General features: G+C 40.7%; 16 protein-coding genes across 26 annotated transcripts; 10 read left to right on the forward strand and 6 right to left on the reverse strand.

Moving 5' to 3' along the window:
* Window positions 1–4468: 4468 nt before the first annotated feature.
* Window positions 4469–23620, reverse strand: LOC119736090 (dual specificity mitogen-activated protein kinase kinase 6-like). The gene is made up of 11 exons (XM_038210097.1): window positions 23439–23620; window positions 18908–18951; window positions 17661–17742; window positions 16747–16912; window positions 15682–15801; window positions 14391–14507; window positions 8486–8665; window positions 7331–7414; window positions 6438–6577; window positions 5738–5783; window positions 4469–4871 (listed from the first exon to the last, which is right to left on the reverse strand). Exons 2-11 carry the CDS (start codon window positions 18933–18935, stop codon window positions 4779–4781), a joined length of 1056 nt encoding a protein of 351 aa, XP_038066025.1. The 5' UTR covers window positions 18936–18951; window positions 23439–23620; the 3' UTR covers window positions 4469–4778.
* A 956-nt stretch (window positions 23621–24576) lies between these two features.
* Window positions 24577–86027, forward strand: LOC119735427 (xylosyltransferase 1-like). 4 transcript variants are annotated; one of them, XM_038209127.1, is made up of 13 exons: window positions 24578–24838; window positions 25366–26083; window positions 34949–35008; window positions 55025–55697; window positions 55864–56033; window positions 69229–69431; window positions 71001–71081; window positions 73169–73198; window positions 76456–76672; window positions 78880–79056; window positions 79818–80057; window positions 81919–82137; window positions 82715–86027. In XM_038209127.1, exons 2-13 carry the CDS (start codon window positions 25733–25735, stop codon window positions 83384–83386), a joined length of 3093 nt encoding a protein of 1030 aa, XP_038065055.1. In that variant the 5' UTR covers window positions 24578–24838; window positions 25366–25732; the 3' UTR covers window positions 83387–86027. The 4 variants fall into 4 exon arrangements, with proteins under 4 accessions (XP_038065057.1, XP_038065055.1, XP_038065056.1 ...); XM_038209128.1 differs by having other exon boundaries at window positions 25641–26083; XM_038209129.1 differs by lacking the exon at window positions 73169–73198 and having other exon boundaries at window positions 24577–24838.
* Window positions 86028–88714: 2687 nt separating this feature from the next.
* LOC119736119 (solute carrier organic anion transporter family member 1A4-like) lies at window positions 88715–118140 on the forward strand. Its single transcript, XM_038210131.1, has 11 exons — window positions 88715–88836; window positions 108965–109564; window positions 110304–110505; window positions 111152–111490; window positions 112846–112917; window positions 113088–113252; window positions 114513–114714; window positions 115968–116109; window positions 117192–117355; window positions 117628–117689; window positions 117808–118140. The coding sequence occupies exons 2-11, from the start codon at window positions 109010–109012 to the stop codon at window positions 118098–118100; spliced, it is 2196 nt and encodes a 731-aa protein (XP_038066059.1). The 5' UTR covers window positions 88715–88836; window positions 108965–109009; the 3' UTR covers window positions 118101–118140.
* Window positions 118141–126030: 7890 nt separating this feature from the next.
* On the forward strand, window positions 126031–142784 carry LOC119736021 (solute carrier organic anion transporter family member 4C1-like). 2 transcript variants are annotated; one of them, XM_038210006.1, is made up of 11 exons: window positions 126031–126369; window positions 132853–133453; window positions 134073–134274; window positions 135122–135460; window positions 136436–136507; window positions 136665–136829; window positions 138309–138510; window positions 139706–139847; window positions 140939–141102; window positions 141386–141447; window positions 141569–142784. In XM_038210006.1, exons 2-11 carry the CDS (start codon window positions 132899–132901, stop codon window positions 141859–141861), a joined length of 2196 nt encoding a protein of 731 aa, XP_038065934.1. In that variant the 5' UTR covers window positions 126031–126369; window positions 132853–132898; the 3' UTR covers window positions 141862–142784. The 2 variants fall into 2 exon arrangements, with proteins under 2 accessions (XP_038065934.1, XP_038065932.1); XM_038210004.1 differs by lacking the exon at window positions 126031–126369 and adding an exon at window positions 130481–130614.
* A 984-nt stretch (window positions 142785–143768) lies between these two features.
* On the forward strand, window positions 143769–146948 carry LOC119736039 (lipopolysaccharide-induced tumor necrosis factor-alpha factor homolog). The gene is made up of 4 exons (XM_038210032.1): window positions 143769–144169; window positions 144920–144991; window positions 145570–145840; window positions 146372–146948. The coding sequence occupies exons 2-4, from the start codon at window positions 144928–144930 to the stop codon at window positions 146478–146480; spliced, it is 444 nt and encodes a 147-aa protein (XP_038065960.1). The 5' UTR covers window positions 143769–144169; window positions 144920–144927; the 3' UTR covers window positions 146481–146948.
* A 613-nt stretch (window positions 146949–147561) lies between these two features.
* Window positions 147562–151267, forward strand: LOC119736038 (lipopolysaccharide-induced tumor necrosis factor-alpha factor homolog). The gene is made up of 4 exons (XM_038210031.1): window positions 147562–147996; window positions 148217–148273; window positions 148832–149132; window positions 149285–151267. The coding sequence occupies exons 2-4, from the start codon at window positions 148219–148221 to the stop codon at window positions 149391–149393; spliced, it is 465 nt and encodes a 154-aa protein (XP_038065959.1). The 5' UTR covers window positions 147562–147996; window positions 148217–148218; the 3' UTR covers window positions 149394–151267.
* Window positions 151268–153146: 1879 nt separating this feature from the next.
* On the forward strand, window positions 153147–158058 carry LOC119735456 (proline-rich protein 2-like). Of its 3 annotated transcripts, none has more exons than XM_038209155.1 (4): window positions 153147–153549; window positions 155998–156084; window positions 156595–157042; window positions 157794–158058. In XM_038209155.1, exons 2-4 carry the CDS (start codon window positions 156015–156017, stop codon window positions 157921–157923), a joined length of 648 nt encoding a protein of 215 aa, XP_038065083.1. In that variant the 5' UTR covers window positions 153147–153549; window positions 155998–156014; the 3' UTR covers window positions 157924–158058. The 3 variants fall into 3 exon arrangements, with proteins under 3 accessions (XP_038065083.1, XP_038065084.1, XP_038065086.1); XM_038209156.1 differs by lacking the exon at window positions 153147–153549 and adding an exon at window positions 154248–154512; XM_038209158.1 differs by lacking the exon at window positions 153147–153549 and adding an exon at window positions 155395–155605.
* A 3106-nt stretch (window positions 158059–161164) lies between these two features.
* LOC119735821 (tyrosine-protein phosphatase non-receptor type 23-like) lies at window positions 161165–172331 on the forward strand. The gene is made up of 7 exons (XM_038209757.1): window positions 161165–161277; window positions 163152–163238; window positions 163965–164433; window positions 165398–165525; window positions 170560–170640; window positions 170812–171121; window positions 172214–172331. Exons 2-7 carry the CDS (start codon window positions 163169–163171, stop codon window positions 172329–172331), a joined length of 1176 nt encoding a protein of 391 aa, XP_038065685.1. The 5' UTR covers window positions 161165–161277; window positions 163152–163168.
* A 3881-nt stretch (window positions 172332–176212) lies between these two features.
* LOC119735402 (transducin beta-like protein 3) lies at window positions 176213–196944 on the forward strand. The gene is made up of 23 exons (XM_038209102.1): window positions 176213–176339; window positions 179537–179684; window positions 180296–180343; window positions 181566–181643; window positions 182652–182800; window positions 183941–184033; window positions 184536–184689; window positions 184834–184930; window positions 185876–186144; window positions 186353–186494; window positions 186899–186957; window positions 187075–187181; window positions 187958–188096; window positions 188514–188675; window positions 188926–188994; window positions 189807–189877; window positions 190949–191105; window positions 192035–192093; window positions 192345–192448; window positions 193032–193103; window positions 194040–194198; window positions 195159–195258; window positions 196117–196944. The coding sequence occupies exons 1-23, from the start codon at window positions 176314–176316 to the stop codon at window positions 196784–196786; spliced, it is 3132 nt and encodes a 1043-aa protein (XP_038065030.1). The 5' UTR covers window positions 176213–176313; the 3' UTR covers window positions 196787–196944.
* Window positions 196945–197859: 915 nt separating this feature from the next.
* LOC119735400 (mitochondrial uncoupling protein 4-like) lies at window positions 197860–207950 on the reverse strand. The gene is made up of 9 exons (XM_038209100.1): window positions 207519–207950; window positions 205728–205856; window positions 204997–205059; window positions 203504–203588; window positions 203222–203344; window positions 202143–202255; window positions 201530–201614; window positions 200738–200933; window positions 197860–200108 (listed from the first exon to the last, which is right to left on the reverse strand). Exons 1-9 carry the CDS (start codon window positions 207700–207702, stop codon window positions 200037–200039), a joined length of 1050 nt encoding a protein of 349 aa, XP_038065028.1. The 5' UTR covers window positions 207703–207950; the 3' UTR covers window positions 197860–200036.
* A 56-nt stretch (window positions 207951–208006) lies between these two features.
* Window positions 208007–215392, forward strand: LOC119735401 (ADP-ribosylation factor-like protein 6-interacting protein 1). The gene is made up of 6 exons (XM_038209101.1): window positions 208007–208107; window positions 209353–209486; window positions 210537–210659; window positions 211301–211418; window positions 214312–214396; window positions 215219–215392. Exons 1-6 carry the CDS (start codon window positions 208072–208074, stop codon window positions 215332–215334), a joined length of 612 nt encoding a protein of 203 aa, XP_038065029.1. The 5' UTR covers window positions 208007–208071; the 3' UTR covers window positions 215335–215392.
* A 9228-nt stretch (window positions 215393–224620) lies between these two features.
* LOC119736192 (probable flavin-containing monoamine oxidase A) lies at window positions 224621–237382 on the reverse strand. Of its 3 annotated transcripts, XM_038210217.1 has the most exons (13): window positions 237241–237382; window positions 236348–236554; window positions 234754–234841; window positions 233992–234166; window positions 232770–232884; window positions 231923–232051; window positions 231180–231208; window positions 230308–230488; window positions 229524–229624; window positions 228124–228297; window positions 227724–227810; window positions 226029–226126; window positions 224621–225287 (listed from the first exon to the last, which is right to left on the reverse strand). In XM_038210217.1, exons 2-13 carry the CDS (start codon window positions 236499–236501, stop codon window positions 224981–224983), a joined length of 1638 nt encoding a protein of 545 aa, XP_038066145.1. In that variant the 5' UTR covers window positions 236502–236554; window positions 237241–237382; the 3' UTR covers window positions 224621–224980. The 3 variants fall into 3 exon arrangements, with proteins under 3 accessions (XP_038066145.1, XP_038066144.1, XP_038066143.1); XM_038210216.1 differs by lacking the exon at window positions 231180–231208 and having other exon boundaries at window positions 231894–232051; window positions 236348–236551; XM_038210215.1 differs by lacking the exon at window positions 231180–231208 and having other exon boundaries at window positions 231894–232051.
* A 2602-nt stretch (window positions 237383–239984) lies between these two features.
* LOC119736124 (probable flavin-containing monoamine oxidase A) lies at window positions 239985–252873 on the reverse strand. Its single transcript, XM_038210137.1, is given in 13 exon segments — window positions 239985–240754; window positions 241924–242024; window positions 242319–242405; window positions 243744–243845; window positions 243848–243916; window positions 244733–244833; window positions 244994–245174; window positions 245940–246097; window positions 246783–246897; window positions 247769–247943; window positions 249207–249294; window positions 250057–250224; window positions 252806–252873. Coding segments are annotated over 12 exon segments (1578 nt in total). The 5' UTR covers window positions 250196–250224; window positions 252806–252873; the 3' UTR covers window positions 239985–240492.
* An 814-nt stretch (window positions 252874–253687) lies between these two features.
* On the reverse strand, window positions 253688–258853 carry LOC119735556. Of its 2 annotated transcripts, none has more exons than XM_038209294.1 (4): window positions 258654–258853; window positions 257810–258005; window positions 257176–257412; window positions 253688–256098 (listed from the first exon to the last, which is right to left on the reverse strand). In XM_038209294.1, the coding sequence occupies exons 2-4, from the start codon at window positions 258000–258002 to the stop codon at window positions 254903–254905; spliced, it is 1626 nt and encodes a 541-aa protein (XP_038065222.1). In that variant the 5' UTR covers window positions 258003–258005; window positions 258654–258853; the 3' UTR covers window positions 253688–254902. The 2 variants fall into 2 exon arrangements, with proteins under 2 accessions (XP_038065222.1, XP_038065221.1); XM_038209293.1 differs by having other exon boundaries at window positions 258639–258853.
* Window positions 258854–258909: 56 nt separating this feature from the next.
* LOC119735555 (probable ATP-dependent RNA helicase DHX40) lies at window positions 258910–280481 on the forward strand. Of its 2 annotated transcripts, XM_038209291.1 has the most exons (17): window positions 258910–259091; window positions 260723–260869; window positions 262237–262355; window positions 263121–263369; window positions 264651–264849; window positions 265795–265894; window positions 266082–266168; window positions 266426–266497; window positions 268077–268187; window positions 269236–269316; window positions 270137–270294; window positions 271723–271837; window positions 273773–273881; window positions 274716–274889; window positions 275724–275807; window positions 277679–277841; window positions 279082–280481. In XM_038209291.1, exons 1-17 carry the CDS (start codon window positions 258941–258943, stop codon window positions 279186–279188), a joined length of 2226 nt encoding a protein of 741 aa, XP_038065219.1. In that variant the 5' UTR covers window positions 258910–258940; the 3' UTR covers window positions 279189–280481. The 2 variants fall into 2 exon arrangements, with proteins under 2 accessions (XP_038065219.1, XP_038065220.1); XM_038209292.1 differs by lacking the exon at window positions 258910–259091 and having other exon boundaries at window positions 260752–260841.
* A 998-nt stretch (window positions 280482–281479) lies between these two features.
* On the reverse strand, window positions 281480–282957 carry LOC119735557 (late histone H1-like). The gene has a single exon (XM_038209295.1). The coding sequence runs from the start codon at window positions 282900–282902 to the stop codon at window positions 282234–282236; it is 669 nt and encodes a 222-aa protein (XP_038065223.1). The 5' UTR covers window positions 282903–282957; the 3' UTR covers window positions 281480–282233.
* Between the last annotated feature and the right edge of the window lie 2172 nt (window positions 282958–285129).

Raw genomic sequence — 285129 nt, forward strand, 5'->3', positions numbered from 1 at the left:
TATTTTAAAAAAGTGGAAAGTTAGAAAGATTTTTATTTCACCCACATTGGAGACATCTTTCTGTCACCCCTGTGTTTGAATAATAGACCGACCCATTAAGCCCCGCCCCCTACGCCTTTGACCAATCACAGCCGGCGACTGTGCAACCAAAATGTCTGACAAAAGTCTAATATGCATGCACTGCACATGGTTTAGCCTTCATTCAAGCCGCCCCAACATGGATTACTCCAGGCAGCTATGCTTAAAACATTACATCAGTTGGAACATGGAGAAAATGGCCTTAGGTAGGCGCTTGCATCACCCATGTGTGCAATGGGCTAGTCTTATACGGGCTATCTTTGTAACGCTTTGTAGAAGTCTAACCCAGTTCTGTTGAAGTTTTACAATTGAATAATTGTGTCTTATGAAACGGTCTTTCACCACTTGAGGAGACAAGCCTAAGCAATTAGAGCCGTCTCAGAATTTGAGAAATTTTGAGATTTTAGTAAAAGGTTAGAAGTTAACAACTTCGGATCTTTGAAGCAAGCCTATGTAAGTTTTAAAAAAAAATTATTTTGGATTCTAATTGGTTTTTTTTTATATTTAAAGTATTGCTATAGGAACACAATGGTGCAAAGTATTGTAATAATAGCTGAGTTGATGAAACGTCATAAGCTGTACATTTCTGTAATCTGAGATGCGTCATTAACATGTATGCCTTGGCAGAATACAATGCTTAAAAATTGTAATTATTCTGTGTAACAGATGGATACAATTTCAGACTGCGTCCAACTTTTTACGGCTACGACTTCCAGTTTCATATGGCCTATGGAAGCAGCTTAAGCCACTTGCCATTTACACGTCATGCAGCTGGCCATAGCCAAGCGATTCGTACGCAGCCTTTCATTTTTAATAGTGGTTTTCAATTTCTGGCCAACAGAGGGCGCCAATCCAGCATAACATGCATTGTTTAATAGTCCTTTTTTTTTTCACTGAATTTTAACTTTGAAATGTAAATTTATGCGCTTGCCTTGTATGGGAATAAAAATTGAACTGGTTGTGGAAAACATGAGCGATTTACGAGGTGTACTTCTGTGTTGGTAGAGGGAATTGAGGTAAAGTGTCTTGCCCAAGAACACCAACATCCTGATCCCTGTCAGGCTTCAAACCCGCATACTGCTGCACGCCAGACAGACACTTCAATTTATGTGATCTTCATGTAATCACTACTTCAAATAAGAACTAGTAAAAAGTTGTCATTTAAATTTACTCCTTTATTTTATTCTTTAGTTTTTGTCTCACTCGATAGAAAATCTTTGTACAATTTCATTCGTAACTCATACTCGCACGTTCACTCGCTCCATACTAAGTAAAATTTGGTGAGATACCTTAATGATACATTAACATACGCTGGTCCGGAAAGGACTCCATAAGCTCATGGGAAATTCTATTATGGCTGCGGCCATTTTGGCTGTTGCATTGTGGTCTTAGGTTGGAGTCTAGGGAACACGAACAAAAATGTATTCACGTTTGTATATCCTTTCAAAAGTTGTTCCTGCTACCATCAATACTACAGGAGTTTAAATTCTCTCTACAATTTTGAACAATTGTATTCATTCACTGCACTGTGTATATAAAACTTGAGCAGGTTTTAATTTTGGAGTACTGCCAAAAACTGGCAAAGACTGTACAAATAGTCCCCTGTTGAGCTCAGAAACAATAGTGAAACGTCGCTATACCGAACACGCTATACCGAACATTCAGCTATACCGAACATCGTCCTTAACTTTGTGTACAAAACCAACTGAACATTGTTGGAAAATGTCAACAGAAGAGCGACAAGTGGCTATTATTTCCCCAAGGAATAGAAGGGGAAAGCCACCCATTGCCATGCCTGCCGTAGGTAGTAATCTCAATAACTGTAATTACATGATTCAATAGTCGGCATGTGTTCAAAGTCGTCTTTCAGTAACTACCAGGGCATGCAGGGTGAAGTTATTTTATTGAAAAGTGAGTACCGGAGCACCGGCAGCTAAAATTGCTATACCGAATGATCACTATCACAAATCACATGTGGATCCCGCGATGTTCATTATAGCGGCGTTCCACTGTACTGCAAGTTGGGGTTTCAAAAGAATGTTCGGTGCGTTTCAGCCACCAAATTGATGGCTTGCATTTACTGCATAGGTAAGTGTAGCACTAACAAAACGTGGACATAAAAGTAGGACCTTTTTTCACTTCAACAGACTGTTTTGGAAAACTGCTACATTTCGCCGGACCACTAAAAATAAATACGCTTAAAAATAGCCTGGGTACAGGTTTAATTCACATGATTGTTATACGATTAAAACTGCAGATGACCTCAATATAATCTGTGTATCACAACACCTAAAACAACATACATACATGTACATCACCAGTCTGGGTCACCATTTTCTGCTCAAAATAAGGCTCACGTCATAAACAGACTGGTGCCACAATGTGTAGCACCCATTCTTTATACATATCGTTAGGGTACAAGACCAAGATGGCTACAAGCTGACTTGACAGTGGACTGCCAAATCAATTTATGATTTTTTTTTTTTTTTTTACAATATTCTACTTCCATTTTTAGTTGATCTGAAAATGATGTGGCTTCATGCCCTTTCTCCAAATAACTGGCCAAGGAAAGACATTTTCTCGACGAAGGAACCATTACCAAATTTCCGGGATATTAAAAACCGAACTTTTTTTTAGCCTTGGTCAAGTTGTTCCTTGATAGTGTCCGTGTTGGTATCTGGCCGCTAACACAAACACTAGCTGCGCGCAATGGACTGTATAAAGCGCGAACAGCGATCTCGAGCGGCAACAGTAGGCAAATCAGTTGGTGAAGGACGAACATCTTGGGACAATGGATTGCGTTGGCTTATCTTTTTCTCCATTTTGTCGCTGTATTTCCAGCGACGACCTCTTATGCGAATACAGATAAAATTATTATTCAGTACTTGGCCGTGGGCGGGGCTAATGTACAGACCATCCAATCAACAGCTACAAAATTTGACCCTAAATGTTGTCCAATGCAACATCATGCTCAATATCTCATCTTCAACTGTCGTTAAAAATAGCAGTAACCTTACGCGATCCGTCGTCCTTCACCAACTGATTTGCATAATGTACATGTAGCTGCGTGAAGTCACTGTTGTTCACGCTTCGTACAATGCATAGCCTACAGCTAATGTTTCTGTTACCGGCCCGATACCATCACGAACACTGTCAATAAACGCCTCGACCGAGACTACCTGTTTTTTTTGTTTTGTTTTGTTTTTAAAGTATTCTCACGGCTACACATTTACACTCAAAACTAAATAAATACATGTGTTTTACCTCCTTTGTAGTGCCTCTTTGTTAATTTGTATGAAAATACTAGCTCATTCTTTTGTTTCTTTTTTGTACAACTAAATTTATACACATCTAATAGATTTTCAAACATGTAGCAATTTTGAGAGAGAAAACAAAAAGTCTACTTCATTGGAAATGTCAAAACAGTTTAAGGTACTGAGATATATACATCAGACAGCCAAATTCATATGAAGAAGCAGATTTTTGACTTCAAATTTGGATGGCAAAGCTGTAAGTACATGAGGTATTAACCTAATGCTACAGTAGCTTTTGTGGTAATAGCGCCCTCGCTCGATTTTGAGCGAACCTGATAAATATGCTGAACGTGTGCAAGACTACATACACTACCCCAAAAAACAACACTTTTTTTTGGCATAATAAAAACAACTCAATAGTAACATACAAGCTAATATGACTTTAATACATAATGTTCAGTGATGTCTGCAGCATAAAAACGAAACTGGGAGAAAAAAATAAAATAAGAACATCGACTTACACAAGAGAAGTGTGGTACTAGTTAATGCCTTGAAACGTCGGCAAAATGCTGTCACAAGCCCGTCACATTATTTAGTTGGTCCGCACTAATGCCATCGATTACACACCTATGAACAGGTACAAGCCAGCTAGACTGGTTCCCTGACCTTACAATTCCCCGACATCTATAAACTGCTCCGTTTCAACTTGAGTGGGTTCAGGGAACCAGACTATAGGAACATGATTGTTATTCTTGGTTTTTCCAGCATCTAGGAACACAAAACTTCAAACAAGTCAGCGTAACAATATTTGCTATAAAATACTAACCCCCAAATCCTTTCATTTCTGAAAATTACAGCAAAAGCAAATGTTGTATGTTCCCTTTAACGCTAGAAAAAGTTGCAAGCCAAGCTGCAGGACGTTTGTGAAATAGTGAACAAACTTTAAAAATACGAAGACAAAAAAGAAAGATCTGCTGTCAAATATTCCAACCCTATCCAAATGCAACATTTCGCACTGTGAACCCAGAAGTATTTGAAATCTGTTCATTCATCTCTTCTTCAAGTCAGAAATTCACAACATGAGTGCCATTCATCAGCATTCTAAAAATTCTATTAACGTTTTTGCAAATTTCTGACATTTCCTCCAAAACGAAAAGATTTTCAGACACTGTTTGAGTTCCATTTCATAAAAAAAATGATACTATGTCAACCTTGTAAGCAAATGAGGTTCATAAATACTGTTTTACATCATGGCCGTCGGTAACTGTTCGAGTATTCTGCATACTTAGGATGTGGGGTGTTTTTGAAATCTCCGTTTGTCTCTGGCTGCGGCTTCAGTAAGTATTAAGTCAGAGAAGATGCCACGGCCGGAATGAAGCCTAAGTTTTTAAAACCTGCTAGTTATTCAAGGGGTTTTGTGGGGATTTCTCTAGTGGAAGGTGGTGTTTAATTCGTTGCCGCCGTGTCCAACACACCCGTGACGAATGTCGCTACATCTCCATCGTTGACTCCGCTATGCGTTGAGATGTATGTGTGCCTCTGTGTTATGGTCATGGAAAAAATAATATCAAAGGATTGCCACTGCAAATTTTAACGAGCTGTCGATTCTTCCCAATTACCCATGGACCTTGGTCCCAGAGGGCCAATCAAGTGTTCTTTCTGTACTTATCTCATTGACTGACTGACTGACCGACTGTGCCTTGGGCAGTGCTATTGTATAGGATTACCCCGTAATGCCAATGAATAGACTAAATCTGGTCAACTGTGTAGATCAACTGTGTCAGATGAACGAAAAGACTTCCAGTGAATTGCTGGTAACTGAACTAGTTATTAGTAGGGCAGTAAAGGAAATCTTACATCCGATTTTGGTCACATACCCTAAGATGGTGGTAACTTTCTTACAGTAACTTACGTCACAGTTTGTCTGCCCTATCTCTGGTACAAGTTTAAGCATTTCAGAAACTAATGGAGTACCGAAGTGTGACGTCATTTAGAACCAAAAGTGTAGTGCAAACGAATGGAGTATGCGCACGTGTTGGTTCACGGGCTGAATCACGCGCTAATGTCTTTCACACACATTTTGTGTGTGTGACGTATTCACTTCAGTACTCCATAATCAATCAAAAATACTTATTTGGCATGGACTATGAACCTATTTTTCTTTCTTACACAAAAAAACTCACAATAACACTCGCATTTGGCATGTAAAAACAAGGTGCCAAAATGAATACCTAAAACTGTTAATTTGATACCATATTAGGGGCTACTGTGCCTATTTTTTTTAAAGATTTCATAAACTTTTCCATTTTTCACCCAAGTCCACATTTTCACAGAATTGCCCAGAAAATAATTTTGATTCATTCATTCACGTTTCAATTTTTACAAAGTCCACAACCAATACTTACCATAAGTCTTGTGTACGTTGGTCTTTCAGAACAATTCTTCTTTAGGCTGTTTTGAAGGGGAAAACAAATTTTACAAAAAATAACTTTGAAATTCAGGAACTGTAGCAAAAATAGAATTAAAAATACTGCACGTAAAACTTGCGCGATCCCCTGTCATCCCGCCAGTTTGTATGCATGTACATGTACAGGCAGTCAGTAAGGACAATTATCAGTGACGGCCTTGATTGTCCACCCGGCAGGTACCAGTTCTCAGCTGAATGGGGAGTTTGGGTTGAATGGAGAGTTTGGGTGAGACACCGGACTAACAAATGCTAGGGTCATTAGTAATACTGAGCTGAGCTCTCCAGAGACCTCGTAAATGTCCATATTGGAAAGGATTGCCCTTCTCTCCACCCACCACCTTTCAAGTGTGGTTGAGATTGATGACTGAACTTTACAGTGAAATGGAACACACACACACACGGACAAACAGAAGGAATACGCGATCGCAATATCTCCCTGTCTGGCTTGAAAGCCAGGCGGATAAAAAAAAATAATTCACATAACCGGAAAATTTAAATCTGTTTCATACAATCACAGATACACGTAAAACCCCAATTCTGTTTTTGACAAATGACTGAGCAATTTGCGTACTGCAAAGTATTTTTTTTAATAGATTTTCCATGAAAAATGCCTCTGGGTTAGGGTTTTGCATATTTACCACTGATCGACGAAGTCTTCTAATTCCGCTGAGAATTTCCCCCCGGGAAGTTTGGGCGAGGGTTCTTTGACAACTTGCTTCAGCTGGGCGAAGGGCGTCCCCCACTTCTCGTATGGAAACTCATTTGTTGCTAGCTCATACTGTGACGAAAACAAGAAACAAGAAAAATCAAAGAAAAGAAATCCAGTTTTTATAGATTAGGAATCATGATCAATGGATTTGAGCATGGAAAGTAGACAGCTGAACATCGTTGAAAAAAAAAACTGACTTTTTTCAAATACTTCCCCGATTTACCAAATTTACTTAGTCCACAGTTTGTTTGCAAATCGGTTTACACACCCATGAATGGGTGCAAGCGAGCTAAGTCTGGTTCCCTGACCTGACAATTCGCCGACGTCATACATTGCTCTGTTTTGTCTGAAGTAGGCTCAGGGAACCAGACTACAAGAACAGATTTTTTTTTCTAGGATTATCCAACATCTATGGAACATAAAACTTTAGAACAGGCCTATGAAACAATATTTGATATAAGATACTAATCCCAAAAACCCTCCATTTCTGAAAATTACAGCAAAAGCAAATGTGATGCGGTCAAGCTAAATGAGTCGTTTGTCAACCCTGGTCAATTGGTTTTTTTTTTTCTACGGATTTGAAAAGAGCACAATCTCAGCATTACTGCTGTGAAAACCGCATGCTGATACCATCTTTAGTTCAAAAATTCTGGAAGTCAGAACACCAAGAGATGTGATGAAGTGATGTGATGATGTGGCCCTATTTTGGCCTGAATCTCCAAATGAAAGTTCCCGCCAAACGACTCGTTTAGCTTGTTCGCATCACAACTGTTGTACATTTTATTAATAAGGTACATTTTGTTGTTCATTCTCAGAACTTACCATCGTTATTCCGAGACTCCACACGTCTGACTTGACGTCGTACCCTTTTGCATTGCCCGTTATATCCGGATCTATTCTCTCCGGCTAAAAAAAAAAATGACAGGAAATAAATTGGATTTAACAGAAAATAAAAAAATACTAGAGTATTTTTTTTTTCTATAACACTGTTAAAAATCTTTTTGAAAAGTTCAAAAATCCTTACCATCAACATAAGGTTTTGCAAAATTCTGATTGATTCAAGATTGTGCACAGCCAAGGCACTTAAACCGCCATGCAATTAAAAAAAAAAAAAAAAAGGAACCAATGTTGCCAATTACAATATTACATGTGATAATATCTGTTCATGTTTCCTCAGGAGTAGAATTCCATATCCCTAGCCAGACTAAATTCATGAATTTCTGAAAGCAGTGAGAAAAGGACCACTGAGAAAAACATTTTGACTAATATCGTAAAACCACCACGACTAGGTTTGTCTAGTCAGGCTTTCAAGTGAATAAGTAGGATCAAAATTTTCAACATCAACAACAACAACAACAACAACAAAAAGGACGAAAGTAGGATTTTGGAGGACAAAATCAGGGTAATTGTACGACTTTTGCGAGCTTTCAGAAGTAGTTTTCGTTGATGCTCGCCATGTCCATAGCATCATAAGCCTCATTTGGCATGTTCTGTACACGCAACACTTGTGCTCCATCCTCAACTAAAACTCTTGGAAGTACAGTTGCAGTACAGGGTTTTTAATGGGCAAATGAAGCCCCCTTAACCCTGCCACACGTCTCTTATACATGACATGAAGATGGAGGTGTGGCCTTCAAGGTATGTTCAAGGTATGTACATGTACTCCTGTGCCCATGCCCTTCATTGTGTGATTTACAGTGTGTAACATCGTCATGAAAAAATATTCAATAAGATTTAATTGTTTAGAGTTGTGGGACAAAAAAGTAGGAAAAACTATGAAACTTAGGAAAAAATACGAATACTTGAAAGCCTGCCTAGTCGAGCTGGACCTGAAAATCCCTGTTTCAGACGTAATTCATGGGGAGTGACTCGGGGAGTCAGTCAATCAGTCAGTCAGTCAGTTACTCAGTCAGTCAAAGGACTGTAATGCTGACCCTTGTTTTGGTCCAACAAGTCTTGTTTGGGTAGGATGCTTACCGCCATGTACGGTTTGCTGCCAGCCTCAATCGTCTTGGCAACAGAGTCGACGAGCCGGCCGCTGATCCCAAAATCGCACATCTTGATCCTGCCGTTGCGATTGACCAAGACGTTGGAGGGCTTCACGTCTCGGTGCATGACCTTCAACTCTGTCTGCAGATAATGCAACGCGCTCACAATCTTAATCAACAGAAGAAAAAAAAAACAGAGGTGGTATTTTAGTATACAACACTAATATTTCATGCAGATTTTATGTTAATCACTAATGTATTGTGTGGCCAATCACTGGAGCTCAAGCAATCTTTAAACTCTGATTGGCACATGTGAATGCAACTCGAATATTTTATGCAGATTTTACGCTAATTTCTAATACATTCTGTATTCTGTGTGGCCAATCACAGGAGCTCAAGCAATCTATTTAAATTCTGATTGGCACTTGTGAAAGCAACTCAAATTCTTTATTCAAATTGTATGCTAATTTCTAATACATTCTGTATTCTGCATGCCCAATCACTGGAGCTCAAGCAATCTATAAACTTCTGATTGGCACATGTGAAAGCAATTAAAATATTTTATTCAAATTGTATGCTAATTTCTAACACATGTATTCTGCGGGGCTAATCGCTGTATTAATTTGTGAAATTGTTTTAAATAAATTAAAAGATAATTTGAAATGCAAAAAAAAATTAATGGGAAGTTTTTTAACTTGACAGATGTTTGCAAAATGAACAAACAATAATATCTAATATCTGGAACTATTACTATTTCTAATAACCAGGTTTTCTAAAAAGCAAGCCTTTTTGCTTCAAATTATCTTCAAATGGTACCTGTTACTTTCGATTTGTGTTACACCAGATGAACATATGTGTGCAAATGGATTTTGGGCATGAATAATCAATCTAATTGTATAATGCCCATGTATACAGACATCAATATTCACTAGTACATGTAGTCTAGTATGTGTATCGGATTTACCCTAAGTACTTTTCCATTGATAAAACCAAGGATCTTCCCAATGGAAATTCCCGTAGATCAACAATGACTCAGTCAGGTGAAGTGGCTTGGTCATCAATAGCGATGTAACGCGATGCTGTGACACACCGAGCCGTGCATAGCAAACAGACACGTGCTTATGACCATGTAAATGTCAATGACTCTATTATCGGCAATGGTGTATGACACACAGGGACAGTGATTTCTGTAGTACTATTGCTGCTACCGGTAATTGCGGTAGCAACAAGGGACTATCGACTGTGTTGTATCTCTATCCATTTATGATATGTACGGTATTATGCATGTGTTTACAATAACAGCAATATCACTTTCATTTCTAGATGCTACATGTATGCATGTAGCTGTGTACAGGCACTGTATATCATGTGAATATACGGTGATATATCTTTAACATTTGTTCAGGATTTCCAGATTCAGAAAGGGAGATATATTTTAGCTCTATGGGAAGCTAGACCGAGGTTTAATGAAAGTACTACTAAAAATATGTCAACTTTATTCTATTTTATAAAATTACACTGTTGTACATTCAAGTACAGTTACCACAGATTCTGTACAACTTTTTCTCCTGTGAATCTTTTTTTGAGCTACAATAAAGCAAATTTTGCAATTTCAAAAATATATATTTGGGGGAAATTTTGAGAGTTTCTAAAGTTTTGCTCAACAATAATTTTCAGTTTGTACAATGTATACATTTATGTGTGTACATGTACATGTATTTAATGCTCATTCATAAATGCCTGTGACAGTTTACCCATTCCTATTGGTCAAGAGCCCGTCATGTGGGTGGTCTTAAACCGCTGATAAAACCCCGGCTGGTTTTAAATGCAATTTCTGTATTCTGCGTCACATAGCGCAGAAGGCGCCAGGCACATGCCAATTTCCATATTAAGGAGATTTTTAGCACTGCGTGCACGAGGCACATACCATATCTGCAGATAATGACCGTCGGCTTCAGCTCAGGCCATTATCAGCGACCAGGCTCCTAGCCGGTTTTAAACGTACTTGCATAGCTTCCAACTTGTCAAAATCCCAATTAGTAATCAACCCGCGCGGTCATTTTCAACTGCTCGTATACATTAACAGTGTATGTACCAGCTTTACCAACATCGAGTACAGGTACATGTACATGGTTTACATGTACACACACATGTGCATACCCTTTTTGTTGTGATTAATAATGTACTGTAGGCCATAGGATAATTTAAAAAAAAAAAAAAATTTAAGTTTTTTTATGAATTTTTTAAATTAATTTTGTTTTACTGTCTGTATTTGTTTGATGAAGTCAAATAATTGATAACAATAATAACATGTGCGCATATTTTTTTGAGATGCATGCTCTCGATGTTGAGTTTTCGAGTTTGTATCATGTTTTTACACACAATGATTTAGGGCCACCGTATGCAATACAAATATCCCGCCAACATACCTTGCAAATGCATGCTGATTTATCTTTTCTGGACGTTGTGATCAAATCCAACTCTATTAACAATTCTTCCAGCCATACTCTTATTAAACTGCATGATTAAAATCTTGCACTGATGGGTCTCATCCCGGCAATAAGCGACCAATTGTGCTCACGGTCATCACTGAAAAGTAGTCACAGTACACACAACCACCATGACCACACATCCACGAGGTGCACATGCAAAAATAATGACACACCATTGAAAAATATTTTTAGTCTGGTCCTCAAGTACTCCACTGCGCACACCGCATAGATGTCTATCAGGTGCTTGACCACATTGCTTATTAGACTTGTCACCAGTCAATCCATTATCGTAACATTTTGCCAGAAGTTTTCGGGCAAAAACGATACTTTACAAGTATTTTTTTTTAGGTAGAAAATGGGAAATTCGTAATTTTTTAGTGGCAATTCGTATTTTCGTAATTTAACAAACAATTCGTAATAATTACGAAAAATTTGTAATAGTTGGCAGCTATGTACTTGTTAAAAACCAGCCAAGCACAACCCTTATTATATTCAATCAATTTTCTTTAATTTGTTGTTAAACAATACTCAACTGATAGGAACATAACCCCACAACAACCTAGAGAATCATGGTTTGAATAACGAAACAACAATTTTATACACGGAATATGAAATTATTAATTTCATTTAGGGGCTTAACCCCCACTCCCTACTGTCTTTTACCAAGTAATAATAATAATAATAATGAAACAGCATTTATATAGCGCAATATGAATCAACTATTCCTCAAAGTGCTTAACAATAGAACGAGAAACAAGTACTAGACCAACTCCGTCAAAATCCATCAATCACACTGCTTTCAATGCATGCTTTGTTTTAAGCCTCCAGGCCCAAGTCCATCATACTCAGTCAATATTTAGTCAAACCAGGCCTGCAAGACCAAGTCCCCCAAAATCCACCAAAATGAGAGATGGATTTTGATGGAGTTGCGGAGGTATTAGGGTTAAGCCTTTTCCCCTATATGTTTGCCTCCTTGTTTTGTAAACATTGTGAACAAACATGAAATGTTTTTCCATTTTTGGGGGGACAACGTGTACCGATATGTACAGCATCAGTGGCAGCCCACCGATGACTCAAAGTAAACACGTGGAGTGGCTGGCCGTGGCTGGAGATTGCAAACACACACGGCAATAACTTCCTCTATCAATCGAATGCTACTTGTCTTACAACTGATTAGTGCTATTACGCACGTGCATATATGCCAATTGCAGAGATATATTGTAGATATCTCCAACATTATCTCAGCTCAGTGATTTGCAATTTTAAAGGGAATGTACATCATTGGCTTTTGCTGTAATTTTCAGAAATGAACTATTTGAGAGGTTAGTATAATAGATCAAATATTGTTACACTGACATTTTTGAAGTTTGGTGTTCGAAAAGGTTGGAAAAACCAAGAAAAACAAAACTGTTCAAGTAGTCTGGTTCCCTGACTCCACAAAAGATAAAATGGATCAATTTATAGATGATGGAAAATTGTAAGGCAAGGGAACCAGTCTAGCTGGCCTGCACCCGTTCATGAACATGTAACCAATAGCAAACAAAATTTGAACTGAATAAAAAAAATGGTAAATTTGGAGCAGTAGTTGCAAAATAGTTAGGCTTTTCCAACGGTGGTCGGCCGACCACCGCTGAAAACATATACAAAAATACCATTTTCTTGAAAATGACTTCACACCAGGTGCCATAATTTTACAGGATGCTTTAGACTGTCATTTACCAACATCCTAGTAAGGTATTTCGTAAAAACTTAGTAGTTTTATTTTTCGATGTTTGCAAATGTTGTATATTCCCTTTAAAACCCTCCTATTGAAACATGCATTCTGAGCCATACTGTTACATGTACTCGGATCAATATTGGTCAAAGAATGTGTACAACATTATAGCAGTAGGTTTTCTTAGCATACCCTGTAGGCTAATAGACGTCCAATTTTGTCATGCAAATTTACATACATGCAATTGTGCATAAAATGTAGTGACATGTTCAAATTGGACAACGTTGGATTTCAAAGGATTCAGAAATGTTCATAACAATATCATACCAAACTCGAGGATTACAACAGATTTTTACAATGAAAAAAAATGCTGCTCTTAAAACTAAGAAAAATTAGTTTGACATGTACATACAGAGAACGATAATGTATTACAGAAACGTTGCGAGTTCAGATGCCAACACAGATACTTCCCCTGGAAAATGGAAACCATCCGTTTTTTTTTCTTTAACCACAACACGAGGAAAAAACAATCTAGGCAAAGCTATTCCACTTCCTGAGAGAACACTACTCCAGGAAATTCTCTAATAGCGAAACTAGAGTGTCAGACGTTGACTCGGCTGAAGGCCAAATCATATTTCATGACGACGCTGCTAGATTTGTCCCTGCGGCGGGGACTATTCACGCAACGGGTTAATTCAACTATTTCCTCCTTGGGGGCTTTGACATGACTAACTCCGCGGGAAGAAAAGTCTGTCGAGAGTTTGTGTCGGCCCCTCGGGCACTCAGTCATTTTCTGAGAATCGCGGGGGTGACTCCTCTACGAACTTTTTCATTTTCTTTTCTTTTCTTTTTGTTTTCCCTGGAAGTACAATCCAGGGTTTGGCATGACAATGCAAGTGTGCGAGTGACACACTTTACAGAGATTGGTCAAGGTCGTTATGGGTTGTATTCTTTTTTTTTTTTTTTTGTGTCTGGGCTTGTTCGGTCTTCAAGGGTAGTATAAAAGGGAGGTAAACTACCCTGAATTGTGGAGCATGTGGAGTGGTAAAACAAACCCCTTATTTGTGATGTGTTGTGTCAAAATGAGAGTTTGAGATACAGGGCTTGCATGCATTTAGTTACATTTACATGGGGAGGATCAAGGAATTTTTGCAGGGGGGGGGGGGGAGAGGTTCACGCCCGTCAGATTTTTTTATGTCTTATTGCTGCGGATAGGCAGACCTTACTATTATGATAATTGCTATAATTCAATTTTTTGGAAGGTAAGAGCTGGGGGGAGGGGGGTTCCGACCACTGGATCTGTGACTGGCTTGAAATTGAGATGTGAACCCCCCCAAAAAAAAAATAGATGTGGGGCTGATTTTTTCCCTTAATATTCAGTTGTTTGCAAATTTGTGATACTACATTGTAAATCTGTCTCAAATATGCTGTAAAAGTTTCCGACGGTACTTTTGCCTCTAAAGTTGATATGCTGGTGTATCGATTCCAGAAATGCATAACCCAAATTTTTTAACACATTTCTCTGTTTTTACACTTGTGACACGCAACCATAAAATGGGAAAAATAAGGAAAAGTCCATTTTTAAAAACCATTAATTTGAAAGGGGAAGATTTATACGTTAACAAAATTTCTTAAATTCCTATAGACAAACCTTGCTCAATTGTACATGTACATATTAACTGACTTACCGAGAATGCTATTCTACTGAGGATGTCTTCGGGTATGAGGACGTCCATGCTTTTAATCTTGGTCTGGAATTTCCCTAGGCAAGTGTCCATAACCTCCATGCATATCAAGACATCTCCCTGGGACCAAGGAAATAAAACACTGATTTACAATACAAGCTTGACTTTCTAAAGGTTTTTTTATTAAGAAATGAGCATGACTTCTGATCTTCTTACTGACTGAATAACACATATGGATCACAGGTTGAAGTCATAAAGGCGCCATGTTGGGAGGTCTGAATGTACACAGATCTAAGTGCTGGAATGTACTGCACTGATCTTTAGAGAGATCAATACAAACAATATGAGCTGATGTTTGGGACTGGCCATATTGGGGGGCCAAAAAGTCACTCGAGGTGGCTTCAATGCCTTGTGTATGATGCACACACATTATATGCTATACAGGGTGCATTCAAATAGCTCAGGTTAGCCCCTTTCCGTTCGATTAGCTCAGACGTCATTCTTGGAGCTCACCCAGGCCCCAATTTCATTGCGCTGCTAACCACAGAATTCCGTGCTTACCATCACCATTTTGTGCTAACCGTGCTAGCAGAAAAATTCTGTGCTAACCCTGTAAGCACAAAAGCCTGAGTTACAAGATGTACGCATGCGCGGACGGCAAAATTCCTGAGCCACCACAGACCCTTCTTGTGGAGCAGAGTAAGTGGTGTAAATCTTCACACGCACGCATTGTTCATTCCAAGAAACCGACAAATATGGCGCCCGGACAGTGAGAAAGGTCAAGGTCAATTTATTTGAAGCCTTAACATAATTAGTTATTGATCGGATTGCGACCTTAGAGGCTATAATTCCAGCCCGACGTTGTTACTGTTGCGATTGACTGAGAAGCAGTAGATCTCAAAGTAAGGCTTAGTTCCAGAAGGGTGTTTTTTTCCATGGTTGCGGCTTGCGGTCATGGCAACGGATGTCGCCTGAGGATCATGATGGTCTAAGTTTGAGTACCCTTAACCCTAACCTTCCCAAATCCATCAAAATCCATCCACCATTTTTGGGATTTTGGTAGGCAAGCCATGAGTACCAAGTCCATCAAAATCCACCAATAGCAATGGTGGTCTTGTGGTGGATTTCAGCGGATTTGGTCGGAAAGCATTATGTGAAGCAGGGTCAGTGATGGATTTTGGCGGACTTGGTCCAGTACTCACTAGGGAGTTAGGATTAATACCCGAGTTGACCCAGGTGAGCTAATCGAACGCACCCAAAGATTTGTACATTTCTGTTTTCTGGTTTTTCTCACCTCTTGAAATAATGCCCCGTAGAATTCCACAGTCCAGGGACAGTCTGAGCTCCTCATGGACACGTCCATGTCCATCAGGATCCGCTTGTCTTCCAGCTTGTTGACCTGAGCTCGTATTCTCTGCAAAATAAACAAAAGCACGCATAAGAAAATGAAGAAAACTGATACAAGCAATGTACACTGTAACCTGTTTTAATATTTGTTTGGCTTCAATTCGCTGGCAAAGTCGTGACGTCACACGGAGGTCAACTCGGTGCAACCATGGTTAGTGGTTCGTGCGCACTGTGATGGCCCAGCGACCACCGTGGTTTTGCTATGGCTATCGTGAATCCGTTCCTTGATTCTTGATTCTCATCATTTAAAGCGAAAATACGCACAACTGTTGCATAACTCATTATTAGGTTTTTGCCCTTCACCAACGTATAAACACTGTATACTCAGTGTGTTACCTCCCGAGTGAAAGTTGGAAAAAAATCACTCGGGTGGGACTCGCACCCATGACCTCCTGCTTTCTAGTGCAAACATCTAACCACTCGACCACCGAGCTTGCAGGATCAGTTGGCTGGTTCGAATCCGAGGTACATGTAGCAGCCGGTAGTGCAATGAAACTATTTATTAGATGAAATTTGCGTCAGATGATGTAAATCAATATTTAGGTTTTGCCCTTCACCAACGTATAAACCCTGTAAACCCAGTGCGTTACCTCCCGAGTGAAAGTTGGAAAAAAATCACTCAGGTGGGACTCGCACCCACGACCTCCTGTTTTTTAGTGCAGACGTCTAACCACTCGACCACCGAGCTAACGGAATCGGTTGGCTGGTTCGAATCTGATGTTCATGTAGCCACGGTACCAGTGTTGTAGTCGAGACCATCACAAGACCAGACACAAGACCAGACACAAGACCAGTCACAAGTAACAGTGGATGACCAATAACAAAGGAATGCCTTTGTTGCAATTCATTTGAATAGCTTGTGACAAGACTTGAGACTGAAGGTCTTGTGTTGGTTTTGTGGTGATCTTGCAGGGTCTTGACTACAATACTGGCGGGTACCGCCTAACCGTACCTTAACTGCCATGGTTGTGCTGCTGGGAGTGTGGACGACCTTGCTGACAACGCCGTAAGCACCCTTCCCCAACTCGGCGATGTCTGTCAAGTCCTCGGCTCGCACCACAAAGTTGCCTTTGCCGCTGATGCTGAGCGTCGCCTGGTTGTCCAGATTGCCCGGCGGCCTAATAAGGGTCAAATAAGGAGGCCAGGTTAACCCTAAAAGAGCTTCTTTTTTGTTCAGCCATCTTGTTGGGGGATCTCAGAAATACAATGACTGATTGTTTTAAAACTTGGTATGTGCAAAGAGAGGTCAACACTTAGTATGCATGCAAATTACTGTTCAAATTGACAACACATTTGATTATTATGATCATTACAGGCATGCAATTGGGAATTTAGAAGAAAAAAAACGAGGAAATTCCAAACCACACAAGACTTTGTACGGTGTTCTTCTATTTGTAACAGCATTCATGAGAAATAAAAAACGAGGAAATCAGAAGATCTAAGGAAAAGTTGCATGCCTGGCATTGATAATATTCCACCCCGGTCTGTTAATCAATGCAAAATGTGTTTGAGTGAAATTGTTTTCCCAGGTACAATGAATTTTTTTTTAAAAAAGTTTGTCTAAGACCCACTTCAAAAATTCAACATTTCGCATTCAATTTTTTTGTTATATGCAAGTCGTGTGAAAATGACACTGGAACAAATGAAATTGGTGTCCCTTAAGAAATTGGTCTACAAACTCATAAAGATGCAAAATGAAGAAGAAAAAAAATCTTGTGACGATAATTTTGGAAATCATTTGTGTGGAAGAGTAATTAATTTTAGGGTGACACCCTTTCTGTTTCCAGTGGGAACTCTCCACAGATTTTGTGTGGGTGTTATTTTTTTTTTTTTAGAATACCCCAGATCTGTTGGTTGGTTAGTTACCGGGAGTTGTCTGTCTGTGTTGTGTCGACACGGATCGGCGTCAGTTTTAAGCCTGGCCTCAACTTCTTCCTCTCTGGATTCCCTGTTGATGAAGAACAAACAGAATGAAAAAAAATTGATTTCCCTTTTTATCTTTTAATGACTTTTGAGTATTAAAGTAATTGTTCTAAACTGCAAACCGCGAACACCCTAATCCATAAACCATCCCCAACCCATCCCCCCCCCAAAAAAAATCCTGGATTAAGAACTGTAAAACTTGTACAGGATGAACATTGGACAACACCACTTAAAAAAACGTGGGGTTACACACTTTGCACTCTGGCATAGTTACCCTGTTTAATCAAATATTGCAGCCATACAAACCCCTCAAGGATTCGCATTCACATTTCTTTCACTTTCATTTCACAAAATGTAATGATATTACAACCTGTGTGTTATGAAATTTAAGACTGGCTTGCAGATTTGTAACACTATAAGTCTCGTTTCTGTTGTTAGGTGATAATAATTGGACTTTGGATGATTGGAATCACACAGGGTATGGGCCTTATTCACGAGTCAGCCATATTGGATTAAAAGTGAGGTAAAATCTTCACTTTTTGGAACTTGTGTAGAGAAATGAAAGCAATGACGTTACATACTAATACCAGTCTGCTCTGATGAATCATTTAAAATCTGTGATTAAACATATCCTAATGTTTAAAGCCACATTTAAAAACAAAAAACAAAGTGAGGCTATAGTGAATGAATAGTCTGGCGCCATCTTATTGAACAGTTCACAATTTATGAAATACATTCAGGGAACACTACAAAAATGGCCAACTTGTGCAGAAGGCCCATACCATGTGGCTTAACCAGCTAAACACGTTCATCATGTTATTAGTTATCACACCCGGCGAAAGGTGGAACACGCAAAAATGTAGTGCGTCTGTGTCCCACATGTCGTGAGACTGAAGGTCGAGTGGTACTGGTACTGGTATGTGGGACGCGAACGCACTACATATTCTGTGTTCCACGAGCACAAGTCTGATAACTAAATCAATCTTCAAGCAAACTAGATGCACAGTAAAGATGGAACATGCACGCTGTACATGAACTTTTTCACTGGTTAAAATCTGCCAAAGATGAAAGTCCGACAGTTTGCTGGTTTGAACACTTTCAAGGTCGTCGCAATTCCGAACACCAACAAAATCTACTAGTGATTAATTGCTGTTAAACTCTTTGCGTATTATTAATTTAAAATATCTGACCTGCCATGTTGATGCGGTTTTTGTACATAGAATCCCGTAAAGACCTGCAATATAACAAAGATAACAATTTCAACATGAGAGGTTCATACATATTCATGAAATGTTCTCTCCAATGCATATTCAATTAAAAATGCACTTTCCCTTTTGCCTGTACCTGAACCAACTGAACATTCATGCATATTCATATAAGCATCTTCAATTGTTCATACATATTCATTACCAAACATCTGTATCCATTCTCAAGTGCATTTTCCATATTAACTCATACCCAAGTGCATTTCATTATATCCAAGTAGAATTCTTATGATTATTCATAACAAAGCGTACATTTTGTAAATAATCATAATACAGAGTTATTCCTATAAGTATTCATAAAATGTGGAATTTACATATTCATGACTGCTCAATCAATCAATCCAACACGCACTGTTCAAATGTGTAAACTCCAAACCACACAAGACTTTGTACAGCATTTTCAACTTGTAATAGCATTCTTGAGAAGTAAAAAATGAGGAAATCAGCAGATTCGAGGAAAAGTTGCATGGCTGATGAAAGTCAAAAGGAATGTCTAAAATGTTTGGCAGTATTTAAAAAAAAAAAAGCTTGCATAATAGAAATCTTGAAAACACCGACAAATATGAAATGAAAAAAATTGAAATGAACAAATGGAAACTGAAAGAGAAAATCAAAGTACACATTCCTGAATAGTAACATGCAGAATACGCACATTAACTCCAGTCTGTTGATACATGTACAATGTCTTCCAAACAAAAATATTTGTCATGCACAAACAACAATGAGGCATAAGTTTCATGGTTAGTCACACAAGGTCAAGCTAAAAACATACCGGTACATGTACATGTGATATGTACACGTACGTGTACATGTACCAGTTTGAGATATTTATGGGGTTAACCAATCATATCACTCACTGTGTACTAACTGTGTAAGTGGGGCTTCCCCATAAATTGACCCATTGCAACACACTGGGTGTGTTGCAATCTAGGTTTGGGTGGATTGCGTTTTGGCTTTTCCTGGATTGCGGTTTGGCTTTTCCTACTAACCACACAAATGCAGTGCCCTGAAATTTAGACAATAGACCTAATTTTCATGACATCATAAACACTGTATTATAATCGTTATGTCAAAATAAGTGGGAAGTGCATCAGTGATTAGTACAGTTGGTGTGCAGGCATGGCTGAATTGCGTCATCAAAAAAAATCCTTCTACAGAAATCGCAGCCACATTTTTTTCGATTAGATTTCATCATTGAATATTATCCCTTAAACAAGAAAAGTCTTTACTTTTAAAGTAGTGCAATGGGTGTCTATTGCTTTCTATGCAAAATTATCTGGAACAATTTACTTGTTAATGCTTGTTAGCAATTTACATGTAGTTCCTAGTACCATGATGTTCCATTGCATTAGGATCACATTGTCATTTCTTACACCCAGGCCAGTCGTCAAGGGGGGGGGGGGCCTGGTTATACTCAAGGAACTTGATCTCTCTTGTCTGTGTATGTATTTCCCGTGTTCATGAATTTATTTCGAGGAAATACTACTGGTATATGAAGTGAAACGATGCAGCGAGTTTCACCGAAATCACATACTGATAAACGAAGCTCAATGCCGGCCCACTGCCGGTCCACAACACACAGTGCATCATCGCACGTTCGTACCAAGCGAAGATCAGACATTGTTAACCAGCTTCTCGTCGTAACTAGCATTGTGCATATGGTATAAATGACCTGCATTTTCCATTATTTTTAAGATTATCGACGGCATATATTTTCATTAACACTTAAGGCAAGTTTTCCTCATTTTGAGGCCCTTTTTGTATAGCTTTTGAAGTGCAATGGGAATAGTTCAGGCTGAACATTTTCATATAATTTCAACGAATCTGAAAACAAATATTCAGTTGCTTTATCATGTTTATGTGCCGTTTATTAACTCCATTTTCCAAGAATAATTAAGTGATGAACCAACTGACAACTGTATTAAAAAAGAAAGCGTAAGCAGAATTCAAACCTTTTATTAATCTCCATTTAGTTATTTTTTTTATATAAATTTTATCTTGTCTTACAGTTACAAAAATGAAAGAAGTTAAGCCACTTGAGCATATTATGCCAAAACTAATAATAGTGCAGCCCCTTGAATAAATCCTGATATTCAAAACAAAACAAAAACAATGTTTACCGTCGTTTATCCATGGATTTTAAGGAGAGCAAATCGTTCTCCTTAAAATCCATTTGCTCTCCTCAAAGATTTTAGGAGAGCATTTATAGCTCTCCTGGATTTTCTTTAACTGAAGGACTGCTGTGCCCCTGCAAGAGAATTAGACTAATTTTCCAGGGAACTAGTCAAGTGCACACACGAAACAGACAACTCGTAAATACATGTAGCATTTTGTTGTCTTCCTGTCACATACATGTAGTGCAAAATGTGTTTTTTTTTCTTATTTATGACACAGGTCTTGTAAAAATAGTTCAGGTCCAGTAAGATTCTTCGTTACTAGACCTGCTGTCTAGTGCTTTTTTTCATGAAATTCGAGCCCTGGACATGTGTATTTTTGAATTTTTAAGGTAGTGGGCCCCCCTAGTTGGTACTTTGGCCCCCCTAATGCTCAGGGCTGGTGACGGGCCTGCTTACACCGTACAATGTATTTGTGATGATCAGTTTAGCAGATATGTATTAAAATTTGTCAATAACATTCTTTTTAGATGGCATGCATGGTTGATCCCTTGGCAACTGGCATGGAAGCCATGGATCTACTTTTAAGCTTGCCAATAACTTTCAATTTGTGCCATTTCCATTGCATTCGGCTTGCTTGGGTTGAAAGTCCGTCAATCTGCGCGATCAGTTAATCACGCTGCGCGATCGGTTAATCATGCAGCGCCATCGTTTAATCACGCCGCGCGATGAGTTAATCACGCCGCGCGATGGGTTAAACACGCCGCGCGATCGGTTAATCTTGCTGGGCGATCGGTTAATCACGCCGGGCGATCGGTTAATCACGCCGGGTGATCGGTTAATCACACCGCGCGATCAGTTAATCACGCTGCGCTATCGGTCGATCATGACGGATGTCTCAGTCTTTACAAATAAAAACCTCTACTGGAGCCGTGAATAAGAAAAGGTGTTCGACTGCTGGCAGCGTGATTAACCGATAGCATGATCAATTGATAGCGCTGTACGATCGACTGAACACGCATCAGCCGATCACACAAACACAGCACAAATTCCTCATCATGCTTAAAATGACATTGAAGGCCTACACATTTGTTGTGTAAAGTGGAAGAAACGTGACTTTAATAAAAAAATAATAGCAGAACCATAGTAGAAATTAGCAGGGTATGAAAAATGTAAACAGGGCAATGTGATTTAATAGGGACTCTTACGATGTAGTTCTTTCGACATAGTTGCGCTTCCACCTCTAATGCGATAAGCATTAGGCCAAACTAAAATAATGGTTCTGCTTCCGGTTTCCCTACCTACCCTATTCTGACAGCCCCTACCCTAATTTTTTTATGGAAAAAATGAGGAAAAACACCCAAAACCTTAAATGTTTACCTTTTACCCTTGACTGCACGCAAACGCCTCCATATGATCGTACACACAAAAAATTGGCCAAAAAAAGAATTCCCTACCTAGGGCCTACCTACCCTATATTGGAATGCCATGTAATCGGAAGCTGAACTTTTTTTCTTTTTTTTGGCCTTAGAGCTGGAGTTACTCAAGCTAGTGGGGCTAGGTCTATACCGGTGCGTACTACGTCAGATTGCAACATTCGGAAAGATTTCCATATACGAAGTTCACTCAACACCCTGTGTACAAACCCTATGAGATTGGACTGAAGTGTTTTCTAAGAAAATGCTTGTATTTTCTCACTGCTCAAAGTGACTTTGATGACATAAAATTGCTATCTGGGGGCTTGTTAGTCAATACAGAGGAAAATTAGTGAACTTCGTGTATGGAAATCTTTCCCAACATTCTTTCCAGGTTCTCGTGAAATTTCCAGGTTCGTTTCCACACATTTGCGCATCAAAATTTCAACAGGAAATTTCACGAAAAATAGACATCTGAAAAAGGCAGCACTTTCCAATTAGCTTATAAAGAGGGTGAGTATGCTTCTAAAGCAAAAATAAACTACAAACTAAGCCTAACGTGCCTAAATAAATGTGAAAATCTAAATTTGACAAAGTTCTACATGTTTTTGTACATATCCAAGTGTGGCCTTTATTTTACGGAGGTAGTCCAGTAAATTGGCCACATTTATGGGGCTAGACAATGCTAGAAGTATCCCCAGAACTCTACTTCTACTTCTACTTCTAGGAGTATACATGAAGATGTTCCCCTGATCAGGAAATCATGTAGTACAAAACTGTGCTGCATTGCAGTCCGGTCGATCTACTGTACTGGCACTCTGGCACTGCACAACAAGTGCACGAACAACCGAAACAGGGCGGTGGCTCGTGAAACAACAAATTTTGATGACAAGAAAAATAACACAAACACCTCGAAATCCTACCTACCTAGCACCGCAATGGCACAGCAAGTTCAGCTTCTAAGGACTGGCGATCTACGCGGATGTGTTGTCCAACGTGTGCTGTAGAGGAATAATAAAACCGATCCCGAAGAACTTCACAAACAACGATCGCGATGACTCATCCAAATGGAAAGGCATGAAAGGGGACTCACGATAAACGTCACAAAAATGACTCACCGGTGATGTTGAAAGGCGCCCTCCAGTGGTAAACCACGAAGGAGAGCGCTTGGCGTGTCTTGTTTTTGTTTTTGTTTTTTAAAGTAAACAAGTAAACAATAGTGCTTTGCATAAAACGCAGTAGGAAATTACACATTGTTTGCCTTCCTTCCGTATTTTGTTGATGTGATTTGTTAAATATTATCTTAGGCCCTATATTTAAACTGTATCATAAATCAAATCAAATAAAATTAAATCAAATCAAATCAAATCAATTTCTCAATTGAACTAAAGCAAAAAGGACAACAATTATCAATTAAATCCCATATCCTTCAAGACAGAAACAATTGGAGAACGAATTACAAATCCAATTTCCATTCCCTACAGCAATAAAACGAATAACGACAGAATAACGATTCCCATATCCCTATTCGACAGCAAAACGAAGAACGAATAACATATCCCACTTCCATTCCCCACAGCAAAACGAAAATCGAATAACGATTCCCACTTCCATTCTCGACAACAAAACGGAAAACGAATAACTATTCGGTATTCCCATCTCCATTTTCGACAGCAAAACGGAAAACGAATAACGATTCCCACTTCCCAACTCTACAGCGAAACGGAAAACGAATAACGATTCCCAATTCCCCATCGGACAGCACAATGGAAAACGAATAACGATTCCCATTTCCATTCTCGACAGAAAAACGGATAACGAATAGTGATTCCCACTTCCTAATCGATAAGAAATTGGGAAATGGGATTTCGTGGTGCATGACGGGAAGCGAGGAACCTATTTCGTTCTCAGAGTGTCGAGCGGTACGCTCCCACCACTACCCATACCCGCTAGCTTCCTGAGTTGAAAATATAGTAAGCCCTGGGGAAGAGGTCTGGAAGGCGTGCTTTTCCCTTCGCCGTTGAGGGGGTACTTTTGCATCACCGTTAAAATTCATCGGCATAGCCGGAACACGTGTGCACAGCTAGCACGGCATGGCCGCCAGGGCGCGAGTTGGTGTTGGTAGCGGCCTCTATTGGGTCTATCTTATCAGTTTCAGACTTACAAATGACGGGCAGTGGTTGATTTTAAATTAAGACGTTGCTTGGAAAGATTTTACAGATTTTGAAGTGAGGCAACGATGATTTAGCTTACCCGTGCCATTCATTTTGCTGTAGTGCACAGGTTAACTTTAAGCCCAGGCTAGGCAGGCCAATTATGAATATGAGGTAGGTACGCAACTTAACAATTGTGGTTCGGTGATAAACAATTGTGTTAATTTCAGCTACACCTATATTCCCAGTTAACTTAAGGGCCCGAGTATGTGTACTCTACACATGTCGGTAGCCTAAGGCCTACACAATTTTATGAAAATCACCCATTTGATATTGTGTGTATATATGATAAAGGTTAATTTTTCCAAATGAAATGCAACTCCCTAGATTCTCCTTTTTATATAGTCATAATTCTAGTTGCTATTTTGTGCAGTGTTGAAAAAGGAAATAAATGGATTTGCAATTTTGATAGTAATTGTGTGATTGTGCAGTTAAAAATTAAAATGATACACATAATAAAAATTGGCGCACTTTCAAACTCGTTCTGTTTCGAAGGACACACGTTTGTGCATAGGTTCGTGTTAATAATTATTTTTATAGTGACATATGAACGGTATCCGACAAAGCTATCAACTTCCAAATTAATTTCGCGAAGGAAGTAAGCATGTATCGTTGAAATCCTTTATTTTTTTCTGAAGCAGACGACGAAGTTTCTCGTGCGGCGCTTGGATCAGATCCATAATTTCCACTATGATAATTTCTCAGTACTGTATTAGTGCAATAGCGCCCTCATTCAATTAGGCTGAAACATGACCCCGGAAGTGATTTGCTACGTAGCACATCGTGCGGTGGTGGCGACACGACATGCACGATGGAAAGGAATTGTTGGTGATCGCTGCCGTCCAGAAAGTCTTAAGTCGGCCTGATCACAGAACAGTGTAACAGTTGAAAAGTTGATCATGCTCTTCATTAACAGTATGGCCGTGATTTGTTGGCGGTAGCGCTGCTATAAAAGGCCATGGATGTCGGCAGTCGACGTGTTAGCAGTACTTCACGTGGTGGTCGTACATGATGGTGCTCGACGCACGGAAAACAACACAACTTCAATCACGGTCCGCTGTGGTGGCCTTGACGTCGCCGGCGGGCAACGGCGGGCAAATGAAGCGGACTTCGCGGCTCTGTTACCGGTACCGGAGGGCTGTCTACGTGGCCACGTTTATCATCGTGGTCCAGCTTGTCGCGGCCTGGACTTTCTTCTTCGTCTTGGAAAAAGATGAAGAAGGTCGAAGGAGACGAGAGGAGATGGTTTGGTCGGCGGATCGAGAGCTGGGGAGAGTGGGCGGAGCCGGTGGAGAGATGAAGGGGGGCAGTAGCAGAGATGTCAACCCTAAACTGAGCGGGGTACATGGTGTTCTGCAAGTAAGTTAATTGTGGAATCCGAGTGTCATCTTGTTTTTGCTGTACTCCTGTAGGTTTGGGAATAATACGAAGTGTTTTTTCAGATGTGAACTGGTCTTGAATTTTTTTCCCCTTCATAAGTTGGCAGATGACAGCGGCCTCATGCACAATACTAGACAACTGCTGAACTAGGCCTACGCATTGTAACTTAGATATTATAACTTAGATGCGCTTGTGTCTGGTAATGCATGTTTTTTGCCACGTAAGCAAAATGGCGCATATTACCGTGAAAGTGCTCATAAAAATTATGTGCCTTGCTCAATATCTAAAAAAGTGATTTTAAGTTGTACACATGGGTACATAATCTTGAGGAGAGATCTATACCATTCAGTAAAGATCTACCTTAGATTATTACAAAGATAAACAAGAACAACAGTGTTTTGTCTAAAAACAAGGGAGTCCTGGGTACATTGATAAACAAGTCATATACAAACAAGCCATAAATAAACAGTGGTTATGCTGATAAATAAACAATGTTTTAGTCAAGAAATAAACATGGTGGTTGATTCTAATTAATTGAAAAACTGTCTCTCTCCCTACAATTTGGTTGTTGAAAGAAGTTTGTAAAAAATTATACCTTTTTCAAACTTGAAAAATCCTTTATTAATGAGAAAAGTCTTATTGATATTGACATGAGGCCCTGGAGTGTTTTGCAATAAGTGTTTTATAACTAAAGGGCTTTAACATGGTAAAAGGATTTGAACGGGGGTCAGACAAGTCGACCGTTGAGACAACTCGACTCGGGACAAGTCGACCGTTGAGACAACTCGACCGTTGAGACAACTCGACAGTATGTGCGATAAATGGAAAGACAAGTCGACCGTTGAGACAAGTGTCCTCGCATGTTTTGGGCCTAGTTTCGGGGATAGTACCGGGGATTTTTGACGGCGGCTGATCGCCGTTTGGGAGTGATGACACATGAGGTTTTTTGTTGCATATAACAGAGCCGATATAGCGCAGCGTGATTGTTTTTGCCGGGCTGGCCTGTGCGCCCACTTGCCGCGCCGGTTGACATGCCCGCGTGCCGGGCCGGGCCCGATCCTCGCGGCAGGGCGCGCCGGCCCAACGCGACGGCCACCGGATCGGATCGCCCTCTGTGCATTGAGTATGCCCGTGCCGCGCCCGGGACCGGTCCTGCAACAAGATTTTTGCAACTTCTTCTGCTCCACGTGTATACATTTCCATTAAGTCGAGCTGTCTCAACGGTCGAGTTTCCCCGAGTCGAGTTGTCTCAACGGTCGATTTGTCTCAACGGTCGACTTGTCTCAACGGTCGACTTGTCCCGAGTCGAGTTGTCTCAACGGTCGACTTGTCTGACATTCATTTGAACAATGAATCCATGGGCGTCAATCGGTGGGGGGACTTTTTCATCACCGAATAGTATTGTTGCCAACATAAGCTCAGAATAGCTGATTCAATGACTCCAAACTCAAAATAATCATGTTTTAAAGTTGATCTTCTGCTCACAAAAGTTGGTTTTAGTGGTCAAAAATTGCTTCAGATCGCACCACAGAGCATCTAGAATCCAAAAAATTCCAGGGCCCATTTAAGCGTGCTTCGCGCTCGCATCAGTGCTGAACAAGGTACCCGTTCCGGTATGCCCCCCCCCCCCCACACTTTTGAGAAGCAATTGACGCCCTTGAATGAACCATTGTTGACCAAAATGTTACAGTCGACAAAAAAGTGACACCTGACATTATCAAACACAGTTGTGTGTGTATGCGTAACTTAACTTTCTCTCCACATAGTCAAACCGGCAAAAATCTATTTCAGTGTTCATTTGATGATCGAATATTGGACTATTCGGTATTTTAGGACAGCCCTAACCAATAGTAATTCACATTGTTATTTCTAACATAATTTGTAATTCAGAGAAATTATGCAAATTCTGATGACTGGAATTCAATGTGGACATTTTGGAATAGCGACGCAATTTGTGCAGGAAAATTGAAGCGAGGAGTCCCAGTGTGATTGTGATTGCAAGACGTGAGGGTTCTTGCATACTGTCTTACAGCACAGCGTGGTACCGAAGCACATTGCGTCTAGACAACATGCTGCACGGGTTCAATTCCAAATGCCTCCTTGGTGGAGGTACTGCCAGGAGCCAGATTCATGGCACTAGTATTAAGCACAGAACTTTGTTGCGCAACTTAACGCAATAAATTGTGGCGCAAGTGGACTTACGCCATTGCGTAAAGTTTTGTGAAATCGGCTGCTGGTGCTACAGTTTGTGCACATTCAGAAGAAAACTTGTCGTGTAGTTCACGTTCATGCCATACGGTAGGCCTATACGTGCAAATCAGTGCGTGGACATGCTGGGTTCCCCTTCCCCACCCCCACCCGAGGTTTCAAGAGTAGTGACGAAGTGCCATCTATTGTGCATGCACTCAGTCCACTTTTTAAAATACTGGTTGTACCGTAATTTTCAGAATATAAGCCGTGTGGAGTATAAGCCGCAGCACGCAAAAATCTGCAAATTAAGATTTGAAGTCCGCGTATAAGCCGCACCGGCGTATAAGCCGCAGCGACCACAGCGGTTTCAATTTTGTAAGGCCTCCAAATTCTAGTCAAAATGCTCTGAACCAGTTCCAGTTACACTACAGAAGCTATAAAAAGGGCCACAAAAGTTATATCAGATCATTTACAATCGATACTCATACAAACAAATATGGAAATTGATGATGAGAAATAAACAACGGGAATTGCTGCCGGCTGCCCCGTCCGGTCCCCGGCTAATAAAAGTTAGTGCATGGCCCGGCAGCCTGCACCGCGCCGGTGAATGACAACATTTTCCCGCAGCACGTGAGAGAGTATGCAACCCACTGTATGTTGTCTGACTGGAGCGCTACAAATCTTGCTTTGTGGCAACAGATGCTGATTTGTTTTTGTCCTTAGAATAAACAGGTCTGTTTTTACCTCAAAACTTATCAAATTGTTGCGATTACTATCGTGTAGTAACGTTAAAAATTCAAGTTTCGATTGTATTTGTAACTTTCTTCGAAAATAGTCAAAACGATGCCGACATTTTTATGGACGAATCCATTAATTTTGTTTTCAGCAACACATCTCTTCTTATACCAGAACATTAAATACACATGTGAATCTTATTTTTATTTTTCAAGGCTCGGCGTATACTATAAGCCGCCCTGTGTATAAGCCGCAGTAAACATTTTCATGGGCAAAATCAACGTATAAGCCGCAGCTTATATTCCGAAAATTACGGTGTGCTTCCCCTTAATTGCTCAAATGTTCTACCACCATTGGCTGACATTTCCAGACGGAATCAATATCAATATTTTATTGACAAGCATGTAACCAATTTATAACATCAAGGCTCTCTCTGATACCCACTGTGATTGTACCAGCAGGTGTGAATGATGTCTGTCCTTGATTAAGGAGCAAAAGATGGATTTCAAATTAGGCATATTAGGCAGCAGGGGGGAAGGGGAGAGGAGGGGGGGGGGGGGTTGGAGGGGGAGCGCTGTCTGTGATAAAGGGCAAGGGCTATCACACAACTGGTGTCATTAGGGTGTGCTTTTACGGGTAGTTCCGGAACCGGGTACCGGACTGAAGAAGAAAAAAAAACCGGGTACCCGTTAAATAAACCCAACCCAAAATTCACATCTCGGAAGGTGCTGTTCAGATTGTGTTCAAAGGTCTGCACTATAATACCACCACATCGATGCGCCAGGACAGCAAGATACATACATTGTACATGTACAAGTGTGTACAGTGAGCTTATAGCTTTTCGGTGTAAACTGCAACCTTCGCGAGTGCGTGAAATATGTTTTGGTTTTCCATGTAACCTGGTTTTCATTTTTTGGATTCCACACAAATGACATTCAAAACTTTTCTTTTTCATCGTCTGAGAAGTTACTAAGCACTTTGTAAAGTTGGTTACTGGTACCCGATCCCATAATCTGGAGCCGGTTCCTGACATCAGCAGTCGGGAACTCGGGTACCCGGTTCCGATGCACAACCCTATTGCAGGGGAGATTTTCGAAAACTGCAAGAATCGAATATAATCTGGACTTCATCGTCACAGACTAAACATGTGTTTTTGGAAGTTTTCCACAAACAAGGATGTGTATCAAACTTTAAAGTGTGTAGATTGGCTTTCAGAGAAACAGGAAAGTCCGAGTTTAGGCCAAAAAAAAAATGTCTCCGGTTTCTGGTATGCACGCGCGTCGCCGTAGCCATGCGCGTCGGCAAAATTAAAAAGTTTTTTTTTTCAATGAAAGATGATGTCTCAAAACCGCCAAACTCACTGGTTTGACTGGAATCCTGCTGCTGCACAATTTTAACGTGTTTTTAGATTGGGTTATGGTCGAGAATGAGCTTTATGTGGCCTCTCTGGACTCCCATATATTTGCACTACATGTAAGTTTAGTCTGGCACCATTTGCAGTCATCAGCCGACATTTGAAGCAAAAAAATCAGGTAAAAAAAAAAAAAAAAGCCGCGTCTCCGCACCACTTTTTGGGTAAGCTCCATACCAGAAACCGGAGACTTTTTTGGGGGGCCTTAGTGTTTCTTTGTTTAAAGTCTATTTTAGACTGCCATGCCAGAGTTGTGCCGAACCAAATTGAATGTACTGGTATTCCTAGAATAAATTTGAATACTTTCTCAGCTTTTGCCAAAAGTCTTGGTTTCAAGACCACCTATAATCGTTTTGTTGGCAATATTTTTGTTGCGCTTGGAACAGCGCACCCTACAGGAACATGGTGTCCTGCCCCCCCCCCCCCCCCCACACGCTTTACAATGTACTACAATGCTCTGTACAAGTTTAACAGTTACCATAAATTAAGTGTGTGCATATGTGTACATTGTACGTGTACGATAGCAATACAAAAGCCTTTGCCATTTTGTGGTTTGACACGGATGGACAATTTGGTTTTTTAATGTGCACAAATCTGTTCACCCGTGGTTCACCTACTGATACAATTCACGACTGCCCTTTTCTTCTGCAGTGCACAATAGGGTTAGAAAGACCCTATTGTATGGTAAGTTCTTGCGACATTTTGCGGTTTTGAGATTTATCAGGTCAACGTTGAATAGTGTTGGTCTTTGGCAAGTTGCTGTTGACATCACGAAAGTTTCACATTGAAGATATTTACTTGGAAAACATAGGGGCCTACATGCACAATTATCCTGTCTGCACATCATATTGGAAATTAGTCAATACTGACAAAAGTATTTTTTGTTTTTTTATTCAAGTATTGCAGTTACAAAGTAGAACAATTATAGGCCATGCTTCATTTATCATTCAAACCATCAAGTTAAGCCAGAGATTTTTCAAGGCTTTTAACATGTACATACGCACAGGTAATATTTTAAGTATTGTTTGAAAGTACTTCACATACATATACATGTACTGTATAGTAGGCAAGAAATTAAATTGCGGCTCAAGACATATTTTTATTTTGTTGAAGGACCCTTGAATTACATACAAGAAAGTTCCTCTATTTGTGACCTTTTCATAAACTTTGTGTGTGAAGGTGATATTATTTGCACTAAATCCTTGGAAACTATTTGGACTTAATAGAGTATTTCTCATTATTTAAGATTTTGGAGTCAGTGTCTGTATAGGGAGTTGCTTCTGCAGAAAAAAGTGAAGTCACGATTCCAAGATCTCTCTGAATCAGAAATTCTGCCCCTCAAATTCATGTGGCATACATGGTTGCCAAGTTCAGTGGCAATCGCCACACAATTCCAGGGAAGTAGACACAACACAAGCCCAGCACAGGTCGTATCAACAAGTACCAGTAAGGGGCATTTGGGGAATATGCTCAACTTTTTTCCTACGGACCTGAGGTCAGCGTGGCGGGTCGTAAGGGTGACTGCACTTCTGAGATTGGCTTGTAACGCAGTGTCGGTCCTGCTGGGATTTCTGATCAAGTCGTTGCTGGAACCAGATGGTCCGAAATTGAGAAAATTGCAACCATATTGTGTTGTGATACACATTGTACATGTTCATTACAATGTTTGCTGTAGGTGTGCCTACCGGTAGTAATGTCTGTCGCAATTTGTCAGTTGTTAACAAACACTGCCAGTTAAAAAAACACTGCCAGCTTGCTAACAAATATTGCATAAAAGGTACCGGAGAGTAAATCATTTGTCCTTTGTGCAATTGTTTCATTTGAAGCAACAAAAGTGCTCACAATCAAAAGATGAGTGCTGAACAACTAACCTGATGAAGTTTTAGCTCTGTGAATGCTGTAGGCCTATTGTCCGAGAAAACAATATTCTAGGAACTCAATTTCAATTCAAAATGTGCTGCGTCATATTGAATTGCTCTCAAAATCAGCATCCGGAAAACGTTCTCATATAGGCGCGCACCCATTCACGGACTCTCCCAATTACAAACCAAAGGTACTAAACAGAAATTTCCAAAAATTAACTCATCTTTGGAAATGACCTTTTATTGTTTTCTTCAAAATCACAGCATGCCAGAAAGGAATAGTTTCACTGTGAGTTTAATGGCATTAATATCTTTCAGGGGTGTGAAATCTCAGCTTAAAAGCTGGTTTCAGCTTTTTTTGTTTTGGATTTCAGCTTTTTTCCTTCACTTGCTGTGTACAAAAGTATAGGAGATTTCCAGAGTTCAGCTTTTTTACACCTTTTCCAGCTGTTTTCAGCTATTTTTATCAGTGGTCACTCACACCCCTGATCTTTAAACCAAATATGCTAATAACAATAATTTGGTCGGTTACTGTTTGGATGGATAGTGATTTGGTAAAATGTACATGTAGGCCTAACCTTAAAGTTGTGTTCCCCCGTGCTGTTGTGGAGTTTCATTCCGAAAAATAGATTCCTGTTTTAAATTGCTATTATTCTAGCAATACAAAGGTTATTTACTTTTAAATGAGGCATCGACCAAAACGATCAGTCCAGTTACTGTATTAATACTTTACAATTTGAATTAATGGCTACAAGACAATAATTCTGCTCTTCTGGTGTATGGACGGGGAGTCAGTCTGCTCGCAAAGCAAATCTGTTTGCGCCAAAAACAAAACAAAAATATTTTTTTAGAGGGTTTCAGAAGTCCAAAAAAGGAAGGAAAAATTTAGGTTTTTTTAGTTAGAATTTAGAAAAAAATACATTTTGAAAATTTATGAATAGAAAAAAGAGCATGGGAAAGCAACTTTTAATGTATTTTAATCAAATCAATGAATATTTGTACATTGTGTGGGTTCTGAATAAAAGATTATAAAGGAAAATTTTCAATCTATAGTTAATCATTTTATGGAGGTAAAATTGAAAGTACGGTACCTGTACTTTTATTTTTGATTCTGCCCACCAATTTTAATAAAAGTCCAGTGAGTGATTTCCCATGATTTCTATTGCAAAATTTGAGGCATTGATATGATATGCCTGAGTTATTGTTGGGCTGCAAATACCGTAATCTTTTCATAACTAAGGTGGACAGATTGATCAATGTCTCTTTCAGATTCTGAAAATTCAGAAGAGAATAACTTTTGTAGTGCTACCAAAATAGCACTTTAAATAACAAAATGTACTGTTTTTTAGGAGAAGACTAAACAAAAAGTTCCACAGCGAGAGTAACTTTAACAAAAGTCTACTCAATGATCTCAGCCAAAGCAAAATGCCCTTTCAGTTTTGGATGTCGGAAAGTCTGCCCACAGCATTACACAAACATCAAACGTTGTTATTCTATCCCTGCAATCGCTCTCTCTGGAGACGAAATGTAATCCCAAGCTAGTCTGAGTTCTGGAATAACATGGTACAGGGAAAATGGAGCTATATAAAGCTACAATGACGTCTCGGCAGCAAGTCATTTTGTACGGTACATGTATCAGTTTCCCCCAAAAAAGTAGGGAATCATAAAAAGTTGTATTTTTCCAGCAGTAGTGTATGCATACTCATGTAGAGGCTGAAAATGCTGATCGTGGGCGAGTGAATCCAGATAATTGTCCAGGCTGCGGGTGTCCTTCAAAAACTAAATAATGCATACTTTATAATGCATTGTGCAGACTATTAAATTATTTTGCACTCGGTCATTGATGCAAAGAAAAATTGTGAACCGAGAGTACAGTACATGTACACACTAGATGAACACAACTGTAGTTGTACGGTGTATTGACCTATCGTGGTAGAATCGCATTAGAATCGCGTCAATGCAGCTTTTGAAATATTTTCAAATTACATGATACAAATGGACGAGGAACTTGCAAAATCGGAGACAAACAAAACTGAGTGTACAAAAACTCCATAGGGTTGTCTAAGGGGCGTCCACTTGCAAGTGGCAATAGGTCAATTTGCAGGCAACTAAATGTAGTTGTACAGTGTATTGTAGGCACATGTGCACAGTATTGTTAGACTCGAGTCCAGTCTGTCTCGAGTCGCAATTTGGGTGACTTGGACTCAACTTGAGTCACATTGGCAAAAGACGCCGACTCGACCATCATGACTCAGACATGACAGTTGTGACTCACGAATCACATTTTTATACCCAAAAAATCAGCTATTAAATACTTAAATCTCTAAAAGTAACGTTACAGCAACCAAACAAAAACGGTAACGCTTTACATGTAAATTCAACAGAGTTTGTTCAGTGTTTGCTAATTTACAGCGGGAACACCTGATGTGACATCCCAAATTTGTGTTTGCATTTGCTGTTATCCCGAGTATGAACTGACCATAAAATCTGCAAAGTCGTGGCTCAATCAAGCAAATCATTCTGTAATTATTATTGATTAATATTTCATGCCTCATGTCGGTAAATTTGTGCATTTTCCAACCCATCTTCAATCTGTATTATAAATATCTTGCGTTTTTTTCCCTTGCTTTTTTTTTCCCCCCACAGAAACAACCAGTTGACAAAATCCAGTTTGCATCTGTCGGAAACAACTCCAGTTATCCAAAGGTAAACAATTCCTCCAAAAGTTTCAACTTTAGATACCGGGTAGTATTCATTTTGCAGTGCACCCACATATAGATCTGTGTAGATTATATTGGACCTAGTCTCAATCGAAGAATAGCACTTTGGTTAACAAAACATCGGCGGGAAAAAAAAGCTTCTGAATTTCCTTTCACGAAATGGAAACCGGTCACGTTCCAATTTAAAGCCAGAAAATGACTCCAATAAATTTCCCCCGAGCTTTGGTTCGGGTGGCCTAGTTCCCCGTCCCCCCTTCAATCTAAATGCCATTAATTTGATTGACCCAAAACACTTGGTCTGCCCTCTGCTACTAAATTGCGACCGCGAAGTCGGACCGCAACGCTTCTTAACCGCGGCGTAACAACTCACCCAAATTCCCCGCGAGGTTTGCTATTAACCCAATCAACGTGTTTCTCACCCCCCACCATGGGACATTCACACAAAATATCGATCTATGAATAATTTGATTGCTCGGGAAGAAAAGGGGAAAAAAGAAAAAAAATCCAACAAAATAAATTAGTGTGCCATCTGTTCCCACTGTGTAAAGAAATGCAATGCAAACAATTTTTCTTAATTTTTTTCTCGATTCTAGAGAATGTTAATCAATATGTTTACCTTTTGATTATTTGACTCTCAACATCAGTAGTTACATGTACATGTGCTGATAAAAGATTGTACACAATAAAAAGGCCATTTTCTCAAAGTATATTATATTCATACATATGTAATTCGAATATCTCTATATAAAAACGCTTGCGAATTCACAAAGTCAGCTTACTGCAGAGTTGTAGTCGAGTCACCAACGTCAAGTCCCGAGTCACCGGCCTCGAGTCCGAGTCTCGAGTCACAAGCCTCAAGTCCAAATCCGAGTCACTTGTTCTTAGTTGTTCACCAAACTAATCAAATTTTTTTTAATTATTTTTCAATCATCCATTGTCCAAGTAAATTTCAGTGTACATTTGTATATAGTTTACCTTGTGTGTGTACATGTTGTTTAGACCCAAAATGTGTTTTCCTTTTAATTCCCATTCCTAAAAAAATCCTCCTCCATCCCTTCCCTCCATGTTTTATCACCCAAACATTATTCCTCAATGATCCTTTCCCATCCCTACCCCGTGTGCGGCCCCTGGATACGATTTTCCGCAGCGCTGTGTTTTGTCTACGGAGTAAAACAGAATGATATGTCGTCACACAAATACATACCGGTAACGTTATGTTTCTCTTTTGATGAAAATATGTGACTCGAGTCCAAGCTCGAGTCCGAGTCATCATGGTCGAGTCCGAGTCATTTTCCAATGTAACTCGAGTCGAGTCCAAGTAACGAAATATGTAACTCGAGTCCGACTCAAGTCCGAGTCCTGGACTCGAGTCCTACAACACTGGCTTACTGTTACAGTGTACATCATAAATTAAAATTTGCACTGGGGATGGTTCGGCCATCAGGAAGTTTTCGACAGTGTTTGAAGGTGAACGCCAATGATTAATACCCCCAATTAAAAAAGTTCTCAAAGGTGTTCAAGAGACATCGGATTAAAGGCACATAGGATCATTTGCCTTATCCCCAAAGTAATGTACCAAATTATTATCCAAACTTACTTGGACAAAAATTCATACTGATACTAAACACCCCTTGAAATTAATCCATCTGGCTTGCTGTCATTCAGAAGAAATCAAGAAACATGTTGGTGAGTTTTGACAATTGGTCAATTGACTGATCGTTGGAAATACAGAGTGCTACATGGCCAAGATCTTGTTTCGTCATCAAAAATTTTCACCGTTTTCTCGAAAAGTATAATGTCCGCTGAGCTGAAACTTCATCAGATTAGGGTTGTTTTTTTCCTTGATAGAGTTTTGTAGCCCTTGCACTTGCCATTTGTAGCAAAGTAAGGGTCCGGGGTCTGATCTGAATATTGAGCCAGAGTTAACTGCGAAATGTAACAGACGAAAGTGGAGCCAGAAGTGGCTGTACAGGGTGAGTAAAAAAAAAATGAAACCCAAATGTTGGGACCATTGTTTTAGTGAATTTCTGCATGTAGTACTTTCAAAATCTAGGATATGAAAGCCCAATTCATCACCTTTCTTTTAGTACAAGAATCATTCGAATCACTTATGTACTTCTCAAGTTACAGAGTTTTAAACACAACCACCGTTTTAAAGTTCAGTCCACGGATCACAAAGAAGGTGCGCGTTCTTTCAGCAAAACGAAAACAATTCACACACCTCCCTATGTGATTTGTTTTTGTTTTGCTGAAAGAACACTGAACTTTTTTGTGATCCGTGGACAGAACCTTAAAACAGCGGTTGTGTTTAAAACTCTGTAACTTGCAAAGTACATGAGTGATTTGAATGATTCTTGTACTAAAAGAAAGCTTATGAATTGGGCTTTCATATCCTAGATTTTGGAAGTGCTACATGCAGAACTTCACTAAAACAATGGTCCCGACATTTGGGTTTCGGGTTTTTTTACTCACCCTGTATTTTGTAATGGAGTGATTGGATATTTTCAAAATGGCGACAGACTCACAGTGTTCTCAAAACGGAACGGGAACATTCCACCTTTGGGGCATGGGATCATTTGCTTCTCTTGCATTTTGATCTTTTTCAATAAATAACATCACTTAAAATCCAAGAAGAAGAGTGCTTGAAAACGAGGGTATATATTTGGTAGGTGTACGTGAAGGCAATTTCGGTCGATGTGCTTGTCTGCAACCTTTATATTCTGTGTTCATATACACACCATTGTTTTTGTATTAAGCACTAGACATGCTAGACATCATTTCAAGCATGCACGTCCGATACACTAATCACATTAAAACCAGGGGCTGTTTGCCAAACATATAAATGTCGCTTTAATAGTCACTAACTTGATCGCATACCGCCAACAGCCCTGCAACACACATATACTCTCTTGATGTCGGCCTTTGTAGTAATGCGATTTCCTGTTGGATCATCAGATAATCATGCTTCGTAATTAGCGGCGTATGAAAGGCCGGGGTTCATGTATGCATACATCATGTATGCCATTAAGGGGATTAAAAACGCGTCATCTGTGGACAGAGTGTACTATATTTTCCTTAAAGGCTGGGATTCGAGAAGGAAGGATGGCAGAATCTGCTTATGGAAACTTGTGATTGGATTGCGTGAAGCGGCCATTTTAAAGCGAGCTGAAGTGGTTAATGGGACCGTGCAGCGAACTAATTCAAGTGAGACTTTCTACGCAAGCTCATTAGCATAAAAAGTGCCCCCCCCCCAACTTCTTTTGAAAAAGGAGACCGTTTGGCTTTTAAAACGGTGGAATTGTGTAAATATAGCCAAGGATCAACTCCCTGGTTTTTGGGCTTCGATCTGAGGGCAGGCTTGATAACATTACGGATGAAAAATGGGTCCTATTTGCCTGAGAAAGTGGAAGGATGTCACTTTTAAAATGGCTACATGTACAATGTAGGCTTGGGAACTATTACTTTTCGGGAGGTGATTTTGTTTTGGTATGAATATATAAAAATGTAATTGGCTAGTTGCCTTGTTTACCCAAAATTGAAAAGAAATGAAAAGATGAAGGACAAGACAATAATTTAATGCTTGTTTGAGAAACCCCAGTGATGTCGGGTTGCATGTTATTTGGCCCTGAACTTTCTTCATTTTACACTGTTTTCAATGGGGCTTGAATTAGTTAGATGCACCTGATAGGGAATGTCTACAAATGCCTGTACGTGTACTGTGAAGTACATAACATCCCCACCCCTCCTCAGCTCGTTCTCTGTCTCCCCCCCCCCCAGCCACCCCCCCCCCCCCCGGCACACCCAAGAAAACATAAATAACATAACCAGGCCTCACAGTGAAATGTTTCAAATTATAAAACCTATAAAAAGTTATATTTCAACTTGGGAGCCTATTTTATTGTTAAATTAACTAATATTGAACCTATCGATATTTTTATACCGGCATACATTTCAACAAATTTTTAAAGAAAATTTTAAGAATCAATTTGACCCACAGTGTTTAGGCCTTGTAAAATAAATTCCAAAATAACCACGTTGTCAATCAGGTCAACATGTACATCTCTAAAGCCCGGTTCAAACTTCACGCGAAAGCAAGTGCGAAGCGAAATTCATGTCGTCAACAATGGTGGACGCGCTTCGTACGTATTGTTGACGTCACGAATTTCGCTTCGCTTTCGCTTTCATTTGCGTGAAGTATGAACCGGGCTTTAGATTTTGTTCACAAGTGTTTCAGAATTGGGCAGTTTGCATGAAATTATGTAACTTGATCTAGTGTAGAGATCTTGAAGTAAGCAATTACATGTAGCTATATTTTTGCATCCTAAAGTCATATCAATTCCTATAGTTTTGGCGCTTGGAAAACCTGTACCTAAATTTTGATTTTCAAAACCTATTAAAAACTTTGACGAGGGGCACTGTGAGGATTGCATACATGCAACACTCTCTAGGTGAAATGACTCTTCCACGGAATTGTAAACCTCAATGAAAACACTTTTAAAAATCCAAATGCCACAAATGAAACAATTGTGTTATTTAAAGATTATCTGTATTTGATTGAAATATACATAATTTATTAAAAACAGTGTTCTATAGTTCAGCTGTCACTTTTTAACTAAAAAGTTGATTAAAAAGTGCGCACAAAAATCAATTTGAGTACGTCTGACACCATGTGTTCAAGCCGATTTCTACTGAAGCATAAAAGTTGGATAGATGAATTCTTCATTAAATCATTGTTGTAACTATATTTGTTATCATAATTAAAATCCAGTTAAGAATTATAACTATTATAATATACACTGTTGAATTGTTCAGAATGTATGTCTGACACTGTGCAACTGCCCAAAAGGTAAACCCTCCTTTGAAAACATACGTTCTGTGCCAAGTAGTCTTTTCAGTCAAAATCAAACAAGTGACTGTTTTCAACAGTTAACAATTCCCAGCCTACATAACTGGCTGAGACTGTAAAAGTAACTGCTGTGTTCTGACTCCTGGTGAGTGGTAAAACAGCTGTGATCACAACTTGCCTGCTTTGTGGTGACCCAGTTTGACTAAAGTCACAGTGCTTGCTTGACATACACCGCGTTCCCACTTGAATTGGAAAAAGGTGGATCAAGATCCGGCATTTTGGTGTGATCGTTATCTTACCGCAACGAAACCGCAAGTCGCGTTCCCACTTATGCTTGATCCACCTTTTCGCACGGAAATGTTGGGTCCGAAAGGTCACTGAGTTCGAAATTACGCGCGCTCTGTGGGAGTGCCATTGTTGCATGGTTGCATGCTAGGCCAGGATGGGTCAGTTTTCAAACAGCACTATCAGAATTCACCGACAAAAATTACGCGAATTCACCAACATAAATCACGGATCCGTAGAGGATCCGTGCGTGCATAAATTAACAGGTGAAATCCAACAGAGCCGCTCATTGTGTGACATCACGGCAGAAACCAATGCATCGATAAGGGATTCCCTGGTTCTGAAGCTTCTCATTGGTTAGAAATGGTCACATGATGTACTACGACATCATTTTCCAATTTTCTATAATCAATACTTCAGATTTGTCACCTCCGTACGTACCGCGTTATCGGCACTATTCTCATCGCATACTTGTAAGCTTTTCCATGATTCTGTGCCAAAGTGAAGTCTTTTGGTGAGTGCGGACTCAGAGTCATTTATGGATGGAAAAATAAGTAAAATTTCAGGAATGAAAAAGTTTTAGTAATGGACGAACACGCAACAAAAATAAGGCCTATATAGTGTAGTTTTAGGATACCACGTGCGCTTTTGCATGCGCGGTGCTAGCCCGTAGTTCAGCGGTTGTTTATTGTGCATGTTGTATACGCTGGAAATGTTCACATGAGCTACATGTACACGCCTGAAAACGTGTTTCTTCGTTCATGAGACCGCAACATTTTCGCGCCACTCGTGCACCGGGCGGATGTTAACAGGTCAAATTGCCGGATCAGATCCACCTTTTGCATTCCCATCTGATCGTGATCCGGCAATTGCCGGATCTGATCCACCAATTGGGGGATCTCTATCCTGGTCCAGAGGTGGATCAGAAAAGGTGGATCTGATCCTGATCCACCTTATAACGGTTAGCGTTCCCACTACACACAATTGCCGGATCTGATCCACCAATTGGGGGATCTGATCCGGCAATTTGGCAAAAGGTGGATCAGATCCCCCAATTGGTGGATCAAGTGGGAACGGGGTCATACTGGTATGATCTGACTGCTGGTGACTAGCCTTTGCTAAAAGTAAAGCAGAGTTAGGAAATATGAAACAAAAATTAACAGGAACATTTTTTTTTCTTTTCAAAATACTGTTAAACTTTTGAAATGAATTACCGGTATACGATCAAGTGGAAGGCATAGAAGTAAGCAAGTTGTCATTGGTTCGAGTCTCACCCCAGCAAACTTGCAAAAAGAAAATTGCCCGCAAGCTTTCAGACACCACTGGGTTTACAGTGTTGGCCAAATTATGTTGTGAAGGCAAAAAATCAATATTTAATAAATTGATTGCTAGCAAGTTTTGTCAATTTGATTTTCTTGACGTGCATAAAAGAACGAATAAATTACGGACTCAAAAACGTCTTGCAAGAAAAGATGCCCCAAGAACCCGAAAAAAAGTGTTCATAAAGAGAAGAGGCGTGCGCTTCTGAATGAACAAACAAGTGATTAACATCAAATTTACACCCTTTCCCGCCTGGAGCTATTTTAATAAATATTCCCGCGCGGAAAGGTAAACTGTGATTTGGATTGATTAACGAGGATCACGCGCGCGGCGTGCAGGTTAGATCCCGTCGCGATTTTTGACCCATTTTCTCCTCTCTTCTCTTTGGTCGTGCCGAAGAGGAAGCGAAATGATGCAGATTGCAACCAATCTGGCCAAGAAAGATCCACATCTGAGAAAAGCGCCTCCGGGTATAATCCTCAGTTTTTTAATGGAAAAGAAATTTGTTGGTCACGGTAGACGGATCGTGTCCCGTGGTAAAAGGAGGCGATGGTTCATCGTTACGGTCAAATTGTCATACAAAGGACAGAAATATGTTGCTGGATGTTTAAATTTAATGAACCAGACAAGGTTGATGCACTGTAGGGGTACATGGTTAGCAACTGTTCATGAAGAATTAATGTCGCATTCATTTTAAGTATAATGCCATATGTAGTAGGCCTTGTTTTAAAATTGGCTCAGCTTTCACATGTACGTTTACCAATATCTATGTCAGATTTGTTTAAATTAATGGAATTTTGCCTCCAGGTAATCTAAATTATGGAGATTTTTGCTGGGAGATAGCAGCTCAACAAAAATCATCATGTCTCTCCATTAATTACATGTTCATGTAGTTAGTACCGGTATTTTATTAATAAAGTAACAAACGTTGACATTGTCTATTGCTCCTACATACTTTGACCGATTTCAACCAAACTGTGTCAAAAGTATCAGTAGCCCAGCCCCGACATGTCACATGATCAAACTGGGGTCAAAGGTCATTATGGTGTCACTGGGGTCAAAAAGCTGATTTTTTTTTAACACGAATTTGTTGGCCCGCAGCTTCCGAGATATTTCCGATCTAGCTAATTGTTCTTTCACTTACGTGCATTAGGCCTATATGTTTGTATGCTGTGTACTTGCAAGAAGGAGGTCGAGTCCCACCTGAGTCTGATTGAGAATGTTTCTTTTCAAAATCTCTCATATGTAAACTGCGTATATCATGGTATTTGTTTATAAAACACCCAGTTCTTGAGAAACATCTCTTGATATACATGCATTCCTGAGTACAGCCATTCCATGTAAGGGTCATCACCAAACTCAAAAATTGAAGTGAAAGGAATAAATTTTTGTCAGTTATATTTGATAAGAGGAATATTGAAACCATCTAAATCTCAAAAGATTTTTTAAAATAAATCATTTGAATTAAAGTTTCAGCCTCCTGAACATGGATGAATTTTGTGGGCGAAACGGAGGGTCAGGGGTATAAATCACAAACTGAGGAAGTAATTGAAGCTCATTCATAAGATTGTGCTTTATCTGCATACATTTGGTAGCTATTCCAGTCTATTTGATAAAACATTGAGAATTTTTCGAAATGTCTTCAGTATTTTCCCACTATTTCATCGTGAAAACACCCTCAAAAATATGTCACGCGAGTCACAAAAAAGGACTTTTTTTCAGATTATTTAATAACTAGAGAGGGATTCAGCTAGTGTTTGATATTTGTAAATGAAATAGTGGTGGTCTATCAATAAAAGTATGAATATTCTTATTTGCTCTACATTCCTTGTAGAAAAAACTATCTCAAGAATGTCACGCGAGTCACACATGATGTATGTCACGCGAGTCACCAGGGGTGGATCCAGGAATTTTCGCAGGGGGGGAGGGGTTTCATCAGCCAAAAAATTTGAAAATGTACACACGTTTTTTTCTCTGGACACTCGCTTCCGTAAAATAAAAAACTGGGGGGGGGGGGTGGGGGGCTGGTACCAATTTCAATTGGGGGCGCTGTTCAATTGGGGACGATTATTAACACATTACAGAATGGTGTACCGTATTTTGAACAGGCGGACATTAGACCAGTATAATGTTTTTGGGGGTGTCACGCGGGGGGGGGGGGGGGGGGAATTTTTTTTTTGACAGAGCTGGGGGGGGGGGTGACCCCCCCAAAAAAACCTCTGGATCCGCGCCTGGTCACAAGCCAGGAATGTTTCATTTACATGTAATACAAAGAAACAATGCCATAGGCCCTATTAAATTATAGAATTCGAATTAAGTCTTTAAAAGCATTAGTTATGTAACAAGAAATTGAATCAGTTTTTTACAAATGTATATACAGTCGAGTCTCGTTAATACAAACTCGTTCGGACCTAGCCAAATTGTTTGTTATATCAGAATTTTGTACTAAGAGGAACATCAGTCCCATTCATTGTGCACATAAATGCACAGTCGGGACTAAGGCTTTATGTTTGTTATAACCAGAATTTTGTATTTACAGCATTTGTACATACGAGATTCGACTGTACTGTATACATTCCGATACAACTGCATCATTCATTGCAGCTCGATCTTACCATTTAAGGAAACTGGGACTCTACATGACCAAGAATTACAACTGTTTTCCTGAAATAATCACCCGTGGATTGATGACATCACTTCGTAACTAAAATTCCAAAACATTTTTTTCTCTCTATGTCATTGTTAAGGATATTGTGTTTAAACCAGATTTCCACCCCCAACATTTGCCAAAGTAAAGGGATAAATAGCAGTTTTCACACTCTTTCATAAGGTATTCACAGGTAAATCATTTTTATTAATATAATATTATGATTTGATTCGTTATACTAAAATTACAGTTATAATGTGAAAGTGAAAAGCTACTGTGTCATGCGAGTCACGCATTTGTGTCACGCGAGTCACATTTTCTTCAGGCCTTTTCTTACAACAAGGGATATTTGGCACAATACAACTTATGCATGTATTGGGTGAGGGTATTAAGTTCTAAGTTCTGTAAGAATAATTTTTAGAACACTGGTAGATCCATAGGAAAAGCTATTTGAATCAAGGGATGTCAAAAATCCCTTTTTCTATCCTGTCATGCGAGTCACGTCAAAGAAACTGTGATACATGAAAAAATAGCGATTTTAAAGTAATCATATAAAAACTAAACCATAAATTCACAATGCCCTGACTCAAATACATGCTAATTTGAGTTGAATAAATGCCAGGTTAACAACAGTAATGCATTAAAACTTTACATTTTGTTCAAATGTCACGCGAGTCACCATGGAATGGCTGAGTAGATGATTTCAAAATCAATTTACAGGCAAAAAAAACCCCAGACCTACATGTACTTGAACCCGATCTATTCCAACCTACCTGAATTATTTTGCAGCAAAATTACCTACCTCAAAATTGTATTACAATTTTTGGCCAAGAATTCAAAATAAAGTATACTTTGAATAAAAATGGTCTTTCATAAGCAACTTTGTGGGAGATGTGTTGTTAGTTAATTGATCAGTTAAAAAGGTAAATTATTTAAACAGAATATATGTACCATTAAATGTATCCTTAAGTACACAAGCAAGTGTAAAAGAGCAAATGACAAACATTAAAAAAAATTGCAAGATGAAATTACTTTCCTACCTACCTACCTCAGGGACAATGTTAAGGGCATAACTGTAATTGCAATGTGGGGGGGGGGGTGCCTAGTGCTGAAGTATCAGGTTTTCTAGTCGAGCTTGACAATTGCGTCTTATCTTTCAACTGCACTTGACAATGCAGGCATGAAACTGGATGCCTGAAACCACAAAGAATGGAATCTCAAAGAGGAACACTAAGGAAGAATACTGCGGTATTGAAATTCCATACCGAGTTCACCGGTGTTTCGGTATTCATGAGTCATTAGTCGGTTTTGATCGGTATTTAAAAAAAAAAGTGACTATCCGGTAATACCGAAATATCGTCCAAGCCTAGGGCCTACCTGTACATGTAAATAAATTTGGAAAGTTGAAGGAGAGAGGTGCAGAAATAATCAGTTGTGTTAGGAATCATGAGTAAAACATTCATTTTTGAATTGGATATGGACAGGCCTCGGTTTTGTTTTTAATCAAAATCTTGTCCACGTTCTCCTGTGTGCCTTATCCAAATAAAGGAATGTCTACTACTACAACTAGCTTTGATTAAAAAGTGACTTCAATCCTGGGTCTGTTGAGACATGAAACACCACCTGACATTTTTGTTGATTTTGAAATCTAATTACTCCGTCCATGAAGGTTTGAAGGTTTTGAGGTGACTTGTCCAGAATTGTCCAGACTCGAAATCCATCACTGAGGCACGTCTGCTTTCAAAAAATCCTCTCGTTGACAGATCATTCTGCACTTGTGAAGATTATCTCTCAACTAGTTCGGCTAATGCTGCCTTAATTGTGTTCACAGAGTGTTGGCAGAGTGTTTATAGGCGTGTACCTTTTTGAACTGGCACCTGTGAAAGTTTAAATATGGAAAACTGACGATTTCAGAGGAATCCAGTCGTGACAAACAACAAAAAGCTGCCGGAAGCATTTCGTTTTAGTCCCGCCGTTTTGAAACAGGTGCATGTATTTTTTGTCTAAAATTGAAAATCTGCAGGCATACGGAGCAAATTTAGCGCACAAATTAGCTTGTTTTTTCCTTCCTCGATATGCCAATGCTATTTACGGGTCGAGATATTGATTGAAATTTCCAAAGAAGACGAGAAAAGATGAGCTGAATGGCATTCCGAGTGGGTGTGAGGAGTTTTGGAGTGGCGCCGAAAGGGGAAGATGTGCCCTGTAAGGACATGTTACTATAGATCTGTCGGCAACAGGAAAGTGCACTTGACAAAATGATACTCTGTCATGTGAAGTACATGCCGCACTCCTTCAACAAAATATTAAATGCTTAAAGGCTTGTAATGCTTGGAAGTATTGTGTTGTTGGCGATTTGGCATTAAAATTGTCAGAGTACACTGACAATGTGTCAGTCAGTATGTCGATTTGATGTACCTCTACGTATGTTGGGCACGATCGGTCGATCACGTTGGGCGATGGGTCGATTCTGTAGGATATCCCAGACTTTACTTACCTTTTTAAAAAAAATCCTCCAGAGCTGTGAAAAGGTGTTCGACTGGTAGCAGCGCAATCGACTGATCACGCACATCGACCGATCGCACCCAACATACGTATATGTGCCACTATGTGAGATGGACATTGATAACATTATTTCAGTTTTCTCAATTTCGAATTTTTGTTAATTTGTTTAGCGATTCAAAATACTTCAAAAATAAAAAAAGAAAGAAAATGTGCTTAGCCATTTATGGCACTACATTTTTTTTTTTAAATTGATGGTTTGATCTCTGACAGGAGCAAAAAATGGTGTGTTGTATAAATCATTTTGGGCCCATTTTTTGCAAATTTCTTCATATACTGTACCAGTGCAGAATGCCTTTATTCTCATATGAATGGATGCACGCAGTCTAACGCCAAAGACAAACTAAAAAGCAAGCCATTAAATTGATGGAGCTATAGGCATGCCAGCTGTTCCGCACTCCGCATCAATACAATAATCAAATTAAAAATCTCTCGCTGCTTGTTCAAAATATTAATTTCACTTAAATGTCCATTACGCCGGTTTGCACTTTGCCGAAAAGAACGCACGGCTGGGCACGGGTGCACAATATCTGAGTCATGTGTACTCTGCGTGCTGCGCCGCGTGTTTGTTTTTTGGGTTTTTTACAATTAGCGTCTAGACAACTACATGGACTCGCCCTCAAGGTTAAAAAAGACAGTATACTTTATTAATGCGTTAATTAGAGTCGTTAATCCATTCTCACTTAATTACGAGTACAAATAATTGAAGTTAAACAAGGGAAGACTTGGAGGCAATTAAAGATGTAAATTACGTGTAATGGTGCATGGCAGTATTGGCATGTTTTATCATGGTATTGTAATAGATCACAGGAATATTTATTGTACGGGTGTCCTTTTTCTAATGCATATTTACCCTGAACAAGGCTAAAAGCCATTGGATGCAGGGCTACAAGAGAAATTAAAAGAAGAATAGGTACTCAGGAAGACTGAAGGTAGGAATTAACATTCCTCTTGAAATGGGACAGATCATAATTTGGAGGGAAATGAGCACCGGACAAGGAATTCCAAAGAGTTGCAGCACGTGGGAAAAGCTTTTGGAATATCCTTTTGTTCTACATCTAAGTACTGCAGCTATGGGCTCCGTGCGCCAACAAAAGAGGGCGCTTTTTTACCTCTTTTGAGAGCTCTGTGGATGGGACACACAGCGTGCGCGTACTCTTCTGAACTGCTTCGCGTGCAAAGTACGCACCACTTTCTGGATGTGCGAAAGCTTTAGCCACCGTGCTTCGCGTGGGTGTCAGGGGTCGTCGGCACGCGAATACATTCAAATTCAACTTGCGATGGTCTCCGAGACTAATCTCTGCCTCCAATAACTTTGGATACATTCGCAATACGCAGTGGATGGATCAGAAACCAGTCTAGGTCACCCCCAACTCTCCTTTTCTGTCCGTTGATGAAGTACTTGTGCACAGATCCCATGGGCTCCGTGCGCTAACTAAAGAGGGCGCCCTTTTACCTAGCAATGACGTCCCATGGGAGAGACGTATACCTTTTGCTGGTTGACGTGCACGCACCGTTCCTTGTGTGTGACGCATGTACACCAGGGGATTTGTGATAATATGTACACGCAGTGGCCACGCTTTGCGGCAAAATATTGCAGTCAGGCAAGATGGCGTCGTTCAGTCACCCCCAACTGTACTTTCTTTGCCGGTAAGGGGGTACCTGTGAACGAAGCGGCTAGACCTACCCAGCACGATATGTGTCAGAGGGGTACCCCCCCCCCCCCATCTCCCTATACATGTACCCTATACAACCCCTAGATGACTGTGACCTAACACATCCCCCTAGATATCTCAAGACAATTCCTCAGATTCTGATAAAAACAAATGACCAACACAAAAGAGGGGAGTTCCTTCTTTCACATAGACCTTTATCATGCTGCCACCATTTCAGTCATGTTCCCTGTACCCAATAACAGTACTGAATGATAATGTTTTTGTGCAAAAAGGAACCAGACTATTTGTCCTGCCAGCCTCGCTTTGGTTACATAGATTTGAATGGGAAAAAGTCAAATGGCTGCACCACGATAAAGGTCTGTTGTGCTACATATGAGTGCAACAGTAGGTTCAAGTGCCACCCGAGTAAGCTCGTGAATTTTTCTGGCAAGCCCTTGGATACAACTGTTTAAACAGTATAACTGCTAAAATTACATACTGGTAGGTTAAAAATGTACATCTTATCATAAGAAAAATGGAAAAAACCTCATCCCAGTTAAGAAACCTTCAATCACCGAGTGTCCACATAATTAGATCAGATTCAATTTTGACAATATCTTTTTTTCACATTTTTATGTAAAGGCCTCATGAATTTTTATGCCCTAGCTGTTTTTGAACTGTCAGCAAAGAAAATGGCGTTACGGACCATTAGCGGCATGTCTATGTCTTCCACGCCCGAGGCCAAATTGCCTGTGTTATTTTATTCAGCCCTTCAGTGTGGTAGGGTCGTTTAGATTCATTTTTCATTAATAGGTCAAGAAAAGCTCATTTGTCTGCGAAGTTTTTGCCCAGAAGCTGGTACTTGGTGGTGCATAATATTCATGAACAAAATTGCTGGCCTGAAGCCACGTACATGCTCAGACATTAAAACTGCATGTTGATCATGTAAGAGTTGTTGTTCAAAATCCGTTGGCCTCTCGCCAAACTGACATGTACAGAACATGAACCGTGTGTTAATTACAAATACCAACTACATGTTCATACATGTTCTACTAAGTGATTAATAACACGTAGATGAACCAATGGCCCCCTTGGCATGCCATGGTGCCAGCGCCGCATGGGATGTGGGCCTCTTCGTGATGTCTCAATGTCTGACATGAAGTACGCGTGTGGTACATAACTTAATCCATCTAGTGTCGCCGCTGAGTCCATTGTAAATATGCATTTGGGTCGCCAACGCATGTTTTCTTAAGTTGTGCGTTATTAGTCTCATGTTGAAGTGCCTGGTGAGAAAGGAATTTGACATTATGAGCGCGTTTATGTTATAAACATTCCGATGTGTTTTTTTTTCAATTTAAAGGTAAATATACAACATTTGCAAACATCAACCAAAAAAACCTACAAAATTATTACGAAATACTCACTTGACTGTAAGTGAATAATAGTCTCAAGCATCCTGTGAAATCATGGCACCTGGTGTGCTGTCATTTTTCAAGAAAATTGGAATTATTGTATCAATTTCCAAAAATGATCGGCCAAGCAAAAAAAACACTTTTTCAGAAAAAAAGGGCACTTAAAAAAGGGCACTCTTTACAAATATTACAAATATTTGGAGGAGGGAAGTGCTGGTGAAAAAAGGGTATTTGAATGGGAAAGGGCAGTCTTTTTCAAAATATTGGGGGTAAATAGTCCCCCCCCCCCCCCCTTGCTGGCTACACCTATGAACTTGCTCTGTTTCGTCTGAGATGGGATCAGGGCCCAATTTCTTGGCTCTGCTAACTGGTTTCGCTACGGCAGCAGAAGTTCATACCCTGCATGTCAGTCGTAATTTTATGCAATGAAGACGTCATCCAGCACAGCCTGGGCCCGCTAGGGTGGCAAATGTATATAACCATGGATATTGAAGAGACAGGGTACCAGGCATAAGCTAAAATATGGCCACTGAACATGAATACAAAAAGTTTGGAAATATCGCCAAAAGAAAATTGACAAAATTGGAGCATTTAACTGTTTATTTCATTAAAAAGGTATTCATCTCGGTCCATTAACAGCGGTCATTCCCAAACCTGGTCATCATCACGCAGTGCAGACTTAATCCTCACACTGTTATTCCCTTATTGTACAACACATGTTTACGGTGTTAGTAGTAAAACATCTAGATTTTTTTTTTTACAATTGATCTAAAATTGTCAGATGTAAAATTGATCAATCAAGTAAGTGTCTTTTTTTTCCCCAAATAGCTCATTTTCGTGGAAGTTTAAATACTTCCTGAATGTGAATCCGGAACTTTTCATTGTCAGATAAATTATCTGGTATGCAGAAAACACATGTTTTTCCTCTTCCAAGAAACCCTCTGTAAATTCACCTTACAGGTCACTTTTTTATATTTGATCAAATTATGAGTAGATTTCTTTGAGAAATATATATTACGCACTAAAATTCCACATTACAGTTTAAAAACGGTCTGTTTTCTGCCAACTATTTATTGTTATTTAAAACTGGTACCAAAATTGAAGATGAACTGCCCATGCTAATTGTAATTTCCTCTCCCCCCCCCCCTCAAAAAAATACATTATAAATTGAATTAAATAAAAAAAATTGTTAAAAGTTACTTTCTTTTGAAGTTCTAGTTTTTTTATTAGTATTTAACATTGAATGAATGCATCGGCCATGATTTTTTTTGGAACAATTACAGTACAAATTGCTTATTACTTGCAGCCTGACAAATAAATCACTTATCGCAGGATAGACTGGTCCCTCGCCCATAAGAATTAGTAATGTACCGGTAGGGACTGGGAACTAGTGTACTCCCATGCCAGATATATTTGTGCGCATAAGCAACCCAATATACCGGTACATGTAAAAACTTCTTCTTTTTTCAGAGGGTTGCAGATTTCAAGATTAGAAAATAAGTTGGAATTTTTTTTCATTAAAATGAAACATTCAAGTTGAGAAGAGAAAAAACCCAATTTTTTGAAGAGCATGGACAGAACATCTAATCCTAACCCCCTTGTAGTTCCTCAGGACTACCCTGCTAAATCCAAGAGAGTCCAACTGGAGTTTCCTGCTCTATCCACTGCACCTTTGTCTGCTGAATCCAACAGAGTCCAACTTGGCATTATAATGCGGTTTAGTTGCCTGCTGAATCCAACATTTTGCATCAGGAATGTACACAAGGGGTTTACTGCTCAATCCAACAGGCTCATATGCTATAGTTGGATCCTGTTGGATTCAGCAGGGTTAGGGTTTTAAAATATTAACGAAATATGGTGAAAAATACACAGTATTTAAGTTCAAATGTTTCATTTTTCCCATGTTGTGAGCATCTACAAAAAATGTGCACTGCAGCCCCAGTATGTGTCTATTTAAAACGTAAGGGTTCATTCCAACTCTCCGAAGTGCATCGGACTTGCACATCGGTCATTGGAATTGGATATCTTCCATGATCCGTTTATTATTGACACAGCATTTGTTCACCCTTCTAACAAAAAATTAAAATCTCTCCGTCCTTCTAGAGCGAAGACTTCAGGACATGGGAACCTTACACTAAGCCTTGTTTGGACTAGAAACGTAAGACGAGTAGGAGGGGGCGATGCACGATGCGAGTTTGCAATCCGTGGGCGCTCTTGCCTCGTTGCCTCTGATTGTGCTCAATCCAGAAACCAATACTCATTATGGGGTCTTGATGAAGAAGTCCTGGAAGGGGATCTGATTTACATGTTTTTGTCTGCAACTCCCCAGGATGCTAATTTATTTTCCGCAACCAAGTATAGTCACTGTCCATGATAGACTCTTTGCATGGTAGCCATTTTGGAGGTGCAGTAGACCTTTTGGTGTGCATTCATGGTTACTTAACCCTCCTGCTGTCTGAACAGTCACAGACAGTCAGAAAAATCTTCCCCTGCCGTGCCTTTTACACAGGCTAGTCACCAGCAGTCGGATCATATTTGAAGCAAGTACCTTGACCAGTCAAATTTAGTCAACCGACAAAAGCTGGCAAGTGGTAGGCACAGCTGGCTTATCAATCACTTACAGTCAAAGCATAGCTGTATCAAGTTACATACATGTATAAAACAGACACAGTCAGTCAATCCTGCTTTATGTAGGCTGGGAGCTCTTTAACTGTTAAAAACAGTTTTGCACAGAGTGTATGTTTGCATAGGAGGGTTAATCAAAACAACAACTTCACCTAACAAGATGAGTGCTGCATTTAAAGGGATATGCTTCAGTTATTATGGAGAGTGCACATGTAATATTTGATTGGGGGTATAAAAGTTTAAAATCATCTACGTACATAAACTGTAAGCGGGGTGTTTTAAGGAATTTAGTCCACAGCTAGAACCATCTTGTTGAGACAACTGATGCATGCGTGTTACGGTTAGTGACTATACTTGGTTGCAGAAAAAAAGTAAATTACTCCAGAATCGGTCGATTCTAGACAGCTGGATTTCCCTAAAAGCTAGACACAATTTGCTACAATCGACTGGTAAAGGTACATCTACGGTGCTCCCCGACATCGATTGTTAAGAGTCTCCGCGTGATAGATAATCTTGGTTTGCGTTCAGTGTGGCCGTATTGATGTAATTTTGGTTGTTTGGAAACACCTGCGGTTTCCTGCGAGTCTGGGCAAAGAGTTGTGTACCAACGGAAGAGGTCTGCAGGTGATAATTTGTTGGTTAGTCGAGACTGCGGAAGGAGGCAGATTTTGGAGGATTCCAAAGAGCGAAAGATGTTTGAATCCATGGGTTTAAAATCTGAAGTAATTTTAGAACACCCTCAAAAGAAGTTTGTTGGGTTAATTCTTAAATACACACTTGCAGGTGTTCTGGAGATATCAGTTCTGTCAACAATGACATGTATCGCTGAACTGGATTTCACTCGGCCTGTTGACACAAAAATCTTTTGCATGTAGAGGGATCGAGTGGCTATAAGTAAACAGTAAGAAGTGTTAAGGTTGTAAAAGTGTTCTGATGCTGGTGAAACCGTGCTTGAAAAATTATAGAAATCATCCAACTTGTCCGACCGAAATTGAGGTGTGCTGTCAAGTTTTGTGGATTCTGAAACTGCATTCACATTGGACTTAATTTTGGCCTGCCGAAAGTCATTCCCTTTACCGTAGCGTGCTCCCTTGGTATCTTATGAGGGCGCTCTTACACCAAATGTGGTTGTGGAAAAATGCAGCCAATGATGTCACAGAACACAGTCTTAAAAATACTGTACAGTAAAAAAATCTCATGTACAGTATTTAGGCCTACACATGTGAACTACAGAGGCCAAGATACACGTACATGTAGGTGACCCACACAGAAACTGCACTTGATCATAACGTTAGTTTTACATAGTAAATCTAACAATGTAATTTTTCTGTAACCCAGTCCCACGGTCTTGGTTTTGGAGGATTTTTGAGGCTAAATGGCAAAAAAAATGTTGGTTGATTTCGGAGGATGCATTGTGTCGAGTTCGCGGGCTGTACCGAGCATTGTTTACATTCAGTCATGCATAATTGAGCCCTGCATTAGGCTCGATATCATCCGCACTGCTTCTGAATGTCGTCGGCACTGCCTCAACCCATCACAGTGATTGTTGAAGGATTTTGGCAGATTGAGGCAATGACCTTTCCTCCACTCAACAAATTCAGAAATACGGATGCTTTTGGTGGATGAGGCTGAACCCAATTTTTACATGGTAGCAATTAGAGGATTTTGCAGGATTGAGGATGGTTCCTATAGCCAAAAGGGCCCAGGGGGTTAAGGTTCAAACTTGACATGACTGGAAGAAGTTGACAACCATCCCTGTAAAGTTTACGTTATGTCAGTCTCCCTTTAGTTTTACCCCAAAAAAGTCCAGTGCGAACATGAATTAGTTAGTAAAAGGAATTTAAAATTGAATGTGACAGCTCAGAATTGATTGCCCTACTTCATTTTTGTCAGCAGTTTTTGAGTCCAATTTCATCCTCTCAGATGCTCTAAGTGTCTACGGCAGCTCTTGGTTAAATTGTGCTTCAGATGATCCATTCACCCTTCATTTCTCTCCCCGTCAATCGCAATCTCTTGAGAATGGCGCTTTGAGCCCCATGAAATCCCCCTGTCACATCTTGTCGGTCTCGGCAAACAACTTCAAGTGGATTTTTTTTGTTTCCAGAACATCTCTCATGTCGAAGCCATTTCAGGTGATTTCTATCCCTCAAGTGTATGACAAGGCGGGGGCGTTTAGTATCCAGACTTGATGAAATTGATATCAGGGGCTAGTGCTCCCTTTCTGAGAGTTTCGCTCCGTACTTAAAGATACACGTAGTATGTACAACCTTTGCAAACATCAGACAACACAAGCCCTTAGACTATTTTTGAAGTCCGTCACAAGTCCATCACAAGTCATCAAGTCTTAAGTCATCAAGACTAAGGCATTCCTTTGGTTTTATTTTTAAACCTTTCAGCACTCGTTGGATTCAGATTGTCTTCTGAACTTTAACCCTAACAGAACTCAACCCATCAAACCCCAACGCATGTTTTGTTGGAATCTGTCAGTATGGGTTCAGTACCCCTCAACTGATTGTCGAAAAAAGCGTTTTGTAAATGACTACAGCCGTGGCTACAGACGTAGAGGATCATGCACCCTTTATCAGAATCGGCTTGTTGAAATCGCTCACCCTATTAAAAGTTTATGAATCTTGACCTTGTTTCATTTCAGATAAAAGAAAACAACTTTCAGAATGGCAAAGGTAACGTGCCACGCCAACAGGTCACTGTTGCTAGTGTTCTGTCGCTGGGCATCTTCAAAGACGCCATGAATCAGTTTAACGAATCACCCGTGTATCGCCATGGCGGTCGGGCCAAACAGACAAAGGAGGACAAATTTCCGTTGGACAGGAGGCGGACTAAGGGGAAACAGACAAAATCAAAGACTAAACCAGTACCCGAGCAACCGGTACCCGAGCAACCGGTACCCGAGCAACCGGTACCCGAGCAGGTCAACTCAAATCAACTTACTAACAGTGCTAATGCAAACTCAATGGACAAGGCGGCCATATTGGTGGCCCCGCCGGCATATGATGATAATGACCCACCTGACGAAGCCCCACCATTCGATGGAGCCTTGCCTGCGGACAAGGAAACTTCGCCCATTGGGGGCGGGAAACCAGTGAAACAGTACCAGAGCAGGAAGGCCAACATGACCATCGTCGGCAATAAGACTGTCCAGTTCGATTACTCATCGAGTTGTCCGATTGAAGGAAAGGATGCCGTTTCGGCGCTGGGTCGTGCCACGACGCTGCAATGCAAGCAGGACATTGCCGACGTCGTCTGTCGGATGAAGAAGGGCTCCCTCTATCCTCAGAAGATTGCAAGAATGTGCCCCCTGAAAGGTATTGTATGATTTTTTCTTTCTCTCTGATTCTTAATCATTTGCTTTTATTTAATTTTCTCTAGTCTTGGAGTTTGTAATTCAGTCGGCTTCCTTGCAAAAATGCAGAGAGAGTTCAAGTTAAATGACATAATTAGTAAAAGTTACGTTTGGGTTTTTTTCTTCAGGCAAACCAAATAATGAAGTTGACGACAAAATCAAGTACAAGCTAGTCGACGATAAACCAGTACGCATTGTGTACGTTCTAGTTGTTCACGGCCGAGCTCTTCGCCAAGTCCGTCGGTTGATACGGCTGCTGTTCCACACAGATCATTACTTCTACATACATGTTGACTCGGTAAGTAAATTTACCTCCGTATGAAAATCAACGTTGCAGAATGACACCAATCAAAAAAATCATTAGGTGCGACTCTAGTCAACCCAAGTAGCTTTCAGACAGGTGAAGTTCGTGTGAAATTTACAGACTGAAATTTACATCTGAATTTACCATATTTGAAATTTGCCATTAGTGAAATTTACCATAAGTGAAATTTACCACACGTGAAATTTACCACACCTGAAATTAACCATAATACCTGTAGGTGAGATTTACCAAAGGTGACATTTACCATACATGTAGGTGACATTTGCCATAATAGGTGAAACTTACCATAATATGTGAAATTTACCATAAAGGGCGAATTTTACCATAATAGGTGAAATTTACCATATTACATAAAATTTAGCATCTAGGTGAAATTTACCATAGGTGAAATTTACCATGACTAGTCTCTGGAGTGATTCTGAAGGACTGCAACAGATGAGTAACATGTGTTGATGGCTTGTGCATACATAGTCACCCTGTACTGTTTCAAACATTGACATTAATTATTCAAATCTGGTTATTTGGTTCAGCTTTCGGCCACCAGTCTAAAATGGATGTCGTGTCAAGTTACGGTCGGATGTGAGATGTTCTCAGTCCTTCCACTAAATTTGTGTTAACAGAAACAGATGTGTCCAGGAAAATTTGGCATGGAAACATTAAACACAACATTGAGAAAAATGTGTTGAAAATAATGATGCATCAATAATAAAAATCTTTATGGCATTAAAATATGTACACGTATGCACCATAAAATATTCTCTAGGTTATCAAGAGTTTTGATTCTGAAGTAAATTAGCCAAAGTTGGCACATATCTGTAAGAGCAAAAATTCCATAGGGGGAAGACTGAGATAAGAAATGAGATTTTGTAGATGTGGCAGGCAACCTTCAGAGAGTTGTATTTAAGGAAGAGCGTTTGCTGATGAAGTTGAGACTGACACAGGACGATTGACTCGGTTACCTGGTGAGACTAAAATTGGGTCTGTAAAGGTGACGCTCCACAAGGCATGAAAACTGAAACTGACTAGAAACTTCAAATAAATTGAGAATATTTGAGTCAGGCAGGGTCATGTTCAGGCATGCTCTTGTGGGAATTTCTGCCTTATAGACTTCAGCTTGGATTTATAATTTTCCTGCATCATACCCAAGGCTGAACTCCGAAACCCCCCCCCCCCTCAAGTCTTGAACAGAATACCCACTGTTCGCCAAATGTCACCTTCTTCTGTAGCAATCAACTCCAATAGACTTTAAAGATGTACCAATGTTAAACAACCAGTTTAAGTCACAAGTAACAGTCAGTCAGTCAAATATGTACAAAGACATACTTAAAGCTGGACCTCTGCGACCAGCAAAAAGTAGGGTTTTTTGTTAAAATAAAATATACATGTACGGTACAGGCTGAAAGTTAGTTGGGCGAAAATAAAGTTGAATTTGTTGAAGCATATGGACAGTTCATGTACATCTTTAACCGGTTTCCACCAGATAATTGGGTTGAAGGGTGGTATGCGCCAGGCAGACAACATCGCCCCAGATTCCGTGGAATTGGATCAGTCTGGGACTAAGGGGCTCCAAACATTTCCCCTCCCTCCTCCCGAAAATAGAAAAACCGATGATCCCTCTCAAGAGATTGGAAATAAAGTAGTTCGGACTATCTCACGATGATGGGGAAGGATTTAAACGACATCGAGGATTTAAAAGACATCACGGAGCTGAAAAGCAGAAAATACATGTACTGCTCAGCAGATGTTTGTGCTAAACGGAAATCGGCAGAGAACCGGTCACAAGCAATATCCATTACTTTGTACACGCCATTTTGGTTGGTAACCGGTTTTAGTAAGCACATTTTTTTAATGCTTAGCACATTTCAATGCCATTAGCTATTGGCTCCAGGTCTACCGGCGATCCTTTAATCCTGTTTGAAGATCATTTTTCCACCTGAGCTGCTGCCGTCTGATCGGAAAAAAATTGATTTACCGAGATTGGATTTCAGGTTTCGAATTACCAACATGTACCGGTATGTATATCACCAGGCAGAATTGGGAACTGAGATAGTGAACACTTTTTTTTTTTTTTTTTAGAAATTGAAATAATTTGCCAATATTTCAACCTGTCAAGATGCGTTACCTATTCTCGAATTTGAGAATATGCAATTTGTATTGGGGAGTTTAATTCAGTGTGAGATGATTCAAGCTTCGGGGTATTTTTTCAGCGATAAGTTTGCCAGTATGGATTAGGGAGAGTATGCTCTGCTCTCCATGTTGATGAATCAGCTTGGCTTGATGTACAGGATGTGTAAAAATAAAAGTAATCTGAAAACAATGGCTAAATATGCAAAGCAAAAGTTATAAACTTGAAAACTGTTTAAGTGGGTCCATCTTTAAGGCCAAAAACAAAAAGTCTCCGGTTTCTGCTATAGAGCTTGCCCAAAAAGTGGTGCGGCGACGCGGCTTTTTTTTTTTTTACCTGATTTTTTTGCTTCAAATGTCGGCTGATGACTGCAAATGGTGCCCGACTAAGCTTAGTGCAAAAAAATGGGAGTCCAGAGAGGCCACATAAAGCTTATTCTTGACCATAACCCAATCTAAAAACACGTTAAAATTGTGCAGCAGCAGGATTCCAGTCAAACCAGTGAGTTTGGCGGTTTTGAGACATCATCTTTCATTGAAAAAAAAACTTTTTCATTTTGCCGACGCGCATGGCTACTGCGACGCGCGCGCATACCAAAAACCGGAGATTTTTTTTTTTGGCCTAAGGGTATTTCATTAGCTTTCCATTAGAGTAGATCATTTGCAGCTATCCAAAATGTAACTGGCGAAATTATTGTTAAAAAGCATACTTGCTTTAAAGATAGTAAAAACTCCCTGTGAATTTATTATTTCTGGCATGCTGTCATTTTGAAGAGAACATTAAAAGAATGTCATTCCCAAAGATGTGTCTAAAGACGCATTTTTGGAAATTTCTGTTAATAGTAGTCTGTTTTAAAGCCGTGCATGGGTGTGTGCAAGCGTTGACACGGCGCACACGCGCATGCGGTTGCTATAATTCGTCAGTTGATCGGTTCAGTGCGTTCTCGGCATTTACTGAGCTAAAACTTCATCAAGTTAGTTGTTTTAAAAGCACCCTTCTTTAAATTTTGAGCACTTTACATTTTGTACCCTATCTTTAATTGCATCTCTTCAGTCACGGTCATGGATGACTGAGCACCGCAGATTAAAAAAGAAAACCAAGAGACCCCCTTTTCCAAGTTTTCTAAATAAGTGGTGAGTTGAGCTGTTTCAAGAATGCACTGTAGCTGTGGCCAGTAAGTTGAAAGGGGTATGTTTAATACATACATATAATGCTGCCATAAAAATGGATAATTGATTGTTGAAGATTTGTTAGAAAACTTCCAACTAACAAGTAGACGAAGTCACCTCTTATTTTTGCTTCGGTTTCTTCCCCCTCCTCCTTTTTTTGAAGCAAAGTCATATTTTCTTTGAAAGACTTGAAAATTCCTACATGTAGGTTGCCTAAACAAAATTCATATTAACTCATTCAGAGAAATCGAAATGTATTGCTGCTACATGTATGTCTCGGTATTAAAAGAAAGACACTTCAGTTGAAGAAAGAAATTGTTAATTTATTATTGGAGATTTGCTTCAGTTCTGAAAAACAATCAAGTTACGTAAAAACAGCATATTTACTAGTTATTTGTTTTTGAATCAGTTTTATTCCAAGAAATAATCTGTCATGGTCTCTGCGGTAAATTAACAATATATCACTCTGAAGATTCGGACAAATAGAATTAGACATCCGTGGCATCGTTTCCTGTCGTATCTTGGCTCTCCAAAAAACAAGCGAAGACACGGCCAGAAGCAGAACTGATAGTTCCTGATAAATATTTGGACACGATTCCGACGCGTGTTTTCTCTTTGATTTATCAGTATCCCCCATCCCCGGAGGGCCTGTCTTAGTTTCCCCCGGAATGACTGGCAATAAGCCCCCTGTTGTTACTTACGCTCAACTGAACAAATAAGCAATAAAAATACAGCGCCAATATCGCTGCGCTGCAATCCTGTAAAAATGTCAAGTTGGAGTGGAACCCTGTGTAGTTTATCATTTTAATCCCTCCCCCACTAAAAAAAAAGAGGGAAGGAGTTATGTGTGAAGGTTGAACTTGAAAGTATCTTTCTCGAAAAAAAAACACTTAGAGGAATCAGTGTAGAAATCCACATTACATGTTATTGTACATTCATTCACACAGTGTACCTTAATTCGAAGTGATAGTCAAAGCCGTAACTGAATCCTCACTATGGCTACATAGTGGCTAATCCATGATGTTACATGCATACCTTAATTCAAAGTGATAGCTGTAGTCAGAGCCTTAAATGAAGCCTTGGGTTACAGTGGCTACCGTATCTGTAATCATACATGTATGTAAGCATGTCCATGCTATTTTTTCGAGTATCAACCTGAAAAATAGATGTTGTTTTTAACTTCCTATTATTCTAGCAATGAAATAAATTTGAGGCTTTGCATGGTGGGGTATCGGTATCGTTTCGGTTTGCGGTAACACCATGTGGTAATAACTACTGCTTAGAAGATATTAGTTCTGAAAAGAACTTGTCCTGCTTATTATCAACTTTGCTAAGTAGTTTTTTGTTCTGATAAGAACAGTCCTGCTGTAAGTTCTAAACGAACTTGTCTTTTGGTCTCCAATAAATTGAATGAAATAAATTGCTCACTATTGAATGAGACATCATTCCAAAAAATAGAGCCTAAAAGCTGACCCCTGGTGGCGTGCTTCCGTACCCCTTGAATAGGAAAACTAGCGAGTAAAAGTCACAGAGTTTTAAAAATTATTTTTGGTACATTGATTTCTTAAGAAAATCACCCTCTGACTTGTGGGCATGTGGGCTAAAGGAACATGTGGGCTAAAGTAAACAAACAGGGGGACACACTACCAAGAAGGGGGGGGGGGACATCTAAACTTAACTAAAATGATTTTTTTTTTTTCTAAGGGGAGCTACATGTACATGTACTCCTATTTAAAACACTATAAATACATGAAAAGATACAAGTAAAACTTCGCCCTGCCACATATACATTGTAAATATTTGAAAAAAATGTATAACTTTGAGTTAAAAGGCTGATCTTCAAGACAATTGTATAAAATTCCCTGGTCAACCGAAAACAAACTACATGTAACAAACAAACAAAATTCCAAAAAAAACACTTCACAGAAATTGAAATAGGAAAGTTATATTTGATTGGTTTGTGTTTACTTTATGGTTGACTCTCAGTGATTCCTATTAAACTATTTGCCTCGGGTTCTCACCCAAATTAGATTTTGAAGAAGAAAAAAAAATTAACAAGAGGATTTGGAGAGGAGATTATTTTTGACTGTCACCTCTTAAACCTCCACTGAGTGCGCTCCGTCGCTCAGTCGAGCTCGCAACTCTTGTTGATGTATTGGTCGTTGGAGAGTCGCGGGAGCGTAATTGCTCAGTGTGAATGGTGTGACCACTATCAACATTGTTCCCCGGTGCACGTGCTGTGCACCACTTCGTATCGTGCGCGAACAGAAGGGGGAATTTGTTCGGATGCACTAAAGTTAATTAGGTGCTGTGTGTTTCTGTATGTGCTAAATGCTCGTCGGTAAATCGCTCGTCACTCAGCGGTGTGCTTCGTGGGTAATGTGCATGCAGAGGGATCATTTGGGACCGGCACTGGAGCAGACTATTAAAGGGATAAAGGGGGTGTGAGAAATGAATTATTTTTTTAGTATCAGAAATAAATTAGGGCTGTGCATAGGAACCAGGTACTCGAGTACCCAACCGTTGATGTCAGGAACCGGTTCCAGATTATAAGAACGAATATCCGTAACCAAATTTACATATTAATTAGTAACTTCTCAAACAATGAAAAAGAAAGGTTTTGAATGTCATTTGTGGAGAATGTTCAAAATAAAAACCAGGCTAAATGGAAAATCAAAACAGATTCATGTTTATGACGCTTGCGAAAAATTCAATTTATTCAATAAATTAAAGCTACCGGTACATGTAATTAAGCTTAGAACTGTACACACTTACATCTTGCTGTTGACGCGTTGATGTATTCTTGTGTGGATCTTTTATTTATGATCAATCTGTACAGCAACTTCCGATTATTATCTTTTGCTAAGAAAATATTGGTTAACGTGGTCAGTAATTGCCTCAGAATGTACCACAGAGCATCTAGAATCATTTTTTTTGGGGGGGGGGGGGCCTTAAACGGGCCCCGAACCCCACGCCTGTAGCTCAGAATAGCTGATTCAATGACTCCAACCTCGAAAATGATGTTCAAATTTTATCTTTTGCTGAGAAAATATTGGTTAAAGTGGTCAGAAAGTGCCCTAGATCACACCAGAGAAGTAACTAGAATTTTTTCATGGCCCTCAAGCGGGCCCCGAGCCCCACAATGAGAGGGCTTCGATCACGCTTCGCATTAGTTCTGATCAAGGTATGTGCCCCCCCCCCCCCACTCTTGAGAAGCGATTGATGCCCCTGATCCTAGAAATAGGATTGTTTACATCTCAAAAGCTGGTCAGAAAGTACAATTCTTAGTTCCATCGGCTGAACTCTGAAGAAAAATCCGATATCCACTTCCCTTGAAAAAGTTGCCGTTTAATTACAGTGCGTTATGGTTGACCCAAGATGGCGGACCATTGCTTCAATGCATGGATGGATAGTGCAGTCCGAGGTCGGTGGTGCATACCAACATCTCAAGAAACTCACCAGACTGGCATTGATGTTTGAAAGCCTGGTGGCCCAAGTTATCACAAGAAAAGTACATGTTATGCCATGCATGTTATTGCCGGAATCAGAGAGTGTGCAGGCTTACATCCGGTATGTTGCCCTTAAAAAAAAAGGGAAGTGACTCCATTTGCCAAACGAAAACAATGGGTTGTCTTGTCATTCTAGACAAGTTGTGAGATTTTGCATGCCAGTTCACTGGACTCGTGCTGAGTCGTGCACAGTGGTAGGATTCAAATCTGGATTTTCTTAAAATTCAGTTGAAATTCTATGAGACGGTTTGGATTTTTGGTAACAAGATATAAAAAAAAAAAAAAAAATAGTTAGTGGCCTGACGTTTCGACCCTAGCAGAGTCTTTCTCGAAGGCTGAATGACAAGACTATAATAAACATAAACAGGTACATGGTACCTGTTTATGTTTATTATAGTCTTGTCATTCAGCCTTCGAGAAAGACTCTGCTACGGTCGAAACGTCAGGCCACTAACTATTATTTTGCATTTATACCATAGGTCCTTTTGGTTGGTAAGCAGTTTGCAACAGCTAATTCTATTTTTCAAGATATTAAAAACTGATCTGTTTTGGGGTAAGCTAAAGAACACAACTGCAGTGTCTTCCAAATTGCTCAATGGTGTAATGATTGTAACAGCATTTACTCGCTAGTTGATGGAATGAGAGCAGTTTTTTTCTTGCATTATCAAAGGAGCTGGCTTTAATTTTGTCAGCCAAAAAAAAAAAACCAAAAAAAACCAAAAAGTGGGATGTTATCTCAAATATAGAAAAACTAAGTGGTTACCGGTATTTACAGTTCTGTATTTGCTGAATTGTTTACATCATTAATTGAGCCTGAGGATCTTTTCCAAAGTTTTTTACAGAATTTTGTAGGGCTGTCCATGTTCGAATAATTTAGTATTTGTTAATGGAAACTGCACTTGATCGAATATTCAAATATTTGAAACTTGCCGATCAAGTTGTACACACGCCAGCTGCAGCTGCCTTCCTCGCTGGTCAAAAGTTGCATACAAGACGCGCCGGTTAAAATTTACATGCAGCAATGGATGGGCGGCTGGAGTGTTTTGCAGTAAGCACTGTATGACCGTGACGGGAAGAAAGAATGCGACTATTAAATAGGACTAGGATGTTTCTGAATGCAAGCAACAACATTAGCAACATCGCTGAATTCCCCCCCCCCCCCCTCGATCTCCCCCGGAATTCCAGTAAACATCATCGACCCATACTTTTGAAGGCGACATTGCACATGATGTAATTAATATAACATGCCACATTCCAAACCCCAAAAAAATCTAAACATATTTGTCAAGGGGAAAAGATTGATCATTCCCCACGATAAGTGATATGGCAATTGAGTTAGATGGCATATATACGTGCAGTAATTGCTACTATTACAATGTGCATTGTGCCTTTGAATGATTGATGTCGCTACAGCCATGTTTGATACGGCAATTTGCTTTGAGTTCCTACTGCTAGTGTGTGCTTGTTGTTCATGTGTTATACTCGATCTGACTGTATGTCAGCTGACAATCTTTAGAAGAGAAAAAAAAAGAGCTAAATTTCTTTTGTGTGTGGGAATGAATGTACTACCGGTAGTGATGTGCATTTACCGATAGAACGGGAACCGGGTACACTATTGAAGCAAAACACGGATATCGAAATTCAAATCCCGGAAGTTGTCTGAACTTTTCTTTATAGCTTTACGGGGTAAACTGCAAAATTTCGCAAGCGTCATCTATCGCGTGTTAAAATTCAACTTAATGTGAAATCTGTTTTGGTTTGTCATGTAGCCAGGTTTTCATTTTGAAAATTCCCCACAGATGTTGAATGCATTTCTTTTTAATTATTTGAGAAATTACTGAGCAATTTGTAAAGTTGGTTATGGGTACCCGGTCTCATAATCTTGAACCGGTTCCTGACATCAGTGGTCGGTATTCGAGTACCTGGTTGCGATGTACACCCCTCGAATGTATATGTTCAGTTTTCATAAGCACAATCTGATCATCAGCTGATAATCTTTTAGTTTATACAGAAGCCTGATCACATCAGGTTATTGCATTAGTTTGCAAAAGTATTGTCATTTCGCAAGGGAAATTTCGTTGAAATGCCCTGAGGCATATTTTCATCAGAATTAATCAAATGAGGGTTTCAGTTTGATATTATTGCACTTTCCCATTTTTTTGTACAGAAAAAAAATCTCAAATGTTTTTTTTTGGGGGGGGGCTCAATAGTTTTCTTAGAAACCAATAAGACATTTCATTTCATTCTCAAGTCAACCTTGGGTCAGATACCCTGAAGGCAAGACAGTGGCTATCAATATTAACTTAACAGCCTTGAAAGGTGTCTGACTATTTTTGACAACGGACTTGTGTGAAAGACAAACCGAGGTGTTAAGAAAACTGTGTCACTGCCCGTCGGCTCCATTAACAACAAAGGCCCCAAATTTCCAAATCTAATTTCATGAACTTGTCAGAATAAAAAATTGAGATTCAGCGCACACACACATGCAAATTTGGTGAGACGTGCGAAAAAATGCATTTACCATGACGACAGCAGCTCCCGCTTAATTCACTGACCGGAGACTAATATAACAAGTCCGCTTCCCCCCTTCCAACCGTTCCGCCGTTTCATCAGGCAGCGACTTCTGTGACATTTCACTCAGAGTTCTCGGGGAAATATCGAGAGCGCTAGAGGGTCCAGGCTCTTCAGCTGTGTGTAATTGCCTCATAAATTCCGCGACGACTTTGCCCGGTTTTTTTTTTTTGAGCCACGGAGTTCCCCCGGAAATTAGTTACGACGGATGAAACTTAATTACCCGGTGTTTACTCTTTCTACTGACTTGGAATCCGTTTCCTTTGCTGGCCGTTTCCATTTTTTATTCCTTTTCATATTCCGATTCCCTTTCTTCCTTTACTTCTCACGAGCCTTACCGGACAAATGTTTTGTTCGCGTCTCAAAGGAAATTTTGCTTGAGGGTTTTTGACAAGTCCATCGAAGACCTCGAAGCATGAAGCAGGGAGGTGTTGTATTTTAGTGGAGCGTTCGGGCAATTGATGTCGGGAGAGGAAGTCAGTCCGTATATCTGAATTTTAAGAGGCTGAGTGTATTGGTGCACTGGGTATTTTTATTGGAGAAAGCAAGGGTAATCAAAGTATGAGGTCCCTGTTTGTGTTCTTGTTTTGCTTTGGATTTGCATTGTGTGGTACTTCGCATTTCATCCGTCCACAGAACGTCTTCAGTTCCCGCAATTGTGTGGACATCTTTTGTTCACAGGTCCACACAGCGACTGCAATGCTGTTATGCTCATTGAATCATTGAAAGGGGAGGTTCTTCCATTTTGCCAAAATGCAGAAATGAGGTCAAGCAAGCACGAACGTGCGCCTCGAACAAAGACACGGTGGCTTTAATAGCAAGCATGGTCAAAGATTGGGAAAATGGAATTCACGTTGATGACGTAAATTAACCAAAGGGTCTCACCTTGGGAATACAGCTGTCTGTAGGTGGGGCAGTTAATTTGTCACGCAATATTGCGGCGTCGGTAGAATTGCATCGAAGATGACTCGAGTTATCTCATTGATTTTTTTTTTTTTTTTTTTCAGCGGCGAAGAGTTGAGGAGAAATGTCATTCCAACTGATTGCACATTGTTATGATTTCCTTCTGATAGCACGATCTGACGACACTTGACTGTAATTGGCTGTTTTATTGTTTGACAGGATTGAAATATAATCTTATAAAATATAGTCTATGGAAAATATCCCATGGAAAGCATGGGTCTATGATACGCGAGCAGATTCGGTGATTAATTATGCAAAACAAGACTGCGTCTTGACATCGAGATTCTGACCATTCAGCAGGCACCTTCTATATATCGGGTCTTTGGTAACCCGTTGTTGTATTACAGAAACATGGCATCCAAATTGACCAATCAACAGCTTAGTCTACAGTTCTGATCAAAACGACGTCTCTGATTGGCTGGCATGCGGGGTCGCATAAAAAGTTGCGTGTCATAATGTATCAGATGTTCGACCGTACATCTGCACACGTGATACTTGGACTGTATAAGACAATGGAAGTGTCTTGATACCATATAGTTGCTTTCATGTCTGCATTCCTGTTCCAAAACTTCTCCTTTTTTGGGGCTGAAAACAAACTGTTCTTGTGATTTTTAGACATGTTTCAATTATTAAAATGTTGTTTATTCAAATCTTTAACACAAGACCCAGCCCATCTGCCTTAGTTAAGAATTTACAAAACTTAAATCAAATACGATTGCACTTTACATGTACATGTAGGTATTCACTTTAGCACGCTTTATGTTCCCTTCTGTCACGAGTCAGCCACCTTGTATAGGTGGCAAAAGAAGCCCTCTGAAATATGTCATAAAAACTTTAGAAAAGTAGAAATTACATGTGTGATGTGACAGAGGCAAATTTGGCATTTTAGATTTTTGTGCTCTGATAAATATTTCAAAAATATGAGTGAAATATCATCTTGTGATTGACGTTGAATGCAATTTTTTTTTTACATGTGAGGCGAGCACTACTATCATTCCAAAAAATAGTCTGGCTCCTTGCCATTCCAGAAGCTACATGTAACATAAATGGAATTGATTCGGGAAATGTGATCTCATGCATGTACATGTATGTACGTATTTCCATCTCGTTTATAAGGCCCCTGGGATTCGCTAAGAAATGAGTTCTCGTGACTCTTACACCATGATGCAGTTCAATCACCTCAAAGATAATTCTTAAGCTGGAGGCTGATTATCGTCACGACTTGAACTCTTTTCCTGCCAAATATGATACCTGAATCGCTGAATCTCCATCCATGGATTATTCATTTGGAGCGTTTACTTTTGCCTGAGTGTTTTTTCCAAGTTAACATCCCTCAGATGGCTAATCATTGTTATCAGTATGCATTAAAGAAAATTACTTGTGGTTTTTACATGATAACATTGCATGGATATATGATATCAAGGCAGCTGCACTCAAATCTAAATTTCTTAAATGAACACCCACCCCCTCCATATTTCTCTGGGGATCATACGACTTTAATTACTTTTTTGCTCATGTCTTGCACTTGCTGAGACTTACATTTTTTTCTGAAAATGGGAGCTTATTTTTTGTGCCTTGTGGCCTTTTTTGTGGGTAGCATCGAGCAAAAGTGTGACAAGAGGTTTGTCATTAGCAAATTGGGGATTTTACTCCAAACTTTTGGGGGATATTCAGAGGGTGGCGAGGACGATTTGGAGGAGGGGGCTGGGTTGGAAGATATCATTCAACGCTTGGGAGCGCTGTTCATAATTTGTATCATGTGTTCTGGATATTAAAGTTGCTGGATTTTAGGTCCCTTGACTGAAATTTATTAAAGTTTAAAGGATCCATGTGATGAGTTTTTCTGAGGAACACAATTTGTGCAACTTTCTACTGCTCTTAAATTCATCAAAACTGTTTGGCATTCAGTTTTGTTTTGTTTTTATTGAAAAAGTGCACTTCTTAAATTTTTTAATTTATTCCATGCTTTTCCGGACAGCTGAGGGCGCTGTTGCTGCGATGTCATTTCAGGAAGACACTGTTCAATTTAGGGGTTTCTGTTCAAATTGTGAACCCAAAAATTTGCTCAATGAAAACATTTGTGAGAAACCTTTGTTCATTGGGTTACTGTTCGTACTGACACCATAAGGAATCACCAAAGGAAAGAAAATATCCAAAGTTCTGGCAACTTTTGGTACTGAAATAGCTGTAACATTGAGGTTTCTGCCTGAAATGACATCACACTTTTGTTCATGAATATGGAAATTTGTATTAGCATAAAACCAAAAAGGCACCAAAACACCCTGGAAAATGGCAATAACGAAAATTGAAAATGTAGGTTAAATGGGACACAAAAGTGCATTTTCAAGGAAAGCACAAAAACAAATTCAATTTCATGGACTTTTCAATACCTACATGTACAACCTTTTTGTAATGAAGGGGCTTTGAATCCCCCCCCCCCCCTCCTTACCCACCCATACAAGTCTGTATTTGCCTGCAATCAGGGACCCCTATTGTCCCTCTTTTGTTTGACTGTAACTTTTTAGGAAGACCTCCCATATGTTTCATTCACGAATCCAAATAGGGACCTCTCAGGAATTGGGGACTCTTGTGTCCTTTATTGTTCAACGTCCCCTATTGAATGCAGAAACAAACTCACCAACCCAATCTCCATCCCCAAACAGCCACTCCCTCCCCCACCAGCCACTCCTTCCCCAACTGCCCCATCCCTGCCCCACCCCGACCCCACCCCACCCTCCAGCATTGGTACACAGTGCTAATAATGTTTATACATAAATTTGGTTAAAGGACAAAATGTTAAAAAGACCATCATTCTCATCAATACACCACAGAGGTCCGACTACCTTCACCGTGAGCTCAGCAAGATGGCCCAGGCCTTCAGCAACATCCGACTGACCCCCTGGAGGTTGGCCACCATCTGGGGTGGAGCCAGCCTCCTACAGGTCTACCTACGCTGCATGGAGGACCTGCTCAACATGGCGGACTGGCAGTGGGATTTCTTCATCAACCTGAGCGAGTCCGACATGCCCATCAAGTATGCATGTGACACTCAGTTTTAAAGTTGCATTGCCCCTGCCACTTTCGACTTTCATCCCGAAAGATAGATTCCTTTTCTAAATTTCTCTTTTCTAGCAATACAAAAGTTATTATATTTCCACCGAATGCTTAATAGGGCGACTTACCCATAGACTTGCGCACGGACCTAAAAAAGTGACTTAACACAAGTTTACCTTATCCTGCCTCCATGAATTTCGGTAAACTTATGTTTGGGCCATGAGGAATTGATCTAGATGGTTTGCGACAATAAAATTCCTTCTTCTAACGGTCATTTTAACAAAAGGGTGATGCCAAATTGTCCCCCCCCCCAAATAAGGCGTGTTGCCCTCGTATAAATAAGATCTGTCGCCCAGTGGCGTCGCCAAGGGGGGGCCAGGGGGGGCACGTGCCCCCCCTGGAAAACCTAGTGCCCCCCCGAGTGCCCCCCCCATCTGAGATTTGGGTTGGTAAAAAAATATATATATATTTTGTTATATTCAACTCCCATCATCTGAGTTGGTTAAATAGCAATTTCTGGAGATATCTTCAGATCGAATTTAGCATCAAATGTGGCACCATTTTGCATCTAGCCCATCCTCCGTATGCGAAAATTTTCCAAAGGGGAGGGGGGCACCCCCTCCCCTTAGACCCCTCCCCCAGGACGGCGATCCGTATCCACCTAAGTGCCCCCCATCAAATGCTGGTGCCCCCCCTGTGCCCCCCCAGACTGAAAAGTCTGGTGACGCCACTGCTGTCGCCCGCGTACTCGGTATTCAGAAGTTTTCACTTTTGAATGAGACATTGACAGAAAAAATCGGCCCATGTGTAGTGATTGAATTATAACTTTACAATTTTAGAATTATTGACTGCCAAACAATAATTCTGTTTTAGCAGGGTAGGCTGGTTCCCGCCCCACAATCAGTATCGATAAGGTACGGACCGGGAGCCAGTCTGCTCGCAAAGCAGATCTGTTTGTGCCCAAAACAAAAACACTTTTTTTTTTCAGAGGGTTGCAGACGTCTAAAAAAAAAATTAAACAAAGACATTTTGATTGGACTTAAAAAAACAAGTTGAAAATTGAGAGAGAGAAAAAAAAATGAATTTGTTGAAGATCACGGGAATGCAACTTTAAATTTATTTCAAACTGATAACAGAACGTAAAGGAAAAGTTGGAAGGGGTTGGGCAAGAAGCCAAATTTCATTCAGAATGTTTGAAAACAAAATGGTGGCCTAAGACAAAGTAAAAGGGTAGACTTTTCTGTATGTTGAAATGGTTACTAAATGATTTCCATGTGGCACATAATTTTGCTAGAGTGGTGCATGTTTTTTTTTTCAGATTCGGAATTCTGACTTTTTTTAGTTGGTATTAGGAAGCGCCACCATTGGCTGCGCGTGGTAGGACCACTGACAATAATGCACTTTTCTGTCCGGTTTTTATTTACAAAGAATCACCGATGCCAGTATAAAAACCCTGTAATTTACAGAGCATTAGAAGCACCTCCTTGTTGTGTCAACCAAAATTAAATGTCTGGGTTTTTTAAAATCTGTTTTGGGTCTCTTGTTTCAGGACCAATGAGTACCTGGTCAGCTTCCTCAGCCGGTATCGCAAATACAACTTCTTGAAGGCTCACGGAAACGACGACGAGAGGTAGGTGGTGCGCCCCAAAAGGTCAAAGGTCATAGTCTAGGGTCTGCTCAGGAGCCCACTGACCCATTAGTCTGATTTCAAATTTCTCGGCTTTCGATACCTCGGTAGGAATCCAGTCCCTCTGGGTTGGACATGAACTTCCCACCGTACTGTAAACTGGTAGACATATATTGACTGGTTATGAGGTCACTAGTGCATTTCTATGTACCTAGAGGGACTGTGAGTGACCACAATTTGACCAGGAAGGACAATAGGGAAATAGGAACCCACAGGCCCAAGGGGTCATAAACTTTCACTAGTGACCGCATGATTGCAGTCAATATACGTGTATGTTTTATATTGACTGGCACTGAGGTCACTAGTACACATCTATGCATCCTTAATAGGGACTGTTAGTGACTGCAACAGAACCCCAATTGCCAAGACTGGAGGCTGAATGAAGAATAGGAACCCACTGTGGTCACTCACAGGCCTGGAGTTGGGGGATATATGTGCACTAGTGACCATGTGTGTGTATATACCCCAGTCAATATATGTGTTTTGTAACACACCACAATCCACGAAGACGTGACTTCGACTGAAGTATTTGAGAGAGGTGTGTTATAATGAGCTATATTGCATGATTGGATGTGAACACGGTGCATGTGGACTTGTTTAGCATGATTTGCTCATTTGAAAAAAAAATTCTGCATCAGGAAAGTGGGAGGTTGTCGTTTCAGGGAAATTGGCATATGAAAGTGGCATCAAACAGTGTTCTAGATGGGTCTATTAGAAGTCCAGTCACTACAAGTTATCCGCTAGCACGAGTGGGACACAGAATAATGTAGTGCGTCTGTGTCCCACATGCCTCTCGGCCGATATATATGGGACACAGATCACTACATTTTCCATGTTCCGCGTTAACGAGTTTATCTTCAAGCAACTTGATGCACAGTAAAGTTGGAACTACAGCACGCTTTACGCGAACCTTTTTAGCGGTTTAGCGCATGCAGCTGGAATGTCGCTCAAATCTTGGAATAGCGCAATACGCAGGGTGCGATATGGACCGTGCAATAATATCACACCGCTGTTGCCGTGGATCGACCAATCAGGATCGAGGATACAAGTTTGCTTGAAGATAAATGTAAATCACAAGACAATTACAAGTCTGGTCTCCAGTAAAGGGGGATGAACAGTAGTTAAAGGAATGCCTTCGTCAAAGTCCATAGCTTGTTACTTGACTTAGGACTGAATGACTTGTAATGGACTTGTGATTGACTTGTGATGAACTTGTGATGACTTGTAATGACTTGTGATGGACTTGCGAGGACTTACGAAGGACACATTCACACCAGTCATCTGACAAAGCATGAGTCTGTACAGGGTGGTGGTTCATGGTTTTTATGATAAACATGAAAAGCGAACCATTTGGGGGATTTTTGCAATCCTTTATTTTAAACAAAAATGTGTTGATGTTTCCTGCTTCATCTACCGCAAGAGGAAAACGTTGTTCCCTTTTTCTAGTCACGCGGACAGAAAGCTGACAAAGCTGGGCTGGAAAAAGAAAGTGGTTGTGGCAGGATAATAATAATAAAAAAAAAACAATTCAGACTTAGAACATTTATAATTTTCAGTGCCAAAATAAACAGGATATACATGTATGTGAAATCATTTCTAGGGGGAAAAGAGGTCACGTTATGTTCTCGGCAGTATTTAGGGGGAATTTCCCCGCGCATTTCCTAACATGATTGATTTTTTTTTATTTTTCCCAAGCATGGTTTCGGACGTTCGCATCAACTGCATGGCTTATTGTACGTTGAGTTGCAGGTTTATTTTGCTGTTAATAATTTGGACAAGAAGATTAACACTGCCAAAAAATGACTTTCTTATAGTTCTTATTTCAAGAAATTCTTTCTTGTATGAAGAACTATTTTCTCATCTCACTCCCTAAAAAAAAGTTTCTTGGGACTAAGACAAGAAGTTTTTTCTTAAAATAAGATTTTTTTAGTTATTTTTTTCCTTCTAATTTGAAGAATATCATTTTTAGCAGTGAATTTCTTCATGAATGTTTGCATTAATTTTAAACAAAGCTATTCTGATTTGAACAGGAAAGACAAAAAGGGAAAACGAAAACCTGGGTAAGAGTATAACCTTTGTGGTCTTTTTTTTTTTTGGAGGGGGGGGGGAATTAATCAGTTTTCAAAGTTTGGATAGATGGAGATTTAATATTTGTTTATTTGTCACTTTTGCCTATGACTCATCACATTTCGTGGTAACTTTTGTTCTCTTTTTTCAAACTCATTTCAATTTATTTAAAAAATCAAGCTTTTTTCCCTTTAATGTAGCAGTCAAACAATTTGTTGGGTTTTTTTTTTGAGGAAAATAAGTTGTGTTCGGTTTTGTTTGTTTTTTTGCAAATTTTTTTTTACCATGAGACGATAGAGTTTTTCTTTACCCTTGACAGGATTTTTGTTCTGTGTGATTTGTTGAAAAGTTATGGCTAAGCTTGTAAAGACTGTCAAAATCTGTTAAGGCCACTTTTCAAATTATCTGGTTTCTAATGAAAGGCATTCACACACCTTCTTGGTATGTGAATGCCTTTCATTAGATACCAGATAATCTGAGAAGTGGCCCAACTTGGAATTCAATTCCTTTCGTTTAATTGGCTATATCTCTGGACTGGGGTGTCCAAATGAGATGGGATAAAGACCATTGCGTAGAATATTTACTAAACTCTCACACTTTATAGAGAAGTATTTTTAAAATCGATGGATTGACTGCTACATTTTTATTGACACACCCTGAACTCTTCCACTTTCCTTTCCCTACCATCCCGGAAAACTTGCTCTCTAACCACACAACATTATTTACTCAACCAAAAATAATCAATGACAGTTTTTTTTAAAGGGTTCCACTTCACTCATCTTTTTCCAATTTCTACTTCCCATTTCACGTTTGCTGTGTTTTACCAAAACTCACTCGGTTGATTAATGTATGTGTAAGTATGTATCACCAACAATGACGTCATGTTCCTTTTTAACACTTTTATCTTCTCTTGCATGACAGAGGGGGCTGTTCGGGACTGTTCAATAAAGGGAATTAAAATGTCTTGGCCGGTATTAAACAAGTACATTTACAATGTAAAACCGGCGACCAGGCCTCAAGCCGGTTTAAAACGCACTTGTCTAAAGACCGGCGAAGCACATATTTATTCCCATTCATAAATACCTTTGGGCCTAAAAGTCAAAACAAGTCAAAAAATTAAAAATTTCAAACAATTTTGTTTCACTATTACTTTATGTTATGGTATGTGCCTCTCGCGAGCAGTACTAATAATCTCCTTATATGGAGATTGGTGCGCACGTGGTGCATACTGTACAATGTTGTGCAGAACGTGGCAGTGCCGGTGTAGTGTGAATTTAGGACTCAATGAAATACGGACTCATTTGAAATTTTGCGCATGTCTAAGCGAAGACTGCCAATGTTCACCCAATAAAAGGGCGTTTAAAAGGGACCAGATTTCATAGGAGTCCAAATTTCATGTGACACCGGAAAAGTGACGGTGTTTTATCAGCCATTTAAAATCACCCACTTGATGGTCTCAACCATTAGGAATGAATCAACTGTCTTGTAGGTATTTATGAATTTACTTTTCAATTTCGCGGTTATTAAGGAAGGATACCCGCTCAATTTTATTGCACGTTCTACATCTACATGTAGCTAACTTGATTGCAAAACTAACCTGATGTGTTTATGGATTAATTGTATGTTTACTAATACACATTTTCAGATCACCTGCTGTTTTATGCATTCATGATGTTTTTATCAGCAGTCACCACCTTTTTTCCCATAATTATTATTATTATTTTTTTTTTTGAGATACATTTCCAAAAAGTCACAGAAAGTTAAAACTAAAAATTGGCCTATAATTGGTTACCCTTACATTTATTTGCCCAAGTCAAAAGTAGAACAAAAGTTATCTTGGGTTAAAAAGGTATCAGAAGCTGAAAATATCTGTTTCTCATTTGAAAACTTTATGGGTGGAATTTTGCTACAGGGGACATTAATTGTATTACTGTGGTTTGCCCTGCATTAAAATTCACGTCTCTGATGGGAAAGTCCATTAAAAGTCATTTAGTTGCATTATTTACCCACTGCTTTATCAAGCTCAGTCCAGCGAGCAAACCCTTGGAAGCTACTTAGTGAAGTGCACAAAAACACAATAAAGGGGGCCACTTTGCTACCGTCGTCACGTTAGCAGTTTTTCCAATGGTTGTGATTTTTGATAAATACCTGAAACCACCAAAGAAGAATTTCAACACATGAACGGACATGCAGCCTTTCGCTAAAGATAATTTAAGTTAATTATTTGTATTGCTTTTTGACATTATCCTCAAATTTCCGTCAAATAGTAGACGGAAAAGTTAGGTAACTTTTTCCGTCCATTTTTGGATGGAAATTTGAGGGTGATTTCAAAAATTGAAAAAGAAAGAAAGAAATGATTCAACACGTATTACATGTATTATAAGCCTGCATGTCCATTCACATTTCAAAAACATTTTGGGTGGTTTCAGGTACTGTAAAACAAAATACAACCATTGGAAAGTACTGCTAACGTGACGGATGCAAAGTGGTTCCCCCTATTGTGTTTCTTGTCACTTGTAAGCAGGAGGTTGCAGGTTCGATTCCCACCCAAGCAAGCTTGTGAATATTTCAAACGCATTCTCAAGGCTGTTTCATACTCCACGTGAATTTCTGTGTTAAGCAAATTCATTAGCAGTTCGAGCGATTATCGCTTATGGACATTTTGACCTTTTCCCTACACAGGCCAAAACAGCCAATCAGCGACGGCGTTTTGGTGTGCCGCAAAGGATTGTGGGTGTTACCATGCGACAGCATTATTTTTTTAAGCGTTAAAGAATAGGGAGCTGAATCCCCTGGCCGAAACCCTTCGTTTGGACAAATTTGATTGGCTGTGCAAAATAATGGACTACACAGACATTATCTGTACGTTCCAATCTCACAATGTTACTGCTGCTTTAGATATTTCATCTTTGCAAAACCAGAGGATTGATCTTACAGTTTCGACATAGTCATCATGTTTTGTTACCTGGCGTTTATGAATTTTTCCATGGTCAGTGGCCGCTTAGGGGAAAGGACACTATGCCCATAAGAGGTAATCTCCCTAACTAATTAGGGTAATGACAAAAACCACAATGAAGCTTCAGTTGGTAACATCATGACATTCGCTTTACATTCATTTTCAGGTGTAGTTTGAACAAGCCTTTATAATGGTTTACAGTGCTTATGAAATTCTGTCGGTGAAGGGAAACTAGCAACATTTGAATTTTCATGTGATGCTGAATTTTGCAACATTATCCATCGCCTCTACTAGGTTTATAAAGAAGCAAGGCCTGGATAAGGTGTTTTACGAGTGCGATACCCACATGTGGAGGCTGGGCGACCGCAAGCTACCCACGGGCATTACGCTGGACGGAGGGTCCGATTGGATCACCATCAACCGTCAGTTTGTGGAGTACCTGATCACGTCCAAGAACGAGCTGTTGACGGGATTGAAGCAGATGTATAAGTACACGCTGCTGCCTGCCGAGGTAGGTGGCATCCAGGCTGGAGTTGTAGGCTAGAGTTGTTTTGTAAATGGTTAGGGTAGTTTAGGGGATGTGGAGATTCTGTGGGCAATAGATTGTGTGGGCAGTTAAGCCCTGCCGTCTAAGCACATGGGGGACACCGCATGTGCCTCACCAATGTCACAGTGCACACAGGCCCCACAGCGGAACCTTTAAAACTTATTAAACCTCTATTTCAGCTTGAAATCCTAGTTTGTTTTTAACCCTCCTGCTGTGTGAAAAGTCACAGACAGTCAAAAAAATTTCAGTCATCTTCCCCTGCTATGCCTTTTACACAGGCTAGTCACCAACAGTTAGATCATATTTGAAGCAAGCACTGTGACTTGTCAAATTCAGTCGGCAGACAAAAGCAGGCAAGTGGTAGGACTAGGCACAGCTGGCTTATCAATCACCTGCGGTCAAAGCATAGCTGTATCAAGTTACATAAACAGTCACAGCCAGTCAATCCTGCTTTATGCAGGCTTGGAGCTCTCAACTGTTAAAAACTGTCAAATGATTGATTTTGACTGAAAGGACAACTTTGCACAGAATGTACATGTATGTTTGCACAGGAGGGTTAAAGTGTCTATTAGAAATTTTTAAAATCAATTTGACCGACAGTTTAATTTTCATAATGCTAAAATAACCACATTGTTCCTCTCAAAGATTGTTAGCTGCGGGATAGTAGCTCAACAAATCATCATATCTCTCCGTTATTCCGTTAGTTTAGTTAGTAACAAACGTTGACACTGTCTATTGCTCCTACATATTTTGACTGATTTCAACCTAACGTTCTCAAAAGTATCAGTAGCCCAGCCCCAACATGTCACATGACCAAACTGGGGTCAAAGGTCATCATTGGGTCACTGGGGTCAAAAACCTGGGGTGGGTAGTCAAAACTCTACTTCCAGAAATTACAGGGCACAATTTGCCCGCAGCTTCCAAGATATTTCCGATCTAGCTTGTTGAATAAGTGTAACTTTATCTAGTGTGAAGAACTTGAAGTAGGCTATTATATATTGGCTGTATTTCTGCTACCTCATCTTGAAAAATTGCACCCTTTTTGCACCCGTAAAACCTATACTTATCTACATATGTTGGCACTGTGAGATCTGTGTATACCGGTATGTGATGCGATCAAGCTAAATGAGTCGTTGGTCGGGAACTTTCATTTGGAGATACAGGCCAAAGTAGGGCCACTTCATCACATCACTTCATCACATCACTTCATCACATCACTTCATCACATCTGTAGGTGTTCCGACTTCCATAATTTTTGAACTAAAGATGGCACCATCATGCAGTTTTCACAGCAGTAATGCTGAGATTGTGCTCTTTTCAAATCTGTAAAAAAAATAATAAAATGACCAGGGTCGACAAACGACTCATTTAGTTTGATCGCGTCACATATGTTCAAGAGATGATGCTGCGTGCATCATGCGTAAGTGCACACATATCTCTGACTATTTGTCAGACGTATGGTGCGGGCAATCATGGCTGTGACTTCTCAAAGCATCATGGCATAGGCTTAACGGATCAGTTCAACCAAATTATTTTCCAACAAGGGGTGGGGCACGATAGACAGGGATTTAGGTTAGGCTTAGAGCTTTGATAGATTAAAAATAGTCGTGTTTGACATAACAACCTCAAGCGAAACACGTATTCCATTCCAATGAGTAATCATGGCTTTGTTCAGTTCTAAATCTCTAATAAAAAAAGATTATGATATATTTGGACCCGGCATTGGATTTAAGCAGCTTTTTTGTAGTTGAAGAATAGGTTTGAAATACATTTCTGTCCATTGCAATGTTTACTTTATTAGCCTGTATATTCAGAAAATATACTATAAAATAAATAAAGCTAATACTTCCCGTTAATATACCCTTCAAGAGACATTTTTTGTCATCAGTTTATACCTAAGTGAGACAATGGACAATGTCACAACTCCAATTTAGAGGTGAAATTTTATTGTCCAAATAGGCTAGATCGATGGCTCGTTATCCAAAACATAATTATACCATATTTCGTAGGGGTATGATAAGGGAAAATTGGGGTTAGGTGTCATTAAAATTGGAAACATTTTGTGCACGACCCTATGGGGATGTCTCCCTAAGGCACCATTTCAAGTCATAATAATTTGTCCTTTATTTGACTAGATTTTTCATTCTGTTTTTCATTTTTTTTTGGGACAGTCTTTCTTTCATACAGTCCTGGAGAACAGCGAGTTGTGCAAGACGTTCGTGGACAACAACCTGCGCGTGACCAACTGGAAGCGCAAGCTGGGATGCCAGTGCCAGTACAAGCACATTGTGGACTGGTGCGGCTGCTCCCCTAACGACTTCAAACCAGAAGACATGTATAAAACAAAGGTTAGTCTATTTTTGTGGTGAAATTTGCACACAAAAAAGACTTCCACTATGTGGCAATTCCAGTTTGTGAGGTTCTTGAATAAGGGGATAATAGTATGGTGGAGTAGTCACAGGTTCTAAACCAGGAGGGGTCTGAGCCCAATCTGATTGACACAATAATTAGACCAGCGCACCTGCTTGTCTTGGGAATTTTGTAGCAGTGGTTTAACTTTTTCTTTATTTTGTCCCTAGGCTTTCCTAGGCAACCAATCAGCGATCGCGAAATAGTCAAACGCGCGTGCCGCACGACAGTTGTAAATATATGCGCTACATGCGGAAATTCAACTGTGAAGTGTGGTGATCAAACATCACTAATGCAACTCGGTGATAACCGCGTGTGACTTCCGGTATCAAATAGGAAAACGCCATTTTGTTCAACGATATTAATATTTACACCAACGGTGTTATTTTCATAAAACGGCCATGCCCCCATTCCTGCGAAATTCCCAAGACGTTAGTTAGAGAAAGTCATAAACAGCGTGAGACTACAACTATAACTAAAATCGCTATCGATCACTGACGTCTTGGCCCAAGGCTCAGAGTCGCTTAGCATAACAAAAACTCAGCCAATTTGTTTACCGAGAGAAATTCTGCAGGGAACATTTTGACTGGCTACCCATGTTTGCCCAGCAGTTAATTTTTTAAAGACTCACTTTGTAAAAGACTCACACCATACCTGCTACAAGCTTGCTCTCAATAGCAGTGTTTGTTCTCATCCCCAGCCAAACCGTCCAGCCTACTTCGCCCGCAAGTTTGAGCCAGTCATCAACCAGGCCGTCATCAACCAACTTGACACGTACCTCTATGGCGCCTACCCCGTTGGCACTGCGGGCGATCGCTCGTATTGGCAGAGCCTGTACCACCGAGCAGACGGAGCCACAGAGGCCCCCGGCGACATCCCGCTGACCGTCTATCAGAGCTTTGTCCGGCTGATGGCTGCCCACATCAACCTGGTGTCCCAGGTAAAAACATGGACGTCTGAACACTTCCAAGATTTCCTGTTCAATTTTTAAACACTCTTTTCTGTTAAATGTGGTTTTGAGCTCTCGTGTCAACCCATTAGCACTTTTATTACATTGTATTACATTGTACATATTTACTCCTTGATGGGTTCACAAAACCATACAGTGTTGGGCAGTTTTGGGGCGGTACAGGTTTTGAATGTATGACTGCAGAGATGCAAGTAAGGTATTGCTGGAAAGCTGTTAAACCAACCAGCAAGCAACCTCACTGACAGTGTTGAAGCTCACAATTTTACACACTACAGGGCGAGTCAAAAAATAAAAGGAAACCCAAATGGCGCCCCCTATTTTGGAAAGAGGTTCTGCATGTGGCACTTTCCAGAAGCCCAATTAATAAGCTTTCTTTTAGTACAAGAATCATTCAAATCACTCATGTACCTTTTGAGTAATGGAATTTTGAACACAAACACAGCTTTAAAATTGTGTCCACGGATCACATTTAAGGTACGTGATATTTTAGCTATTAACAAAACCATGTTGTATCCTGAAAGTGATATCAGAATAATCCCATAAGTCTCCGGGTAGCTAAGTAGAAGGCAGGGCAAGACTATAAACTCTTGACATTATAAAGCATGTTGTTTTAACGTTGGAAGCAGAAGTTGTTTAAATAAAGGTTATGATAAGTGCCAGTTATCATGGTTATGAGAGTGTTCTGATGTGTTTTCTTGATAAAGCGAAATGTTTTCATTTTGCTGAAATATCACTTAAGTTTATTGTGATCCGTGGACAAAATTACAAAACTGTGTTTGTGCTTAAAAGTTCATAACTTGAAAAGTACATGAGCGATATAAACAATTCTTTCACTAAAATAAAGCTTACTAATTGGGCTTTCGCATCCTAGATCTTGAACGCGCTACATGCAAAACTTCTTTACAAAATAGGGGCGCCATTTGGGTCTCCTTTATTGTTTGACTCGTCCTGTACATATAATCCATTATTTTTGGATTACCTTATTTTAAACACCTTGTTAGTTCACCATGCTAAATTACGGAAGTTTATTCCTTGGTCACTTGTTGTAAAGTGTCTTGCTCAAAGACACCAGGGACCCGATTTCCTGTCATGGTATGACATGTTGTAGAAGTATCTACATGTTTAACCTCTGTTTTTTAAGCTGTTGTTCATCAGTGAAATCGTCATTTGGATTGGAGTTTATCGCAGAATAATATCAGGCTTTCAATGCTAATGTTACTGAAGTGAACCAGTACCCACATCAATTAAGGGGGAAGGAAGGAGGAGCGGTCCTCTAATCAAAGCAGACGAGTGTTCAAACAAAATATACAATCACTATGATATGACGACTGTGATCTCCTGAACTTAAATAAATTTATTCCTACAACACTTCAAGTTCAAGCATTCAAGTCCCTGTGCACAATAGACTAAATATGACAGTAAATACAATGTGTGTGTGTGTGTCAAAGTTCAACACTTGGCTGTATACGCTAGACACTATTATAGTACAATGAATCATGTCTCATCCTGAAAATACACAATTTCTCTCACAAAACCAGAGCAACACTCACTGGGAACATTCTATGAAATTACCCTCCCACAGTGATATGCTCCATACAAAAACGAGAGAGTTTTCAGAGACAATTATATGTCTGTCTTCTCTGCTCAAAGCCCACAGAAGAAAACTTGTTACAAGTTGCCTTTGCGCAGGAAGCACAAAGGTCACACTATGCAAATCACTTGCAAAACTTTTGGACGCACAACTGAGGGCACACTTGGTCTTCCTATATTACAATCATATAAATTGACCCAGTGAGGCTTTAACACTTCCTTTTGTTCTTTGACTGTGTAGGGCCACCCGTACGACAACCACTGTGCCTACAGCATCAAGTCTTCCCCGACCGAGGTCACCTTGTTCTTCCAGAACGACGACTTCCGGGGCGTGGTCGTCTCGGTGGAAGGCCAGACGCCAAATGGTGCCACGGATATACTGGAGGTGTGGTTGTCGCTGGCCAGGGAATTCAGAATAGTCAGCTACGTCGGGCCCAGTACACGGCTGCAGAAATTTCAGGTTTGCGTCTTTTGGTTGGCATGTTGCAATATTCGGTAGACATCTCATAGTGTTACCACAAAATACTTCCATGAGCCTATCAGGCCTTTATCTTTAAACTTTGACATGAATGCTTGCCTTGGTTAGATGCAGTAGCAATTTTGGTGTGACAGGACGCAAATACTATTTTTGCAGCTCGGTAAAGTCATTGACCGTAATACGCATGCGTCAAACATATCCTGATTCGGAATAAGTTCTTGTAGCTCATATTTCACGGTGGTCAGCGTGGTTTCACTATAGCCTGTAATACGCATATGTCAAACATATAACGTGAACAACTAAATTTGTTATTCCTCTGTCTTGAATACTGTATTTTTGAGTTACGAGTAACGATACTTGTGATGACATGTATCGATATTGGATGCATGCGATTACATTTGATGACTTGTCATGATGACATGTGGTGACTCGCAATGACTTGTGAGTGACATCTGATACTTTGTGTTGACACATAATGACGAGTGATGACTTTTGATTGACTTGACTTCCAACTGGACAGACGATACATGTATTTTAAGGAGTGTTTATCTGTACACAGGTGGGCACGCAATACGACCTCAAGGAGCGCGTCCTGCGCAACTTTGCCAACATCATGGGTCCCGAGGACAGTCCCATCGTCTTCATCAAATGGAAACCGGGAGAACAAGTCCAGGTGACCATCTCCTGGATCGATCCGACCAATCACATCGCGGCGTCGTTTGACACCACGGTGGACCACGACAAGGAAGAGACGCACCACAGTCCTCCGTTTAAAAAACCGCTCCGGCCGGGCAAGTGGTACGTCAAGCTGTTGTATCAGTGGATGGTTGTCGCTGAAGTGGAATTCCTGATCGTCCCGCAAGCCCTCGCGGAGGGCAGGCCGATTCAGCGCCACGACTCCATCATGCTCAACTCGGGCGTGCCCAACAACAGCTACGTGGAGAAGGACTTCTCAAGCATGAAATCGATCTTCCAGCTGGGGGACTCGGCCAGCTTGATCGCGGAGGCCAACAAGCGAGCGCAGAACGTGGGGGAGGCTCTCCACGACTGGGTGGACGAGATCGTTGGCCAGCACTGGTCCGTCATGGGCTTCTGCGTGGCTCCGACGAACGGCACGAAAGTGGCCGAGTGCCGGCAGTTCAAACCGTGCTACGGTCAGTCCTGGAGCACACTGTCACCGGATTCCAAATCGGATCTAAGTCATGTCAAAGCGGACGGTCGGATTAGGTGATAAACAAAAACACAAGCTGATTTTGGAATGAGCCGTTATTGGTTGTTTTACTCACTCGTCATGAATACCGGTGAAACTGGTTCCTTTGTGTGACGTTTGTAGAATGCTGCATAAAATGCCACAGTGTTCAAATCTCATAAAAAGGGTGACGAAAGGTCGTTTGGTAATGTGATCTGTGGATGCAACATGACGACTCAACCTGAATCACTAGCGGCAAAATGCGTCAATTACGCAACAATTTCGGTTAATTCCAAGCTCAATGGACAACTGCTAGTGGTAAAACAAAAGAGAATATTTATTTTTATACAGTAATTTAACCCTGTGTTCAACTGGTGCTGTATATATTAAGGCTGTTAATAATGAATAGAATTATAGTTAGTTTCTAGTTTTATATGTTTTGTATGTCATAAATACCAGTTTTATATCCTGCATTGTAAGTGGTGTATCTTAATTCGGCAAATTCTGTTTGTTGTTTTACCCTTTTTCTGTGTGAGCTGCAGCACAGGACCCTTATTTTTTTTTTTTTCTCAAACTCTTCTCAAGCAAGTTCCAAAAATAATCTCTACTGCAGAAAGGCCTAAGTTCAACAATCATTGGCTGACTTTGTGGTCACATAATAGCAAAAATGTGAATGATCGCAAGTCAAGCATAACCACTGAACCTCACATCCCTGGCTCCCTGCTGTACATTGAAATACACATGGCATGTAACCAGTGATGTGACACTCACCACCGATATTCCTGGTAGTGTTTTGAGAAACTAGTTTATAGAAAAACTATGAAGTATAAAACTATAACAAGCCTAAAGTTTTCAGATCATGCCAAAAAATAAATGTGCATATTATTTTTAAATTGTGAGGGCATTGTCTGCTTTGAAAAATAATAGTTGTTTAGTTTGACATTTAGATACAAAGTCTGTGGAAAACGTTTGCCCTCAAATGGCAAAAGTGGAAAACAGTACTGCTATGGTTGGACCACAGTACACACAATTTCATTTCATCTGAATGTGCTCAAACTCACAGCATCTTTGCGCCAGGCTTATATGGCTGCAATGCCTGCAAGTGTCCTGCCAAGCTCTCTCTTCGCAGCCGTTGAGGGGGTGCTTGCGCATGGAGTCTAAAGAAGGAGTTGTGCGCGCAGCACCATCAACATGTACACTCCCAGCACAGATTCTATAATAAGCAACTGACCAAGTTCATGAAATTTTAAACTATAAATTATTTTTTCTTCCGCGATGTTTACAGACGACAGCATTATGAGTTGGTATCTGATGATACAATTTTCATTTTTATACTTAATTTTCTATGTTGTTTTGTCTACCTGTATGTCACTGTTTTGAACATTGCCACCTTTTTTTACCACCTTTGACAAACAAAGTAGAGGTGTTCATTAACTGTTTCTAAGAGGCTTTTTAAAAATCAGGTGGGTGCCAACGGTTGGTGCTGGTGACTAGTTGATAAAAAAATTGCAAAAATTAAGTATTTTTTTAATGAAGTGTAGCAAGTTTGGTTGGGGAGGTGAGGGGAACAAAGAAATATGGACTCATTTTTGGCTGTCTATACTTAATCTTTTATCAGATTTTAAAATAAACATATTATAAAGTACTTAAGTTTGAATGTGTCATTTGATAATTAAAAGTTCCAGACTTTTGTTGTAAGTCTGGGAAAAAGTCCTGCACGAAAAAGGCAACTTTTAACAAATCAAAAAAGATCTACCAGTCACATCTGGCAGGAAGCAGACTGCATGCTTAAAAAACAAAAACAAGCCAGTGCCGTACGTGTGACCAATGAAATTCTCTGCATTTAAATGCCTGATTCAGACCTAGTCTTCTGCACTTCAAAACCCTTCAAGTTTTTGCAAAACCACTTTGCTCATAGAGTAAGCACCCACACTTCAGATTCCTTTGAGACGATTTAAGGGAATAAATGTGTGTGTTGGGATGTATTAAACGCTATGATTAAGACTGGTTGAAGTTTGGAAGGCTGATAAACAGCCGAGTTGTAACTTAGTGTTGTACTTACATTTTTCTTTACCAGACACTTTAAAAGACGCACTTTTAAACAATCGGATTTTTGACCCCCGTGTTACCCCTTTAGTTCTAAACAACACCTATGTCAGATGTTTCAACCTGTCAGCTATATTCCCTTTTTAAATTCCTTCTCACTGATATTGAAAAGGGGGAAACTCTGTAAACAACCTCACTAGATGGCCAATTTTTTTTTCAACTATTTTTTTTTTCGAACGCAAAACTTGTTGGTGCAGAAGTATCGTAGCCTGCAATCATTGCGTGCGAAATGTTTCTAGCTATGTCAATAGAGGGCGCTGTTTTTCTTATGTTTATTATGGGAAGAAATTAGTTCGGCAAACAATGCTCTATATTAAACTGCTATTGGCTCCACCCCCCCCCCCCCCCCCCCCTGATTAACATAGTTATTATTATTAAGCAATAAACTAGGAATCTTTCCATATCGGTGAAGTTAAGAACTAAAGGGGTTAGTCCCTGGTGTTTAGTCCCTGGTGGACCGTTCGGGAGTTTAATGTACAAGGTACACGGGGGTCTAAAATCAACTGGATCTATTAATGTACATTTGTATCTTCATAAGCTGCTATAAATTCTATTGTTATACCGTTTGTTGATTGAAGATTGTGAATCATTATTTTGGTGATTGAATGCCAGTCTGTTGTCCGGTGAACTAAATATATAGATCTTAACATCTATGTGGACCAAACTTAATTTGTTTCGTACTGGCATACATAACTGATAAGCTTATGCATGCACTTTGAAACCGTACGCCACATTCATTCTCCCCACCGTTAAATTTCCCAAACAGCAGAAAAGCTAATTCACTTCATGAGTCTATTTGCGTATAAATTAGTTGGGAACAGGGTACAAAAGGCGTCGAGATCTGTGCCAAAAATTCTGTGAATACATAATATATTCATCAATGTAAATATTTTTTTGCACACTACTGAAAAACAGTCTTGAAATTTTGAAAAAGAAAATATGGTGGTGCTTTTAATATTTTGATACGTTCCACGCTGGTATAAAAGAGGCGTCGTATTGTTTGTTGCCATAATGCATAAGCATTTTTTTAACCCACAATTACCAATTCGGCCCATTAGAATCAAGGGTGACCACAATGGCCAAGTTCGCGCAAGGACTATAGTTGACCAATGGTTAACTAACGTTTGCCCGAACTCTGGCTAGTCGACGGTGGTTGACTACGCTAGTCGACTATGTGGAACCAGCCTACTGGGGTTGGTTGCTTCGCTGGTAACCAATAGCCGCGCGCATTCATAACGCTAGCAGAGAGCCAGGATCCAGAAGTTTTGCGATGACATTTTTACCAGCGGTTGACTAGAGACGTTCGCACGTTGCTATTAGTGCGCAGGTGTAAGGTACGTTACAAATCAACCACTAGTCGACTAATGGTCCTTGCCCAAACTTGGCCAATATTTCTGAGTTCTAATTGGTTTGGTTAGAGTTTATTTGACCCCTGACCTTTAGTCAACACGATCCGCATGCGACATCACGTCCGCGCCCATGGAACGCGCTATGTCGCCACCATGTGTTTTCCTCGAAGAGGCCCGTTCTCAAGTTCACGGGCAACATTGTGTTTTCATGTGGTTAATCATTCGTCTTTCATTGTTAACGTGTGCGGTACCAAACAAACACTGCATTTTAGAGCCTTGGTGTGTCCTCACATAAATTCAGGTGTAAAACTGCGCGTAAAAAAAAAATGTTCTTGTTCAAAAGGAATAACCATTTGGCATGTGGATGCCGAATTCTTCCCATAATGAACCGCGGGAAACTCGGTCTCCACGTTGTAAAACCCTGCTGCGGCGCAGACTGTATTGTGATTCCCTTGAATGTACGTTGATTTAGCTTGGTCCAGGCCAGGATTATCCAATAGGCACAGTAGGCACTGTGCCTAGGGCCTAAAAACCGGGGGCCTACGAAAATATCACAGTGTGACCTGACCATGGCTTGCTTAGTCCTTAACATCAACAAAACATTGTTTCTGGTGCCTTAGGCGTAGTAGGGCCTGCGACAACCCTGGTGCTACTGATAATCCTAACCCTAGATTGGTCCTTTGTGGTAAAAATGATGATATACGCCTGTGCGATAAGAAACCAACAATCGGATTCGTGATCACCGGCGCTAGGGGCAGGTACGGAGCTAGAGGCGGTGATGGCTGTGCTTTTTGACATTGCTGTCCGTGTGCCAAGGTATCCCTTCTGAAGTTTAGGCAAACCACAGACTCCTGCCCTTGTACCCAGGCGAGTGCGCATCACATAATATGCCTATATCAGGCTAATTTCCCCTATATTTCGACAAAAGTTGATCCCACTTGTTGAATGTTTTTTCACAGACAGTAAAGTTGTTTTCAATAACTGTGTTGACCAATGAACCTCTGTACTGATGACGTCACACACCCTTTACGTGCGCGTGTTGTCCCAACCAGGCTCCCATAAGAAAGCACACGTGTAAACAAAGTGTGATGTCATTGGTTCAGAGGCTTATCGGGACATTATCGCGACAAATATTACATTAATTTTGTTTTCTAAAATGTATAGAAGCTAACACAGCACCATAACTGTGGACATGATTGTCATTCAACAGTTAGTGTCTTCTCATGGCATGGTATGTCTAGCTCCTATTGGTTTTTTTTACATAATAAATAATGTACATGTAAATGTATGACTTTGATAAACGCTATATGTACATGTAGCTGTACGTTTAATGGTTGCGATTTTCATTTGGATTTGTGCACAGTGCACACAGTTTTGCCCTTCAAATATGTGTCGCTTGATAAGTTCATATCAACAGTACTTCAAATAACACGTATACATGTATTGCTGTTTTGTTATAATTTTTAAAGCAGTAAGCCTGACAGCGGCATAAAGGATTATTGTTTTAAGAGTTCTGATCAGGAACTTGATACTGGTTCTAATAAAATGTGTAAAAATTTTACCTGAACGCAAGAATTGTCTCTCCTAGTCCCACTTTATCGCATTTTCTAACTCTTTCTTCTTCTCTTTTCAAGAATCTTTTGCTCAGTGACAAAATTACTACAGAGGATTTGGTGTGCGGGTTTAATACTTTTTTTTTGCCTGGCAACCGACCTGCAATGTAAATAGCCCATACGCTTGTGAATACTTTTTGCAATTTTGGGGATACAGAGTATTGTTGTGATGACAATACCCGATGCCATACTATTGTCACGCCGGCTTAAGTAATCATTGCCAAGGATTGAAAAGAACGAGCTTGCCATAATGACCTCGCGATTACATATTTCTGTATAAAACGGGACGGCGTGTACACGTATGAAAGAAAATGTTTGGCATTGTCGCACTTTGAGTTTTGCCATAGTGTGATTTGACACATTACTATTGTGTAGCGGTTTTATTACTGCGCTCAAGGCTCTGGTGCGTGCTCAACAACTGTCGGTAAGTGAACATTTATTTTATAGCGGCTTCACTTTAACGGTCTTGTTTCTCGATCATAAAGCACTTATTATCCACGATTGTAGCTATTGTTGCACGAAGCAGAAAATTTCTGGGCACAGTTTTATCTGAGTTGCCTGCATGCATCTGGGTATATGAAGCATTGGGAATCGACACACTTGTACTTGTGTGCGTGATTGCCGGGTTTGGGTAATATACAATTACGTGTACACCATGGTTTGAGGTGGAGTAATGGGCATTACTGGTCTCGAGGTGTAGACGGCTTGACTAGCTGACCTACACCTCGGGACCAGTAATTCCAACTACTTTCCAAAAAATAAACCATGCTGTATTTGTTTTACTGTACTTCATAAATATTTAGTAGTGTAGCCTCACTGTCTTTTATTAGCCTCACTCGCATGACAGCGAGCTGATGACGTCACCTTGGCGCGTATGCATTTTTACTTCCCGGACGCGCGGCGGAATTGGCCAATGACGCGCTCCAAGTTGATCACGAATATTAATGAGGTGCAGTTATATACTCTTCCCGCTTGTTTTGGTTGTAATAGAAGACTCCCAAGAGTGTAAAATGGTTTTAAGAATGTTTTCTGCGACATCGAAGACAATTTCTCAATTTTGATTACGGTGCGAGTCGGCATCATTTCCCATCACGAAGTAAGGCTGAAGGAGTAACTCCAGCTCCAATGCTCATCTGATCAGGAATAATGGACCGATCCAGTAAGCCCCACCCACTGCGCACGTGGGCAAATTAACACGTGCTCCTCTCCACTGCCACACTGCATTTTCCTGCCGCGCGCACCATACGCGCGTGCACGCATGTCGGACTTTGGTGCACGCACGTCGGACATAAATCACGGCTGTGATGGGTCAGAATAGACCGCTTGCAGACGCGTTCGATAATCGACGCGCGAAGGCGCGCGACGCCATGTTGTGGGACAGGCGTATATCTATCCACGCACATTTTGTCCCATAACATGGCGTCGCTCACCTTAGCGCGTCAATTATCGAACGCGTCTGCAAGCGGTCTATACCATGGGCGGTGCTTACTGGATCGGTACATAGAGCTCAAGCCAAAAACTATGTCCAACGGAATATCCATATACTGGATTGTAATAAGAGGTCCTACACAAACGGGACTCTCTGTATCTTAGTCCAGCGGATATGTGACAAAATATCGATGAATTGTGCACTTTTGCATAAAAGCGTGAAACTTGGCACAGATGTTTATATTCATGCGAGAAAATGTTTTAGATGTGGAGCCATCGCAAATTTACCCTTTTAGGGGCGTGGCATCCATTTAAAAAAAGGGGGCGGGACTTGTCGTGCCCGCAGTAAAAATGGTTTTTCCCACTTGTTACAAAAGCAGGAAACTTCACAAAGACATAATTATATAGATTATTAGTGTTTTCCAGATTCGGAGCCACCACAAAAGTACCTTTTTAGGGGCGTGGCAGCCATTAAAAGAAAAGGGGGGGGTTAATTATTATGCCAACTTTGGAAAACATTGTGCCCATATTTCATGAACAAATAAAACGTCCCACAGACGTTTATATCCATGAGAAAAAAAATTCCAGATGTGGAGCCATCTCGAACACACCCTTTTAGGGGCGTGGCAACCATATAGGGGAAAAAAGGGGGGCGGGGTTTTCATTATGCCCACCCTGGAAATATTGTTCCCACACTCATAGAGAAATGGAACTTTCCACAAACATTGACATTCATGAGAAAACAAATTCCAGATGTGGAGCCATCTCGAACACACCCTTTTAGGGGCGTGGCAACCATATCAGAAAAGGGGGGGGTGGGGTTTTCATTATGTCCACCCTGGAAATATTGTTCCCACATTCATAGAGAAATGGAACTTTTCACAGACATTGACATTCATGATAAAAACAATTCCAGATGTAGAGCCATTGCGAACACACCCTTTATTGAAAAAAGGGGGGCGGGGTTCTCATTATGCCCAACATGGGAAAAGTGTGCCCACATCTCATAAACGAATGAAGCTAATTTCCACAGACATTAATACTCACGAGATAAAAATCACACGTGGAGCCATCGTAAACACACCCTTTTAGGGGCGTGGCAGCCATAATAAAATGGGGGGGGGGGTAGTCATGATGCCCCTATAAAAGAAAGTTGTGCCTACCTTTCATAAATGGATTAAATTCCACTCGGACAATACATTCATAAAAATCTTTTTTTTTTAATGTGAGGCCATCACAAACCTACCCTTTTAGAGGTGCGGCATCCATTTTTAAAAGGGGGGGGTACTCAATATGCACAACGTGGAAAATTTTGACCGCGTTTCATATAATAAAATCCACCTCAGATAGCTGTTTAATGTGTTGGAGTAGGGCCGCCTTTATAGTTGGAATTTACTGTTGACAAACCCTTTGTTTTCTTACACTATGCATTCTGGCCTTATCTATATTAACCCAGTTACTGGTTCTTTCGTCTGTAGAATTATTGATAAACTTTCAACTGCATCAATATCTGAATTAGGGGTATAAACTGGGGTACCTCAGTTAGTCCTGGAAAGACTAGTGTTACTTCTTCAAATACATTGTTTCCCCTACCTTTTTTTCTGACAGACCAAAAGGCATATGCAGTGTCGCACCTGTATAACGTATAATTTTTTTTAATGGATTTGGTCGGGGTAAAAAAAAACACTCATAAGAGCTTGATATACCATTTTTAAGAGAACAGAGGTGTTGTGTGGTGGGGGTACACAGATTCATTGAATGTGAAGTCATAGTGGACGTGTCCACCACTTTGTGAGGCGAGTACATCGTGTTGTTACCCAATCTGCTGTCAATGCAGCGCAACGGGTAAGGGGTAGGGGGATCTTACACTCCCCCCCCCCCCCGTAAAAAAAAAAGGATTTCCATGGCCCATTAATGTTAAATGTTAGAGTTTAGGGCTGCCATTGTGTGCTGTGTATTTGTAATTATGAAATCACTCTGGAATTTAGATGTGCATGATAATATAGGTGCAAGTACACACATTGAACAATATAACACGGGTTAGCCTACCGGTACTTACCCATGCTCTTTGGGGTAAGTCATTGTATTACCAAATAATATAGGTTATGGGCCAATCAACATTATAAGAAATCAACAACAAAATATAAAAATTGCAATTGTGGGCACAGTGAGTAGGCCCCTCACACCTCTAAAAGGATGAGTTTGCTGTGGCTCTACATAAGAACTTTCTTTTATAGGGGCATCATGACTACCCCCCCCCCCATTTTACTATGGCTGCCACGCCCCTAAAAGGGTGTGTTTACGATGGCTTCACGTGTGACTTTTTTTTCTCTTGAATATTAATATCTGTGGGAATTAGCTTTATTCTTTCATGAGATGTGGGCATTTTTTTCCCATGTTGGGCATAATGAGAACCCCGCCCCCTTTTTTCAATATGGCTGCCACGCCCCTAAAAGGGTGTGTTCGCAATGGCTCTACATCTGGAATTGTTTTTATCATGAATGTCAATGTCTGTGAAAAGTTCCATTTCTCTATGAATGTGGGAACAATATTTCCAGGGTGGACATAATGAAAACCCCGCCCCCCCCTTTTCTGATATGGTTGCCACGCCCCTAAAAGGGTGTGTTCGAGATGGCTCCACATCTGGAATTTGTTTTCTCATGAATGTCAATGTTTGTGGAAAGTTCCATTTCTCTATGAGTGTGGGAACAATATTTCCAGGGTGGGCATAATGAAAACCCCGCCCCCCTTTTTTCCCCTATATGGTTGCCACGCCCCTAAAAGGGTGTGTTCGAGATGGCTCCACATCTGGAATTTTTTTTCTCATGAATATTAACGTCTGTGGGACATTTTATTCGTTCATGAAATATGGGCACAATGTTTTCCAAAGTGGGCATAATAATTAAACCCCCCCTTTTCTTGTAATGGCTGCCACGCCCCTAAAAAGGTACTTTTGTGGTGGCTCCGAATCTGGAAAACACTAATAATCTATATAATTATGTGTTTGTGAAGTTTCCTGCTTTTGTAACAAGTGGGAAAAACCATTTTTACTGCGGGCACGACAAGTCCCGCCCCCCTTTTTTTAAATGGATGCCACGCCCCTAAAAGGGTAAATTTGCGATGGCTCCACATCTAAAACATTTTCTCGCATGAATATAAACATCTGTGCCAAGTTTCACGCTTTTATGCAAAAGTGCACAATTTTTTCACATATCCGCTGGACTATCTGTGTCACAAAGTGGTCCTTTCCCCCGGGGGGGGGGGGGGCGGAAGGGGTCTGGGTTCCAGACCAAAAAATCGCGGACTATTCTCTTTGGATACATTCCATTTTTAAAAGAGGTGAGCGTTGTTTAAAAAAAAAAGGAAACCATTTTTAATGTTGAAATGCTCTCTCTATCAGCATTGAAAACATGACAGCATAGGTTCAACGAGTAATTCCAATTGATACGATTGCTTAATTTATATAAAAATGCGTAAAAACATTAGCGAACATTTGTGATTGATTAATGCCAGGATCAACGTGCTTAACTGCTTTGAATGTGTCTAGGTGGGAAATTCATTACAAAATGTCTCCCCTGAAACGGGTACAAATATCGACATAATTTGAAAAATTGTATCGTTCATCCTCTGATTTTTTTTCTCTGATCGTAATTTTTAAGGATTGATCTTTTGGTCCTGGAAGTTTCACAAAAATCGCTCCGTACATCCTCTAGATATTTGACAGTTTTTCCAGGGTTTGTTTGAGAAAATGGTTTCTGCCATTTACTCAGCGCTGCACCGGCACGCGCACCAGATGTTGATGTATACGTACGTGACCCCTCGCGAGCACCCGGTTCCGTGTAAATACATGTGCACCGAGCTACGTGCGTTAACGACGGAGCTTCGAACTGCCCACGTCGCGAGGGGGAAATGAGATAAATTTCAACGTACAGGGCGTTACCCCTTCCGCCCCCCCCCCCCCTGCTTTCCCCCTCTAGTTTCCCAACCCAGATTCCATTAAACATATTTTGTGGAACTGAGTTGGCATTAATAGAGGGAGAAATCACAATTTTTGTGATACAGATACGGAGAGTCCCGTTTTTTAGGGCCTCTAAGAATCTAGTATCAACAACACATATACATGTACATGTAGTTTTAGCTCCAGCTCCATGTCGAATCCCGAGAAGCGTTGGATCTGGAGTTACTCAAGCTAGGCTGAAGGCTATGACGTCAGCCGGTGAAAACCTAAACACTGTGAAATCCATGAAGTATAAAAATAATCTCAAAGTGCAGTTCTGTAGTCGAGTACTATTTCATAAGAGTACAGTACGAGTACTTTGCCACGAGCACGAGTATTTTATTCGTTTGGTCTGATTTTATTCGTCAACCCTCCTGCCATTAAAACAGACAGTCAAGATTCACCTCCAGTGGTGTAGCAAACAGGGGTGTGGGGGTGACACGTCCCCAATAATTTTCCTCAGTCGGCATTTAGGGCTTAAATCGGTATTTAGTGCCTCAAAATTAAACAAAAAAGATGGCTTTAAAAGCAAAACACTTCTTGGTAATTGTTTATTATGTTGTATATTGACCCCAGTTGACCCCAAGTTCTTGTAGACTTGAGAATTATTAGTGACCCATTCAGGTCACCTAGTTCAAAGTTGCCACAGAACAATAAATCATATGGTCCTTACATCTGTTCAAGTTGCCACAGATCTGTAAATCTGAAATCTTAGCCTTGCCCTGACCTGAAACAGTGGGCGGAACATTAACACTAGTAGTGTAGGTAGACTGTTGAGCACACTTTGACCTTTGGCATAGAAATATGCAAAGGTCACATAAATATGTAAATATGTAGATATATGTAAATATGTAATATGAATTAATGGGGTTAGGAAATTCTGGCACAGTTTGACCCTTAATGAATGGATGGGATGAATAAGGAATAGGTGAGGGTAAGGAACCGGGTACAGTTTGACCTATTCTATGGGAAAGATTGCATATATGTATGGGGGGAAATATAAAAATTTATAGTACATTTTGACCTTAACCCTAACAATACAGTATACATGTAGTTATGTATTTACACGTGTATTACATGCGGTTTACGCAATCCGAAGACGACCACCTGTGGCCGGCAGTAGTTAATCCTCTCGGACAATAGACTGTTGACGTAGGTGGCCGGAGGTGAGCATCGATCCCAGATAATCCTGTGGACAATAGACTGTTGACGCACGTGCGCTCTCGTGTGGCGAGTGGGTAATCTGTCGGACAATAGGACTTTAAGTGGCCGGAAGTAATTATTGATCACTCCGTGGGGGTTAGCCGGAACAGATCGATATTTCTCGAAAGGGGCCACCGTAGGCCGTGGTGTGAGGCATAGTTTAGAGATGGTGTCACGAGCTATATTTAGGGATATCGTCACTAATTATTTTTAACCTCTGCGTTCGTACGTGAAAAAAAGTCAACGAAACTGTCGGACTACCGATCATTCGGTCATTTATAAATTGTAGAGCAACAGTATCATGACATCATAGAGCTACAACACGTACTGCGTAACACTATCTAGAAATGGATATCTACAGCGAAATACAAAATTGTCAAACGCACGAAGAGCTCGGTTTGATCTTGGATACCGTTTCACTCAACGCTGAACAATTTGCATTTGCTCTGAATCGGCTGTACGAGCTGACTTTACCAAACAACCAAGATGAAGAAGAAGACGAACCGTATCAATATGGGTACGGCAACGACGGCGCCTCGGATGATCCGATGGTACCGGCTGAGCAAGATTCTCAAGAGGACATAAGGGACGGTAACAACGATGGCGCCTCAGAGGATGATCCGATGGTACCAGCGGAGCAAGATTTTCAAGCGGACGGGCAAGGTAACGACGACGGCTCAGACGATGATGATGATGATCCGTGGGCAGCGGCCGAGGAAGGTTTTCAAGAGGACGAGGAGAATCAGCCGCCGAGGAAGAGGATTCGGGTGGAGAGACCAGAAGATTATTACGATATTGTAGAAGTGCAAGAGAAATTTGTGAAAAGAAATATCAAGCCACGACTTTTGATTATAGAGTTCAGTTCAGGGACTTGGAAGACCTATCATTGCGAGAGTTTTTGCCACGCCTGGGTTCTATTTTTCAGAGTATTTTGGCAAGGTTAACAGCTGGTCTCCCCGGTGAAGACAGAGTAAGGTTGGTGTTTCAATCCAGTTATTTGAATTATCCAATTTCCTTGCCGTTTTTACGCGTAGACGAATTAACGGTGGAGAGATTTCTGGCGCGCATAGAACAAGTGTTGCAGTCGTATCAACATCTTCGATTGGATGACATGGTAGACATCCATTTCGTACACATGCGGTTGCCGCAGGGGGGAAAGACTAGCAACAAAAAGGACGTGGTAAAAATTCACGACATGTTACGGGATAAGGCGTCCGTCATTCAGATCAAAGACAACAAGACGGAATTGTGTTGCGCCACGGCGAAAGTGACCGGAATAGCCATCAAAGAAAACCACCCAAAACTTAAGCAAATCAAAATGAGTCGCAAAGAGCAAGAGTACCTGGCCCGGGATTTGCACGGTAAAGCGGGCGTAAAAGAAGGTCAGTGCAGTCTCGAAGAGATACAGAAATTCCAGGACGTCCTTCCCGATTATCGCATTATGGTTTTATTAGCCGATCATTTTAATGCGTGTATTTTCAAAGGGCCCGTCCGACGGCACACCATATATTTGTATTTCCACGATAATCACTACGATCTGGTTACATCGATGAAGGCATTTGTGAACAGGTGTTACTTTTGTGACATGTGTCAAGTAGGTTACGATTCCAAAGAGAAACACACGAGATGCGTAGACGATTGTAAACTGTGTTTTTCTCCCGGCTGTGAGTCGGGCGAAATAACTACCTGGGTACACTGTTCAGAATGCAACCGTAACTTTAAGGACCAGAGATGTTTTGATAACCATAAGAGCGAATGCTCTTTGCGACTCATTTTGACTTGTTTAAGTTTTGGGTGGTTTTCTTTGATGGCTATTCCGGTCACTTTCGCCGTGGCGCAACACAATTCCGTCTTGTTGTCTTTGATCTGAATGACGGACGCCTTATCCCGTAACATGTCGTGAATTTTTACCACGCCCTTTTTGTTGCTAGTCTTTCCCCCCTGCGGCAACCGCATGTGTACGAAATGGATGTCTACCCTGTCATCCAATCGAAGATGTTGATACGACTGCAACACTTGTTCTATGCGCGCCAGAAATCTCTCCACCGTTAATTCGTCTACGCGTAAAAACGGCAAGGAAATTGGATAATTCAAATAACTGGATTGAAACACCAACCCTACTCTGTCTTCACCGAGGAGACCAGCTGTCAACCTTGCCAAAATACTCTCAAAAATAGAACCCAGGCGTGGCAAAAACTCTCGCAATGATAGGTCTTCCAAGTCCCTGAACTGAACTCTATAATCAAAAGTCGTGGCTTGATATTTCTTTTCACAAATTTCTCTTGCACTTCTACAATATCGTAATAATCTTCTGGTCTCTCCACCCGAATCCTCTTCCTCGGCGGCTGATTCTCCTCGTCCTCTTGAAAACCTTCCTCGGCCGCTGCCCACGGATCATCATCATCATCGTCTGAGCCGTCGTCGTTACCTTGCCCGTCCGCTTGAAAATCTTGCTCCGCTGGTACCATCGGATCATCCTCTGAGGCGCCATCGTTGTTACCGTCCCTTATGTCCTCTTGAGAATCTTGCTCAGCCGGTACCATCGGATCATCCGAGGCGCCGTCGTTGCCGTACCCATATTGATACGGTTCGTCTTCTTCTTCATCTTGGTTGTTTGGTAAAGTCAGCTCGTACAGCCGATTCAGAGCAAATGCAAATTGTTCAGCGTTGAGTGAAACGGTATCCAAGATCAAACCGAGCTCTTCGTGCGTTTGACAATTTTGTATTTCGCTGTAGATATCCATTTCTAGGTAGTGTTACGCAGTACGTGTTGTAGCTCTATGATGTCATGATACTGTTGCTCTACAATTTATAAATGACCGAATGATCGGTAGTCCGACAGTTTCGTTGACTTTTTTTCACGTACGAAACGCAGAGGTTAAAAATAATTAGAGACGATATCCCTAAATATAGCTCGTGACACCATTTCTAAACTATGCCTCACACCACGGCCTACGGTGGCCCCTTTCGAGAAATATCGATCTGTTCCGGCTAACCCCCACGGAGTGATCAATAATTACTTCCGGCCTCTTAAAGTCCTATTGCCCGACAGATTACCAACTCGCCACACGAGAGCGCACGTGCGTCAACAGTCTATTGTCCACAGGATTATGTGGGATCGACGCTCACCTCCGGCCACCTACGTCAACAGTCTATTGTCCGAGAGGATTAACTACTGCCGGCCACAGGTGGTCGTCTTCGGATTGCGTAAACCGCATGTAATACACGTGTAAATACATAACTACATGTATACTGTATTGTTAGGGTTAAGGTCAAAATGTACTATAAATTTTTATATTTCCCCCCATACATAAATATTATATGCAATCTTTCCCATAGAATAGGTCAAACTGTACCCGGTTCCTTACCCTCACCTATTCCTTATTCATCCCATCCATTCATTAAGGGTCAAACTGTGCCAGAATTTCCTAACCCCATTAATTCATATTTATATCTGTATCTACATATTTACATATTTATGTGACCTTTGTATATTTCTTTGCCAAAGGTCAAAGTGTGCTCAACAGTCTACCTACACTACTAACACTTAACCGTGGAACAGAAAGCGCGATATGCAGTGAATTGTTCACGCCGGAGGCAATGATGTCTGGGGTTAATCATCATGCAATGATGCCATTCATCCCTTCCACCCTCCCCGAGGTCCCTTCGGTGACGAGTTCATAGTGATGAGTCCCACTCGGGAAAAAAAATAAATATAAAAACTGACCACCAAAAAAGAGCAAATTTAAGTTAAAAAGTCGGTTGAAATTGGCCAGGAAATGCCTCAGATTGCACCACAGAGCAACTTCAATCCAAAAGTTTCCCGGGCCCTTAAGCGGGCCCCACACCCCACACCAAAAGGACTTCTCAGTCAGCAAAATTACTTCCACACCCCAGCCCCACCCCACCCCCACCTCCACAATGAAAATGCCTTTGCTACGCCCCTGTGCACCTCCATTTCCCCTGGCTATACTGACAACAAAATAGTCTCCAGCAGTCAGATCGTTATGTCAAGCAAGCAGTGTGTACGCAACCTCGTACCCAGAGTGTCGAGCAGTACGCGCCCATCACTACCTGCTCTCTCACCCTGGTATTGGATCATTTGCATGTGCAAGATTTTTGAACACGTATGCAAATGAGGAATAGTCTGGTGCCTGCATGTGCATTACATTAGCGTTTGTTTTTGTATGCGGTGTCTGGGGTAGAAACAGAGTTCGTAGCAGCGCGAGCATGGCGTGAGTTACGAGAACACGATTTTTATTCAATTAAACTGCTACGATCTTAACGAAACAATATGCAGTATCAAATTTCATGTTAATATTAACACATTGGAAAGGAAATTAATATTTTCGAGAAGGCGTGGACGAATGATCGCGAAAACACGTGCTGCACGTTGTGAATAACAACACACAAGTACACGATAAAAATCCATTACTAGCCAATTGCGATATCGAATCAGGATGCAGGAAGAAAGTTTCCTATCCAGGGTTTACTATTGGAAACCGTGTTGGAAATAAAGTAAGCACAGGGGACGAGGTTGGTGAGTACGTGTCTAGTCAAACTGGGTCAACAAACAAAGCAGGCAAGTTGTGGTATTAAAGCCGTATCAAGTTACTGAAGCAGTTCTAGCCAGTCAATCCAGCCTAACCCTAACCCCCTAGGGGCATTCTCCAGGCACCCTGCCAAATGCAACAGAATGCACAGGCCAGAAATATGAACCCTGCTAAATGCAACAGTATGCAGCAGTGCATGGATTTAGTCCCTGGGATAGGGCCATTTAATTGCAAAATTTTATGATTAATCTCAATATTATTTTCTGTTGTAGGGTACCTTTGGACATCCGGAAATGGTGCTCTTAAGTTGCACAGATGGTATTTTTGCCTTCCAGCTCCAAAAAACTGATATTTTGGGAGCTAGTTTTTTTAGAAACGGCTAAAATCATATTTTTGGTCTCTGCTCTCTCAAAAATGGTCCAGTCTTGACTTGTTTGCACTTTTTACAATCCTGATAGGATGGGTAAACAAGAAAAAATATGGTTGGTCCCAAGTTTATCCGTATTCGTGTTCCCAGGGCATATATTGCTTTGCGGACACCCCCCCCCCCCAAATCCTGTAACTTTGCCCTGTTTGGGGACAGAAATGAGCTTGAAACTCACACTTATTCCAAAGATACACACTTTCTTTATAATTTAAAAACTGCCTTAAACCACAAGCTTTAATTTAAGTGGTAGATAAGCTTTCTTTCTTGAAAAATTTGGCTCGCCATGGCCATTTTTGCTTCCCCTACCCCTAAATCACTCAAAATGGCTGTATAGTGGTTGGCATAGCAAACATATTGTGCATTGTGCAGAGGTAGACCAATATCATATCAACAAATGTGGATATTGGAGCATTGCAGATCTGGCCCTTGATGGCCGTGGCAGCCATCATTTTAAAAGTGCTGAGTCATGCTGAGTCAGCACTATTTTGTAATGCGTTTTCTCGTGCAATATGGAGGCTACCATGTTTTCTGCCTTTTTTCTACACGCTTGGAGGCGAAACAGGCATGAACAATGGATTTTCTTTCAATACGTCATTAAAAAAAAACGTAATAATGCCTGCCAGGTGATGTCAGGCCTGGCTGCACCTGCAAGAATAAGCCATTTGCGTGTTAAATTTGAATAAAATATGGAACGCTGACTTAATACAATGCTTTGCACGTTTTAACCTAGCATTCTCCCGACCAAAGAGACTGTTACTATATCACGTGATTCAGGGCAAGCTTTATGCTAGCAACCCCCAGCTCCGGCATGGTCTGGTGTCTTTGTGCCATTCTCACCCAACGATGTATTGGTGCTGAGCGTCTCTTACGTAACTATGCAAGAGCTTGCCCCGAATCATGTGATTAGCAACAGTGTCTTTGGTCTGGAGAATTCACAGTTAAAATGTGCCAAGCATTCTGAGCAAGTCATTGTACCAGACGTTTTTCAAATGTAAATCCCAAAGGGTATAGGTTACACGCAAATGTCTTATTGTACTGCACTGTAATGTAGAATACAGATGTATATGTAGACCTGCACAACATTAGTTGGGAATTCAAGTTTTAACTCGCCAATAATGACGTCCTGACAATGTTTAAGACCTTCCACTATCATAGCAGGAATGGGTCTGGCAAAAACCTTGTCCCACAGATAAAAATCAACTGATTTTAGTCACGAAAAATGCCGAATCAGCGTTTTTGAATGCCATTATGTTTCTAACTTAGGTAAAAAAAAAAAAAGATGTCTAGATCATTTTCATAAAGTTAACCAAAGTATCCGTTTACAGACATGCTTGTAAAATGCAGCGATGGTAATTTATGGGGTGTTGAAGGAAAAGGTGGTTAAAGGTTGGAGGGGTGGGGGGCAGGGGGCGGGGTTTGGACTATTAACAATATCTATGCATATCGAATTCCTAGTACATGCGCACTCGTGGTCTAGTATGTGCAAATGGGTGTAAATATGTCATGGGAACACCATCTAGGGAAAACTTACACAGCACATTTAGGTACAACATTTGCTAAAAGAATAGGCCTATATATACGCACTCCTAATTTTTTCAGGGGGGGGGGGGCAAACGTGAACCCACCTCCCCCCCCCCCCCCACGATCCCTCCTCCCTTCGGGCAATGCCCCACATTCCCGATCGTGTTCAATCTGTCCATAGAAAAATGGATTAGTTTGTGCATGTATTTCATTAATTACACGTTTTTTTAGTGCAGCCCGGGCATGCATGGTAAACGGGTCCAACTTAACGAAATCTTATATAGCTATAGAAACTTTTTGAAATTGCTTCCACACAACAAAATAAGCAAAATGATACCAATGAATTAGAGATACGACATTTCTGTTGGTTTGGAACAAAACGGATGACTAAAAGTGGCAGAGTGGGGCCGAAGCTCCACAAACTGACCTCACCAACGGCGGATTAAAGGGGGAGGGCAGGGGGAGCAGCGGGGCCACGCCCCTCTTTCTTTTTAGTAACGTCGCTTAAAAGGCAGCTATTGCATACACCGTACCACCACCCACAAAACTCAACAAAAACAATAAATGTACACCTCCTCCCCATGTTTTTATATTAAATTTGGGGCGTAAATTTTTGGACACATTTTTTCTTCAACTAGATTTCCCCCCCCCCCAAAAAAAATTGTGTTTAATATGGAAAGTTTTGTGGGCGGTGTATACGCAGTAGCTGCCTTTTTGAGCGACGTAACTAAAAACAAAGGGGGCGTGGCCCCGTTGCCCCCCCCCCCCCCGCCCTCCCCCTTTAATCCACCGTTGGAGGAGGTCAGTTTGCAGGGCTCACTACTATGCCACATTTTGTCATCCGTTTTTTTTCCAAACCAACTAAAATATCATAATCCATTGGTTGTATTCGTTTTGCTTATTTCGTTGTGTGGAAGCAATTTCAAAAAGCTTCTGTAGCTGTAAGACTTCGTTAAGTTGGACCTGTAAGTTGGACCTGTCACTGACCAACATGCCCAGGCTGCACTAAAAACGTGTAACTAATGAAATACATTATACAAACCAATCCGGAAATTTTGGACATGGCCCCGGGGGAGGGAGGATCGTGGGGGGAAGGTGGGATCGTGTTCTGCCCCCCCCCCCCCCCGAAAAAAAATATCCCAGTGCATATAGGCCTTTTCTTTAGCAAATATATATGTTATAAATGTGCTCCGTACGTTTCCACAAATGGTGTTCCCATGACATATTTTCACATATTTGTACATAATAGACAACAAATGCAACATATTAGGAATGTGCATAGATATTGTTGACAGTCCGAACCCCCCCCCCCCCTCCAACTTTTAGCCAGCTTGTCCCTCGACACCCCATAAATAACAAAGAATCACCATCGGTGCATTTTAAAAGCATATCTGTATACGGAAACTAAGGTTAACGGTGATAGAAATGACCTAGAATTTTTTTTTCACCGAAGCTTGAAACAGAATTGCATTTAAAAAAATTTGCTGATTCCGCATTTTTTGTGACTAAAATCAGTTGATTTTTATTTGTGTGGCAAGGTTTTTACCAGACCCATTCCTGCTATGATAGTGGAAAGTCTTAAACATTGTCAGGACGTCATTTTTGGCGAGTCAGAAATCCAATTCCCAACTACATGTAACTTTGTGTAGAACAACATATATGTCTGTATTCTACATTACAGTGCAGTACAATTCTTGCAGGTGTAGCCAGGCCTGACATCACCTGGCAGGCATTATTAAGTTTTTTCAATAAGGTAATGAAAGAAAATTCATTGTTCATGCCTGCTTCCCATCCAAGCGTGTAGAAAAAACCAGACAAACAAGTTAGCCTCCATATTGCTCGAGAAAACGCATTACAAAATAGTGCTGACTCAGCATGACTCAGCACTTTTAAAATGATGGCTCCCACGGCCATCAAGGGCAATATCTACAATGCTCCAATATCCACATTTGTTGATATGATATTGGTCTACCTCTGTACCAAATTTGGCACTGTTATCATAAAGTGCACAATAGGTTTGCTAAGCCAACCACTATACAGCCGTTTTGAGTGATTTAGGGGTAGGGGAAGCAAAAATGGCCATGGCGAGCCCAATTTTCAAGACAGGAAGCTAATCTATCACTTAAATTAAAGCTTGTGGTCTCAGGCAGTTTATAATTATAAAAAAAGTGTGTATCTTTGGAATAAGTGTGAGTTTCAAACTCATTTCTGTCCCCAAACAGGGCAAAGTCACAGGATTTGGGGGGTGTCCGCAAAGCAATATATGCCCTGGGAACACGAAAACGGATAAAATTGGAACCAACCATATTTTTTCTTGTTTACCTATCCTATCAGAATGGTAAAAAGTGCAAACAGGTCACGACGGGACCATTTTGGAGAGAGCAGAGGCCCAAAATATGATTTTAGCCGTTTCTCAAAAAATAAGCCCCCAAAATATCAGTTTTTTGGAGCTGGAAGGCAAAAAGACCGGCTGTGCAACTTAAGAGCACCATTTTCGGACGTCCCAATGTACCCTACAACAGAAAATAACATTAAGATAAATCAATCTTAAAATTAATGTGGCCTGACGTTGCGAACTTAGCAAGTTCTTCTTCAGAGGCTAAAACAGAAATGACAGAGGTACATACATTAACATGGGGGTGCACACAAACATGCAGGGCTGAAAGAAGAAACACAAAAGGAGGATTAGGTGGGAAAGGTGTGGAAAGATGCAGGTGAGGGTGGATGAGAGAACAAAGAAACAAAGGGAGATGGCAAACCACAAGGGGTCTTGTGTAAACAGGGGAGGGACCAGAAAGGGGAAGGATCAAAGGTCACAGGGAGTGGGAACGGACAAAAGAGTGTGAGAGTGAAGGGATGATGTGGGGGGGGGGGGGGAACAGTATTGAGGTGGAAAGGGATGAAAGATGGGGGAAGATGGGTAAACACAAACAAGGAAGACCAGATGGATTATCTGTAACAGAAGACAATGGAGGAAGAAAAGGATTAATCATTTCCAAGTTGGATGTTGAGACCATGTGGTTGAATAGTTCGAAGACGATTCATCCACACTTTCTCTCTGCTGAGGCGAACTGAGTCCTTGCGATGGCCAAGAGATTCAATGCCCTGCAAAATCATATCAGAAATGGAGTGGTTAGGCAGGTTGAAGTGATGACCAACAGGGGTGTCTAGTTTCTTGGTGTTGACCGTTGACCGGTGGGCATAGAAACGCTTCTTGAGCGTATTCTTAGTCTCACCTACATACTGCACTCCACAGACCCTGCAAGAAATGAGATATATGACATTAGAGGTGTTACAAGTGATGTTACCAATGGTTCTGTGGGTAGTGACAGAAGAGTGGCCACATTAATTTTAAGATTGATATATTTCAGGTCCATCCATTCAGTAAGCAGTTTGCAGCAGTTTTACTTTTTTTCATTAAGATAAATCGTAAAATTTTGCGATTAAATGGCCCTATCCCAGGGACTAATTTTGTTGCACTGTGCATTGAACTAATATGTGCTAGTCCTGGTACCAAGTACCTACCCTGTTGAATGCAACAGAATGCAGGGGTGGATTCTGTGGCACTGTGCTGGGTGCTCACATGTACAGGATGGATTCTGTGGCACTTTGCTGGTGGCTTACATGTTTATCATGGTTTTTTTTGCTTAGTTTTTAGCTGCACTGCTTTGTGTCTCACTGGTACATGTCTTTCCATCATTGCCACTTTTGCAAACAAAAAATAAACATAAGGGATCCTTGTATCTTTGTGTTTCTAGAAGGAACAAGAATGAACATAATAACTTTCTTTGTCTGGTGTCTTTCCAGAATGGGTTTATTTACAAAAGTACATATGATTTTCTTTAGGTTTCTTTCTATAATAAACAAAAGCAAACAAAAAGTACTTTCTTTCTTTGGTGTTCAACTTTTCTTTTCTTTGCTATGCTTTGGAGAATGAACATAATAACTTTCTTTGTCTGTTGTCTTTCCAGAATGGGTTTATTTACAAATGTACATATGATTTTCTTTTGGTTTCTTTCTATAATAAACAAAAAAACAAAAAGTACTTTCTTTTTTTGGTGTTCAACTTTTCTTTGCTATGCTTTGCTTTGGTTTTTTTTTTTGCTTCTTTTCTTTTCTTGTCTTTTCTTGTCTTTTTCTTTGTTCTTTTCTCTTTCTTATCATTTACTTCTTGGGAAGGGGGGGGAGGTTGCCCATGTTGGAGGGCGTGACTACTGATGAGCGCCGTGGAACAGCTGAAAGCATCTCCCTTCACACAAGTTCACATTGCAGGAGAGGCAGTCATGGCGAGTCATTGGCACCCGCTTGGTGGACTTCTTGGTGCGCAGGCACCACCTGCACTGCTTCGCGTACTTCCCAGGCATGCGTTGTCTCTGGTAGAGTGGAGCGCTGTGTGAAGACAGTGGTTGGGTTCTTGACTGGCGAGGAGCGCTGCCTTTAGAATGCCCATCGATCAGCCCCTTGGCTACCTCCATGATGAACTTGGAGTGGCTGATGGTGCCACTCTGCATGTCAGGCCGTTCCAGGTCATCCTCAGATGCAGATGAAGATGCGATGTGGGTGGCAGGGTGATGGTGGACATAGGAGAGCCATGCATTTACTCTGCATACGTCGACGAGGAAATACATCAGCTTTTCCCACCACTTCTGAGACTTTCTAGAACAAGTGTAGTAAGACCGAAGCTGGTCAGCCCTGTCCACACCTCCCGTGGAGATGGTGTAATCAATGGCCTGTCGTGGGGCAGGAACAGCCGTCTTCCGCCGTCTTCCGCCGCCATCGACGATCTTACGCTCAACCTGGTCGATCAGGCGATTCCGGTGCCCTTGATGCGCTGTGCTCACCAGCATCATGACTTTAGAATCCTTCCAGGCGACAACAGTAAGCTGACCTGCCTGTCTGCTGTAAAAGCTGCCTCGTGGCACCTTGTTAAGGTTCTTGATTTTCTGGTGCTTAATTTTCTGGTGCGTACAATTTGAAGCCGGTTCTGATTGGTTTCAGTGGCATGAAGAATTTCCGGACATGGGCCTTGAAGCCGGAGTACTTCACCATTGCCTCATCTATTGCAAGGTTTCTGCCAAGGTTGAAATTGGCTCTACACTTGGACAGGACGGTGTCCCAAACAGGCTGGAGAGGGTAAAGTGGATGCTTCGCCATGTAGTTATACTTGTGTGCCTTGTCGGTGAACATTGTTGGGTTGTCATGTGGATATCGTTCGGGATTGGTAGGAGGATCTGAACAGGCAAAGTGTTGGGTTAGGAAATCAAACCGGCTCCTTGTCATGGTTGTTGATATCAGACGGTTGTAATAGCCTGGCTCTGAAGACCAGTAGTCCTGGTAGTACGGAATGCGAACCAATCCCATGACGAGATGTATCCCCAACCAGGCCCGCACCTCGTCGACTGTCGTGAGGAGCTGGCTTCCTGCCTTTCGAATGTTACCGTTTGTCCAATGAGCAATTTGGACAAACAGTGCCACAGGGAAAAATGCCAAGAAATACTGCACCGGTGTTTGGTGTCGTTGGAAAGTTAGCCCACTTGGTTTCGCTCCTTGAAATTTGCGAACTCGAATCTTATGTAGTGTCCGCCGCCATCCATAGTCATCTGCCTCATACAACTCATCATCTGTGCTGGGCGAGCTGGGGTCATTGTCCGTGTCCGGTGTGTACTGCTTCTTTGCACGCTTCTTTCTCTTCTTCTTTGGTGCAGCACTACCTTCTGCCTCCATCTCCTGTTCCTCCCCATCATCATCCTCCTCCGTCTCCTCTTCAAACTGATCCTCCTCTTCTTCACCAGACTGCATGGACATCCTCCCATCCTCCATCTCCTGAACGTCCAACTCTCCTGACTCTGGATGCAGTTGTTCCCCTCTATCACTCTGATCATCCATCTCTTGACTTTGAGATGAAGAGATTCCACAGCAAGCACTGTCTTCTTCATTCTGCAGCTGCTGGACAACTCTGTCAAGATACTCCTCTTCTTCCGACTCTGAGACGTTAACTTTTGCCCTGAAGTTGCCCAGTATCATCGGTACATCTGCCTCGATACAACTCCGCCTCAAAGCTTCCTTCAGCACCTCTCTCTCCTCCTGCTTCTGTCTCTCTTGGTAGACGGCATCATATCTCTTATCCAGTAGACCTTTGCTTTTCCTCCAGCCTTTTTCTTGCTCTTTCCTCCTTTGCTCTTTCCTCCCTCGCCCTTTCCTCCCTATCCCTTTCCTTCGCTCGCCACAGTAGGTAGACTCTCAGCTGTCTCGGCACGTTTTCTTTTCTTTCCACTACTCACCATCCCCATGAAAATCTCCCTCTCCTCTCTGTCCAAGCCTTGCTGCAAATCTTTTACTTCTCTATTTGTCATGTCGGCGGTTGGTACCAAAGTGACACAGGTTTGCAATTTACAGGGCCTTATATACTTTTTTCATATCATTCATATTCAAATGCAAAAGTTTCCATGAAAAGAATAATTTTACTTACCTTTTCATACACAAATACTTACCTAATGTTACCTAATACTTACCTAACATTACCTAATACATATTGTTAATATCCCATCAAGTATACAATTTAATCCTATTTTTTTTTTAACTTACCCTTGCACATACATAATGGAATTACCCAGCCTTGAACAATAAACAGTCAGTACATGACCCCTTTTCCTCAAGCCAGCACCTCATGGGAATAAATACAAACTTGAATGACCATTACCTTATTGGTATATACCAGCAAGATAAAAATATAACTACTTCACTTCCCAGTGCAACAAAATGCACCTGTATACATTTTCTCTGACCATGCTAAATGCAACAGAATCCAGTAATTTATCGAAAGCCACGCCTGCTAAATGCGGCAACAGAGTGCATCAGATTAGGAGACTAGCGTTGACTGCTAAATGCAACAACCTGCAACAACTTTTTTCCACTGGTGCATTCTGTTGCATTTACAATTTAGCAGGGTTAGCTATTTAATGTAGGCTGGGAATTCATAACTATTGAAAACAGTCACTTGTTTGATTTTGACTGAAATGACAAGTTGGAACAGAATGCATGTTTACATTGGAGGGTTTATATGTTATGCGTATGGTCTTATTTATTTATTCGTTTGGTCTTACAATGGTAACGAGCATTCTGAGCCTTGCTGGGTCACAATTGGTCAATTGGGTGATCCATTGGTTTTTAAAAAGACAGCAGGGGAAGTGGATGGAAACTTTAACCATTTTGTGACCTTTTAAACAGCAGTGTACGCAGATATTATGGGTTATACGGAGTGGGAAGTGCACACATGCGTATGTTGTGGTAGAGCAATCAAGCGTGACCCCGTATCCGGGAGTCACCTATACGAGGTGGGATAACTAAGTGGCGGGGTATTCTGCATTATTGTGCCAATTCGTATAAGTGCATTGGACAAATTATATTTTACTTTTTCCTTTAGAATTTTCTAACCTAAGGATTCGATAACCGGTGGGTGAAAAAAAATATGGAGAATGAACATCAGCTGACCCCAGGCCCAGCCAGCCAGGAAGTTCCAAAATGCGAAAAAGATGAAGACAACAACAACCCCAATGACGACAAGATGGTTGGTGATGTCTACCGGCCGAGAAGGTCATCACTTGCTGCCTCGGAGACATCATCCGGTGTTAGGTACCCCCAGGAACAGGACGAAAGTTACACCTGCTGTTGCTTCTGGAAGCCCCTATGGGCCCAGAGGCTCCTCTCCCCGGTGTTCTTCCTCGTCTGCGTCTGCCTGGTCGTCTTCGGAGACGCCGTATCCCTGGGAGCCTTCACGGGCATCACCACTTCCATCGAGACCCGCTACCGCCTGTCGGCGTCCAACCTGGGCGTGCTGGTTACGATGTACAGCGCGGGCAACATGGTGGCTCTGCCGTTCGTGTCGTACTTCGGCGGGCGTCGCGGCACCAATCGCCCGCGCTGGATCGCCTCGGGGGTCGTGCTGATAGCTTTGGGGACGTTTCTGAACGCCCTGCCGCAGTTCGTGTTCGGCAAGTACGACGCCGTACCCTCGAGTGGCCAGGTACGGAAGGTGTAGTATGGACTTTTTGGACTCCATTGAAACACGGACTCATGGACTGTATCGTGCATGGCCGCTGCAGCGGACAGAACAATGATAGAGTCCCAAGGTAGAAGGGAATGGATGTCATAGGAGTCCAAATTTCATAAACACCGGCTCATATCATACTAATGTGAAAGTGAAGCAATGCGTGCATGAGGCAAAACGAATATCGTGACGCCAAAAATATACCCTTTTTTCAAAAAAAAATAAAACTGGGATCCAAACAATTTATATATTAATGAAAATATTTCTCATTTGAAACTATATTACATGTACTTCGTGGACGTTTGGAGCGATGAAACTATAGTATCCTAATGTGGTGAACAAAAACTAGAACAATTCACAATTTTAAACTCTAAAAGTTCAAGGCCTCGAGTCTCTCAATGTAAGAAACCTCAACAGAAAGAATACCCAGTTGCTCACTAAAGAAGTAACTTAAATCTGACTGAAAATTATAGCTTTAAACGTGGATTTTTTATTAGCGATTGTCGTCACACTGTACAAGCTTCACTTTTTGAGTTGATGAAAAATTAAGGAGACGAAGCAGCATTAATCACACGTAGAAGCGTTTGTTTGCAAGCCTTTTCCTAGCCTTTCGCCCAGGCCATTCGCCGCTTTGAATGCGGGCAAGTTAAGCCACGATGGCCTTGGTGTAAGGCTAGCCTTTTCCTTGATCTAAATTGCCGATTCGTTGATTCAGGTTGATACCCTCGTTTGCACGGCTGCTAATTCCACCGACTGGTGCAACTCATACTACGCGGTCGGTGCACAGAACGACGCTGCCTTTTGGATCATGGTCGCCGGCTCAGTGATTAGCGGTGCTGGCTACGCTGCCATCCCGACGCTCTCCTTGTCGTACATCGATGACAACTGCAAAACAGAAACCACTGCCGTGTATGTAGGTATGTAAAAGTTTGTGGAGTCAAACACAATAATTGAAGTTGAACCAGCAACCAGAGTTATACATTCCACTGCACTATTAATGCAGCTCTCTTATAAACCCCAATGCACCCTGCCAAATGCAACAGAATGCGACACACCCAAAATGAGAACCCTGCCAAATGCAACAGAATGCAGTGAGCTATTACGTGTCAGCCTTGGTACCACGTATCTATACCCTGCTAAATGCATCAGATTGCAGGAGTGCAATGCATCAGAACAGGAGACTGCTAAATGCAACAACTTGCAACAACTTTTTCGTCCCCGAATTAAAATTGTAGCCTACTATAATGATTCCTGTAGCTCAGAATATAGCTGATTTGATGACTCCAAACTTGTACATGATGTTTAAAACATGATCTTTTGCTAAAAAAACCCTTGTTTTTGGAGGTCAGAAATTGCCTCAGATTGCACCACAGAGCATCTAGAATCCAAGATGTTTTGGGGTCCTTAGGCGGCCCCCAAACCCCATGCTGTTAGGGCTTCGTGCTTCGCTCTCGCATTAGTTATGATCAAGGTGTGTCTCTCCCCCCCTTCCGTTTTGAGAAGTGATTGAAGCCCGAGAAAGAATTGGTTGTAGTTGTTCCGGGTTTTCTTTTATGTCTATAGGTATTATTCAGAGCATGTACGGCGTGGGCACCATGATCGGTTTCTTCATCAGCTCCTACTCCCTGACGTTCTGGGTGGATTTCTACCGCCTAGACCCGGACACCACCATTCCTTCCCCGGACCACCCGGCCTGGGTCGGGGCCTGGTGGCTGGGATTGCTGGTCTGCAGCGTGTTCTTCGGGCTGAGCTGCCTGCCACTGTTTGGTTTCCCCAAGCAGCTACCCAAGCGCTACAGTTGGGGTAGCGATGCCAAATCACGGGAGAGGAAATCGAGACGACGGGCCAGGCTGTCTGAAGAGGGCGACTGCGAGGACGTCGATTCCGAAGCCGAACAAAAGGGTGATGTATCTTTCGGTGTTGTAGTAGGCTCTGTCAGGAGACCATCACAAATGAGTTAATTCATAAGTCATATCAGTTAATTCATAAGTCATATCAGTAACAGGGATGAACAGTAACAATGGTTTGAGTTCATTGTACGGAAGTAAGTAAAAAAAAAAGTAAAATCTGTCACGAGCCAATGTACGTGGCCCATCAGGCCGGCGTTTATCTCCGGTTTCAATAGCATGTAACTAATTAGAATATATCTTTTATCCCTGGACGTGATGCTAGTCCATCGCCGCTTACTCCCTATAGTCTAAGCCCAAGACGTCAGTGATCGAGAGCGATATTTGCAATGTTCTGTAGCGCCCTTGCATAATTGATGTTTTACGATCTCTCGCTGACGTCTTGGTCATTTCGTATCAATAGGGGCGTGGCCATTTTATGTAAATTGGACTATCTGTAAAAATTTGGGGAAAAAACCGGCAGTTCCCATTTGCCGCAGTAGTCGCGCCTTCACGCCACATACCACTACGTTGCGAATGTTTTGAAGCGTCGGGCGAGCCTTGAAACTATTTCTCGATCGCTGATTGGTTCCGTAGGAAAGCCTATACGGAGAAAATAATGAACAAATTAAACCGCTGATTCGAAATAGCCAAGACGTTAGTGCGAGTAGCCCCACTGGTCTAATGTTGTGCCAGGGCGCATATGCATCATCCGCTATCGATCACTAGCGTTTTGGGCCAAGACTAGTTACTCCCAGCTAACTCTCGTGGGTGGAGAAGCTCAAAAGCAAGTGGTGGTGAAGTTGCTTGCCCAAAGACACAACATATAACCAGCTGCTGGGATTTGCACCACTGAACCTCTGATCACGAGTAACGAAATTCGGAATCCTTACCACTAGGCCACACTCTCCAATTTGTAATAACCTCAGACCCGAGACCGCGTGACTTGTGAGGAGTAAACTCGTCTTACCTTTTTGACATCTTACCCTGTAGAATTTAACAAAGTCCGGGTTTTAATGTCATCTCCACCATAATGCAGGCCTAAACTTTGAAAAAGTCAGTTAAGATTCGTGTCAGTCTACTAAGGTCGTCGTATCTCGCGCGATACGTGCAACAAGGTCGTATCTCGACGTCCATTGACTTTACGACCTTTTGAAATCCTGAAACTCGCGTTTCTCGTACGGCCAATTTTAGGAGATACGACCTTGTAGTATTTGTTGCACGGACACGACGATGTGATAGGCCTAGGACTAAGTGAATGCACATTGCATCTCAGAAGGCTTACTCGGGCTTTTCCTTATATGCTTAATATGTTTGGAAATAAAGATGAGGACATAACACATTGTATATGTAATTTTTTATACGAAACAGCCCAAGAATTACCTGGCAAAGAAACAACCGACCAAAACTTGGACAGCGGTACAAAGGAAGGGCTAGTAAAGGGTAAGATGTTTGTTTTAAGAATTAAATCATTCTGGACACTACACATTTGCCATTGAGAGTATCAGTTTATACTTGCACATTGTAACAAAATTGTAGTCATTGAGCGATCCCAATTTACTTATGCGCACACTCAATGCAGTGGACAACCTCGTTCCCCCTTCCAATCACAGGTCTTTTGAAAACCTATTTCCGCCTGATGCGCAATCCCGTGCTGATGTGTATCACCCTGGGGACGGCCTGTCAGGCCATCGTCGAGTATGGATTTGCTACCTTCTTCAATAAGTACCTCGAATCGCAATTCGAAGTCACTGCATCCTTTGCCGATCTACTAACAGGTTAGTCTTGATTCGGGACGGAAGCCTTTGATAGTCGATTTTCACGGATCGATTCGATGAGCAGGTCAGTACCGTTGAATAGGGATAGGTCAACTGCAGAGGTGGCTGCCGTTTCGGGCGATTCATAATGTAGTGTGCCACCAAGAGCTTGCTACGGAGAGTCAATTTCTAACAATTTCAAATATGCCGCGCTGCGGATTTGTCGGCCATCTCCCACAATGCACTGGGAAAAAAATGAACTCTCCGTAACAAACTCTTGGTGGCGTACTGCATTGTGAAACGCCCGAATTTAGAAAACTACTTAATAATCGATTCTCAGGTAGGCCATATCAGCCTCGGTCCAAAATTTTGGCCATCGGTATCAAATGAGGGGAATACTGTCGTCAAAGCGATTTTTTGGCAAGGTATACACCTCCAGAGTTGGAAAATATGTGGTAGCATTGCAGCGGTGGCAGCTTTTTGGGTGTTATCATCCCTTTTTTAAAAATGTCCAGCAAAATGCTTGTTACCACTCTAGGGGCGGTATACCTTACGCATGCGCACTACAATCATTTATGCCCCGATTTGATACCGGTGTCACGGTCTCGCTTCTCCGGCGTGCTAGCTTCTCCAAAAGGAAAATTTCGCTTCAACACGCATGCACAAAATTGCGCAGTAGTGTACATTTTCGTCACTGTATTAGTGTGCCGAGTTCCTCGGGGTTGTACTTGTGCACGTAAGATCTTATTTGTATGAATGGTTACAGGGTATCAGTCGAATCCAGAATTTTCGTGGCACGCACTTTTAACTCCCAATAACAAAAAAAGACTTGAAATGCACATTTATTTTAAGCCATGGTTGCAATAATAAAGACAAAATGGACCACGAACGAGCAAGGAACACGGACCAAGGAGTTCGTTCTTAATTATTCCTCCATGAACACACACACATGCATGACGCTGGGAACACCAATCAGAATGCTTGCAAGACCATGGAATGACTTGACCCACAGGAAGTGTTACATAACACATTCTTAGGTGTCCTTCACTGTGTTATTAATGGGCTTGGTAGACTTCAACAGCCCTAGGAAAAGTAAGCACAGTGGACACATGAGCATGAATCGTGCTCATGTAACGTGCACTATAACGTGCTCAATTATCCGCCGAATCCACCCGGAGAAGCTAGCACGCCGGAGAAGTGAGACCGTGACACCGGCCAAACCCCCAGGCTGATTTTTTTTTACTCACACTGTGCTATCCAATAATTTGTTCTCAATTGTAGGCGTGGCTCTCTTACCTCCCTACGGTATAGGATATATCCTGGGAGGCTACATCGTCCGTAAGACACGGATGGGTTACCCCAATATGTTCCTGTTCGCCATGGCAGCACTCGTAGTTGGCCTAGCCAGCTTCATCCCCAATTTCTTCCTTGGTTGCAGTAACCCGCAGATAGCAGGGGTGACTGTTGGATACGAGGGTCAGAGGTGAAAGGTTATCCTATAATGTATAGTCTTATTTCGTGGCTGCACTGGATTGATCCGTGCTTAGTGCTTACTATGCTGTACGAGAAATGTCTCCTTAAGCACAAGAGTCTTCAAAGAACAGAGCCCCTGCAAACCCGAGAAAGCTCAGTATTTTCATCTCATCCTCTCCCTGCTCCGAAATTTCATTCAATTATTACTTTTTCAGAAATACACGCTAAAAGTCATTAGAACTCGGACCCTAATTCCTATAGTTTTTACCAACCGTTCTGTGCAATGGCCACAAAAGTTTAGATATAACCGAGGATCGTCGTGTGGCCGTGGTAAAGGGCGTTATACTAGCCAGGCGCACAAATCACTTTTGGAGATAATCGAGTTCAAAGGTTTTGTGCTCCCATTTCTAAATTACAAATTACAATATAAGGCTGAAATTCTTACTGATGAAATAATTTGTTAAAAACTCAAGTAATATTGTGCATTATTTTTATGTCCAAATATTATTACATGATTTTAAAGTTATGTGCATCTTAAAATTTTGCAGGGAACTAATCCTGCTTTAACGTGCGCTTAAGCGGCATATCAAATCATAAAGAAATTCTGTCGGGACAAAACTTTGCTTTATACCTCTCACTTCAGAAGGACGTTAGCGCACTGGGAACATGTTTGTTACATTAGTACATACGCGCTAACATCCTTTTGCCGGGGAAAAATAATGAAAACCTCCTTCTGTCTTTTGTATTCTGTCATTCTGACTATCTCTATAAGGCAAAATGTATACAAAATGAAAAACACTTCAATGCTTTATCGATTACCCGAAAACACGAATTTGACCAAGCTTTTGACCCAGTTTTTCGCCCTAACGACCTTCGTCCAAGCACCGATATAGACATGCATAAATCGGTCTGGACAGTTTTGGGCTCAGATCTATATACGAGTCTGCAACCTGCGTCCAATTTCATATTTAGCAGAAAATAATGTTGCTTGAAAATATGTGTTAAGCAAAAGTCCGCAGAGCACCAGTCTTGACTCTTGGGCAGTACATTACATGATATGCGCTGGTAACCTGTTTCTCCTTGCCAAATACTTTTTTTTAGCAAATGTTTATACTTAGTAGTTCCACGGAATTGGGCCCCTCATTCCCTTTCTGTATAGGTTTACTTGTGTTATAAATTTACGGTTACTATAATAGATAATCGAAACGTTACCAATGGTCGTCAGAATATAAATTGTGATAGTCTCACCAACTTTATCTATAGCTTGACCGAAATTTCGCTGCTTGCCGACTGCAACGCCAACTGTAGCTGCACGGCTTCGACCTACCGGCCGGTATGTGACGCAGTTGGTGACGTCATATACTTTTCCCCGTGCTTTGCAGGCTGCAACGGCACGAGCGACAACGTGAGTGGAAAAACCAATATTTTAAAGGCATTTTAAAGTTACCCGGAAACGAACCTACCAAACGAATGAGAAAAATGGTTTTGATTGAAAGAAAATAATTATAAAAGGTTTTTTAACACTTTGTTACATATTACACCGGTCACAAGACCCCCAAAACGAGCATTTTCTCTGCATTTGTTTTTCCCCAAAAAATCTAGAAGCCACTGGGGTAAATTTTAAATTTTAAACTGCAACATATGTTAGTTGTTGTGAATCTTACTTGATATTGAGCAATTTTATTGCTTCAAACGGAAAAAAAGAGCAAACGGTTACACCTCTGTCTTGAATACTGTATTTTCATTAGCCAAAAACGATCACGTGTTAAGTTTATAAAAAGGCAATGCACATTTTGTACGTACGGTTCGTACGGTGTGAAACGCTTGTATCGTTGGTACCCACGCTATTTTCACCATGTTTTCACACATGAGTGGGAGCAGCGAACTAGCAGACGATCAGCTGTTTCGAGCAAGCGACAGGCATGTGACTTGACGTTCGAATATCATGATTGTTGTGTTCACTGCTGTTTGATTCAGTCGTGATTTTTACATCAAAATCCAAAGAATCCAAGAGAGAGGTATAACAAAACAATTGTTGACTCCTGTGATGTGGGATATAACGTTATAAACACCCGAGGGGCGCATAGGCCTCGGGTGCTATGCGCCCCACGGGTGTTCTAAACGTCAAAACCCACACCACAGCAGTCAATAATTGTTCAATAATCCTATGTACATTTAAAATGACAGGGTTGATAAAAAAAACCATGATTTGTAAATACATTACATGTAAAGATAAGCCTGTTTAAAAATATATTCTTGCAGTTCGACACAGCCACTGCATGATTTCTTTTGAAAGGAGAGTTAAGTTTTATCCACACATAATTATCTTCAGCATGACAATAGCTTTTATTATACATTGCAAGACGTAGTACGGAATTTAAGTGCACTGAGGGAGCTCTAGTGTACTTGGATAACTTGGCCTAAACCAAAGTCGAGCAAAGCCCAGTTTTGGAGAAAAATTTCTCATATCCCCGCTTTTCTTTGCAGGTTTTGTACAACAACTGCTCATGTCTTGCCAGTTCGACCGACACCGCTCTCGCGGGGCTGTGTGAATTCCACTGCGGTACCCTGGTACCTTTCTTAGTCATGCAGGTCTTTCAGACGATTGCGATCACCATGGCCGGAGCACCACAGATGATTCTGGTTCTTAAGTACGCTCGATATCAATACAATTATGATATGATGTGGTTAACTTTCCAATGCATGATGATTGTGACAATTATTTGTCGGTAAACAGAATACGGTCCTGATGAAACAGCAAAATGATGTACGCATGTTCAAAACGACGCAATAGAAAAGGACCGGTGTATTTTCTGCCACCAAGTGTTTCAAAGTCTTCCATTGAAACAATAGATGTGACACATATTTAAATGTAAAATAATTTTGACAATAAAATGGTAGTTGCAGATGATGTTCATTTCAGGTGTGTAGATCTTGCAGACAAGACGGCAGCCGTGGGATTCAATCGCTTTTTTACCGGTCTTGGTAAGTTATAACAGTTAGTATGGTGTCACTTTATATTAAGCCTAGAGCGACATATTCTATGCACATACCACGTTTTATGTAGAAAAACCAATAAACTAGCCGACTCATTCTGTTAAAGGTGCCTTGGTTGGACCGATGTTGTACGCCTTATTTGTCGATCAATCATGCCTCGTCTGGCAGTCCGAATGTGGGGAGTACGGTTCCTGCCAGATCTACGACATCGAACGGTATCGCAACCTCATCATGGCCGTGACCCTGATCACTGGCGTCGTGGGGGTCGCAGGCACGTGTCCTGCTTACTTCTTCATCCGTAGGACCAATCGCAAACAGGCAGAGAGTTCCCAGTTGCAAGGGATTGACTCGCCTATCTCGATGAGTGATATGGAGAAAGTAGATGACACTGAAGATTAAGCTCCAGTTGGAAACAAAGTACTGCAATATGTATGGTGGCCCTGAAGGGACATCGCATATCGCAAACGTGTGCGCACACGTATGCGATGTCGTGAAATTAATCGCGAATATGTGCGTACACGTATGCGATGTCGTGAAACAATTCGCGAATATGTGCGCACACGTATGCGAATTTGTTTGCAATGTCGTGAATTTTATTGCATACCTTGTCGCATACCTTTCAGTAAAATTCCTAATGAACTGGGGAGTTGTAGCAGCTAGTCTGGAATCTAGACGTACTGTTAGATATAAATAGGGTCTGACTAATAAACCTTCGCGCGCACGCTGTTCCTCGTGCAATCGTTACTACTGGTACTGTCGAGCGCAAACTTGCTACTTGCGCAACTTTGAAATTTGCACGTGTGCGCACACATTCGCGATAAATTTCGCGACATCGCATACGTATGCGCACACGTTTGCGATATGCGATGTCCCTTCAGGGCCACCATAAATATGTATACTAAGACAAAACTTGCTTTACATGGTAATCATTATTTTTTACTTAAAAGTTGCCAGAACAGGAGGGCACAGTTTTGAGGACCGTTTCGTATCGTAGGGTCGAGTTCAAGGGCAAGTTCGCGCAAGAACTAGTGTTTTCTTATAGTTAATCATAGTTCGACTTAGTTAGCCCGAACTCTGTCTAGTCGACGATAGTTGGACTACGCTGGTTGACTATTTGGAGCCAGCCTATTGGGCCTGATTGCTTCGCTGGTTAACAATAGCTGCGTGCATTCATAACGTACAGCAGCGAGCCAGGGACCCAGAAGATTTGCGATGGCATTTTGACCGTACCAGCGATTGACTAGAGACATTTGCACGTTGCTTTTAGTGCGCAGGCGTATTACGTCACAAATCAACCTCTATGCGACTTATTAATGGTCGTTGCTCGAACTTGCTCCAAAGTGGGTATTTTACGGCTACTGCAATAGTTCCAGTTCTTGCTATAGTACAGGCAATATAAGGTTTGACCTCAAACAAATTGCAACAGAATTTTTTTCACCACAGTGCATTTCTATAAGGTCCCTAAAATGACATACTAAAAGTCTTAAAAAATCGAGGTGGTGGAAATATGCCTAATTTGCATAAATCCAAAATGGCCGCATATGTTAGGACTTTCGCATTAATTTGGTCATATTTCTCATGCTAGGTGGATTTTAGAGGTACTTTAAACAACAGTTTTAGTCCTTTTACATTGATTTACTCATTATTTAAGTCCTAGGTAAATTCCAAGATCCCTATGTTTCCGAAATTATTCAAATGCCGTATAATTTGCATAAATGCCGTATATCAATTTGCCTAATTAAAGTTAAAATAATGGATGCCATGTGTGGACATGTACCAATTGAGTGTTCCCTGATAATCCAAGTCAAATTTCACACCACAGTGCATTGCTATAAGGTCCCTAAAAAAGTTGTTAAAAATCCAAGTGGTGGAAATATGCCTAATTTGCATAAATTCAAAAGGCCGCTAATTACATGATTTTCATATGATTTGGCGCGGCCATAATAGTATATAGGCCGTTATGTACTTTTGCTTTTTTTTGTTTAAGAATTTTTTTTTGCCATATTTGGAAAGAGTTTACCTCCCTAAGCCGGAAATGCATTGAAGACATTTTTTCCCAGCTACCGTTTGGCGGCCATCTTGGATTTTAAAATGGCCGCCATTTCGAGCCTAATTTGTATCATAACTTCGGACTTGATTGTCACATGAAGTTTATTTTGATGGCAAACCCCATGTTTTTGATACCAAGGAACCTGAGTACATTATTGTTTATGGTGTACTCCAAATGGATTGTAGCCATCTTGGATATTTCAAATATATGGCCGCCATTTTCGGCTTATTTGCATAATAAATTTGGACTCGAATGGCGTACGAAGTCAATTTCGGTGGCAAACCCCATACATTTGATACCAAGTAATCTTAATGACCCATTGCTGATGATCTATCCCAGATGGATGGCAGCCATTTTGGATTTTTTTTCGAAATCTTGGATCTTAGTTATAATAACATTGCACCTGAATGTCTTATGAAATCCATGTATTTCAATGAACTAAAGTAAATCACTGTGGATGGGGTACTTACAGTTGATGGCAGCCATCTTTGATATTTCATAATTGCCGCCATTCTGAACTATTTGCATAATAAATTTGGACTTCAATGTCGTATGAAGTCACTATTGGTGGTGGCAAAGCCCATAAATTTGATACCAAGGAATCCAATTAGCACATTTAGGCATCCCAAATGGATGGCAGCCATATTGGATATTCAAAAATAGCGGCAATCTTTGATTTCATTTAAATAATAAGGTGGCACCTGAATGTCGTATGAAGTCTATTTTTGTGGCAAACAGCATATGTTCTTGATACCAAGGAACCCAAGTTAATCATTGTTGATGGGGTACTCCACTGGGAGTATACCCCATCAACAATGATTTTCGTGGGTGCATTGGTATCAAAAACATGGGGTTTGCCACCAAACTGAACTTCATATGACAATCAGGTCCGAAGTTAGATACAAATTAGGCCCGAAATGGCGGCAATTTTGAATTCCAAGATGACCGCCACATGGTAGATAGAAAAAAATTTTACCAATGGATTTCCAGCTTAGGAAGGTAAAGTCTATCCAAATAATTATGAGAAAAATTCCTTCTTTAGCAAAGAAAAATGCAGTGGCCAAAAATATGACATAATATGCTATCTAGTACTCTCGTCCTAAGTTGCTTTTCGGGGTACTTTAAACAACATTTTGTCATTTGACATTGGGGCCATTCAGTGTCAAATCACCCCGAAAACTTTTAAATTTGAAACCCCAACCTCTTCAAATTGGATCATATTTAGTTTATGGGGTAATTTCGGCTGAAAAGCCGAAATTTTAAGTTTTAGCACCATCGGACAAACAGTTTTCGCGCTACCGCCCAGGCAATTTTGGTCAAAATGGACATTGCTGCCATTTTTAAATGACCATATTTCTATAATCTGTGAGCCACATGTGTTAATCTTAATTTCTTTTGAAAGGTTACATCATGAGAAATCCAAATTTACCATTGTTTTTTTCATGTCGGGGTTATTTTAAGTAAAATGACATTTTGACCTTTAATTTGACCTTGAATTTGACCTAGTGGATCTTCCGACATTGAGACAAACTTGGATGAAAATTAAACCCCAAGATGTTCGCTACAAAATATAAAAAAAATTGGGAAAGATATTTTTTGTTCGGTTTTTGGCTCATCTCAAAGTTGGCATACGCGTTGCAAAATGTGATATCCCTATGCAGTGTACTAGTGGATTTAAAGTAGGGATTTTTTTGTCCCTGAAATGTGTTAAAATTATTCCTTTTATTTTCTGAGTTAATTCATCAATCACTAATTGTTTACGGCCGTAAAGTGTTATGTAACTTCGGAGGTGGGTGCTAGGTGAATTATGCAAATCGTAATTCCTTTTCCCTTTGTTGCATACCAATTCCGGGCTTGCACCCATGCGAGAGGGGTATAAAACCATCGCCCACGTATTTTCGGATTGAGGTTTGCGGTTTTTTGGTTTATTTCTTTCCGTATATATAATATGATTTTTGTGATTTGTAACTCCTGTGTTGAATCCTCTGTTCTCTTGAGTTATTCCTTGATTTTTGGTCAGAGTAGAGCGGCACAAGGGTTCGCTCTGCGACACAGGGATATCACATTTTCCAACACTTATACCAACTTTGACAAGAGCTAGAAACCTTAACATAAAATATTATACCCCATAGGAAACATAGGATCTCATAAGGTACCTCGGACTGGAATGATGATGAAATCAATGTCAAAGGACAAATTGTTGTTCAAAGTACTCCAAAAAGCAATGCAGGACAAGAGTTATGGCTGAATCAAAAATCATGTAATTAGTGGCCATTTTGAATTTATGCAAATTAGGCATATTTCCACCACTTGGATTTCTTTCCTTTTTTAAGGAACCTTATAGCAATGCACCATGGTGTGAAACTAATTTATGTACATGACTGGACTTGGATTACCAGGGAAAATTTTATTGTGACATGTCCACACATGACAGCCATAATTTTAACTTTAATCTATGCAAATTAATAAATGGCATTTATGCAAATTATTATCGGCATATCGCAAATTTGGGAAACATAGGGATATTGAAACTTACCAAGGTCTAGAATAATGAGTAAATTCGCCTGATGATCGCCACGCAGTGTGCGTGTGCGTGAAACCAATGGTAGCAGAATAGACAATATGTTATATATAGATTCATATATATATATATCATATTGCAGATAGTATATATATATTACAGCATAATAAATGAATATAAATCATCTACAAATCTTTTCTGAAGTCAATGGGCATCTCAATAATAAATTAAGATCAACTCTCTGTGTTTAGTATTAAATATATTGTTGCAGCATCACTAAATATTCCATTATAAAGTAGCAAAAAAGTGGTACTGGGTGTGGTTAAGAAACACATTAGAAAACTACTTTCCACCACTCGGATTTCTTAAGACTTTTAATATGTTATAGAGGAGATTTTTCTGAGTAAAAACCTTTTTAAATGGTTTCTGTTGCAATTTGTTTGAGGTTACCCCTTAATTTTTCACATAATGCCTGTACTACTATCCGCTTATGGCTGTCCGCTTATGGCTGTCCGCTTATGGCTGTCCGCTTATGGCTGTCCGCTTATGGCTGTCCGCTTATGGCTGTCCGCTTATGGCTGTCCGCTTATGGCTGTCCGCTTATGGCTGTCCGCTTATGGCTGTCCGCTTATGGCTGTCCGCTTATGGCTGTCCGCTTATGGCTGTCCGCTTATGGCTGTCCGCTTATGGCTGTGCGCTTATGGCAGTCCGCTTATGGCTATCCGCTTATGGCAGTGAGTAGCACATCAGTTCCAAGATTTATACACGTCAGAGCTAGGTAGCCTACACTTATTAATATATTTGCAGCATTCTATACACAATTTTATTATTTTAATTTAAATACTGAAAAAAGTCAGAAGTTTTATTTTGTTATTGTCCCACAAGAATGGTCTTTTTAATGAGACAGAGACTCCATTCCGCACTACATCGCGCTTGAGTGCACCAATAAAAGAATAATAATTGTTGCTTTATTTTGTCACCGCAAATCGGGTGATGTGTCGATTGATATCCAGAAGTACATGCTCTGCATGGAGCTAGCTACAAAGAGAAAAGCTCCATGCATGGTTTTAAGAAAGGCGGTTTGCAGCCAAATAAAAAAATTCTCCTTGGACACAGTTAGTCCCGATTTGTCTTCCAGAACACTTGTTGTTTTTGATTTGTGTTGCTCTGGGTTTTTATTCGCTCACACTTATCGGGTGGTCTGAGTATCACTTGTTATCCACGGAGCCAAGTCTCCTGTATAATGTCTAGACATGCAGATATATGCAAGCCGCGCGGCCAGCCAATCGGAGTCGACTTTACTAATCGTGACGTCATTTCATTCCTAAACAGGAGAGTAAATTGTTTGATTGGTCAATTCGAACGCAGCGTTTGGTAATAAAATAAAAGCCGGGCGCATATTGCGTAACATGATACAGAGCGCGTGACACAGTTTCTTTATCCATTGTATATGACACGCAATGGGTGAATGACCGAAGACCCGATAAAGAAAGTGCCCGTGGTTGTCTTGCCTAATTTATCAGCGAATCTGCTCACATATCATTGACCATGGCATGGTCTATTACATGGACTACTAATCCGGCGCAAAGTTACAGGGTATCTTGAGATAGCCTACCTGTAACCAGTAAGGAGATTTCACACGCTACAAGAACTGATCCTGTGCTTTCGCGCGTGTTAGAGTTCACTAAAAGTGGATGGCCAGCAGAGGTAAGGGACGAACGCCTCAAACCTTTCTTCAATCGCAGACACGAACTATCCACGGAACAGGACTGTTCGTTGTGGGGATTAAGAGTTGTGATACCCTACAAGTACGAGAAGTTCATTCTGGGTGAGTTACATGATGCGCATCCAGGAATTGTCAGGATGAAAGAAATTGCACGAAGCTACGTTTGGTGGCCTAACATCGATCGCGACATCGAACAGACTGTTCGTCTCTGTGCTAGCTGTCAACAGACTAGACACCTTCCAGCTGTGGCACCCCTAATACCATGGGTGTGGCCTAGCTCTTCGTGGCACAGAATTCACATCGATTTCGCGCAGAAAGATGGTCACGATTTCCTGATCGTCATTGACGCATACGCAAAATGGCCAGAGATCTTCCACATGAGTAGCACCACCGCGAATGCAACCATCACGGTGCTGCGAGACTTATTCAGCAGGTATGGCATCCCCTACCAACTTGTCAGTGACAATGGACCGCAATTCACAAGTGAGGAGTTCCAACGGTTCCTCAAGGTGAATGGCGTAAAACACGTAAGAGTTGCACCGTACCACGCCACAAGTAATGGTGCAGCAGAACGAATGGTTCAATCCTTCAAACGCGCTCTCAGCTCGAGCAAATCGAGTGGTCGGAGTTTGCAACAACGCATCGACAGTTTCCTGTTGAAATATCGCACTACGACACATGCAACAATCGGTCGTACTCCTGCGAGTTTGTTCCTAGGACGCGAACTGCGTACTCGTTTGTCCTTGCTACGCCCGGACGTTGAACGCAAGGTGGTCAACATGCAGAGCAACCAAAAGTTGCACCACGACAAACAGACCCAACTCCGCGAGTTCTATGCGGGGGAGGATGTGTTGGTTAAGGATTTCCGCCGAAAAGAGACTTGGTGGCTGGCCACAGTCGCAGAGCGCACAGCCCCAAAGTCTTATGTAGTAATTTTGCAGGATGGTCGAGTGTGGAAAAGACACGTGGATCAGATGAGAAGAGCAGAACGGTCTACAACCAGTCATTCTCAGCTCAGCTCACCTCAGCTCACCAAGATACTGATAGGTCTGACCTAGCATCCATTCCGGTGTTTATCCCTACCGCTGAGACAGCTCCAGTCGTTGGCTCGCAAATTCCTCAGACAGAATGTACACACGCGCCACCCTCAAACATCACAAGTGGTGAGCAGACTTCACAATCGGCGACACCGACCGTAACCGCAGATTCCAGTGCTTCACCCAAACCCCTACGTCGCTCGTCAAGGGTCAGCAAACCCCCAGACAGACTCATTGAGACTATGGAATAACCTAACTATTGTTCGCAGTGGCCGGCATGAGAGTTAAAATGTGCATGTACTGCACTTTCAGTTGTTACAGTTGTGTTAATGGTTATCTTGTTACTCAAGTTGTTTAAACAAGTGTTTAGAGTTGCAGTTTTGAAACAAAAAAAAGGTTGCAGTTGAAATTGTACGGTATTGGAAGTTCATGGGTTAAAAAAAAAAAAAAATAAGCAAACAAGTAGGGAATCCTAAGGGAAGTTCCATTTATTCAAATTAAGGGCAGGAAGAGAAAAAAGCCATTGCTACCTTGTCTAGGGACTTGGATTTAATTATGAAAAAAAAAGGATTTTCTTTGTTTTTGAGCTTTGATTTTCTTGCAACAAGTGTTTGTAGGATTAGCATTTTTTTGTGTGGTGTGACATTGCTTTATAGACAGAATTTTCAGTCGAGGACATTTTCATAGGGTTGAAAATGATATTTTTTGTGTGTACAGCTTCCATATTAAGGGGGGAGAGGATGTAGTGTATGCAGACTGCAGTGGTCTATTTATAGTGCAACCAGTGTATGACGTCATTTGTTAATCGTCTGTACATTCTAGTACGTGTGTACTCTAGTGTGACATGGAACGTGAATACAATACGAAGCAACCGGAGAAGTATCCCTAATCTCAGTCTCTCCTTAATCGGGTATTATTGACGTACGAACACAACAGCCTCCAATAGACTTGACCACGTCCATCGTTACCAAAATGCTTGTCGAATGTTGGCCTTTTTATCCTCAACCATTATTTGTACATGCATTGATGTTGTCGCCTATACTTTGGCCAGTGGAGAGAAAACGAATGAACAATGAGCTTGCCACATTCAGCAGTGTATGTTTCAATGATGAATACAATGGTTTCTTTTGGACCATGGGCCGGATCAATAAATCGATCCTGCATGAGCGACTAAACGAAGTTTACTTTCATTGGACCTATTTCGGATACGAAACAGAAAGACAGCTTCTTTGCGAAATATACGTATACATGTATATGCGGATAAAGTGGTATATACGAGCTAGTACTCCAGGTTATTTCACAAGCTTTATCGTCGACAGAACACTCAGCTTAAGGTAAGAATACATATATTAACGGTAACGAGTTATTCGAAGAGATTTCGACTCACGGATGTCGGTCATGCGACGTGTATATTTGAAAAAATTGAAAGCATAATCGACTCAGTATATTGGTATTATTATGGGCTAACTGACAAAATCATTGGTCATCGAATGTATCATCATGATATAAAGTACTTGATATTCAGTCCTAGTCTTCTGCACTTCAAAACCCTTAAAGTTTTTGCAAAACCACTTTGCTCATAGAGTAGGCACCCAGATTCCTTTGAGACGATTTAAGGGAATAAATGTGTGTTTGGGATGTGATAAACGCTATGATTAAGACTGGTTGGAGTTTGGAATGCTGATAAATACCCGAGTTGTAACTTAGTGTTGTACTTACAATCTTCTTAACTCTACCAGACACTTTAAAAGACGCACTTTTAAACAATCGGATTTTAGACCCCCGTGTTACCCCTTTAGTTCTATACGACACCTAGCCCGACTGCGTCTGGCCGTACAGTACTATCGCAAGCTCTGTAGTACGGCCAGACGCCCGATGCTTCCACAGAGACTGAATTTTTTTGGCCGCTGATGTAGCGATTTTGCTACATCTTTCGATCGAGATTATCTTTTCATCCAGGACACAAATTTCCAAAGTTAAGGTTCTTAGTCGTAGAGCAACTCATACCTTTTCGAAAAAAACGTTCTTTGGTCTCAATATTTTCATCCATCTGGCCAAAAGACGACTTTCAGTCATCATCTTCCACAAATATCGTCCCGAAAATGCTCCCCATGCGATTTCAAAATGGCGGCCGCGCTGTAATGTATGCATTATGCGAGCGCGCTTGGGCAAGATAATGAATATGCATTATTTAGTTCATGACCTCGTGTTTGTATGGCCAGCCGCGCCGAGTGTCCGACCAACGTCATAAACTATGATGCATATTCATCATCTTGCCCAAGCGCGCTCGCATAATGCATACATTATAGCGCGGCCGCCATTTTGAAATCGCATGGGGAGCATTTTTGGGACGATATTTGTGAAAGATGATGACTGAAAGAACGTTTTTTTCGAAAAGGTATGAGTTGCTCTACGACTAAGAACCTTAACTTTGGAAATTTGTGTCCTGGATGAAAAGATAATCTCGATCGAAAGATGAAGCAAAATCGCTACATCAGCGGCCAAAAAAATTCAGTCTCTGTGGAAGCATCGGGCGTCTGGCCGTACTACAGAGCTTGCGATAGTACTGTACGGCCAGACGCAGTCGGGCTATACGACACCTATATATCAGATGTTTCAACCTGTCAGCTATATTCCCCTTTTAAATTCCTTCTCACTGATATTGAAATGGAGGAAACTCTGTTAACAACCTCACTAGATGGCCAATTGTTGTTTCAACAAACAAAAAATTTCGAACACAAAAATTGTTGGTGCAGAACATCACGGAAAGAAGTATCATAGCCTGCACTCATCATTGCGTGCGAAATGTTTCTGGCTATGTCAATAGATGGCGCTGTTTTTTCTTATGTGTCTTATGGAACAAATTAGTTCGGCAAACAATGCTCTATAACTTCCACAGGTTCCATTTTTTCCTGTTTAACATGGATATTATTATTAAGCAATTAATTAGGAATCCTTCCATATAGGTGAAGTTAAGAACTCCAGGGGTTACACGGGGGCCTAAAAATCCAATGGATCTATTAATATATCTTCATAAGCTTCTATAAATTATGTTATTATACCTTTTGTTGATTTAAGATTGTAAATCATTATTTTGGTGCATGAATGCGTGTCTATTGTCCGGTGAACTAAATATAAAGATCTAAATATCTATGTGGACCAAACTTAATTTGTTTCGTACTGGCATACATAGAACTGATAAGCTTATGCATGCACTTTGAAATCGTACGCCACAATCATTCTCCCCACCGTTAAATTTCCCAAACAGCAGAAAAGCTAATTCACTTCATGAGTCTATTTGCGTATAAAGTATTTGTGAACAGGGTAGAAAAGGCGTCGAGATCTGTGCCAAAAAATTCTATGAATACATAATACATGTATATTCATCAATGTAAATATTTTTTTGCACACTACTGAAAACCAGTCTTGAGATTTTGAAAAAGAAAATATGGTGGTGCTTTTAATATTTGGATACGTTCCACGCTGGTATAAAAGGGGCGTCGTATTGTTTGTTGCCATAATGTATAAGCATTTTTTTAACCCACAAATTACCTATTCAGCCCATGAGAAGCAAGGATGACCACTATATTTCTGAGCTCTCATTGGTTAGAGTTTATTTGACCCCTGACCTTTAGTCAACACGATCCGCATGCGCAAATCACGTCCGCGCCCACGGAACGCGCTATGTCGCCACCATGTGTTTTCCTCGAAGAGGCCCGTTCTCAAGTTCACGGGCAACATTGTGTTTCCTGTGGTTTATCATTCGTCTTTCATTGTTTACGTGCGATACCAAACAAACGCTGCATTTTAGAGCCTTGGTGTGCCCTCACATAAATTTCAGTGTAAAACTGCGCGTTAAAAAAATGTTCTTGTTCAAAAGGATTAACCATTTGGCATGTGGATGCCGAATTCTTCCCATAATGCACTGCAGGAAACTCGGTCTCCACGTTGTAAAACCCTGCTGCGGCACAGACTGTGTTTTGATTCCCTTGAATGTACGCTGCTTTAGCTTGGTCAAGGCCAGGATTATCCAGTGGGCACTGTGCCTAGGGCCTAAAAACCGGGGGCCTACAAAAATACCATAGTGTGACCTGACCATGGCTTGCTTAGTCCTTAACATCAACAAAACATTGTTTCTGATGCCTTAGGCTAGTAAGGCCTGCGACAACCCTGGTGCTACTGATAATCCTAACCCTAGATTGTTCTTTTGTGGTAAAAATGATGATTATATACGCCTGTGCGATAAGCAACCGACAATTGTTGGTTAATTCTACATCACGATTGGTGATCACCGGCGCTAGGGCAGGTACGGAGCTGGAGGCGGTAATGGCTGTGCTTTTGACAGTGCCGAGGTATCCCTTCTGAAGTTTGGGCAAACCGCAGATTCATGCCCTTGTACCCAGCCGAGTGTGTATCACATAATATGCCTATATCGGGCTAATTTCCCCTATATTTCGATAAAAGTTGATCCCACTTGTTGAATGTTTTCACTGACAGTAAAGTTGTTTCAATAACCATGTTGACCAATGAACCTCTGTACTGATGACGTCACACACTCTTTACGTGCGCGTGATGTCCCAACCAGGCTCCCATAAGAAAGCACACGTGTAAACAAAGTGTGATGTCATCAGTACAGAGGCTTATCGGGACATTATCGGGACAGATATTACATTTGTTTTCTAAAATGTATAGGAGCTAACACAGCACCATAACTGTGGACATGATTGTCATTCAACAGTTAGTGTCTTCTCATGGCATGGTATGTCTAGCTCCTATTGGGTTTTTTTTACATAATAAATAATGTACATGTACATATATGACTTTGATAAAAGTTATATGTACATGTAGCTGTACGTTTAATGGCTGCGATTTTCATTTGGATTTATGCACAGTGCAAACAGTTTTGCCCTTCAAATATGTGTCGCTTGATAAGTTCATATCAACAGTACTTCAAATAACACGTATACATGTATTGCTGTTTTGTTATAATTTTTAAAGCAGTAAGCCTGACAGCGGTATAAAGGCTTATTGTATTAAGAGTTCTGATCAGGAACTTGATACTGGTTCTAATAAACGTGTACAAATTTTACCTGAACGCAAGAATTGTCTCTCCTAGTCCCACTTCATCGTATTTTCTAACTCTTTTTTTTCCCCAAGAATCTTTTGCTCCGTAACAAAATTACTACAGAGGATTTGGTGTGCGGGTTTAATACTTTTTTTGCCTGGCAACTGACCTGCAATGTAAATAGCCCATACGCTTGTGAATACTTTTTGCAATTTTGGGGATACAGAGTATTGTAGTGAGGACAATACCCGATGCCATACTATTGTCACCCCGGCTTAAGTAATCATTGCCAAGGATTGAAAAGAACGAGCTTGCCAAATGACCTCGCGATTACATATTTATATATAAAACGGGACGGCGTGTACACGTATGAAAGAAAATGCTTCGCATTGTCGCACTTTGAGTTTTGCCATAGTGTGATTTGACATATACTATTGTGTAACGGTTTTATTACTGCGCTCAAGGCTCTGGTGCGTGCTAGGTGGCCATTATACTTGTTATTCAACAACTGTCGGTAAGTGAACATTTATTTTATAGCGGCTTCACTATAACGGTCTTGTTTCCCGATCATAAAGCACTTATTATCCACGATTGTAGCTATTGTTGCATGGAGCAGTAAATTTCTGGGCACAGTTTTATCTGAGTTGCCTGCATGCATCTGGGTATATGAAGCATTGGGAATCGACACACTTGTACTTGTGTGCGTGATTGCCGGGTTTGGGTAATATACAATTACGTGTACACCATGGTTTGAGGTGAAGTAATGGGCATTACTGGTCTCGAGGTGTAGACGGCTTGACTAGCTGACCTACACCTCGGGACCAGTAATTCCAACTACTTTCCAAAAAAATAAACCATACTGTATTTGTTTTACTATACTTCATAAATATTTAGTAGTATAGCCTCACTGTCTTTTTAGTAGCCTCACTCGCACGACAGCGAGCTGGATACTCACCATGATGACGTCACCTGGGCGCGTATGCATTTTTACTTCCCGGACGCGCGGCGGAATTGGCCAATGACACGCTCCAACTTGATCATGAATATCAATGAGGTGTAGTAATATACTCTTCTCGCTTGTTTTGGTTGTAATAGAAGACTCACAAGAGTTTCAAATGCTTTTATGAATGTTTTCTGAGACATCGAAGACAATTTCTCAATTTTGATTACGGTGCGAGTCGGCATCGTTTCCCATCACGAAGTAAGGCTGAAGGTGGCTTGACTTGAGTAACTCCAGCTCCAATGCTCATTTGGAATTCGACATAATAGAGCTGGAGGCAAAAACCATGTTCAACGGTAGATCCATATCCTGGATTGTAATAAGAGGCCCTTCAAACGGGACTCTCTGTATCTGTATCACAAAATGGTCCCTTTCCCCTCAAGTGTCACTGTCCTGTCCCAACTTAAACATATTTTATGGAACTGAGTTGGCATTAATAAAGGGAGAAATCACCATTTTTGTGATACAGATACAGAGTCCCGTTTTTAGGGCCTCTTAGAATCTAGTGTCTACAACATAGTTTTACCTCCAGCTCTATATGTCAATCCTGAGAAGCATTGGAGCTGGAGTTACTCAAGCTAGGCTGAAGGCTAGAAAGTATGAAAATCTGACTTCACATGTCTCAAAGTACTTCGATATATACGCCATTGTGGCAGTTCTGTAGTCGAGTACTATTTCATAAGAGTACAGTACGAGTACTTTGCCACGAGTACGAGTATTTTATTCGTTTGTTCTGATTTTATTCGTTAACCCTCCTGCCATTGAAACAGACAGTCAAAATTCACCTCCAGTGGTGTAGCAAACAGGGGGTGTGGGGGTGTGACACCTCCCCAATAATTTTCCTCAGTCGGCATTTAGGGCCTGAATCGGCATTAAGGGCAGCCAAATTTAACAAAGAAGATGGCTTTAAGAGCAAAACACTTCTTAGTAATCGTTTATTATGTTGTACATTGACCTCAGTTGACCCTAAGTTCTTGTAGATTTGAGAATTATTAGTGACCCATTCAGGTCACTGAGTTCAAAGTTGCCACAGAACAGTAAATCGTATGGTCCTTGCATCTGTTCAAGTTCCCACAGACCTGTAAATCTGAAATCTTAGCCTTGCCCTGACCTAAAACATTGGAATTTTACTTGAAAGTGAACACTGACCTGAACTGTGGAACAAAAAGCGCGAGATGCCGTGAATTGTTCACGGGAGGCGATGATAATGTCTTGGGTTAATCATCATGTTATGATGCCAGTCATCCCTTCCACCCTCCCCGTGCCCCTTCGGTGACGAGTTCACAGTGATGAGTTCCGCTCGGAAAAAAAATAACAAATAAATATAAAAACTGACCACCAAAATAGAGCAAATTTAAGTTGAAAAGTCGGGTGAAATTGGCCAGGAAATGTCTCAGATTGCACCACAGAGCATCTACAATCCAAAATTTTCCCGGGCCCTTAAGCGGGCCCCACACCCCACACCGAAAAGACTTCTCAGTCAGCAAAATTACTTCCAGACCCCAGCCCCACCCCCACCCCAAAACTTTGACCATTTTGTGACCTTTTAAACGCAGTGTACGCAGATATTATGGGATATACGGAGTGGGAAGTGCACACGTGCGTATGTTGTGGTAGAGCAGTCAAGCGTGACCCCGTATCCGTAGTCAGCTATACGAGGTGGGATAGCTATTAAAGTGGCGGGGTATTCTGCATTATTGTGCCAATTCGTATAAGTGCATTGGACAAATTATATTTTACTTTTTCCTTTAGAATTTTCTAACCTAAGGATTCGATAACCGATGGGTGAAAAAAAAATATGGAGAATGAACATCAGCTGACCCCAGGCCCAGCCAGCCAGGAAGTTCCAAAATGCGAAAAAGATGAAGACAACAACAACCCCAATGACGACAAGATGGTTGGTGATGTCTACCGGCCGAGAAGGTCATCACTGACTGCCTCGGAGACATCGTCCGGTGTTTGGTACCCCCAGGAAAAGGACGAGAGTTACACCTGCTGTTGCTTCTGGAAGCCCCAGTGGGCCCAGAGGCTCCTCTCCCCGGTGTTCTTCCTCGTCTGCGTCTGCCTGGTCGTCTTCGGAGACGCCGTGGCCCTGGGAGCCTTCACGGGCATCACCACTTCCATCGAGACCCGCTACCGCCTGTCGGCGTCCAACCTGGGCGTGCTGGTCACGATGTACAGCGCGGGCACCATGGTGGCCCTGCCGTTCGTGTCGTACTTCGGCGGGCGTCGCGGCACCAGTCGCCCGCGCTGGATCGCCTCGGGGGCCCTGCTGATAGCGCTGGGGACGTTTCTGAACGCCCTGCCGCAGTTCGTGTTCGGCAAGTACGACGCCGTACCCTCGAGTGGCCAGGTACGGCAGGTGTAGTATGGACTTTTGGACTCCATTGAAACACGGACTCATGGACTGTATCGTGCATGGCCGCTGCAGCGGCCAGAACAATGATAGAGTCCCAAGGTAGAAGGGAATGGATTTCATAGGAGTCCAAATTTCATAAACACCGGCTCATATCATACTTATGTTAAAATGAAGCAAATTCTAAAAAGAATAAAACTGGGATCCAGATAATTTATATATTAATGAAAACATTTCTCATTTGAAACTATGATACTTCGTGGACGTTTGGAGCAATGAAACTAGTGAACAAAAACTAGAACAGAGATGAAGTTGTATTATGGAGCTGCATTCCACAATTTTAAACTCTAAAAATTCAAAGCCTCGACTCTCTCAATGTAAGAAACCTGAACAACAACAAAATACCCAGTTGCTCAAATAAAAGAAGTAAACTTAAATCTGGCTAAAAATGATTAGCTTTAAAGGTGGATATTTTATTAGCGATTGTCGTCACACTGTGCAAGCTTCACTTTTTTTAGTTGAAAAATTAAGGAGACGAAGCAGCATTAATCACACGTAGAAGTGTTTGTTTTACATAGCCTTTTCCTTGGTCTGAATGGCCATTTCGTTGATCCAGGTCGATCCCCTAGTTTGCACGGCTGCTAATTCCACCGACTGGTGCAACTCATACTACGCGGTCGGTGCACAGAACGACGCTGCCTTTTGGATCATGATCGCCGGCTCAGTGCTTAGCGGTGCTGGCTACGCTGCCATCCCGACGCTCGCCTTGTCGTACATCGATGACAACTGCAGAACAGAAACCACTGCCGTGTATGTAGGTATGTAAATGTTTGTGGAGTCAAACACAATTAATAAAGTTGAACCTCCAGCAACCGGAGTTACATTCCACTGCACTATCAACTCAGCTCTCTTATAAACCCCACAAGGTATTCTTCAAGCACCCTGCCAAATGCAACAGAATGCAACACACCCAAAATGAGAACCCTGCTAAATGCAACAGAATGCAGTGAGCTATTACGTGTCAGCCTTGGTACCACGTACCCATACCCTGCTAAATGCAACGCAATGCAGGGGTGCAATGCATCAGATCAGGAGACTGCTAAATGCAACAACTTGCAACCTAACCTCCACAACGTGTTCTATAGTACCCTGCAAAATGCAACCGAATGCAACACAACCAAATGAGAACCCTGCTATATGCAACAGAATGCAGTGAGCTAATACATGCCAGCCTTTGTACCAAGTGCCCACCCTGCCAAAAGCAACAGAATACAGGAGTGCAATGCATCAGATCAGGAGACTGCTAAATGCAACAACTTGCAACAACTTTTTCGTCCCCGAATAAAAATTGTAGCCTACTATAATGATTCCTGTAGCTCAGAATAGCTGATTCGATGACTCCAAACTCGTACATGATGTTTAAAACATGATCTTTTGCTAAAAAAAAGCCCTTGTTTTTAGAGGTCAGAAATTGCCTCAGATTGCCCCACAGAGCATCTAGAATCCAAGATGTTTTGGGGTCCTTAGGCGGGCCCCAAACCCCATGCTGTTAGGGCTTCGTGCTTCGCTCTCGCATTAGTTATGATCAAGGTTTTGAGAAGCGATTGAAGCCCGAGAAAGGTTTGATTGTAGTTGTTCCGGGTTGTTGTTTTTTTATGTCTGTAGGTATTATTGAGAGCATGTACGGCGTGGGCAGCATGATCGGTTTCTTCATCAGCTCCTACTCCCTGACGTTCTGGGTGGATTTCTACCGCCTGGACCCGGACACCACCATTCCTTCCCCGGACCACCCGGCCTGGGTCGGGGCCTGGTGGCTGGGATTGCTGGTCTGCAGCGTGTTCTTCGTGCTGAGCTGCCTGCCACTGTTTGGTTTCCCCAAGCGGCTACCCGAGCGCTACAGACGGGGTAGCGATGCGAAATCACGGGAGAGGAAATCGAGACGACGGGCCAGTCTGTCTGAAGGGAGCGACTGCGAGGAAGTTGATTCCGAAACCGAACAAAAGGGTGATGTATCTTTCGGTGTTGTAGTAGGCTCCGTCTGAAGACTGTCACAAGTGATTTCAAGTTAATTCATAAGTCAAATCAGTAACAGGGGATGAACAGTAACAATGGTTTGAGTTCATTGTACGGATCGAAGTAAGTAATCAAGTGAAGTCTGTCACGAGCCAATGTGGCCCAACAGGCCGGCGTTTATCTCCGTTTTCAGTAGCATGAAACGACTGAGAATATATCTTTTACCCCTGGACGGGATGCTAGTCCATCGCCGCTTACTCCCTATAGTCTTGGCCCAAAACTTCAGTGATCGAGAGCGATATTTGCCATGTTCTGTAGCGCCCTTGCATAATTGATGTTTTACGATCTCTCACTGACGTCTTGGTCATTTTGTAGCAACATATGACCAGCATCTGGGATTTGAACCACTTAACCTCTGATCGCGAGTAACGAAATTCGGAACCTTACTAGGCCACACTCTCCAATTTGAAATAACCTGAGACTCGAGACCGCGTGACTTGTGAGGAGTTATGACATTAAACTCTTCTTACCTTTGTAACATTTTACCCTGTAGAATTTAACAAAGTCCGGGTTTTAATGTCATCTCCACCATAATGCAGGCCTAAACTTTGAACAAGACAGTTAAGATTCGTGTCAGTCTAACAAGGTCGTCGTATCTCGCGGGATACGCTTCGTGCAACAAGGTCGTATCTCGACGTCCATTGACTTTTTTTGGTGTACATTCGGGTTATTATTAGTGAGATACGACCTTTTGAAATCTGAAACTCGCGTTTCACGTGCGGCCAATTTTAGGAGATACGACCTTGTCCTTGTTGCACGGACATGACGATGTGATAGGCCTAGGACTAAGTGAATGCACATTGCATATAAGAAGGCTTACTCGGGCTTTTCCTTATATGTTTAAATAATGTTTGAAAATAAAGATGAGGACATAACACCTTGTATATGTATTTTTATACGAAACAGCCCAAGAATTACATGACAAAGATACAACCGACCAAAAGTTGGATAGTGATACAGAGGAAGGGCTAGTAAAGGGTAAGATGTTTGTTTCAAGATTGAAATTATTCTGGACATTACCAATTTGCTATCGAGAGTATGTGTTTATGCTATTATTGTACTCATTGTGCAACCTCAATTTACTTATGCGCACACCCAATGCAGTGGACAACCTCGTTCCCCCTTCCAATTACAGGTCTTTTGAAAACCTATTTCCGCCTGATGCGCAATCCCGTGCTGATGTGTATCACCCTGGGAACGGCCTGTCAGGCCATCGTCGTGTATGGATTTGGTACCTTCTTCAATAAGTACCTGGAATCGCAATTCGAAGTCACTGCATCCTTTGCCGATCTACTAACAGGTTAGTCTTGATTCGGGACGGAAGCCTTAATGATAGTCGATTTTCACGGATCTATTCGATGAGCTGGTCAGTACTGTTGAATCGGGATAGGTCTACTGCAGAAGTGGCTGCCGTTTCGGGCGATTCACAATGTAGTGTGCCACCAAGAGTTTGCCACGGAGAGTCAATTTCTAACAATTTCAAATATGCCGCGCTGCGGATTTGTCGACCATCTCCCACAATGCACTGGGGGAAAAATGAAGTCTCCGTAACAAACTCTTGGTGGCGTACTGCATTGTAAAACGCCCGAATTTAGAAAACTACTTAATAATCGATTCTCAGGTAGGCCATTAGCCTCGGTCCAAAATTTTGGCCATCGGTATCAAATGAGGGGAATGATCGTCAAAGCGATTTTTGGAAAGGTATACACCTCCAGAGTTGGAAAATATGTGATAGCATTGCAGCGGTGGCAGCTTTTTGGGTGTTATAATCCCTTTTTTAAAAATTTCCAGCAAAATGCTTGTTACCACTCTAGGGGCGGTATACCTTACGCATGCGCACTACAATCATTTATGCCCCGATTTGATACCGGCCAAACCCCCAGGCTGATGGCCTAAGGTCAGATCAAGTCGGTATTCTGAAACAGTGACTTAAATTTGGGAAACTGTAGGGGATGTATCAAGGAAAGTTGATCGGTTCACTTGCTAATCGATCAATTATCACAGACAAAATGCAAAACCTGAGGATCATTTCTGACAATTTCGTTTGTAAACTCAGCCATCCTAGTTGCCAAAAGGGGAATAGGTCGATCGTTTTCTAGGATTTTGTGCCGTCTGCAATGCATGGATAGCACAAACTAGACTTTTGGTAATACATGTATTAGCCTAGTTTACTGACACAACGTTGGATGACATTTAAAAACGGTATAGGCCTACGTACCATAAGCTAAATTTAAGACAAAGGTCATACGGGGTGAGTAAAAAAAAACACGAAACCCAAATGTCGGGACCAATGTCTTAGTGAAGTTCTACATGTAGCACTTTCAAAATATAGGACATAAAAGCCCAATTCATAAGCTTTCTTTTAGTACAGGAATCATTGAAATCACGCATGTACTTTTTAAGTTACGGAATTTTCAACACAACCACCGTTTTAAAGTTCTGTCCACGGATCACAAAAAAAAGTAAGTGTTCTTTCAGCAAAACGAAAGCAAATCACATAGGGGTGTGTGTGAATTCTTTTCGTTTTGCTGAAAGAACACGTACTTTTTTTGTGATCCGTGGACAGAACTTAAACACAGTGGATGTGTTTAAACTTCCGTAATTTAAAAAGTATATATAAGTGATTCGAATGATTCTTAAGAAAGCTTGGGCTGTTATATTCCAGTTTTTGAAAGTGCTACATGTAGAACTTCACTAAAACAATAGTCCCGACATTTGGGTTTCGGTGGGGTTTTTTTTACTCACACTGTGCTATCCAATCATTTGTTCTCAATTGTAGGCGTGGCTCTCTTACCTCCCTACGGTATAGGATATATCCTGGGAGGCTACATCGTCCGTAAGACACGGATGGGTTACCCCAAGATGTTCCTGTTCGCCATGGCAGCAGTCGTAGTTGGCCTAGCCAGCTTCATCCCAAATTTCTTCCTTGGTTGCAGTAACCCTCAGATAGCAGGGGTGACTGTTGGATACGAGGGTCAGAGGTGAAACGTTATCTTATAATGTATAGTCTTATGTCTTGGCTGCGCTGGATTACTCCGTGCTTACTATTTTATGCTGTATGAGAAAATGTCTCCTTAAGCACAAGAGTCTTCAAAGAACTGACCCCATGCAAACCTGAGAAAGCTCAGGATTTTCATCTAATCCCCTCACTGCTCCGAAATTTCATTCAATTATTACTTTTTCAGAAATACACGCTAAAAGTCAGTTTTAGAACTGAGGATCGTCGTGTGGCCGTGGTAAAGGGCGTTATACTAGCCAGGCACGCAAAAATCACTTTTGGAGATACTCGAGTTCAAAGGTTTTGTGCTCCCATTTCTAAACTAAAAATCACAATATGAGGCTGAAATTCTTACTTATGAAGTGTATTGATATAATTCGAATAATATTGTGCATTTTTATGTCCAAATACTATTACTTAATTTTAAAGTTATGTGTATTTTTTTTCATGTTAACAACCTTTTACCGGGAACTCCTCCCGCCTTAACGTGCGCTTAAGCGGCATATCAAATCATAAAGAAATTCTGTCGGGACGAAACTTTGCTTTTATAGCTCCCACTTCAGTGCGACGTTAGCGCACTGGGAACATGTTTGTCACATTAGTACATACGCGCTAACATCCTTTTGCCGGGGAAAAATAATGAAAAACCTCCTTCTGTCTTTTGTATTCTGTCATTCTGACGTATCACCATAAGGCAAAATGTATACAAAATGAAAAATATTTCTATGTTTTATCGATTACCCGAAAACACGAATTTGACTAAGCTTTTGACCCAGTTTTTCGCCCCAACGACCTTCGTCCAAGAACCGATATAGACATGCATAAATCGGTCTGGACAGTTTTGGGCACAGATCTATATACGAGTCTGCAACCTGCGTCCAATTTCATATTAAGCAGAAAATAATGTTGCTTAAAAATATGTGTTAAGCAAAAGTCCGCAGAGCATCAGTCTTGAGCAGTACATTGCATGATATGCGCTGGTAACCTGTTTCTCCTTGCCAAATACTTTTTTTTAGCAAATTGCTATACTTAGTAGTTCCACGGAATTGGGCCCCTCATTCCCTTTCTGTATAGGTTTACTTGTGTTATAAATTTACGGTTACCATAATAGATAATCGAAACGTTACCAATGGTCGTCATAATATAAATTGCGGTAGTCTCACCAACTTGATCTATAGCTTGACCGAAATTTCGCTGCTTGCCGACTGCAACGCCAACTGTAGCTGCACGGCTTCGACCTACCAGCCGGTATGTGACGCAGTTGGTGACGTCATATACTTCTCCCCGTGCTTTGCAGGCTGCAACAGCACGGGCGACGACGTGAGTGAAAAAAACCACAATATTTAAAGGCATTTTAAAGTTACCCGGAAACAAATCTACCAAACGAATGAGAAAAATGGTTTTCATTGAAAGAAAATTATTATAAAAGGTTTGTTAACACTTCGTTACATGTTACACCGGTCACAAGACCCCCAAAACAAGCATTTTCTCTGCATTTGTTTTTCCCCAAAAAATCTAGAAGCCACTGGGGTAAAATTTAAATTTTAAACTGCAACATATGTTCGTTGCTGTGAATCTTACTTGATATTGAGCAATTTTATTGCTTCAAACGAAAAAAAAGAGCAAACGGTTACACCTCTGTCTTGAATACTGTATTTTCATTGGCCAAAAACGATCACGTGTTAAGTTTATAAAAAGGCAATGCACATTTTGTACGTACGGTACGTACGGTGTGAAACGCTTGTATCGTTGGTACCCACACTATTTTCACCATGTTTTCACACATGAGTGGGAGCAGCGAACTAGCAGACGATCAGCTGTTTCGAGCAAGCGACATGCATGTGAGTTGACGTTCGAATATCATGATTGTTGTGTTTACTGCTGTTTGTTTTCGTGATTTTTATATCAAAATCCAAAGAATCCAAGAGGGAGGTATAACAAAACAATTGTTGACTCCTGTGATGTGGGTTATGACGTTTTAAACACCCGAGGGGCGCATAGGCTTCGGGTGCTATGCGCCCCACGGATGTTCAAAACGTCAAAACCCACATCACAGCAGTCAATAATGGTTAAATTATCCTATACACCTTTAAGATGACAGCGTTGATAAAAATGATATTGTAAATACATTGCATGACGTGGTATAGCCTGTTTAAATATATATTTTTTTGCAGAGGTTCGACACAACCACTGCATGATCATGGTGACTTCTTTTGAGAGGAGAGTTAAGTTTTATCCATACATAATTGTCTTCAGCATGACAATAGCTTTTATTACACATTGCAAGACGTAGTACGGAATTTAAGTACAGTGAGGGAGCTCTAGTGTACTTGGTTAAGGCCTAAACCAAAGTCGAGCAAAGCCCAGATTTGGAGAAAAATGACTCATGTCCCCGTTTTGTTTCTTTGCAGGTTTTGTACAACAACTGCTCATGTCTTGCCAGTTCGACCGACACCGCTCTCGCGGGGCTGTGTGAATTCCACTGCGGTACCCTGGTACCTTTCATAGTCATGCAGGTCCTTCAGACGATTGCGATCACCATGGCCGGAGCACCACAGCTGATTCTGGTTCTTAAGTACGCTCGATATCAATACAATCGTGACATGATGTGGTTTATTAAGTTAACTTTCCAAAGCATGATGACTGTAACAATTATATATGTCAGTAAACTGAATACGGTCCTGATGAAACAGCAAAATTATGTGTGCAAGTTCAAAACGACGCAATAGAAAAGGACCGGTGTGTTTGCTGCCACCAGGTGTTTCAAAGTCTTCCATTGAAACAATAGATGTGACACATTTTTAAATTTAGAATGATTTTGACAATAAAAAGGTAGTTGCAAATGATGTTCATTTCAGGTGTGTAGATCTTGCAGACAAGACAGCAGCCCTGGGATTCAATCGCATTTTTACCGGTCTTGGTAAGTTATAACTGTAGTTAGTATGGTGTTACTTTATATTTATCCTCGAGCGACATATTCTATGCACATACCAAGTTTCATGTAGAAAAACCAATAAACTAGCCGACTCATTCTGTTAAAGGTGCCTTGGTTGGACCGATGTTGTACGCCTCATTTGTCGATCAATCGTGCCTCGTCTGGCAGTCCGAATGTGGGGAGTACGGCTCCTGCCAGATCTACGACATCGAACGGTATCGCAACCTCATCATGGGCGTGTCCATGATCGCTGGCGTCGTGGGGGTCGCAGGCACGTGTCCTGCTTACTACTTCATCCGTAGGAACATTCGCAAACAGACAGCGAATTCCCAGTTGCAAGTGATTGACTCGCATATCGCGCTGGGTGATATGGAGAAAGTAGATGACACTGAAGATTAAGCTACAGTTTGAAACAAAGTACTGAAATGTGTATACTAAGACAAAATTTGCTTTACATGGTAATCATTATTTTTTACTTAAAAGCCGCCAGAACTGGAGGGCACTGTTTTGAGGACCGTTTCGTATCGTAGGGTCGAGTTCAAGGGCAAGTTCGCGCAAGAACTAGTGTTGTCTTATAGTTAACCATACTTCGACTTAGTTAGCCCGAACTCTGTCTAGTCGACGATGGTTGGACTACGCCGATCGACTATTTGGAGCCAGCCTATTGGGCCTGATTGCTTCGCTGGTTACCAATAGCTGCATGCATTCATAACGTTCAGCAGCGAGCCAGGACCCAGAAGATTTCCGATGACATTTTGACCAGCGATTGACTAGAGACATTCGCACGTTGCTTTTAGTGCGCAGGCGTATTACGTCACAAATCAACCACAAGGCGACTAATGGTCGTTGCTCGAACTTGCTCCAAATTGGGTATTTTACGGCTACTGCAATAGCTGCAGTTCTTGCTATCCGCTTATGGCTATCCGCTTATGGCAGTGAGTAGCCCTAAACGTACACATCAGTACCTGATTCATACACGTCAGAGGTAGCCTACACTTATATTTGCAACATTCTATATACGGTTTTATTATTTTAATTTAAATACTGAAAAAAAGTCAGAAGTTTTATTTTGTTATTCTCCCACAAGAATGGTCTTTTAATGAGACAGAGACTCCATTCCGCACTTCCACATCGCGCTTGAGTGCACCAATAAAAGAACAATAATTTTTGCTTTATTTTGTCACCGCAAATCGGGTGATGTGTCGATTGATATCCAGAAGTACATGCTCTGCATGGAGCTAGCTACAAAGAGAAAATCTCCATGCATGGTTTTAAGAAAGGCGGTTTGCAGCCAAATAAAAAATTCTCCTGGGACGAAGTTAGTCCCGATTTGTCTTCCAGAACACTTGTTGTTTGTTGATTTGTGTTGCTCTGGTTTTTATTCGCTCACACTAATCGGGTAGTCTGAGTATTACTTGTTAGCCACTGAGCCAAGTCTCCTGTATAATGTCCAATATGTCTAGACATGCAAGTATATATGCAAGCCGCGCGGCCAGCCAATCGGAGTGGACTTTACGAAATCGTGACGTCATTTCATTCCTAAATCAGGAGAGTAAACGGTTTGATTGGTCAATTCGAACACAGCGTTTTGTAATACAATATAAGCCGGGCGCATATTGCGTAACATGATACAGAGCGCGTGACACAGTTTTTTTATCCATTGTATAGGCCTATGACACGCAACGGGTGAATGACTGAAGACCCGATAAAGAAAGTGCTTGTGGTTGTCTTGCCTAATAATTAGCGAATCTGCTTCCATATCATTGACCATGGCATGGTACATTACACGGACTACTAATCCGGCGCAAAGTTACAGGATATCTCGAGACTAGATGGGCACTATAAGTAAATTCACTCGACTTTCTACAAACAAAAATTGTGCGAATCCTAACAATTATGAAAACGTGTAGGCCTACTCAAGCAACAGAAGTAAGAAAACGGGGCTTGATCGGTCCAGTTGGCATCGAAAGTCTCAATTTAAAGCATTTTTAGGCTATATCATATTGCTCAGTGACTCAGTCGTGCAGTCAGTCAGTCAATCAGTTACTCAAAGGCTACTGCTTCACTTCGTGCAAAACTTCGCCCGTGAAATGCAAACAATATTAGCTGACCTCTCTAAGCTACTTCAAACAAATAGAAGTGATGGAATTTTATGCACAAAGTAATAAAAACAGTGAGACATCACAGGACCCACACAAGCACTTATCCTTTTTACAAATACAGGTTAACAATGGTGTGCAGACAAGTGGTGTATGCACATGTACTAACACTCTCTATTTGCAGGTAAACAGTTTCCAACGTGGTGGATTTGGGCGTCACAGCAACGCGGCTAGCCTACTAGACTTGACCATGTGCATCGAGACTTGCTTATCAGCCTCTGCCACCAATTGCCTTTAATACTGTCACCTACTTTATTCCGGGGAAACAAAGAAAAAGAATTATGGGCTTGCCACATTCAGCAGTCTCTGTCTTAAAACGGTTATTATATGTTGATTTGTTAGGGCCTTGGGATTGATACATGTTTAGGCATCACTGAGCGACTAGTAGGAAAGTTTATTTCATTATTCCGGCGACTGCGCAAAGACAACAACCTTTGAAGTGCGAGTGATAGTTACATCATTCAGGAATTAACTTGGTAGGTGCACTCGACTCACGCACACAAACGCCACCGATTTCGACAGAACAACGTTTCAGATAGTATACCAAGGTAAGAAAAAGATCATGTTAACATCAGATATGGCAGAATGAAAAAAAAAAAACTATTTGACGAACACATTTATGTAGGCCCGTGTACGTCTCGTGATATCAGTTTACACGACAGGCCTACAACTGTCCCTTTTGTGGTGTTTTGGGCGTGAGTTGCCCGTCTGATTAAAGGGAATATACAACATTTGCAAACATCGAAAAATAAAACTACCAAGTTTTTACGAAATACCTTACTAGGGTGTTGGTAAATGACAGTCTCAAGCAACTTGTAAAATTATGGCACCTGGTGTGAAGTCATTTTCAAGAAAATGGTATTTTTGTAAACATTTTCAACGGTGGTCGGCCGACCAGCGTTGGAAAAACCTAACTATTTTTCAACTACTGCTCCAAATTTACCATTTTTTCAGTCCAAATTTGGTTGGCTATTGGTTACATGTTCATGAACGGGTGCAGGCCAGCTAGACTGGTTCCCTTGCCTTACAATTTTCCATCATCTATAAATTGATCCATTTTATCTTTTGTGGAGTCAGGGAACCAGACTACTTGAACATTTTTGTTTTTCTTGGTTTTTCCAACATTTTCGAACACCAAACTTCAAACATGTCAGTTAAACAATATTTGATCTATTATACTAACCCGTCAAATAGTTCATTTCTGAAAATTACAGCAACAGCCAATGATGTGCATTCCCTTTAAGGGACGACTCACGTCCACTGTCATCTCCTTTTTCATTTCTTTTTGTACGACTTAGGTTACATAATGGAAGCGAAACCAGCTCAGTCAGAGGGGCCCCCTCCCTACGATCCAAACCATGCACAACCTGGTAAGTTATTGTACGAATACATTTATTGCTGGTTCGACGCTGCCCAAATTTAGTCTCCTTCCAAAAAAAAATGCAGTTAGCGATATTGGCCGTGAGTCAATGCATGTGCAAAGTGGAGTAGAGCTCATAAAAGTCTTCTTTTTCAGCGTTCACCTAAGGCTTTTAGATCGAAATACCTGTACTCTTAGTTTCAAACCTTTGGCTCATAATTCCTGCAGAGGGCTTGGAATTTCTGAAGCCAATCCGAACCCGAACGATCCCGAAATTTGGAAAACGCCAATGGGTCATTGCATTATCTTCAACACATCGGCCGTAGCTAGCAGTATGTTTATGTTAACTGTGTTGTAAATTAGAGCGATATCAAAAGATTCGTGGCAAGTTTGAAAAACAAGTAGAACTCCTCTTCAAAATTCCAATAGTGTATACCGGCGACCGCAAACAAACATTTCGCTCTTTTCTAGCAATACAAAAAGTTGTAAAATGCTAAAATTTTAAGATCAAACCTTCGTCCATCTCGACTATTATGTCAGTGTCCCCGAACAACTTGATTTAACACTTTATGTTCACACTGATGACAGGCCAACCAGCACCGGCCTGGCACCAGCAGCCGGGGGCCGTCCCACCGCCCACAGTGGCTCAACCCGGTCAGACTACCGTCGTGGTTCAGCATCAACCCCCACCCGTACCCCAGCAGCAGACGGTCATCACTACCGTGGCAATGCCGATGAAAATGACACCTTACCCCTCCCAGCTCCAGTGTCCGAGCTGCCACAACAGCGTCACCACAGTCACGCACAAGGAGATTGGGGGCGCGGTGTGGTTGTCTGCGGCGGTACTTTTGCTGTTCGGGTAAGTCGATGTCTCTCGTACGTTATAGCTCCAATATTGTTGATGTGCCCTAACATTTCGTGGCCCCTAACGTGGCGCACTTTGAATTTTCGCCTGTAACGCCTAGCTAGAGCAAAAGTTTTAACTGAAATTTCACAGTAAGCAACTTTACAGGAATTCAAAAATGTTTATTTGGAATTTTCCGAGATTTGTTCAAGTGCGCCACGTCAGGGAACACTGATCGATTTTGTGCCCAATTTCCGGACACCACCGCCCGAATTTCTTAATTCCATGACACCAAAATTGTTCACAGAGGTTAAATAAGTACCATGTATTCTCTGATTGAGTTTGAAGTTTGTCAACAAAGAAGTTGGGCAACACTACATGGGGAAAGTCGGGGTAAACGACGAATTGCGCCGCGGTTCATGGAACACCGCTATTATATCAGTCTTGGGAAGCTAGGTATAATCGCGACATTGCTGTTCTTTAAGGTCAACTTGAGACAATATGGCGCCAAAGTTGAATTGGTTTGTTTGTCTTTCTTTTCTCCAGTCTCTGGCTAGGCTGCTGCCTCATTCCGTTCTGCATTCCAGCTTTGAAGGACACCGTGCACGTCTGCCCCATCTGCAAATTCACCATCGGGAAACATTCTCAGCTGTGACCGGCTCATTCTCAGCTGTGATGCTTAAGATTTTAAAATGGAACAATACTTCCTAAACCCAACTAAAAAAAACCACCTCTAAACTTCGTGTTCTCTTCTTTGGAATTGGCGTAATGACGTCATGCACATTTTGATGATTGTGCACCTGCGCTTTCCTACGTGGTAGACGGTCCCTACTTCGTCTGGCATCCCGACTTCCCTACCATAGGAAAGCGCATATGATAAACAAAGCCATTACGCCATTAGGTCTCAGATCTATTATAACGTCTCCTTTTCGACTAGTTGTGTATAATTATGGTCTTACATGACCATAACATATTATGTACTTTTGGTTTGCTTTTACCACATAATATATGTCTCGTAGATTGAAATGAAATTAAAATAATCTTTTTAACTGACCATCATAATTGTAGTTTTGTATAATATATTACCCAAGACTATAAAGAAAATAAAATGGTTCTAAAAATAGGACGGTTTGAAGCTATTATTTTGTTCACACTAATCGGACGCCGAGTTACGATATCTCGAGATAATTCTCCTCGATTTTGTACAATAAAATAAATACAATGTAGATAGAAAATGAATATGTAAATCCTTCCACCAAAAAAGTAGGAAAAAACAAGACCAGGCTTGCTAAGTTGAGCTGGATTAAGTGGGGGAGTCAGTCAGTCGGTAGGTCGGGGAGTCAATCGGGGAGTCAGTCAGTCGGGGAGTTGGAGGAGTCAGTCAGTCCGAGTCATCATTCGGTCATTCAGTCGGTCGGCCGGTCAGTCCGTCAGAGTCTCTCTTGGGCGGATGACATTAGGCTAGCACTTTGGGTCCAGCATGAATTCATCGGTGAAGTCCAAACAATATTAACTGACCTCTCTGGTTTTCAAACAAAATATGTCAATGAAAATTGTGGCGTTGCCAATGTACATGTCGTAAAAAGGGCACGTCCTTATCACAGGACTATACTTTAACACTTATCTTTTCATACCCAAAAAGTCTTACAATGATGTATCAAGGACGGACGTTGTACATGTATATATGCATGAATGCACTCTCTCTACAGGCATGTATACGGTTTCTAATGTGTGGATCGATCGGCGTCACAGCAACGGTCAGCCTGCAATAGACTTGACCACGTCCATCGAGACCAAAATATGCTTGTCGAATGTTGGCTTATTATTATTAGCCTCAGCCATTATTTGCACATATTGATGTTGTCGCCTATACTTTGGCCAGTGGAGAGAAAACGAATGAACAATGGGCTTGCCACATTCAGCAGTGTATGGTTCAATGATGAATACAATGGTTTCTTTTGGACCATGGGCCGGATCAATAAATCGATCCTGCATGAGCGACTAAACGAAGTTTACTTTCATTGGACCTATTTCGGATACGAAACAGAAAGACGGCTTCTGTGCGAAAAATACGTATACATGTATATGTATATGCGGATAAAGTGGTATATACGAGTACTCCAGGTTATTTCACAAGCTCCATCGAGTTTCGACAGAACACTCAGCTTAAGGTAAGAATACATTTATTAATGGTAACGAGTTATTCAAAGAGATTTCGACTCACAGATGTCGGTCATGCAATAAACGAGACGTGTATATTATGAAAGCATAATCGACTCAGTACTGGGCCAACAAAATCATTGGTCATCGAATGTATCATCATGATCATAGCGTAAGTCAACTTTTGTCCACCGTCCCGTATGAACATTTATCTTCTTTTGGCGTGTTTAGGCATGGCAGCTCCATCTGACGGGCCTCCTCCCTATGTTGCATACCAAGCACAACCAGGTAAGTTATTGTACGAATAAATGTTTTGGTTCGACGCTGCCCAAATTTAGTCGTCCAAATCTCTGGCTTACATTGCCATGAAGCAGCCTATGAGCTTTGGTGTTCTCAAGCCATATCATGGCCTGTGAGAGTCTGAAGCCAACTTATGAAGTCGAAACCAGTAGGCGATTCTTGATGGATATTTGAGGAATGGACGAATCGAGCGTAACAAACAGTGTGACAACCTTGGTGTTAATAATTGTGTCGTGATTTAGAGCGTTCGACAAAAAAATGAAACTCGTCCTGAAATTAAGTTACCCAAAAGTGCCAGTAACAAAATTGTTGCGTGTACGTAAAGTAAGAGATATGTCCCTGCTATCTTTGGCTTTTATTCCCCCCCCCCCAAAAAAACCTTCTTTTACTTATAATGTAATTTTTCTAGCAAGACCGAAGAAACGGACTGCCTAAACTGTTCTCAAACGTTCGGGGCTAGCTCGCTAAGTCGCGTTCAAACACTTAAAAATGTCGGGGAAAATCAGCTTTGATTTACCATCACTATAATGTGTTCACTAACGACAGGCCAACCTTCAACGGCCTGGCAATGGCAGCAACAGCAGCAGCAGGCCGCCGTCCCGCCGGCCGCCGTTCCACCGCCCCCGGTGATAGCTCAGCCCGGTCAGACTACCGTCGTAGTACAGCAGCAGCCCCCACCCGTACCCCAGCCGCCGACGGTCATCACCACCGTGGCCATGCCGATGAGAATGACACCTTACCCCGCCCATGTCCAGTGTCCGAGCTGCCACAACAGCGTCACCACAGTCACGTACCAGGAGAATGGGGGCGCGGTGTGGTTGGCTGCGGGGGTGCTTTTGATGATGGGGTGAGTACTCAATGTCCATGTATTCGCTTGTTATAGGACATAAGCTCCAAAATATGAGGCTAATCACAAAATGTCCTAGTTCTTTATGGTCAACGACTCGAAAAAATATGGCGCCAAAGTTGAATTTGTTTGTTTGTCTTTCTTTTCTCCAGTCTCTGGCTAGGCTGCTGCCTCATTCCGTTCTGCATTCCGGCTTTGAAGGACACCGTGCACGTCTGTCCCGTCTGCAAATTCACTGTCGGAAAACATGCTCAGATATGATGATAATAGGTGCATACTAAATCGCACCAATGTGCTGATGTTTACGATTGTAAAATTGTACAATACTGTGCCCACCGTAATCTAAAAACAACCCCACTAAGGCCCCCAAAAGTCTCCGGTTTCTGGTATGCGCGCTCGTCGCGGAAGCCATGCACTTCGGCAAAATGAAATTTATTTTTTCAATGTTAGATGATGTCTCAAAACCGCCAAACTCACTGGTTTGACTGGGATCCTGCTGCTGCACAATTTTAACGTGTTTTAGATGGGGTTACGATCGAGTATAAGCTCTCTCTTGACTTTAAACTTCTCATTTAAAGATTTCACGTGAACATCATATTGTGGCTATATAAAAAAAAATGTAATGCTGTGCCGACAAGTATACTTGCCGACAAGTATACTGTTTTGCAGTGAAATCTTGGTCCTGCCTTTTTGGTAGTTTGGAAATATGTTTAATTTTGTAACTACCTCTGTCTTGAATACTGTATTTTCATTAGTCTTGAACGATCACGTGTTAGGTTTATAAAAAGTCATGGCACACTCCCTTTGGGACATCCTGTATACGTGATGTCCAACAGGGAGTGTGCTATGACTTTGTAGGTACACTAATTACAGCACGTGCGGTGCAGTGTGAAACGCTTCTATCGTTGCTACCCGCGCTTCTTTCACCATGTTTTCACACATGAGTGGGCCTTGGGAGCAGCGAACTAGCAGACGATCAGCTGTTTTATTTTACATCAAAATTCAAAGAATCCAAGACAGAGGTATAACAAAATAATTGTTGACTGCTGTGATGTGGGATATAGCGGTTTGAACACCCTCGGGCGAACAGCACCAGGCTCGGCTTCGCCTCGGGTGCTATGCGCCCCTCGGGTGTTCAAAACGTCATATCCCACATCACAGCAGTCAACCATTGTAAATTCTTCAACTGCGATTTTTGTATCAAAAGTTGCTGATGCATTGTTTCAATTTCCATGCTTCCTCACATGCTCGAAGTACTCAACAGCAAATTACATCACTCAAATGTCTTTCATTGTATATATCTTTTCATCTTTATAATATTAAAAATACGTAAATCGACATGTCACACCATAGTGTTGTGTAAATATCTTCGTCAAATTAAAGTCATGTTTGTTTCATTCTATTTTTTTTGTAAAGCTGTCGTAAATATTTAGAAAAACCATTGTTTTAATGTGTGCACCACATTATTCAATTGTGAAAATATCATTATACAGTTCTATATGGGCTTTATTCACGAGTCGGCCATATTGAATTGAAAGTTAGGTAAAATCTTAATTTTTGAAACTTGCGAAGAGAAATGAAAGCAAGTTAATGTACTTATGAATTCCAGTCTACTTCAATGAATAATTTAACATTTGTAATGAAACATTCCAAAATGACAGTAAAATAAGGCTGCATTGTGCCTGCATAAATAGTCTAGGGCCATCCCATTCAACAGTTAACAATAACTGATATAAATTCAGAGAACTCGACAAAAATGGCTAACTCGTGATTAAAGCCCATCCCTCTGGTATTAAGCCATGGTCATTATAAAGAAAATGGCAATGCGTACATATCATATTACGTTGTGCAGATGAAACATTTCATTATTGGAAACATTATAGTACTGTTTTATTATTTAGGTTTATTTTGCTACTTCCACTGTTCCATGAGGCTGAATTAATTCAGCAGTACAATATACATGTAAACAATATAAACTACAGGAGTAAAATTCATTTTGTTTCCGATGATGTGTTTCCTTCGAGGGAGAAAACAATGAGAACCTCGCCGTGAAAACCAACTCCTGGAAGGTCGTGGGTTCGATTCCCAAGATCTCGAAAAACATGGAATATTAAACAGAGCATAAATTACATCGATGACAGGCAACAGTACTTTTTCTTTTAGAGTGCTATCGTACTCGAATGTCAAAGTACTCGTACTCGAAATGACGGTACTCGTACTCGGGCTACAAAGTCGGTACTGACTGGGTCTGGGCCAATATCAACAAGTACTCGCACTCGTACTCGGAAGTGACTCTCACTCATACTCGGAGAACTGTACTTGTACTCGGGAGTACATGTACATTTAGTCGTACTCGTACTCGTACTCGGTAGCCTAAGTACTCGGTACTACAATACTGACTCCTTGTCAGGTCTTACATTCCGAATACATGTATTTGCAAAGAAGTGGATCTGCATGTAGATTGGTGCCTTACATTTTGCCATTCTGTCCTGGTACTGCTCATCAGTATATTTAGTGTTCATTCTAAGCACGAGCCTGTCAGAAGTTACAAGGACACCCCTTCTTTAGTGGATATCTTTAGGAAAGACGAGTGTAGGCCTATTGATTGTAATACTGCTTGCACTCATTGTGAACTGGTTCTGTGTAAACATGGCGAGAGGCAAATAAGTGCATACATAGCAACTACGCTTACTCACACAGGCAAATACAGGTAGATCTAATCTACAACTTACAAGTGACGAAGAATATTAACAGTGATAACATCACGATATTTAGGTGCTTTGGACCAGTCGGTCACGATCTTGTAAAAGTGGATCAAAACCACTTGACCGGGTCTTTTTATAAGCCACACCTAGTTTCAAAACTTACGTCTGAATCTTTGAAGCAATAATATTTATAGGCAACTGTCAGTAATAAGTAATTATGATAATATTTTAACTTTGTCCTCGAAGTTCTCGAGCTGAGTTAGTCGTATTTTTTCCATTTTATTTTTAACACAAATGCAAAAAAATGTAATCTACAATGCTTTCTCCAGCATTCTGAGGCAATTTGACAGAGAACTTTAGCATTGAATATCAACATTAATCAGCGGATGAAAAGGGGGGAGGGGCCAGGTGTTGCACTTCCCTCTAGATCCACCACTAAAGTACATATCCATGTGTGACAACACTTGTGTTGTCATGTCAGATTAAAGCAACAGACAGGAAAACCCATTTTGATGCCCAGTGCAGGTATGGAACGAATATCGTTCTTGTTAAGCCTTGCACACCTGTAAATAGGCCTAAACCATCCTCCGAGCTCCTGAAAGTTATGCACTCAAAACATTCTATATTAGAGAGTTCTGAGAGCCATAACATTGGGGAATTGAAGAGATGTGGCAATGAACCTCTGGCCCGGACTTGGGGCTTCCAATTCTGAGCATTGTGGATGCAATTGGGCTCGAAGGTTGCACTATCTTGCCATGTTGTGGAGGGATCTTTTTTCAAGGGGTACTTTTCCGCTTTAAGAAAAATAGGGGTCGTCTTCTTTGGGTGAGAATTTCTCGAAAAATCAATGGTCAACCCACCAAAAAAAAAAAAAAAAAAAAAAGATGACACGTTGATCATCATTTTTATGTGCAGCTTAAATACCTGTGAGAGTTCTGAGTATTTTTTTAAAGAATAAGTTTGGGCATTTAGCACTAGTGTCTATAGGAATTTTAATGCCGGGTTGCAGCAATGCTTGCGTAGTCCTAAAATGTCCTTGTCATTTTTTTTATCATGCACTGTTGTTGTGGCCAAACAAAAAGGTTGATATCGGCCTATTCTGTAAATAATTATACATAAGTCAACGCCAAGAGTAAATCATTGATATGTCGTCATGGGAATTTCGTGACGTCATGGGAATTCCGTGTCACCCGGCAGTCACCGTCATGTGAAACGGGCTGTCGTCCCGCCCGCAATTGTTGTATGGTATCATGCATAGACTTGCACAAGTCGCCGCTTTGTCGAACTTCATGCGGAAGTCGCCAAGGTACAACATGTTGGAGTCCATTAATGTCAATGTTGCTCCCAGCATAGCAGTACGGTTGAACTCACTCAACCAATCATTATTGAAAGAAACCAGGTCTCTTTTAGGGGGGTCACTTTGCGTGACACACCATTCACATGATCTAATGCTGCAGAACGGCAGTGTATCAAGTTTACTATCCATAATTTTTGTGTGTAAAAAACACGCATATTGTTCACCACAGTGTAAAAAAAACTGGCCCGTTGACGAATTCAATATTAGACATAATTTGCGATCGTGCGGACGGAGCTATACTCGATCGCGCGAATAGTACAAACATCTCAAAATTGCTACGGGATTCTACATCGAGGACAGCACTGTATTCTTTTTTACAGACGACCTGGATACGCTAACTTAGGGAGCACTTAAGGTAGGCATGTCACAATCATTGGATAATATAGCATAACAACACACCTCAATGGTTATTGTATGTGTACTTTTAATAGCATGGAAATCAACCATGCAGTTTTTTTTTGCATCACTAGCACTCGGCCTATCAGAGCTATAAAGATTCATCGAGACCAAACCGGCTGTGTCCGTCAAACATTCGTTATTATAACTTTAATTTTTTGCAGGTAGGAGACAATTTCAACCGCGCGACGGCTGATGCATCAGCACCTTTTTGAGTTTTACATGATAAGCTACGTATACACATGTAGTTACGTAATTTTGGAGAAAAGGGGAGGCAGTGATTCCTAGGTGGGGCCCGGGGCCGGGGAATTTTGAACTCTTGTTAAGCATGCCATGTAAATGTATGGGTGTGAGCAGGGGTGAAAGTCTATATTTGTATTGGCATCGTAAACTATAGAGGCGTTATGGTGAATAATTTAAAGGATAAAACAAGCTCAGTGATTAATGTTATTCATTATTTTCTCATGCTGATTGAGTGGCGGCCATACTGCGCAGTTTTTTCTTTCGATGTAGCGACTGATATTTAATTCCATTTTTGTATATGTATCGGCATGGAGCTAGGAACACATATTGGTAATACAACAAAGTTAACAAATAGCCGATAATGATGACCTGCGACTTCATTCCGGCCAGTGACCATTCTAGGACAGTATAATGTTATACAAACAAAAATATGACCATAATTATTACGATACATTTAGCGTTACTCAGGGTGCTGGAACACTGAAAGGATTTACACAAGTCTAAAACGTATTGCATGTTGTGACTGTGAGGCTTGTGCCTTTGTACTGACTTACGTAACATCAGCATAAGTAAACATGAACTGAAGAGGAAATTAAGCATATAGAAACTGTAATAGGTGGGTTGAGAATTCGCCTGCAGTACACATTATCTCAACGGACTATAGGCCGATAGGATTGAGGTAAGATTTTTGCCTTCAATTATTGTAGGCCCTACTGTACATATTACAGAAATGTCACTGCAAATTTTGACTTATTTTTTCATCATTGAAGAGATATATACTTCACTACGTTTAAAAAAATTGAAAGTTCAAATAAGTAAAGTAAGTATAGGTTAAAGTTGCTGTCAAAAGTGGGTTTCCTTGTTTTTTTGGCACCACCCTGTACATGTATTTGAAGTCGTGTTTTGAGGTGCGCCCGAATTAACGTGGTCACGTTTTCATTTGGCCGATTGTATGAATCGCATTTAATATAATATTCAGATGACTAAACTGAACACTCACACGAGAATCTGTATCGAGATTCCGGTTCCAACACTATGTAACTTTATTAAAAACCGGACATACGCTAATAAATCAATAGAAGCTAAATAAAAGAACAACTGACTCGCTGAAAAATTTCACTGAGCACATGTAATAATAAACAACTCAGTACGACTAAAAAGGAAACGAATCACAAACCGAAGTACAGGTAGAACTATTGACTTATTGTTCACCATGTATGGTTGAAATAGATGTATACTTCACTATATTATAAATAAGAACCAGTTCAAGTATGTAAAGTAAGTTGGTTAAAATTTCTGTCAAAAGTGGGTTTCCTTCTTTCAGCACGCCCCCCCCCCCCTACACAAACGGGGCCACTTTTTAATGGCGGATTGTACTTTGTACTCGCTTTTGCAACTGCCCAGTGACGGGTTATCTGAACAACAGCTAGAACAATGTTTTCGCCATTGAAGGGGCCTTTTGTGGTAGAATTGATATCAAGCCGGATTTAACAATTTATTGATAAGGCTTTAGATGATAAGCTGGTATGTGCATGTTGTCAGTGACAGCACGAAGTAACACCCAATTGGACTTGAGTGAGTGCTCGCTACGCGCGCGTATTTTACAGAACCGAGCAATTACCGTTTTCACAAAGTAGGCCTTAATATAAACACTACACTGTGCGCTGAATCGGTCATTTTCGTTTCACGAATTAAGTACACTCATCTTTACTTCACCAGTTTGAAAGCTTGTTATTAAAGTTTTCTGTATAGGCCTAATCCTACAAGAAAAGGTATCAATTACATTCCTGTCAAACGTTTTAAAACGCTTTTAATCAAAATAGTATTTAACAGTGTGAAAACGAAAATCGTTCCCGCCAGTGTCCAATGTGAACGCGCACACTTGAGTGTTACTTCGTGACTCACCAACATTTGTCATTTTGAGGGTTTCACGAAGTAACACTGAAGTGGACTTGGATGTACTGTTATTCGTGGTGTCGGTGACGAAACTGACGATGTATACATGAGCAAATACGTACTCACCAATGTGAACCTAAGTCCGGCATACTGCTCTATTGCCATTTATGTATTATGACGCACTACCCCGGACTGAAACAGTGCACTGCTGGATTACGTTTCATAATTCATGTACATCTCCATGATGCCATATTCTTTCGTATTGTAGGTAAATATTGAATCAGGATGGAACTAGAGACCAAGGATCCTAACAACCCGCCCCCCTACAGCGGTGACCAACAAGGGGCGCCCCCAGGTAGGCTATAGACTAGGGAAATTCATGTACATAATAATAAGTTTTGTTAAATTAAATTTTGTCGATGGGCCAGAATTTTGTCTGCATCCTTTATCATTATGTGATCATCGTACGTCGTTCAGCGTATACAAGACGGTCTACCAAAAAAATAATAGTAATCAATGTTCGGGAGATTTTCACCAACTGTTATGATAGACCGTGGATTTCTGTGTAAGAACATTTCACTACCAAGAAAAGGGCACTTTCCTATCTGCAACCAGTAACTGAATTAATCAAATAAACTGCGACAGGAAATCGACTAGGTGAATTCATGAGTACTAAAGTTGAACAAAGAAAAAACAGTGACATGGAGAGCGGCATTTGAACCGGCGACCATCGGAACACTGCACCGGCGCTCTACCGAAGAGCTATTCGGTCCTATGCATGCGGTCTCCCAAGTAGTCAATGCCAGTAGTCAGATACCAAAATTAGATCTTTCTAAGTCACTATTATTTCTGCATTTTTTTTCAGCGGGGTACCCGACCCAAGCGCCTCCAAGCTACCCAGACCAACCCCAACCAGAGGGCTACCCAGCCCAACCCGGACCCCAGCCGGTCGGCTACCCAGCCCAACCCGGACCCCAGCCGGTCGGCTACCCAGCCCAACCCGGACCTCAGCCGGTTGGCTATCCCCAGGCCCAACCCGGACCCCAGCCGGTCGGCTATGCGGCCCAGCCCGGCTATCCGGCCCAGCCCGGCTATCCGGCCCAGCCCCAACCGCTGGGTCCGGGACAACCTCCAGGCACCGTCGTGACCGCGCAGCCCGCGGCCACCACGTACGTCACGGTGCCCATGCAGCGGTTCACCTCCCTGCCGCAGATCATGCAGTGCACCAACTGCAGCAAGACCGTCACTACGCAGACGAGCAAGCATGTCGGCGCTGCCGTGTGGGTGCTCTTCGGCTGGATATGCCTCATCACGTAAGTGGTTCTAAACATTTGAACAAGGCTGAACAAGAAACCCCTATAATATTAGGCCTATATAAAAACCATAAAAACCATTTGAAAAAGAAATTAGCGAACTTAAAATATTTTAACATCTGACATCTAATTTGATGTTCGTCTTTGGACTAAACATCTTTGAACAAGAAATCCTCAAACGTGAAACTTTGGGCAACGAATCTTGTAACTTCAAATCTTTGAACCTCGAACACAGTTGTTCTGAAAATCTGTAAACAAGGATTCAGAGCGGACTTAAAATCTATAAACAGGAAATCCTTCAATCAGAAAAATAAAATTGCCTTTAAATATGAAGTAAGAGCGTTTTCCCTTAAATTTCGGAAAAGCCTCTTTTTTGTGTTGATTTTTTCTTCTATTTTTTTCTTGTTCTATCTCACATCCCATAGACTTTGTACACATTTTTCTGAAAGCCACTGTGTTCACTTCTAAAGCTTAGATCTTAATGAAAATTTGCAAAACCAAAGGCCTTATACCAAAGAAGAGGAACGAAGAATGACGTCCTGATGACATCATCATGGGTCACGTGACGTCATCTGAAAAGTGCATATTTTAAAATCCTATATCTACAGAACCGTAAGGCCGATTGGGTTGAAACTTGATGTAGGTATAGACCGGGACGTGTTAAAGATGAAATTGAGGTGACGTCATCATGACATCATCATGTAATTTTATATATATTTTGAATTTGTCATCATGCTGTTCTTTTTTTCAGGGTTTGGTTTTGCTTTTGGCCCTTGGCCTTTATCCCGTTCTGCATCCCTTCACTGAAGGACACCGTTCACACCTGCCCCGAATGCAAGTTCACGCTGGGGAGGTGCTCGCCAGCAGGGAACAGTCTTTAAACATGTTGGGCATTTAACTTTGACGTACAGTTTGAGCAAATTCAGGGTGAGTAAAAAAAAAACGAAACCCAAATGACACGACCAATTTTCGAATGAACTTTTGCCTGTATCACTTTCAAAATCTAGGATAAGAAAGCCCAGTCATTAAGCTTTCTTTTAGTACAAGAATCATTCAAATCACTCATGTACTTTTCAAGTTACGGATTTTTTTTAAAAACATAAACACCGTTTTCAAGTTCTGTCCACGGATTACAAAAAAAGTATGTATTCTTTCGGCAAAACGAAAACAATTCACACGCATCCCTATGAGAATTGTTTTCGTTTTGCTGAAAGAACACTTACCTTTTTTGTGATCCGTGGACAGAACTTGAAAACGGTGTTTGTGTTCAAAATTCCTCCACTTCAAAGCACATGAGTGATTTGAATGATTCTTGTACTAAAAGAAAGCTTAATGACTGGGCTTTCATATCCTAGATTTTGAAAGTGCTACAGGCAAAAGTTCATTTAAAAATTGGTCATGTCATTTGGGTTTCTTTCTTTTTTTACTCACCCTATAGCTGTACAGCCTTAAGCAGTGCTATACCAAGGGTCATTTTTTGGCGGATTTGGCGCTGGGTTACTTAAATATGTTTTTAACAATTTTGTTTTATATCCATTAATTTAATCTGTGTCAACAGCCCAATGTTTAATCGTTATACACACCTCGTAAAAGGTGTACAAAGTATGTAATGAATTGTAATGATATTAATTTTAAGTTGATTTTCAATATCATATATTTTCCTCCGTACTCCATGCGCTGGAGCCATTGATCCACGCATGCGCAGTACATGATATCTTTGTTCTGTTCAGTTTCTGATTGGGTAATTTCAAACTTTACGATGTTAGAAGAAGTTTTAATATAGTTTTGGTTTCATAGAAAGGGCAGAGTAGTTATGAAGAAGCTAGAGAAAAACTAACAATTTGTTATTTTTTTAACTTTACTAATTCAGATACACTCAATCAAAACAAAGGTCCTCTAACTCAAAAACTACTGGGCATCATTCGCTCAAATAACGACTAATCAGTACAGAAATTCCTTAGCAATCCAGCCATGCTCTTTATTTGGCCCCAAAACAGTGATAATGTGTACAAAATTATGCAATTTATGACAAATGATACCGACAAAAAAATGCACTTTTGTATACGTGCAAGTTGAGTGTAAACATTTCGTATCTAGCGCAATCAAAGATAAAAATGTCTTAAATTGATTTTAAAAAAATGTTTTCACCCTTTCTTTTACTGCATACTTTTTTACGTTCTCCGGGGTTCTGTAAAGGAAAGGTAAAAACGTAACCAACAAAACTTGAGAGAATTTTTTGAGAATTTTTTGTTGGAAGATTGTTTTTGGAGACGAAATGTTCACACTCAACAATGAACATCTTCCCAACAAAAAAAAACATCTTTAAAAAAAAATATTTCAAATTTGTTGGTTATATTTTTACCCTTTACTTTACTGAACCTCGAAAAACACGAAAAGTATGCAGTGAAGGAAATGATGAAAAGATAACCAACACAATTTGAAATTAATTTTAAGAAATGTTTGTTGGAAAATTGCGTTAAAGACTAAATGATCGCACTCAACTTGCACCCATACAAAATTGCACCTTTTTTTCGGTATCGTTTGTCATAAATTGCATAATTTTGTACACATTATCGCTATTTTGTGCCAAATAAAGAATATGGCTGGATTGCTAGGGAATTTCTGTACTGATTAGTCGTTATTTGAGCAAAAGATGCTCAGTAGTTTTTGAGTTAGACGAAATAGTATTGGGGGTACTGTCGTTTTTGGTTGAGTGTATTTATATATTTACTTTTAACATTATTTTTGATACAAGTGTAACAAAAAGTTGGGCAATTCGTTGCAACTGAATCGCATTTCTTCCTCCATTTTAACCTTTAAATTTCACGTTTTTGTAAAAGGAATTAAGAAATGAATTTCTGTTGTTGCCTTAGTTTTTATGGAATGGACTTTTGATGGGAGGCCAGTTTTATATATGCATCTTCAAATTTTAAAATGGCCGTGAAAAAAACATCTGTTTAAATTTCTTAAGAAGTTTATTATTAAAGGGAAAACACGGTTGTAAAAGGTACGAGGTATGCACAATAACTCAAAGTAAGACATCATTTTCTCCGCCAAAAGGAGGTTATGTTTTCATCGGATTTTGTTGGTTGGTTGGTTGGTTTGGTTGGTTGTCTGCAAGAACGGTTATGGATGGATTATATGGTTTTACGGGTCGTGATCCGGATCTGGGTCTGGATCCAGGATTTTCTTTAAAGGATTCTTCACCATTTATGTGACGGTATTTCTTTTGGGTGTACTGCACTGACAATATGCCGGGGAATTGATTAGCCTTAGCGGAGGTTAGTGCTCTCTGAGTGCTTTCTAGTTTTCTAAACGATTACTTCAAATTTCGTATATTTTATTCGGATGACTTTGAGATACTAATTGTATATTATCACTTGTATTGTTTGCCAAGACAATAAACAAAATTAAATGTTGAAGCTTTTTGTGAGGCTGAAAATGTTTATGTAATTCTCATGTAGTTGGTCCGCGGTATTCGAGCTGCGTAGGTGCATTGTACGAATCGACGATTTTCACGTAAGTACCAAATCTATGCTGGTACGTGGGAATTTTGTATTTCACTGTACTTCAAAATGTACGCTATTTTGCACGCATGTGACACTAGAGCCTGAAAGTTGACCTTGGTGGCGCGCTTCCGGACGTACCCTCGAATAGGAATATTAGCGCGTAAAAATGAAAGTCTTATAAGAGTTTTTAAATTATATTGGGTACATTGATTTCTTAAGAAAATCATCCTCAGAAAATTAAAAGGCCTTTGCGTAATTGTAACTAGCATATCTCCATTTATGAAAACTGAAAATCGCTTGACGTGAAAGAGAAAAATCGTGCCAAACACTGACATCTCACTTCCGAAAATTAATGGAACTCGGAGCACACGTATTAAGAAATCTCGTATCGTTCGTATCGTGCCGCATATTTGGATCGGTAGGTCTTGAACAAACATTATTATGTATCACTCAGAATATCTTGATGTACAATTTATGCTTTAACAAAAAGCAACTCCCCACCCACTTCCAAACACTCTTTCAAGTTAATACTGAATATTTAGTTGTATTTTATGAACCGTGAAATGGAAATGTGAAAGACCACGGACAAAAACGGAGCTTGAAAGACTTGAAATCAAGTCTAACCATTGGGAAGGGCGCCCGCGCGCGGCGCGGCTAGGTGTGGCCGGCAAGCTGCAGCGCAGATGCAGATCAGAAAGGGAAAGTGCTACTATTAAACTCAGTGCGGTAAGCCGAAATGTTTCATTTGTTTAAAAAACATTTTTTTCCCAGTCAAGTCTCTAGAATGATTAGCTTGTTCATTTATGAATATAGGAAAGAATGTAGCATCCAGACGCTACTGCGGTTGTGTACAGAGTCAGACGAGACAGTAAAATAGTAGAGTCAAGAACATTTTTACTTAGGCTAGACGCCACAGTCATGACACTGACAGTCATGACAGTGCCACATACGGGCCTGTGCGCGGAAGGTCCTGTTGCTAGGGCCCGGGAGCCAAAAATCAATTAAAGATCGAAATTATTTTGTCAGCAGAAAATCTGTATTACTACTCTGTATTTCTTTTTTTTCCGATCAGCAATATTGTTTTTCCGTGTGTTATGTACAATTTAAAATTTATACGTTCAATTGTTTTTCATTTGTTTCTCATTAAATGTTTGTATTAATCCATGTTAAAGGGGATCTCTACTCGACAAGCTCTGCTTTTTGGGGATCCCCTTCTGCCATCTCCAATTAGAAAATAATGCGCCCAAAGTGTATAAATATATTTTGTAAAACAAGCTCGAACTTTATATTACCCAAAACTACATGTATGTATTTATGCCTTGTCACTTTGAAATGAGATGTGGTAAAAATAATAAAGAATGAATGAATGAATGAATGAACTATGAGTGCTAAATAGTACAAAATCGTTAAATTCGGTACCTTCAGAGGTCTAGATATCAAAAAATCATGATCGGCAAAATATTCGGATGGTTTTGAAAAAGCTTGGCGTCTCTGATATTTACCAGACTTTTTCCTGGCCACCCTTATAATCTAAGTTCTATGTGATATTGCTGTGCACACCTGAGTAGGTTTGTCCGCCATAAGTCTTGATTGAGTAGTATGAAGTGGCACTTCGTGCCGCACATTTGCAGACAAATTACACTGGAAGGAACCACGAAAAAGTCCTAATTTTGGTAAAATCTGAACACACCTGGGTAAGGGAACCTGAAAGCCAACTTTGAGGCCCATTGGTTTCCATGAAAAATCAAAATTGTTCAGTAACTTCTCGCAGTTTAGGCAGTATAGCACAGAGTCTACTCTGGTGCGTGGCCATAGAATAGGGCTACACCTCTACCTTACTTTTTTATCAGAAAATTGGTAAAAAACACCTGAAACCAACAATTACTACCTTTTACCCGTGACTACACGCAGACGCCTCCTTATCATCCAGGGAAAAAAAATTACCCCTTAAAAAAATCCCTACCTACCCGCCCTATTTCCAAATGCCATGTTATCGGAAGCAGAAGTATTTTGTTTTGGGCCTAAGCAAAAACTTGGGTCTGATTAGGTTTGATACTGTTGTAAACATAGTATTGCATGCAACTTTTCCTTGGATCCGCTGATTTCCTCGTTGTTTACTTCTCAAGAATGCCCCTACAAATTGAAAAATACATGTACTGTAAAAAGTCTTGTGTGGTTTGGAATTTCCTCTTTTTTTCTAAATTCTTAGTTGCAAAGTAGCATGATCGTGTCCTGATTGATAACAGTTAAGAATAAGATCTCACTCTTAGGCCAAAAAAGAATAGTTCTGCTTCCGATTACATGGCAATCAAAAATAGGGTAGGTACATGTAGGTAGGGAAATGTTTTGGTTTTTTTTGCCAATTTGTTTTGTGTACAATCATATGGAGGCGTCTGCATGTAGTCAAGGGTAAATGGTATAAAGTTATGGTTTGGGGTGTTTTTTCTTCATTTTTTCAATAAAAAAATTAGGGTAGGGGCTGTCAGGGTAAGTAGGGAAACCGGGAGCAGAACTATTATTTTGTTTGGCCTTATCTGGGCAGTGCCAGTTTTCCTTCGTACCCTAATACATTTCCATGATGCTATTCTTTTGAATTGTAGGTAAACATTGAATCACGATGGAACTACAGACCATGAATGATCCTAACAACCCGCCCGCCGGCGGTGACCAACAACAGGCACCTCCAGGTAGGCTAGGCTTCTCCAGTTTTGAGCTAAAAAGTTGCTTATGACAAGAGTGTACACTTGCTTTCAGAGTAGAACATGCTGGGGAAATACGTAATGTTAAGTTAACTTCTATTTATTGATGGGCAAGATCTTATTCTACATCTTTGGGGGGGGGGGGGAGGCAACGTACACCGTTTAACATACCAGATGGTCTATTTAAAGAATAGTTCATCATTTTGGGAGTTTTTTTGGGAATTTTGTATAAATAATACATGTAATGATGGATTTTTATGTCAGCACAACATTTTTTTACCCATACCACAAAAACAGCACTGTTTCTATCTGCCACCAGTAGCTGAATTAACAAAAACAGTAAACTAAACAACCAATCAGCGGGCGCCTTCTATACGCTGGCGCGAGCTTCCCGCGTGGATAAACATCACGCCCTTGATGAGTAGCATTTTGTACAGGCCGTTGTGTTACAAAAACGTGGCATTGAAATGGACCAATCAAAATCTTAGTCCAGATTTCGGAATGAAATGACGTCACGCATGCTTAGATATATCAGACATTATTTGACCAGAGATTCTCAGACTACATTTGAACCGGCGATCATCGGAACACTCCACCGGCGCTCTGCCAATGAGGTTTTCAGTCCTATGATTGCTTGCGGTCTCCCAAGTAGTCAGTTGCCGTTAGTCAGAAACCAGTGCCACTTTTATTTCTACAATTATTTTTTTTCGGCAGGGTACCCGACTGAAGCGCCTCCAAGCTATCCAACCCAACCCCAGCCGGCTGGCTACCCAACCCAACCCCAGCCTGCAGGCTACCCAACCCAACCCCAGCCGGCAGGCTACCCAGTGCAACCCCAACCCGCTGGCTACCCAGTCCAACCCGGACCCCAGCCGGTCGGCTACCCGGCCCAACCTGGACCTCAGCCGGGGGGCTACCCAGCCCAACCCGGACCCCAGCCGGTTGGCTACCCAGTCCAGGCCCAGCCCCAACCGTTGGGTCCAGGACAAGCTGGTCAACCCCAAGGCACTGTCGTGATCACTCAGCCCGCGGCCACCACGTTTGTCACGGTGCCCACGCAGCGGTTCACCTCCTTACCACAGATCATGCAGTGCACCAACTGCCACAAGACCGTCACCACTGAAACGCCCAAAGAGATCGGCGCTGCCGTATGGGTGATCGTCGGCTGGATATGCCTCGTCACGTAAGTGATTCTAAACGTTTGAATACATAGTCTTTGATCAAGAAACTTCTAGATATAAACCTCAAAGGGAACAAGAGACCGGTGAACTTAACAAATATTATTTGAACAAGTCAGTTTTGAACATCTATGAACCTGATCTGTTAACTCAAAAACTTGGACAAGAAACTTGAACTTTAATCAAAACATTTGATTGACATCTTTGAACGAGGACTAGAAATCGAAGAGGAAATCATCTCTTGACTGAAACTCTTTGAACAAGAAATCTTTAAACGTAAAATCTTTAACCACGAATCTTTGAACTTCGAACACGGAAATTAACTGTTTTAAAAATCTTTAAACAAGAATTCAGAGAAGACTAAAAATCTTTGAATGAGAAATCCTTGAATTTAAAGGTAGAGTACATCATTTGCAGCTATCTAAAAATTAACTGACGAAAGATGGTAATGGTACTAAACTCCCTGTGAAATGATTCTTTCTGGCATGCTGTCAGTTTGAAGAAAACAATGAAACAAGTCCTTTTCCAACGATGCGTCTAAAGATGCATTTTTGGAAATTTCATTTAGTAGTTCGTTTTTAGTTCGGTGAACTAAGCCGTCAATGAGTGTTGACACGACGCACACATGTGCGCGGTTGCTTTTATTCCTCAGGTCAGTGCTTGACATCACGTAGCTGCAACCAACTTAATGCATCCGGCAATTCAAAACATGACTAGGCAACTTTCAAATGGAAATTGAGGTCCTCGAATATTGTTTTCTCGGAGAACACAGCATTCCCTGAGCTGAAACTTCATCAGATCAGTTGTTAAGCCTCCTTCTTTAGATTGTGAACACTTTTGTTGCTTCAAATGATAAAAATGCACAAATGACAAATGATGTACTCTACCTTTAAAGAAATGTTAAGACTCTAAGTATAATTTAAGAGCATTCCTTTATAAGAGCATTATGGTGTTTTTTTTTTCTTTCAGGGTTTGGTTTTGTTTTTGTTTCTTGGCCTTCATCCCGTTCTGCATCCCTTCACTGAAGGACACCGTTCACACCTGCCCCGAATGCAAGTTCACGCTGGGAAAACACTCAACAGCAGGGGGCGGTATCTAAACAGGTGTCGAACGGAGGCATTAAATTGCCATTTACAATAACTGAGCAGCTGAGGGCGCTATACAGATGCCATTTTTCCCATAATTCAAATATTACATTTTGACAACCTGTGTTTCTTAGATTGAAGTATAAAGCTACCTTTTTTTAAACGTTTGTACCCGAAAAATGGCGCTCGTAATAACCCTCGTTCACCAAATATAGCCTTGAGAAGTGTTACATGGGGTAATTATTTGACAGATCTGGTACTACAGTACTAAAAAAATTGTGTATTATATCATTAATTTAGTCTGTGTCAGCCATAGAGCTATATTAAATTACTAGAGCGCTAACTCGATGTATAAAGTAATGCCTGATGGGCACATCCATGTCTGTGCACAAACCTGTGGAGACCTACAAATTTTGTACGGCTTTTGTACGGCTATTTGCATATCTGCGTTTGTATTCCATACCAGTGCGTCATCGAAGCCGATATGCCCAAAACCGAAACGCACGATCAGCAAATGAGCATGTCATTTTGCTCTACGCAAACAGCGCAACGTGTGCGCGTCCCTCCGCTGCAGATGCTTTTCGCCGTGACGTTTTTGAACCATCATGACGTTCTTAAGTTGTTTGCGTATCTTCTTTTGCGCGTTGCATTTAGAGTACAATTTTAAAATTCAATCCATCTATTTTTGATTGTGTTCTACAAACACGCACATAAATTCAAAATGTCTGCGCCCAGAGCAGCTTCAAAGCGTCTCCACGCGAAAGAATGAGGAGTTAGCGCTCTAGTAATTTAATATAGCTCTATGTTGTCAACAGCCCAATGTTCAATAGTTATGCACGCACCTCGTAAACGGTGTACAATGTATACATTTTGCAATGAATTATGATATCAATTTTTTTGGTTGATTTTTAATAGTTTTTATTTTCCACCATCGTAATGTCTCGATGCTCCAGAGCCATTGATCCACGCATGAGCAGAATATGACATGTTTGTTCTTTTGAGTTTCTGATTGTGTAATTTCAAATAGAATTTTCACGATGTTCAAAGAAGTTTAGTTTCGGTCTCAAGGAAAGGGCAGGGTAGTTATGAGGAAGCGAGAGGAAAAAATTCAACAGATTGTTATTTTTATTAAACTTTACTAATCTAGATATTATACTGTATAATGATTTTTGATACAATTGTGACCAAGTTTGGGTACTTCATTGATAACAGAGTCGCATTTTTACTTGCACTCTAGCCTTAAAATTTCACTTTTTGGAAAAAGAATTAATTTCTTATTAGTTTGTTATTTTTATTAAACTTTACTAATATAGATATTATACTGTATAATGATTTTTTGATGCAATTGTGACCAAGTTTGGGTACTTCGTTGATAACAGGGTCGCATTTTTACTTCCATTTTAGCCTTAAAATTCCACTTTTTGAAAAAAGCATGAATTTCTTATTAATGTTGCCTTTTAATGGAATGGACTTTTGATGGGAGGCCAGTTTTATATGCATCTTCAAAATTCTAAATTGGCCGGCCCTGAAAAAGAAAAGTTTAGAAATTTCTTATGAATTGAAGATATTAAAGGTATATTGTAAAAAATGGTTGTAAGAGGTATATTATACATTCACGATTCCTCAAAGTAAGACATCACTATTCGCTCTTTGCACACTCCCGCCATAAGCAGGCAGAGCCTCAATCTGGCAACTTTACACAATAAATATAGCCGGTTCAGTGATTCCCGTGTCGAGGTTCAGTGATTCCCGTGTATACACAGGAATCACTAAACCGGCTATTTTTACCAGATATTTGTGTAAAGATGCCAGATCGAGGCTCTGTATGCTTATGGCAGGGCCTGCAAAGAGCGAATTGTCTAAGAGATTACTTCAATTTAAGATGTGTGTATTTGAACTTATTTTTTTAATGTGTAGTTATTCTTTTTAAATATTGGAAGTGTAAAGGAAACATATTGCTTAAAGTATTCAAACTTCAAAAATCATTGTGTATGGATTAACTTTTTAGATGCTTGTTGTATATTAGCACTTGTATTGTTTGACATAAAGTATTCAAACTTCAGAAATTGTTGTGTATGGATTAACTTTTTAGATGTTTGTTGTATGTTAGCACTTAAAGGGAATATACATCATTTGCTTTTGCTGTAATTTTCAGAAATGGAGGGAATTGGGGGGTTGGAAATATAAAGCAAATATAGTTACACTGACTTTTTGGAGGTTTTGGGTTCGAAAATGCTATAAAAACCAAGAAAAACGATCATTTTCCTGTAGTCTGGTTCCCTGACTCCATATAAGAAGAAATTGAGCAGTTTACATACATTGGGGAATTGTAAGGTCAGGGAACCAGTCTAGCTGGCTCGTACCCGTTCATAGGTTTGTAATCGATTGCAAACAAGCGCAATGGTCAATTGGGGCCAGTATTTGAAAAAAAAGCCAGTTGTTTCCAACGCTGATCGGCCGATCAGCGTTGGAAATTGATACAAAAATACCACTTTTCTTGAAAATGACAGTATACCAGGTGCCATAATTTTACAGGATGCTTTAGACTGTCATTTACCAACATCCTATTAAGGTATTTCGCAAAAACTTGGTAGTTTTATTTTTCGATGTTTGCAAATGTTGTATATTCCCTTTAAACCACACATTTTCAGGCATGGAAAATTTATCGTGTTGAAGATTTTTTTGTGAGGCTGAAACTGTTCACGTAAGTTCACAGTATAGTTGGCGCGGTATTCCAAACGAACATGCAGAATCGACGATTTTAACGAGCAGTGGGGCCAATTTCATAGAGCTGCTTAAGCACAAAATTTGCTTAAGCACAAAAACGTCTTGCTTAATGAAATCAGGTTACCGGCCAAAACTCCATGCAATTGTTATGCTAAGTAAACAACACTAACAGCTAAATACAGGTCACAACCAATTTACATCACATGGAGGTTTGGCCGGTAACCTAATTTTACGAAGCAATTTTTTTCCGTGCTTAAGCAAATTTTCTGCTTAAGCAGCTCTATGAAATTGGGCCCAGGTATAAACACAAAAGATCAAGTACAAAATCGGCAATCGGCAGGCAGATGAAAGTAAGTTGGTCCAGAGGGAATTTTGTTTTTACTATGCTGCAAATCTGTTGGTACCCTACGCTTTAGCATGTGTACGTCAATATAGCCATCCAAATAAGCCCCACCCCAATAAGTCCCCACCCATAGTACTTTGACCAATCACAGCCCTGATTAAAAGTAGGCCATGCACCCACAAAATAGAAGTCCGACAATGCGGGCACACTGGCGCATGACGCGCGCCTATCGCCGTTTGCGAGTAAGCCACTCCCCTTAGACAACCCTATGGAATTGTGTAAGTTAAGTTTTGTTTATCTCAGATTGTGCGCATTCCGCGTCCATTTGTATATCATTGTAATTGGACAATATTTCACAAGCTGCCTTGACGTGATTCTAGCGATGGGTTGAGAGGTTCACATGTTGTCACCCACATACCAGTGGGCGGGGCCTAATGGATCCAATTCGTAGTGTGACGTCACTTCAACCTAAACCACGCCCAAGATAATACATAATTTCATAAGTTTAAAACGATCACGTCTCAAATTTGTACAAGCGAATGTGACTCATTTTTACCATGTTTTACCGGCGTCACAATTAACGTGCAGTGTGCGGTTGATGCATGAAGGGTGTGGCGCGTCACTAGCGTCTTGAACTAAGACCACGGACAAAACAATACTTGAATAACTTGAAATCAGTCTAGCATGCATGCAGTGCGCGTGCATATGTGCATGCAGTAGCCGAAAGGGAAAGTTGGACGGCGCGGTATACGGTAAGCCGAAACGGTGATTTCAATTTTCTTCCCTAGCAAGTCACCAAAATGATTTAGCTTGTTCAGTTATGAACATGCTAAAACAAACACCCCATCTTTGAAAAAGAATGGGAATCTTTAGATTATCATTAATTGGGACAACGATAGCGTACACCATGCGCACGTTTGCAATTTCAATTGATGTCAACTCGTCCCACCATTCGCCATTATTGCAGCCAACTAGCTGCTTGGCGGAGTCGTACTATATACTAACCAGGGAGCCCTTACCAGGCCTAACACATGTTCCCAAGTTAATCAATATTGTTGCTTCTGTTCTGATGATAAAGTTTATAGGCCCTAATATTAATAAGGAAACAAATTCTTGTCTGTTTTTTTTTTTTTTATAAATGAGGGAGGCGGTCCCCCTCCCCTTGGCCCCCCCCCCCCCCCCCCCCGGTACTCATAATGGATACCCCTAGAACTACGGGTATTACACGTAATACCCATAGGTAGGCATATCAATGCGAACATGCTATATACTCTACAAATAATATACAATCAACCTGGAACTGGAAGTGAGTTTTTGGGCTTCGGCATGTTCGGTACGGAAATTGGACTGTTTTTCATCATATTTTTGCACCATCGGAATTAATTCTGGAATCGGAAGGCTTCTCTCCGTCAGCCTTCTGGCATGCTCTTTTTTCGGGGGTCAGCACTCTATGGCTTTTGGAAATGCCCTTTGATAGACGAAACACCTTTGTCTGAAATTCCACTTTCTGAAACATAAATACTTAGAAATAGAATATACTCAGAAACATTTATTCACTGAAAGCATTATTCATTGATTTTAGCAAACAATGTTCCACAATGTCACATGATATGACAATCAAGGATATTCGGATCGGATGGACAAGTGTTTATTTTCAGATTGTTTCCTTAAGCCATGGTCTTGGTAAACATTTTCCCAATGGCAAAAATCTTAGCACTGACATTGGTAAAATGTTACCCTTTTCAGGTTTTACCATCGTCTCGTTAAAATCTTAAAATCAGTCCAAGGCGAAAATGGCTTTGCTACACGTACATTGCCTCTTTCACTTGTGTGTCCCTGTTCTGTCTTTATCACATGTGTACCCGTAAGCTAGTATGTTGCTCTTTGTCTTAGGCACGATCGTATACTTGTAAAAGGATGTTACAGTAAATTTCTCCATTTGTCCTGTGTATTATAGAGAGCACACAGTAACTGAATGAACATGGCAGACGAGAAAAGTCCGGATGGACCCCCTGCTTATGATGCTGGTCAACAGCAGCAGCAACAGCCGCAACCAGGTATATGTTTATGTGAAAGCACTTGGAACTGCGAAAATAAATCATATCTCTCTAATGCGTAACAAACATTCCAACACATGACCATTTGTCAACAAAACTGAACATTGATTTTATTATTTGAGTTTATGGACTGTGTAGTTATTAACAATAAAACCTTGTTGACAATTTCAGCATATCCTGAACAAGCCCCGGCCCCCTACCCCCAACCGGCCCCGACGGCGTACCCCCAGCCAGCCCCCGTCACTGCCCAGCCCACGGCGCAGCAGCCACAGCCCATGATGCAGCAGCAACAGCCCATGATGCAGCAAGGCGTGCAGTGGCAGCCGCAGCAGCAGGCTGTGGTCATCAACATGCCAGTCAGATTCACCGCCTTGCCCATGAACTTGCAGTGCCCCAACTGCGGCAACTCGGTGACCACGTTGACGGAGAAGCAAGTGGGCAATGTGACGTGGCTGACGGCCGGAGCAATGTGCCTGTTTTTGTAAGTATCTCTAAGAGGTTACGCACAGTAGACAGGACTTAGTGATCACACACGAGGGTTCCGTGTGCTGAACATGTCGCGTGCACATGCTGGTTTGCGCTTGTATGGCTCGAAGTACAGTCGAGTCTCGTTAATACGAACTCGTTCGGACCGAGCCGAATTGTTTGTTATATCAGAATTTTGTATTAAGAGGAACATCAGTCCCATTCATTGTGCACATCATGCACAGTTGGGACTAAGGCTTTATGTTATAACCAGAATTTTGTATTAACAGAGTTTGTACTAAGGAGATTCGAATGTACTTTGCAACAAGTTTTTATCCAAATCAGTGTTTTATTCGAAATACTAGTGTTGGATTACAAGACATCACAAGTCCCTTTTTATATATCGGGGTTGGCGCAGGGTTGACGCAGAAATGATGCAGGGTTGAAAACAGGCCGAGTTTCACACTTCAACACTTTCAGCCCCGCGCCAACCCTGCGTCAACTCTGAGACTCCAGACCAGGGTGTTGAGATTTTCAACCCTGGTTTCAACCCTCGTCCCGGGTCCAACACAGTAGTTTTGCACGAAACAAGTGGGAAACCAATGATGTCCCATCTGGCGACCGCCTTAGGATCGGAGACAAAATCACAGCAGGCAACTGTATCCGGCACCCGGAGCTGGAGGCACACAAAGTCTTTTTCTGGCAAGCAACCCAGGAGGCATGGAAGACAGAAGATGTCTTACACTGGGGTGCTGCGAAAGGACACTGGTGTAGAATCGGCATGCGAACAGGCAGCCCTCATGCAGGACGGAATTACTTGGAAAAGCCATACTCGAGCCCGCCTTAGGGCAAACGAGTTGTCGAGTTGAGTTGTGGGGTTGAACGCTGGGTTGAAAGCGTCCCCGGGTTCACCTAGGGTTGAGTTCAACCCGGGTTGAGAGGCTCTAGTATGAAAAGGCCCATAGATGTTCCAGAGTCTATTCAACTCTCTCTCTGTCACTTCCGATGGGACTACTTGTGCAAGCAGTCCATATGATATTAACTGAAATCCTAAACATTTGGAAATAAAAAAAAACAGATTGTTGTATTTTCTTTTTCTTTTTTTCAGTTTGGCGTGTCTCCTTTGCCCGCTCGGTTTGATCGCATTCTGCATCCCAGCTCTGAAGGACACCATTCACACCTGTCCCAACTGCAAATTCATTGTGGGGAAACACTCTCACCTGTAAACTCCAGATTTGTTCAGCCGGACATGACAGTACAAAGAATAGCAGTGAGGAGAATCAGCTTATCTTACACGTTATCTTAAAGGTATGAAAGAACATTGGTAGCTACCCAGAAAGTCGGAAACAGACCTGCCGATTTAGTGAGATAAAAACTTACTCAAAGTGAAGATAGGGATGGTACCAAATACCCTGTGAAATTAATCCACCTGAAAAGATATCGTGTGGAAGAAACTAATTGAAAGAGGTTTTTAAAAAAGTGTGCCAACGGGCACACTTTTTAAAGTTTTATTAGCAATAGACTCATGTTAGGAGACCATATTGTGCATGTGTTTTCTCTGTTTTCTCAAAATGTCTAGTAGCCATTAAACTAAAACTTCCATGGCTTTGTTGTTATTTATGTGTCCTACTTCAGATTTTGAGCAGTATTGTTGCTTCAAACGAAACAAATGAACAAAAAGTGAACTTATTAAAGTAATTACTACTTAAGGCGAATTGTGGCAGATTTCAAACAGGGCCAGTCAGTGTGGTCATACTGTTCATTAGTATTTATAAAGCAACTTTGATATCACCAAAGGGCATTAATTGTAATACTGTTATTTTGTTAAGGGTTTTGTTTGTTTTACATGAAAGAGGATTTGTGTGTAAATCAAAAGTCATTATTGCTTAGGCAAAACAAAAATAACCAGTCTCTGGTCAGACCAAAGTTCCGGAATTGATGCGGCGACGCATTTTTTTTTTTTTTTTTTTTTTTTTTTTTTCCAAGCTTGGATTGTACAGAGAAGGTTGGTACTAGTTTTTGCTTTTTTGTGTCCTCGTATACATTGGTGTCCTCCATAATTTGCCTTTGTGCCCGCCATCATTTGCTTTGGTGCAATTTCCCCATTCCTTGGTACAAAAATTTGAGGAGGTGTGGCAATAGAGAATATTTTGAAGAAAAAAAAAGTTTACGCACATGATTAAAATCGATGCGCGTGCTGACCAGAGACTGACTATTTTTTTTGTTTGGCCTTAAACTGGATCCATCGGATGTAAGTGAAAACTGCATTAGAATTGCAGGCATGCGACTTTTCCTCGGATCCGCTGATTTCCTCATTTTGTTTACTTCTCATGAATGCCATTACAATAGAAAAACACTATACAAAGTCTTGTGTGCTTTGAAAACACTATACAAAGTCTTGTGTGCTTTGAAATTTCTTCGTTTTTTTTCTCAAAATTTCCAGTTGCATGCCTGATTTAAGTGCAAAGACGATGTTCTTTTTTCAATTATTTCCACTGCTTGCCAAACTTTCAGATACAGTTTTCGCAAACCGTGATTTTTCAAAAACAGGGTATTCAAAGCTCACTAGACGGCACGGGAACATCAAACTGCATGCACATCCTTGGGAAACTGAGAGGGTTTTGTGTAGACAACAAGATCCTTGTTCTGTTTAATCAATCTTTGATTCAAAGTATTCTAACTTTTAACTTGCATATAATTTGCATATTAGATCACACCCCATTGCATTGCAAAATTTGCGGTTGTATGGTTCGTGGAACTGCTGTGGGTTGTACCACTTGGTACTTGTTATAATCTGTCCTGAAATAGATAACTTTTTTTTATTCAGATTTATGTATACTGTGTAATGTTAATTTGGAAACATGTGGTACTTTAGTTTGTTATTAAATTATTTTATTTGTGTGTTAATGTATATTTTATTTGTGTGTTAATGTATATTTTAAGTGTATTATATGATATGTCAGTGGGTACAAAATGTCTACGTTTTTAACTTAGACAATAAAAGAAAACAAAACAAAAACCATGTATTTAACTGTTTGTATTTAAATCTTCAGGTTGAGCTCTTCTATGTAGCTTCTCTTTTATTCTTAATCTAAGTCTCTCCATGTGTATTCTTCAAAGGTTTTTTTTTTTTAATATGATGACATACCCTGTTTCAATAGTTTTGTAATTTGAACTGTATTTTTCATTCATTCAGGATTCTAAGTATATATTGGGTGATTGGGTCTGTAGGTTTTATGTTTATTAAACTTGCTAGTCACTTACAGCCACGTAGATGTAGCTATTGTGTAGATTGCCTTTAATGTGTGTTTTATAACAGTTGAAATATTTTTGTTAACACATGCTAGTTCTCAGTAATCTAAAGGTTATGTCTTACTATGCTTAAACTCGTCTTTTATATTGTAGTATGAACGTTTTGCAATTTTTTGCATGAAAGGTGACCAATGAATTCCGTATCTATTTGGCTTTGTGAATAGTCTTGATTCAAAGAGTAAAGTTTTGCCAGTGATGATTTTGTCAGTGATAATTGATTAATCATTTTACGTGTTTTAACCTAACCAATCCAAAACTATCGGGAAATATTTTGGATGATTCCATTATCATAGAGCCACACCCTTTGCAATGGACCGATCCATTACCTCTGTCCCACGATGTTTTTGTGCAATGACAGACAAAACAGTAACTTACATTGTATAGACATCAGGGAATTGTCAGGGACAGGGAACCAGACTAGCTGGCTTGCACCTGTTCACGGATGTGTAACCAACTGCAAAACAAATTGTTGCTGAGCTAAATTTGGTAAATTGGGGGCAGTATTTGAAAAAAAAGTCAGTTTTTGTGCCAAAGATGGACGGCCGACCATCGTTGGAAATTGATACAAAAATTCCAATTATCTTGAAAATGACAGCATACCAGGTGCCATGATTTCGCAGGATGCTTGAGACTATTATTCACTTACAGTCAAGTAAGAATGGTTTTTCATAATAATTTTTTGGTTTTTTAAATTTCTTTTTTGATGTTTCCAAATGTTTTATATTACTTTTAATGTCTTTATTCATAATTGTATGTGAAAAGTTTAGTTAAATGGTGGAGGTTTTATGAAATGTATCTGCTGGAAGTTAATCATCAAAACGTGGACAATTGTGTAGTTTTCAAAATGTGTCAAGACAGTGCAAAAAGATTTTGTCTTATAATGTAACAGTTGTTTTATTATTATATTTTACTGAAACTGCCTCTGTTCTCTTTCCAATTTTATTAGGAAGAGCTAAGTTATTATAAGATGGAATTTTGCGTCGGGGTGATATAAATCAAATTAGGTTTTGCCGTAAGTTAAGTAACTGATTTTTCGTCAGATTCTTCAACCAGTACTTATTACATGCTTCCTCTAATAAGACAAATGATATTTAACCAAAGGAAAACTAGATGTGAAGTTTAAAATAGGGTTGATGTTGGTTATCTTGTTCTTTTTAAATTGATTAGTACATATTTGGGCAATCAATTAATTACTTAGTTAATTCTTTCAATTTTATCACGTGTAGTGTATAAAAAATGTAAGTTATATAAATGCACTTTTTAATCTTAGAAAAATGAAATGTACACGTATAAAGGCTGATACATCCATTTGTTGTAGAATAAACTTAACGCTAAACAGCAAAATGTTGACGTTTGAATTTGTGTCAGAAGTTATATAATTGGTTTTAAGCTGAATAAGGGATTTTTCTTCAAAAAATGAGAAGTTCAAATGAGACATATATACCTGCAAATTTTTGTAACAATAACATCTATTTATTACAACCTCTCAGCAGAACAAGTGTGCATGTGTTTGTATAATTAATAAAGTTGCAAGAACATTGGAACCTAAATTTTGATACAGATTTCACAAAGAAAAGCTCCATTTTCTGCTTCAGAAACACAAAACATCTTATTTGAGGCAAAAAAAAAAATCACTTTTAATTCAAAATAAGCCGTACTAGAATTGAAGCCGAGATTTTAAAAATGGCAAAGATTTTTAGTCGGTTGCCTGTATTTTTTTGTAAAAAAAGTCCCGTCCAACTATGCAAATTTGCAACATTGAAGCAGGGAACCGATCATTTGGTAAGCACCTCTAGAATCCATAGTGCAACAGGAGCTAGTAGTTGACCGAAGCTTGAAACTGAGCTTTAGTGGCATGGATTTTAATTTCACTTGCATGCGCACGCGGAGGACAGCATGGCAGCGATAAAACTGAAAACCAAGTGAGTTATTTTTGTCTTTCTCCAATTTCCTGGCTTCCGATCTGTGAACTTAACCTTGAAAAAATGAACACAACAAGGATTAATTTTTATAAGAACAAATAGAAGGATTGACAGAAAATGTAACGTTATCTGGTTACGTTTGACAGTTTGCTTTCAGAATTGAGTTCATCACACTGCACTAAGTTAGCCTATGGCCGTGTATTTTCGACAGTTGTATTTAAATTGGGTGTCGGACGCTTCGCCCCATTTCCACGTCGCCCCATGTCACTTCGCCCCTAACCACTTCGCCCCATCCCCACTTCGCCCCATCCGCACTTCGCCCCATCCCTGCTTCGCCCCATCCCCACTTCGCCCCATCCCCGCTTCGCCCCATCCCCACTTCGCCCCATCCCCACTTCGCCCCATGTAGATTGGTTCCTCCAAGAGTGAAATGAGGATGTCAAAGGTATTGTCGTTCTCAGATAAGTGGGAGACGGGTTGGTATAGCCGGGTTGGGAACAAAGTTGGATCTTTTATTACTTCAAGCTTTTTTTCTCGGTAGGGGAGAGTGATAGCTTGAGAGGTTGGTTATGAATTGTTTATTTGGTCAATGTTGGTGGGCTAATTCTTTCCGTTGGTTAGCAATTAGTGAATCTGTTGGAATTGTTCTTAAGCCAATAAAATAGATGAGGATTTTTTTTTTTACATGTAACAGCTGGGGCGAAGTGGGGATGGGGCGAAGTGGGGATGGGGCGAAGTGGGAATGGGGCGAAGTGGGAATGGGGCGAAGTGGGGATGGGGCGAAGTGGGGATGGGGCGAAGTGGTTAGGGGCGAAGTGACATGGGGCGACGTGGAAATGGGGCGAAGTGTCCGACATTCTTTAAATTTAGTTGGTGGTTTCATTGCAAAAAACTTTAATATTTTTGAGCCCAATTGGTCGATCTGTGCAATTGGTCGATTGCGTTTTGATTGTGCGATCGGTCGATTGAGTTTTGCAATGATGGACATGTCACATGATGGGTAATTTACCTCAGACTTTCATGACTTTACTTAGCGCCTACCTTTTGAAAATTCCTCCAGAGCATGTTCGACTGGTTGCAACGGGATCGACCGATATTTTCATGATCAACCGATAGCGCAACGCGATCGACAGATGGTGCAGATCCACGAATGACGAAACGCGCCCAACATGCCCAACGTGCAACATGGACATGATTGAATTTGAATGATGAGCGATATGGCAAAGAAAGTGGTGAATGATCCGGTCCTACTAAAGTGCGTCAACAAGCGTCAACAAGCCTCAACAGTCATCAACGAGCATCAACAAATTTTGTACATGCTTTTGAACATTAAAAGTAGCTTTAATATATGGTAAAAAAAAAGCAATAAAGAACATCTTCTGCATATCAATAGTTAAAATTATTCAAAAACTTGGTTTTTTTTACGCGAAACTTACAAAGAATTTGTCGATTGGTGTTGGCCACCATCTTGTTTGGATGGCGCTGTACACTTCGGGCATGCGTAGTATGGCTCTGTACACTTCACGCATGCGTAGTAGGGCTAAGCCATATGTAAACAAGATGGTGGCCAACACTAATCGACAAATTTGTCGTACATTTCGCAGTGTTCTCCAACTTTGAAAATCAAAGGTTGGCGCTGGGGTTGGCGGGGACTCCTGCGAGCGCGGAGCGCGAAGCCCTTACGGCGTGGGGTCCGGGGCCCGCTTAAGGGCCCCGAGAAAATTTTGGATTCTAGATGCTCTGTGGTGCAATCTGAGGCGATTCTCCAGGCCAGTTCCCCCGATTTTTTTAGCATTCAAAAATTTCCTTTTCAACCTAAAACAGACTTCTCTCAGATCAAATGACACCTTTTTGTAATTTTGAAAAACAAAATGGGATACAAATTACGTTTTTTTTAACGCGATTTTATGGGTGGTGCCGGTGCCATGCGATTGTCATCTTTATTTTCATGTTTGGTTTGTCGTTGTCATCGTCATTTTCCCCCCAAATTTCCCTCTATTTATGACCTACCTGTATGTTCTTAAATGTCGCCAACTAGTTTGGTAAGTCAAATAAATTAAAAGTGGATTTTGTTCTCTTAGGGAACCGGGCCCATACACGATCGCCATTTATAACTTTTGACAATCGGCACGCGTGTTTTGGCCTCGAGCTCATTTGCCTCGTACACATCAATGCGTATTATATTGTGTACCGCGCGTGCAAGCACTGAGAAAAAGAAAGTCGGTTGGCTGCACGTAAGATCTGCCGTACGTACTCCTGCTGGTGTGTGTGTGTACTAATACAGATATATATTTTTGCGGCGGGGTTGTCGCTACTTGAAGTATCGGCACACTCCGGAACTGGGGATTCAGTTGTCAGTGTGTGTGTACATCGCGCGTACTATAGTATAGTACGTACGGACGGCCGGGTGCATGGGGAATCGCTGGTGTTTACACGGCCGGCCGTGCGTGTGATTAATTCAGCGAGATTTTAAGACAACCCCGATCGGGCTGGGATGACATCGAAAAACATTGTTAATGTGTGGAAAAACAACTGAAATCAATTATTTTAGTTGTAAATGTACACTGTAGAGTCAAAAAAATTAAACCTAGCGGCAGGATTTTAAAGCTTGGCGGGGACTTTTTAAACATGGCGGGCGCCGATGAAAGCATGGCGGGGTGCCAGGTTTGTTCTACATGTTGGAGAACACTGATTTCGCGTTAAAAAAAAAACAAGTTTTTAAATAATTTTAACTTTAATTGATATGCAGAAAATGTTCTTTGTTGCTTTATCTACCATATCAAGCTACTTTTAATGTTCAAAAGCATATATATACAAAATTTGTTGATGCTCATTGACGACCGTTGAGGCTTGTTGGCACTTGTTGACGCTTGTTGACGCTTGTTGACGCACTTTAGTAGGACCCGAATGATCCAGACGCCACTTCAGCAGTTGTGTACAAAGTCTATGGAGTAATGGAGAGTCAACAAAATTGGAAATATTTCTCAGTCCCAGATTCATGTCTTTTCAAAATGTTTGCGATGACTGACCGCAATTGAGGTAATACTAAATAGGCCTATATCATATGATGAAAAAAAGTGGCATCAGGATGCAACATTCTTTCCCACATTGCACTGAAAGAGCTTGCAGAGAAATGTATTGTATACGCATGCAAGGTTGAACCAAACTCATTCTGTGTTTTTATTTATTTGTAACAGTTTCCGTGTGGAGAACAGGATCTCAGCATTTTACACCGGAGGGAAAGTCCATCTCTCTAGAGATGGCAACCATGTATTCTGTGTGCATGGAGCCAATATTAATGTCATCGAAACCACCTCTGGTAAAGTGGTACATTCCATCAAAGCGGTGAGTATATAAATAAAAGAAAAAACAAAAATGGGTAAAATGTTAGCATTTAGTAGAATTTGAGACAAGTATTTCACGTGAAGTCTAGGTGTCATTTACTTCATTCATGATTGCAATGCAGCTTTGCAGAAGTAGTTTAACCCTAACCGCCCTGAATCCTTCAAAATCCTCTTTGCCAAAGTTAAGGAATTTGGAGGATTGAGGTTACATGGCAAAAGTGTGTTACTGATTCAGTACTCATTGCATTTTGTCAAGGTCTTGGCCAATGGGCTAGACCTTGTGTTGTTTTTGCTCAGCCGTGCATAAATATAGGCCTGGATTATGCTTGAAACCCTCCCTACTGCTCCAGGATGTCACTGGCCAAGCCTCAACATATTGACAGTCACTGCCGCAGGATTTTGCAGGATTCAGGCAGTGGTCACCCCTCCACGGACCATATTCAAGAAATAATGGAGGAATTTGCAGGATTGAGGCTATATGCTATTTTTCCTGCTGCAGGATTTTGCAGGATTCAGGCAGTGGTCACCCCTCCACAGACCATATTCAAGAAATAATGGAAATAAGATGCATTTTTGTTTTACATCTGTAGTTTCTTATATTGATTTTTATAGGAGGACTGTGATGATGTGACTTGCTTTGCAGTAACACCTGATGATGAAGTAAGTTCTTTTTATCACAGCCAAATGGTTATTAGCATTGCATGTTCTGTACAAATGATGCTAAAAACAACAGTTCCAGTATGCTTGAATATTCCTATGTAGAACAAAATGTGCTAAATGAATGAAACAATTTTTGCAAAACATTTCTTTTGAAATATACTCTATACATTGAGCAGACTTTCAATGTTAAGTTTGTTTAACCAGTTTGCGCTGGGATTATTTTGACATTGACCGGACCCACGCGCGGGATTGTTTTTTTCACGAACCTCAATGCCAGACGGGGTCAGGCCGTCATCTGAGGGTAGCACACCCTGATATTTCCGGCCTCGCTCGCTGTGAGCAGGTCGCAGACGGATATTTCCGGCCACGCTCGTTGGGTGTATACCCGTCATCCGGCGTGAACTGGTTAAAAAACCTGACTTGCAACTGTAATTCTGACTGTGTTTGTAAAGAATACTCATAAGCCATGATTTCAAATTATGTCCTCAGATATTCTAACATAGCATCAATCGTTTTGCATAAAGGGTCCATGCGACGACTTTTTCTTAGGAACACATTTTGTTCAACTTCTACTTCAATGTATGAAAAATACATATTTCTGGTTAATTTTATTGAAAAGTGCACTTCTTTAAACATTAACATTTTCCATGCCTTCCCGGACAACTGAGGCACTGTTGCTGTGATGTAATTTCAGGAAGACGCCGTTGAATTGAGTTTAAGAGGTTTTCTGTTTGTGAACCCAAAATGTACTCATTGAAAACATTTGTGAGAAATGTTTAATCATAGGCTTACTGCCATGTTCCGAAACAACAACGAATCACCAAAGAAAGGAAAATTTACGACAGCAAAATATCCAGAGTTCTATCAACCTTTTGTGCTGAAACAAGGGGAAAGATTTCCATATAAGAAGTTCACTAATTTTCCTCTGTATTGACTAACAAGCCCCAGATAGCAATTTCATGTCATCAAAGTCAATTTGAGCAGTGAGAAAATACAAGCATTTTCTTAGAAAACGCTTAGAATTTTTCAGTCCAATCGCATAGGGTTTGTACACAGGGTGTTGAGTGAACTTCGTATATATGGAAATCTTTCCGAAACAAGGTTTAATGGGACACAAAGGTGCATTTTAAAAAAATTACAGTTAAAACAATCACATTCCATGTCCCCTTTGAATATGCCATACCTAACCACTGACTGTCACATTTTTTTTTTGTCTTCCTAGTTTTTAGTGGTTGCCCACAGAAACCTGTTATTGAAGCAATGGGACTGGAAGGAGGAGAGGTGTGTCCGAACATGGAAGGTGGGAGGAAATTTGTAACCATTACTTTCCTTTTTCTTTCAGGTTCATGTATTTGTTCATTTATTTTGTAGTTTTCATTGTTAGGCCCCCCAAAAAAGTCTCCAGTTTCTGGTATGGAGCTTGCCCCAAAAGTGGTGCGGCGACGCGTGTTTTTTTTTTTTACCCAACTTTTTTTTTCTCTTCAAATGTCGGCTGATGTTGCAGATGACACTTCGATCCCCTTAAAACTCTTAAATATCCTTCAGAGTGCAGCTTGAGGTGACCTCAGTAAGGCCATAAGGCTTGAGAAGTATATTGAGCTAATTAAAAAGCGTTTACAGGTTCCAGATACACGACCATCGCTCTGTCAGTCTGGCTTCCAGACGCACAATTACAAAATTACAACACTGTCTGCAAATGGTGCCCAACTAAATTTAGTGCAAAATATATGGGAGTGCAGAGAGGCCACATAAAGCTTATACTCGATCGTTACCCCATCTAAAAACACGTTAAAATTGTGCAGCAGCAGGATTCCAGTCAAACCATTGAGTTTGACAGTATTGAGACATCATCTTACATTGAAAATTTTTTTTAAAATTTTGCCGACGCACATGGCTAAGGCGACGCGCGCGCATACCAGAAACCGGAGACTTTTTTTTTTTGGCCTTATCCGTAAGTTTCTTTTTAACTTACAGGCATGCAACTTTTTATCAGATCCGCTGATTTCCTCGTTTTCTACTTCTCATGAATGCCATTACCAATTGAAAACAATGTACAAAGTCTTGTGTAGTTTGGAGTTTCCTCGGTTTTTTTTCTTCTCAAAATTCCCAGTTGCATACCTGAACTTAGTCGTTGAAATTGAACGTAAGAATTTGCCTTCTGAGATCGTTTGTGGGGGAACATGAATTACCGGAGTAAGCTTGCACGTCTAGATTATTGGGATTCATAAGCAATTCTAAAGTGAATAGTCAAATGTTCAAAGGAGACAACTCTTAAAACGTGTAACTGGAATATTTTCTATTCTCACAGGCTATCCACATTGGTCCCGTTGTCAGTATGACCTTTGACCCGACCTCCACCCTTCTAGCCACGGGGAGCAGTGACGGCACCATCAAGTTGTGGGACATTGTACGGCAGTACTGCACCCACAATCTCAAGGGCTCTCAGGGAGTAGTCAGGTAACAATTTTGTGACTCCTTTTAATCCATTCAATACCATAGCCTTATCCTTAACCCTAACCTTCCAGGGTATGTTTGCTAGAACCCTGCCAAACGTAGCAACATGCAACACTTGACTAAGTGACAAGCCTGCCCAGTGTAGCAAGATCCATCAGGGGAAAAGTTTCAAGGCCAAACTGCCACAGAGTCTGTGGTCACCGCGCACAGCAGTGTGCAACTGAGGCATTGTTCAATGGGACTTAGCTCGCATTGTTTCAGAGCTGGCAATCCATGCACTGGTGTTGGTAGCTGAATGCATCAAAGTGCACCAGTTCTTTTCCACCTGATGCACTGTTTTGCATCTGGCAGGGTAAGGGTTAAATGTAGCATAACAATTCAATGGCATGGCCATAGCATAGCCCAAGACTTTGCAAGTCACTGAGACTTAGCCACAGTGCTGACCAGGCCCCAGGGAATAGCGAGGTACACTTTTGTAACTTGCAAACAGTTCAGTACCATTTCCGTAGCTCTAGACTTAGCCTTAGCCTTGACTGTTGTTGAATGGTTGGCGTACATTTCACTTGTGAGTGTTCTGTTGACATGATGCCTGCACTGATTTGTTGGGGTCTGACCATAGACCTACTTGGTATCAACATGTTGACCATAGACCTACTTGGTATCAAATTTTGGCTAGTTTGGCTTGTCAGATCAACCTGACTTCTTGAATTTTATTCTGAAATCATACTGAGCTTTTATTACCTCCGCCAAGGAGGTTATGTTTTCATCGGATTATGTTGGTTGGTTGGCTGGTTGGTTTGTCTGTTAACAAGATAACTTTAAAAAGTTATGGATGGATTTGCGTGAAATTTTGTTTCGGGGTGGTCCTTGGTACAAGTACTAATCGATTAGATTTTGGAAGTGATCCGGATCTGGGTCTGGATCCAGGAATGTTTCACCATTTATGCGAGCATTTCTTTTTGGTGTACTGACAATATGACGTGGGAATTGTTCAGCCTTGGCAGAGGTTTGCGTTCTCTGAGTGCTTTCTAGTTGATTATGTCTGTTGACTATAATTTTAACCTCATGTGTGTAGTTTTGGTACATCTTTACAATAACAAATCTCTACTCTTTGTTATATTTTAATCCTTCCACTCCGTGCAGTGTGGTTGAATTTCACCCAGAGTCAGAGAAGCTTCTGCTCTTTTCTGCCGCAGATGACTGCAAAATCAGAGTATGGGATCTCAAAACAAGCAGGTAACGAAGAGTTTGAAGTAGGCAGCAAAATTATTTGATAATTTCTTGAGTTGTGATTTTAAGTAAGATTTGAGGCTTTGCATGGTGGAGATATTAATGTTCCAGACGGTATGCTCTGACTATCTTCTGTCAAAGCATACTGACTGGAACGTCGAGTTTATACCTCTGGTTCTTTTCAGAACCATTCTCTTAGTTGGGAAATTATTCGCACATGGTGTTTCCGCAAACCTTTCATTCATTAGTTGTGATTTTATCATCTTGTGTACCATGGCCAAAGTTTACAAAGCAGCTAAGCAATTAGTGCTTTAAATGTTAATTCTAAGCAAAAATAAGCTGGGTACCAGTCTGAGGCAGGATGCATTGCATGATATTTTGGCTGGTTACCTGTTTTCGCTTAGCAAATATTTTCTGTACTGAGCAAAACATTGGGCTGAGCAGGTCCACGAAACTTGGTAGATGCCACGAGCTGTTACAAAACAACTGGTCCCCTTTCCCTTCCTAGGTGTAAAGCTGTATTAGAGAGCCACTACAGCGGGGTTACCAGCTTTGCCTTCACAGAGGATGGCCAGACTATGTACAGCGCTGGCAGGGATAATATTGTCACAGTCTGGGACCTGGACTCCTACACGGTCCGGAAAACAGTTCCAGTGTACGAGGTATATTATTGTTGAAGTTGGTTTTAATACCAGAGACATTCTGACTGGATTTTTTTGTACTCTTTTTCTTTTAAATGAGCGAAGGACTGTTGTAGAAGATTTTTTTTTAAATGAGAAAAACTTGATATATATATTTTTGTGCAGCCATTGGAGTCTGTTATTGTGCCCCCATCTGACGTTGACTGTAGTAAGATCGGGATTGCAGGCAAGAATGCATTTTTCATCACAGCAGGATCTCAAGGTAATGGCAGTCTCCAGTGTAAACATTTCATGAAAACTCTAAATACACGTTGTTAACTCAAGCAAGCTAAATCCTCCTTTTCCAACATAAAATCCAATGCATCCCAAGTACCCAACTTAACCCAACCCAACGCAGCCCCCAACCCAATGCAACCCAACTCAACTCAACCCAACCCAACCCAACCCAACTCAACTCAACCCAACCCAACCCAACCCAACCCAACCCAACCCAACCCAACCCAACCCAACCCAATCCAACCCAACCCAACTCAACCCAACCCAGCCCAACCCAACCCACATAAGTGTGTATTTGCCTGCAATCGGGGACCCCCTATTGTCCCTCTTTTGTTTGTACTTTTTGGGAAGACCTTCCATATTTTTTTGGACAGGATTGCCAAATTGGGGACCTTTGGGAATTGGGGACCCTATTGTCCTCTATTGTTCAACGTCCCCTATTGAATGCAGAAACAAATTCGACCCAACCCAAATCAGCCCAACCCAACTCAGCAAATTCCTACTAAACCCAATCCAACCCAACTCAACCAAATCCAACTCAACCCAACAAAACACCACCCAACCAAACACAACCACACCCAATCCAACTCAACCCAACCCAACCAAGCCCAACCCGACCCAACTCAACTTAACCCATCCCAACCGAACCCAACTTAACCCGTCCCAACCCAACCCAACTCAACCCAGCTTAACCCATCCCAACCCGACCCAACTTAACCCATCCCAACCCAACTTAACCCATCCCAACCGAACCCAACTCAACCCAACCCAACCCAACCTAAACTAGCCCAACCCATCCCAACCCAATGCAACCCAACCCAACCCAATCCAACCCAACAAAACAAAACCACACCCAACCCACATGACCCAAACCGAACCAAACCAAATAAAACCAAATATTTACTGACTACAACTTGTTTGCTAAACTCAGGTGTACTTAAGGTTTGGGACGCCTCCACTGCAAAATGTGTATTCACCCAACAACAGCAGCTTCTCAGCCACACCCATCAAGAAGGTCAAGAGCAAGTCCAAGCTCAAGCTGAAGTCAAAGGTCAAGCCGGGGTCAAGGGTCAAGAGCAGCAGTTACAAACACACATCAACCAGGCGATACTTTGCAGCGCATTGGGGGTCATCGCCGTGGTGACTTATGATCACAACATCTTATTATTTGGATTGAAGGAGTTTGAATTGGAAAAGCAGGTACGTGTCAACTTTTCTGCTGTAATAAAATCAAATTGAAAAACCTGACAACTTGGCTTTTCCTGGCTGTTTGTGTTAAAATATGACATTGCATTATCAAAACAAACAAATCGAAATGTTGATCATTTACTGTATTTAGCCCGACTTAAAATGTGCCTTTATTAAAAAGTTTACATTTTTTTGGCTGCTTTTTCCATGGTTTTCTCAGTTTGTTGGGTACAACGAGGAGATTTTGGACCTGTGCTTTATGGGTGAGAAAGACTCGCACATCGCCGTGGCCAGTAACAGCGAGCAGATTCGTGTGTTTGAGCTTTCATCGCTCAGCTGCCAGATCCTTCCCGGTCACACAGGTCAGTTGCAGTGGAACATTTATCACTATCTTTGAGGAAATTTAATAGTTTACCAGTTCGCGCTGGATTTGCAGTATTCGGAACAGATGACAGATAAATATCTTTCAGCGACTCACTCGCAGTGAGCGAGGCCGGAAATATCTGTCAGCGACCCGCTCGCAGCGAGCGAGGCCGGAAAATGAGTGTGCTGCCCGAGGGTGATGGCTTCAACCCGCCTGGCTTGAGGTCGAGTGAAAAGTAATCCCGCGCCTCGTTCCGTTCTTGTCAAAATAGTCCCGGCGCGAACTGGTTAAGTTCCCTAACGTGTTGCTCTGTGTCTTTCCCCTGCCAAACCTCTTTGTTGATGAGCTTTAAATTGTTGTACATGTAGTAAAAAGTTTGTTTTCCCATTTCTGTTATCATAGATATCGTCCTAGCCCTGCAAGTTTTCAAAAATGGATCAATGTTAGTGAGCAGTTCAAAGGTAAGATGACACATTTTCCTTTTAAATCTCATATTTTTAACTCCTTTGGAGGATTTTTCACATTTGTCCGTGCTGCACAAAGTTCTTAATCTTCTTTGGCATGGCTCTTGTTTGCAGGATAACACAGTTCGTGTGTGGTGCATGGATCCGACATCGGGCTCAGTGCACTGTGTCGCAGTTGGCAAGGGACACACCCATTCAGTGGGGGCTGTGGCCACTGCAAGGTAATCGTTTGTCTCCTGTGAAAATGTCTTCGTTATATACTTACATTTAATTGCTCTTTTTGTAATTATTTTTTATCTCTACATATGTGTTCTTTGCACTCATTTTGTAAGGAATTATTTATGTTTGTTATTTTTTATCTCTACATATGTGTTCTTTGCACTCATTTTGTAAGGAATTATTTATGTTTGTTATAGTTTAATGTGCTACTTACAACATGTGATTTGAAAAAAAAAACTTGTGAATTTTATAATAAATATTTTATGAGACTTAAGTTTAATTTATGAATGGGTGCTCTTCTTAAAATTTCAAACATGATAAACAGTTGGTAGAGTAGTAAAACGTGTGCCATGAAGGAAAAAATTGAGTCAGTGATTAAGTTACCTGCACAAAGTTACTTTTATATTTAGTGTAGGTATTAGTCCCAACTCTTAAAAGGCAATGTTTGGGAGGTAATTCCACCCCGACCCCATCCCCCCCCCCCCCCTCACTCTTACCCCACCCCAACCTCGTGGCACCCCACCCCACCCCTGTCCCATCCCACCCCACCCCCACCTCCCCTAACCTCCGCATCCCCTAACCTCTCCCCCCCCCCCCCATTTTTTTTTCATTTTACAATTCTGAAACATAGAAACACTATTTCAATTGTAATTCAAGCAAAATATAAGGTTCCGGAAATATATACTTCCTGTTACCTTACTGTGCAAATTTCAACTTAATTTTAAATAAAATGGCTCATTAAGAAGTAAAAAATGTTCGATTTATCCTTTTTTTATAGGTTATCCAGTTCATTCTTTGTGAGTGGCAGTGAAGATTGTACCATCAAAGTCTGGACCATTCCATCAAACCTATCCGCCGAGAAAACTGCAACGCCTGCTCCGCTTCACGTCAGGTTCACGGAGCGTGCTCATGAGAAGGTTAGTGATTGGCTTAATAACTCCCTAGGGGATGTGCAAAGTTGTATTAAAATTGGAGGATTCAGGACTGTTAGGGTTAATCTTTCTCGCCCAGTTTCTTGGCTGCGAAAGCCACGGAACACTTCCATAACAATCACTGCCCTATTCTTACTCGACTAGTGCAGATATTCTGCAGCGTAAGCACGGAATGGTTATTGGAAAAATGCATGCACGTAAGCCAAAATCCTCGTTAGCGTTTGAAATATGCGAACCATTGGTGTGATTGCCAGATAGTCCTGTATAATACGATCAACAAGTTGTGAAAGAAAAGCTGAAGCTTGAGATTATGCAAACATAGTGTTTATATATTTATATATTAAATTTGAAACAAATAATGTGGAAAAAAAAACACTTTTTTTGTCTTTCTGTTTTTTACAGGATATCAATTCTGTTGCCGTATCGCCAAACGACAAACTGCTGGCCACGGGCTCCCAGGACCGGACGGCCAGACTCTGGCACCTGGAGAAGGAGACTAGTCTGGGGTCATTCAGGGGTCACCGACGGGGGATATGGTGTGTGCAGTTCTCCCCTACAGATCAGGTCTGTGTTTTAAAATCAGTCACGATTCTTAAAAAAAAAAAATAGATTTTGAGAAATTCAGATTGAATTGAGCACACCTGAGCCAAATATGCATCATGACTATTTTTGGGGGAAAAAAGGATATTATGGTTTGTTTTTGATCTCTTAAAGGGGTCTTGAAGTTAGTTTCACACTTCCGTTACAGAACTGTCTGGTATAAGCCCTTTTAAGTGTAAGTTGGTACATAACTTGACTGATTATGTTTTGGCAGGCCTTAGCGACAAGTTCAGCGGATGGGACCATCAGAATCTGGGCCCTGTCAGATTTCAGCTGTGTCAAGGTACAGTCATTTGCGGTTAATTGTGGAACTTTTGCTGGGGGAGATTAGGGCTTTCCTGAATAAACCGAATATTTGAATATTCGATAATCAATCGAACATTGGAATAGCTTTTCACCGGTTGCCGGTTCCAAATTACAAAAAATATATATGCATGTACACACTCGACTGTGATGTTATTTCAGTGTAAAGTTGTGGCGCCTTTTTGTCAGGTACCACTTTTTGGTTGACAGTAACAATTTTCATTGTTCCCATCATTTTAGCAGGATTAGCCCATGCACATTTGAACACCCTGCTCTGCATGTGAGGCACATAGTTGCAGCTGGCTCGTGTCGAACTTGATCACAAGTTTTGAATATTCGGTCAAACACAGTTTTGAATAATCAGATAATCAGAAATTGTTCGAAAATGGACAGACCTAGGGGATAATTCTATATTAGCTCCGGCCCTCCACCTGGCTATTTTTGTAAGCACTGTATAATCATAGCTATTCAAGAGCTAGACAGAAAAAAATATATTCACAGGCTTTATCCACAACCTCGTGCTTACTCGTGCAGACGTCTTAACCACTCGACCACCTAGCTTGCCAAGTTTGGCTAACCAGTCATATTCTTATATACGTAGCAGTGGGTACTGCAATGACTGAGTTATGATGCAATTTGTTTTGTCTTGGGGGATGGGAGATGTAAATTTTCACTCTGTACTTTTTCTGTTGATAATTTTGGCATGCTTCATGCAATGAAAATGTGCAGACTACAATCCATTTCTGTACTTCGTGCGTCAACCGTTACTACTCTGTGTTTATTTTTCCTCAGACGTTTGAGGGGCACGATGCGTCTGTCTTAAAAGTCACTTTCCTTTCCAGAGGAATGCAGTTGGTTTCATGGTGAGTTTATCGGAAAGGCGGAGCCGGGGTCACAGAAAATGGGGGAGGGGAAAACCCAATGTACAGGGTGACCCCAAAAAAATGCAACCCTAAAAAACATTTGCCTATAAAAAAAAAAGGGATCGGTGGATTTTTATGTTTTGGGTATCAGATTAATAATAATATGACAAGAGTACACATGAATTTCATGGAAATAATACCTTTTATTGTCCACCTGAACAGGTATGTTATCCTTTTTAGTCCTATTTGAAACCTTTTCAGCATCATAAATATGTCAAAATATTAAAGACATTGCACAAATGAAGGATAATTGCACAGTAGGCTAGTACAGTAAAATGTTTCACTGTTCCAAGTATTTGTGTACAGGATGAAAAATGACTACTTTTACATAATTGGCATTTTCTCAGCAACCCACAGTGCTTTTTTCATGATTTTTTTCATTATTTGAAAGAAAAAGCTCTCAGCTTTAATCTGATACCCCCCCCCCAAAAAAAATTCCACCAATCCTTTTTTTTTTAAGTCAAATGTTTTTTGGGGTCACCCTGTACAGCCTAATCAATTACAAAAACGAAATGAAACAATTCGAAATCTCTGATAAATGTGTAATTATTGTTTTGGGTTTAAGAGAGGCATCTTCCACTCTAATTTCTTTTAACCCCAAACTGAAAAAAATTAAAAGAAAGTTGGTTAATTACTTTTGCAGTGACTCCAACTGTTGCAAGTACAGGGTTAATATAACTAAACACAATATTATTTCATTTCTGGTAATGAAACCAAAGATTTCTCAAAAGTGTTTTATGGAAACTGTAGCTTGCAAGCCTGAAGAAACTTGTAGAGAAAAGGCAATGAAGAAATTATTACAGTTTTAGGGGTGGGAGAAAAACCCCAGATAAATATTCTGGGGAAAACTCACAGAATCAGGTAGGGACTGAAAACCCAATCTGCATAACGGCCCAGGCGGGATTCGAGCCTGAGCCACAGGGATGGAGGCAGGGAAAGGATTACTGCCCCAAACTACTCTACTTTTTTCTTCATACCTTTTTTTTTTTTTTTTTTGGTCTGCTCTTAAAGTGGTTCAGATGGATTGCTCAAACTGTGGACGATCAAGAGCAACGAATGCGTCAAGACGTTCGACGAGCACACCCAGAAAGTCTGGGCCCTGGCGGCCAATAGAGGGCAGGATTCGCTGGTCAGTGGCGGTGGAGACTCCAACATCCTCGTCTGGAAGGTAGAAATTTGTTGAAGAATTACAACAAAATGGCTCCGATTGTGAAAATCAGACCGCCAGTTAACAGCTCACACAATTGAGACAAGATTTCATTTTAAAAGAATGATTATGCTGGATAAAAAAATAATGATGACTTTTAAGTCACAAAAATATTTTCCTTAAAGGGCTATGCAGTTTAACTTTTTATGCAATCCTTGAAAATGCACTTTTGTTTTCCCTTTAACCTTATTTTCAGTTTTCATTTTGCCATTTTCAAGGCTATTTTGGTGCCTTTTTGGTTTTTATGTTTATGTGAATTTCCATACTCATGAGCAAAAGTGTGATGTCATTTCAGTCAGAAACCTCAACAGAAGCCATGCAACTTTTCCTCGGATCTGCTGATTTCATCGTTTTTACTTCTAATGAATGCCATTACAAATTGAAAAACACTGTTCAAAGTCTGGTGTGGTTTGGAGTTTCCTCGTTTTTCCTAAATTCTTAGTTGCATGTCTGTCAATGTTACAGCTATTTTAGCACCTAAAGTTGCCAGAATTATGGATATTTTGCTGTCGTAAAATGTCTTTTCTTTGGTGATTCGTTATTGTGTCAGTACGTGGCAGTAAGCCCATGATCAAACTTTTCTCACAACTGTTTTCAATGCACACATTTTAGGGCTTGCAGTTTGAACAGAAAACCCCCAAACTGAACAGTGCCTTCTTGAAATGACATCACAGCAACAGTGCCCTCAGTTGTCCAGAAAAGCATTTAAAAAGGGGTTTCAAATAGTTTTTATACATTTAAGAGGAGTAGAAAGTTGCACAAAATATGTTCCTAAGTACAATTTATCTCATTGACCATTTAAGGTGTTCTTGAAGCTGCAATACCAAAGTTTGGTTTATTAGTATCAACTTCTTTCCCATTTTGTTTATTTTCTGTTCTTTTCTTTAAAGGACATCACAGAGATTGAACAAGAAGAAGAGATTGAAAAAGAGGAAGAACAGATTTTAAAGTAAGTTGATTCATTTTTCTGGGTTTTTGTTTTGTGAAAAGGGAAATTCTGTCCGTGAAATCTTTAAATAGGACTTTTGAGGTTGGTGTTTTGTATACTGTTGTGCTCTTTCAACTTTTTAATGTGCAAGTCACTTTTGTCCAGTTGTCTGCATGGTCTTTGTACTTGATGTGATTTGCTTTATTTTATGAAACTTCTGTACTTTTAATTTGTGGTGAATTTGCTTAATTGGAATTTTTGTTTCATTACAGGGAACAAGAATTATCAAATTTGCTTCATGAGAAGAAGTACCTGAAGGCGATTGGACTAGCCATTACCCTTAATCAACCGTACCGAGTGCTCACAATCATGAAGAGTAAGTGCTGAAAATAGTTAAGTTGGTTTTGGTGTGGTTTTATTTCAGTTTAATGTTGGTTTTGGTGTGGTTTTATTTCAGTTTAATGTTGGTTTTGGTGTGGTTTTATTTCAGTTTAATCTAGTTAAGTTAAGTTTGGTTGCCGTTTAGTTTAGTTTGGGTTTAGTTTAATTTAATGTACCAAACTAGAATTTTTGAACAATTTGGGGTTTTTTTTAGTTTCAGGTTAATGTATTGCATGTAATGTTCATTTTTGTTACTGTTTTATTATGGCTTTGGATAAGGTCAAGGATTAAGGCCAGTGGAGTTTATAGTTGAAGTTAACTTTGTTTAGGTTAAGGTCTTAATTCTGGTTTTGGCTTGTTAAAGGTTTAGTCTTGTTTGCTTTGTATAGATTTGGGTTAAAGTCCTGAGTACTGAGTATGGTAATGGTTGTAGTTGTGCCTTTTTGTACAATTTGTTTCATCTGTGGTTATTGTTTAAGTGAATAACTTTGGCATTTGTTTTGAGTTTGGGTCTTTTGAGGTGTTAGCAAAGATTCTTGGTTTCTTTTAAAGATAATCACAATTTTTTTTTCCTGCAGGCCTTCTGGATGAGCCTGACGGGGAGCAGAAGCTGGAGAAAACGATGAAGAAAATGAGGCCAGATCAAATAGGTGAGCTGGCAGAATTCATGTAATTTGTGGAAAGTCCAGTAACTGCCAATATTAGGGTAATCTCAAATGCTAAATCTTAATCATTCAATCTGCAAGGAAGTCCCTCACTGTCAAGGTTATTTGAAAAAATCCATACACTTAATGTGTAAGATATACGCTGTGTGGCAACAAACATTGGGCTTAATGGATCAACTTCAAAAATTGTAGTACATTGTCCAGCCCAAGGACACAAGCTACAGGGTGAGTCAAAAAAGTGGAACCCAAACCCCAAAAATATATTTCATATTTAAAAAAATATAAGTAACACCAAAAATAATAATGACTGGAAAGCCAATTTCATAAGCTACGTTTAGATGAAAAAACACTGAAATTGCTCAATCCGTTCAAAGAATATCACCATTTAAACGCAATGACCCTAAAACCTCTTTCGTCCAAAAAAAAAGCAATTTATTGTGTATTCTGATTGTTTGGAACAACAAAGAAAATGACACAATACTTGTTTCAACAACTGCTGTACACAATATCTTTATTAACAACCCTGGTTAGGCAAACAATATGATTTATAAAATCCACTTTTTTTTTTTTAAAGACAGGCCTTCAAGAGGACTTTGTTGAATATTTTTAACTTTTAAACTGAGGTTTTATCGCTGGTGATGTTTGAAGACAATTGTGACGACGATTCTTGAAATCGCATTTTTGGACGAAAGAGGTTTTAGGGCCATTGTGTTTAAATGGTGATATTCTTTGAACGGATTGAGCAATTAGAGTAATTTTTTTCATCTAAAAGTAGCATACGAAATTGGCTTTCAAGTCATTATTTTTGGTGCTACATATTTTTTTTGAATGTGAATTATAATTTATGGGTATGTGTTCCGCTTTTTTTACTCACCCTGTGTGACACTGTTTGACAAACTTCGTTGTTTTGTACATGCACAGAGTCTGTGCTAGGTTTCTGCAAACACTGGAACACCAACTCCAAGCACTGCCACACGGCGCAGACGGTCATCGCGATCATACTCAGGCACGTGACCCCAGATGACCTCATGACCTTTACCACAATGCAGCAGACGCTGGAGGGACTGATTCCGTACACAGGTTAGGCTGCATCCGAATCTCTAGTTTAGAGCTGCTGTCAGGGTCTTCTGCCCATTACAACTGCTTGGAAACATGCTGGCAGTAGACGTAGACGTAGCTCTGGAAGCCTGTCTCGGACTGAAAGACTAATGCCAACAGGCTTTATTTTAAAGCAAAGTACATTGCATTGAGTGCATTCGATTAGCTCATCCGGATTGACTCAGGTTAGCCCCGTGCCGTTCGATTAGCTCTGACGTCATTCTCGGGGCTCACCCGAGTCAGCCACCACAGACCCTGCTCGTGGAGCGGAGTCAGTGGTGGAAATACGTCACACGCATGCGTTGTTCATTCCAAGATACCGACAAATATGGCGGCCGGACAGCGGAAATCTCAATTGGACCCTAAAAGCATCTTTATTTGAAGTCTAAATATCATTATTTATTGAGTTCATGGCGACTTTAGAGGCTATAAGTCCAGCCCAACTTTTTAAAGTTTTGCAATTGACTGAAAAAGCAGTAAGTCTCGAACTAAGACCCAGCAAGAAACTGGCGTTTTGTCAGTGGTGGCTAAGGACGTCATGTGAGGATCATGATGGCCTGCGGTTGAGCGTTCGATAAGCCCGGCTGTCGTGGCTAACCTGTCTGTCTGTACCCAAGTCCATCCGGGTGAGCTACTAATATTGTGTACAAAGCATGATCCCCAAGTTAATGGCCTAAGTTAACATCCTGCTATAATTTAAAAAAAAAATTATGTTCCTAAAGTCTTCAGTTTTCAGATAATGAAGGAAAGCCACTAAATTTGCATCAGTAAACATGATATGTTTGCACTCAGAAAATAGCTTCGTTAGGGCCCTCATTCACTAAAAACAAGATGGCCCATTTGTCGGTATTGTGGGCCCTACAACTGGAAACGGATTAAGTTCTATACTTGCTTTGGGGAAATTTCTTGGTATTAATATGACTTTTGTGTCTTTCTTGACAGAGCGTCACTTTGAGCGGATGAATCGTCTTCTGCAGCAGGCAATGTTTGTGGAGTACACCTGGCAGCGAATGCGTCGGGCCACTGGGCCTGTTGAGACTGGGTGAGTCACAAGAAGGGATGTTGGAATAATTTACCCCAAAAAAATGTTTTCTGCCTTTCCATACTTAAAGTAAGCCAGGGTTCAACTTTAGCGGTAGCCCGCTAGCCAAATGCTAGTCAAAACAGTGGCGGGCTAGTCAAACTATTCCTTATGTAGCCCGGCTGGCGAGTCAAAAATTATTGGGCTACGGCAAAGATGAAAGGACAGGAAGAAATAAATCATTAAATTCAGAAAGCAAACCTATAAAACATGCACATCGTTGTTTATGAGACACTCTATAAAAGAAAGAAAAGTGCAGGCTAGTGAAAATGCCTGCAGGCAAGTTAAGAGTCGGTTTCAGTAGCCCGGCTGGCGAACACTGAGTAATTATAAGCTCTGCTTTCTTTTAGCACCTTTGCAGTCTGTATGTGTCTATTGCATGCTTTGGTCTTTTAATATATGGACACAAAAAGATTGTTCATAGCAATGCACTATTCTTGCTAAATTATCGGACTATTCCATCACTAAACTACCCTGGTGAAGGTATAGTCACATTGAAAGCTTAAGACTCCTGGATTGAGCACAAAGATACTAATTTCATTACATCATTGAAGAGACACAGTGGACTGAAAACGCACTAATGGTGGCTTTATTCTACATTTGTCAAGTTTTAAAGATATCAAAATTGTAAGTTGAGAAAACTGGGGAGTGCAAGTGTATGTTTGCATCATTTGGAAATTAACATTGATTTTTCACAATGTCTGATAAGTTTTAACACAAAACATTTAAAATGTCTGCATTCAACTGCAATTTTGGCGTGTGTTTTGGTGAAACTGTTATTGAAGATATTAAGTATTTACTTTTATTGTAATCTTACAGCTTTGTAGCCAAGAACAGCGTTGAACTTGCTGAGGGCAGTGCATCATTCGTCATCGATACAACACCAGCAGTACTGAGCCCAAGTGTCTTGGGAGGTCACGACCTGGGTCAAAGTTCAAAGGGCAAGAGTGGGGATAGCACAGGTCACATGAGCGATGATGATGAAGAAGCAACTCATGTTGATGAAGATGACATCAATGATGAGGAAGTCATTAACGAAAGGCATTTGAAGGAAGTCACCAATGAAAATGATGAAACTGACCTTCCTCATGTAGAGAGAACAGACGCATCCAAGGCAACTAAGAAGCCAAAAACTCCAAAAGAGAAGTCCTCCAAACGAAGGAAAACCAAGACCAACAGCGACACGGAAACCGTAACCTCACCAAAACTGACGCCGAAACTCCTCCGCAGCAAACTCAAGAAAACTGCCAAGATGCCAAAGAAGGATTCGATTGGAAGCGACGGGACGACGGACGAAGGACCGAGCGACCATGAGGAAGAAGGTGGATTGTCATGCAGAACTAGAAGCAGGGATACAAGACCTTCCACAGCAAAGACGTCCAAGAAATCTCCCGGTGCTGCAAAGAAGAGACTCGGAAAGACGCCGTCCTCTGTCAAGTCGGCCAAGAAAGCAAAAGTGGCCGGGTTGTCCATGTCGCTTCGATCTTAAGGTGGATTCAAAGCAGTATTTTTGCCCATCACGATCAACCTTAATTTACATAATTTACTTGAAATCCTCCGCACTGCTCCAGGATATCACTGGCTCTGCCTCAACATATTGACAGTGATTGCTGGAGGATTTTGCAGAATTGAGGCAGTGGTCACCCCTCCAAAGACCTCATTCAAGAAATAACAGCGAATTTTGCAAGATGAGGCTGTATGCAATTTTTACATGGAGGCAGTTGAAGGAGTTTGCAGGTTGGATTGAGGTTGCATCCTAGCAAAAATGCCTAGGGAGTTAGGGTTAATGTAAGCTGATATATTTGTTCTTTTAAGGTATTGAGTATAACATGTAAAATCATGGATGGACTACAAAACACGTTTTTGAAAACAAAAAATATTTTTATTGCTTTCTCATAATTTTTTCTTAAAAATTAAAACGATTCGGAATTATTTACATTTTCAAATTCCATATTGATTTGTTGAGGTATCAGTTCAGATATAGGACATGTTTAAAAGACGAACTTCCACAAAGTTGTCTCTTTTAAAAAGATTTTCTTCATTTCACATACCTGGTGATTCATAGGAACTAAATAAATGTGTTGCTGCATACAAGAAATATTTAATTTTTACAACTTTTTGTGCGTTGACTTTGGTTTGACAACCAAACATTACATATGATCTATATTATCTTCCATTAATAACAATTTAACCCTTAACCACCCCAACTCCATCAAAATCCATCTCCCATTTTGGTGGATTTTGGGGGACTTGGTCCAGAAGGCCTGGCGTGACTAAATATTGATGGAATATGATGGACCTTGGCCTAATGACCTTTAGCAGTGCTAGGGGTATCCGATTGATTTTGCCTAGCTTCCTGTACTGCTATTGTGATAAAAGCCATGTGTAGCAAGTCCATGAATGTCAACCAGTGCCTCAGTGGTGGATTCCATTATGTCATGTACAGTTTTGTATTGGACGCACAGTGTTTGATGGATTTTGATGGACTTGGTCCAGTTCCTAGTAAAAGACGCTAGGGAGTTGGGGTTAAGGGAAAAAAGTGTCCTCGTGTGCACCAAGACCTCATGTATAAAATTCACAGTTTATTTTACAAATATTCTGCTGTACAGTGTCCAAAATTTGAAATTATTTTTCGAATAGAGACAGCGTATTTAACATCACTTCAACCGGGGAATGAAATTGAGATATAGGTCATTTTATAAATCTGGGGTCCAAGATTTTCCTGTCCTTTTTGCATCTGGCATCTACGATTGTATAATTCTGATGCACTCTTTAATGCAGTCGTCCTCCAAGAGTGATTATGAATAGTTAACTGTCTTGATACCCAACAAATAAACAATCGTTTGAAGTCACTCTTAATGATACTTGAGTGGCAAATTACGAAGTTCAGAAGTAATTGGGACAGAGTCACTTGGGACCCCAAATCCTATGACCCATATGTAACTAGCAGCATTTTCGAAACGACTAGCTTTGGCTTCGTCTTAGGGTGATTTTAGGCCCCCAACTTCTGGAACTTCAGCTACATTTTCGTGCCTGTTATGCTCCAGGAACATTCAATCAGTTGACATGAAGCCAAAAGTTGGAATGTTTTTGTTTAGTTTGCCTCTCATTGATTTAGAAGTCGGAGGCAAAGCCGAACCACCTAGGGGTCCAGCTATGTGTTGTGCAACTGGGGCACTTTCAAATAAAAGAGGAGAAAAAAACTCAACACAAAATTGGCAGTGAAAATGTTGATACACGGTTCTTTGTGGTTCGAGTAGATGCAATTTAACAGGAGACAACGAGCTTTTACCTGCTGAAAAAAAAACTTGTCCATAATTTTTTTTTTATATATGGTACTACACACACAGAAAAGGACGGATTCTGAATTGTGAGGCAAATGTTTGGGTGCCGACAGCTGGAAATTTTGTCCTCCAAACATCATATTTTTTTTCCTCAACATGGACAGAAATTTTGAACTAACTCAGCTGCTGGAAGGCGTTTCCGAAGGTTATGACACAAACAAAGGCTACCGGGGTCATATCTCAGCTGCAATGGGATTGTATTTCACCACTAGAGGGCAGCAGATACTACAACTAGGCATGGTTGCAGTCACAGGTCACACTTTTAAACACTCTTACAATCATCAATCTGGTTCAGATTACTGCATTAGACTGGGGTAAGTTTGATCAAGGACCTTAGTTAATCATAGTTCGACTAACTCTGACCGAACGCATGCTAGTCGACTATTCAGGACAAGCTTACTGCGGCTGGTCGCACCACAACTTAGAGCTGGATGTTGGCAACATAGTGCAGAGGGGACCAACTATCAAATGGCGGCAAAACGAAAACTGTGAGTGTTAAAATTTCATTTTCATTGCATTGTTTGTCCATGTTAGTTTAAAATTCTGTCACTTTGTCACGCTTGTGTAAGGTGTCCCATTATACACAATCACTGTTATTTGTGTAAATTAGCAGAACCTCAAATGTTGAAAAAATTCTTTAGCCAATGTGCGACCGCCATTTTCTCACGGTCGTTGACGTGACAATAGTTCGACTAGAGTCATTCGCACTTCAACTTCAGTGCTATGTACGTCATGAACCAACCACTATAGTTAACCATTCGTCCTTGATCGAACTTACCCCTGGTTGAAAAAAAAAACCTCAAGTTTCCAACTTGGGTTAATACATTAGCGATCATGTGACTTTTTCAAAATGCTTAAAATGTTGATAACAATCAAGCGATCTTCCATGGCCACATCTGTTCATTCGACCATTTTTGCGGCATGCTGATTGGCTACACAATGAAATAAGATGATTCGGGTGCGCGCACGACGTTCGTAACTTCACGCGGCGTTCGTAACTTCCGTCAAGGCGCAGAAGTTGAACTTTTTCTACTCTTGCGACTGTTGACTGTTTTGTTTAGCGCCGACTGATGCCGATCGTCACAGTTACACTCGGGTTGCAAAAAATCGGCAACTGATATGTCTCCCGACGACCATAGCTCAGGTGCAGATTGAACCTGAAAAGTCAGTCGCTGACCGAACTGAGGACGGCTTCTTACACAATGCCACACAATAACTGATATCACTGATTCACGCTTGTCATCGGGACTGGCCTCACGGTTGGTAGTTCGCACATCCAGCTGCATAATGTCATGCCATAACGGGTATTAAGGCACCAGCTTATAAAACACGGCCCTGAATACTGCCATGAAACCAGTCAGAAAAATTTGTTGGGAATTTTGTTTTGCTCAACAATCAAAAGGAAGTAACTCCTGTCAGTCGCCTCACTTCCTCGTAGGAGACCCAGAACGTCAGAGACCAGGGCGCCTGGAAAGATTTGGAGAAAAAAAGAGAAAGAATTTTATCTCACAATCTTCCTCAGCAACACTCGGTGTTGTAGTATCCATACTTGGTACTCATTAAGTGCTCGAGTACTTTTTTTTAGAGTACTCATACTCGTACTCGAATGTCAAAGTACTTGTACTCGAAATGGCGTACTCATACTTGGGCAGCAAAGTACTCGTACTCAACAGGTCCAAATTGTATTCGATCATCAAAGTACTCGTACTCGAATAGTACTCGAAAAAATGGTATAGCTTGACTTACCGCAGCCTTATTTTACTATCGACATTTTCAGTTGGAAATGGTTGATTGGCTTGCAGAGAAATCAAAGTTTCCTGATTTTCCTCTGTGCAAGTCCAGACAAACACATTTAACAGCTAGTCGTGAGTGGGTCTGTATATCAGTCTGACTGGGCCTGGGCCTGGGCCAGTTATGCTCAATGAACCATTTGCCATATGGCCGTATTCCGAAATAGAAGTACTCGTACTCGCACTCGGAATACAAGTACTCGTACTCGGAAGCACAAGTACTCGTACTTGGAGACCTGAAATTGCACTCGGAAGTAATTGTTACCCGGAAAACTCGACTTCCATCTTATGAAAACTTTTACGTACCATCCTCGCCCAGATAGGGAAGAATCCCTTATACAACGTCCAGAAGCCCTCGTTGTGCACACACTTGAGCAGGCAGTCTATGGAAGACCTGTACAGCAGGCCCCGCCCACTGGGGTCCGTAGGCTGGTTCATGACCCGCGTCTTGATCACATCGGCCGGGGTGCTCAGAGAGGCTGCAACCAGACCGGAGCAGCAACTGGTTGGGAAACATAAGAAGGCTGGTTTCATTTGTGACATTGACTGTTAATATTCATGTTAACACACGTTTAAATGAAGTGAATTTCATCGTGAGAAATTACTTCTCATTTCGGTGAACTGTGGACTGGCCTTATGAAGTCTAGAAAATGTGATTTATCTTGACTCCTGCAAGATCTAATTATTTGACATACATGGAAAATCTTTGATCCTTTTGCTTCTATGCTTCTCCCACGCTTGACACTATACATAGGCCTTTCAGCTCTCACCAAAAAAGAGCTGGTTCTTCAATAATACCCAAGCTTTTTCCCCCATTTTTGTGTTGCTAAAAACATCAAATTCTGAAAACGGCGACACAAAAAGTTATGTTGTTTCAAAAGAATTTGGAAAAAAAATCCCACAAATTATCTGCAGTTTTGTTTGCCAACTGTGCGACAAAACTCAAAAAAGTTGATGCTATTATGTAAATCATTGTCAGTAATTTTGTGAGTAAATGCCACTGGTTATCCAGGGTTTTAATTCTGCAAATGTCGTTCACAAGGAAATCCTTGGCTCTAGTTCAGTAAAAAGTAGTGGACAACCGATGGCAGGCTTTACCTCGCTAGGCTGTGCGTGAGCCAGTTGTCGGTGAGTTTGGTGTGCCTGAGTAGGAAATGTTTGGATAAGTCATACGTGGCCAAATCTGGAAAGAAAAGAAAATTGATTAGGACAAACTCACTCAAATAAAGTAAGCAGAAAATAAAACAAGCTAAATCACAGAAAATCATATTTTCTCAGATAGAAATCAGAACTATGTTTTGATTCATGACAGCATTCAAAGTGCCAATTGGCACTTTGACCCAGGCAGCCTGTTCGATGTCACAAACATTTGCGGTTATCATAACTTGTTTTTAAGCATCGATAAAATTACTCGGCTAGATAGAGAGTATTTACACAACGGAATGGGAACAAACAATGAACTAATACAAAGGATGGCATAGAGTTAATGTATAATGATAATTTAACATACGATGTTTACTTATTCTCCCTCTTTCAGCTAACAACACTGAAATGCAAATATCTAATGTTGTTTGTTACAACGCTCCACTGGTATTGTACAGGGATCAATATTTAATCCTCTACCGCATAGTGTACACAATTCCGTTTCATGTATAGGCCTATTCAGACCCCCCCCCCAAAAAAAATATTAATCAAATCTTTACTGACTGACCTCCCATGTTGACTAGTGCTGCTCTCTGGACGTTTGGGGCCCAGCCTTTCCAGAGCCCAGGAACCCCACCTTCCCTCAGAATGTTGGAAAATGCACGAAAGGCACTCTTCACTCTAACATTAAAAAAATTAAAAAATCATGGTTTCATTACTTTTATCATGATTTCATTATGTCCAGTAAAAAAAAAACACAGATTTTTTTCCAAAGAGCTATTGTGGCAGAACACAGGTACTTTGGCCAATGTGGATTGTGGAACTAAAAGATGATAAATCGGCTGCTATCATTGGTGAGATAAATTGGCATTATGAGCAGGGGTAATAATGGGATCCCTATACACTTTTTGCACATTGATCTGTCTATATCAACCTGTTAAAGTACCTAGTTTCATATCTGAACTTTTTGAGAGAAAAAAAGGAGGCGGTGGCCTCCCCACACCCCCCCCCCCCAACCAAGATGGCAGAATTTTTAAGATGGTGAATGGATTTGTCCATTTTCTCCAATCTTGTGCTGATTCTTTTGTGTCCAAAGGAGCCATCACCCTTTCTACCAGATTTTGCACTTGTATACATAGCTACAGATTTGATGGAAACAAATAAAAAGACAAAATACTGCAAATGTGTGATTTAAAAAAAAAAACTGGAACAAAAGGGAGGCAGGAAAAAAGGAAGTGAGCAGACACGAACAACTGGTTAATTGTTTTTACTTGGCATTAATGCTATTATTTATTAACCCATTTATTACATTGTTTTTTTTTTCACTGAAGAATCGATAAAAACCCATAGAGTGCTCGGGCAGTTTTGGGCGCTACAGTGAGTAATAAGCAGGGGGGTTTCGGGTGCTACAGTGACTAAAGGATTAATATTTTATTTCAGTATTTACAAAACATTACCCCTACCTGGTAGGAGTAGGGTATAGGGGTAGGAGTAGGGTTAGGGTAGGGGTAGGGGTGGGGTAGGGGTAGGGGTGGGGTAGGGGTGGGGTAGGGATGGGGTAGGGGTGGGGAAGGGGTAAGGGTAGGGGTAAGCTTGGAAAAGAACAGAAGGGGAGGTTAAATTCGGATAATTATTTTTTTTACTAACCTAGGGGGTTTGCCCTCCAGTACCCTCCGTCCTTCCATCTGCATCTGAACTTTGACCAGGTCAGTAGGGCTGGCGATGAATTGACCTATGACCCCAGCAAGCATCCCAGCCAATGCAGCTTTCCTGGAAAAATACATTTGAAAATACACCACTTTCACTCAATACGTTTCTGCCTGAAGGATTGAGGAGGATTAGGGTTAAGGTTAATGGTTAAAGGGAACCACATCAAATTCGAGATACTTGGTCAATTATGATTTCGACAGCAAAGCATCATGCACTCACCAAACTGCAAAGTTTCCATCTGCGTTTCTGTGGAGCACATTTTCCCTGATGTATTCATAGGCACCCATCCTGCACCCCGTATACACTGCGAAAACATCCGTCATAATCCATCATCATAAATATTTCACTCAAACTGTATCGAGACCAGAGAATTAGCATATTGATTAATTGATGGCATTAACTGTTATTGTGATTGGTCCTTAAACGTTAAGACTGTTATCACAGTTTTTTTCTTTCCTAGTGTCCTCTTTGTGCCCAAGTACTGTTAGTACTGATGGACTGACTCAATGAAAGATTCACTCAACACATATACATGTAACTCTCAATTGTGAACTGGCAGTGTTCTCCAACCTGTAAAAATACCCCAGTGCCCCCCATGCTTTCTGAGGCAACCGCCATGCTTCAAAAGTTGCTGCCATGCTTTCAAAAAAATTAAAATATACTAAAAAAGACAAACTAGTGGGACTACCCTTACCCTCCAGGGTATATTTTGGCCAGAAACTCTGCCAAAAGCAAAAACATGCAACACTTGTCAAACTGACAAGCCTGCCCATTGTAGCAATCAATTAGGTCAAAAGTCTCAAGGCCAAACTGCCTCAGAGTCCCTGGTCACTGATGCATTAAGGGAAATAATGTTGCTGAGCCAGTATTGTACTTAACTGTTAGAAATCTGTTAGAAAGCTGTTATCCATACGTAAATTACATGTTCATCTGCAGATAGCGCCCCCTGGCATAAAAAAATGTATGTCTACAAATTATACTCCTAGTATATAGCGCCACCCTCCTCCACTTTTTGATGGAGCACAGACCTTTAATTTTCAAAGTAGGAGAACACTGAACTGGGCAGTGCTATCTTATAGGATCACCCCTTGACACAAGTGAATGGGCTAAATCCAGCCCACTGTACAGACCAGATGCATGAAAAAAATTACACTACACAGCCATTTTGATATCCATTGATTGAACTAGTCTTATTTTCATGGCACTGGCTGTTCATTTAAATACTCAGTTGCTTAAATTTTCACTGCCTTTATTAACTGTCACCATTAATCTTTAATTTCCCTAAACCTTCGACATCCTTAAAACTCTGCCAGAAGTGTTTGCAGCATTGTGGCAAAAATGCTCAGAGAATTTTTCTATTTGGAAAATTAGGATCATTCTGAGCAAGAACAGAAATCCTTATGCAATCACGCCACCGAATATTACAAGCCGGAAATAATGCATTAGTTTTTAAGGGTACCCTCTTCTTTTATACAAGAATTTGTGCTTTAGTGCCTAACCTAGACACATGCAACATAAAATGCTGAATGGTCATGCCATACATTATCGATTCTAATGTGCGTACCGGCATATTTCACGATAACGAAGCCATGACTATAAAATATAGTCATGGCTTTATATACAATGAAATATTTCCATTATTGTGGGGTACATACCATTTTGGGCTAAAAAAAAAAAAATTTGAGATACAAAAACTGTTTTTTTACTCTTACCGATATGTCTGTATATCGCTGGAGTTACTCCTTGCCACAGCTTTAACAGACCTTCTTCTTGCACTGAAAGAAACAATTTTGTAAACTAGGATTATCGTTTCCCCAGTGAAATCCGTCTCCAACATTATCATGAACAATAGGGAATTCTTAAAGTAAACACAAATATGTCTTTAACTTTATTTAATTAGAAAGAACTGACACATTTGAGCTATTTTAGAATCTGCAGCATCTAAGCCAAGGAAGCTGAAAACTTAGAATTTAAGTAAGGGCTGTCAAAAAAGAACAGATTTAAAAAAAAAACTACGTATCATTTCTATTTCTAGTACTTTATCCGATTTGTTAGTAAAAATGTCATACACGCGCGCACACCACTTATAACTAGCGCCCATTGGATAAACACTCGAATTGCGTTAACTTCCGGTTCCATTCGTGCTGTGCTACACCGTGTTGAATTGAGATGACGTCACACTAACGAACCGGATAGCAAATGAAATCAATGGATGAAGAAATCTTCAAGGTGAAAGAGTTCAACCACTCATTTATGCTCCTGGGTGGAAGAGGTAAAGTGGCTTGCCCATGGACACAAAATACAGCCAGTATCCGAATTTGAACCCCTCACAAATCTCAACTTCTAGGTCAAAATTGCCCTAGGCTGTTAAATTATTCTGGATAAAGTTGAAGCTGGAGACGCAGCCCAGGTTTGGTAAATGGCCCAAATACTAGTTTCTTACCGACACCCATGGCTGTCCTGACCATCCCCCTGTACGGAACGGCTTCCGCCGTGGCCCCATAATGCCTTGCTGCTGCATGCTCTCCCTGCAGCTGCAATCTGGTCTTTGTCAGGTCCAATGGGTAAGTTACTAAAGCAAGGTACAAATTTAAGGATTAACAAAATTTATTCAAAACACATACCATATTTTGTCATGTAAAACCTGTGTGAATGAACGCGCCACTTGTTTATTGAATTCTCTGCTCAGGGAGATTCGGAATGGTTTCTGACAAAAAGGCCAGGGAATAAAGGCTACAAGTCTCACAAAAGTTTTGAAAACCACAACTTTTTTCATGTGGGAATAGGTGGGCGGGGACATCCGGGAATTTTTTTACATTGGCTTAACTAAATCCCAGACCTATGACCTTCCTGAAACCCAATGGTTCTTGATTCTGGAGTGCTGAATGGTAACAGATAGCAACTGATGAACAGTGGTGACGACATAACTCCACTCCGAATTATGCATGTTAATCTGGGCAATGAAGGAAATTATTAAAGGGAATGTACATCATTGGCTTTTGCTGTAATTTTCAGAAATGAACTAATTGAGGGGTAAGTATAATAGATCAAATATTGTTACACTGACATGTTTGAAGTTTTTTGTTTGATAATAATGGAAAAACCAAGAAAAACAAAAATGTTCAAGAGGTCTGGTTCCCCGACTCCACTAAAGATGAAATGGATCAATTTATAGATGCCGGAAAATTGTAAGGTAAGGGAACCAGTCTAGCTGGCCTCCACCCATTCATGAGCATGTAACCAATAGCAAACAAAATTTGGACTGAAAAAAAAAAATGGTAAATTTGGAGCATTAGTTGAAAAATAGTGAGGTTTTCCAACGGTGGTCAGCCGACCACCGTTGGAAATTAATACAAAAATACAACTTTTCTTGAAAATGACTTCACACCAGGTGCCATAATTTTACAGGATGCTTTAAACTGTCATTTACCATCCTAGTATTAGTACTAGTAAGGTATTTTGTAAAAAATTGGTAGTTTTGTTTTTCGATGTTTGCAAATATTGTATATTCTCTTTAAAAGGGAATATTCAACTATTACTCTCATTTCATAAAATATATAAATGCTTTTTCGTCATTTTTCCATTGTCAAAGGTCGATCGTGGCACAAATGTTAACATTTGAGTTTGACAGAAGTAAATTTAGTTACACCACCTCAAATGGTTTTATATTTAGACAGGCACACTGGCTTAAAAATAGTTACTGGTTTATCAACAGAAGTAGTTGCAGTAACTTAAAGTACTAATGCTGATACATGAAAACTGGACAAGACCAAAGGTCAAAATTACTGTTTACACTGTGCGTCTATTATTATCAATACATTGATACCCAAAATTTGCCTAAGGATACGGCAATTATGCAACACAAAAAATAATACAAACAATTAAGGGAAATTGTGCAAAGAATGTGGGGGTTGGCCTAATTACAGTTCGGTTCAAATACAGTTGCTTTTTAAACTATTTTATGTTAAACTACTCTTTTTATATTTTTAACAACAAAATACCCTTTTTATTTTTAGTGCAATACTTTGATTTGATTTGTAATTTGATGTCAATTGCCTTTGTTTGTAAGAATAGATATACATCGAAATTATGAAATCAATTGTACAAAACATAAAAAAAAAGTTAGACTGCGCCTACTGACATGACTGAAAAATGATTCTTCAAAGGTTCAATTAAAAATGAAATTTGAAAGAAAAATCATTAAAACCAAACCAGCGGACGGCCGATGCATCACCTGTTTCTGCAACTGTAGCTGCACAGGCCGACAAGAAATATTTAAAAGCAAAGCTGTTCGGGTTGACATTTTTCAGGAACGTGTCACCGGCGCGATCCACTCGGGGCGCGACCACCGCGGCAGCCCCACCGTCGCCCGGGCCGACAACCCCGCTGATGACATCCTCAACACACTCGCCGCTCATGATGATCCTCGGACTTTCGGAGTTACCGTGATGTGCCAAGAAAAATCGATCTCCTCCCTCGTGTTTTAAACCACCCTTCACCTAATTCTACTTCCACAAGGTGTTGTTTCCATTTTACTAAGGCTTGTGGTTATGTGTGACTGACGGATGTAAAATGACCATTACTTCAGAATTTCGTAGAGAAAGTCTCGACCGATCGATCGAGCGCGAAGTCATACGACAGATCGTGTAAATAAAAGAGATTAGTCAGATGCCCTTCAAAGTTTTCAAACTGTGCATGGAAAGCGTCGGGGTCACAGACGGTTTGTTAGCCTGCCCTCAACGTTGGAAATGGGTCAATCATAATAACAACACCAATTTCAACTGAAAATGGCGCAGGTTGGGGCTGCCAATTCCGAGTCTAAAGTGAGACCTTTTTACTTTACAATATTTGTATTTTAGGTGCTGATTGATACAAAAACTTTTAAAAGATACAGCATAACATGCTAACCTTTCTCATGGCTGAAACATGAAAGTAAAACGAATACTAACTCTGTTTGTGTGTCACTGTCAACTGACAGACAGTGACAAAATGAAATGGACTGTCAAATCTTTGTGTTGGCATTTTTCACTTTGTCATGTTTGCTCATATTCATTTGGTCATTTGACTTCATTAGATTTTGTACTATGATAGACTGAAGATGTGTGTATTTTTGAGTGCACTGTGAGTACTCCTAGAAATATGAGGCTCCACGTAGTGGAGCCCGTGGAGCCTCATAGTTCTAGGAGTACACTGTGAGTGCGAGTTATATTGTACAAATTAAGAAAGAAAAATCAATTGTATTTTTTACTTGTAAATGACTGCCATTGTGCCAAATTTTCTAAAATGAGTTATGCAGCCCCAAGCAATCATTTTTATATAAGCTAGATTAACTGTAGGTTTTGTTCTTTTCAAAAAATGCAACGTTCTGACTAGCTTGAGTATTATTAAACTCCAGCTGGACTTCCACATTTTACGAATTCCTGATCATTGCAGCTGGAGTTCCTATAGCTCCATGCACAAGCTACGTTCTAACCTGTTTTAGCACTTACAGACATGCGAGTCACAGCAGTTCAGGCACTTTCATCAATTACCCCATAATTTTCCTCATAAATAAATATGGTATTTTTAATGAACTAAACAATGTCAAGTTTCTTTTCCTGCTGGTAACAATTTGAATAAATACCAAAAGGTAGCACTAACAGTGTACTCCTAGTCCTAGAACTATGAGGCTTGTGGAGCCACGAGACTCATAGTTCTAGGCGTACTAACAGTGTCTTTTCATTCTCTTTATGAAACTATATACAACTACCAGTTTTACAATGAATTTGCAAAAAAATGTAATTTGTAATTTCTTGTGTATCCAGCACCCAAAGATGCCTGTGTCAGTGTGTGATTCAGATACTGTCAACAATTTTATAAAACTTGCACTTTTCTGCATTCTGTGAAACTATTAACCTGCATGATCAGATGACGGTGTTTGCTCAGAATCTTGAACAATAGTTTAGGATGCAAAATAGTATCCTAAACTTTTGCAAGACCATGCTGAAGACTTGGTCTGTTAATAGTAGTCATTCAGTGTAACCTCTGTGAAACTTAACCAATGTGATGAATTTCTTGTTCCTGTTCAGGATGAAGAGATCACCTCCTTGGAGCAGTCGCTGCATGAGTGGCGTTACATCTTACTCCATGCTGATGGCTGGCTGAGATGGGAGCGAGAGAATCAGCCTCTCATCATGGCGGCTGCTGTCACTGTCTTCTTCACGTTAGTCCTTCCATCTTTGATCTTGAGAATATGACCATGCAGGCTTTCTCCACTACATTAGCCCCATTCTATGGCCACGCACTTGAGTACACTCCGTGCTCAAGGCCATACCCACATGAGCTATAAAAAAAAGGGAAATTATGGCATTTTTTCCTGGAAATCATTCGACCTGATACTCGGTATGTGGTTTCCTTAGCCAAGCATCCCACTTTTTCACAAACAATTCTTAATCCAGGTACATTTTAACCTCTAAAACCTGCTAGATTTTGAAGGATCTGTAATGGTTAAGTAGGGGTGTACCCGGGTACTGGACCGCCGATGTCAGGAACCAGTTCCAGATTATGAGATTGGGTACCGTAACCAGCTTTACAATTTACCTAGTAACTTCTCAGACAATGAAAAAGAAAGGTTTTAAATGCCATCTGCAGTTAAAGGGAATATACAACATTTGCAAACATTGAAAAATAAAACTACCAAGTTTTTACGAAATACCTTACTAGGATGTTGGTAAATGACAGTCTAAAGCATCCTGCAAAATTATGGCACCTGGTGTGAAGCCATTTTCAAGAAAATGGTATTTTTGTATACATTTCCAGCGGTGGTCGGCCGACCACCGTTGGAAAAACCTAACTATTTTGCAACTACTGCTCCAAATTTACCATTTTTTATTCAGTTCAAATTTTGTTTGCTATTGGTTACATATTCATGAACGGGTGTAGGCCAGCTAGACTTGTTCCCTTACCTTACAATTTTCCGGCATCTGGAAATTCATCCATTTTATCTTTGGTGGAGTCAGGGAACCAGACTACTTGAACATTTTTGTTTTTCTTGGTTTTTCAAGAATTTTCGAACAAGAAACTTCAAACATGTCAGCATGGTCAGTGTAACAAAATTTGATCTGTTATACTAACCCCCAAATAGTTCATTTCTGAAAATTACAGCAGAAGCCAATGGTGTACATTCCCTTTAAGTATTTTAAAGTTTCACTACACTTGTGTATTTTGTAGTTTCATGCAAGATTTTCTTCTTGTTTAACATTTTTGTTGTTAGTATGCTTTGGTGGTTAGAGCCCTCCGTGCTGACGACACTCTCCCTGCTAGTCATGCTGATCTGCCTGGCTGACTACCTCGGTCCCACCGTCTTCCACTCGTACCTGTGCCCACCTACAGAATGGTCAGTTCTATTCATAACTCGGCTTTTCCTCCTAGACAAACTGATATTAGTATTTGGCGAGTAACTTATCTGCAAGCGGGTATGAGCTGAGGCTAAAAATCATGGAACTGCTGTCAGTTTAAAAAAAAGTGGAAATTTTTTTATCAGTTTCCAATGATGGTCAGCTGACCATCGTTGAAAAAATAATGATTTTTTTTTTTTTCAAATGCTGCCCTGCCGGTAATTCACCAAAGTTAGTTAGTCCACATCCGTGAATGCGTGCAAGCCACAGTCCCGGCCAAAACGGTTGGGACACTTCCTGAGCCTGCCACGGTCACCCACTCCCCCGCTCCCCCGGTCAATGTTGTTCTCTCCAGCTGATGGAGCACACACCGCGCAATGAGAGGCAACATTGAGTGGGAGCCGGGGGTTGGGTACCCAGCGAGATTTGGCCAGGATTGCAGCTAGTCTGCGTCCGTGACCTGACAATTCCCTGACGTCTATAAGTGGACCATGGCTGTTTTAAAGGATGTTTCTGAAAAATGCTGCAAGTGTTAAGAGTTAAGCATACATTGAGTGAGCGTTTTCTTACTTCTAATTTGCCTTTTTGTACCAGTGGATGTCGTGATGTTTATCTTGAAATTTTTGTTTCAATTTTTTAGGACAGCTGAGCACCAGCGACAGTACCAGCAAGTGTGTATTAGTCTCCTCAGAACTAAGGACTCAGTGGTGAACGGTTACCAGTGGCTGAAGAACATGAAGGAGGAAAAACCAAAGCAGGTACAACAGATTTAATCCCAGATTGATAATATTGTAATGTAAAAATAAAATAAAGCCTGTCACGAGCCAATCTCTGATTTCAGTAGCATGAAATGACTGAGAATATTTCTATTCCCCCTGGATGGGATGCTAATCCATGGCATGTTACTCCCCAGCTAATGCCAGTACCCATTTATACTCCTGGGTGGAGAGAGGCAAGTTGGGATGAAGTGGCTTGCCCAAGGACACAACATATGGCCAGCAGCTGGATTCGAACCCCTGACCCTCTGATCATCAGTCACGAACCCTAACCACTAGGCCACACTCTCCCAATATTGTAATGTAGCAGTGCCATTTCACGTGATATTATTACACCTGACCAGTGAGCTTATTCAACCTGTTTGTCAATAGCATTCCCGACTGTGTCTCCTCTAGCTGTGTTCTGTTCGCTGACGATGCTTTGCTCTTCCGAGTCATCCGGTCGGTTGAGGATGAGTTCCAGCTGCAGAACGACTTAAATAATATGCAAGACTGGTGTTTAAATCATGACATGCTCTTCAATACAACCAAAACTAAGGTTATGCACGTCACCAGAAGCAAAAATATCCATCCTCCAGTTTACACACTTGGTGATGCTGCCCTGTCCACAGTTACCTCTATTCAATATTTAGGTGTCACTATTAGCTCCAATCTTCAATGGAATTCCCATATTGACTCACTTGTCTCACGTGCAAATCGCCTCCTGGGTTTCATCCGTACTATTGCTGGCGGAGCATCAACTCAAGCCATATTCTGCCTTTACAAATCTCTGATCCTGCCTATCCTGGAATATGGCATTCCAGCGTGGGGTACTCACACTCTCTCTCAACAGCAAAAGATTGAGCGCGTACAACGCACTGCCACCCGCATTGCTTTGAAACAAAGACGCGGTGAAATGTCATATGAGGATAGGTTGGGTCAGTTAAACTGGTCTTCTCTTTCATCTAGAAGAGATTATTTACTTTGCTCTTTTGCTTTCAAATGTTTATCTGGTGTTTGCAGGTGCGAGTCGATCAACGACAATGTTTTCATAAATCCACGTCATCCAGAATCCCTTACCTTCCGTCATCTGCCTTCTCGTACACAAGCTTTATATCATTCTCCTACTCGTTATCTTCCCAGACTTTGGAACCAATTTCCACCCCATATTAGGGATTCTGCAGTACTGGACACTCTACCTGTTTTCCTTAGGAATCTTCGGCAATTACTTTTCTCAGACAACTGATTTCATTATCCTCATTAGTGTTTTCATATACATGTACTTGCTGCATTTAATTGGTGGGGACTTTCACATGACTTTCACATGATTTGGGCTTCGTTGCATTAGTCTTCTTGCTTGCGTGTAATTTGTAACAGGGGCCAGTTTTTTTGTTGCTGTTTAATATTTTCATTATTTTCTTGTACCTTGTTTTGTTCTTGTCTGCGTTTGTCTGCTTAATATGTGCGGGGTTACATACCTGTGGGTAATAGTAATTAAATTTACTTTTGTGACCCCTGACCCACATATCGTCTTTTTATATATTGTCTTCGGATGTTTTCATTTCATTTCATATTATGCGTTGTTTTTGTGGCCCCTACACTTACACTTACACTTATACAGTGTCGTTTTTTTGTGTTTATTTTGTTTTATTTTGTATTTCGTAGCTTTCATACATTTTTGTTTAGTTTTTGTGCTTCATACCGTGTTTGTTAATTGTGTATTGTTTTGGTCGAATAAATAATAATAATAATAATAATATAGCCATTTTTGGATCAACTTCTGGCCTAAACATTAGAAAAACAATTCATATTAGAAAAACTGCATTGAATACTTATACTTGGGGTGTAATGAATACAAAAAGTGGAAGCGGGTTCTGGCCTGCAAATACCCTGGTTGAGGAGAAGCAACTGTAGTAAAGTGTCTTGCCCAAGGACGCAAGCATCATGGTCACCTGCCACAAGATCAAGAGTCTGATAATACCACAAAGGAGCCTTTGTAAACGGAAGCAGACATTTTATCAAAGCTCTGACTGACTGTTGCAAATGATATCTGTGAGGCGTTCTGGAAAAATTAGACAGAACTTGGAAGGTGTCGAAATGAGGGTTTGTTGGTATTAGGAAAGAGAATAAAATGCTCCTTACAATACTATTTGTGGCACTTCGATCGGACATTCCGTTGACAAGTTATGGCTGTTTAAAGTTTGTATTTATCGACATGTTAAAAAAGTTAAATACTGACAAAAAGGCCTTTAAAGTTACGAGTTTTGTATTTGTGAAATGAAAGATGCCAATTGTATTTTTCTTTAAAAAAAAAACACCTTTAAGCCAAAAAAAGGTCTTCGGTTTCTGGTATGGAGCTTGCCCCCAAAATGTTTTTTTTTTTCTTTTTTTTTCTTCAAATGTCGGCTGATGATTGCAAATGGTGCCTGACTAAATTTAGTGCAAAATGTATGGGAGCCAAGAGAGGCTACATAAACCTTATACTCAATCGTAACCCCATCCAAAAACCCGTTAAAATTGTGCAGCAGCAGGATTCCAGTCAAACCATTGAGTTTGGCGGTTTTGAGACATCATCTTACATTGAAAAAAAAACTTTTTAAGTTTGCCGACAGGCATGGCTACGGCGACGCACGCGCAGACCAGAAACTGGAGCCTTTTTTGGTTTGGCCTTATACCACATTTTTTTTTTATACTAGATCTTTAGAATATGTGTAGTAGTCATATCAAAGTCAAAAATATCAACACATCTGAAAATAGAAAAAAAGTTACCCCCATTTGTTTGTTTGCAATGTTACGGCCTATACCCAGTTCTGTCTCATTTTGCCAGAATGCATCACATATTCTCTTCTAACAGAGGCCTTTGTTATTATGTCTTTCTTTCTTGCTTCGTTGACAGTACTTCATTCTGGTGGTGGTTGTGCTGGCGGTCATCGCTTTCATTGGTAACCTCATCCCCAATCTGTGCCTGGCATATTTCCTAGGTAAAACGAACTCCTTCAAACAATGGCGTTGTTGAAACTAAAATATGCAATAAATAGCTGTACATCAAGTTGAAATCAATACAGTGTGAAAATGCTTGCAGTACAGATTCACTTCATAATTTAGTTAATCCTCTACTCCTGCCATGCCTTTTACACGGGCTAGTCAACAACAATCAGATCATATTTCAAGCGAGCACTGTGACTAGTCAAATTCAGTCAACAGACAAAAGCAGGCAAGCGGTAGGCACAGCTGGCTTATCAATCAGCTACAGCCAAAGCATAGCTGTATCAAACAGTAAACAGTCACAGCCAGTCAATCCTGCTTTATGTAGGCTGGGAGTTCTTAACTGTTGAAAACAGTCACTTGGTTGATTTTGACTGAAAGGACAACTTTGTACAGTTTCCATTTAACCAGGTTTTTTTATAATTTGATCACAATTTGAGTGTTTCACAAAGCAGTGCGCCATCAAGATTTTGCCCCATTTTCCCAGTGCATTGTGCGAGATGGTCGACAAAATTTGTATTTGAAATTGATAGTTTTTCCGGTCAGTAGTTTCGTAAGCGCGAGATTCAAGTATATGTTTGTCCTTTTCTTTTTATCAATATGGTGTTTTTTGTAAGGCGGCAGAACGCTATGACCCAATCTATAACAAATTAGCTCAAGTTGTCTACTGATACTCATTCAAACGGGCCGTGTTTTGTCGACCGTTAACTTGAGAAATGGACTCTCCATGGCAAACTCTTGGTGGCGCACTGCATTGTTGCATTGCCTGAATTGAGTACGAGTGGCTTACATTGTGGCTTCGTTGATTTCATTTTCAGCCGTGTTCCTGGTGCTCCTGCCCGGCTTACAGCAGCGGGGCTTGTTGGCCCAGGCCTACGCAGCCTCCCTGCAAGTGGTCGTGAACTTGCTCAAACAGACCAAAAAGAAGGATTAGACGACCAAACTTTTGATAAGATGCCTTGTTTCTTGTTGTCGGCTGGTGTGGAATTGAACGGAAAGGACGTCGGGTGGAATTGAAAGCGAAAGGAAAGGGGAAAATTGATTTGAGGAAAATTGAAATTTTGTATGTAAAGAAATATGTCTTGACTTTCTTCAAATTGCCTCCAACTCCAAGAGCATTTTTTGCAAGGAACCTCCTGATCCTCCTATATCCACCTCAGTGTTACAACAAATACCGCAGAAATGGCTCGGCAAAATCCTCTAAAACTCCCTGGTGGATTAGGAAGGATCTCGGAGGATAATGGGTAAAGAATTTGTTCAGAGAATAAGTGTGTTAAGGGTAGAGTAGATCGTTTGTCACTTGTGCATTTTTTTTTTTCGTTTGAAGCAACAGAAAGTGCTCAAAATCTAAAGATGGGCGCTTGGCAACTAACTGGATCAAGTTTTAGCTCAGTGAATGCTGTATATTCTGAGAAAACAATATTCTAGGATCTCGATTTCATTTCAAAAGTTGCCGAGTCACGTTTTGATCTTGCGCCCGAAATCCACATCAGGGACATGTTATCATTCAGCCCATTGCAGCTATGCGATGTCACGCACTGAACTGACAGACAATAGCAACTGTGTGTGCGTACAAGTGTGTCGTGTCAACGCTTGCACGGACCCATTCACGGATTTGCTGAATTACATACATACTAACGAAAAATTTTCAAAAATGTGTCACTTGACGCATCTTTGGAAAATGGCCTTCTTTTATTGTTTTCTTCAAAATGACAGCATGCCAGAAAGAATAATGTCACAGGGAGTTTACTCCCATTACCATCTTTAAACCAAGTAAGCTTTTCAACAATCATTTTGTCAGTTACTTTCTGGATTGCTGCAAATGATCTACTCTACCTTGAAAGGAACTTTGCAGATATACAAACAGTTCCTTTAAAGATGACCACTTTGCAAGGTACGACCACAGGGTGTAACCCATCTGTACCTGTTACTCCCTGTACCGCCCCAGCGCTCTGTAGTATTCTGGATTCATCAAGTAAACAAAATTTGATAAATTGTATTACAAGTAGTACTGGGATAAGGACTTATGACCAATTTTCAAAGAATGAAGATCGATTGTTCAGTTCGTAGAACTCCTGTACAGTATACGGAAGGTCATAAGTTCAGATCCCGCTTGACTTTTTCTTTATTTTCTCTAATAAAAATGGCAGGACCTATTCAGTCTGGGCTGTGTGTGGACAAAGATGAATTTGTTCATAGACAATATTCAAAATGCTTTATGCATTTCCCACAATAATGGTTTTCAGTTGAAGAGATGAATTTGTTCATAGACAATATTCAAAATGCTTTATGCATTTTCCACAATAATGGTTTCAGTTGACAAAAGAATGCATTGGTTTTTTTTGTTTTTTCCCCAGTTTGGTCCGTTAAATCATAACTTTTCATGTTGCAATATGGTACTTGCCTCAGGAGCTGATGAAAACAATGCAAAGTTGACAAGGGTCCAGTAGTTGACTTCAGATTGCAGAACTTGTTGCATGTACATTTTATGTAGTTATATTTTTGCGTCTTTTGGTAAATAGTTACAGTGTACATGTAGTGTACATCCTCTGTAGTCAACACGGAAAGAATGTTGCATCCCGACGCCACTTTTTTCATCACATATTATCTCAATGAAGGTCGGTTATTGCAAAAATGTTGAAAAGACATGAATCTGGGACTGAGAAACATTTCCAAGTTTGTTAAAAAATACTTTGAAAAATTCACTCCACTCTCCATAGACTTTGTACACAAACAAAGAAGTGGCGTCTGGATACTACATTCTTTCCGTCAATATAGAGAAACGACTTCTGAAAGAAAAATATTTCTGTGCAATGTAGGTGTTACACATCGGTTCTTTTGGGTCAGGTTTCCTTAGCCAGATTTTACTAGATGCACATTTAGTTACAGCTTTAGTGTTTAAATTTCTGTTAAAAATTTAGAAAACACACCTTTTTTTGTAAATAACCATGGCGATCGTGTGGACAACTTAAGTATTTGTATATATTTGGTATAGTGTATACTTCTATGCAGGAGAGATTATTTCTGTAAATAACCAAACCATGTTGATTGAATAATAAGTGTCACCACCGTAAATGATTATTGTCAACACCGAATATTCTGTCATGAAAATAAAAACGGCATACTTCGTTTCCTTATGGTAGCTCCAGAAATACCTTGTGTATTGAATTGAAATTTGGTTTAGTGATTAGTATTAGTAGTGATATAATTATACGAGTTTGGAGAGAAGTCTATTTTTGGCCAAATTTAATTGAAAAAAGTGAGGCTAACTGATTTTTTTTTTATTTTGGCCAAAACATCGAGCTTATACAATTTGGTTTTTTGGCAACTGAACAAAAGTCGCGCGGAGATACAGCCCAAACAATCCAGTGTTTTCAGCGCGAAAAGAAATCAAATTCCGAACGAAAGTGAACTTTTACGGGGACAAAAACAATACTCTCGGTTTCCGAACGATAACTTGAGAAATGTTTGATGTATTGAGTTGAAATTCGGTCTGGTTGTCTGCTTATATGTAACACAAGTCTGTTGATTGTTGAGAGAAATTGTCAAACAAAAATAATATAGCCCGAACAATCCAGTGTGTACACCGCGAAAAGTACAATCCAAACGAAAGTCAACTTTTTATGGGGGAAAAACAATACACTCGTTTTCCGAACGATAACTTGAGAAATTTTTGATGTATTGAGTTGAAATTCGGTCTGGTTGTTTGTTTATTATATATCACACAAGTCTGTTGAATGTTGAGAGAAATTGTCAAACAATAAAAACATTATAGCCCGAACAATCCAGCGTGTTTACCGCGAAAAATACAATCCGAACGAAAGTCAACTTTTTATGGGGGAAAAACAATACACTCGTTTTCCGAACGATAACTTGAGAAATGTTTAATGTATTGAGTTGAAATTCGGTCTGGTTGTTTGTTTGTGATATATCACACAAGTCTGTTGAATGTTGAGAGAAATTGTCAAACAATAAAACATATTATAGCCCGAACAATCCAGCGTGTTTACCGCGGAAAATACAATCCAAATTGAAAGTCAACTTTTGTGGAGAAATAAAATACACTCGTTTTCCGAGCGATAACTTGAGAAATGTTTAATGTATTGAGGTGAAATTCGGTCTGGTTATTTGTTTGTGATATATAACACAAGTCTGTTGAATGTTGAGAGAAATTGTCAAACAATAAAAATATTATGGCCCGAACAATCCAGTGATGCGTTAACCGCGAATCATTAGAGGTATATGCATGTTCGTGTCGCATACTAATTGTCGCCTTCCACGAGACAAAAGTGATAAAAGATCCATATTTTGTTATTTTGAAAACTGTCACCACAAAAAATGAAAAACTTGATTTCTGAATTTGAAATTTGTCAATTTTTGATACTTGTTCGATGCGGTGTAATTTCAGCTGTACATATTGAGCTTACTTCTGTCTTTGGTTGTTGCAGATGTTGTGTTTTCCCTAATTAATGACCGCTGTAAAACCTCTTATAACATATTTATCACCGTGTCATAAGTACGGGAAGAATTGTAAAACTAATGTGTATTTATATAGTACGTCTGCTAGTATTTTGTACTCAATGCATTGTTCAGTATTACATTGAGCTCTTAATTGGAAGGATATATGTCATGAATATTCATCTGGAATTCTATTATACTACATGTATTAAGAAGCTGCATGCTTGTCTTTATGATCCTGTTTGTTTGGTAACATTTACATCATGTTGGGGTAATTGCATTTTTGCCTGACAAAAAGAGGGTGCTGTGAGTTTTGGTTGCAAACAAAAAGTGAACATTACACACCCATCATGTTAATAAAAATAGATCTACGATCAAAATGTATATATATGTTGCTTTAAATTGGCGGCGATGGAAAAAAATCTTTTGGGTCTGATGACATAACTCCTGATTACATATCCAACATGCTTTATTCTGTATCATGTCTACTCAAAACACACAAATTAATGGATGGATATGTTAATGTATTGCTTGAATTTTTGTGAAATGTGCGATGGCAATTTCGCCTTTTTTTCCTAGACAAAAACTCTTTGTTTGCATTAGGAGGTTTATTTACTGCTTGTCTGTAAAGTATCCGTCATTTATGTAAATAATAAATTATGCAATGAGAAACCATTTGACATGTACTTTGAGTAACTTTTGGTGTCCTGTTTATAGCCCAACATTTCTCTCCTTTTCGACTCCCCCGGGGGGGGGATATTCTTTGATTTCGGGAGCAAAACAAATGTAGGCATCCTTAGACAATTTCAAAATTATAATGTGTGTGGTTTGTTTTGGTTTTTTTAAGAAAGAAAAATAAATGTCCTAGCTGGGAATCGAACCACAGTCGCTGGATTGAAAATCCGGTGCCGTACCACTCAAGCAAAACCACTCTCATTAGTTATGTCGTTGTTGTGCATTATAACTGTAAGATATAGGCTTCTCTAGCTTTACGCGTTGCCATTATGTACGCTTAGACGCAACGTACAGTCTGACAATGTTAACACGAGTTTGATTCCGAGATTTCAGTAAATAAAAACTGATTTACTTGATCGGAATTTGATTGCAAAAGGGTAGAGGGTGTCAAGTGAATTAAAATCGTAACATTCTAGGCACTCAAACAGATTCAATACGTGTTTTCTACACCGAACACACGTGTTCAACGGATGCAGGGAAGCCCATTTCTTTTGTCAATTTCCTTTGTGGAATCTGGCGTTAACAATAAAATGTTTCCATTGAGGCGAAAGGATTAAACGCCGCTATCTTTTTTCACCCTTGAGTGCCTCTGAAAGGGGAATATTGAAGCGGAAAATCACGAAATACAGCACTTAGAAAGCATTTTAACCCACATAATGATACTTTTTGAAGAGGAAATTGCATACTGAATCTAACTGTAGTTTCAAAATGCAAAAATTCGCCGTATTAAAAAAGTCGAGGAAATTTTTTTGGAAAAATTTGGCCCAAACTTTCCTCTTTCCAACGTAGGTGGCGCTATATATATTTCATTCTCGCATGTGCCGTTGGTTAGCGCCATGGCGCTATATATGATTTTATTTCTCAGTGCGTGCTAGCCGCCTGATCTTATTTCCAAGCATATTTTATAAAGAAAACTTAAGAATAAGTTGAATGGGTCTTCAACTAAAACAAAAGCATGAGGTCAGCGAGAAAATGCGATCCGAATAGAAGTCAACTTTAACGGAACAAAACATGCGATATTGATCGCCCCCAGAGGAGCTTCCGCTAGGGGCGACCTTTCTTGTCGCCCCTAGCGGTATATATTAACGCGCGTACCGCTGGGGGCGACCACTATTGTCGCCCCTAGCGGTATACCGCTGGGGGCGACCGATATTGATCGCCCCCAGAGGAACTTCCGCTAGGGGCGACCTTTCTTGTCGCCCCTAGCGGTATATATTAACGCGCGTACCGCTGGGGGCGACCACTATTGTCGCCCCTAGCGGTATAACGCTTGTACCGCTGGGGGCGCCCTTTGTCGCCTCTAGCGGTATATATTAACGCGCGTACCGCTGGGGGCGACCACTATTGTCGCCCCTAGCGGTATACCGCTGGGGGCGACCGATATTGTCGCCCATAGCGGTATATATTAATGCTTGTACGGCTGGGGGCGACCGTTATTGTCGCCCCTAGCGGTATACCGCTGGGGGCGACCGATATTGATCGCCCCCAGAGGAACTTCCGCTAGGGGCGACCTTTCTTGTCGCCCCTAGCGGTATATATTAACGCGCGTACCGCTGGGGGCGACCACTATTGTCGCCCCTAGCGGTATAACGCTTGTACCGCTGGGGGCGACCGTAATTGTCAAAGGGGAGGCGGGTTTTTTTTTTCTGTCGGGAACAAAGGGGGAGGGGGGATAAGGAACTGAAGATATTAATTCATAATTTAATGCAATATAATAATATACGCCTGGGGAAAACAAATAATCAGTGGTACTTATTGTTATTTTGAAGGGGGCTACATACCATGCCAATACAACAAATGATAAACATCCCCCGCCATGAGCATGTCCATCAGCCACTATTATAATCACAGACAAGGACAGCCAATTATTTGTTTGCCCCAGGCATATATTATCATATTGTATTAAAATATGAATTAATGTCTGGGGCTTAACACCGCCTCTGCCCCCCCCCCCCCCCCCCCAAAAAAAGAAGTGTCCCGCCTCCGATCCCTTGTGGCCGGCCGGTCGATCGTACTAGTGCATGCAGTATGTGAAATAAATTTTAAATAGCGCCACCTACGTTAGAAAGAGGAAAGTTTGGGTCAAATTTTTCCAAAAAATTTACCTCGACTTTTTAAATACGGCGAATTTTTGCATTTTGAAACTATGGTTGTTTTCAGTATGCAATTTCCTCTTCAAAAAGTATCATTATGTGGGATAAAACGCTGCCTAAGTGCTGTATTTCGTGATTTTCCGCTTCAATATTCCCCATTCAGAGGCACTCAAGGGTGAAAAAAGATCGCGGCGTTTAATCCTTTCGCCTCAATGGAAACATTTTATTGTTAACGCCAGATTCAACAAAAGAAATTAACAAAAGAAATAGGCTTCCCTGCATCCGTTGAACACGTGTGTTTCGGGTAGAAAACACGTATTGAACCTGTTTGAATGCGTAGACTTTCACGATTTTAATTCAATTTACACCCTCTACCCTTTTGCAATCTAATTCTGATCAATTGAATCCGTTTTTATTGACAAAAATCTCGGAATCAAACATTATCAGACTGTACGTTACGTCTAAGCGTACATGTGAGCAACGTGTAAAGCTAGAGAGAAGCCTACCCTTACAGATATATACTTGCAAAACAAGGTATCGAGCAAGAATGGCGTTGCCTATCTGGTTACGGCACGAGACTCCCAATCAAGCGACCCAGGTTCGAATCCCAGCTATGCCCCTCACTTTGTTTTTGAAAACACAAATATTTATTTGAAATTGTCGACGGATGTCTGGATTTTTTTTTTTTTCTCCAAAGTCAAACAGTTTTTTTTGTGATGGGGGCATCTTTTTTACTCTTATGAGAGATGGAGAAAAATTTGGGGCAAAGAAAAATAATTCTAAGGACATATAATTTATCCTGGTTTTTTTTCAAAAATAATTGAATATTCTTTAAAGTTGGATATTAAATGAAAAATTGACAAAAAAGTCATCGATTTGACATTTGAAATGACGATTTATTTTTTATAGAGCACTTTCTTTTGTTTTGAAAAATCTATTTTACATACTTCATAAAAAAAACTCATTTATTAAACCACATATTATTTTATACATGTCATCAGAATTGCAGAGTAATTAAGATTATCTAAACTGCTCAAAAAGCAAGCCTGTAGTCAAATTGTCCTGAAATAAATGTTCTACTACTATTTAGCCGGAGTGATATTTTAAACAATGCCTTTAATTTTCAGTAGCAAAATGTCAAACAACTTTAAAACAAGAACCAATAGAGAATGGTGAGCGCAAAAAAAATGAAGTCCACTTAATAAAAAGTCAACTTCTAATGGAATAAAAAACAACATACATGTACTCGTTTTGCAGATCTTTGGTATCTCAAGAAATGTCCTGAATTACAAAATTGAAATGGATGCAACCATTCAACCATTTGTTTTGGGTTTTACTGATAAATTACTTTATAAACATACTACAAGATAAATTAAGACTGGTCTTAGGAATGTCTACATCTTTGCGAATATAATTCATCTACAAACGAATTCCATGAATACAATACATGCTTATTTATTACCTGGGCCGAGGAGGTTATCTTTTCACCGGCATTGGTTTGTGTGTTGGTTGGTTGGTTAGTGTGTTTGTCTGTGAACAGGATAACTCAAAAAGTTCTGGACGGATTTTCATTAATTTTTTTTTGGGGGGGGGGGGGTTGATCCTTGGTACAAGTACAAATCGATAAGATTTTGGAAGTGATCGGAATCTGCGTCTGGATGCAGGATTTTTGTAAAGAATTTTTCACCCATATGCATGTAAAACTTTCACCAGATCGCTCTGTGTACTTGTTCTCCATAACCCTCGAGGACAGACACACAAAGGGAGAACAACAGATCCTTTCAGTCCTCGGGAGTTGGGTCTTTTGTTCAAAACCGTCCTCTGTAGTGCTTAGTCTATGGGAGAGTGTTAACGTTAAATTACAGGGACAAAGGAAAACACAAAGCATTGTCCTCGGGAGTATAGTAAAACAAGAGTGTGTGCACAGGTTCGTGTGTGTGTTCCTTCCTCCATGGTGGCACTGACCCAGTGACCATGTATTACTTGTAACCCACCTAATCTAAACACACAAGTCAATGGACTATACCATTTTTTACAACGGGGGAGTGGAAAAGTAGACCAACACAGGCATATACATACAAAATGTTTTGATATTAAGGGATGTTCTAAATGTGCAATAAAATATGGAAGTCCAATGGGCATGCAAGGCTGTATGGGTGTACTATTATGGCAATGAATTGTTTAGCCTTGGCGGAGGTGTGCGCTCTCTGATGAGTGCTTTCTAGATTTTTGTACGCAATTGCACCATCGAACGGCTGATTATTTGATAACAAAAACCTCCTTAATATAAATTATCCAGCATAATTAGGCAAGAGTTGAGTTAAATGTTTCAAATTACTATCCTACTGGCATTGTGATAAATCTGTAACAACAAAATAAATTATGAAAAATTTTTTTACAATCTGAAGACATAATCAGACTGACATTTAAAAAAAATATAAATTATATCTCATTCAGTCGAAATAATTATTATGATAAAAAAATACAAAAATTCTTCATTTGATGTGGAGTTTCCTTGTGATTCCGCTGAGAATTTCTTTCCTGAGACCACCAATCACTGGATATACACAGGTAGTTTCAATGTAAGGTAAGACAAAGCTTCTACATGTACTAAAGTCTGATTGGGGGTGGGGCACATTACCACTTTCAAGTTAACCACTTTGCGCCGGGATTTTCTTTGACAAAAAATTTGATTTTCGCAAAAGGCAAAACTTTCTAGCCAACTTCTGATGTACAGCCAAACGCCACAAATACTGATTCGCATGAGACACTTCAACAGTATTTGAGTGGTTTTTTTTGCCACAACCTCATATGTTCCAATACTCCGGGGTAAGCACCGGAGCGTAAATTGTAGGCCGTGCAAAACGGCCAATTCAAGATCAACACATGGCCCGCTCCACAGACTTCACAGACTTTGTGTGTGTACAAAAGACATAAGGGATTAGCGTGTTTAGACATCACCCGGAGGCGAGTCTAGGCAATTTTGATGCCTTAACCCATCAGCCGTGCCTGTGTATAAAAACAGTCAGTGCGTGTTATCACGTCCTCCGACGCGAACTGGTTAACGATGACCTACTGAAAGCCAGTTTTTGAAATTGTCGATCATTCCAAGTTTTCAGACCTGAAGGATAATGCTACAAACTATTCAATTTTCCAAACTACTCTATTTTCCGAAGAAATAAAAAAAATGGCCATGTACTGACTGATATTTTTGAAGCTTTTCTTTTGAATTACTCAATCAACGTGTGACTTTAAGCCTGGCGGGTGGTCACAAAATTGAAATTCCATTGTGCCCTAGATATTCCAAGGTTTGGACATCCTCCGAACAAAGGAGGGAGTCCATTTAAGGCCAAACTTTTTGACGAAAAGTGCTGTAACAAGCACTGCCCCTACTGCACCGCCCACCAATAACAATCGACCCCACATCCGATTACCCTGGCCGGTGTCTCGCTTGTCGTCTAGACTGGTCAGGACTTGGTCCGGTGGCCGCTCGGGTTCCAGACGTCGAAGAACCTCGTCCGCTGCCCGCATCCCAGACTGCACCGCACCGCTGATGAAGCCCACGTGGTGTGTGGCTGTTTCTGTGCCGGCCCAGTGCACTCTGAGAAATGAAATATAACGACACTTTCTGTACGAGGTAGTGGTGAGTGTGGCCTAGTGGTTAGGGTTCATGACTCATGATCAGATGGTCAGGGGTTTGGTTCCAGCTGCTGGTCATATATGTTGTGTCCTTGGGCAAGCCACTGCACCCCCACTTGCCCCTCTCCACCCAGGAGTACATGTATAAATGGGTACCGGCATTAGCTGGGGAGTAACCTGCGATGGACTAGCATCCCATCCAGGGGGAGTAGAAATATTTGTTTCATGCAAATGAAACATTCGAGTAAACTATGATTTTAGTAAATAAACCATTAAATTTTTTTTCCAATTCACATTAATGTAACCAAAACGAGGCTGGAAGGAAAATAGTCTGGTTCCTTTTTTAAATAGTTTTTTTTTGGGGGGGGGGGTCCTAGTAATAGATTATCAGGTTGCAAGCCATTTGATTTTTTTTTCACATTCAAATCGATGTAACAAAAGAGAGGCTGGAACGAAAAATAGTCTGGTTCCTTTTTTAAATAGTTTTTTTTTGGGGGGGGGGGTTCCTAGTAATAGATTGTCAGGTTGCAAGCCATTTGATTTTTTTTTCACATTCAAATCGATGTAACAAAAGAGAGGCTGGAACGCAAAATAGTCTGGTTCCTTTTTTGCACAAAAAAACATTATCATTCAGAACTGTTATTTGATAAGGGGAACATGACTGAAATGGTGGCTGCATAATAAAGGTCTATAGCAGCGCTACCTGTCAAATGGTGTCCTGAGCCCTTTGTGAAATGTCATTGCTCCGGGGGTCATTATGTTGACAGGACAGCCACCGTTGTAAGACTCCAAAGCCCAGTCCTGAAAAAATTCATCGAGAGAGAATTATTAAATTGCTTTGATGGTTAAATTTGTCTTCCCCGTGGTCTTCAACAATTTCGATTGTCTCTCTGTTAATAAATTTTCAACTTGTATGTTTTATTCCAACCAAAAAAAAAAAATCGTTTTGAAATTTTTTTCACATCTGCAAACCTCTAAAAAAAAGCTCTTTGTTTTAGGCACAAACAGATACACTTGCAAGCAGACTGGCTCCCGGTCCGTGCATTATCGATACTGATTGTGGGGCGGGAACCAGGCACAAGAACATGAACTATTGTCTGGCAGTCAATAATTTGAATATTGTAAAGTAATAATTCAATCACTAAACATGGGCTGATTTTTTTTTGTCAACGTCTCATTCAAAAGTGAACAATGTTTGTATTGCTAGAAAAATAGGAATTTGTTTTTCGGGTTGAAACTCAAAAAATTTAAATTCAAATTGGCAATGAAAGCAAGCTTCTTGAAGAGTGCACGGGCACCTTAGTTTAGAAGCCAATAGACAAATCGACGACAGCCATTTTCTGTTGTGGCGCAAGCCTCGTGCGAGTCGCGCTCAGGTAGTATGCATGCACTCCAGCTCCTTCGACCAATGAGAATACCAAAATGCGCGTGCGCCTCGTCTTTAAGAACGCATGCAGCATGCATGTGAAACCAGGGCAGTAAAAGGTTCTAATTCTGGTCGCCGAATTCCACTATGGACCTTATTCAGCCATATTAAATTGAAGGCAAGGTAAAATCTTCATTTTTTGGAATTGTGAAGAGAAATGAAAGCAATGACATAAAGTTAATTACAAATTAATACCAGTCCACTCTGATGAATACTTTAAAATGTGTGATTAACCACGGCCTAATGTTTTAAGCCACATTTAAAAAATAAATTTAAAGTGAGGCTAGAATGAATTAGTCTGGCACCCATCCAATTCAACAGTTCACAATTTATAAAACACATTCAGGGAACACGACCAAAATGGCTTCCTCGTTAATAAGGTCCAAAGACCTGAAGTACAGTCTTATCCCTTTGGCATTTAACTCTTTGGTGCGCCTTTATCAACTCCAACACTGTTTGAAAGGGATAATTATTCATAAATACCTGAGACAATTTACCATTCCTATTAGTCGAGAGCCCGTCACATGGGTGGTTTTAAAATGCCGGCAAAACAACACTGCCTTCAGCGCCGCATCGCGCAGTACTCGCCGCGTGCGCACAATTTCCAAATAAGGTGATTTTTAGCACTATGCGCGCGAGGAACATACCATAACCATGGCCAGAGGGGTGTTTCACAAAACATGAAGTAAATTGTTGAACAAAATCGTCGGAAATTTGTGACTTTTGACTTGTTTTGATTTTTTGAAAGAAAGGTATTTATGGATGGGAATAAATATGTGCCTGGCCGGAATTAAACAAGTACAATTAAAACCGGCTAGGGGCCTGGTCGCTGACAATGACCCTCGCCTTTGGCTCGGACCATTATCTGCATCCAGGCCTCTGGCCGGTTTTAAACGTACTTGTTTAAAAAGGCCAAGCACACATTTTATGCCCTTAGTAATATTCTTATTGGCTGCAATAACCCCTACTGACCTTTTCACAGTAGTCTAAGGGGTCTCTTGCCTTTGACCCAAAGAACTCTGCTAGGGAGTCCAAGACAGCTTGCTTTCTGATGTCAGGCTATTTATGAAAGGAATAAACAAAAAAGAGATTTACTGATACCTTTGGTAAACCATACATGTTAATTTGTAAAAAGTAAATAGGGGCTTGAAATTTTCAAAACTAAATGTAAAATATGTCACTGTTTTTATCAAATATACTTTAAATATATGCTTTAAATTGTTTTAGGAAAATAACACAAATTTTCAGGAAACCAAAACTGATGATTTGTTGAGTCAAGGCATTGCCTCCCTGTCTCACTTTTGCAGCATCTTTCACTAACAATTACAAGCAGAAATTCCCCGCAAAACCACATTTTCGTAGTGTGACTCACATCAATATGGCTCCACTCTCGGCCATTGGCGTAGAATCCCACGATGCCCGGGTTGCCGTTAGACGTCGTGCAGTCGTAGGTGAGGTGTAGTGGGCCTGAGCTGGGACCTTCGATAATCGGCTTACCGCCGTTGCTGACGATCTCACCGGAAAAACCATCCTCTCTCCAAAACGCCTGTACAGAAAAATGAGCGGATCGTTTGACCAAGATTTGCTCAGCAATATAATCAAATGAACAATGGACCCTCCCTGCCCATATCAAACAGTGCCCACTGATCATTTCCATGACGACTGTTGGTCAGAGGACAATAACAGCTCCGTCGAACTTGGTCAGAAGAGCTGTGAGAAATGAACAAACCAAAGGTGGACAGGGGAAATCCGGAACAATCCACTGTTTTGTGTCAGAGGCAAAACCCCGCATCCAAATTCATACGAACATCATCATTCCAAAGTTGCAGCAATTAAAATAAAAATCAATAAACAAGACAAGCTTTTTTATATGGGCATTTCAACGATGTAACAGTTTATAAATAATTTAAACAGGATTTTCAGACACAAAAAGGAAGAACGACACCCGATTGGTTTTAGGTCATTGATTTAAAATAAAAGTTTCTTCTTTTAAAGGGAAAATAGAACATTTGCAAACATCAAAAAATAAAACTACCAAATCATTTTGAAATACCTTGCTGGACTGTTAGTGAATGACAGTGTAAAGCATCCTGTAAAATCATGGCACCTGATATACTGTCATTTTCAAGAAAAGTGGTATTTTTGTATCAATTTCCAACGCTGATCGGCCGATCAGCGTTGGAAAAAACTGGCTTTTTTTCAAATACTGGCCCCAATTGACCATCGCACTTGTTTGCAATCGATTACAAACCTATGAACGGGTACGAGCCAGCTAGACTGGTGCCCTGACCTTACAATTCCCCAATGTATGTAAACTGCTCTGTTTCTTCTTATATGGAGTCAGGGAACCAGACTACAGGAAAATGATTGTTTTTCTTGGTTTTTATAGCATTTTCAAACCCAAAACCTCAAAAAAGTCAGTGTAACTATTTTTGCTATATATTTCCAACCCCCCAATTCCATCCATTTCTGAAAATTACAGAAAAAGCAAATGATGTATATTCCCTTTAATATGGGTTTGTGCTCTCTGTAAGAGGATTGAAGTGTTTGTGTCCTTGAGCAAAATACTTTGCAACAGTTGATTCTCTCTACATAGGAGTGAGATGTGTACTCAACCGACTGCTCTACCTTCTATGACCATATAAAGTAGTAGTCACTGGGCTTGAACTTTCTCAATCCTGCAAAGTCCTCCAAAACCCCCACATGGATACTGAAGTATCTTAGAGGGTTAGGAAAGAAGAACAGGAAGTAGGAAAGAGGACATTTATTTACCGTTGGATAGGTGACAATAAACTTGATGAGATGTCCCACTGGTGACAGCCTTGCCAGATTGATCCTGTCCAACGGCTTGACGGGTGTGTACTTGATGTCAGCTGCAACCAACATAAACCACATAATTTGAGGGAATGTGTTAAACTTGAGCGACTGGTTTCACGTAATCACGAGAATTTCCTGGTCCTGGGATCATTAACCTTGGTCGGCCAGTCCCCAATAATCGACTGGGCTAAAACATCATTGACTAGAGCATGCTTGATCAAAATTCATCTAAGTATGGTTGTAGTTCTTGATCGAACTTGCTCAAATTTTAGTTTTGCAAGCTCCGCATTTACAACAAATCTAATATATTCAGCAGACATTTTCTTAACTTTCCAAACCGTTAATGTGACATATTGTGTCAAAACCATAAGCTTCTGGGAAGTGCTTCAAATTGAAATACGACCAAAAACAATGTAGGGGAGTTTCTTTAATTATGTTGTCGATCCCTGAACATATCTATGCTTGTTACTAAGTTTTTAAAAAGCAACATAGATTCTATATTGCACTCGAATAATGGCAAAAAGCATTACCCAAAACTTTCTGTTTTAACCTCTGTAATTTTAGGAATTTCAAATGAGCATATTTTCGGCAAGAAAGGATTTTAAAAATTTAAAATATGTTCTTTCTAAGAGGAAAATAAATATTTTAACAATTTTTAAAAAGTTTTTGCACCAGCTGCCCCAAGGATTCTGGGGTTTTTTTTTGACAGAACAAAGAACTTAATTTCTGCAAAACTTACTGGAGCAATGAATGGGAGCAGCAACAACCACATAGCGACAGGTGAATGCTTTGCCTGCAGCAGTTACCACGGTGACACTGTCAGCCTCCTGCTGGTCTATGTGATCTACAGGCTGGCCCAATAGAACCTGCTCCTGGCCTATCCTTTCTACCAGAAGTTTAGAGATTTGTTGAGCTCCCCCCTATAACAATTTTAGGCAAAACAAAATAAAAATGAATTTCTCGTACCGCCTGCTATCTTATTTTTTTTATCATACATCTGCGAATATATTTTGCCTTTTACGTGTTTCTAGCAAACTGTAGCGATGTTTTCAAGTTCAAAATCATGGTAGAAAAGGTAGCGGCTCCTTTGAACACAAAAGCATCAGCAAAAGAATCAAGAAAATGGAAGAATCCATCTTGGAAAATCCACAAATTAGAAGAAAAAACAACAGGGCCTGCCTTTGTTTTTTACTCGGCCTTAATCAAAATGCAAGTTGAATATTACATCTTTCAAAAAAAAAACACCAGGATGCTAACCCTAACTCCCTATGGGGTGTGCAAAATCGTATTGAAATTGGAGGATTCAGGACTGTTAGGGTTTAGATTGAAAGTAATGGGACCGAGGAAAAGGCAGGTAGGTGGAGGGTTGGGGGAGGGAAGAGGGGAGGGTCTGGGGATAGAGATGGCATGACAGTGGGATGTAAGGAAAAAACAATACCTTTACACTGACGCCATTATTGGCATCCCCTTAGGGGGGGAGGAATATTTTTGTGGGGGGGGGAGGTTATTTTTTTGTGGGGGGGGGGGGGTGGAGCGGTTGTGAGGTGGAATTGGGAGGGGGTGTGGATATGGAGCAAGATAAGGCGCAAGGGTGGGATCAAGAAGCACTACCTTTATCCTGAAGCCATTATTGGCATCCCCTTGGGGGGGGGGAGGGGAGGTTTTTTGGGGGAGGTTTTTTGGGGGCAGAAGGTTCTTTTTGGGGGAGGGTGGAGCAGATGTGAGGAAGTGCGATTGGGAGTTGGGGGTAGGGACATGGGGCTAGAGAAGGCAAGAGTGGGATCAACAAGCAATACTTTTATCCTGAAACCTTCATGGGGGGTGAGGGTGGGGGGTGGGGATGGGGGGGGTGGGGTTGTGCGGAAGTGAGGAGGTGGAGATTGGAAGAGATTGGGAGGGCCAATTGGGTAGGGACATCGAGGTACACAAGGCAAACGAGTGGGATCAAGGAGAAGCAATACCTTTATCCCAAAGTCGTTATTGGCATCCCCTTTGTGGGGGGGGAGAGGTTTTGTTTGGGGCGGGGAGTTGGTGGGGATGTGAAGAGGTGGGATTGGGAGTCAGGGTGGGGACATAGGGTAGAGAAGGCACAAGAATGGGATCAAGGAGAAATAATACTTTTATCCTGAAACTATTATTGGCATCCCCTTTGTTGGGGGGGGGGGGGGGGGGGGGAAGAGAGGTTTTGTTTGGGGCAGGGGTTGGTGCAGATAGGGGGGGGAGGGTTTAGGGGGGTGGAGTAGATGTGATGAGGTGGGATTGGGAGCTGGGGTGGGGACATGGGGGTACAGAGGGCGCATGAGTGGGATCAAGGAGAAGCAATACCTTTATTCTGAAGCCGTTATTGGCATCCCCTTCCGCCTCCACCAAATTTCTGATCCCTCCTGCGCTGGCGACGTAATGCATGAAGTAAAGCACTGACATCATACGGGGTGGGGCTCCATTGATAATGTCTGCAGATACCTCAATAGCATCCCTAGCCTCTAAGAAAAAGAAAGAACGTTTAGACAACAACTAAAAATCTGTAGGTATTGGCTTCCTGTCATCTTTTCAAAATTAAGGTTGATCAATTTCAAATTTGATTTCAAATTCGACTTGATTTCCTCCTGGGCAAAAATTGCATTTTGGCAAATAAAAAAAAAACCCAAAACAAACAATTCCTTTAACAGAAGACACTTGACCACTTTGCGCAGGGATTTTTTTACATTGACCGGACCCAGGTGTGGGATTGTTTTTCGCGAACCTCGATGTCAGACGGGGTCAGGCCGTCATCTGCAGGTAGCACGCCCTGATATTTCCGGCCTCACTTGCTGTGAGCGGGTCGCAGACAGATATTTCCAGCCTCGCTCGTTCTGAATACCGCAAAACCTTTGCATGTATATACACGTCATCCAACGTTAACTGGTTAAGGCAACATTTTCCATAATCTACGAAATATGCTTCGAATTACAATAACGGCAATAACTGTAGAAGCCCAACTTTAATACATCAAAAAGCAGTGCTGCTTTAGAAATGTAGTCAATGAAATCCTGACCTTTGAGCTTCAACAAAACAAAATGACCTCTTGAACTTTGAACTATATTGAACTTTTAAAAACACTGAGTCAAAATCCTACGAGGACAACACAAATCTGTTAAAACACAAAGCCAGAGACAGAAATTCTTGACGCCTTAAAGGATTACCAGTTCAGTTAGTACCTACCCTGTGTCCAAGTTGTTTGTCGGACAAGGCTGTCCATAGTTGTCCCATCGTACACCTTAGCATACGGTGACTTCATTGGGTCGTCCAGGGGAACACTTGCTGCTAGTCTGTCCGTCTGTCAATAAAATACCACATTTCATGGATGAATTAAAATTGCAAGCGTCTTGGTGTGGACGTAGAGGCAACTTCACTTCTGATGACTTAGATTCAGCTCCGACTTTTTTTTGGCAGACAAATCACCAAGAAATCATTTTAATGGCATATAGGATCATTTACAGAGGACTCCAGAACATAATCTTCATAGGAGCAAGTCCATGGCCAAGTTCCATGATGGTTGCTACACTCGGATGCTCCGGATGGCCTTCAACGTCAGCTGGATACAGAAGGTGACCAATGAGCAACTCTTAGGCAACCTCCCTAAGATGACCAGCAAGATAGCAGGGAGACGGATGCAACTCGCTGGGCACTTTCTGCAACATCAAGAGTTGCCCGCCAGCCAAGTCATCATCTAGGAAACCGACCCATGGGAGGATGAATCGTGAGCGCCCTCCCAAAACCATGGTCAAGATCCTGATGAAGGACAGTGGCACCGTGACTGCTGATGAACTCAAGACACTAATGACGAAAAAGGTCATCGAGCCCGACGCAACCACAACTTGTAGTCGATCATTTGCATAATATCCCAAAAATATCCTACCAAATCATCATTAACCCTAACTCCCTAGCAAAATTTACTAGGAACTGCACCCAACCTCACAAATTCCAATACCCACATGGGAAATTGTACACACACACTGTTGGACTTAGTTTCTAGAGGTATGCCAACCCCAGTGTAAAAGACCATCAGTTTAGGGGTACTGCACCCATCCCAACAAATTTCAACAACACCTGCTGTTGGACTTTGATGGGTTGAGTTCGGTTAGGGTTAAAAAAGCTTACTCGGATTAGAGATTGAACCGGTATTAAACACCCCATGAAATTATTCTGTCTGGCTTGCTGTCATTTAGCGGAAATTTAAAAAAATGTAGGTAATATCCAAGGATACGTCAATTGACTTGATTTTTTTGAATAAAAGTTGTGTGTGTTTTTTCACTGTTTTCTCAAACAGTGTAATATCCATTGAGCTGAAACTTCAACATTCTTGAGCATTCTTCTTTGGATTTTGAGTGGTGTGTTTTTACTGGAAAAGAAGAAAATGCATGAAAAAGTAAACGACACTCACCAGAGTTAAGAAGCGATGGACGTCCACCAGTGCCGCCAGAGACATGGACGGGATGCTGGAGTTGTAGGAACGGATGCCTCGGTTGCCTAGCAACATCAGCTTCTTGCCCGTGCTGTATTGTGGGTATTTCTCTAGGCCTAGCTCCTCCATGAGCCAGTGGAGGTGATGCTGTGTGCTGTCGCAGATAAAATCAATAGCGATATATATTATTTTAAAAGATATTTATCAATGTATCCTTAGTTGGAATCACATTGGTGTTACAACTGGATGACAAGTTATTCAACATAATGTGCATACCGATTTGTAATTTTTTTTTCATGCTTGGATTGTCCAGCTGTCACATGACGTCAAACGGAACAGTCTAAAAGTTTTCACTCCACAAAGAACAGACACGGAAATAAGTGGCATACTTCATGTATTTATTAAATTAACAATCACAATTGCCCAAATCGCATGTCATCATGTTGATACGTGATTAGCCGCCATTGTTGTTGATCAGCTGGCAGCAACTTCGTACCCATGGTCTACTATCATTCGTTCAACATCAAACTCGTACCGGATCTATCACTAGGTACGAGCCGCCCACGAACATTTGAGGTGGTGCGGCAATGGAGGGCACTGTTGTAGCTAGCGCTGAAAATTTCCAGAAAAACAAACATTGACGCGTACGATCCAAATCGCCGCGCACACTGACCAGAGACTAACTTTTTGGGGGGGGGGGGTGCCTGACATCACCCTCACTTTTGTCAGTGAATGACCTACCTTCCAAGCCACTGGCCACCCAAGTCCCATACGTCTTTCCCGTGAGCACCTTGCATTTCAGTGGACAACGTACGGCCTCCGACTCTGTCTGGAACAAAGAATCAATGCATCATCGTCACTATCAGGACTGGTCACTGAAGAAAAAGTTAACTTTAACAAGTTCTGTCTGACAGAGACATCCATCAGATAATTATAATGTATACTACAGTGATAAAGTCAAGTACCTCACAAGTCCATGCAAGGACTTAAAGCTATAGTCCATCATTTGTAATTAGTGCATTTTGTTCGTTTGAAGCAACAAAAGTGTTCAAAATCTAATGAAGGATACTGAACAACTAACCTGATGAAGTTTCAGCTAAGCTTCAGCTGTACATTCCGAGAAAAGCAGCATTCTAAGATCTCAATTTCAAATCAAAAGTTACTGAATCATGTTTTGAATTGTTTTGAATTGCAGCTATACGCGGCGTCGCGCACTGATCCGACGAATTATAACAACCGCGCGCGCGTGTGCGTCGTTCCAATACTTGTGCGCGCTGCGCTGAATAACAAAACGAACTACTAATTTAAATTTTCCTACGGTGCTTCTTAAGAATCACCGTTGGAAATGCCTTCTTTCGTTGATTACTTCAAAATGAGAGCTTCCCAGAAAGAATAATTTCACAGGGAGTTTAGTTCCCTTACTATCTTTCAACCAAGTTTGTTTTTCAACAGTAATTACGCCAGTTACTTTTCGGATGGCTGCAAATGATGGACTATAGCTTTAACAAGTCTTCCACAAGGCCTCGATCCAGTCCCACTTCAGCTCACGTACAAGCTTTTCAAATGAGCTGTGACAAACTAAAGCATTCCTTTGTTATTGTTTATCCACCGTTGCTTGTGACCGCACTTGTGATCTGGTCTTGTGATTCACTTGTGACTAGACTTGTGATTTACTTGTGACTAGACTTGTGATTTACTTGTGACTGGACTTGTGACTGGACTTGTGATTTAGTCGTGACTGGACTTGTGATTTACTCGTGACTGGACTTGTGATTTACTCGTGACTTGACTTGTGATTTACTTGGGACTGGACTTGTGATTTACTTGTGACAGGACTTGTGATTTACTTGAGACTAGACTTGTGACGGACTTCATTACAACAATGTTATACTGCCAGAGGCAGTTTATGCCTGTCACAAGTAAATCACAAGCCAATTCAACTGTCTGGTCACAAGTATTTTTAACAGGGGATGAACAATAACAAAGGCTGCAAGGAAGGGAGGAAAGACAGGTCTGAAGTTGGTGTGATATTCTGAAGTGTATTTTACTGACTCAACCAGAACCAGAACCAAAACCAGAGCCTTTGTCACAACAATTTCAATAGCTTGAGAGTCACCTTTGGACTAGATGACTTGCAATTGATTTGTAACAGACTTTGTGATGACTTATAATCCGCCATAGGTACCTCGACTTACTACACTGTCAAGAAAGTGAAGTGTCACAATGCTGGGTTGAACTTCAGCGGAGTGTATTAACTCTTCTAAAGTATTCTTCGCCAAAGCAAAGCCTCAAATTGCATACATTATGGACAGGAATTTCAATAACATTTCTTCACCTTTTGCCTCCAGGACGAGTACCCTACAGTCAGGTTTCTCCTGCCGCAGTCTGTAGGCAGTGGTCAGTCCAGCCACGCCAGCCCCGATGACAATCACATCCCAGTCTGCTGGACTGTGACGTCCAGTCAGATCGGGCGGAGAACCGTGCTCCATCCTTGTAAGTTCTCAAGTCCAGTCTGACTCTGAGCTGCGTGAAGTAAAGACTTCTGGACAAAAATTTACAAAATAATACAAATAAAGAAATGTATATCCTCGAGTCACCATAACTGACGCAGGTAACGCTTGCAACGCGCGCGTTGTCCAACGCAAATTGAATGCTAGTGCATCAAAACATATCCTCGTCGTTTTAGGTGGACTGACGATAATTATAAAATTAATAATTTAAAAAAAAAAAAAAAAACTAACCCTATTTGTCTACAATTATTCATGGACCCCGATTTGATTATGTTGAGACTTTCTTTTGAATACTACATGTGATATTATATGGGGAAATACAGTTTACACGGCGTGCATAGTGCCGAAAAACATTTCGCTGCGCAGAAACCCGTGGTCCGAACTTTTTAATTATGTTTTTGGTCATTGTGTCAAAAGATGCACAAGACTCGAGGCTAATAAGTCAGGACAGCTTGGGTTGCGGTAAAAGTTGGGGGGGGCAGATTTAGGGTTAAAACTACGCAATCCTATTTCTACGCACTCGCCTTCAGCTAAGTTACACAAAACTGTAGTTATAACCATTACTCTATAGTGCACCATGGAGGGCTTATTCCTCCATGGTTTCAACCTGCGCAAAAATTCCAAGTGTTTTCTAAGCAGGCCTAAAAATGCTTCAATATTTCCCTGCTAAATTTGACTTTCTTCTTCCCAATGTGGCAATTCATCAACTAGAACTCACCTTATGTGGACGAGAAAATTTCAGAAAGTTTCAGTTCATTCCAATTCCATTGTTTTCCAAGGTTGAGATTATTATTATATGAACTTTGCTGTCCGAACTCCGAAGTACAAGTTGTGTCATTTTTTGTACGTCTATGACGGACTACTCGACACCAAAGAAGATAGGTCACTCCGCTGAAAAAGTGAAACAGGAGCTAGGAACAGCTAGCTAGCTTCAGGCGCTCATGGGGGAGGGCGCCACCACGTTTCTGATAGGTAAAAATGATATTGTGCCCCAAATCAAAACGCATATTAAGATATACATTGTTTCTGTAGTAAATCATTGAGACATGTAACATTTTAAATCAATTTATTTTCTGATTTAGTATACGGTGCTTCAGGGGAAAATGCCTGAGTGCCTTATTTGAAATTGACTGTACAGTATTGCTGCGAATGAGCTGGCTGTAAAACAGGATTCATCTGCAGATGGTGGTATATGAACAATTTCCCGGCCCCACCGTGACCCCCTCCCCTCCAAAAAATATCTTTTCTTTTGTGATGTCTTTGTGACATGAAGCGTTTTTAGTCTAGGCGATATTTCTTGAAAATGTTACATGAAGAGGCATTTTCGAGTAGAAGTTGGTAACATAGCTATTTTACCAAATTTAGAAAATGTTATTGAAGTAAGCTAGGAAGTGTAAGTAGAATTACCAAAACAAACCTTTAGAAATAATAAAGAGTACCAAAATATGGGAACAAATATATAACACGACAAGTATTAAGATGTATGCAAATTAGGCATATTTCCACTTAAAATCCAGCTTAGTAACCATCATTTTCGGATTCAGCACCCCGAAATTAGGTAAAAAAGCTGTTACCAACTTCTCCTAAAAAAATGCCCCCCCCCCTAAATGAGCCCTTTTTTTTAAATATCGCCTAGACTATTTTATTTAAAAAAATTATACGAAATTGTAATTTTCTTATCAGCATTATACATAAAAATACAAGCTATTCAAAACTTATTGTATGATTAATTGTAAAAATATAATGTGGAGTTTTTTTTCAAAACAAAATTACTTGGTGCATTTTGTTATTGGCTGTCTGAAGTAGCTGTAATGAATGTTACTTCAAAAGTAAACAATGGACAGAAATTCACAGAACACATCTTGAAATGAGCAAAGTTTGATTTAATTTTTTTCTTCAGTTGCTTGTTTTAAGTTCATTCAGTTGTTCAAGTTTTACTTAAATCCAACATGACTGTTACTGTATTTTAAAACATGACTGCTTTAGAGATAATTCTTTTATTGAAAACAAAGGCATGTTTTCTTTTTGTATACACCCCCCCCCCCCCATATTTTCCACTGATAATAAAATGCATCAAATGCCTATAAACTTCAAAACCAATATCTTATCATTCGAATCTGGTTTCCACATTGGAACAACTTCAGTAAAGTTGATGACTCTTGAAGCAATTGCTGCTCGAGTCCTTCATTGGTTGCATTGCCCCGTCTACCTTAAATTTATTCAGGCTTTTCTCAAAACCAGGGAAAGACGAAGAACAAATCTTTTTCACAAAATTCATTTCAGAGACTGCATTTATTTGTGTTACTTAGTAACAATGAGGTTCAATTATGACATTTTTCACAAACAGAATCACAAACGACTTCAATAGACGTCAACAATAATTGTCACATAAACTGCCTCTTTTTTTGTAAACATAACATTAAATAATCTATAAAGAATAACAACACGATTTCATAGTTGCTTTTTATTATGTAACATCTTACATACAAATGATGTACAAGTACATTGAGGATCAAATGTACGAGAATAATATAAAAAGAAGAGAAATTATTTTAAGGTGGTGAATAAATTGAATGTATTATGCAATTCAGTGGTCACATTATCCTTTTTTGGGGAAAGTTATCGCCCGCAACTAAATTACGGCAAGAATCTCTTTATTTTAAATTGAATATAATTGTTTTGTTTTTTTAAAAAGGATCGATTGCTAAATTTGCAAGTAGTTAATGCACCATTTCATCTTTTTCGATTTCGTAGATAGACGGCCTACTACATTCTTTCTAAAAACCTTATTTTGTTTTAAGTTGTTGCAAATAAAAAACCCCAAAACAAAAAAAAAACTCAGTAAGGTCACTATAAAAAAAAGCATTTGAAAACATCAAAAAACAAAACTAAAAATGATTATGAAATACCTCACTGGACTGTTAGTGAATGACTGTCTAAAGCATCCTGTAAAATCATGGCACCTAGTGCGCTGTCATTTCAAGAAAAATTATATTTTTGTATCAATTTCTGGCTTTTTTCAAATAATGCCCCCCAAATTTAGTTAGACCACAATTTGTTTGCAATCATACACACCTATGAACTGGTACAAGCCCGGCTAGACTTGTTCTTTGACCTTACAATTCCCCGACGTCTATAAACTGCCCCGTTTCATCGTAAGTGGGGACAGGGAATCAGGAAATACAGAAACATGATTGTTTTTCTTGGTTTTCCAGCATCTATGAACAAAAAACTTCAAACAAGTCAGTGTGACACTGTTGGCTATAAAATAATAACCCCAAATACATCCATTTTTGAAAATTGCAAAGGCAAATGTGATGCGATCAAGCTAAGTGAGTCATTTGTTGACCCTGATCAAATTTTTTTACATATTTGAAAAGAGCACAATCTCAGCATTACTGCTGTGACAACTGCATGCTGGTACCATCTATAGTTCAAAAATTATGGAAGTCGGAACGCCAGGAAATGTGATGAAGTGGTCCTGTTTTGGCCCGACTCTCCAAATGAAAATTCCCGACAAACGACTCATTTAATAGCCTGATCACATCGCAAATGTTGACATTCCTTTAAAATGTTAAAAACTTGAAGATCAGGAAAAGTGTCCCTTTTTCCTTGCTGTCAGTATCGGTTGTGTAATATATACCAAAATAACTATAGAAATTTTGGTGAACATCCCGCATTGTGTGTGATACAGATACACAATATCGACTGGGTACACAACAGTCCCCGAAAATAGTCTGGTGACCTCATGTGTTTTAGTACCAATACTAGATTCCTGTATACGATTCTGGTGCACAGCCTCTCAAGATTAGTGAATTGGAAGGTTGATCCTCAAAAGACGAGGGTCAATTTATCAACACTAATTTTCAAAATCCCTACTGTCCATAAAATATCCCCTCAAAAATTCTCTGACACCACTCCCCCCTTCCCTTGACACCTGAAGCTCCGCCCATATTTTAGTCCAACGTCATCAGTAATACCAGAGTTTCCGGACCACCAGCGCTGCCACGGCAGCTACGCCGATCAGGCCGCCGAGGGCCCAACCCCACGTCTCCTTCTCCTCATCGTCTTTGTAATCGCGCCGGCCGTCCAGCGCGGTCATGATCTCATCCCTGATGTGGGCGGGTTCCAGTCGGCCCAGTACCTCGCTGGCGGCGCGCATCCCCGACTGCACCGCCCCGCTCAGGTAGCCGCAGTGGTGAGTGGCCGACTCGGTGCCGGCCCAGTGCACTCTGGGAAAAGACCAAAAGATGTTTTTGAAATCTTGGCTCTGTCTGCACTTTGGGGCAAGTTTGCACAAGAACTATTGTTGACCAATGGTTAACCATAGTTCGACTTAAGTTAGCCCGAACTCTGTCTAGTCGACGATAGTTGCTTGACTATTTGGAACCAGCCTACTGGGCATGGTTGCTTCGCTGGTAACCAATAGCCGTGCTATGAAGCCAGGCAGGGAGCCAGGACCCAGAAGTTTTGCGATGACATTTTGACCAGCGTTTGACTAGAGACTTTCGCACGTTGCTATTAATGGGCAAGTGTAAGTTACGTCACAAATCAACCACTAGTCGACTAATTGGTCTTGCCCGAACTTGCTCCAGGCTTCATCTCTGACATCAGAATCATTTCAAAGTATCATGACAGTGGTGATGTCGAGTCCATCTAAAACGCCAGTCTCACAACTAAATCACAATTTCACAAGAACCAGGGGACGAGCAATGAGAAAGGAATGCTTTAGTCACACTCTCTGTTCATTTGAATAGCTTGTGACTTGACTTGAGACTGGAGGACTTCTGATGGACTTGTAATGGACTTGTGTTGGACTTGTGATGGACTTGTGATGGACTTGTGATGGACTTGTGTTAGACTTGTGATGGACTTGTGATGGACTTGTGTTGGACTTGTGTTGGACTTGTGATGGACTTGTTTTAGACTTGTGATGGACTTGTGATGGACTTGTGATGGACTTGTGATGGACTTGTGATGGACTTGGGATGGACTTGGGATGGACTTGTGTTAGACTTGGGATGGACTTGGGATGGACTTGGGATGGACTTGTGATGGACTTGGGATGGACTTTTGATGGACTTGTGATGGACTTGTGATGGACTTGTGATGGACTTGTGATGGACTTGTGTTGGACTTGTGATGGACTTGTGTTGGACTTGTGTTGGACTTGTGATGGACTTGTGATGGACTTGCCATGGACTCAACTATTATTTGTTAATTTCCAAACCAAATGGAAATACTCTGAACTTTGATACGTACTTAAAGGCAGTGTTGTAGTACTCGTCCTCAGTACTCGTACTTGGTACTCGTAGTTGAGTAATTCCTCCAATGAGTGTGGACTTTCTTTTTTTGCGGTGTTTACAATGTAATACAAGTGCTGATGGGTTAACTGCTTTACCTGTCAAATGGCGTTCGGAGGCCTCCATGGAAGTAGGTCATTGCTCCTGGGGTCATGACGTTGACAGGACAGCCACCGTTATAAGGCTCTAATGCCCAGTCCTAACAAACAGAAAAGTACAGAAATGAATAGTTAGCATTGCCAACGTTTTTCTTGGGACCATGCAATATGAATCCAAGAACTTTATGGGCTACCCCTGGGGCAGATTTCACGGAACTGGTCTGATCTTACGATCTTAGCTAAGACGCATCCTAAGACCCATTTTACCAACTGCATCGTAAGAACGACGCATCAAACTTACCCATTTGAAAGCTGTTTCATGTTTGTTTTTAAAGCTTAGATGAAACAGTTATTAAAAAGAACGCCTCACAAATGTTTCTGCCAGTCAGACTCACCTTCTCCCTATAGTCCAGTGGCTCCTTGGCCTTGGGCCCAAAGAACTCAGCCAGGGCATCCAGTATGGCAGCCTGCCGCACCGCGGGCTTATATGAAACAAAATTGAAACGGAGGAAAATTGACTTGGTTCATTTTAAGGTTGAAACAAAGAAGTTCTCTGGAGTGGGATGTGAATGTTGGACCTCTAGAACGCTGTTCCGGTGCTCAACCAACAGTTTACTTGTACCCACTGCCACATGCTAAGTTGATCAGATCCGACAAAACAAGGCTTTGCACACAACGTTCAAGGGGCATGAAGTGGCTTGAAGCCCCATATCAAATAACAGTGCTTGGGCTCTACCTTCCTCAATCCTGCAACATTTTCCAAACAACCCTCGTGCCGATTTGGAAGGATCTGGCAGAGTTAATGTTAGGGGAGTAAGGGTGTAACGCACTAACACCTGCAGCCGATTTCACAAAACTACGCAATGGCGCAACTCCGCTTGCGCCACAGTTTATTGCGTAAGCTGCGCAACATTTCACGCTGCGCAACATTTCACTTTAATATGACACTTTTCAAGAAAATCTCAGTGCGTAAGTCCGCGACTTGCACGATAAATTATAGATAATTTGCGCAATCATTTGTAGGCGGCATAAGTTGTGGCGTAGCAAATGAAAATGACAAATTTTACCAGCAAATCGTGATCGTCATGGAGTCTGTTATTGCACAACTTATCAAGGTTGATACAGGACACTCATATCTTTTTGTTTGAAGTAAATGAGTTTCTATTTTACTAGTGACAATTTTTTTTTAGAGTTGCCACACGATTCCGAAGAAAGTCGGACAAAATAATTTTCAAAATGGTAGACTGATGTGATTCAACGACTGTTTCGAGAACGAACAATTCATACACAAACAGCCGTCGTAAATGCTGTTATTATCCTCCTCCAAGATGTTTAGATTATTTAAAACGCTGCGCAGATACGCCAAGTTTTGTGAAATCGATCGTACATTTATTGCGCAGCTGCGCAACAAATTTGTTCTTGGCAGGCTGAGGTTATTTAACCACTGTTTCGTGAACGAACAAATTCATACACAAACAACAGTCGAAAATGCTGTAGTTAGCCTCGTCCACGATGTTTTGATTATTTAAAATGTTGCGCAGCTACGCCAAGTTTTGTGAAATTGATCGTAAGTTTATTGCGCAGCTGTGCTGCGTAAGTCTTACACATGGTGCAAGCTGTGCTTTTTTTCGTGAAATCGTCTGCTGGACTGCATTGTGATACTTTCTATTTGTTTATTCTCTGATGAATCTACAAATACCATACAGTGCTAGGGCAGCTTGAGGTGCTACAGGGCGTTACACGCAGGGCAGGTGAGGGGTGTACAGAAAGTAACAGGCAGGGCGGCGAGGGGCGGTACAGGGATTACTGGTTTGACTTACTTCAATCTGGCTCCACTCTCTACCATTGCAGTAGAATCCCACAAGAGCTGGGCTGCCGTTGGGAGTTGTACAGTCAAACGTCAACTGCAGTGGGCCTGTGCTGAGGCCTTCGATGGTCGGCTTACCCCGTTGCTGAAAATCTCGCCGGAAAAACCATCCTCTCTCCAAAAAGCCTAAACAAATATGTGGCTTGTTACTACATATGAAAATCATCAAGGAGTTAAAGGCAGATTTTTTTGTAATTTGCCCAAAATGGTTATGGGCAAAAAAAGAGAGGGTGCTTTTTTGGACCACTTTTCGGGATTCAAATGGATACGACACATCATGTACGCGTACTGGTTCACGCGGCAATTGCGCAAAGTAGGCACAGCTGATTTTATTGTGAATGTGAACAAAGCTGTACGGTCTTTGTGTGAGGACTATATGCGTTGTCAGCAATGCGTCCCAATGCCTCCCCCAACTCGCCCTTGCTTATCATTGAGGGGGGACTTATGTGCACAAAGCCCATCAGGTAGAAATGAAATATTTAACCCTAACCGCCCTGAATCCTTCAAAATCCTCTTTGCCAAAGTGGAGGAATTTGGAGGATTGAGGTTACATGGCAAAAGTGTGTTACTGAGTTCGAAGGATGCCCTTTGTCAAGGTCTTGGGCCGGACCTTGTGTTGTTTTTGCTCAGCCATGCATAAATATAGGCCTGGATTATGCTTGAAATCCTCCGTACTGTTCCAGGATGTCACTGGCCAAGCCTCAACATATTGACAGTCACTGCCGCAGGATTTTGCAGGATTCAGGCTGTGGTCACCCCTCCACGGACCATATTCAAGAAATAATGTAGGAATTTGCAGGATTGAGGCTTTATGCTATTTTCCATGAGGCCAATTAGAGGATTTTGCAGGATTGAGACTACATCCTAGCAAAAAGGCCTAGGGAGCTAGGGTTTAACAAAATGAGTAGCTGACAGAAGGGATCAGCGAAACGTAAACCTTACTGTTTGGTAGGTGACAATGAACTTGAAGAGATGAGCCATGGGTGAGTGGCGGGCCAGACTGATCCTCTCAAGGGGCAGCGTAGGGACGTATTCAATGTTGGCTGTAGATAAAGAAGAACTGAAGCATGAAATCAACGATAATCACATCACTCTACAAGACATGTTTTTCACTTCAGGGGAAAACAACAGAATCAGTTTTTGATGATGAGGTAGTAATGGACTAATATTTTACATTTTATAATAAATCTAGTGGTTTCTTACTGGAGCAATGGAGAGGAGTTGCGACAATCACATAGCGACCGGTGAACTGTTGACCCGCTTCCGTCACCACGGTGACCTTGTGGGCATCCCGCTGGTCTATGTGTTCTACAGGATGGTCTAGTAACACCCGCTCCTGGCCTATCCTGTCTGTTAAGATGGTTGATATTTGCTGGGCACCGCCCTAAATATAAGGGAAAAGTAACGAACATCCATATTCTGGATCACAGAGGGCGCCATTCATTGTGTCTAGCGCTGCATCTTACAACTGGTCTAATTTGAGTCATTTTTACAGAACTGACATTTAGGAATCCAAAAACGTGATCTTTTGAGGTCAAGTCAATGTACGCAACAGTGACCATGACACAGTGGGGATAACTGTCCACAGTTAATGCAGTAAGAGGATTAAGCTCCTAATCCTGTAATCCTTTCATAATGGGATTATGTGGGCAGTTAGGATTGGTGCAGTAAGAGGATTAAGCTCCTAATCCTGTAATCCTTTCACAATGGGATTATGTGGGCAGTTAGGATTGGTACTGCATTAGCAATTAACTGCTTTGATTAGAAATTAACTCAATATTAGGTTTTGCCCTTCACCAACGGTTTAATTAGGTTTTTCCCCTCACCCAATCAAACTCAGCTTATGAATAGAATTTAACTGTGTTGGCTCTGAACGAGACATAATTCTACGACCAAAGAGGTGCTAATATTGCACTTTTTATACCAAAGGTCTCAAAGTGCTTCACAATTGTTAGCCCTGTTCATCAGGCCATGAGACCAGTTTTCTACAGCAGCTTGAGATCAGCACAATCTGGTCTCTAATTACATCCGCTAAAAGAAAATATCCTCAAGGTCATTTTGGGGATCTGATCTAACACCACCCATCTTGAAAATACCTGCATAAATTGGGCCGACAACAGCCAGGTCAAAAGTGAAAGGTCAAAGGTACCTTTATTCTGAACTCCTGGTTGGCTCCGTCCGTGGTCTCATTCAGCGTTCTCATATCACGAGCGGAGCTGACGTAATAATAGTAGAACAAGGCGGACAACATGCGGGGCTGAGCACCAAAGATCTGGTTGATGGCAATATCAATGGCATCGCGAGCCTCTGATGAGAAATTTCAGGGCAAAAAAAGTTATTTTCAAAATTGTCTAGCAAAAAGTCTCAGTCACACAGCGATATGGCTTGTGTCAGGCCTCCCAGAACTCAAGGTTTGGAAAAAAACCAAGGCAGGGAAGAATGGTGCTTGTGTTCTTGAGCAAGACATTTGGCCTCAATTTTTTCTCGACGTTCAGAAATCTGAATATCAGTGGGACCTGAGCTTACTAAGTTTGCAGGCCAAAAGGGCACCAGCATTCACAAACAGTGACATCAAATCTCCAGCATTACAAAATGAATTTGAATGCAGGATTAAGACTAGTCGTAAGATGAAATATTAGACGAATCCAATTCTGGAACTTGCGTTTTTGCAACTTGCAACGTTTCGTCCGAAACCATCCAGACTTCATCAGGCAACTGATGACCCGGTGGGCTGGCCGTGTGATTAGACGGCAAGAAATGCCTTGAATGGCTCAGTCCCATGCATGAGATAAGTTAAAATGTAGCCCGCCCTTTTTGATGAGGGACGGCTGTTCTATTCTTTACCAGATGGTTTCCTTGAACTCTCTTTTATGACAGTGCTCCTCTTTGTCTAGGATCCCAACGTTTTCATTTTGGTTATATTGATTTAAATGGGAAAAATCCAAATGGCCGCAACATGATAATGGTCTATTGAGTGGCTTGTACATATTACCCAGTGTATACGTTGTTTGCCGTACGAGTGTTTCCAGCGTCATGCTGTCCAAGATATCAGCGTCAGGCGCATCCATCGGGTTGTGTACAGGAAGACTTGCCGCTGTTTTGTCCGTCTGCACAAAGGGGTAACACAGAAATGTGCTTAGCACCGAGTACATGTGCTGAGCAAGTACAGGTTACCAGCCAAACAATATCATGCAAAGTATTTTGCTTGTCAGGCTGTCACTGGTTCTCAGCTGAGTTTTGCGTATAGCAGACAAACTTGCTAAGCATGATGAGCTCTAAATTCAACGTGCGCTTAACGATACAGTTGTGGGAGTGTGGCTTAGTGGTTAGGGTTCATGACTTATGACCAGAGGGTCAGAGGTAGGACTGTGCATCGAAACCTAGATTATGGGATCGGGTACCCGCAACCAACTTTGCAAATCACTTTGTTACTTCTCAGACAATGAAAAAGAAAGGTTTTGAAGTCATTTGTGGGGAATTTTCAAAATAAAAACCAGGCCACATTGGAAAACAGAACATATTGCACATATTTATGACGCTTGCGAAAGCTGCAGTTTACACCGTAAAGCTATGAAGCTCACTGTACACACTTGTATCTTGCTGTATTGATGCGCTGATGCAGTAGTATTATCGTGCGGACCTTTGTAAACAATCTCAACAGCAACTTCCGAGATTTGAATTTTGACATGATTGCAATGGCGTCGGGTTTCTTTAACGGGTGCCTAGGTACCTGTGTTATTTTCAATCTCTGGTTGCCCACTGCTATGTGATACATTTTTAGGCATTGCTCATAGCTTACACTGTCTCAGAATTGGCAGATTACATGTGTGTACTAATATTGATGGCCCAATGCAACAAAGTTCCACAGAGTTTCACACCTTCTGCACTGTGTTACATCTGGAAGGGTTAGGGTTACAGTGCGAAATTATTTCAATATTTGGGTTTTTTTCGGGGGGGGGGGGGGAGGGGGGAACGTACGGCTGTCATGAAGCGCTGCAGATCAATCAACGACAGGTACGACATGGACGGGATGCTGGCCTCGTAGGTCCGGATGCCCTTGTTGCCTAGCAACATCATCTTCTTGCCCGTGGTGTATTGTGGGTACTTCTCCAGGCCCAACTCGTTCAGCAGCCATATGATGTGATACTGGGAGCTAAAGGATGAGAGAAGTAAAATCGAATTTTTTGATTTTTCAGCTTGCAAATTCTGCATCCAGGATATACCAGTCTCATATGTAATTCAGTACTGAAAACTTGTTAAATCTGAAATTTAAGGTAGAGTAGATCATTTGCAGCTATCCAAAAATTAACTGACAAAATTATTGTCGAAAAGCTTATATAGTTTAAAAATAATAATGGCACTAAACTCCCTGTGAAAATATTCTTTCAATTTCAAGAAAACAATGAAAGAAGCAGTAATGAGAACGTGTCCCAGACGCTGATTTCGGGAGCATCTCAAAACATGACTCGGCAAATTTTTAATCGAAAACGAGATCCTAGAATATTGTTTTTCTCGGAATATACAGCATTCATAGAGCTAAACAAGTACGATTGCACAATAAGCCCTGGCCGTGTTGCAAGAAGTCTTGCATGAAATTGATCAAAACGATCCCTTAAACCTAGAGCTTAAACATGCCACGTCGAAAAATGCTACGCCGATGGCACATATGGAACACCATATTTTTGATCAATTTTCTGGGGAGAGACAGACAGACAGACCATCCGACCGACCGACCACCAAGTGACAAGTAAAAGCTCCTGTCATAGCTTAATAATGACAAATGATCCACCCTACCTAAACTCTGTGTTAATTAAATGGAACAGAACAAATTCTCAGGAAAGGTTTTTTTTATAGATCCGGACTACAATTTAACATCTCTTTTAAAGGGAATATACATCATTTGCTTTTGCTGTAATTTTCAGAAATGGATGGAATTGGGGGGTTGGAAATATATAGCAAATATAGTTACACTGACTTTTTTTAGGTTTTGGGTTCAAAAATGCTATTTTCATTTTCCTGTAGTCTGGTTCCCTGACTCCATTTAAAAAGAAACAGAGCAGTTTACATACATTGGGGAATTGTAAGGTCAGGGAACCAGTCTAGCTGGCTTGTACCCGTTCATAGGTGTGTAATCGATTGCAAACAAGTGCGATGGTCAACTGGGGCCAGTATTTGAAAAAATAGCCAGTTTTTTCCAACGCTGGTCGGCTGATCAGCGTTGGAAATTGATACAAAAATACCACTTTTCTTGAAAATGACAGTATACCAGGTGCCATGATTTTACAGGATGCTTTACACTGTCATTCACTAACAGTCCAGCAAGGTATTTCAAAATGATTTGGTAGTTTTATTTTTTGATGTTTGCAAATGTTGTATTTTCCCTTTAATATTAATAAATGCATTAATTAAATATTACCTTCCGACCCACTGGCCTCCCAAGTCCCAGATATCCTTCCCATGAGCACCCTCGAGCTCAGTTGTGTATGTCCGACCCCCAACACGGTCTGAATAAGGATATTCAAAATGTTTCCTTAGTTTTAAGGATGCATTCCGTTTCGCCAATTTTTTACATTTCAGATTCCTGAGCTCATGCAATTCATCTCGTGTGCAAAACTACAGGCTTGACTTGCAGATGAAAATGGCTTGTTAACACTTCAATAAGCACCATTTCAATTAATCTTCAATTAAGTTGTTGCGCATCAACTACATGTACATCATTTGCCCCAACTATACGATCCTTACAAAAAAATTACGATACGGGCCTGAAATTGCTGGTTCAAAACGTCACAACTTTCTTATTTTATGTCACGGGAAGATGATCCGTAGTGACCTTATATCATTGTAAATGTCTTTCCGGGACCTTTATTTGAAATTTAAAAAAAAAAAAAGGTTTAGTGTCCCCGCCCGCTTCCTTTTTTGGAGGCTGCCTCTTTTTTCTTTTTTTTTTAATTGAAAAAAAAAAAGAGTTAAATTTAATGATATTTTTAGGAAAAAAATGTCATACTTTTTAGAATCTAAAAAGCTGGTATGTCATTTCCTGAGTCCAAGTGGCAGCCAAAAAAAAAAAAAAAGCTGGTGGCCATCTCGAAAAATAGCCCAACCAGACATTTTGGAAAAATGGGTCGGGCCGCCATTTTTGGAAAAAAAAGGGCCTCCTCCTTCCTTTTTTTTTCAAAAAGGCAGGACGCTTAACATGTGTTTTTTTTATTTGGCCTTGCAATGATACCAATTCTTCTTCACATACTTACATACTCATTTGCACAAACCTTTTGCCTCTAAAACCAGCACCTTTATTCCCGGCTTCTGTTTCTGCAGTCGGTAGGCAGCGGTTAGCCCGGCAATGCCGGCCCCTACAATGATCACATCCCAGTCCGGTGGTGATGTTGAGTCAGAGCTAGCCGCCATGATGTCTTCTCATGAATCGGGCCAAAACCCTGAGGGCAAAAAAAAACTCATTCAAACAAATACACAAAATTACAAAGCAAAAAGATCATAGAGGCTAGAAGGACTATCCTTTTGTTCGAAAAATTTCTTGAAAATTTCCATGAGGCAGAGAAGAGGTCTGGAAGATTTTAACAAAGTTTGAGGTCTCAATTCACATTTTAAAGCCGACTTTTCTTCCATATTTGCTCCACAGAGAGAAAGAATGTGCTTTTTAATCCCTAGATGGCTTTGGAGATGTCTGGCCTTGAGTGGACTCTTGTGCAAGTCGTGTAGCATTGATGATGAGCAGGTGCAGCAGGCCCATCGTCAAGGAGGGTGGGGCCTGGTGGGGCCGGGCTCCCCCTTGACGAGCAATTTCCCCCTCCCCACAGCAAAAGCCGTACATGTGTGTATTTCTGTATTTTTTTTACGGTAGTTGTCCCCCCCCCCCCCCCCCCCCCCCCCCCCCCCCCCCCCCCCCCCCCCCCCCCCCCCCCCCCCCCCGACGCTGTGCGGTCATAGTTGCTAATGACGCCGCTGCTTCCCAGCTGTTCACACAATATATCTGAATGCCCGGTACCGACATTGAACATGTTGAATGTATCAACTTTTATTTTTTCCATTATCTTTTGGGGAAAAGTTCCGTACTCGGACGTCAATTTATCTGCTGCCAAACATATTAATTGTCACCTCACCTTGTCATTTGAACCAAGAGAAAGCCAGGAAGCTGTGTAAAGGTGAAAAAAATTTACTCAAAATGTGTTTTTTAGAGCACATTTTGGATGCATACGTCGTGCAGAACTAACTTGAAGCAGCCGGTCAAAACTGATTGTAGTGGCTGAAAGACAGCGGTACGTTATACACGTGACATCAACAACCATGACGTCGCATGAGCCTGCCAATGATAGTGCAATACGTCATTATGAATATTTATTTTCTCATGAATATTTAGTTTATTTCAATGGATACTTCAAATACGTCCAAAGATTGATTATTGCAACAGCGATCGTGCGCGGCCTAGCGGTTAAGAGTCTCGTGTATCAAGCAAGCGTCAGAGGTTCGAATCCCGATGAAGTAACTGACTGATTAATAAATAGAAATTAAGGAAAGGAGAGGGTGAGAGTAGAGGAGGGAAAGTGGAGGAATAACCATAAACTGGATGATGATGCCTAGCGGCGATATCCAGTCAAGTTTCTGAGATTCTGAGATTCTGAGATTTAACTTTTGGCACTAGAAAATTAATTGAAAAAAGTGACGTCCGAGTACGGAATTTTTTCCATCTTTTGAATCCCCGTTCAGTGGCGCACCCAAGGGCCAGGTGGAGGGGGGGGGGGCACTCGGGGGGCTAGCCCAACTAGTGTGGCCGTCGGTATGCTGCGCAGAGGTTCAGCGCAGCATACCGACGGCCACACTAGTTACTCCTAGAACTATGAGGCTCCACGTAGTGGAGCCTCATAGGTTCAGAAGCCCGCAAAATTGTTGTCAGCACAAAACACTAATTAAGTACAAAAACGTCCATCCCAAGCAGGCCGTTTTCCACAGAACCGCTGCACAGTTTGCCCCTAAACTCCATACAATACCTCATGACATACTCACGTTATGTGCACCCAACAAACATCGGTGGATTCTGTCTGTTTTTCGGCAAAAATGATGAAAAATATGCCCTTTCTGCACTGAGCCAACCTAACACTTGAAACGAGCACGCGTGCAGAATGATCGCAGTTATTTTCGGTTCGATCGCTCGGAGCGCGCCGCGGGGGTATGGTGTAGGAGCGGAACGATAGTATGCACATGCGTACAAGTGCACGTACGTACCCCCCGCGGCGCGCTCCGAGCGATCGAACCGAAAATAACTGCGATCATTCTGCACGCGTGCTCGTTTCAAGTGTTAGGTTGGCTCAGTGCGGAAAGGGCATATTTTTCATCATTTTTGCCGAAAAACAGACAGAATCCACCGATGTTTGTTGGGTGCACATAACGTGAGTATGTCATGAGGTATTGTATGGAGTTTAGGGGCAAACTGTGCAGCGGTTCTGTGGAAAACGGCCTGCTTGGGATGGACGTTTTTGTACTTAATTAGTGTTTTGTGCTGACAACAATTTTGCGGGCTTCTGAACCTATGAGGCTCCACTACGTGGAGCCTCATAGTTCTAGGAGTACACACTAGTGGGGCTATCGAGGGGCTTGAGCCCCCCTCCCCTCCCCAATTCAAGAGGTTGTCAATTATATATTTTTTTTAGGGGGGATACATTTTTTTTTTAGTCCCACGATTTGACCATGCTAATATGTATGCATAGGCCTATTTTCGAGTAGTAGGCCTAAATCAGTAAATGGCGCCACCAACATCAAAATAGTTGGTTCCCCCCCCAAAAAAAAAACGGTCCAAAAAACCCCCTTGTCTCTGCATGCAGCCCCCAAAAAATGGGCAACATTTTTGAAATCCTGGGTGCGCCACTGTCCCCATTTGACCAAAATTGTGCCAGGCGAAAAGGCGACAGAAGGCACATGCATTTATGAACAAAAACATACGGCCACGCTGTTACCTAGACCGAGCTGAAATTAGAAGAAATTTCTGATCAAGTTTGCACTTACTTTAGTTGCAGATCTTTATCCGTGAAACTTCTGCACTGTTTTGATTCAAGAGCGCCCTCAACGATGTGTTTTAGTTTTAAGTGTATTATTCTAGCACGTGGTGCACGTACGCGCCTGCTTTCCATAAATTGAATATTTTTTTTTATTCTAAGGAATTTTCAATTTGTGTACTTTACAGTAACCTTGAACAAAGAGATTTTCAAATTGAATTGATTATTTTCTAGCATTTACATTAGTTGAGCTTTCCAATGAGAAAATGAGAAAAAAAATTCCGCCCACAAGTAATCAATTAATTAATTTCAACTTTTGAATTGACAGCGCAAGCTCCTAATTCGTTCTAGTAGTATAGTGGGCGCAATTTCTGAACTGGAGCGCGCCATTTAAAACCAATATTTAAAACTGTATAGGCCTAATTAGGCTACAAAAACAAACAAGCAAATATAAATTTTAACGAAAAAAAAGTTTCTCCTTTTAATTTGAACGTCTTCAAACCACCGAAAAGGTATCTTATTGTGGGTTGCTTTCGCGCTTCAACAAACATAACTGCACAAAAAAACTCGCAAATACACGCATTTGTAATTCGAAATTTGTAAATTCGGCCCATACCAGTACTCAGTAGCAAGGACAATTTACTGGCAATAGTTTTTAAGGTAAGGTTCCGAACAGCTATCAAAACCCAGCTTTACTCATGGCATGGGTAATTCGCTACTGTACTGGAATTTCCCATGTCACGAGCCTAATCCCTGGGTTTTCCAAGCTACGGCTAGGTACCGAAAAAATTCGGATTTACGGACCTCCTACTTCACGATTGTTGAGGAATTTTGTGAGAATGATTGTTGGGAAACATAAAAACATACAAACAACCCTGAATTTTACAACGAGTTTCGTAGAGACAAACGATTTACTTTATTGTGAGGGTTATTATATCATTTTTCATTTTATTTAAAATGTATATGAAAAAATACTGCAAATTTATTTCAACTTTGATTTTCTTGAAATTTGGTCCACTGTCATTCAATAACAAAAACAGCCTTTTTCCATTTCTTAACCTCTTAAACAGTTAATTCCCAAACACAGAAATCAATTTATTAAAATGTTAGGGAAAAGAAATTAAGACACTAGTGAGGTGTTTCTTGGATGCCCTCAACATTTTTGAAATTAACTTGTAATTACTTGTAACTGACTTATATTCAAATTTATTGAGCAAAAATAAAGGTTTTCCGTAAAAAACAAATTTTAATTAGATTTGTTTTTGGATTGTGAACATATATTTTTTTAAACTTGCTCCAACTCTATACATTTAACTTACAAGTACATGAATATAATTGATCTGAGGTGTGTATAAATTGTAGAAAATTAAAAAATACATAAATATTAAGCTAACTGCACTTTGATTTATAGAATTTAACACTATTCAATTTATACAGTAACTTTTTAGTGCTAAAAAGTCTGAATGCATTAAACAAAACATAAGTAATATAATGAAGTTAAACATTTAGGTAATATAATGAAGTTTAACAGTAAGGTACTTCAGACCAAAATCTAGTCAAGATAGACATTCAATTAAAATGTTTGTTCACTGCATAGAAATGGAATAAGAAGAAATTAAGCTGATGCTAACAGATACATTGTAATTGCCAATTTCTAGATAAGTTTAAAATGGTGAGTTTAAAATGTATTGTGTACTTATTATTTTTTTTATCACATTTCTTTACCCAGGGTATGCCCAAACAGTTCAAAATTGGCTTCCATTGGGGCCCTGGCACCAAAAGTTGCCAATTTTTAAAAACAATTTTGGTGTCGTCCATGTACCGTTTTGGTGATTCACTGTTGTTTTCCATACAACTTTTGTCCCAATTAGAGAAATTGTGGGGCAGAAAACCGAAGAGTGTGTGGCTAAAATGACATCGCAGCAACAGCGCCCTCAGTTGTTAGGAAAAGCATGGAACCTCTTGAATTTTACAGAAAGTGCACTTAACAAAAGCTGTTATCAAAATCAAAAAGGGATGTCTCACAATTTTTCCCAATATTTCAGAGGAATGGAAATTTGCTCAAAACATGTTCCAGCACAAATTTCATGATCCCTTAAGTTGCGGCTCAATGTTCAGATTGAATGTCCATACTAGCAAGGCAATAGTAGAACCCATCGGCCCTATGGGGGTCGTCCATAGAGCACAGGTGGACGGCCTCTATGGGCTGCACCCCAAGAAATGCTTGCGAAAATCGCTCATATAGATAAGAGCGTAATGGCGTGCCGTCAAAATCATCAGCTTCTTCTCGCCTCATCTTGAAGATAGTCATGTGCGGGTTGAATTGGGGACGATTGCCCACTAAATTGATTCCTGCTTCTCCTAATGCTGCCTGGAGCATCTGGGAGAGTTTTATGAGGGCTGGGCATTCCTCTGGAGGAGAAAACAGGACCCGGCCATGAAACTGGTCTAGTCCTTGGAATCGGAGCATGGTGACTGGCGAGAGAAGTTCCGAGATGTCACGTTGAAGCGACTTAAGGACGTCGATGGCTTTAGACATGTCATCCTGGCTGTCTAATCGCATCGTGCACAGCGTGATGTGGAGACTGTCCAGGTCGGTGCGCGAACTGTCAAGACGTGGATCGTCATCGCAGAGCGCGTCCTGGATCCGCCTGACGCACCTGCGAATGACTGGATCAGTGACACGGATGGCGAGGAAGTAATTGGGGCGTCGTGAAGGTCGGCGCCTTTTTTCTTCCGACTTTGCCTCCTGTACGAGATCTGATTCTTCAGTCGCCTCCTGAACAACTGAATCATCCCCAACTGCATCACTTGCCTCCTTCTCTTCCACGCTCTGGTTCTCCTTAGAGAACACCTCCACGGTGTCCAAGATGGTCTTCTTGCTGCCCGTCGATCCAAAGACGTCGTCCAACCGCTCATTCTTATCCCAAACTACCCGGTCCTTGTATTTGAAGTACTGGATACGGTGACGTGGAATCGCAAGCGAGTCGTAATCGTCTACGGTGGCGATATCCACCCAGCTGAAGGTGGTGAAGGGCTTTTCGATGACGCCCCTGAAGCGGTCGAGGTAGCCAACGATGAAGTCCTCCTTGCGAACCTGTTTGTCCCACTGGATGCGAGAGATCACCTCCGAGGCCGTCTTCATCCGCGATTTCTTCACGGGGCCTTGATTGTCTTCGGCTGGTTTTTTCTTCTTTTTCTTCTTCCCCTTTTTCTTGTAGTCTTCCTCCTCATCAGCATCAAGCTTTGTTGGTTTCTTGTTGCGTTTATGGGTCAGTGACTGGGCTGTCTCTTCTTTGTTGGCTGAAATGCAAAGATGATATGGGTTTGTTCAAATGTCTGGTTACACATTTCATTGTGCAATCAACTCGATAGTTGAAACTTCTCACATTCACAGTTCATGTACAAGAGGGGGATGGACGACATTTTTATCCCTAATTAACCGTCCACTAACTAATCAGATACTTTCACTTTCCATAAGAGATATGCAGCAACTCGGCACAGCAGCCAGTGCCACTCATAGGTACACTGCATAGTGCATCTGTATGTGGGACACAAGATGCACTATACTCTCTGTGTTCCTCAAGCGCGAGAGGGATAACAATTTATTGCCGAGCAAACTAGTACGCACAGTAAAGAAGGAACATGCACGGGGTACACACACGATTATCCTGTTGCAGGTGCGTGCACAAGGAACGGAGCATAAGGGAGTCAGGTTGGCGTAGCGGTACTTTCCTCGCCTTCCACCGCTGTGACCCGGGTTCGAATCCCGCCTGGGCCAATATGTGGATTGGGTTTTCAGTCCCTGCCTGATTCCGTGGGTTTTCCCCAGAATATTCTTCTGGGCTTTTCCTCCCACCTCTAAAACTGTAACTTCTCATTGTCTTCTCTCCACAGGTTTCTTCAGGTTTGCGAGCTACAGTTCCTAGGGCGCTTTTGAGGAATCCTTGGTTTCATTACCAGAAATGATTATTAATAATAATAATAATAGCGTGATACGCAGAGTACGATATCAACTGTGCTATTAGGTATAATATCACACTGTTATTGCCTAGGATCGACCAATCATGAACACTGAATTCAAGTTTGCTTGAAGATTATTCCTAAAATAGCTCCATCATCACGTGACGTGAGACCGATACCTTCAGTTGGATTCTGTTGCATTAAGCATGCCAGTCATTTTATATTTTCAGGTACCCCACAACCTGGGAAGTTGGGTTGTGTAGGACTGTGTTGGATTGAGCAGGAAACTCATATGAGTAACCGTCAGACTCTGTGGGATTTAGAAGGGAAGTCCTGGGGAACTACTGGGGGGTTAGGATGACAAAGTTGGAGTAAAAAAGGGCAAAAAAAGAGAAGAGAACACAGATGACCACATACCTGATTCTTCTTGCTCATCGTCATCCTCATCCGCCCCCTCTCCTTCTAAGCTCCGCCCCTCCAGCCATTCCCTGGCAATGTCTATCAGCCTGTACATCATCGGTTCCCCGTCGGCTTCTTGCGCTGACTGATACAGCAATTGCAGGAGCTCAGTCAAGATTGGGTCATCATTCAGTAGCATTACGTTCTTCTCAGTTGGCAGAATCTCAACCTTTGGACTTTTGTCAGGATAGGTGTCTGTATCAAATAACAACCACAATTATAATTTTTATTTCATACATTGTAATTTGGATGTCAATTTTTCCTAAAGTTTGCGGCTTTCTTCAATTTTCTTGATTTCATGTTTACCTAATTTTGTTTTAAACTGATCAAAAAATATATATACCTTAATATGGGAACAAATATATTAAATGCTAGGTATTTACAATTTATGCAAATTAGGCATCCTTCCCAAAAATTTTTAAGGTGTCACTCCTTCTAAATATCTTCTCTAGGGCTATAAGAATCTATCTGCCAAGTTTGGTGCTTTGGACCAGTGGGTCACGATCTTGTCAAAAATTGGGTCTAAGCCACCTGACTATAAGCAAATATTCTCTGTGATTAATGAGGCGTTATCCTGGGACTGCCAACTCACCAGGTAGGGAGAACTTCAAGCCTACAGCCAGACCCTCTGGTTTCACCTGCACGACACAACAGTACTCGCTGCCCGGTGGCAACTCCTGGACTTCAAATTCTCCATCGCCGCCAAAAATTGATCTGAGTGCCTCCAACTCGCTGGCCAGATCTTCCGAGAAATGAGAATGGGGATCTGCTGAAGCCTCTGCCATGATCTGGGATGAAATGTGAGAATGGTCAAATCAAATTAAAGAAACGGTATGTTTATTTTAATGACTGAAGAAAACTGGCTTGGGATCAAATTCTGAATGGTCCTATCCTACCAACAAATCATTAAAACATTTTGGGGCTTGATACCTAAACATTTGGCTACGATACAAGCAGGAAAAGTCACTTTTATTTGTTTGGAATCATCTAGAAACAGTTCGCTGAGATACCATGTTGAATATCAGCTAGCTTAATTTGGTGGAACGAGGCAAAGGTTTGATTTATGAATGGAACTTACCCCTAGAACTATGGTGCTCCTCTACGCGGATTACCATAGTTCTAGGGGTAAATGGAACTAGTAAAACATGATGATGAAAGAGGTGTCCTAAAGCTAAACGTCTACCATGCCATGTCTACCAAATTTCTTTTACAACAAAGTGGCATCAGGATACATATTACTACTACTAGTACATTGTACATTGTACATATTAGACCCGTGAACGTGCTGTATACAAGTTACAATGCCACGTTCACGGGTCTATATACACTGTAGGCCCTACATATGTTAACAAAAAAAACAGGACAAAGTTCAAGTTGTTTAAAAATAAAATGCCGGATGTCACTCTGCCATGTTTGCCTACCTTGTCCTTGCTCACCTATAGCAGAACCGCAATACAAGCAACCTGTGTTTTATTAAATCGTTCTTCTTTTATACCTCTGTAACTTGGTGGAAAAGATTGCAAAACATATCGACATGCCCTCAACTGAAGTTGGATGAGCTCTTGCTTGCACAATGTGGCGCAATTTGTTTACATCGTTTACTGCAATACGGCGCGGTGTTGTGAAGAAGTGAGAAGTTCAGGAACCAGAGTAGATATGACCACTCAGACCGTTGTGAAATACATTATACTAGTCTGGTCCCTACGTTTAGGTCATTTTCAAGATGGCGACCTCCATGAGTAATGTTTCGCTTCCAATTCACAAGTACAAAAAAGACATTCTCAAGGCCATACAGAATTCACAATCACTTGTGATTGTTGGTGAAACTGGAAGCGGAAAGTCAACACAACTTGCTCAGTTCCTTTATGAAGCAGGTTGGCTTTTCGTATTCTTATTTTAAGTCGCTTTATGCTGTCGGGCTTGAATGCCCAATTTCCGGACATAGGGCCTACGGAGCGGACGCGACATTCACTCTTTTTCAAAATTTCGAGTTATCACACCAGCGATGTTTATTACATGCAAAATACTTCAGATAGTATTTTTTACAATGATGATGAATATTTGTATTTTATTTTTGAATAAATCAGATTATCCTAGTTTAATTTAAAGATAGTGGATATTTTGCCGGAGGTAATGACGGCAAACTAACGATTACTAAAGGTTTGCCGGCGGCAATCCATATCAACAGAGGGCGCTGTACTCTTTAAAATAGGGCTGAATTATAAGATGTATTAAATTCCCACCAAAAGTTGTGTAGCACGTTTGGTGTAATGGTTAAGCAAAGGCTCGAGTAAGCGGGATGACTCGGGTTCGATTCCGACCGCACCACATTTTTAAGGTTTTTTTTCTCATCCCCAAATAAATAAGAATATTTTTCTTTTATTATTATTTTAACAACATGTCTCAAACATTTTTTGCAGAGTATTACATTTTCTTTTTCAGATTTGTGGCTCTGGAGGATTTTTTTTAAAAGGGAAATAAAGTCCGAAATTATAAAATGGTCTGAATCCCATCTTGTGAATACGAGGTAACAACGATAATTTTGGCAGTGTTTGGCATGGAGCCAGACATGCCAGACTAAAACTTGTCACCGGAAAATGTTTAAGTACAAAAAAACAGTAACTGTGCCGGCAAACTAACGTTTACTAAATGTTTGCCGTCTCCGGCAAAATATACACTGCCTTAATTTAATATATTTTTATAGGCATTAAATTGTGGCGGTACTTTTCATTTAATTTTTCTAATTTTCGCAGTGGCTATTGTTACGGCAGCTGTAACGCAATTTTGAAACGCTATCATTATGGCATTGCAAAAACACCTTTGCGAATCCATATCAACCATCTGGTTCCCTGACCCAATACTGGTATTCATCGTCATTATCCTTGGCTGTTGGAACCAGACTATCATTGTCATTCAACTGACATGACTGAATATAGACCCGTGAATGTGGCGTTGTTGTTTCATTTCGAACCTGGCGAAATCGATCCGCCATACAAAATTTCGTATGCATGTTGAGTACTCACCTAGAAATCTAAATTTGCCTTCCCGCGTGTTCAGGATGTGTCATTTCGACGAAATTTGCCGTCAATGAAGACCCATATGGACGTGTAGAAATTAGATTTTAACGTTAACTGGACAAGTACCCAGGGTCACTTGCGTGCCAGATTATTGGAGCCCTCCGAGCTACCTGTCTGCTTCATGTGACGCATATGATCGGGCTGCGCATATGATCGGGCGGCGGCGTGCTGATAATCACTCTCGGCTTCGCCTTGGGTATTATCAGCATTCCAGACTCCAACCGGTCTTAAACATAGTGTTTAACACCTCCCAAGCACACGCTTATTCCCTTAATTTAATAAACCAAAATATGTAGTTTTAGGCCTACCCTTTGTACATCGTGTTTTTTATTACTTCAAATTTCTTGGAAGCATTTGCAGCTCTGATTTTTCTGCCAACCTTATTTGAGCTTCACTTCACAAGTTACTGAATTTTTTTTTTTTCACAGGCTACGGCAAACATGGGCTGGTGGGCGTTACTCAGCCCAGACGTGTGGCGGCCATCTCGGTGGCATCCAGGGTGGCAGATGAAATGCAGTGCACCCTGGGACACACAGTGGGCTATCAGGTGCGTTTTGACGATCGCACATCCACAGGTGATTCATTTCTGACAGGCTTCTGCATCCATCGACATTGATGACATTGACCTTTACTCCTTTCAATGTTATCCCAATATCTCTTGGCTTTTCCTTTTCTCTATCTCTCTCTCTCCTTTCTTGTCTTTTTGTTTTTGGCCTGAAGGTTTCCCAAATTCTTGAAAGAAATCAAACACTGTACATTAAACTGCACATTCTTTTAGAAACTTTGAACCTCCCATCCCAGATTTGAGACAGTGTCAGAGCGTATCAGACTTTGGAGGATATGGAGAGTTTAATTTAACAACTCCCTAGGCCTTTTTGCAAGGATGTAGTCTCAATCCTGCAAAATCCTCCAATTGGCCTCATGGAAAAATAGCCTCAATCCTGCAAATTCCTCCATTATTTCTTGAATTGGTGGAGGGGTGACCACTGCCTGAATCCTGCAAAATCCTGCGGCAGTGAGTGTCAATATGGTGAGGCTTGGCCAGTGACATCCTGGAGCAGTACAGAGGATTTCAAGCATAATCCAGGCCTATATTTATGCATGGCTGAGCAAAAACAACACAAGGTCTGGCCCAAAACCTTGACAAAGTGCATCCTATGAAATTAACACATTTTTGCCATGTAACCTCAATCCTCCAAATTCCTCCACTTTGGCAAAGAGGATTTTGAAGGATGCAGGGCGGTTAAAATAACCTGTACAGTTAAAATTTGTACTGCCAGGCTTTCCTTATGTTAGAATTTTTTCAAACATTTAGCATTTTCATAACCCTAACCATCCCAAAACCTCCATAATCCTCTTTTGCAAAATGAAGGATTTTGCAGGATTGAGACTTTATGGCAAAAGTGTGTGGCTGAGTTTGGAGGAAGCACTGTATCAAGGTCTTAGGACGGACCTTGTATTATTAATGTTCAGCCGTGCATAAATTTAAACTAGGCTAGATAATACTAGAAATCCTCTGCACTGCTTCAGGATATGCCATTCAACATATTGACAGTGGTTGCTGAAGGATTTTGCAGGATTGAGGCAGTGGTCACCCTTGCAAGGACCACATTCAAGCAATAACAGAGGTTTTTTGCTGGATTGAGGCTGTCTGTTATTTTTACATGGAGGCAGTTGGAGGATTTTGCAGGATTGAGGTTACATCCTAGCAAAAATGCCTAGGGAGTTAGAGTTAAGGATGCTTGATATGAAAAGTTAAACATCGTGACCCTTCTTAAGTAAAATTACACGCTACTTTATAAAATGTGTTTGTCATACGCTTTCAGATTTGTTGTACATTCAATCTCGTGCAAACAATTGCGAGTACTGCACTAAAAAAATGTTGCAGTATCTTGACATCAATTTGATCTGAAAGAAACTTGATAATTCTATGAATTTCTAGACACTGCTATCAAGTATATGACAGATGGATGCCTGCTCAGGGAGTTTCTTGAAGACAAGGAGCTGAGTCGATACAGCGTCATCGTACTGGACGAGGCTCATGAACGAAGCTTAGATACGGTAAAAAAAATTGTCAACATTTTATCATTTTGGTCTTGTCCGCACTAGTCTATGGAATATCTCCTTCCGGTTTTGCACAGCAAGTGTCTATGATATGCGAGCAGATTCGGCGATTAATTATGTAAATCAAGACTGCGTATTGATCTCCAGATTCTGACCATTCAGCGGGCACCTTCTATCGGGTATTCCGTAACCTTTTGTCGTATTTAAAAAATCAACAGTTTGGTCCACATTTCTGATTAAAACAGTGTCATAATTTCTTAAGTCGACTCTGATTTGCTGGCACTTGGGGCCACATAAAATTTGCATGCTAGGATATATCAGACGTTCCTCATGTGGCTCTGCACATGTGAGTGTATACTCATACTCAATATATTGACTGTGATTGCTGGAGGATTTTGCAGGATTGAGGCAGTGGTCACCCCTCCAAGGACCACATGCAAGAAAGAACGGAGTATTTTGCAGGATTGAGGCTATATCTCTGCAAAAATGCCCAGGGAGTTAGGGTTAATGGAAAGCTTGGTTTTTATAAATTTATTACGATTGTTTCAATGCCCGAGGGGATTTGTTTTACTTAATGCTTTAATTGTATTTAAAATTAAGTATTTGTTTATTTGTGAAGTATCTTGCATTGAATTAGATGGTGTGGCTAGTCTGCTTGAGCCGTGGAAAACTTGTAACCTGGAAATGTAAAGTTACACTATATTTGTGAAGAACAAACCTCCCCTGTATTTATTTATTTATTTTACTGTGATATGTCAACAGGACATCCTATTTGGTTTAGTCAAGCAACTCTTCCTCAGTTCCCAAACTCCATCCTCCAAAAGGAGGCGACACCCATTAAAGGTCATCGTCATGTCGGCGACCCTTGACCAGGGCAAATTCTCTGACTTTCTGGGCGGCTGTCCGGTCTTCGAGATTCCCGGCAGGCTGCACCCGGTCAAGAACCTCTACTGCGATATGATCGAGGAGAGCGACCTGAGGAGAGATCTGACTGTCAATTATGTCACCAAGGTATTCAATTTTTCTTTCATGGAAGTTGTAGAGTTGTAACGAGTCACTGATTTTTGTGACTGGAGTCGAGTCGAGTCGAAAAAAGAAGTGACTCGAGTTGAGTTGAGTCATTAGGTCAAGAAGGTTGGGTCGAGTCGAGTCACAGTGTGTAGTCGAGTCGAGTCGAGTTGAGTCGAGTCAAGTATTTAGCTCGAGTCAATTCGAGTCACAAATATTTGAACACTATACAATAAATAAACACAAGAGAGAAAGTTGTTTTTGGGCTTTTTTAAATTTACATTCTGGCTACTACATGTGGTGACACCACATTTGACTCTCAATGAAAATAAAAACGGGGTGCCAGGTGATCGCAATTCAACTAATGTATGTATACGTATACATTTTTCGCGAACATTCTAACGTGACGTGAACAAAAACCTGCACCGGCGTAAGTCATTGCAAATATTTTTCGCAAAGTTTTGCTTTTATTTTTGGGACTCGAGTCTTATTAGCCTTCCTCGAGTTGAGTCAAGTCATTCTGATGAGGGACTCGAGTCGAGTCAAGTCACCAAAATTTGTGACTTGAGTCGGACTCGAGTCGAGTCATTACAACTCTGGAAAGTTATCAATATTTGAGGCTGAAAGCTGCTGTATGACTACTAAATAAAGTAACAAAGTTCAGCACAAGGGTTTTTGGCCCATGTATCCCAAAAGTCCGGTGCAAGCAGCCCAGAAAATATTCTACTTGGTTACTTTTCCCGAGTCCAGGAAAAGTCGCCTGGGGCCGATTTTATGAAATGCTAAGACGCCTCTTAGGAAGGGTTACTCGTCTTAACTCGCGACTCGTCCTAGGATTGATTTCACCAAACTTAAGACGCGTCCAACATTTCCTTAGCAATGCGACTAAACTTGTCTTAACTTAATATCGGTCTGAGGGTACGCCTGTCAAAAATGGACAATGAATATCATTTATGTGTCAGTGAATGTCAAGGCAGCTAGCTGGCTGATCTTTGAAAGATTTTAAAGATGCAGTAAGAGCTAATATTCCAGGAGTCGTGCGTATAAACTGTTAAGTGACTGTTGACCAAAATGTAGCATTTGAAAACCATAAAACTACGCAACTTAAAATATTACAATGACAGTGTGGTGTTTGTCTTCATCTTCTCAAGACCCCTCATATTTTTCAAATATGTGAATCAAATAGAGTGCTATTCGAATATGTGGTGGTTGATTGAATATATCTAATATTGAGTATATTCCGCACATCTCTACAAGGTTAGTCCTGCTAATGTTCATTCGCAGGTTGTTGACACGGTTCTGGACATCCACTTGGAGCAGAAGACAGGCGACATCTTGGTCTTTTTGACCGGCCAGGCGGAGATCGAGAAAGCCTGCGACACCATCTTTGAGAAATCAGAGAAGATCGATTATCGCCACGACGTCAGGGACCCAGCAGTTGAAGCCCTCATGGTTTTGCCTGTGTATGGATCCATGGCAACTGGTAAGTTAAAAACAAACAAACATGCTTACTAAACTACTATGGTGGGACTTGAACCCATTACCTTTTATACAAATATAAACTGGTAATGAGGTAACTAGTGCACGTCTAGGGACTGTGAGTGACCAGGGGCCAATTTCAAGGTGCTGCTAAGCACAAAAATTTGCTTAACACAAAAAAGTCTGGCTTATAAAAGCAGGTTACCAGCCAAAACTCCATGTAATTTTCATGCTAAGCAAACAACAGCTGAATACTAATCACGAGCAATAAACATCACATGGAGTTTTGGCTGGTAACCTGCTTTTATAAGCCAGACTTTTTTTATGTTAAGCAAATTTTTGTGCTTAGCAGCGCCGTGAAATTGGCCCCAGAAGTGGGTCCTATTTCGGCCTCGGGAAATATGTGTTTTATAACGCACCTCTGTCCAAAATATAAAATAAGAAAAGAAACTTTTCAGGGTTTTGTAAGTGGACTCGTTCATTCAACAATTAACTCACAAGCAATTCAACTGTGAGCAATTCAACAATTACAGGAACGTTTTTAGTTCCCTAGATTCAGTTTTTGAGTTTGAGTTTTTGAGAGGGCGCTGTAACCAGTCAAAAATGTTTAGTATGGTGCCCGAAATTACGCGCGCTCGATGTCTTGACCCATGTCTAGTTCACACTGACGCAAATTTCATGCACTAGCCAATATTAGTGACCAGCAAGGTTGTGTTATAATAGTTACTAGTGCAGACGTCTTACGTACCAGTTAAAATTCTGAAAATCTCCATAATTTTTCAAACATCTAGTTTCCTGATTTTTAAGTAGTTCTAACCCCTCCACTTTCATTCCTCGTCTAAAACTATAAGTCACATGTGACTGGTACAGACGTTTACAGAAGTGATACTTTGTGTAGAATTCACACTATGATGTGTACGTCATCCTCGTGTCATTTTTTTCCATCTAGATGCGCAGAGGCGGATCTTTCTTCCCCCGGAGCCCGGCGTTAGGAAGTGCGTGGTTGCTACCAACATTGCAGGGACGTCATTGACAATTGACGGCATCAAGTAAGAATCAGTCATGCTAAACTGATATTCGGTCAGGTTTAACTATTTGATGTCTACATGTATTGGATGCACATGCAGTTTGCTGTACAGTAATGTTATACTGCTATTTCATGTCTGTTTCATTTGACAGAAATTTAAATGCAGTTTGTTGTACAGTCACATTTTTGCTTTTTTTATGATTTGGCAGATATGTTGTGGACAGCGGTTTTGTCAAGCAGTTGTCTTTCAATCCTCGGACAGGGCTGGACGCTCTTCAGATTGTCCCCATCTCAAGGTAAGTTTGATAATTCTGGTATTCAGTCTTTATGACGGAGGCGTGGGTATGATGAAGACATTCATAAATTACTTAATGACATCAAAGAAATACTGCTATTTTATAAAGTGGCTTTTTGTTGTGTTCATCAGTTGTTTATGGAAGTCGGGCTGTCGGGGCTTAGTTGATCAGTTGATGAAAGCAGTTATTCCCCCATAAATCATCACCTTGTAAGTATTGTGGTGTCGTGACAGTTTAATCAATTTTTTTGTATTCAGATCGGAGGCAATACAAAGATCAGGTCGAGCTGGCAGAACAGCGCCAGGCAAGTGCTACAGAATATACACCAAGTAAGATCTGAGAATGTGGTAAAATGTGGAGAATGTTGTAAAGTGGCTTGCCCGAGGACACCGCCCATCCATAGAAGGGATTATTATTTTTCACATGCAGAAAAAGGCACAAACGTTGCGCTTCATGTTGATTTACTATACCTCATAAATATTCATGATCAAGAGCTGAATTCTTAGTGGTCCATTCACCGTCACGTGTCAGCCGCTATTTTGGCTGTTTACAAAGCACGCATGCAATTATTCACGCACGGGGTAACTTTGCGTGCGTAGTAAACTGTCATACGGGTTACCTGTGCGATAGTCCACTACGCATTCAATTTACCAATCAAACGTGGAACTGTCGCACGGGTGTAGCACACACACGCGCAACATCGCCCTAGCTACTCATGAAAAGATAGCAGCTCATGTAAATGTTAACCAGCGTTTTCCCAAGCTCCGCAACGATGCCTCACTGAAAAATATTGTAGACAATAAAGATGCCTCCTCTACTAAACAAGTCGTCCACAACTCTTTGAAGTTATTTTATTGCAAAAGAACTTAACTTTTCTGAGGTTGAGCAATATTCTTCTGTTGAGCTGGACAACTTTCTCCAAAGATTTTATGCCCGAAATTGTAATGGCAACTGAATATGTATGAGGTATAGTATAACAAATATAGTATGCTTTACTTCGGGTGGATAGGTGATATTAGCCCCCCCCCCCCCCCCCCCCCCCCCCCCTCAGCATTGGAAGTTGTCAAACTATTTCCCTTGGCTTTGCCTGACTTCCAGTACCCGGGATGCTAATATTGACTATCCACCCTCAAACCATGTTATATTTGTATAATATCTCACAGTTTTTAAAGTGAAAAGTTTGCTGTTTCCATTGATTTCCATTGTGTAAGATTCTGTGAAAAGGCCAATTGCTCAAAAGTAGCTCTGGCGATTTGTGACTCTTTTTGTTGGGGAGGGTCACATTATTTTGGTCCACAAAACTGCCTTTTGCTGTATTGGTTCTTTATCTGCCAATCGTATATTAGGCCCCCCCCCCCCAAAAAAAAAACAGTTTCTGGTATGGAACTTGCCCAAAAAGTGGTGCGACGACGCAGCTTTTGTTTTTTTACCTGTTTTTCTTTGCTTCAAGTGTCGGCTGATGACTGCAAATGGTGCCCAACTAAACTTAGTGCAAATATATGGGAGTCCAGAGAGGCCACATAAAGCTTATTCTTGATCATAACCCCATCTAAAAGCACGTTAAAATTGTGCAGCAGCAGGATTCCAGTCAAACCAGTGAGTTTGGTGGTTTTGAGACATCGTCTTTCATTGAAGAAAAAAACTTTTTCATTTTGCCGACGCGCATGGCTACGGCGACGGGCGCACATACCAGAAACCGGAGACTTTTTTTTTTGGCTTATATAAAAAGGACTTTAATCTGATACTACCAAATGGTTGGGCAATAGTAGGTGCACCGTGTATGCACTATAGCTATTTGTATTTCCCTGGTGTGTTGGAACTTCCACAAATGATAGAAGTGTTGTTAACTTATAAATATGTATAGTGTGTAGTAATATATTTATTAAAAAATCTGATGGTTAATTGCAGGGGTTTTTACGAGAATGCTATGTCGGAGGATATGACGCCTGAGATCCAGCGCACCAGTTTGACCAGCGTTGTGCTGAACCTAAAATGTATGGGAATCCACAACATACTCGAGTAGGTTGACATTATTTATTGCTTCTGTTGTAGTAATATGGACATTTATGTTCTTAATCCTAACCCTCCATTGTAAGGCCAAAAAAAAAAATATTCGGTCTCTGGTCAGACCAAAGTTCCAGAATTGACGCGGCCACGCGGCTTTTTTTTTTTTTTTTTGCTTTTTTTTTTCTTTCTTCAAGCTTGGATTGTACAAACAAGGTGGGGTACTATTTTGCTTTGTTGGTGTCCTCATGTACATTGGTGTCCTCCATAATTTGCCTTGGTGCTTTCGATCATTTGCTTTGGTGCAATTTCCCATTCCTTGGTGCTCTTTTGTAAAAAAAATTGAGGAGGTGCGGAAATAGAGGGCGCTGTTGGAGCCACCGCGGAACATTTAGGAAAAAAAAAAGATCGACGCGCATGATTAAAATCGACGTGCGCGCTGACCAGAGACCGACTTATTTTTTTTTTTGGCCTAAATAAGAAGTTTGCCAAGTGTAACAAGATCCATCAGGTCAGAAATCCCATGGCTAAACCACCTCAGAATACATATTGGCATTGTTCAATAGGACTGGCTCCCATTGTCTCAGAATTGGTAGAGTATGCACTGGTGTTGATTGCTCTGTGCAACAAGGTCCCACACTAGGGGGGTTTTCCTACTTAGGCCATGTTTGTGAACCTGTAGACAGATCTGGTAAACAGTTCCTGTATTTGCCCATTGAACCCAGGCTGTGGTGTACTATCTTTGCGAATTATATTACAGCATTTGTCGACAGATTGACTTCTTCACGAGTGTCTCTTCATAACTGGCTAAATTGCAGTTTGGGTTTTGTGATAAACCAAAAAAATCAGGTTATTTTAACAAAAATCCCTTTTTTTGTTTGAACATGGAGTGAAATTAAGTCATTCTATCTCAATGAACTCTGATAAAGACATTCCTTTGTCATTGTTCATCCCTTAATACTTGTCACCTTACTCATACATTGATCTGCGATGAACTTGTAATTAACTTTTGGTGGACTTGTCCTTTTTCAGTTAACTTTCATTTTGTTCTGCAAACCATCAGGTTCCCATACGTTGATACCCCGGGAGAGAGAATGCTGTTAGAAGCACTTAGACAACTGTACTACTTTGGTGCCATTGACAAGTGAGTTCCAGGTTTTATGCTTTTTTTCCTCCTAAGTTTTGACAATGATAATGGTAAAGTTGGTGGTGTAGCTAATAATTGTAATAGACTCCCTGCAAAGAGCGCCCTCGCTGTGAACAGGTCTATGTTCCTCAGTGACGTGCACCTATTGTGATTGAGCACCTCCGTAAAATTTACCCATGCTTGGTTAAAGGTCCCATGAAATATGAGTTTTATAATGCAGCCTCTTGAGTTGCGCCTTTATATTCATTTAACTGCCTTTTTGGTTTTTATGCTAATGCAAATTGCCATATTCAGTATCAGAACTGTGCTGTCATTCGTGGCAGAAACTTGAGTTTTGCAGCTACAATCCTGGCCAAATCTCGCTGGGCCCCCAATCCCCCGGCCCCCACTCAATGTTGTCTCTCATTGTGCGGTGTGTGCTCCATCAGCTGGAGAGAACAACATTGACCGGGGGAGCGGGGGAGCGGGGGAGTGGGTGACCGTGGCAGGCTCAGGAAGTGTCCCAACCGTTTTGGCCAGGATTGTAGCTTCCGCACCTTAAGTTGCAAGACTGAGCAAATGTTTGAGTTCACAATGTGAACAGAAAATGCCTGAACTCAAGAGTGTGCGCCTTAAATTGACATCACAACAACAGCCCCCTCTGTTGTCGGGACTAAGCATCAAATAATTTAAATGTTTAAAACCTGAAAAACATTTAACCAGTAAAAGATGTTTCATAGTTTTTAGAGAAATTGACATTTTCAAAATGATGTTCCAGTGTAAAATTCATGTCATTGACCATTCAATAATTTTTTGTATACTGTGTTTTACATGACAGAGACGGTCGTATCACTTCCTTAGGGCGGCTGATGGTTGAGTATCCTCTCCCGCCAGGCCTAGCCAGAGCCGTGATCTACTCTGGCGCCCTCAAGTGTCAGGAGTTGATGCTACCAATAGCCGCCATGTTGTCTGTGGAGAATGTCTTCATAAGGCCAGGTATTCAACCTCAATCTGTCCAAATTCAACATTTGCGCAGAAGTTGAAATCAAAGGAAACTAGACTAGGCAAGCCTACTCAAGCAGGTACCAGACTAGACCCGTGAACATGGCTATATACATAGCCACACTCCAGAGTTTCGTAGAAACGCACAAGATTGTATGGGTACCCGGACCCGGACTGCTCCTACCATTTCGCACCCGCATTTCGCACCCGCTCGGAGTACAAGCGTACCGTGCGTGACCTCAGGAAATCAACAGTTCAGCTCATACGTTTGTTGTCGTATTGAGGTCATTTTCCCCACAAATTTCTTGGCAAATCAAAATCCTACACTCGCGTGAATTCACAGAAAGCTTCATAAGTAAGTACTTGTGGCAAAAATACTGGTGGCATGACATGCCGCGTGATAAATTTGAGTGTTTTTTCGCGAGGACGGAGCGTGGCGTTTTTTACAACGCCGCATTCACAGATCTAGTGCCAACTCAATTTGGTCTAAAAGGGTCAAAGTAGTCATCCTTGGGGCGCTATGGTCCAATGGTTACGGTGTTCGACTTGTGTGCCGTGGTACACGGGTTCGAATCCTGACCGTGGGAACATGGTGCTTGTGCTCTTGAGCAAGGCACTTTACCATTATTGCTTCGTCCTTCGGATGGGACGTTAAGCCGTAGGTACCGTGTGTTGTGTAATGCACGTTAAAGAACCCAGTAACACTTGTCGCTAAGAGGAGGGGTTTGCCCTGGTGTTTCTGGTAGTGGCAGCAATATGCGCCGCAGCACCTAGCAAAAAGGTGCTTCATAATGGGTCTCATAATATGTTCATATACTTCATTTATACCTGGCTTTGGTTGCATTCTCCCCCAGCGCTTTGTATCCTCTGGCAAAAAGCGCTATATAAATACAGTTATTATTATTATTATTATCCAAGAAGGTTTGACTTTTTTTGGGCCACCATGAGGCTCAAACAAGTCTAATTATTTCACAAGTGACTGTCCGTCATTAGTCGGGGTCAGTATTTACATGGAGTTTGAGAAAAAAACTAGCAAGCTTGTTCAGGTGGGACTTGGATGCACAACCAGTAATATCCACTTGAGACTTCTTAACCCATTAGCGCCAGTGCAACATTGTGACTCGCATTGTATTTATTCACTAAAAATTTTACAAAACCATGGTGTGCTTGGCTGTTTCGGCTGTACAGGAAGTAATAGGCAGGGTGACTTTTTGGCCAGAGGCTAATGGGTTGATTACCCGATAACCAAGTTATCAGGAGTCATGTCAGTTGGAATTTAACCGCACTGCTTATAAGATTTTAAGCTTATAAGTGCAACAACCAAATATTGAAATTTACATCTCCCTAACCAAAAAAATCCATTGAAGGTTACCAAAATTGATTAGTTGAGAAATTTATTTTGATTTTTTTTTGTGTGGACAGGAGACGCAGCCAAACAGAAGGAAGCGGCTAAGGCCCACGCAGTGCTTGCAGAGACGGCGGGAAGCAGCAATGACTTTGCTACCCTGCTGGCTGTATACAGAAACTACACAGACAGGTCGGTGTGGGGTTCGCCGAGTCAAAGTCAGTTTGACCACGACTTTTTAATACGTATCATTTAAATTGGATGTTATACTCACGCGCAAGTACCCCTCAACAGTTAACAAAGGGAGAGTTGTGACAAGGCCCCCCCCCCCAACAAAAATTGTCAGTCTCTGGTCAGACCAAATTTCCAGAATTGATGTGGCGATGCAGGTTTTTTTTTTTCAAGCTTGGATTGTACAGACCAGGTGAATACAATTTGCTTTTTGTGTCCTCATATACCTTGGTGTCCTCCATCATTTGCCTTGCTGCCCTCCATCATTTGGAGTCGAGCTGCCCACAAAAAATTTGAGGTGGTGCGGCAAAAGAGGGCGCTGTTGAAAAAAAAATTGATGCGCATGATCCAAATCGACGTGCGCGCTAACCAGAGACAGATTTTTTTTTTTTGCCGAAGACTACTTGGAAGATCTCTTGAAAGCATTGCTGAAGGCGCCTGACGTTTACGCAAAGACATTACAGATTTGTGAAGATTGAGTATAGATTTAGTTGTGAGATATGTCTTTCTGCTGAGCTCTTTAAAGGGGCAAAAAAGCACCATCTCTTGTTTGATCATGGAGTCCTTTCATTTGGGATTAACAGGTCAAAAAGGTTGCAAGTTAAAAACAAAATTTGGCAAAGCACTGACTGCATTTTAATACAGTTTCGGATAAACGTTTTTGGGTATGATTTCACTGTAATGTCCTAGTGCACTTTTTCTGAAGTCATGCCGTTTTACCTTTGTTTAAACAACAGCATTTAAAAAGAAAATTTTTACAATAAATTAAAGGGAATATACATCATTGGCTTTTGCTGTAATTTTCAGAAATGAACTATTTGAGGGGTTAGTATAATAGATCAAATATTGTTACACTGACATGTTTGAAGTTTTGTGTTCAAAAATGCTGGAAAAACCAAGAAAAACAAAACTGTTCAAGTAGTCTGGTTCCCTGACTCCACTAATTATAAAATGGATCAGTTTACAGATGCCAGAAAATTGTAAGGCAAGGGTACCAGTCTGGCTGGCCCGCACCCGTTCATGAACACGTAACCAATAGCAAACAAAATTTGGACTGAATAAATGGTAAATTTGGAGCAGTAGTTGAAAAATAATTAGGTTTTCCCAACGGTGGTCGGCCGACCACCGCTGGAAAATTTTTACAAAAATACCATTTTCTTGAAAATGACTTCACACCAGGTGCCATAATTTTACAGGATGCTTTAGACTGACATTTACCAACATCCTATTAAGGTATTTTGTAAAAACTTGGTAGTTTTATTTTTCGATGTTTGCAAATGTTGTATATTCCCTTTAAAGGGAATATACATCATTTGCTTTTGCTGTAATTTTCAGAAATGGATGGAATTGGGGGGTTGGAAATATAAAGCAAATATAGTTACACTAACTTTTTGGAGGTTTTGGTTTCGAAAATGCTATAAAAACCAAGAAAAACGATAATTTTCCTATAGTCTGGTTCCCTGACTCCATATAAGAAGAAACAGAGCAGTTTACATACTTTGGGGGAATTGTAAGGTCAGGGAACCAGTCTAGCTGGCTCGTACCCGTTTATAGGTTTGTAATCGATTGCAAACAAGTGCAATGGTCAATTGGGGCTAGTATTTGAAAAAAAGCCAGTTGTTTCCAACGCTGATCGGCCGATCAGCGTTGGAAATTGATACAAAAATACCACTTTTCTTGAAAATGACAGTATACCAGGTGCCATAATTTTACAGGATGCTTTAGACTGTCATTTACCAACATCCTATTAAGGTATTTCGCAAAAACTTGGTAGTTTTATTTTTCGATGTTTGCAAATGTTGTATATTCCCTTTAAGTATAAATTTATAATAAACTTAGAACAATCTGAAGGGAGTTAATTTTTTTTTTTTAATCCTTTTCTTAACACTTGAACAGTGACTCTCCCGCATCGTGGTGCAGAAAGAACTACATCCATTTGAGGGCAGTCAAGATGGCCGCCAGCATCCACAAACAGCTGGAAGGCATCTTGAACAGACAAATGAAGGTACAAAGTAACAATGCAATGATACCAGATTATAAACAGAATTCCATGAAGGTTTGTGGATATGAATATGAATATTGGGTTTTGGCTTCACCTGATGAAATTTATATAAGCACTGTATACTCAATGCTGACTTAGAAACCAAGTAATTATATATAAGCACTGTATACTCAATGCTGACTTAGAAACCAAATAATTATATATAAGCACTGTATACTCAATGCTGACTTAGAAACCAAATAAGCACTGTATACTCAATGCTGACTTAAAACCAAATAATTATATATAAGCACTGTATACTCAATGCTGACTTAGAAACCAAATAATTATATATAAGCACTGTATACTCAATGCTGACTTAGAAACCAAATAATTACAAGCTTGCTTTGGTGGAACTCGAACCCACCACCTCCTGCTTACTAGTGCAGAGGTCTTAATTACTAAACCATGAAGCAAGTCAGGGATGACTTGGTGATGTTTAAATAAATGCATCAGCAAATACTGCAAATTCATTGGCTCTTATGCAGTAGTAAGAAAGAAGGTTGTGGGTTCGAGTTCAAGGTAACAATTTTTGATTCTCGCAAGTACTCCGAAAGCTCCGAGTACACAAAGTTGGAAAGTTGAAGCTTCAAGGAAAATCCAAGATTAGAATTTACAACTCTCTGATGCAAAAAGTCCCATTAAAGTTATTCGTACATATGGTCGAAAATAACAGAAAGGGAAATTTGCCATCTCCTCTTTTCGATTTTGTTTTTTCAAACTTGTCCACCTCAACCACACAAAAAGTACCTCATTTTTACATTCACATAAGTGTTTTTTTACCCCCTTTTAATACAGACTCCAAATTTTCCCAAGGAGAGAGTGTCGTCGAGCTCCACCCATGGCGATTTGTTGGGTCGGTCCCTGTGTGCAGGGCTCTTCTGTAACGTTGCCAGGAAGTCGACTTCGGGGCGAGGTTTTCGCACCATGGAAGGACACGGCACGGCGGTCTTTATTCATCCCTCCTCCCAGGTAATTTCTTTGCCAGTCATTTCTTTGCCAGTCATCAACTTTTTTTGATAACAAGAAGGTTTTGAACGTTTTCACAGTGGACTCGGCGTACAGGAGCTGTGTGGCCTACTTGCAAGAGCAAGTATGTTGAACACACTGTGCGTGTGCGGCGCGCTGTTTGCGGGCATATGCCGCGGAGTACGCAAAACTAGTATGCATCTGAATTAACATAAGCATGTAGTGTTTTTGCATGGCTACTTGGCCCACAGGGATGATGCATTCAAGTATGTCATTTTTTTCTCTTTGTAACTGTTAAAGTAGGGGGGTGCTATTGCACAAAGTCCATAAAGTTGTCAGCAATTAAATCCAGCAAGTAGATGTTTGAATTCTGCCACTGTTGCCTATTTCCATAGAAACGTTATAAAAAAAAACAACAGACTGCTTAGAATGGATTGATCAATGAAAGATGCACTCCCTGCACTATTTTGACTTTGAGCCCAAATACGAAGTAGATTTTGTTCAATTGCTTTTTTCCTAGCAATATAAAAGCTATTCACTTTTGAATGAAACATCAAACAGAAATTAACAAAATTCTAGTTTTGTGTGCCATATGAAAGCCCTTCTTCAGAGGGATGCAGACACCCACAATTTAAGAAAGTACTTTTTTTCTTTAAAACAAAACTTGCAAATTGAAAAGTTTGTTACTAGAAAATTATTTTTAGCACATGGTAGCTCCGTTAATACAGCGCCAGTACGGTCTTCTAAAAGTCACAGGTTCAATTCTTGCTTTCATCAATTTTTCTTAATTGTTCACTCAAAAAGTTGATACTAATAAATTCACTTAATTCCCTGCAGTTGTTTGGTCGGGATGACCTTGACTGGGTCATATACCATGAGGTTGTCTGGACATCCAAAGTCTACATGCGAACTGTCTGCTCTGTAAGTGTACCCCTCTCAAATATTAAGAAAAAAAAATCTCGATTAAAAAGGTGAACCTGGGACACACTCAGAAGCGTAATCCAGTCCATCACAAGTCAAATCACAAGCACAAGGAATGAAACAGTGAAAAAAGGAATCACCGTTCATTTGAGTAGCTTGTGATGTGACTTGAGACTGGATGACTGACGATTGACTTGTGATGACGTGTGTTGCCCTTATCACAAGTCTGCACAGACTCCCGCAAGTGTGTATTTGCCTGTAATCAGGGACCCCCAATTGTCCTTGTTTTGTTTGTACTTTTTGGGAAGACCTCCCGTATGTTTTGTACACGAATCCAACTTGGGGACCTCTCAGGAATTGGGGACCTCTCGGGAATTGGGGACCCTATTGTCCTCTATTGTTCAGCGTCCCCTATTGGATGCAGAAACAAACTCATGCCAATTTCGCCTTACACTTCTGCACATTTTCAAGATGTATCAATGACTTATTTGAATATGAGCATGTTGTAAGCCCATCTACAATCCACTTTTTAATCTAGTGCGGCTCTTTAAGTCAGCGTTAGTTATGGCAGTATTTATAGAGAGCATACTGTCGTAAACAGATTGTATAGTGTGTCTGACAAGGGTGAACCCTGCGTCATTGTCTTAATAATAATAATAATAAAAAAACATTCTTATATAGCGCATATCACCGTGAGGTCCCTATGCGCTCTCATGAAATCAACAATTATACAAATTGAAGAGATATGTTTTGACCCGGGTTTTGAATTGTTCTGATGTTTCGGTTTGTCCTCCTGAACTAAACTTTGAAGATAAACAGGGGCACTACCATGGATACATTGATATGTAAGAACCAAAACTTTAATATCTATTCTTGCCCGTATCGGCAACCAGTGCAAATCATGGAGAATAGGTGTGATGGATTCACGTGTGCGAATCCTGGTGACAAGCCTAGCTGCAGAGTTTTGTATACGTTGCAATTTACTAATACATGCGGCCTGCAGATGCCTCAAACTCGAGCTCGTACCAAGCAATGGGACTCAGATTCATGAAGATTAAGTTAAGATTTTGTCTTACAGACATGCAGACAGTTTAACACACAAAACAGTTGTTTGGTATCTCTCTCTAAAACAAACTTGTCCATAAATAAACCAATTTTACAACTCCCAACAAGTCCATCATTAACTCGGCATTAAAAGATAATGTACATTTGCTTTTGCTGTCATTTTCAGAACTGGATGGATTTGGGGGTTAGAACTTTATAGTAAAAATTGTTACAGTGACCTGTTTAAAGTTTTGTGTTCATAGATGCTGGAAAAACCAAGAAAACAAAATGTTGTTCTTGTAGTCTGGTTCCCTGATCTTGCCTCAGACGAAACAGCAATTTATAGACGTCGGGGAATTGCAAACAATTGCAATTCAACCATGATTGCAAACAAAATGTGGTGTAACTAAAGTTGGTAAAACTTGGAGCAGTATTTGAAAAAAGTCTGATTTTTTTCCGTCAGTCGGCCAACCATCTTAAAAAATTGATAAAGAAATTCAACTTTTTACTGGAAGTGGCAGCACACCAGGTGCTATAATTTCCCAGAATGGTTGAGATTATTATTCACTTACAGTCAAGTAATTTTTTTCATAATAATTTGGTCGTTTTGTATTTTGATGTTTGCAAATGTTGTATATTACCTTCAACTCTCTCTCTAAAAAAACTCACTGCACTCGGTATTAGGTTCAGACCCAATTTTGCATGAAAAATTCAATTTCGTTTTTGTCAATTACATGTTGGTTTAAATCAGTTGGTTTAATTTATCTTATGAATAAATGTTTGTTTGTTTGTTTTTGTGATTCCCAACAATTCTATTTTGCACTCAGGTGAAGTATGAATGGGTTAAGGATCTGTTGCCACGGTTACATGAGCTTGACGTGTATGCCTTGAGTGGATGTCTGGCACCCAAGATTGCAGAAACAATGGACAAAACTGAGAACGATAATACAGAACAATCAGATCGCACTTCCACCGATGAAAAGTCTAAAGGTGAGATGTTTCTGCAATTGGAACCTGAATTTCGTTTTAGTGAATTAATTAGTGAAAAATTTGATTTGATGTACTAATTGCCAGATTTTGTGAAAAATTTGAAATAACATTTTGTCTCTTAGTTTGGTACAGGATGTCTTATGAATAGAGTGTGTAGTAGAGTGTTCAATTATAGAGCAGTAGCACAACTATTTTTTTTTTTTTAATTGAGTAAAATATTTATAAAAATTCGAATTAGAAAACTTAAAGGGAATGTACATCATTGGCTTTTGCTGTAATTTTCAGAAATGTGACTATTTGAGGGGTTAGTATAATAGATCAAATATGTGACCCGCTCTGCAAAAATTAGTCTGATGTCGCATAGCTTGAATTCCAGCTTTTACCACTTTTAAATGGAAACAGTGAAAATTTGCTCAAAATTTGGATTTTTTGTTTTTGTTTTATTTTGGTTGTTTGATAGTTTTAGTTCAGATATCTTACACAGAAATTTAAATATTGTAAGAAAAAGACTAACAAATTTATGAGTTTTGGTGCTTTTCTTGGTTAGTTACAGTGTATTTGTAATTTTTAAACCCTTTTTTCTTCATTGAGACATTTCTTGCTTTGCAAAAACTTGACAGAATTAAAAAGGCACAACAGTGCAACCAAATGTCCTAGAGAGGCCCATGATATACCAAATGAAAGCTTATTTCATTCCCATTTTATTAATGTAGTTAACTCAAAATTTCAGTTTTGCCACAACAGACTCATTTTTGTGGAGCGGGTCACATATTGTTACACTGACAAGTTTGAAGTTTTGTGTTCGAAAATGCTGGAAAAACCAAGAAAAACTAAAATATTCAAGTCTAAAGATGAAACGAATCAATTTATAGATGCCGGAAAATTGTAAGGCAAGGAAACCAGTCTAGCTGGCCTGCACCCGTTCATGAACATGTAACCAATAGCAAACAAAATTTGGACTGAAAAAACAATGGTAAATTTGGAGCAGTAGTTGAAAAATAGTTAGGCTTTTTCAACTGTGGTCGGCCGACCACCGTTGGAAATTTATACAAAATACCACTTCTCTTAAAAAATGACTTCACACCAGGTGCCATAATTTTACAGGATGCTTTAGACTTTCATTTACCAACATCCTAGTAAGCTATTTCGTAAAAATTTGGTAATTTTGTTTTCCAATGTTTGCAAATGTTGTATATTTCCTTTAATGTTGGAATTGTTCCTTTTTTAAAAAAAATCACAGAATTGCCGGAAGAGACAAGAGTAAAAATCAGTAAGAGGAATGACGACGATTCTGTGGTGGAGGCAAGGAAACGTTATCTGGAGCGCAAACGAGCAAAAGTCAGATGACAGTAATGAAAAGGTCGCCATCTTGGGAGTTCTGGGCCTCATGGGAAATGCCTATTGAATTGACCAGCCGGGAACCAGCCACATGCAATATAAATCGTGTATGATTTTGTTTGGCTGGTAACCCGTTTTTGCTTCGCCAATTTCTGCTATGCTCAGCATTGCCATGAAATTTGCACTTGGATTTGGGTGTTGGAATGTCGCTAGCAGTTTTCTTATTGGACATTCCAGCTGAACGATGCATGATATTTGTTCTCTGATTATTTGGTATGAAAAAAATGGGCATTAACTTTCAACTTATTTTATAATTATAATTATGTAATACCCTTCAGCAGGCATGGTTTAATCTAAGTGGGGTTTTTTTTTTGGGGGGGGGTGATATTGTTTGCTGGGGGAAGGTACTTTAATATGCAACATTTGCTTTTGCTATAATTTTCAGAAATGAATGGATTTGGGGTTTAGTTTTTCATAGCAAATACAGGGCGAGTCACCTTGTATTGTTACACTGACCAGTTTAAAGTTTTGGTTCATAGATGTTGGTCAACTAAGAAACAAAAACATTTCCTTTTCATATCAAATATTGTAACACGGACCTGTTTAAAATTGTGTGTTCATAAATGCTGGAAAACCAAGAAAAATGTTCTTTGTGTAGTCTGGTTCCCTTTGTACTCTACTTCAGATGAAACAGAGCAATTTATGGGTGCAGACCAGTAAATCGGTCCAAAATTGTTTACGCCGGCCAAATCACGATTTGCATGCCCTCAAATTCTTCGGTATTTTAGCATATTGTGGGCCATGAACTTGAGGGTTTGTACAAAATACGGGGGGAAGCCGTGCAGAGAACTTCAAGCTCGTTTTTCTGTGAAATGTGGATGATGATAAGGTCTGAAAATGGCTCTATTTTGCGATGTAGCGTAGGCGTCCATTTTCAAAATGGCCATGGGCTTCAGGACTGCCTTTAGGGGTGATCATCTTTGGATGGAATTTTCTCCCAAAAGTTATTAGTTACACCCAGAAAATTGAAGAGAAAATGAAAGATGATGAAATAAGCTTTAATTTAATGTACTGGTATGTCTTGAACACCTCGGAGAGTTGTGAGTATTTTTCCTGAATTTCTGAAGTGGGCGGGGCATTTACCGTTGGGGTCTATGGAAACTTATTTACTGGTCTGCAACCTTATAGATGTAGGGAATTGTCAGGTCAGGGAACCAGACTAACTGACTTGCACCCATTCCCGGATGCGTAACCGATTGCAAACAAAACATGGACACTAAACTTGGTACATTGGGGGCAGTATTTGAAAAAAAGTCAATTTTTGTCCAATGATGGTTGGCCAACCATCGTTGGATATTTGTTTTTATAAAATCCACTTTTCTTTAAAATGACAGTACACCAGCTGCCATGGAGGATGCTTGAGACTATTATTAACTGTCGGTCAAGTAAGGTATTTCATAATAATTTGGTAGTCTTGTGTTGTTTATGTTTGCAAAATGTTGTATATTACCTTTAATATTTCAAAATCTTCCCTGAAATGTGTAACTGAAAATGTGGCATACATTAATTACGCATTTCCCGTCATTAAAGTTGTAAAAAAAAAGTGGGTTTTTTGAGTTAATGTATGTTTCTGTATTTACTATCTTTCCATTGTCAACTTTTAGTGTGTTATTATAATTTATATCAATGTACAAAGTACACAGGAATTTCCAAAATTGTTTCCAAATTTTTTTGTTTGTTTGTTTGGGTTTTTTTCGGGGGGGGGGGCACCTGACTATTATGTTGAAATTAAACTCGTATCAGATTTATTGACAATTTTTACCTAAGTGCCCCAAGTCTAGTCATCCACACCTCACCTGAATTTGTTTTTAATACGAATCCTTTGGGCCTAAAAATAATACCTTTAATCTTGATTTAATCTTGATAGTACAGCCCTTATATTCAGCAAGGATTGGCAGGGCACTTAGATTTCGCATTCTGTTTTAGACCATTACATGTACATGTACATGTACATGTACATCTGCAATGTACATGTACATTTCAAACTTTGCATACATTTTGTGCATTTTTAAAAGCGGCGGGTGTATGAAGGAAAATGAGGGCGCTGTGTGATCACTGCATGTAGATAAAATGCCCTGATCAAAACACAAATGTACATGTACACTCTACATGCGCTGATAAGTGGGTCACTCTGTTTCAAAATCGGGCATGCAACTGGGAATTTAGAGGAAGAAAAAACGAGGAAATTCCTAACCACACAAGACTTTGTACAGAATTACAAGTAAAAAACGAGGAAATCAGCAGATTTAAGTATTAAAAAGTTGCATGCCTGCAAAATGTGTACTATAAAAGTTAAACTTGAGCCATGCATGGGCAGAATACATGTACATGTTTTCCCTATTGATGTGTCATTGCAGAGTTGACGACGTCGTCTTAATGCTAGAAAATTGTTACAACTTTGAAATTAACAAAATCTCATGAAAAATGCACGGACAAACGCCGTCTCGAAAAAATTATGTAAAGGGCGGGAAAACACGAGCCCGCTCAATTCCCGCGTTTTTTGTTAAGTACGTTTTTTTCCAGAATTCCTAAATGTGTGCCTTTCATCTTGTAAACGAATATTTCATCATTCTTATTTCACTCCCCGCACCTTTTTTTTAATGAAGACCTCGTGCTCTGGAATTTCAAGGTGGTTTTGCAAAATAATTGTAGGCCTATACTATAGTCGCTATTAAACCAGTGGGGAAATGTTTTTGGATGCATATTTTCTCAACTACTTTTGGAAACATTTGAAAACACGTGCACACGAAAATTACCGGTAGGTTTGATGTATATGAATGAAAAAGTCTAATATCTTTACCGACATTCGATGTCTATATTTTTCCGTCCTACCATGACCATATCTAAATCGTCATATTTAAAGTAAATTATGATTATAGTACTAAAAAAAAACCACACAAACACTGAACAGACGTGAAATCTCATCTCTTTTTTGAATATGTGGTGGCTCTGAGAAGAGCCGTTTGGGTTTATAACTGGGTCGTTTCCAGCAGTTTACTTCTTGGCCTTTGATGCCTTCTTGGCTCCCTTCTTCGCCCCCTTCTTGGGAGACTTCTTGGCCGCTGGCTTGGATTTCTTTGCTGCTGGCTTCTTGGCCGCTGGCTTCTTGGCTGCTGGCTTCTTGGCAGCCGGCTTCTTGGCGGCGGTCTTCTTGGCAGCTGGCTTCTTGGCGGCGGTCTTCTTGGCAGCTGGCTTCTTGGCTGCCGCCTTCTTCTTGGGGGTCTTCTTCTTGGCGGCTTTCTTGGCTGCTGCCTTCTCCTTCTTGGCCTTGTTCTGCTCCTTCTTCTTCTCCTTCAGCTGCTTTGCCTTCTCGCGTTGCTTCTCCTTCTTGGCCTTCTGGCTGGCGGAAGCCTTGGCTGCCTTGTTGTCCACCTTGAAGGAGCCGCTGGCCCCCTTGCCCTTGGTGTGCACCAACTTCTTCTGCGCCACCAGGGTCTTGATGCCCCGCTTGATGTGGGTGTCGTAGTTGGCCGGGAGGGTGTAGTTGGCGTGGATGTACTTCTTGATGGCCTGAAGGGAGGTTCCGGCGCGGGGCTGGTCCTTCAGGTTGGCCAAGGCAGCCAGGATCATTTCCCCGGCAGACGGGTGAGATGGCTTCTTCTTGGGCGCAGCCTTCTTCTTGGGCTTGACGGGCTTGGCAACGGCGACAGTTTGTTCAGCCATGGTTGATAACAGGTGCTTTTGCAACTTGACAAGTGACTGTACGACTCAGCAACGAAATAGCAATAATGTTGCGCTGACGCGGTGTTGCATTTATCGCCTCAATGCGGACGTAGTATGAGTCACCAATTATGATTGCCCGGGCAGCAGGTCCGTCCGCGTAATTTTACCACAAAATGGAAGCTGTGTGAAAATGTGTGTTAGTGGTCATTTTTTCAAACGAATGTTTTGGCCCAAAAAATGCACGCTCCTTATTATTTTTGCTATCACTGGATAGAGGATGAAATAATCTTTCACTTCATATATCATTGATGTGTGGAAAACCCATTAATTATTTGAAAAAATAAGGCGAACATAAAAGTTGAAATGCGTTTAATCAGGGTGACAAAAACTGACGATTTTTTCACGGAAATGAAAGTTTTTAAACCAACGACTACTATAACATGCAAAACTTAGATTATTAATTTATGTATTGGGTTACTTTGCAATCGTTACAGATCTCGGATTTACTGTGAAAAACGGGTCCGAAAATCGGGTGGAAGGACGAAAAACGAGACGACGCCATCTTGACACGGATCATTTTGCGCTCAACAAGGGCTTTAACGCTGTCGAATCTTTGGCTAAATTTGACATTTCAGCATCATTTTAATCAAACAATTAAAACCCTAAATTGTTTTAAATGTGATCATCGACATCTGCCCAGTTAAAAAAGTCAGATTTTATGGTGAATTTGATCAAAATTTGAGAAAATATGCGTTGTGTTCAACATGTATTGGAGGGTCACCTTTGGTCAAAAAAATTGACGTCATACATAAACTACAACCGGATAGTGTTAAAACCGTCATTGTTTTACGGCAATTCTACCCCAAAAAACCTTATTGGTATGAGTTGGGCTGTCCCCGTAATCATATGATTACTATTAAGTGACATTTTGCTTACATTTTTGCCACATGTAGGGCCTGGCGGTAAAAATCGTCGTCTTTTCGATCAAAATCTGTGCTGCAGTTCTTTGTTGTTTTTTGTTTTCCATCTTCCGACGGTGTCTATTTTTAACTCAGTCGGTTCTGACAAATTGTGTACCCCAAATCTCAGCAATCTCCAATGTTTCATCCTTGTATTCATCCTTGTTAAAAGTTCATGTCAACTAATGTTAAATTCCTTTTTTTTTAACTAAATGAATATATTTGTTTTCTTATCAACTTGAAATAGAGAGAAATTTTAGGGGATCCTAGGCTATACTGATCGCGTGCAAGACTTCAAGTGCTGAGGATGGCCCGTCCACCATGGTCGGAGAACAGTTTATACTTGGCATCGTGAATAAAAAGTTTAATACAGTTTCTTGGGGAAGTCTATGTCATCAATCGCTGTCACATATAATCACTCTTTTATAGGATGTTTGACAATTGTTTGTATTTCGTTTAATTATAAAATTATACGAAATAACAATAAACACGTTGGCCAGCTATAATCAGGCCTAGCTTTGCGCGGTGAGCATCCGATCAACTACGGGCTGCAGGCCGCGAGCCTGAGACAATCGGACTCGGAAATTTTCACTTCTCTAAATAAAATAATAAAACTCGAATATTTCAACAATTTTAAGTAGCAATAACGTTCAAAATTTCCTGTTGTATTGTGGCAAATTTTCTCTTTTTTTTGGTTTAGTTTGTTAGCGGCTGGGCGACTCGATCCGATCGGAATTCAGCGAAGCCTGTCACGGTCGCGCGCCCAAGATACATATGTGATGTGACGGAGGCGATGATATGATGGGAACATTTCGTCGCACCGTACACCCCCAAGATTTGCCGGCAATGTGTTTCAACAAATACACCCAGGTAAGCGAGCAAATGTTACGGTAAATTTTAAATTGATTTTCTTTTTGCATTATAAATCAATTCATCTCTCTCCCTCTTTTTTTAATTAACAAATAAAGAGAGAATGAACAGATCAACAATTATGCGGGTCGAGCGGAATCATATACGTCACATTTAACTTGGCTAAAAAATGACTGAGGAAAAATACCAATTAAAAGTCACAAATTCCATATGAAGTTGAGTTTCTGTACTTTTAATTTACCAGACAAGCCAATGTACATACGTGTATTTTCATCACTTGTCAAAAATATACACTAGTTTGCAAAGTTCATGCACAACGATAGGCGTAGTATTGTAATGTATGTACATGCATGACATGCAGGTCGACCTGACCCAAAAGCGCGCGGCAGAGGGGTGGA

The sequence above is a fragment of the Patiria miniata genome, unplaced genomic scaffold, assembly GCF_015706575.1.
Source record: "Patiria miniata isolate m_02_andy unplaced genomic scaffold, ASM1570657v1 HiC_scaffold_29, whole genome shotgun sequence".
Classification (NCBI taxonomy): Eukaryota; Metazoa; Echinodermata; class Asteroidea; order Valvatida; family Asterinidae; genus Patiria; species Patiria miniata.

What these genes read in the sequence shown, in the direction of transcription:
- LOC119736090 (XM_038210097.1), bottom strand. Translation starts at nt 18,935, where the DNA reads ATGTACAAAAACCGCATCAACATGGCAG. An exon ending in AAACCGCATCAACATGGCAG is followed by an intron (nt 17,743 to 18,907) that starts GTCAGATATTTT and finishes CTTCATCAACAG; the next exon opens with GGAATCCAGAGAGGAAGAAG. An exon ending in TCAGTAGAATAGCATTCTCG is followed by an intron (nt 8,666 to 14,390) that starts GTAAGTCAGTTA and finishes CTGTTGATTAAG; the next exon opens with ATTGTGAGCGCGTTGCATTA.
- LOC119735427 (XM_038209127.1), top strand. Translation starts at nt 25,733, where the DNA reads ATGATGGTGCTCGACGCACGGAAAACAACACAACTTCAATCACGGTCC. An exon ending in ACACGCTGCTGCCTGCCGAG is followed by an intron (nt 76,673 to 78,879) that starts GTAGGTGGCATC and finishes TTTTTGGGACAG; the next exon opens with TCTTTCTTTCATACAGTCCT. An exon ending in CACGGCTGCAGAAATTTCAG is followed by an intron (nt 82,138 to 82,714) that starts GTTTGCGTCTTT and finishes ATCTGTACACAG; the next exon opens with GTGGGCACGCAATACGACCT.
- LOC119736119 (XM_038210131.1), top strand. Translation starts at nt 109,010, where the DNA reads ATGGAGAATGAACATCAGCTGACCCCAGGCCCAGCCAGCCAGGAAGTT. An exon ending in AAAGGAAGGGCTAGTAAAGG is followed by an intron (nt 112,918 to 113,087) that starts GTAAGATGTTTG and finishes TTCCAATCACAG; the next exon opens with GTCTTTTGAAAACCTATTTC. An exon ending in CAGATGATTCTGGTTCTTAA is followed by an intron (nt 117,356 to 117,627) that starts GTACGCTCGATA and finishes TGTTCATTTCAG; the next exon opens with GTGTGTAGATCTTGCAGACA.
- LOC119736021 (XM_038210006.1), top strand. Translation starts at nt 132,899, where the DNA reads ATGGAGAATGAACATCAGCTGACCCCAGGCCCAGCCAGCCAGGAAGTT. An exon ending in TTCCGAAACCGAACAAAAGG is followed by an intron (nt 135,461 to 136,435) that starts GTGATGTATCTT and finishes TATACGAAACAG; the next exon opens with CCCAAGAATTACATGACAAA. An exon ending in GCAACAGCACGGGCGACGAC is followed by an intron (nt 139,848 to 140,938) that starts GTGAGTGAAAAA and finishes GTTTCTTTGCAG; the next exon opens with GTTTTGTACAACAACTGCTC.
- LOC119736039 (XM_038210032.1), top strand. Translation starts at nt 144,928, where the DNA reads ATGGAAGCGAAACCAGCTCAGTCAGAGGGGCCCCCTCCCTACGATCCA. An exon ending in TCCAAACCATGCACAACCTG is followed by an intron (nt 144,992 to 145,569) that starts GTAAGTTATTGT and finishes CACTGATGACAG; the next exon opens with GCCAACCAGCACCGGCCTGG. An exon ending in GCGGTACTTTTGCTGTTCGG is followed by an intron (nt 145,841 to 146,371) that starts GTAAGTCGATGT and finishes TCTTTTCTCCAG; the next exon opens with TCTCTGGCTAGGCTGCTGCC.
- LOC119736038 (XM_038210031.1), top strand. Translation starts at nt 148,219, where the DNA reads ATGGCAGCTCCATCTGACGGGCCTCCTCCCTATGTTGCATACCAAGCA. An exon ending in TGCATACCAAGCACAACCAG is followed by an intron (nt 148,274 to 148,831) that starts GTAAGTTATTGT and finishes CACTAACGACAG; the next exon opens with GCCAACCTTCAACGGCCTGG. An exon ending in GGGGTGCTTTTGATGATGGG is followed by an intron (nt 149,133 to 149,284) that starts GTGAGTACTCAA and finishes TCTTTTCTCCAG; the next exon opens with TCTCTGGCTAGGCTGCTGCC.
- LOC119735456 (XM_038209155.1), top strand. Translation starts at nt 156,015, where the DNA reads ATGGAACTAGAGACCAAGGATCCTAACAACCCGCCCCCCTACAGCGGT. An exon ending in CCAACAAGGGGCGCCCCCAG is followed by an intron (nt 156,085 to 156,594) that starts GTAGGCTATAGA and finishes ATTTTTTTTCAG; the next exon opens with CGGGGTACCCGACCCAAGCG. An exon ending in GGCTGGATATGCCTCATCAC is followed by an intron (nt 157,043 to 157,793) that starts GTAAGTGGTTCT and finishes TCTTTTTTTCAG; the next exon opens with GGTTTGGTTTTGCTTTTGGC.
- LOC119735821 (XM_038209757.1), top strand. Translation starts at nt 163,169, where the DNA reads ATGGAACTACAGACCATGAATGATCCTAACAACCCGCCCGCCGGCGGT. An exon ending in CCAACAACAGGCACCTCCAG is followed by an intron (nt 163,239 to 163,964) that starts GTAGGCTAGGCT and finishes TTTTTTCGGCAG; the next exon opens with GGTACCCGACTGAAGCGCCT. An exon ending in GGAGCAATGTGCCTGTTTTT is followed by an intron (nt 171,122 to 172,213) that starts GTAAGTATCTCT and finishes TCTTTTTTTCAG; the next exon opens with TTTGGCGTGTCTCCTTTGCC.
- LOC119735402 (XM_038209102.1), top strand. Translation starts at nt 176,314, where the DNA reads ATGGCAGCGATAAAACTGAAAACCAA. An exon ending in GCGATAAAACTGAAAACCAA is followed by an intron (nt 176,340 to 179,536) that starts GTGAGTTATTTT and finishes TATTTGTAACAG; the next exon opens with TTTCCGTGTGGAGAACAGGA. An exon ending in GGGGCTGTGGCCACTGCAAG is followed by an intron (nt 187,182 to 187,957) that starts GTAATCGTTTGT and finishes CTTTTTTTATAG; the next exon opens with GTTATCCAGTTCATTCTTTG.
- LOC119735400 (XM_038209100.1), bottom strand. Translation starts at nt 207,702, where the DNA reads ATGAGCGGCGAGTGTGTTGAGGATGTCATCAGCGGGGTTGTCGGCCCG. An exon ending in CAGGACAGCCATGGGTGTCG is followed by an intron (nt 205,060 to 205,727) that starts GTAAGAAACTAG and finishes TGTTTCTTTCAG; the next exon opens with TGCAAGAAGAAGGTCTGTTA. An exon ending in GATGGAAACTTTGCAGTTTG is followed by an intron (nt 203,345 to 203,503) that starts GTGAGTGCATGA and finishes GTATTTTTCCAG; the next exon opens with GAAAGCTGCATTGGCTGGGA.
- LOC119735401 (XM_038209101.1), top strand. Translation starts at nt 208,072, where the DNA reads ATGGCGCAGGTTGGGGCTGCCAATTCCGAGTCTAAA. An exon ending in GCTGTCACTGTCTTCTTCAC is followed by an intron (nt 209,487 to 210,536) that starts GTTAGTCCTTCC and finishes TTTTGTTGTTAG; the next exon opens with TATGCTTTGGTGGTTAGAGC. An exon ending in GTGCCTGGCATATTTCCTAG is followed by an intron (nt 214,397 to 215,218) that starts GTAAAACGAACT and finishes TTTCATTTTCAG; the next exon opens with CCGTGTTCCTGGTGCTCCTG.
- LOC119736192 (XM_038210216.1), bottom strand. Translation starts at nt 236,501, where the DNA reads ATGGAGCACGGTTCTCCGCCCGATCTGACTGGACGTCACAGTCCAGCA. An exon ending in ATAACGGCTTCAGAATAAAG is followed by an intron (nt 230,489 to 231,893) that starts GTATTGCTTCTC and finishes AAATTGTTATAG; the next exon opens with GGGGGAGCTCAACAAATCTC. An exon ending in GAGAGTGGAGCCATATTGAT is followed by an intron (nt 227,811 to 228,123) that starts GTGAGTCACACT and finishes TTTCATAAATAG; the next exon opens with CCTGACATCAGAAAGCAAGC.
- LOC119735556 (XM_038209294.1), bottom strand. Translation starts at nt 258,002, where the DNA reads ATGGCAGAGGCTTCAGCAGATCCCCATTCTCATTTCTCGGAAGATCTG. An exon ending in CTTGAAGTTCTCCCTACCTG is followed by an intron (nt 257,413 to 257,809) that starts GTGAGTTGGCAG and finishes TATTTGATACAG; the next exon opens with ACACCTATCCTGACAAAAGT. An exon ending in CGATGAGCAAGAAGAATCAG is followed by an intron (nt 256,099 to 257,175) that starts GTATGTGGTCAT and finishes TTTGCATTTCAG; the next exon opens with CCAACAAAGAAGAGACAGCC.
- LOC119735555 (XM_038209291.1), top strand. Translation starts at nt 258,941, where the DNA reads ATGGCGACCTCCATGAGTAATGTTTCGCTTCCAATTCACAAGTACAAA. An exon ending in TTATTCATCCCTCCTCCCAG is followed by an intron (nt 274,890 to 275,723) that starts GTAATTTCTTTG and finishes AATTCCCTGCAG; the next exon opens with TTGTTTGGTCGGGATGACCT. An exon ending in ACATGCGAACTGTCTGCTCT is followed by an intron (nt 275,808 to 277,678) that starts GTAAGTGTACCC and finishes TTTTGCACTCAG; the next exon opens with GTGAAGTATGAATGGGTTAA.
- LOC119735557 (XM_038209295.1), bottom strand. Translation starts at nt 282,902, where the DNA reads ATGGCTGAACAAACTGTCGCCGTTGCCAAGCCCGTCAAGCCCAAGAAG.